At 45.2% G+C, this 216647-nt stretch overlaps 4 protein-coding genes across 12 annotated transcripts; all 4 read right to left on the bottom strand.

Moving 5' to 3' along the window:
• Nucleotides 1–8074: 8074 nt before the first annotated feature.
• Nucleotides 8075–37583, bottom strand: SMAD4 (SMAD family member 4). 2 transcript variants are annotated; one of them, XM_081212955.1, is made up of 12 exons: nucleotides 37216–37583; nucleotides 23316–23637; nucleotides 22863–23037; nucleotides 21094–21123; nucleotides 18721–18936; nucleotides 15733–15852; nucleotides 15495–15608; nucleotides 14841–14891; nucleotides 14276–14453; nucleotides 13692–13860; nucleotides 11755–11893; nucleotides 8075–10750 (listed from the first exon to the last, which is right to left on the bottom strand). In XM_081212955.1, exons 2-12 carry the CDS (start codon nucleotides 23562–23564, stop codon nucleotides 10539–10541), a joined length of 1653 nt encoding a protein of 550 aa, XP_081069081.1. In that variant the 5' UTR covers nucleotides 23565–23637; nucleotides 37216–37583; the 3' UTR covers nucleotides 8075–10538. The 2 variants fall into 2 exon arrangements, with proteins under 2 accessions (XP_081069081.1, XP_081069080.1); XM_081212954.1 differs by having other exon boundaries at nucleotides 14276–14459; nucleotides 37216–37580.
• Nucleotides 37584–40060: 2477 nt separating this feature from the next.
• On the bottom strand, nucleotides 40061–53289 carry ELAC1 (elaC ribonuclease Z 1). Of its 5 annotated transcripts, XM_081213120.1 has the most exons (5): nucleotides 51945–53289; nucleotides 51772–51814; nucleotides 47486–47666; nucleotides 45546–46013; nucleotides 40061–40721 (listed from the first exon to the last, which is right to left on the bottom strand). In XM_081213120.1, the coding sequence occupies exons 3-5, from the start codon at nucleotides 47640–47642 to the stop codon at nucleotides 40237–40239; spliced, it is 1110 nt and encodes a 369-aa protein (XP_081069246.1). In that variant the 5' UTR covers nucleotides 47643–47666; nucleotides 51772–51814; nucleotides 51945–53289; the 3' UTR covers nucleotides 40061–40236. The 5 variants fall into 5 exon arrangements, with proteins under 5 accessions (XP_081069246.1, XP_081069247.1, XP_081069244.1 ...); XM_081213121.1 differs by lacking the exon at nucleotides 51772–51814; XM_081213118.1 differs by having other exon boundaries at nucleotides 51772–53289.
• Nucleotides 53290–55861: 2572 nt separating this feature from the next.
• ME2 (malic enzyme 2) lies at nucleotides 55862–97437 on the bottom strand. The gene is made up of 16 exons (XM_081212944.1): nucleotides 97279–97437; nucleotides 82719–82840; nucleotides 77217–77350; nucleotides 74359–74508; nucleotides 72665–72740; nucleotides 70760–70921; nucleotides 68715–68818; nucleotides 68166–68275; nucleotides 67961–68058; nucleotides 67107–67220; nucleotides 66884–66998; nucleotides 65027–65169; nucleotides 62599–62701; nucleotides 61949–62019; nucleotides 61389–61487; nucleotides 55862–60605 (listed from the first exon to the last, which is right to left on the bottom strand). Exons 2-16 carry the CDS (start codon nucleotides 82824–82826, stop codon nucleotides 60441–60443), a joined length of 1752 nt encoding a protein of 583 aa, XP_081069070.1. The 5' UTR covers nucleotides 82827–82840; nucleotides 97279–97437; the 3' UTR covers nucleotides 55862–60440.
• A 10665-nt stretch (nucleotides 97438–108102) lies between these two features.
• MAPK4 (mitogen-activated protein kinase 4) lies at nucleotides 108103–203866 on the bottom strand. 4 transcript variants are annotated; one of them, XM_081212940.1, is made up of 6 exons: nucleotides 203632–203866; nucleotides 155832–157159; nucleotides 123479–123644; nucleotides 110921–111082; nucleotides 109572–109773; nucleotides 108103–108829 (listed from the first exon to the last, which is right to left on the bottom strand). In XM_081212940.1, the coding sequence occupies exons 2-6, from the start codon at nucleotides 156375–156377 to the stop codon at nucleotides 108142–108144; spliced, it is 1764 nt and encodes a 587-aa protein (XP_081069066.1). In that variant the 5' UTR covers nucleotides 156378–157159; nucleotides 203632–203866; the 3' UTR covers nucleotides 108103–108141. The 4 variants fall into 4 exon arrangements, with proteins under 4 accessions (XP_081069066.1, XP_081069068.1, XP_081069069.1 ...); XM_081212942.1 differs by having other exon boundaries at nucleotides 155832–157156; nucleotides 203628–203866; XM_081212943.1 differs by having other exon boundaries at nucleotides 123500–123644; nucleotides 203632–203865.
• Between the last annotated feature and the right edge of the window lie 12781 nt (nucleotides 203867–216647).

The raw sequence follows: 216647 nt of genomic DNA on the forward strand, positions 1-216647 counted from the left end.
TACCACTGTAGTGCCTATTCACCAAGAGGTCTTCAAGGTGCCTGCTGCAGCCATTGCTGCCACCATGGCAGCAGCGGCAGTAGGCAATACATTCCTTGGAGGTGGCAGGAGCTGCTGCCACTGTGGATCCTGCCGCCTGAGGCGGTCACCTTGCCTCATGGATGGGCCGGCCCTGCCAAATGCCCTCAGAATAGAAAACCAGGTGGCACTCGTTGCTCCAAGGTGGAAAGCAGACTTACCCACTTTATAATATTGCCAGGAAACTGATTTCTTTTCTCGCACAACAGACCTGGTACAGCCAGATATCTCAACAATGTGTTTGAACCATAGCTGGGTGGATTGTGCAAAGGAAGCATTGTTGTGGAAGACCGTCGCCATTTTGGTGTGGGATTCAGTCATATTATCAGCAAATTCAGGCTGCCCAATCATAGTTTGGGAGGGCTTGCGCAAGAAACCCACTTTTCCCAAAGACTGGAAATTTTTGTGAGAAGGAAATGGATAGGGAAAGCAGTGGTCAGTGTGAAATGGTCCGGCTTCAACACAATAAGGCTTCAACCAGTGTTGGCTAGGGTTACACTCCCCTTGAAGACTCAGGCTTGTAGTTTGAATGTTCTGGATTTCTCCAGCTTTCAGTGCTGGCCAGGAATGTGTTTGCACAATTGCAACTCGTGCAGCAACGAGTTTCCTTTCCTTGCAATGTTGGGTATGGCCATGGCTATGCATGCATTAGTTACATCCTACCTGGACTACTGTAATGTGCTCTTAAGTGGGACTTCCTTTGCAAAGTGTTCTTCAGCTGGTCCAGAATGCTGTATCCAGATTGCGAAGATCCTCAGTTGAGCATCTTTTCTCACTCCCATCAATATCGGAGACACATTTTGTGGTGACACACAAGATCTGCAAGTGACCTGATTTTCATTTTCTTCCAAGACTTATTTTCCCTGTGTATGTGTTGTGGCATGTGCAGATGAGCAACGCATTTCAAACAGGACTTGGGAAATCACTCTCATGTTCATGAATTGCCATATTTGATACTGCTGCTGCTAAGGCAACGCACAGCTCTCTTTTGTAACAGCTTATATTCAAAGCAGTTGAGACTAATTACCTTTTAGCAACGTTTTGCTTTATCTCAGCTGTGGAAGAGGAATGTTAAGTCAGATTCAAGTTCTTTCAGGCTTTTAAAACTGCAAACTGGAGAAACATGTCTTTGCATGCGTACATTGTCTTTTTCCAAAGAAAAGGCAACTGATCTAGACTAACAAAATCTACCAGCTGCTCCATACTCATTACGTATTAAATTTCTATACAGCCCTTCATGCAAGGATCACAGAGTGGTTTATAATAAAACAACACAAAAATACACAAAGTAATAAACAAAAACAATGCAGTTGCACACACACATTTTAAAAGGATATAGTTGAATGAATGAACGACCTAGGAGAAGGGATTTGTCTAGAGATGACTCACTTGTGTAGGTAGAAACCAGTGTATAGGAAATTGTATCTGATAGTTGTCATGTGTGTGTTTGTGCATATTTGTTGGAATGTTGACAGTGCAATGCTCTGTGTCCTCGCAAGTAAGTCCCCTGAGTCGTGTGATTTAGGGTGCTTTTGACACAAAAAATTGTTGTGGAATCATTCGTGTGTGCACATTTGTGGGGGGGAGACCACAACAAAAAGTTATCCCATATCCCCCCCCCACACACACACTTGATTCAGATTTACCATTTTTTGTTTTTATTTACTTACTGGATTTTTAGCCCCAAATAGCTGTAGGGCACCAGGGTGGTGTGCTAGACCTTTGATTTACTCATGCCTGGACACAGCAGAATGCACTCTCTTCAGAGGCAGCTTCCCTGGGGCATTTGAATGAATTGCACAGAGTTGCATGCAGCAGGCTCTCTTCAACACAGGGCATTGTGTGTGTGTGTGTGTGTGTGTGTGTGTGTGTGTGTGTGTGTTTACAATATACTGGAAGGGCTGAAGCATAGGGGATTTGGCATAATTTAGGTTCAAATCGGGTGGCACTGTAGGTTAAACCACAGAGCCTAGGACTTGCTGATCAGAAGGTCGGCGGTTCGAATCCCCGTAACGGGGTGAGCTCCCATTGCTCGGTCCCTGCTCCTGCCAACCTAGCAGTTCAAAAGCACGTCAAAGTGCAAGTAGATAAATAGGTACCGCTCCAGCGGGAAGGTAAACGGCATTCCCGTGCGCTGCTCTGGTTCACCAGAAGCAGCTTAGTCATGCTGGCCATATGACCCGGAAGCTGTACGCTGGCTCCCTCGGCCGGTAAAGCGAGATGAGCGCCACAACCCCAGAGTCAGTCACGGCTGGACCTCATGGTCAGGGGTCCCTTTACCTTTACCTAGGTTCAAATCTTTGATCTGTGATTGGAGCCACAGCAGTGCTGAGGTATAGTGGTACCTCGGGTTACAAACGCTTTGGGTTACAAACACTTTGGGTTACAAACTCCGCTAACCCGGAAGTAGTACCTCGAGTTGAGAACTTTGTCCCAGGATGAGAACACAAATCATGCACCAGTGGTGCAGCAGCGGCAGGAGGCCCCATTAGCGAAAGCGTGCCTCAGGTTAAGAACTGTTTCGGGTTAAGAACAGACCTCCAGAATGAATTAAGTACCACTGTACTTCGAACCTTTTCCTCTATGACATTTCCTGGGTCTAAATCCTGCTCTTCCACCCCCCAGCTACTATTTCCCCAGCTGGAAGGGATGGTGGAGAGCAATACAGACAGTACCTATTTTGTTCCTTGCCACTTGGCGCAGCCTCTTTTAAAAACCTGTTAGTGCAAGTTGTTCTTCAGGTTTCAGTTGACTATCCCTCAGCTGCAGAAGTGCCAAAACCAATTACAACTTTCCATTCACAGAAAGGCTTTTGATCCAGAGACTAATGGAAGAGGATTTCTACCAATTTACCCTATAGGCCTTCCGCCCCCTGCCATCCAATCTGCTCCAGGACCAGGGGGGCTGGGGTCCCTTCCAGTTCTGCACTGAAGGCGTTGGGGGAGGGTGTTAGGGGAAATAGAAATTGGCAAAAATCACCTCCCCGGGCTTGTTATCGAAGACCCATTACCTGAAAGGATTGGGAATCCATTGCATACCTGCAATTTCAGGTTGTGCTGTTATAGCTGATTGGGCGCAAGAAGCCCACTTGCCCCAAAGGAACGGACTTTATGTGATCAGGAAAAGTGACAGGGAAAAGTATGGGATGACGTCATCTAAACTCCCCACAAGCGAAGAATTAATACTTGCATCCAACATCATCTAATCTCTCCAGAAACAAATGTTTATGACTCCTCAAATTCCATTTTTCTGCATACCAAAGGACTCTCCTTTTGTAAAAGGGCACAATTGCATCATGTGTCTAGCGCCCATGCAGGCAAATGTATGCAGATGAAGAATAAAGCCTTAGGCCTTTGCTGCGGTTGGAGGATGGATGGCAGCTAATGGATTGAGATTGAATCCTGACAAGAAGTACTGTTTTGGGGGGACAGGGGGCGGGCTGGTGTGGGGAACTCCCTGGTCCTGAATGGGGTCACTGTGCCCCTGAAGGACCAGGTGCGCAGCCTAGGAGTCATTTTGGACTCACAGCTGTCCATGGAGGTGCTGGTTAATTCTGTGTCCAGGGCAGCTGTCTACCAGCTCCATCTAGTACACAGGATGTGACCCTACCTGCCCGTGGACTGTCTTGCCAGAGTGGTGCATGCTCTGGTTATTTCTCGCTTGGACTACTGCAATGCACTCTATGTGGGGCTACCTTTGAGGGTGACCTGGAAACTGCAACTAATCCAGAGTGCAGCAGCTAGGCTGGTGACTGGGAGTGGCCGAGGCCATATAACATGGGTCCTGAAAGACCTACATTGGCTCCCAGCACGTTTCTGAGCATAATTCAAAGTGTTGGTGCTGACCTTTAAAGCTCTAAACGGCCTTGGTCCTGCTTGGTCCTGTATACCTGTATACCTGAAGGAGCATCTCCACCCCCATCGTTCTCACCCCTACTGAGGTCCAGCTCTGAGGGCCTTCTGGTGGTTCCCTCACTGTGAGAAGTGAGGTTACAGGGAACTAGGCAGAGGGCCTTCTTGGTAGTGGCGCCTGCCCTGTGGAATGCCCTCCCATCAGATGTCAAGGAAATAAACAACTATCTGACTTTTAGAAGACATCTGAAAGCAGCCCTGTTTAGGGAAGTTTTTAATGTTTGATATGTTAGTATGTTTTTAATATTCTGTTGGGAGGCACCCAGAGTGGCTGGGAAAAGTCAGCCAGATGGGCGGGGTAATAATAATAATAATAATAATAATAATAATAATAATAATAATAATAATAATAATAATAATAATAATAATTCCACACACTACAGACCCTCAAGTCTATGGTGAACTGTTGCTCATGTATAATTGGGCAACCGTATTTGAAAAAAATGTTTGAACTGAAGGCACATGCCAACTGGTTTTTTTAATCTATGGAAGGCAGATTATGCCTTTAAAGTACATTCTCCAGCCTTCCAAGAGATTTTGTCAATGTAGTTTGCACCTTGTAGTTACAATTCCCAACAACTCTTAAACTTACAGTGCCCAGAATTCTTTGAAGCAGGAAATGGGCTTTGACTGTGCTTTAAAGGTCTAATAGGTCTAATATTTCCTAAAGGTTATTTTCATCTGTTGTGCTTCTGTCCGGCTCTTACAAAAGAGGCTTCCAGTGATCTCTTAATCCCAGTGAGTGCTACTCCTGCCTTGCTCAAGCAATTCTACAGCATCTGCAGCTTCCAGACCATTTACTAGTCCCAAGGCCATAGTATTTTGAATTCAGGCAGGTGTACCTGAGGACAGAATGTACAACGAGAACCATCGTACATCAAACAACTCCCATAATTGGCTAGCATGACCACATCTCCAGTGTCATGGAGTCGGACACTGGTTTTCTTCCTATCTTGCTTTGTCCAAGCACAGTGCTGTTCTGAGTATATTTCCTGTTAAGAATACAACAGAAGTTGGAAACGGAGATGAGTCAGCCAACTTGGGCCTTGTTTTTCAAGGTGTGGCTATTGCTGTTCCAGAAAGGCCAGCGTCCTTGAAAACAGTCCGTGGGATAATTTCACCAGTGACTCACCTGTACTGCAAATAAAAGAGCCCAAAGGTAATAATTAATGGTATATTGCAACATCTGGATAATTGTCTGCTTTTTGTGGCTGATGTGAATGGCGGGAGGGGATCGCAAGGCTGCAAAGACTTCAGACACTGCAAATTTAAGAAGTAGCTATCTAGTATAGCACTTAGGGTGGTGAAATCTTTGCTGATGCTTGGTGGTGTCATTAGAAAATGTTTAGCTGCTCAGGAAGCGGTTGGACAGTCCAGCTTCTCTGAGGGAATGGCACAATGTCAGTTTGGCTCGGCTGGGAAGAAAACCTCCAACACAGGCAGATTGGAAACTCAAGAGAGGATCTCAAGACCTATGGAAATAAAGAGAAGGGGAACTTCTAGGCAACACAGCGGAAGGATGAGAACACAGCAACTTGCAAAAAGGATAAGTGGAGAATGAGACTTGCCAGGTAAGGACAGGTAAGAGGGAGTGCTGAAGAAACTTCACAGCATGTAAGATGAAAAGGAGTTGCATGCTAGGGGGCAAGGAAGAGTATTTAGGAGTTTGGGCAAGAGCTAAAGCAGCAAAGGAAAGTGGGACAAAGTAGGCAGTGATCTGAAAAGCAAGAACCTGAGGGAAGAAGTATGTGGTGAAGACAGGAGTGGGAGAAAGGAGGAGCTAAGAACAGAGGAATGGAGTTATGTGCTGTTAGGAAGTGAGTGAGCAAGGGAGAGTTGGAAGGCTTGCAATTATGGACCAGGGAGCCAAAGCAGAATAGGGTCGCTACAATTGGAAATTCAACCTGTCAAGGGAAGTCGGCTACGTGGGGTTTTTCACTGCAGTTTTGGGAGATGACCACAGGTGTTTTTTAGTGGAAGTGCTTAGATGTGCAACACACACACCCCTCTCACCAGCAGCCCAAAATACCATCTAAGAAGCATGTAAAAATCCCAAGAAACTGAACTGCAGAACAGAAGCAGTATTGATATCTAATGGGCATGCTTGACCTCTGCTGTTTTCCCCAAGCCTTCCAAGTCTCTAATGTACATTGCCAGCCAGTGTGGTACAGTGGTCGAGTGTTGGACTAGGACCTGAGAGACCAGGGTTCAAATCCTTGCTTGGCCATGAAGCGCACTGGGGAACCTTGGGCCACTTACTGCCTCTCAGACTAACCAACCTCACAGGGCTGTTGTGCGGATTAAATGAGGGGGAGAACCATGTACACCTTGGAAAAAAGGTGGGATATAAATGCAATAAATTTATATTTGCATCTTCTATGCAAATAGAAGCAATGCTTCTATTTGCATAGAAGACGCAGCCAACAATTGGAAGAAATGGCATTTGTGCACCCAATACATTAATGTCTTGTCTTAAGGGTCATACTAGATTATTGCAAATAAAGCTCTCTTTCTTCATGAGAAAAGGACGAAGCAGACACATTTTATGAGACATTTCCTTCCAAACGTGGAAGAGTGAGGACACCTAGTGGCTACTTGCACTGCCAAGAGTTGTTTCAAGCAGCCCAATTATCATCAAAATTTAAAATCTGCCCCGATGGATCACAGCAGAGCCAGCTTCTATTCTAGTAGATGCAAGACAGATCCCAAACCCTCTGGACATCATGGTTAAACAGGAACTTCCTGGCCACCACCAGCTGGCATACGGCTCACAGGAAACTCTGGGAGACAAGCTAACCTTCACCACAGGTCTCATTGGTCCATTTCATGGCATTAATCTTGCAGCTCTTGACCAAAAGATTTTTATGTGGGCATAAGCTTTCATAATAGGGACACAGGTGGCACTGTGGGTTAAACCACAGAGCCTAGGACTTGCCGATCAGAAGGTTGGTGGTTCGAATCCCCGCGACGGGGTGAGCTCCCATTGCTCGGTCCCTGCTCCTGCCAACGTAGCAGTTCGAAAGCACGTCAAAGTGCAAGTAGATAATTAGGTACAGCTCCAGTGGGAAGGTAAATGGCGTTTCTGTGCGTTGCTCTGGTTTGCCAGAATCGGCTTAGTCATGCTGGCCACATGACCCGGAAGCTGTACGCCGGCTCCCTTGGCCAGTAAAGCGAGATGAGCGCCGCAACCCCAGAATCGGCCACAACTGGACCTAATGGTCAGGGGTCCCTTTACCTTTTTAAGCTTCCATAACCACAAACCATCCAATGAAACATGTTTTAACTTTTTTGAAAGGTGCCCACAAGAATGCTTGTTCTTTATGTAGTCTGAGACAGACTTGACACAGCTGCACCTTTTAAGGATTTGCAAACTCATGCAATCCACAACTGCCATTTTCCCCACTGAGAACAAAGGTTTAAATTAAAACCACTTGGTACAATCGTATTGAAATCTGTGAAGACTAAATACCTTGGCTGATATAGACAAAAAGCAAGTTATCACAGCAGCTCAATATCTACAGCAGGTAAGGTGTTTTTCATGACCAAATAATGCAGAAGTGGGGCTGCTCCCCCAAATATGCATCTCTTACCAATTCCTTTGTGCAGCACAGCAAACTCTTATTTTCAAGCAATGAGTGTATGCTCCAGGGGGCGTTCTTGCTTGTTAAGAATATCCCAGCAGGCAATTAGACACAGCCTATCTCTATATCTTATTTTGCAACAGGAGTGACATCAGCTCTGGAGGTTTTCGAAAATGGGGAGTGTTTTCTTTTCCACTTTGAAAGACCTAGAGCAGAGAGCTGTTTCTCAGGCAAGAATTTCACAACCAGGAAGGTGCCAGGACCATAATTACCTCACAATTCTACAACTGCATTATGCAAGCACATAAGCACATATAGATCCTAGAAGCAGAATTCAGCCTGAGAATTTCAACTTTCACTTACTTACTTACTTACTTATTTATAAAGAAAAAAGTATATTGTCCCAAACACTGTAAACAGAAGCAGGGGATAAGGGAGGTGTCCTATGCAGGTTTTCCAACATGCCCAGTCTCGTGACAAGAGGAGGAATTATGCAAAATAGGCAAGTATGCAAATTTGCTTTATTTCTATTAATTCGTACAGTTTGAAGCATTCCATTTTTCTTCACACAATTCTGGGTTTTCATGATATACATAGTCTCCAGGTTGGAATAAATTGTTTGGCTCCCCCCCCCCCCGGGGCTACACAGGGTTCTCCTTCAACCACTGACCACTCAAAGTAGCCCAAGATGTATACGGAGGATAGACTTGGGATGGGAGCAAAATCTGGCACTCACACATACTCTCCCCACAAGGCCTCCCATGCTTTTTTTGAAAGAAAGCCAAGGCAACTGGTACATTTGCATCTCTGAAGTGAGACTCGCCTAGGAAAACCTGCCTGACTGCTTTGATGCTTCTTGCACTATTTACAGACTTGGAAAAGCTGTAGCACACATTGGGTTCCAGCTGCCCTCCACTCTGATGCCCTGGTGTGCTTGTCAGGCCCTACACTGATGACTAACTCATTCAGAGGCTACATCTGGGGTTGGGTTAACCATTCTGCTGAGCCTGATTTAGAGAAGCCTCTGTGTTTCAGTTCAACATTTAAGAGCAGGGCAAAAAATTCTCTTCCGGGAATTGCAAAGTTTCAAACACCCACACCCCACCCACAAGATGCAAAGCCTTATTTTATTTTATTTTGCTTAAGCGTGGGGGCGGGGAAGAAATTCTGCATGAAGAATAAAAAATGCTGAGGACATAAAATTACTTAACTTCCATTGGGGCTGTCGCTCATTTAAAGAACTCTTTCGTTGATTAATTGTATGGCTTTTAATTGATTATTCAATTAAGTCTGCATACGTTTGCATAGGAATAACATAGTTTTGAAGAAAAACCATGCTTTGTCTTTAGGTTATAAAAACAGGCACCATCTTACAGAGCACTCCTTTTTCAGGCAGCAGGGGAGAGGGACGCCTCCACTAAAATTGGAGGTTGCCGCCTACAGTTTTATGTACGCACTTATACTGACAATTATTAACTTTAAAATAAAATAAAGAAGTTGCCTGATTAATCAGGACACCTTTTCAGATGATCAAAAGTTTTATAATCCTTTGGTTTCATAGAAAACTGGAGGGCGAGGCAGAAAATAAGTCAGGCTGAATTGAGGAGGGAGACTAATACAGGCAGGAGACTCAGATAACAGGAACTGGGTTGGGCATAGGGGAAAGATGCTGCAGGCCAGATGTGCTCCTCACTGTTCTGTATGCCTGCTAGCTATGGGAACTGCCAGTGTCCATTCCTGCCACCGTTTGTTCTTATAATACTGGATCTACGTAAAGGGGAAAGACAGCTGACACCACAGGGTTTGAAAGCAAGCCGGAAAGTGGAGAGAATCGCTCCCATTGCTTCCTGCAGAATTTTCAGGCAGAAACTTTATCCAGGACTCCGGATGAAAGGATTCAAAACGTAGGAAAATACTTACAAAAACTGTCGATAAATTTCTATCAGAGTGCTGAGAGTTTTTTCCAGTAGTTTTATTAACTAGAGAAAGCATAATATTGCATCTGTCATACAGCCAATACATTTGCAACTTCTACCTGAAATTCTCTATACAAAGTCAATGCAAATAGATAAAATCATTGATGGGATAAAGAGCTTAAAATAACCAAGAGGTATAAAAACAAGTTTGCCATCTTGCCCTGAGTAGAAATGTTAAAAAATATAAAATCTGGATTCTCGGCGATGCAACCATCAACATGATTATGAGGTTTTGAAATGGCACTCCAAGTGCAGTAAAACACATATTAATGCTATCTCAACTGTCCAGGTTTTACAGCCTTTTCACCGTAGCGGAAATCAGTTGGGAATAGTAATGAAAATATGTATCATTGCACACTGGTTACATAATTTAGCTGGCAGTTCTCCTTGCTGAATATTTTATGTTGCATTTACATTTAGTGCCAGCTTCGAAGCCCATCCATTTCTAGTGTGTTTCAAATGATTATGTGTACATAAATATTTCACATACAGAGCCTTGCTATGAGACGTGCCCCAGTGCTGTAGCAGAGTACAGCACCAGAAACCATCCCTTTAGAATAATCAACATGATTTTGCTCATTTGGGGTGGATCCAGCTAAGGGGCAGGCTGAATAAGTGCTTAAGCGGAGCCCCCCAAAATCCATGCCGCCAAGAGAATGGAGCCGGGGGGGGGGGGGTTCCCTTAATCAAGCCAAGTGAGATTTCCAAGGCCTAAGCACGGCAGTGATCACGCCAAGACCACAATCAAAACTTTGCTGCTTGGCGTCAGCTTCCCACAACCACAGAACAAGCCCAAAGGTGTGAAACTATTCAGAATTCCTGCAGGTTCTGATTTTTTTTCTGCTGAGAGCAAGGTGGCAAAGACATTTTCTCTTTAAAACCTGGTTAAAAGATTAAGCAGAACGGAAGCAAAATATATCTTCCGGTTAATAAAATTGTATTTTACAATCCGCCATCCTCACTCTATAACAGCTAGGAACAGCAGCAAGGTCTCAGTCTAGGGGCTGGGGGTCTGCAATAGGCATGGTATGAAGAACTTCGTCTAGGAGCTGCAGGGCCCGGTGCAGGTGGATTTCGATCCAACACGGCGTCTCCTTAATGCTCTGCCTCGGGTAATCAGGTCCCCAACCTTTGACAAAGCTCATCCTGAGGATGCACAGGCGGCGAAGGTCATCCACGCCAATTCCAGCTGCAGCTGACAAACCTAAAAAGAGCCAGGGACTACATTAAACACCCTTCTTAGCTTTCGGTTTCAGGTAAGCAATTTGCCAGCCTCAACCCAGCTTTCGAGTGGCTTGGGTGCTTATACAGCAACAATGCTTGCTGCCAAACACTTGCCAGATTTCTGAAAATATTTAAAATTTGTTTGCTGGGTGAGCAGCAACAGTTTCCAATAGTCTCAAAATGTTTATGCTCTTGGCTAAGGAAAATATGCAACAAATGTGTAACAGATATTACTGTCCTATTAGAATTCTCAAGGCCTAAATCCTGATGCCAAAGCTCAATTTAACAGAGCCTAACATTCCAGCAGCATTTCAGAAGAAACCTACACTATCCCCCCGAATCCATGATTCTTTTGTCCCATTTTGGTAGCAGGTCCTAGCTGGTGCTTACCAACCCCTGCTTCTGCCCTGCAGGGAACTTTTTTTAACCATCTTCCAGATTTAAAAAGCAGTAGGAGATATAGCTGTCTCATCTGAACTGCAGCTTCCTGCTTCATGACATTCCAAGCATTTATCAAAAACTGCTGCACCATGTGAATTCCCATGGGAAAGGAATTCTGTAAATGCTTTCACACCCAGCACTCCTGTCAACTCACCATAGGGGTATGTCATGTTGAAAGGGGACAAAACTAATTCCCTGATGAAAAGCAAGATAGACACGTGTACAGCTCAAGCCAGACATTGTACAAAGCTATGGTTCAATAGGGTTGCGAACCACGGTTTGTTTTGTCTGAACTGACAAACCACAGTTCTATTAATTTGTCTGCCTCCAGAGGTCACTGCATCTGGAAACGGGAGTGATGAACAAATAAAGAAAAGGAAACAAGTGAACAACTATAAATCATGGTTTGTTTACACATTTGGAAGCTCAAACCACAGTTTGGCATGATCGAATTTAATTTATCCCTGCCAAAATCATTTCAAAAGTGAATAATAGCAAAGAGAGGTGGGGAAAGCTGGTAATTTACTTTTATATGCCACTTACTGATGGCTGGAGCGATTCCTCCTACAGATCCTGGCCCAGGAATATTTCCTGCAACTGCAGCAGCTTGAGCAGCAGCTGCAGCCTGTGCTGTAGCAGCCTGCTGTTGCATCTGACGGTGACACTGACGCAAATCAAACACCTTATTAAAAAAGAAACAGAAGAGATTACAAATTAGTCTTCGAAAGAACACCCACCAAAATTAAAACAACTGGGAATTCCCACCACTTAAGGCTTTCACAATGCAGAATGTGCAGGTAACTCAAAAAATTAGGACAAACTTGTCTGGCGAAGTTTATTTCTAGAACATAAAGCTGACTGTTCTCTCCCTTTGCTCTTCTCCTTCTAAGAATCTCCTTCTAAGATTCTGACGCCACTGGTTTGTATGCACTGTGGAAAACACAACAAGGGCTCTGCGAACTGCGAAGGCAGACACCAGGAATCATGCAGAAGAAGCCACATAAGTGTATTCTGTGTAGGGGTGGTTACTACATAGAGTAGCAACTGTTTGTTAAGTTCTTGCCACATACTTTAGGAACAGAAGATCATGGACCAGACTGAATGATGGTGGCTTCTGTGAAAAGGCACACGGGCAACTTAGGCGCCAAATCAGACCAAACTATTTGTGCACATGAGAATTATAATGAATGGCTGGGCAACAACATAAACAGCACGCTTACACCACATGGTTTGAGGCTATTGAATGTTGGAGAAGTGACATGTTGGAAAGACAGAAGCACACACACACAGCCGCCCCTGGGGAGGAAGCATTAAGGGTGGGGGTACAGGAGAAGAACGAAGTGAGGGGAAAGTGCTGAAGGGGGTGGAAGTGAATTTGGGGGAAAGAGTAGGGATCTATAGTAAATTATGGGGGAAACTGCAGCCCAACACAAGCATGCATGAGTGCTAGCTAACACATGAAGCTTTTAAGACCACAGAGTTCTGTTCCTAGTCTCAGCTAGGTCACACCCCTTCTCTTCCACAAGGGAAGGTGTTTCTATTCCTTTCTCAAACTCTCTTGTCGCCATGTAATCCACCAGGACGGATGTGTCTGAACTTGGTCCATGTTCAGACCACATGTTTGAAATTATATGCTGTATTTTGCACCCAAGAGTAATCTACCTGTGTTCTCCTTGCTGCTGCATGGAATAACACATGAACCACTTTTGGATTTAGTAATTAGAACATTTTAAACTTATTTATAACAGTGTGTGGACTGCTCATTGCAAGAAGGGTAGAAAGTGGGGCAAGCATTTTATGGTAGACTAAACGGGATATGAAAAAGGGTTTAACAACCAATATTCCACACTGTGCTGCTAGCTAACTGGAGAGTGTGCAAAGCCCCATGTTTTAAATCTAGACACCCAGCCAAGTCTTTTGTTAAATACCCACACGTGGGTCAGATCTATTTTCCTTCCACAAATTAAGGGAGGTCAGCCTGATTTCATGAAGTTTGAGAAAGGCCACAAATACATGTTGGCATGAGCATGGGTTGAGTTCTTAAAACAGTTCACATTCTAGTTAGAATTAAAATGACAACCTGTCAACATTTCACAAAAATCAACTTGCATAAAACGATTAATTTTGATGTTTGAAGTCATCAAGCCTAATTGAAGGTTTTAAATCTGATCGTGGGTCTCATGGCTTACAGAGAGAATGAATGAATCCAATGTCTGTGAGCCCAGCAGCAAACCTCGAAGGAATGGTCTCCATCTTCCCACCCCTTCCTAAGACTGCTCTTCATAAGCTTATATTTTAATTCTTATTTTGGCTATAGGCTGTTGTTAGAAAATAAAAACTTGTTTCCCTTCTACTTGCAATGCCAAACACAATTACACTGTTTGTGCTAACAGTAAAAAGAAAAAAAGAAAAGGGGGAAAAAACAAGTCAGGAAAGGTTTCTAGAAAATATTGACTGCCATCCAACAGATTCACACAAACCTTTATATATGCACTTGGATAAATTTTGTGGACTGCATCGCCTGGCGCACGCCCTGCTTCCCGATCTAGGTAGTAACTCTGAACAAAGACCGCATGATCACTGAGGCACCGAACCCACACGTCACCTTCACCTTTGCATTCCAGCTGCACACCTTTGCCTATATGCAACCTGAAAAAGACCAGACCGCTCAATGCAAGGAGAAACAGTTATATAGAAAATCAGTTCAGTTTGTAGGCACCTCCTTCAAGGGGAGGGATACTTAAAAAACATTAATTTCCAGTAGGATAGCAGTCCTAATCGGTGGACAGCAAAAACAATAAAGAGTCTTGTGGTACCTTAAAGCGAAAATTCCACGTTTAATACTGCACAAAACAACTGTTGATAACACAGGGCTCCTGGGATTAGCGCTGCCTTTTGTCTGTCTTGAATATTCCAACATTTAGCTTCATTACATGAAATTTCCCTCTGTACCTGCCTTTTTTCTAAACTAAAGCTCCCCAAATGTTGCAGCCTTTCTCCACAGATTTTCTCCAGCCCCTTGTTCATTTTGGTTGCTTACTTTTCCAGAAATAACAAAACGTACCTCGCTCTCTCAATGGCTTCTGTTCTATGAACGTTGGAGAGCTGACCGAGGCAAAAGCGGTCTCCACCTGAAGGGTCCACATATCCATCAACTGTAACAATTGGGCAGCTTGAAGGTACTTTAAATGTTTCACCAACTTGGACATCCATCTCAAAATAGGCAATTGAACACCAGTATTCTGGAGCTGATTTTTTATCCCCCCAGGAGTAGGGAGGAGGAAGAAAGAGAAGAGAAGTGAATGCAGAGCACCAGGCAAACAAGCAGCAGAGAAGGAGCAGAGGGAATCAACTTCTAGTACATAGTTGTTCAAGCTTTTGCTAAATCTCTTCACTGTGTGTCTCTAGAAATAGGGAGCTTACTCAATTTTGCCTTAAAGCTTTCAAAACTGTAACGTTTTTCACAGGTGTCTTTAAAAAAGTTTACATATGATTTTTTTTAAAGGTTGCCCATACATCAAACGAATGGTAGAAGAGATTTTAAAGGGAGCATGAAGCTGCTTTCAATTTGACATTCTTAGCTCACAGAAGAACACCAATTCAACTGAACGTTCTTTATATGCACTTACCAGGGTGGTTTGAGATAGGTGGCTGGAATGCAAGTTCATTATGAACTGGCCCTAAAAAAAAACGCAAAATAAATACAGTCATGGTGCTTATTCTTTGTCTACTCTCCTCACAAGTCCTTGCATCCTCCAAAACCAAATGACCACTAAATATTTGGATTTATTAGTTACAGTAAATAGGGCAGACAGTAGAAATCAGCAGGGGGATCGTGTACAGTGCAAATTTTATACATAAACTCAGATAACTCAGCCTTTATAGATACACATAGAGAATGCCCAAATGTGTAAGGCAGAAACGACTTGTGGAATAGTACCCCAACCATTGCTCAAAGTGTTGTTTGTACAAACACTTTCAGTTTGTTAAACAGAAGAATAAGAGATGAGCATGCCTACCTGAAACATGCGTGGAGTTTTCCTTATTTTGTTTCATTACATTTATATCCCACCCTTCCCATATCACTTCCTTTCCTGTGTGGTAGGTTTGGGTAAGAACAGTGACCTGCCCGAGACCAGACAAGGGCCTCTGTAGCTGAGCAAACACCTAAAGTCAGATCTTTCTGGTCCAAGCCCTCTGCACCATTACTGCCTCTCTCGCAGCCACCAAGATGCTGCACAAAAAGTAAGTGCATCTCAATGCGGTAATAAAAGGGTGCTTACAGTAATGTCCAGGATGGGGCATAGGTGGATGATGTTGAAGATGCCCATTCTGATGGTGAGGGATGGTAGGTGTATAGGCGGCAGTTCGACTCCCAGTCCAAGTTGTTGTACTGTCTTAAAAATGCAAAGCAGAAAAGTCTGACCAATTTGCTTTACCTAGGAACTCCCCCCCCCCCCATTTCATTTGAAAAACTAGCAGTGCCCCAAAACACTGGTGCATGGTATAAATAATACTTACTGTGGTGGTAAGTAGCTGGCTGAGCTGTAAAGCCATTCTGCTGCGTCCCTGGCTGAGGCCCCGAAGCAATCTGCAAAAGTCCATCACTGTGGCTACCTGGCAGCATACTGGGGGGTTGACCTGGCAAAATGTAAAACAGTTAATACCTGCCTTAAAACGAGTTATCATTTCATTAGACAGATGTTAGCATCACAATTCTGCTTCTTTGCCCTTTATTTTGTAAAATTGCTTCTTTGATTTTGGCACCTTCAGGAAGCCATGACACAAAATATGGTTCATTACTAACAGCGGTTGCTTAATGCCAAATAACTTATAAACGGAGCTGCTCCATATGCCCCAAACCTGTAAGGTGGGAACAGACAAACTAGAACAAGGAGATTTCTTGTTGATGTTTTGCAGTGTGTGTGAATGGGCCAGGAAAAAGAGTTCTAGCATACCAGGTAAGAGAAGGCTGTGGATCAAACTATATCAGTGCTAAAGACTGATAGAAGTATGGGCTACACCATTGGTAGGCAAACTAAGGCCTGGGGGCCAGATCCGGCCCAATCGCCTTCTAAATCCAGCCCGCAGATGGTCCTGGAATCAGCGTGTTTTTACATGAGTAGAATGTGTGCTTTTATTTAAAATGCATCTCTGGGTTATTTGTGGGGCATAGGAATTCATTCTTTTTTTTCTCCCTTCAAAATATAGTCCGGCGCCCCACAAGATCTGAGGGATGGTGGACTAGCCACCTGCTGAAAAAGTTTGCTGACCCCTGGTCTACACCTTTCCCCCACCCCAACAAACTGTAATGTAGTGGATCTTGTTTGATTCCTTATTCTTTCATTTACATGACAAAAAAGACACTGCTTCACAGCCTTTTTCTTAGTTATACTTGGGGGTGCATCGGCTTATTTTCTTCCTCTGCGTAGGTTTTAAATGACAGTCTGAAAATCTTAGTATTAATTTTCACATAAGTTAGTTTGTTCATTCATAGTGGTTCTGTGTCTGTTTACTGAACAAGTGAAGTGCAATGATGTACAGGCAACTCCCCGTTTACGTTCGCTCTATTTGCGTGCAAACTTGCACACATGAGGTGCCGGAATCGCAAAAGTGGAACCTGGAAATGGGGAACACATCCTCTTTGGGCTCTGGGGAGGGTCTTCTCATGAGCTGGAGGCCCAGTGGGGCTTTGCTGAGGCCTCCCCACCTAACAGCTGATGAGCAGGGTAGCGCAACAGCAGCCAATGCCCCATGTGTCAGCTGTGCAAGAGCATGAGAAGCAGAAGCACTTAGCTGAGCCACTAGAGGAACAGCAGGGCTTGCTGAGCAGCTCAGCTGACGCGTGGGGGCTATGCAAGACCCACTGCCCCTCCGTGATGCTCCCAATAAACATGGTTTCTGTTACACGCAGAGGCCCCCAGAACGTAACCCCCGCATAAATTGGACATTGCCTGTAATGCAGATGTACTAACATTTTTTATTGAACTTCCTCTGCTTACATATTTACCTACTTCTTGAAAACTCAATAAAACTATTTAAACAAAAAAAGAATTAGTTTTCGCATGTTGATACTCAATGGTAGATACTTTCATGAACAGTGTTATCCAGCATGCACAGAGTAGTAGTAATCAGATGAGCAAAAAGGACCACTGCAAAGCATATTATTATTATTATTATTATTATTATTATTATTATTATTATTATTATTATTATTATTATTATTAAATTTATATACCGCCCTATACCCAGGGATCTTCCATTAACTCTTCACTATCAAGTCACTAAAGCATTTATCAGTCTTCTGACTTCTGTACTTACTTCAGGTAACTGCACACATAAGTTCTCTCTACAACAATGGGAACTAGAACTGAATTTCAAAATGTTTTCTAATGCTAAACTGTTGACCACATACTTGCACAAACAAATCTGCACTTACACAATCTACACAGTTGTGAGCATGCAAGTGTGTGTGTATGTGTGTAAGTTTTGCCATGTTTCCACTGCTCGTAAATTATCTTCTTCAATCCAATCATTTGCACAACGCCAGGAACCAAATGATAACAGCTATCGAGACTTACATTCCTACTCAGCTTAAGGGTTACTTAAGAAGCATTTGTCATATAATTACAAAGCATATCAAATTTTCCCCTAATTAAATTGCAGTAAAATCAATAATGAAATGTAAGAAAATATCAATCAAGGATGTGAAGAGGAGAAAACATATAAGGTAATTTGAGACTGCGGCCGCATTTCAAACCCCTGACCAGCAGCAGTGGGGCTTAACAGGAGTGGTGCAACGACTGCAGCATCCACAGTCCTGCAGTTCACACTGGCCAGAGTGGAAGGGGAAGCAGGGAGAGAAGAGGGGGAAATGTCTGTATGCTACACTAGCCCCCATGCTAGCACAGTGAAGAGGCCAGAATGGGCCAGCCGCCATCATGTGACAGAAGCACAGCCAACTCTACCTCCTCCGTCGAATTTTGGTGTGTTCCACTGGCAACAACCAGCAGGGAGGCCACTGGAAGTAGCTTCCATTTGGGCAGGTGCCGTGGGGCGTTCTCCAGTGGAAAAGCTCCTGTGCCAGCACAGCCAGGTGGAGGAACACCACCACCTCATCCAAACCCCCTCCAATACGGCAGATCAAGGTTTGCGTTGCTCTTTGAACCACATCAGTACAGTGGTACCTCGGGTTACATACGCTTCAGGTTACAGACTCCGCTAACCCAGAAATAGTACCTCAGGTTAAGAACTTTGCTTCAGGATGAGAACAGTAATTGTGTTCCGGCGGCACAGCGGCAGCAGGAGGCCCCATTAGCTAAAGTGGTGCTTCAGGTTAAGAACAGTTTCAGGTTAAGAATGGACCTCCCGAACGAATTAAGTACTTAACCCGAGGTACCACTGTATTCCAATTTGTAATCTCGCCAGTTTGTAATAGAAGTTAATTTTGCCAAGTTTGAAAGAAGCTGAAACAAGTTTTGTAATCTTTAAAATACACAGTTATCTTACTTGTGGAAGCGACAGGAATGTTGGGAAAGTTGGTGGTGCTGGTGGTGCTAGACTCAGAAGGAGCTAACATGGATGGGGTGCTGTAGGTTTCAGTAGATGCCCTGTTACTAGGCGGATGTTGGATAGTCTGAACTGAATGGCCTTCAGCAGTTGACAGCGATGTCTGCCCCTCAAATTCATGAACATATTCATCTTTCACCAACATGCTTGAGGGTGCTGTGATAAGATAAAAGGTTAAGTTACAAGGAAATATTAAGGGAGGGAATACATTTTTAAAAAAAAAAATCTCAGAAAGGACAGCAATTGTTGACATTATCCACAGACTAGAAAGAGAAGATACTGTTTTAAATTACAAGGAAGGAAACTTGGGATAAGTGAATTGGGGAAACTCTTCTAAGGGCAGATCTGTAATAAAGTAAGCTGCTTGGTGAGATATTCAAAATAAGGTTGGACAGGAAACCCCTTTAGGGATGTATTTTCCCCCATTATTTATTTCATAAAATGTGTACACCACTTGACTGTAAAAGAAAACATCAAAGCAGTGTACCAAATGAGTAAAACAATAAAATTATATCTTAAAGTGACTAATTGAAACATTCAACAATTTAGACCAGCAATAAACTAAAAACAGTCATCAGCATTCTACATAACAAAAACATTTTAGGGGCCAAAACTCTTAAAATTCAGAACTGGTATTATGCTTTATGTATGTACAGATTATTCAGTTTTGGAAAGTGGAGCAAACAAAGCAATTCAAATCAAAGCCTATTTGCCTGGTCTATGCCTATTCCAGTTTATTTTGTTGGGCCTCCTAATCCCTTGGATCCATCCCACATTTGTGCTCTAGGGATTAAATCGGAAATCTCTGGGGCTTGCTTAGAACCCCTAAAAGTTTCAACTGCTTTAGAAAATCAAAATAATACAGATCAACTATAATATGACTAGAACACAGATACCTCTTTATTGTAGGTACAATTGTAGGTACAATTCAGTACCATTATCCAAAGATGCACATTTGGATATGCAAATAATTCAGTGATAAAACATAAGTGGCCATCAAGAATGCACAAAGCTGATACTGCAGATATACAGACTTCCTACACTTTTTTGGGGGGGGGGGTCACTTCCCCAGCAAGCAATGGAAATGGATTTAATTCGTTTGACAAAACGAAACCATCAACAATTCCTAAACTTGTTTTCAACAAACTCTGAACAGAAAAAGAGTTGAAGATATCCAACCTAATCATCTTGTTAGTGAACACATGGAACAAATATAATTAGAATTTTAACATTTTAGATACAGTGGTGCCTCGCAAGACGAAAATAATCCGTTCCGCGAGTCTCTTCGTCTAGCGGTTTTTTCGTCTTGTGAAGCAACCCTATTAGCGGCTTAGCGCTATTAGCGGTTTAGCAGATTAGCGGCTATTAAAGGCTTAGCGGCTAAAAGGCTATTAGTGGCTTAGCGGCTTAGAAAAGGGGGGGGAGCGAAAAAAATCGGAACACTCGCAAGACGTTTTTGTCTTGCGAAGCAAGCCCATAGGGAAGCTGCATCTTGCGAAGCAGCTCAAAAACGGAAAACCCTTTCGTCTAACGGGTTTTCCGTCTTGCGAGGCATTCGTCTTGCGGGGCACCACTGTACATGCAATATTTTATTAAGATTCCTCAATTAACTTTAGTTGATTTAATTTAGTTAGCTACATCCAGTAGCAATGAAATCATTGGTGTAAAATGTCAGTATACCCCAGCCTTTCTCTCTCCACCCCTCATGTCTGTACACGTTTGTGTGGCCCATAGTACAGGCAACTCCCCACTTACACAGGGATTACCTTCCAGTGCCCCTCACACATAAGTGAAAATTGTGTAAATGGGGAACACCCTCTAAACACCCTCTCTGGTGTGCTCTCTCCAAAAATCAAAAATATTATACCTAAAATATCCACAACTGGAACTGAAGCTCTGGGGCTGGCTGGAGGCAGTGCAGGAAAGCGGCAGCTACTGCTGTGCTACCCCACACACCAGCTGTTAGGTGGGGAGGCTGAGCAGCATAAACAAAGCCCTGCTGGACCTCTCTTCTCCTCTTCGGTCCTCTTTGGATTCCGGGGAGCATCTCCTAGCGAGCCACAAGGACTCTCCATCTCTCTCCCTCCATTTCCAAGTATGAATTAAATTATTTTACTATTTCCCGGCACCACGCCTATATGCAGGCGGGCATGAGTCCATCACACACAAGTGGAAGATGTCTGTATATCAATTAACTTGTGTATTCTCAAAGTAATTTCCCTAGCAATGCTTTGCATATGCTTTAAATTGAAGAGGCGTTCACCTTAAAAGATATTGCTGTTTATACTTCCTATGATTTCACATATAGCTTACCTGAACTCTGCAGTGTCAATCCTGAAAGATCTTTAAAGAGAAAAGAACATATAAAGTCACTAATTCAGTTTTAAATACCAATAAACAAATATTTTACTATCTATATAGCCTATAAACAGAAGGTGGGTAAGTAACTGCAGGCATACTGCAGATTAAGCACAATTAAACATTTCCTTCAGCATTTGTGGAAAACTGGAAAAGTGAAATTTTACTCTTAAAATACTCCTTAAAATAACTTTCTATCACAACTTTTATAACAAACTGGAAAACTGTCTCCTTACCTATTCACTTCCTTCTACCACCAATACTGGAGGTAAATATGGAATTGTTTCTAAATATGGAAAGGTTTTAGTTGTTTTTATATATGATGTTTTCAATTTTTTTGAATTGTTATAATTGCTTTTAGATAGGAAATTGTGTAATTGTTGTTATAGCTGATGCTTTTCATGTGAAATCATTCTGAGATTTCTACGTAAAGCAATTCATAAATGGAATTTAATGAATAAATTACATGATTAAGGTCTTCCCTGCTCAGTCAGTGAGGTGGCTTTAATAATAATAAAAAGCCTAACAGATCTCCAAACTGGACAAGGGACCGACCCTTCCTCTCCACCACGAAAGACACCCCCCTTTGGTGTTTAGACTCTCATCCAACCCCTATTAGAGGAACTTTAAAAGATCCTTCAAAAGGAAGGAAGATTCATGAGACACAACTGTTTTCAAAAGCCTTCCTGAATGCTCTATACATTTTGTTGGAAGACACTGCATTAGCAGTAGGTGCCACCTGTGAGGGATAGCCTAAATCTTGTAAGATAGAACAACATTGATCAAGGGTCAACTTTCAGCAAGAACAGGTTGGCTGCAGCAGTACAGAACACAACCCTGATGCAACAGGTATCCCGATCCCTGCAAGGAAAAGACACAGCTAGACAAAAACTGCCAGAATACCGCAGTAACCGAAGCCAAAGGAGAATTCCCAAGGTCATCTATGGCACTGGACATCAACTGGTAGCACAGGACCTACACCCAGGTCATGGCCTAATCTAAGGTGGCAGGACTACCACCATACAAATATATAGCCTTTTAAATTTTTTTTTTAAAAGGGAGGGTCACCAAATGAATGTTTAAGTTGGGTCTCAAGTCAGAAAATGGTGAAGACAACTGCTCTGTGATATGGTATTTCAAATAACCCTGTCCAAAGAGAGGCAGGAACTCTCTACTCATGTTAACCCCACAGCTGTTGTACCTTTTCCTGCTATTGCTTTCCCTAAGAGCAGAGAAATACAGAACATCACTCCCTGGTGTAAGATTTGGCCTGCATCCCCACTAAAGTGGGAAGGAAAGGTCTGGGTTGTTCCACTGTCAGCAAAGCCTGTTCTCTCAGCAGATCTCCCCAAGCACTGAAGCTACTTTGTGTGAGGGAAAGGCACAAAGAACTGCTGGCTTAAGTGACAGAAGTGAAGCTCAAGAGGACCTGAGGGCTGCAACCTTGCTTCTACCAGCACAGCTTTCATGGTAAGAAGCAACCTACCTAGACTAAAAAGCAGTATATTCCTTCGTCCCTTACAAAAAGCAAATATATGCAACTGGGTTTTGGAGGGATGGGCCCTTGTCCAGCCCCAAGGGTGTTTTGCAATAATCTAGAATCAACTGGCTACATGAGGTATCATGAAAAAGCACAGGACAGCAGGGTGAATGAAAACCTGCAATACTCCAGCTAATGAAACATTAATGAAATGCAACTCCACATACAGTATGAACATACTTACCAATGCCGGGTGATACAACACGCTCATAATGATATGGATTCACGCAGACACTATCACACTTCAAGTCAAAAGCATACTGACAATATTTGACATGTTTGAGTTCGTTTTTGTGAAGATCAGGCCACCTCCATAGCCGTGCATAAATTACATGAGGAAAACCCTTACGACCAGCCACCTAGAAAGATTGAAGATCAGAAAAATTTCAAATGAGAATAGAAAATCACAAAGGATGACAAGGATCAGAATCAAATGTCACTAAGCGGTAGCAACACAACAATTTATACCCTGTGAATACCACCACAAGGAACCAACCCCATTTATGAACCCCAAATTGATTTCCATGACACAAAGCAAATTATGCTCTCGTACCACTACTCTCCCTACTTCAAAATGTCCCATACCCTGCTGCTCTCAGAGTAAGGATATTAAGGTATCATATGTGCTTCTACCAACCTGAAGTCTTCCATCCAATGTTCTCTGAATTGTAACACACTTGCTAGGATGAGCCCCATTTGTAGTTATAGCTGTAATCAAAGAATCCAATTCATCTTTTTTCTCCTTCAGTTTCTTTACTAAGCTTTCAATTGCTCGCTTTGCAAATGTTTCACTCTCCCCTCCTTGTCGATGGCACATCAAACTGTGAACAATGCTCAGACAAGCATCATTACTTGTTGGTGTGTTAGTAATAGACATATTGTCCATTTGGTACAGCTTTTACTTCCAAGACCAAATAATCTTGCCAGTCAGTGGGCCAAGAACTGTCTCCAACATGTACCTAGAAGGAATAGAGAGCAAACATCACAAGAATGGCCATGAAATGTTTACTGTCTGGGCCACCAGGAAGTATCATGTATGAGAAATCAACATGTTTTTTCCATGTGCAATATTTGAGTGTGTTCAAGCTATTTTTCGAGACGATTATTCAACAGGAAGTAAGCATACTCCTGTTCTTCTGCAACTATGTAACAGCCTTCCCACAAGTATCTATACTTATTTGACAATGTTTTATTCTGTTCCCTGCCCTCAAAATGTAGCTCAGTGGATCTATCTGGTTTAACCCTTTATGCACTTTGTTTTTCAAAAAGTAACCGCTGTAACAGGATTTGCTGCATTGATAAGAGCCAAATCATGCATGTGAGTTTATCTCAATTTTAAAATTAGTATCAGTAAGAAATTGAGTGAGGGGGTGAGGAAGAGCCCATCATTTTCAGTAATCACCACACATATTTTTATAATGTCTAATTCCGCTCTCAAGAGCCACAGTAGACATCAAATCAGAAGATACATTTAGTGTCTTCCAAATTATGTTGGCTTTTTAATACTTTGCCGCTGCCAAATCAGAGATTGGGGGGGGGGGGTCCAAATCTGATTGGCAAAGCAGCAGGGCAGAAGGAGTGTTAAAAGTTTTTCTCATGCACAATTTTTGCTTTCCTTTATAAAGGGGAAAAGATATAGAGATGAAAGCAACTGGGAAAGCCATTTCTGATTTGATAAACTGTCCAAAGAAAAAGTGCCAAGCATTCCACACACATACACATCTGCAGCAATATTTAAGTTTCCTGGACACACTAACCCCTTTTTGCAATAGAATATAACAGAATAGAATATTACCAGAGAGCAAGTTCATGCCCCTAGCTCTGCCCCTGAAGATATACAGTTTCCCCTACATTCTCTATTCCACAGTATTCACATATTAGGCATGCTTCATGATGGATTCCAGCTCTAATGGAAACCTATGCACATAGGCTTTCCCCTTGTCCGGAAGTCCATGTGCAACTCCGCTCTCTGGTAACTGAGAGTCCTGGATGGCCTCAATAATGGGCTGCATCCACTTAGTCATACTTACAGCAGACTCACTGAAATAAATGAGAATTGAGTTAGTCCTAACTTGTTTCTTTGATTTCAATGGGTATACTCTAAGCATTTAGTCTGTAGCCAATCCACTATACCCTGTCAACAGAGTAGCTGTAATTCTTTCCAATTAAGACTTATTGTACAACTGACATTTAACATTCAGAGCAGCCAGGAAGTTATAAAATCACTTCCAAGAAAGCATTAGCAACACACAAATGTCCTGTTGAATCACAGAGCTATCATCAGAATACATTTTATGCATGTGTGGCTTAAAGTAGTCCCCACAAAAATGCCACTTTGAGCTGACCAATGCACTGATTTGGTATGGGACTATGTCTTTTCAACGGAGGCGTAGGAATTCAAAGCAGATGGCAGTTCTTCCAATTAACATTGCTATTATGGTGCAACATGCTGCCTCTTTTCATTCCTCGGGATATTTCTGTCCCAAAGGGGTATTTGAACAATTAAGAGACAACATTGGTAAGCTGCATTGCAAAGATAATGCCTTGCATGCTTTAAATGTCATCGCAGATACTGCATAGCTTGCTTTAGCATCTCTTCTATTTACTGGTGTTTACGCCAAAGAAAACAATATCAACAGGGCTCTGTGAAAATCACAGGATGTTCTGATGTGTCAATTAAAAGTTAGAAATTCCTTCCTTCTCTTCCTGGTTCCCTCCAGATGCTGCTGAGCAGCCTTGAACGGCCTTGGCTCGCATGGCCAAATGTCATGAACAAGGAGTGTTTCACTCCAACAACAGGAGGGCCCAGGTTGGGGCTGAATGCTTTAGTTTCTCAGCTTAACACATACCACCCGCTTGCTTTTCTCTCAGTCACTGATAGGATAGCCCTAATTTGCTGCCATTTGCTGCCTTGTGGTGCTGGGGCACACATGATTCAGAAGGTGCACATCCATAAAGCCAAAATCCCCTGCATCAACCTTCTTGAACTTTGGGTCCCCAGATGCAGATAGACTACAATTCCTTTCACTCTTGGCTAAACTACCGTATTTTTCGCTCTATAAGACACACCAGACCACAAGACGCACCTAGTTTTTGGAGGAGGAAAACAAGAAAAAAAAATATTCTGAATCTCAGAAGCCAGAACAGCAAGAGGGATCACTGTGCAGTGAAAGCAGCAATCCCTCTTGCTGTTCTGGCTTCTGGGATAGCTGCGCAGCCTGCATTCGCTCCATAAGACGCACACACATTTCCCCTTACTTTTTAGGAGGGAAAAAGTGAGCCTTATAGAGCAAAAAATACAGTATTTGGAAATTATCAGAGTTGGAGTCCAGAGCTGGGAACCCAAAGTTGAAGAAATGTGCACTTTATTTTTTTTAAGAGTTCCAATAGAAAAGACGACAGGCAAAATGCTCTCTGCTAGTGGTGATTCTAGATGGCTTAACTGCAGCATGCATGTTAAATCTCCATCTACAGATGTCCTTCCAGTACCCTATTCTCTCAAAGGATCTCTATTATCTACTCTCAGGGTTGACGAGTATGTGTGAGTAAATGCACATCCCCTCAGTCTTGATGCTTAATTCCCAGGGTGCAGTAGTCTTGTGGGGGCAGATTCATCAAGGATGGGCAGGATCCATCATGCCAAGAGACCCTAATCAATCTTACACCACCAGCTCCCATTCCTCATCACCCACATACTCATAAGAACAGATACAAAACCATTATTATACATGGAAATGTAAAGTGCTTCTCATGATGTGGCCACCAAATGCAAGGTGCTTAAGCTTAGATTGTTGTGACATCTGTTCCAAAAGCCCTGGCTGGCATACAATTAATAATATACTTCATTAATAAAGAATAGCTAGAGGCCTCAAGCTGCCACTGCATCTATTTGTGAGCTATATAGACTTGAAGGTAGCGAGGTGGGGCAACACAAGTGCAAACTTGTCTTCCATGTTTGCAGGTTACATTGCTCTACATGTTTCCCTCTTTAACACCCTTCTCTTGTTGGTTGCTTTGTTTTCCTCCTTGCTTCAGGCACCCGATACCTTCACAAGTCTCTTCCTCCTACATCAGGGCCTTCCAAATGTCATTGGGCTCATATCTCCCATCAACCCTACCCAGTACAATGATCTGCACCCCTGCTCCTCCTCTTCCCTTCCTAGCTACAGTGTGACCCTGGTTCAATACACAAAATGGACAAACTGAAGCTCAGACCAATATGTTTACTGGAATCCTGCTGAATCGGTTAGTGACCTGACTGTTAGCCTTGGGAGTTGAAATCATGCTTATCACTGTAAGAGGACTGATGTGATGGATGTATTATCACAACATTTACTCAGCCAGTCTTCAGTTGGCTTTCTGGGCTATATTTCCTAGGGTACAGCTGTGGCCCTCCAGGTTTCATTGTTTCCTGTACCTCTTAGCAATGCCCAAGACAGCAGGGGTTGATGGGAGTGAAAGTACAACATAGGTACTGCACCACAGTTTGCTCACTGATGCCCTATGCAATTCATAACGACCAGAACCAGGCCATTAACTCTTCCTCTTTCTGATCATGTACACCGTATTTCTTCTGCCCAGGCAGACACATGTGGTTTAGAGAAGCAAAAATACACCCATACACATGTGAAGTATTTTATACATACAATCATATAATTGTAGAGTTGGAAGGGACCCTGAGGGTCATCTAGTCCAATCCCCTGCAAAGCAGGAATGTCAACCAAAACATCTATGACAGATGGCTATCCATCCTCTGCTTTAAACATCCAATGAAGGAGAGTCCACCACCTTCTGAGGGAGCCTGTTCCGCTGTCAAACAGCTCTTATCACCAGAAAGTTCTTCCCGATGTTGAGTTGGAATCGTCTTTCTTGTAACTTGAAGCCATTGATTCGGGTCCTACCCTCTGGAGCAGGAGAAAACAAGCTTGCTCCGTCTTCATGGGACAGCTCTTTAGATATTTGAAGATGGCTATCATATCTCTGTCTCCTCTTTTCCAGGCTAAACATGCTCAACTCCCCCACAGATGATGCTAAATAGACTGTTTTGAAACATATTCCTAGAATTGGCCTCTTCTGTTTTTTGTGTGTGAATATTTTCTTAATAAATTAATAAGGATGTCAATAGCCAAGATATTCAACACTAGAGTGATGCTGCTACTGAAATATAAGGTAAAACAATAAACACATATCTCAAATGATATGTATTAAACCATCTAATGGACCAAAGCTTTGACCTCAACTCATTTCTAGACCAATAATCTAGTACACAGCTTAGATACTTAACTGCTGAAAACACGGCACAAATTCAATAATCACAATCACTGACCCCAGCTACAACAAATTTCAAGGCTGGGGTGAATCATTCAGCAACTGTGCAGAGCAATAATGCTTTTAAGATCATCACGCCACTGGTCTAATGGAAGCCATTCAAGCACTTGAATCAACAAGAGGCTACTGAAGTTTTAATCTAGCTTTTGAGAGCAGTAGCAACCGCCACTGCCTTCTCAGCAAATAAAAATAGGATTTTAATTTGTATTCAAAAGGGGGGGTATTCACTTGCCAGTCAATCAAAGGAAAGCAATTAGACAGCACCCATTAAAATTAATGGACTAAGCTAGTCAGGTCTTTTCAATGGATCAACTCTGAACAGGACTAACATTGGATACAACCCCCAATTTTAACCTTATGGTGCATAACTACCTCATCCTGCAACATCATATATTTATACATTTCCTTTTACTGACCTGGGTGAAATATGTTTAATTAATGTTGTAAAAACAATATGATAGGACAGCAACTCAGGAATTCCAGTTATATAAGCTTGCTTGCTTACTTTAAAAAAAAATCTACCTGTTTTTTATTTTGTGTGTGCACACATGCACACTCACATTTAACTCTTTCTTACACATGTTTAATTCTCAGGTTTATCTGTAGATTCCGATCCAATGCACACTTACCTGGAAGTAAATTCCTTTAAGCTCAACAGAGCTTCCCTCCAAATTTATCTCTATCTATACATGACTGCACTGTAATAGGGCTTACCCACACTTCCCTTTTCTCCCGCTCTTTCTAGGAAGGTATAATGCTCCGTGTCCGAGACAGAACGGGCTCCCATCCCCAAGCTTTCCCCACAAAAACCCATTCTTCAAAGTTCAATCAGAGTAAACATCAATTCAGGTTTCGAGCAGACTGATGCTTGCTCTGACTGAGCTTTAAAGAGTAGAGTTTTGTGGGGAAAGCTCTGGAGAAGAAGAAAAAAGAGGCTCAGACACGAAGCTTTAAATCACAAATTGTGCCTGGAAAGAGCAGAGGAAAGGTAAGTGTAGATAAGCCCATAGTTGGCATATAAAGTGATCAATCCTTAAAGAAATATAATCATCATTATAGATCCTCCTTCCTCTCAAAGGCACCCGCAACAGAGTGACTAAGACTGCAATCCAAACCCATCTTCCTAGGAGAAAGCTCCACTAATTCAATGAGATGTACTTCTGAGCATACATACCGGTAGTTAGGATTGTGGCCTAATCTGATATTGGCTACGGTCAAATAAACAACAAAGCTAGCTTTACAAGTTAACAACCTCTATAAACCTAGGTAAATAAACATAACAAAATGTATTTATTGTAGAATTTATATTGCACCTATTTACAGTTGAAGGCAGCCAACAATGCAAAAAAAACCCACACAATAAAAATGGTGACAGAACAAAAAAATAAAAAACAGGAGCTTCTAGAACATACAAAGCTGAAGGAGTAGAAGCTAAATCAAACAGGAATATTCTTTACAAATGTACAACTAATCCAAGCTTGTAAATAGCAGCTTGACAGGTCACCTGTCCAGCAAACCCAGTGCTTGTAAATTGGAAATATGTCAGTTCTTTTTTTTCATGTAGTTGAGATGCCCACATGACTAATAGAGCCATTGCCAATGTTTTTGAAATGTTCGTATTGTTTTCACAATTTTGTTGTTTCCTGCCCCGGTCTCCTTTGGAGGAAAATAATAATAATAATAATAATAATAATAATAATAAATTTTATTTATATCCCGCCCTCCCCAGCCGAAGCCGGGCTCAGGGCGGCTAACAACAATCAAATAATCAGTCAAATAATCACACAATCTAAAAATATTTCATTATGAAAATTAATTAAATCAGATTGATGGCAACCAATTAAGCAAAATTCTGAGCAGGTTGCCAGAGGTGGGAGTCAGGCTGCGCCCTGACCAAAAGCCTGGCGGAACAACTCTGTCTTGCAGGCCCTGCGGAAAGATGCCAGGTCCCGCAGGGCCCTAGTCTCTTGTGACAGAGCATTCTACCAGTTTGGAGCCGCAGCCGAGAAGGCCCTGGCTCTAGTTGAGGCCAGCCTAACCTCTCTGAGGCCTGGGACCTTGAGGATGTTATTATTTGCAGACCGTAGGTTTCTCTGTGGGGCATACCAGGAGAGGCGGTCCCGTAGGTACGAGGGTCCTAGGCCGTATAGGGCTTTAAAGGTTAAAACCAGCACCTTAAACCTGATCCTGTACTCCACCGGGAGCCAGTGCAGCTGGTATAATACCGGATGAATGTGCTCTCGCAGCGAAGACCCCATAAGGAGTCTCGCCGCGGCATTCTGCACCCGCTGGAGTTTCTGGGTCAGTCTCAAGGGCAGCCCCACGTAGAGCGAGTTACAATAATCCAGTCTGGAGGTGACCGTCGCATGGATCACTGTGGCTAGGTCAGGACGAGAGAGATAAGGGGCCAACTGCTTAGCTTGGCGGAGATGAAAAAATGCCGCCTTTGTTATAGCTGTAATCTGCGCCTCCATAGAGAGGGAGGTATCGAAGATTACACCCAAACTCTTAACGGCCGGTGCTGGCACTAATTGCACCCCCGCAAGAGATGGGAGTTGCCCCCTCGATCCCATATCGTCCCGCCCCAGCCAGAGGACCTCTGTCTTCGAAGGGTTTAACTTCAACCGGCTCCCACGTAACCATCCAGCCACAGCTTCCAGACATCTGGTCAGTGTGTCTGGGGCCGAGTCAGGATGGCCATCCATCAACAGATAGAGTTGGGTGTCATCAGCATACTGATGGCAACCCAGCTCAAAACTCCGGACAAGCTGGGCGAGGGGGCGCATAAAGATGTTAAAAAGCATCGGGGAGAGAATTGCACCCTGAGGCACTCCACACACCAAGGAGTGGCGTGATGACAATTCCCCCCCAAGCGCCACCCTCTGTCCCCGACCAGAGAGAAACGAGCGCAGCCATTGAAGGACTGTGCCCTGGATCCCCACGTCGGCAAGGCGGTGGTCCAGGAGTTCGTGATCGACCATGTCAAAGGCTGCTGACAGATCTAGAAGAATCAGCAGCCCCGACCCGCCTCGATCCAGCTGCCTGCGGAGATCATCTGTTAGGGCGACCAGAGCCGTCTCGGTCCCATGACCAGCGCGGAAGCCGGACTGGAATGGATCCAGAGCAGATGTTTCATCCAGAAACCTACCAAGCTGTTCAGCAACCGCTCTCTCAATCACCTTACCCAGGAATGGAAGATTCGAGACCGGGCGGTAATTGGATAGATCTGAGGGATCTAATGATGTCTTCTTTAAGAGCGGACGCACCACCGCCTCCTTCAGTTCCCCTGGGAATATCCCGGTGCCAAGGGACAAATTGATGATATCCCCCAGGGGGCCCCGCACCTCGTCTGGACACGCTCTAATCAGCCATGACGGGCACGGGTCAAGAGGACAGGTGGTGGGCTTTCCAGCTTGGAGGAATCTGTCCACATCGGCTGGAGATATCCGGTCAAAGTGGTCCAATACTGGACCCGAGGACAGTCGAGGGGCCTCCAGTTCCTTTATTGTATCCAAATTGGCAGGGAGGTCATGGCGGAGCAACAGGACCTTCTCCGCAAAAAAGCTCACAAATGCCTCACAGCTGTGTGTCAGATTGTTATTTAAATTTGGCTGTCCTTCAAGGGACGTTAAAGACCGAATTATACTAAATAATTGCGCCGGGCGAGAGCTAGCGGATGCAATGGAGGCCGAGAAGTAAGACTTCTTAGCGGCCTTCACTGCCATCTCATAGGTTTTCATAAAAACCCTATAAGATGTTCTTGAGGCTCCGTCACGGGCACCCCGCCATACTCGCTCTAGCCGTCTGAGGTCCCGCTTCATTTTCCGAAGCTCCTCGGTAAACCAGGGAGCCCGGTTTCTGCGGGGTCGCAGAGGGCGCTTAGGTGCGATCTCATCGATGGCCGCCAGGAGCTGGGTATGATAGACTGATGACTGATAGAAATGAAAATAACAGTAATAATCCTAAATTCAGTAGTCCAAAATATGTGGAGGGCAGCAGGCTGGGGAAGGCTCGTTTAGATTATTCATTGACTAATGTAAATCTGCTTCAATGAAACGCATTCTACAAGAAGTAGACTTAGGTGTGCCTCTCACTGTCCCCTTTCTACCTCAAAAGACCTCCTCTTCTTGTCACCAATTAAAATCTGTTACCTTTAAGTAGCAAGAAGTTGTTTTTCAAAAAATGCTTCATGTGGTTGTATAAAAGGATCATGAAAATGACTGCAGCTTTTGTCCATCTGTGCCAAACACTGAAACCATCAACTAAGCACCCAACTCCATTTGATCTTTTTATTCACTCCAGAAGTTATGTGGCTTTTATCCTTGTTAAAAACCTGTGACAATTTTATTTAAAAAATCAAGAAGTTACATCTCACTTTACAGCCACACAAGGCTCTCAAAAACATTTACAAAATCACCACAATAAAAACATCATAATTATCTAAAAGTAGCAAAAAGCATACAGTTAGAAAAGCTTTCCAAAGAAGCCACAACCATCACATGGAAGCTCAGAGAGAAGTGGATATCATGTTAGCACATCCCACAGTAACGTGGGAACTACAGTGGTACCTCTGGATGCAAACTGGATCCGTTCCAAAGCAGAACGCAACCTGCGTCTGCGCGGGTCGCGTTTTGCCACTTCTGCGCATGATGTCATTTTGAGCATCTGCGCATGCGTGAGCAGCGAAACCTAGAAGTAACGCGTTCCGTTACTTCTGGGTCACTGTGGAGCACAACCCGAAAACGCTCAACCTGAAGCAACTTTAACCCGAGGTATGACTGTACTGAGAAAGTTCTGTGCCTTGTAGCCAGCCAAACTTTAGAGTCTAAAGGCAGGTGGGTTATCTGGGATGACCTTGAATGCTGCTGGGATTTATGATGTATTGCGTAAGGTTAGGGTGACCTTCAGTGTGTGCAAGAATGCTTACATCAAGGATAATTACTAAGTATCTTAATGTCTGAAGGCACACCAGTCCCAGAATGTGAATTCATAAACTGAAAAAATCTCAAAACTCATAGATTTAAAAGCTTAGTTTTATATTCTGTAAAACCTAACTGTTAATTAAATGGGAACTCAGGTCTACTATGTGATTCTGTTCTGCATGCACATTTGATTTCCTGATGGCATAATGGAAATTCAAAATATGAATTTGATTATCAAGGGGAAATCCATGTTCATAATAATAATACAGTAAAGGAGGGGGACCAAATAAATAATAATTTATGTTTAACCATGGGTCAAAAGCTCTGGGTTTCATTAAAAAGTAGCATCAAATTACATTGTGTGAAAGCATGGTTTAGCATCAAAACAAAAGAATAATGAATAGGGAGTATATACAAACAGGAAAACTGATGATAAAGATTTCAACATAGCAACATACAATAATGAGATAAGGGACAGCAAAGACTTAAGATATATAAATGGATACTTCTGTCAGAAGCAAAAACAAATAAACCCCAAAAGCTTTGAATAATCAAAAGGAATTACTTAACTCTGGCTAGCAATAGGACACTGTTTTGTTTAAGAATTTGAGAAATCCCACATAATAGGAGAGGGGGAGGAATAGAAGAACTGAGCTGGAGAGCAGTGAAAGTGCTTGCAGCATGCAAAGTGCTTGAATACGAGAAAATAAATAAGTTTCTATAAAGTAATTGAGATTATAATGTCAGAGGTGTCCCTAATACTTAAATGACATTAAATGAGTACACTAAAATGTTATATACTGTTACTAACCAGAACATCCAATCCATTAACAATACAAAGGGGAAAAAAGATGTAATGGCAGGATGCGGGGGAGATTGTCAGGAGGCAAAGAATGCTTATTTACTGGAAACACTCTCAAATGTTTGCTCCCAGTAAAAAGCCATTTACAACTGCATGGAAGATCACCTTATCATCTGAAAGAAAACAGCATGGCAAGGGTAGCTAAAAGTGTACAGAATTAACTTAATGGACAGTTAGGATAATTTGCTTAAGTGTAGCTATAGCAAGGGAATCTAATCACAGTCAAAAAGTAAGATGCCTACAAGATTCCCATATTCTCCCGATATCTAGGAAATGTGATCATCCTATTCAGAATGGATAGTAGTTTTTGCATCTAAGGAAAATTCAACTCACAGACAGCTTGACTTAGCCCACTCCTAACAGGCTGGTGGACTCACAGTCAATGATGCATACAAGCAACTGATCAGTTTTTTAATGTCAAAGAAGAAAAAAATTGGTGCATTAATTGTGGTGGGGAAAGCTATCTAAAGAGAATGTATCCATAAAGCATGGGTGCTAGTCTCTGGCCCTCTAGATGTTGTTGAACTCTGAACTCCCATCAGTCCTAGCCAGTGTGGCTAATGGTCAGAGATAATAGGAACAGGTACAAAACATTTGAAGAGCCACAGATTACCCAGCCCTGCCACCAAGTCTATTGGAAATAGCTATCCAGTTCTATCACCCACCGAATGCTACCACCACACTGTCAACCCTTTCAACGGCAGTCACAGTGTCTAACCTTTTCCAATGCCTGGTTGCCTGAAGTTGGCCTTCATTCCCAGAATACTGTCTGCTCATAAAATGCTCATAGCTTTATTCAACTCGGTTAGCTGGACTTGTTCAAGGATGTGTTATCATCCGACATTACTTTCAACCCACTCCCTTCCAACACCTGCCAGCACCCAAGGCTACACACTAATCATGACACATGTTCAACACATTCGCTCTAATCCTTGCTATCCATCTCAGTGATATTTTTTTTCTGTGCTTCTGAGTTTAAGCTTATTTTACATATAGATTTTTCCCATTCCACCAACTTAAGTGGCATCAGCATGTCATGGAGTGCATATGGAACTTGTTCTCATAGGAGGCAGCAGCGGCCACCAACTTACATGGCTTTAGAAGAGGATTAGACAAATTCGTGGATGATAAGGCTTATCAAGGGCTACTAGCCATGATGATGATGCTCTACCTTCATGGCAGGAGACAGTAATGCTTATGAGTAATAGTTGCTGGAAACTTCAGCGCTCTTGTGCTGGGGTCCTGCATGTGGATGTCCACAGGCATTGAGCTGGCTACTGTGAGACCAGCCTTATCCAGGAGGCTCTTATGTTCTTAATCCACATTAATGATAGTGAAAAGAGGATAAAATGTGTGTGGTTGCATGGGATGGATGACACGCATCCCTACTTGACAGATGAACAGTAGAATAAATATTTGCAGCAAATCCATCCCTACTTAATATGTGATGGAAAAACATTGTAAGCTACTATAAGTTTGTTGCCATTCACAATAGAGCTCTTTTACTATGCAGTATTTTTTATTTACTTAACAAAATGTATATAGCGCTTGATTGTAATAAAACCACTCAGTGGTTTATGTACCTCTGAGCAATGCAATGAAGCAAGATTAGTTTTAACACAGTGCATTGGGGAAGTTCTTTTGCACACAAGTCTGAGCTACTAAGATTAAAGTCAATAGATAACCCACCCTTCTTTTCACAAACTGAGGCTGAAAGGCAATAGCTAGCAATACCCCCAAGGCTAAATCTAGATTTGGAACCTAGATCCAACACTGACTCACATTTCTACAGTACTTTTACATCAGGCTTTGTGTTTTAACAACAATGTGAAGAAGCATAAAGAACTTCTTTCGACACTTACTAAAGAAGTGAATAGCTTCTATAACCTTGTATATCAGTACTTCACAATCCTTGTATGACAAAGACAAGCTTCTTATATTGACTGTACAAAATGCTTCCCACTTACTACCACTGATTCAGGCAGTATTATTCACTTCCAGATCACTTTTTTCGGGCACAGCACAGCATGCTTTACAAAGCTTCTCTCTTGACCCACCAATTCACCTCTTGTGGGTGTGTAATCTCCTTCCATATTTTAAATATGGATGGGGGCTATTATCCAGAAAGACATAATAACAGAGTTTTTAAACATGACATTCAGGAGCAACTTTTCAGTTCAAGTTTTAATGAAGTTGGTTATAGCCAACTTCTTCATTAACTTACTGTAGCAACCCACTTGAAGCATATGAAACATTACAGCTAATTATTAAAATTAGTTTTCTGAATTCATTCTTTAAATGAAAATTAACAGAAGTATCCATGCATTTTATAATAATACACACAGACATAACTGTCTCATGTCGCTGAGGGCACTTCATTACTATGGTTACTACTAAAGGCTAACAGGTGTTTTTTTAATAAAAAAATGGCATGAGCTTTCACAGACTAGAGCCTGCTTCATCAGATGCAGAAGAACTCATCACAATAAGACTGCTAGTCTCCAAGGTGCCACAGGACTGTTAACCGCAATAATTCAAAAAAAGCAGCTTTGTGACCCGTGAGAGATTTAGCAGATGTACGGTGGCAACAGTTTTTCTTCCCTGCATCAGATGAAGCAGGCACTATTCCATAAATGCTCATGCAAACAATAACTCTGTTTTAGGTTTTTACGGTGCCACTAAGCTCTTTGTTCTTTTCGCCACAACAGTGTCACCACAAGCTTTACGATACTTTAAAAAACTAGCAGGTTTGCTGTGGCAAGTGTTCTTGCTCCGCTGCAAACAAAACAAAAGCCCACTCATGCCATTGCAGGGGGTTAGACTAGACGACCCTCGGGGGAAACTCCCCCCCCCTCAAAAAAACCCTTCACGATTCCACCAACTAGTCCCGTCCCGTTAAGCTTTTAAAAGGTACCATATATTTTTTTTGGGGGGGGGGTCTCCTTCCGCTGCAAGAGCAACAGATGAAAGAAACACTTCTGGAACTCTTATACCGTGCAAAGAGGGCAGGGAAAAAAATTAGAATAATGAAGTCTCCAAGCGGATTTGCAGGGGGCTTCCACGGAGAGCCCCCACCCCCCAGAGCCACTGCTCTGGCTTCAATCTTAGGCAGGAGTTACTCGGGAGTAACTCAAGTGAGCAAACGTGCAGAGTTTCCTTTTTAAATAATTACAAAAGGGGGTCCCTGGGGAGAGTAGGGAAAAGAGACCTCCCGGGCTCCCTTTGTCTCTCCTTCTCTGCTCGCGGCAGATTTATTACAATCACAGCCTCGCAATGTTTATACCCACAGGCAGATTACTACTCCTCGCCTCTTAACTCGGGAAGGAGCTTCAAGGCCGAGTAAGTAGTAAATAAAGCGAGAGGAGCGAAAACAAAAGCCCGAGCGGCGGAGAGGGGAAAAGAAGAAGGGGCTGAGGGGGCGTTACCTGGGCCTCGGCCGGGACCCCGTGTCGGGCGGCGGTGGCGGCAGCAGCAGCAGAGGCGCCGCCGCGGCCTGCCCGCCCGCCCTCCGGTGAGGGGCCTTCCGGGGCGCCCCTAACCCACCTCCTCGGCCGCCCCTCGCGATCGCCTTCCCGCCTCCTCAGCGGCCCTGAGGGAGACGAGCCGGGAGGGGGGAGGCTTCCTGAGGGGCGCCGCGGCCTCTCGCTCTGCGCACGCGCGCGCAGACGGGCGGGGGGGGGGCCGAGGCGCGAGGAGGAGGAGGGAGGAACGTTCCAGCCGCCGCCGCCGCCGCTGCCACCTCCTACGTCGTGCCGCTGGCTGGCTGGTGTTGTTGTTGGTGCCGCTGTTGCCGCCGCCGCAGACACGGCCAGGCAGGCGCCGTAGCGCGCATGCGCCACATCCGGGGGTTTTTCTCTCTCTCTCTCTTCCCTTCTCCCTCCCACCCTCCCGCGCTTGCTGCCGCCGCACGCCACCCTCTGCTACGACTCCTTCACCACCTCCCGCAAGCGTGCACACAGCGCGCATGCTCAGTCGAGGGCAAGCCAGGCGACGGCGCCCTAGCTTAGGTTTTTTTTTTCTCCTTGGAAAAGAATGCGGGCGGGCGCGGAGTAACCGCGGGAACCAGGAGAGGGAAAGAGAGTTGGGTTTTTGGTTTTCAGGAGCGTCGTCAGCGTGCGAACACAGAACGGGCGGGCGGTTTTTTTTAAAAAAACAACAACTTTCTTTTGCCCTGAAATTGCTGGCTGGCGAGGAGGGGTCGATTCCTTCCCGGAAATACCGCCGATTTTGCTAAAAAAACCAAAACCCCGCACTGCTTATTGTTTGCAGCGTGCACGCGGTACTGGATTGCTACCAGGCGACAGCCACCAGCCTTGATCTGCCAGCAGCGCTGGGTGCACACACACACATTTTCAAGTAGAGGTTGAATGGCCATAAATAATAGGTGACCTAGTTGAGATTCGCGCATTGCAGGGGGTTGGACTAGATGACCCTCGGGGTCCCTTCAAACAAGTCTGTTTGTATAAAGCAAGGGATTTGAGGGGAACCACCAAATGATGTCCCCCTCCTCACTTTTTGAATGGGGTGTAAGGTCCTTACACCCGGCCCAACTTCAGCTTGGGTCAACAAGGCGAGAGAATCCAATTGTCAAAAGCTGGGCTTGCTTGCTGGTTGCCAAAGTCCAGTGATTTCCACGGTTCAGAATCCCAGCCCCGCCAACCATAAAAGCACCTAGCACTTGGGATGTGATTAGATGCAATAATTGCAAGTTGGATCAGGGACCTGCTTGCAGGGAGAAAGTGTTGAACTCCCAGTGATTAGTTGCAGGAAATTTTTCCTTGGCTTGGGACGCTGAACAGGAGGAAACCCTGGGGATAGCCGAGCCAGGCTATGCTATTTAAAGGGGAGAATGTGCGCAGCAGTTGGGATCTTCGGCCCAAGCCACGCCCTCTTTCTTTGAACATGGGAAAGATTCAGCCTTCATGCCCAATGTGCCTGCCAAGTTTAAAATTAGATCAAGGACATCTGAGCTCGGATGGGATCTCGGGGGAGGCAGAAGTATTTTTAAACTCTGGATGCACTTGGATCCAAAACGCAAAAGGGGAAGTAAAAGATATCCAGTTTCATGACATTTTAGAAGCTGCAGAGGAGACGAACCACATTTCGCAATCCCTCGTGCATCTCGCTTCTATGCAGCGGCTTCTGCTAAAGCGAAGCCTCCAGCACAGAGCTGCCTTCTGCTGCATTCCTTTCCATGCAACACAATACAGTAATTTGAACACCAGTTCTTGTGGTACTATTAGTAAAGGTAAAGGGACCCCTGACCATTAGGTCCAGTTGTGGCCGACTCTGGGGTTGAGGCGCTCATCTCGCTTTACTGGCCAAGGGAGCCGGCGTACAGCTTCCGGGTCATGTGGCCAGCATGACTAAGCCGCTTCTGGCGAACCAGAGCAGCGCACGGAAACACCATTTACCTTCCCACCGGAGCGGTACCTATTTATCTACTTGCACTGGTGTGCTTTCGAACTGCTAGGTTGGCAGGAGCAGGGACCGAGCAACGGGAGCTCACCCCGAAGCGGGGATTCGAACTGCCGACCTTCTGATCGGCAAGTCCTAGGCTCTGTGGTTTAACCCACAGCGCAGGTGCCAAATAAACTGCATTTGTAAGAAACTGATATTTGATTACGATGGTACTGCACTTTGGAACTCCTTGCCTCTTGACATGAGGCAGGCACCTTCACGGTACTCTTTCTGCCACCTGCTAAAAAATATTTGTTTATACATGCCTACATAGATATCTATCATGCCGGGGTGTGTGTGTTTAATCTGTTTTTAGTTTATCACTGATTATATATTGTTTCGAATTGTAAAAATGGTTGTTCTTAACAGTTTTGACTGATAATTTTAGTGTTCTTTTTGTAAACCGCTTTGAGGTTTCTGACAATCGAGTGCGATATAAATTGTATGAAATAAATGAACAGTGGTTTTGTGAGTTGATGTGCAGTCTGTGGATATGATCGTGCACTTGAGTTCTCTGACTGCACATATTTCCAATCCCTGTTTTATGGTTTTGCCACGTTGCACAGGTCTGTGTTATGGCAGATGGGTCATGGAGCCTGATATCACTTGCAGGCACTAGGGTCTACCCACCTTTTCCCCATTATAATTCCATCCCAGATTGCACTTCACGCCAAACCTATTTTCAACAGATACGCATTATGACTCTTAAGAATGCTTAGTTTAGGAAACTGAAATTTGTAATGGTTTGCCTGAGATCAAAGGCTAAGCCAGCTCATTATACCTTCAGCAGAAAGTAAGCTTGCTAGCCCAGTCTTTTGATGATTTAATTAATATATTTGTCAAAAGGAAAGCAAGGATTAGGTCTTTCAAGTAGGAAAAGTGCCCATAAGTAAGTCCAATGAATCAGGTCCGTAAGTGCCTCCAACTGGGCATTAAGAAACTAATTTGGAAGTAAACTATAGCTAGAGGTTCAGCCTATCGGCAAATTAATTTGGCGGCACTATTGTTACTTTTTTCATTGGAATATCAATGGTCATAAAATCCTCGGCTAACACCACTTCTTGGCCATCCAATACCTCCTCGGCTTGCCTCTTCAGCTCCATGACATCCACATCTCCTTCACCTTTCTGACCTGCGGGCTTGTATCTCTGACTGAAGTGAGACAGAACCAGTTTCTTCACTTTGCACAACTTTGCAAACTCCGCCGCCACCCGTGGGGTGCTGTGTCCATGCTCCTTCGCCTTGTCTGCCTGGGCATCGTCCAGCGTGGCTTCGTGAACCAAGAGATCAGCTCCATAACAAAGGGCCGCCGCTCCGTCTCCTACAATGCCAGAGCAGTCTCCTAAAATGCAAACTTTTCTCCCAGGAAGCGGGTCTTCCATGACATCTGAAGGAAAGATGGTTGTACCATTTTCCAAGACAACTGTAGCTCCGTCTTTCAGTCTGCCATATATAGGGCCTGGTGGGACTCCTAGAAATTAAAGCACAGGTCCAAAGCTATTTGTCAAGAAGCTTGGCTTGCAACAAAATTTCAAACCCACTTTTGAGCAATCGGCAATTCCCCCAAAATTCACGCAACCATGCCACCAAGTTTCTAGTCCTTATGAATGCATATCTGCAAAATATGCAGGCATTTTTTACAGCATACTTTTTCCTCTGATGGTACCTATCCAATGATCCGTCCCAGATCCATAACCATTCCTTCCCTGCATCAGTGACTGCTGCTAAAGAACATTTAGCTGGACGGCTCAGATGGTTAGAGTGTGGTGCTGATAGAGGAACTTCCGGGTTGACGCGATCTGGAAATGGCGGATTCCCTCCGAGCTGCGGAGGGAATCGGCTCTACTGAGGACGGGTCTTTGCCGCGCCGGCGACGCGGGGACCCTTAAAAACCGCAGGCGCGGAAGCCTGCGGACTGAAGACTCGGCGGGTGCCTTAAGCGCCCCCCCTGATCCACGAAGAGCCTTTTTAAAGGCTGCGGAGAGGATACGGGGGTGGCGTGGCACTGAGAGTCGACCGCTACCTCGGTGGAGCGAAGCCGCGAGCCATGACCAGAGAGCGCTGACTTTCTTCCTTGAAAATCTGGACTGAAAGAATTACCCGTGAGTAAGACGGATTGGGACTTTAAAAATTTTACCCTGAATTGGAGACGACCGGGGGGTGTGCTAAAAGGAAGTCCGCACCCCCCCCCCTTGCAGACGATCTAAGCAACGACATAAGAGCTAAGCTGGAGAGCCTACCCTTGGTGGGGTGAGTTAAAAAGGACACTAACTTTCAAGATTTAGCTAAAGGAAATTTTGTGCTGGAGAGTGGAGTTTTGGAGACCCTCTTTTTGTTTTAAACAACCCCCCCTCCCGGGCTCGGGAACGTCCTGCCTTTGTGCCTGTGTAAGAGCTGCAGAGTTTGACAGCTGTCAAAGCTGCCAAACGGGCAGTTTAAAGTGGAAAAATCACTATCTAAGATCCCTCTGGATTAAGACGAGTTATAATTGAGCCAAAACTGTTGGAAACAAAGTAATAATAATAAGTTAAAGGACTGTTGGAGAAAAGACTAATAAGTAACCAGATTCCCCCTAGGGGGAACTCTGTGAAACTACAATGGATACAATGGCTGTGGATGGAAAGTTACTAGTGGAAATCGAAAGGATGTTTCAATTGGTGGGAATCTTACAAGAGCAGAGCTTAGCCATGAATAAACAACTTATGACTATGACCTTGGGAACAGGCAACTCTGCTGTTTGTATTGAGGACCTGAATGAGAAAGAATCCACAGCTGAATGGGAAACAATGTCTACAGAGGTGGAAGAGACTAAACAAGAAAAAGAGAAAGTAACCTTGGGAAGCAACAACCAAAAGCTCACATCTGTGGAACACAAGCAAGGAGACTCTGGGAACATGTCTACCACAAGTCTGCGAAAGATGCAGAAGAAGGAGGAGGAGGTTCTGGGACAATATGGAATACAGGAACTTAAAATAAAGAAATATGATTGGGGCCTCCGTTTGGACTTTGATTTTGAAGATACAGGCTTTGTGGAAATTCTCCAGCAGTTGCTTTCAAATCTCCTTGTGGGAAGAGAATATACTTTGATGGTGAAAGATCTTTTTCCAGACTCGACGACTGACATAAAGGACTACCAACAAGACCGGCGGAGAGGGACTGAAAGAGACTTGAAAGCCTCGGACGTGAGGAACCCAGGCTGAGAATCTTGACTTTGGATTTTTATTGGGAAGGGACAAAAACCGGGGATGGGAGGGAGGGAAGAGGAGATTCTTAAAAACTCTTAAGACTTTTAGGTTTGGTTAATATGACTTTTAATTAAGATAAAATGAAAAATCGATGGAAGAGAACTTAAGTCCAACTTAGGAAAATCAAATTTTTTTTATTAGAAAAGAGGTAATAAAATGAATAAGATGGTTAAGAGGAGAAATACCAACTTGCCGATATAATCTTGGGAATTGGGATGCACGAGGGGGGGTGGGGGGAAGTCAGGGAACAAGGTTATGAAACGAGGATCTGCTGAATTTATACATGTTTGTGTCTTGTGTTATTTTTGTGTCTGTATTGTTTTTATAAAAGCGGAAAACCCAATAATTTTTTTTTTTTATAAAAAAAAAGAGTGTGGTGCTGATAACTCCAAAGTTGCAGGTTCAATCCCCATAAGGGGCAGTTGCATATTCTTGCTTTGCAGGGGGTTGGACTAGATGATCCTCAGGGTCCCTTCCAAGTCTGTATGATTTAACATTTTATGCAGGGGAAATACTGAGTTTAGAATAAAGTGCATGCAGGGTTTCCATTTTTAGGTACTGAATTGTTTCTGTTGCCTAACAAGTTCTACACATGAAAAAGTTCCATCCTATTCAGATTCCTTTTCAACCCTTTCTCACTGCATCCATTGCCACATGACTTTTTGCCCTATAGATGATATATATTTTAATACCTGCAATATCTGCAGTGCTTCAGCCAAGGCCAGCCTGATACTCCAGCACATTAAATATAGCTGTCGGTTAGCCTTGGTTGAAAAATAAAAAGGGTAGAGCTATAATCTTATGCAACACTGATTTTTCCTTCCCTGTTACGTGAAGGATTCTCTACTTTGAAATGCTTTTTTGGGGGGTGGGGGGTGGAAGGAGCTCTGCTCTTACCCCCCCCCCCCCAGATTTCTGCACTAAAGTTTTCAGATCTGATCAGAATCATTAACCAACATTACCTGTGTCTCTAAAAGAGAGAAATGTGTGCATTAGTCTATAACAGCGAAGGGAAAGAAGAGCGCAGGCATCTCAAAGACTGGCCTCAAAAGCAAATCCCACATGAAACCAATGGTGATTACATGGAGCAGACAATGGCTTTGAAGACACACACACAAGCACTGCGCTAAATTAATTATTCCCTAAGGTGCCACAGCACTCTCTTTTATGGGTAAAAGCAAGCCGTTTCCCCTGCTCGGAAAATTATTAGTCACACTCAGGAGCTGCGGTGTGACATCAGCGCTCACGACGATCAGCAGAGGCACTGTGGGAATTTGAATCCATCAAGTGTACAGCCGTGGCTAAGAGGTTGCACCAGGCGCTGTGCACCAGGAAGCCCTCTGCTCAAATCTCTCACGGCTCCCTCTGCCAGCAGCACAGTGCTGAACTACAATTCAGGGTCGTTGTGGGAACCATTGAGATACTCTGCCTGAAGTAAATGCTAAGTACGACCTTTATTTACAAGTAGGCCTGGCTGATACAGTGGTACCTTGGTTCTCAAACGCCTTGGTACTCAAACAACTTGGAACCCAAAAACTGCAAACCCGGAAGTAAGTGTTCCAGTTTGCAAACCTTTTTCGGAAGCCAAACATGCTCCATTTTAAGTGTTACGCTTCCGATTTGAGTGCCACACTTCTGTTTTGAGTGTTATACTTCCGATTTGAGTATTACGCTTCCAATTTGCGAGCCACACTTCCACTTGAGTGTTATGCTGAGGTCTGTCTGTTTTTGCTATTTATTTTGCGTTTTTGTTTTTGCGGCTCCTTTTGTTTTGTTTTTGTGACTGCGTGTAACCCAGTTCGGCTACTGGTTGATTGTGTGACTGCGGTACGTTGTTTATTGCTTTCATTTTATGGATCAGTGGTCTTGTAAGATAGTAAAATTCATGTTAAATTGCTGTTTTAGCGGTTTTTTAAAAGTCTGGAATGGATTAATCCATTTTGCATTATTTTCTATGGGAAAGCATGCCTTGGTTTTGGAATGCTTTGGTTTTGGAACGGACTTCCGGAACGGATTAAGTTTGAGAACCAAGGTACCACCGTATATCACTCAGGAACAGACCGTGATATCGGCTTCATTCAACGCTATATTGTTGGTGAAACCGCCACCACTCCTGAGTCCCTCTGCTAGTGACTTCCTCCAGCGAGTGTTGCTAGCAGAGGGACTCGGGAATGGTGGCAGTTTCACCAGCGATATACCGCTGAGTGAAACCACCATCCCACTCTGCCTCCCTCTGTATCCTTAATTGCTTGGCTGAGGAGTGTGCAGTTGCCGGTTCCCTTGGCAGAGCAATTAAAGGTGTCCCCACCCCAGTGCTGGCTCCCACACAAGCGGGGGGAGCACCAGGGGTGTCTCAGCTGGGGATCAGGAGCGCTCCAGCACACCAGCTGAGCCATACAAACAAGCTGCTTTGTCCCATCCCGCTGGAGGTAAAATCGAACCTTGACTGGGATCCAATGAATATTAGTACATTGACCAGGAATTGGCATTGCGTGTGCTAATATTGATTGGACCACCGGATTAGCATGATCATGAGCACCCTATATGCTAACAGCAAAACCATTCTTCAAGTATCAATCCTTATGTAGCCAAAACAGGACCATCCACACACAAAAGGGCACAACCAAGGAAATTCCAAAGTTTACCGATGTAAAAATCTTACCAAAACAAAAACATTCTAATGAGGACTGAGCATGCTCAGTTGGCTACAGAACACTGTCTGCTGGGCAGGGGAGGGGCAATGGAATGGAGTACCCTGAGGAAAGGGCTTGGTTGGCTGGTACCCTGAACAGGAAACCTCCATGCTGCAACTTTCTGTTGCAGGTCTCACTAAAAAAAGGGGGGAAAGACTAGAGGTAACCACTGGGTGCCCTTCAGAGGTGTAGATTCCCATCATCCATAATCATTGGCCATGCTAGAAGGGGCTGCTTGAAATTGCTATCCACAAACTCTAGAGGGTACCTGTTGGTTGTCACTGTTTAAAGACAAACTTCAAAACACCTGCTACAGGACAGTTTTCCTAAGGGTCGAAAGAGGCAGGCCCTTATTACCTAGTTCCTTCAGCTTCTGGGCGTTGAGTTTGCCAGGCCGTGGCTTCTCTTCCACGAGAAATCCGAAGGAAGGTATGCGGTGAAACAGCCTAAACGCCTTCACCACAAACTGAGAGTTGTCCACCAAGGTGTACGAGTCTTCTAGAGGGTCCAGGCGAAGGGTTTTTCCTGGTGCCTCTTCAGACGAGACCTTGTCTCCGTCCACAAAAGACAGCTCCTTCCGTTCCTCTGCAGGGCACTGGTCTGGCGTAGGCACCAGTTCGTGAACGACCCAAGGGAAGGCGAGCTGCGAGTGGGAAAGCTCCAAAGTTCTGCAAAGGAAGCTCCTCAGCCCAAGAGGTCCATAAATCTCAACCGGCGGCTTGTTTGTGGCAGGGCTACTCTGGAGGCTGATCGTACAAAGAAGCCCAGGCAGGCCAAAGACGTGGTCGCCGTGGAGGTGTGTTATAAAGATCTTGGCAATCCTACCTAAAAACCAAACAGTGGATTGGAGATGAGAGAATTCAGGAGGCATACGTTGAAAACAGCACATGGAGAAAACAGAAGTTCACACCAGAGAAGTACAAATATATTAGGATATAGTTCCGTTCCACCTTTAGAACAGGCATACGGAGTTGTTCTTTTTCTTAACTGCCATCGCTTCTGTCGGCGAGGTCCACAGAGGTAATTTTGGTTCCAATATTCCTTTATATTTTATCCAGATCTTATATAATGATTTCCTTATTAGATGATTCAGGAAGACTTCACCTCATAAATTAGATAGGCATGCCACCCATTATCGATTATCATAATCGGTATGAGTCAATATTTTATTATTGTGATGCCTCCTGGCTTGCACTTTAGCTTCTTCATTTTATTTTATTCTTGGCTATGTTTGCCCTTCTTAACAAAATCAATAAATATTATATGAAATAAAACATCAAATGAATAAATAGAAATGATTGGCGACACCTTGGTGCACAGTATAGGATTGCCGCCTTAAGCATGGAACTGGAAACACATACTTTTCCAAAGCTGCCAGCTTGGCTAGAACTTCTAGCTTCTGCTGGAAGAAACAAGATTTACCAACTAGAGAAGAATGGCAGATGAAGATGATGGACTATATGGAACTTGCCGAACTGACCAGGAGACTCTGAGACCAGAGAGAAGAGACGGTGGAAGAAGATTGGAATATTTGAAAAAATATGTTAATATTTAAATCTTAGAATAGCTTTGGAAGTGGATTTGGGCTGTAGGTTTAGAAGTAGAAGATAGTGTATTTTAAAATAGTATTATTTGCAAGTGAAGATTTTTATGGTTAAAGTAAACGTGATAAAAAAATGGTTAGAAATTATGATATATGTAAACTGCTAAAGATGAGGTAAAATAAAAATCAGATAGGGGGGACTCGGGGAAGCCCACCTAACAATGTTTCAAAAAAAAAGGATAAGGCAAGAATCTGTTTCTATTGTTTGTTTTCCTGTTTGTGCTGTTTATTTGTGTTATAAAATGAATTAAAAAAACTGGGGGGGGGGGGAATAGAACTTCTAACTTCTACCAGCAACTTTAGAAAAGAGGTTGCTGGCATCTACAGTGGTGCCCCGCAAGACGAATGCCTCGCAAGACGGAAAACTCACTAGACGAAAGAGTTTTCTGTTTTGGAGGTGCTTCGCAAAACGAATTTCCTATGGGCTTGCTTCGCAAGACGACAATGTCTTGCAAGTTACTGCTGGTTTTTTTCCCTCTCCCCCCCCTTTTTCTAAGCCGCTAAGCCGCTTATCAGCTGATCCGATCAGCAGATAAGCCGCTAAAAGCCGCTAATAGCACTAATCCGCTAATCCTTCAATGGGCTTGCTTCGCAAGACGAAAAAACCGCTAGACGAAGAGAATCACAGAATGGATTCTTTTCGTCTTGCGAGGCACCACTGTACCTGACTTGAGAGACAACGGAGTTTGCTGACCTGCTTTCAGATGACTTTTCATGAACTGGGTTTGCGTCCCCTCACCACAATCGAACAACCAGCTTTCTCCTTCAAAACGGACCACCGTAGCTGAGGCCCCTCTCGTTGGAGATGGGTACGCAGCCCCGGTTCCCAGGAAAGTAACATCCATCGCCATTTTGTTCCAAATCAGCGTGGCACCCTAGCAGAGACAGTAACAAATGGGATTTAATTTTAGGTTTTCTGGCCCCGTGCACAAAGAGAAAAGCTACGTGACATCAAAATGTACTGGTAAAGGCTAAGCACACTTACTAAGGCGTAAAGGCCTAAACACCAGAATTATTGAATACCCAATGAAGCTGAATGTTGCAAGATTAAGGCAGACAAAAGAAATCCGCTCCCAAAGAGGTAATGACTGACGGCCGCCAGGTTGGATGGCTTTCAAAGAGGATTAGACAAAGTCATGGAGGATAAGGCTCTTGCTTGTGGGTTTTCCATAGACATCTGGTTTGCTAACTGCTGCCTTTCGTCTGATTCAGCAGGGGTCTTCCTAGGTTCCTAAACTCCATGGAGCTCAGGTTTACTCCTATCATAGAATAACAGAAGAGTTTGAAGTAGGGTTACCAGACGTCCCCGTTTCCCAGGGACAGTCCCCGGATTTGCAAATCGGTCCCCGGACAAATTCTGTCCCCGGAATGTCCCCAGATTTGCAAATCTGTCCCTGGGAAATGTGGCAGCAGCTGCCTCAGCAGCCCGGAGCCAGCCTGGTAGCGCAGTTGGCTCTGGCTGGCTTCAGGAGCTGCTCGCTGCCGCCGCCATTGCCAAAGGGGAACCGGGGACGTCTGGCAGTACAGATCTCCTGCCCCCTTCCCCCTTTGTTTTGAAGGATCGAGGGAGGCTCGGGGGAGTCGTGGGCGGGCAGCTGTTGCTTAGGAGGGGCGCAAAGCGCTCGGTTTCTCTGCCAGACAAGGTGCAAAGCCCTTCTTTTGAATCCTGTGAAACATAAATGCACAGTTTTTTTAAAAAAACTGGGCAATGGCCACCCACCCGCGACTCCCGAGCCTCCCCCGATAAGTCAAAACAAAGGGGGAAGGGTGAGGAGATTGGGGAAGGTTCAGGAGCCACAGGGGGGCAGCGCACTTTTGCTCAGTTTCTTAAAAACTCTGTGCATTTATGTTCCACAGGGTGCGAAAGAAGGGCTTTGCACCTTATATACAATATGCATGTGTGCTTGGGCCCAGGGTCTTTTGCCTCACCATCCCCACTACTGACTCCCTGTTGCTACTCAGCTTAAAAAAAAGGGGGGGGGGTCCCCGGATTCATTGGAAAAAAAATTGGCAACCATAGTTTGAAGGGACTCCAAGGGTCATCTAGTCCAACCCCCTGCAATGCAGGAATCTCAGCTAAAGCGTCCATAACAGATGGCCATCCAGCCTCTGCTTAAAAACCTCCAAAGAAGGAGAGTCCACCACTTTTCGTGGGAGTCTATTCCACTGTCAAACAGCTCTTAACTGTCGTAAAATTCTTCCTGATGTTTAGTCGGAATCTCCTTTCTTGCAACTTGAAACCACTGGTTCGAATCCTACCCTCCAGAGCAGGAGAAAACAAGCTTGCTCCATCTTCCATGAGACAGCCCTTTCTAGATATTTGAAGATGGCTATCATATCTCCTCTCAGTCTCCTCTTTTCCAGGCTAAACATACCCAGCTCCTTCAAACGCTCCTCATAGTTTCCAGGCCTTTGACCATCTTGGTTGCCCTCCTCTGCACACATTCCAGCTTGTCAATATCCTCCTTAAATTGTGGTGCCCAGAACTGGACACAGTATTCCAAGTGTGGTCTGACTAAGGCAGAATACAGTGGTACTATTACTTCCCTTGATCTAGACACTATGCTTCTGTTGATGCAGCCTAGAATAGCATTAGCTTTTTTGCTGCCACATCACACTGTTGACTCACTGTTAAGCTTGTGGTCCACCAAGACCCCTAGATCCTTTTCACATGTACTGCTACCAGGTGTCCCCCCATCCTACATTTGGGCATCTTGTTCTTTCTGTCTAAGTGCAGAAACTTCAGTTTTTTGCTGCTTCTTCTTTTAGTTGCTGTTTTGTTAATAGTGTTTTATAGATTGTAATGGTTTTATTAATGGCTTGTTAATTATTTTACATGATTTGTGCTGGATTTGTGGTGCTCGATTATGTTTTATTATGGCTATTGTTATTTATTATCTGTAAGCTGCTTTGGGATCCATCTGAATGAAAAGCAGCACAGAAACACAACCAACCAACCAACCAACCAGGGCCGGATTTAGGTTTGATGAGGCCCTAAGCTACTGAAGAAGGATGTGAGTGGCGCTGTCGGTTAAACCACAGAGCCTACGGCTTGCCGATCAGAAGGTCAGTGGTTCAAATCCCATAACTAAGCGGCTTAGTCATGCTGGCCACATGACCCGGAAGCTATACGCCGGCTCCCTTGGCCAATAAAGCGAGATGAGCACCGCAACCCCAGAGTCGTCTGCAACTGGACCGAATGGTCAGGGGTCCCTTTACCTTTAAACTACTGAAGGTAATGAGGCCCTTTATATGTCCAGCTGTTCTTTGTCAACAACAAATTGTCGCTGTTTTTTGTTGAATATATGCTATATGGTAATTTATGGACCTAATAGGTATCAAAAGCCATTTGCACATAACAAAATATTTATTTTATCAAAGTAATTGTTGAACTGAAATACTATTAAGAAGTAGTACAGTATAAAAGGGACGCGGGTGGTGCTGTGGGTTAAACCAGAGCCTAGGGCTTGCCAATCAGAAGGTCGGCGGTTCGAATCCCAGCGACGGGGTGAGCTCCCGTTGCTCGGTCCCTGCTCCTGCCAACCTAGCAGTTCGAAAGCATGTCAAAGTGCAAGTAGATAAATAGGTATCGCTCTGGCAGGAAGGTAAACGGCGTTTCCATGCACTACTCTGGTTCGCCAGAAGCGGCTTGGTCAGGCTGGCCACATGACCCGGAAGCTGTACGCCGGCTCCCTCGGCCAGTAAAGCGAGATGAGCGCCGCAACCCCAGAGTCGGCCACAACTGGACCTAACGGTCAGGGGTCCCTTTATCTTTACAGTATATTAATAGTAAAATTTTGGGAAGAGGCCAAGAGAGTGGGGCCCTAAGCTATAGCTTAGGGTAGCTATAGCTACCTTTGAAGGTGACTCAGAAACTGCAATTAATCCAGAATGCGGCAGCTAGACTGGTGACTGGGAGCGGCTGCCAAGACCATATAACACCAGTCCTGAAAGATCTTCATTGGCTTCTAGTACATTTTCGAGCACAATTCAAAGTGTTGGTGCTGACCTTTAAAGCCCTAAACGGCCTTGGTCCAGTATATCTGAAAGAGCGTCTCCACCCCCATCGTTCTGCCCAGACACTGAGGTCCAGCTCCGAGGGCCTTCTGGCAGTTCCCTCACTGTGAGAAGCCAAGTTACAGGGAACCAGGCAGAGGGCCTTCTCGGTAGTGGCGCCTTCCCTGTGGAACACCCTCCCACCAGATGTCAAAGAGAACAACTACCAGGCTTTTAGAAGACATCTGAAGGCAGCCCTGTTTCGGGAAGCTTTTAATGTTTGATGTATTATAGTATTTTAATATTCTTTTGGAAGCCGCCCAGAGTGGCTGGGGAAGCCCAGCCAGATGGGCGGGGTATAAATAATAAATTTATTATTATTATTATTATTATTATTATTATTATTATTATTATTATTATTATTATTTTATAGCTTGTTTACCTTTTATGTAAATCTGGCACTGCAACCAACCAACTAAATCAAACATTCTGCAAGAAAAGCTTGTCTCCCCAGGTAGAATGGCCTGTGCCACTTCAGGTTGCAAAGGAGATATAGCATTGCTTCCAAACGCTACTTGACATGAAACTCTCGCTGCAGGAAGAAAACCAGCATTGATCAATGCTAGAACCAGGCTGCTCCATGTCAAGCTTTCCTTTCGCAGAGAATGCTGGTGTGTTGTTGTTTTTTTGTTTTAAGACAGAGCATTAAAAAACAGTAACCCCCTACTCATTAAAACAGAGGCATGCATTTTAACCCTTTCCTGGCATGCATAGAACCTCAGCCAATCTGCAAACGGCATTCATCGACCTGGGAATTCCGCCCCCCCCCCATAGCGTTGGACTACTATTCCCATCATCCCTAGTCATTGCTGGGGCTCATGGGAGCTGGAGTTCGCCACCTGATTTTGCTCCTGGGCGTAAAAGCGGCTCGTTTACAGTTTCACGGGGCGTTTGCTGTGTGTGTGTGGTTTTTTCCCTACCCACCTGGGGTTTTCTCTCTCGGAGTCCTCTTAGCTTGAGAGCCCGGCTACCATGGAAGGGAAATAAGAAAATAAAGAATAGGTGATTTTTGTTTAAAGAGGAGGGTTTTTCTAGCAAGCCTCCCTGCTTGAAAATCAGGTTTGCTCATTCGGACCTTTCCCCGGTTCAAAACAAACCTTGCAAGCAAGCAGCCGGAAGCGGAGGAATGAACTGCCCTCTTTGCAAGCTCAGAGGCGCCCTTCTCCTGCGGGATGGGGGGCTATTGCGCATGCTCAGGAAGTGAGCAGAATAGGAAAGGCAATAGGTTCCGGGGTTGAGTCCGTTCAGGGGGAGGAGGAGGAGGAGGAGCCGCTGCAGAGGAAGAAAAGGAAGCGCTTTGGCATTTTGGATGTAGCTGCTGGCGAGTCTGGAGGTGAAATGGCTGAAAATCGGGAACGCTTCTAATTTCATTATTTTATGCAAAGTATATTAAAAAGTGCATAAAAGGAAAAGGTACAATCGGCAGCTGAAACTGATGGAATAGGCTGAATTAGCAAGTTTAACTAGTAAAATTGGACTAAAATGGTCAACCCAAAGCTTTACATTTCTGGTGTTTATCACCACAACAGTTCTCAACACTGGGTTTTAGGAAAGCAAATAATTTAATTAGGCAGCGCCTATATGATACTGAGCGGCAGAAAAATTTGGCCGCGACAAGGAAATTTTGTCCATGGTTTTGATTATTTCCCACCTAGTCATTTTGACACGTTTGCACTCTATTTGCAAAATTTAGCAATTCCAGAATACAGACTGTACTTGAGGGTCGATTTCGAAAAACTCCCCTGGAAAAACGGTTATGTCCCTGTGGAAATGGCAGGATTGAATCAGTAGCTCATCTGCTTCTGGCTTGCACTCTTTATAAAGATTTGAGGAGTGAGGTTATTACTTATTACCCCTCTACTACTATCCATACCACATCGCTCAACCATTGCTATTGTGTCCTTTCTTCTAGCAGAGAGATGTCTAACTGGTACGTAGATCCCGTGCTGATCCAGGTGGATCGCGGGATCCTTGTGTACAAAAAGTTATGGGCGGAAAGCTAAATAAAAACCTGCAATCCTCCACCCCCAAAAAGTTCAACAACTCTGGGCAATCCACCCACACAACGCACAATGGGTAGATCACTGCCAGGGTTTTTTTATACTGGGAGTAGATCAGAGTCTCTTGGGAGTTGGACATGCCTGTCATCAAAATAATCAGGTGACAGCAAAAAAAAAAAAATGCAGGGGCAATTGGAATAAGAGCTATTATTTGATTATTGATGTGAACCTCCAGAATGTATTTTCTTCTATCAGATCAAAATGAGTAGATAACATCAAAGGTTGCTAGGTTCATAGCAGGGGCAATCAGAATAAGGGCCACTAACTGACTGCTGATTCAGGACTTTAAACTGTGCTTTTATATCAAATTTCCTTTTCTGCGTATACTGTAATGTTTTACTGTTGCTATGGCCATTGGCTAATGCGAATAAAGTTTTATTTCTCTATCCAGAATGTATTTTGTATAGTTAAGTTTTTACCTCTATCTTCAGTACATTTTTATTTTGTTGTTATGGCTAGTGGCTGATGCAAATAAAGATTCTTCTTCCGATGAATTAGAGAGCAAGGCAAGATAGTTTTTAAGGAGGACTGGGAAAAGTTTGCAGATTTCTTTGATTTTTTTGGTAAACATGTTAAAACGCAAGGCGGTTTTGAGTAAGAACAGCAGCAAAGTGTACCTGAGAAGGTAAAGGACCCCTGGACAGTTAAGTCCAGTCAAAGGCGACTATGGGGTTGCGGCGCTCACCTCGCTTTCAGGCCAAGGAAGCCGGTGTTTGTCCACAGACAGCTTTTTGGGTCATGTGGCCAGCATGACTGAACCGCTTCTGGCGCAACAGAACACCGTGACAGAAACCAAAGCGCACGGAAACGCCGTTTACCTTTGTGCCACAGCAGTACCTGTTTACTCGCACTGGTGTGCTTTCAAACTGCTAGGTTGGCAGGAGCTGGGACAGAACGACGGGAGCTCACCATGTTGCAGGGATTCAAACCGCCAACCTTCTGATCAGCAAGCCCAAGAGGCTCAGTGGTTTAGACCACAGCGCCACCCGCGTCCCCTACTCTGAGAATACGGTGGAGGAGACATGGCATAGTATAATTTTAATAATAATAATATTTTTTTATTTATATCCAGCCCTCCCCAGCCGAAGCCGGGCTCAGGGTGGCTAACAACAATAAAATATGCAGCAGTATTAGGAAATTTGGGGAAACCATGGAAGGGTGGAGGGGAAGTCGAACATTAATGGAATGCTAATTGGAAAATGTATAATTTGTTTTATTTTCTTTTGGAAAACTTGAGAATTAAAAAGAAAAGGTACAACTAATCACAATATATGCAAACAGCTGCCATTTCATATATGCTTGTCTAGTATGTAGGTATGTTATGCAAATACATATATAGCTTTATATGTAGGGGCCAGCCTGTGGAAGCCACAGAGACCTGCTTCTGCATGGACAAATTGGGTGCATCACCCACAAGCAGTTTATCACATGCATCAGCTTGATCATATATAGAGGATTTTATGCGTCAGCCTTCCTGGTGCCCATTCCAGATTGGTCCTGTCCACTGATGCCAATAAGTGTTGCAGTTGCCCTGTGGCGGCACCACTATGCAGATGATTGAAAGGCATATTGACAAACAGTACGTTTCCGAGCACAATTCAAAGTGTTGGTGCTGACCTTTAAAGCCCTAAACAGCCTCGGTCCTGTATACCTGAAGGAGTGTCTCCACCCCCATCATTCATCCCGGACACTGAGGTCCAGCGCCAAAAGACTTCTGGCAGTTCCCTCGCTGTGAGAAGCCAAGTTACAGGGAACCAGGGAGAGGGCCTTCTCGGTAGTGGCACCTGCCCTGAGGAACGCCCTCCCACCAGATGTCAAAGAGAAAAACAACTACCAGGCTTTTTGAAGACATCTGAAGATTATTGTATTTTAATATTCTGTTGGAAGCCGCCCAGAGTGGCTGGGGAAACCCAGCCAGATGGGCAGGGTATAGATAATATTATATATATTATATATGGGAGGATATTGACAAGCTGGAATGTGTGCAGAGGAAGGCAACCGAGATGATCAAGGGTCTGGAAACCAGGCCTTATGAGGAACACTTGAGGGAATCAGGCATGTTTAGCCTGGAAAAGAGTAATCTGAGAGGAGATATGATGGCCATCTTCAAATATCTTAAGGACTATTCCCAGAAGATGGAGCAGACTTGTTTTCTCCTGCTTCGGAGGGTAGGACCCCAAACCAATGGATTCATGTTACAAGAAAGGACAACTTTTTGACGGTAAGAGCTGTTTGACAGTGGAACGGTCTTCTTTGGGAAATTGTGGACTCTCCGTCCTTGAGAGGTTCCCCCCCCAAAAAATAATATTTATTATTCTCAGTAGATAAACATAGTAAAAAAAAGAAAAATTATAATAAAGACAATCAAAAAATAAAAAGAAAAAAGATACATTCAACATATTATCACTTAATTAATTAAAATTAAGTACCATCTATCTTCATAAACATAGTATTTGACTTCCTCGAATCTCTTCCATCTGAATTTCTTAGGAATTACCGTATTTTTCGCTCTATAACACGCACCCAACCGTAACACGCACATAGTTTTTAGAGGAGGAAAATCCGTAGGCATGCCACCCGTAGGCATTCCCTCCATAACACGCACAGACATTTCCCCTTACTTTTTAGGAGGAAAAAAGTGAGTGTTGTGGTGCAAAAAATACGGTATATGTAGCAGTTTCCAATATCAGTGTTTCAAAAGACCATATCACAGTCCTAATTACATAGAGGTTTTTAAGCAGAGGTTGGATGGCCATCAGTCACGGATACTTTAGTTGATATTCCTGCATTGCAGGGGGATGGACTAGATGACACTCAGGGTCCCTTCCAAATATTATTCTATGGTGTAGGAAAGCTGCATCAATGAATGAATGAGTAGAGAGGGGCAGGGCTCCCTTGTGTGTGAGCCGAAGGCTCGTGCAACTTGGCAAAATAATAGTTTCACACACACAACGTAGGCAAAAGGGACGGCTTTTACTATGAAAATAGAAGACCATTAACACGTATCTCAGTACAGTTACAATATTACCAAAGGAGAAAAATAAACCCACATTTTTAAACACAGTGTTTGTTCATTTTTAAGCCACACAGACTGCTTCGCAATAAACCATATTCTGAAAAAAGGTTCATCCTGAGGATTTGTATTTTGACTATGCAAGAATTGCTCCCACAAAGGTGTTTGATTTGCTTTAGAAACAGCCCAAACAGCATTTATGCAAGGCACAACAGCTGATGGAACTAAAATTGCCTTACTTTTATGCTCCGCTTGGGACATTTTGGGCTATCAGAGAGAGTTGGGGTTTCTTATTTCCCATTGGGATTCCTCATGCAGAGGAGCCAGAAAAATGAAAGGGTTTTCCCACTTGAGCCATAAGAAAACTGTCCCCGTTTCTGTATACAGTACATGGTTTCAGGGCCAAATCCAGGAGCCCAACCAGCACATGGCAGTCAACAGAGATTTCCTGTTGTATAGATCATTGTGTACACATGCATATGTTCACTTTAAATTCAGACCACATTAGGTTTCGGCACATCTCCAAAAATGTAGCTTCTGGTGGCATGTGCCTAAAGCAGATCTGGGATGAATTCAATAAATAGTGGCTGTTACGCAGACCCAAAAGGGCATCATGGGTTCAGGTGGTTGTGTGAACAGCTCCTTCACTGACGCTGGACAGCTAAGGAGAGACACGGGTCAAGTTTTCCAAACACGAGTTTCACCTCTCAAAAAAGAATTCCAAGCTAACAAGATGTACAAATACATAACGAACCCTCTTCTGAAGAATTGCTTTCAATCCCTCTAAAGCAGCATTTAAGCTTTTGTTGCACTCATGGAAAAGCAATCTTCATGCACAAAGCCGCAAGAGCAATCATTAAAACAGATTCGTTAAAAATGACTTACAGAATAAATAAACGTCGCTAAAAAGAAAACAAGGGTTAGGAAGTGGGGAAGTGCAATGATGAAGCCATGTTATAAGGCAAACAAAGGGGAGGGGGAATTCCCTTCTAAAACAGGTGCCAGGTGATGCTATTTTGTGTGCAAATAAAAAAAGGAAAAAAGACATTACAACTAAGACACATTTTTAAATAGCATTGTCGACACCCCTTTGTTGTTTTTCTGCCAAGAACACAAAAGAAACTTACGCTCACAGCTACGTTATAGTGCCTTGTTTTTCACATGTTATTTTACTATTTTTTAAAATGGTATTCGTCAAGGATCTTGCAAAGGTTGACTTGAATGGAAGGCTCACATCCCTGGAGGAGACAGATCGAGTGGATCGGAATTGAACTACACTCAACAAACTCACAAGATTCACCTGTTCCCAGACTACCACTTCACACTGGGGGGGGGGGGCAAATAAATATCTGAATATCCCTATTTTATTTTATTTTTTAAAACACCTTCCTGCACATCACAGAACTAGTATAAAGGGAAGGTTGGTTCAAGGCAACTTTCTCCTTAACATATTAGTTTTGCATGTGCACAGCGCTCTCTCGCTTTTTATTCTGGGGAACATTTAAGCACGCAATTCCCCACCTGGAGTCTGAAGAAGGTGCAATCCAGCGACAGAGGCATCACCAGAGTCGGATAGTTGTGTAAACTCAGTTCTCACAAGAGCAACATGGGAAGAAGGGAAACATTAGCTGGACTATCTCTCAGACTAAATACATTCTGTCAAAGCTTGTGTACTTGGATCCAAGTATGACCACACAACTACCTCTAGAATCTAGAAAATTATGTGCCCAATTGCATTAACCTAGCTATGCCTATGAAGGACAGTGGGAAGACAGTTTCAAACTATGCGAGTGCTCCTGTATCTTAAAACTGTAGCATGGAAAACACCCTTAAAATACTCCTTTGAATGTTCTGTGTGTCCAAGACACACTGGGCTGTTCATATACCGTATGTATGATCCAACTCTTAAAGCCTTGAGGGTGTGTATAGGAGAAAAGGACCATTCTGTCTGCTTTCTGTTGAGAAGTGTGGCACAAGCACTGCTGCAGGAACAGTCCACACACCTCAGTGAAATCCAGGAGACTTTACCCAAAGAACAGTAGCTGGCTTGCACAGCTCCAATGAATTTACTGGAGCTTGTGCAAACTCCGGTAAATTACCCTTTTTGTAATCACAACCTTTGCTGGTGCAAAAAATCCATCTCTTTGTGTATGAGCATGCAATCATCTTGGGAGACAAAAAATTATGCAAAGAGGTGAAGTAGGGGAAATGGCAGAGAAGACATTAGCATAATGCCAATCTAATACTAAGTGATGCTTGTCCGGCAGCTCATCAGTCTGCTGAGAACATTTGAATTAAATCTGTTCAGAAATGTACCCCGTACGCTTGATTGGTTTAATTTCTTTCATCACAAACGTCTTCCATCCCTTTTGGAAGGCAGAAGAGCCATTAAGGGCAGCGAGTGTGGAGTGCCAGATATAAACCCCGATATCTCATTGTTGCTTCTACACAAAATGAGGCGGTCAAGAAATCCTAATCCGTTTCCCAAGTCTGTTTAAAACTAGAGCTGCTGTTGCCTGGTGCTTATCGGAAGAAGTTTCTCTGTAGTAAACAGGGAACAATGCCCACTCCCCATTTCTCACGATCACCACAATTTTAGGTAACAACTCATTTGATAGATTAAAAAAAACACACAGCCAGGCACCAAATAAGTCTTTGTACTAAATGTACAATCAGTTGGAAAATCAGTTTTGCAACAGCTGTACACATAGCGGATCTATAGTTAAGGGTGGCTCAGTCGGGTGGAAGCCGTGGCCGGACTGCTCACTGACCACGTTGCATGCCAAACGCAAGCCTTGCATCTGGTCAGGTCAAAATGCAGCTTAGCACTGGGGAAGCCCACACTGAAACTGCCCCTTGTTTTAAGAGGCACAAATCTTGCTATTATGTTGTAAAATAAAGCCAGTCCAAGCTAATTCCTAAATGCATGCCTCCATCCAAAGTTTGGGAGTGTATGCGTTTTTGAATGCAGAATTTCCATGGGAACTGGGAATGACCTGTACAGGAGGCTGAAATTTAAATATGGGAAGACCACCCCGATGCTGATGCCATTGGGACAGAGCTCTGAGGATGCACTGGAGGCCCAGGATTTGGGGCTACGGAGTGTAAGCACCCCGCAGAGAAAAACTTTGAAAAGGCAAAACTGGAACATTGTAGAAGCCAACACTGGTACGCGAGGTGTAGAACCTTTGGCCCTCCAGATGTTGCTGAACTCCAACTCCCATCAGCCCCAGCAAGCATGGCCAATGGCCAGGGATGATGGGAATTCTAGTTCAGCAGCACCTGGAGGGTCAAAAGTTCTCACACCCCTAGTATAGATTCAAGAGACTTAGGTCACTTACACACTGTGGACTCTGCGCTGTTCACGCATAAAAGTTTTTTGCTGCATCCCTGAAACATCATCCTCATCAAAAGGCCACCCCATAATTTAGCCCACTGCATTTAAGCCAGTTTGATTGTCTGGGGGGTTTTTTTTTGCGAGGAGGGTGTTACTTGCTGGGTTTTCTGGAAGATTTTCTGGATTTTTAAACTGGAAAATAATATGGGAGGCATTGTGACATTGTGCGGGTGCTGCATTTGTGAACAACACAGACTTCACAATCAACTGCCATGTGGAAGCACTCTAAAACCATGCTTGCTGGCAAGGTTGTTTTTCTTTTTGTTTTTGTAGCAGAGCTAAGAAGGGCAAAGTTGCTTACTCGAAGCTCAGAACAGACAACTCGCCATGTTTACCTGCAAAGGAAGCTGGCAGCCCGTCCTAAAATCTGACATTGCCCAATGGAGGCCACAAAGCTCAGCACATCAGACAACTGCAAGGGCCATCAGGGCACATATAAAACAGGCAACCAGAGTACAAAAAGGGATGAAGAGATTTGGTAGCCAGCTTAAGGCCTAGTTAATGCATGCAGCAGGATCAAGAGGTAAAACCATTTCTGCGCTGTACCACTTTAAGACGCTGGAAGGTTGCCTGTCTGAATGTTTTCTCCATCAAAAACAAGTTCTGTGCAAGCAGAAAAGCAGCACATGCCAGAAGGCTAGGCCGAATCTTTCTGACATGCTCATTTTCTACACTCGGTGAGTTTATTCGTTTCCAATATAGATAAAGAAGATCATTTGCAGTCTGAAGTGGGGCAGCTCAGAAGAAGCTCTACCACTAAATATATAAACTGGGTCTATATAACAGGAATGACAAGATAATTAAGGATTTCCTGTATACGGTTAAGTGACCCTGAGGACTGTAAAAGTGATTTTTTTAAAAAAAAAACCACACCAAATCAATGTAAGTTTTTGTATCTTGGTTCCAGATAAGTCACTTCCATCCACTGGAATGCAAATCGTCGGAGGGGAAATCTACACCAGGAGCAATCCAGGCAACTGTTACGGGGCAAGGCTTAAAAATACTTTTGCCGTTGTTGGAAAAAATCAAAGTCTCAAAACGTTCCTGGTTTTAAATCTGTTCCGGAAAGAGATTCCCTGCAGAATTTCAGGTGCCACCTGAGGAACATGCCCCCTTCGGTGAGTCACTGTGTTTTTGGTGGATGCGCCGTAGATTCTGGCCAATCATACAAATCCGGCAGAAACGATTCATACTTGTAGTTCCAGATCCTCGACCGTATGTGCTTGTTCTTGTCTGCAGGCTCAGGGTAATGGAACGCCATGTTGTTGGCATACAAAAATTCCATAACCTGGAGCGGGAGGAAATCAGATTATTGATCTGCAGGATTCCCATGATCCATCTCAGAGATGGAGAACACAGAAAGCTGCCTTATGCTGGTCCATCTCCTTCAGTATTGTCTACACCCTGGCTAGCCAACCTGGTGCCCTTCAGATGCTGGACTCCAAAACCCATCATCCATGACCGTCGGACCATGAGGGCTGGGGCTAATGGGAGTTGGAGTCAGGCAACAAAGGGTGCCTCTCTATGGTTTCACATGGGTCTCTCTCAACCCTGCCTGCAACTGGATCTGGGACTGTACGCACGCAAAGAAGATGTTCTGCCACTGAGATGAAGTCCTCCTTGTGGTCCTCCAGCTTGCCGTTGGACCCTCCAGCTCCCATCAGCCTCAGCCAGCAAGGCCAACCATCAGGGATGATGGAAGCAACATCTGGGGAGAGCCACAGATTCCCCATCACTGGTGTCTTCCTATTGAAATATTTTGTTTCCAACCACGAGCAGCCAATTGCTTCTGGAAGCTCACAGACAAGGCTTGAAGATGGCCTTGGCATTTTGGGCCCAGACGTGTGCTACCTTTGTCCTTCAAGGTTTCCGTTCAATGATGATCGTCATTATCCAAACCTTGTTTGGACACCTAGAATGGGCAGTTTAGGTTCATCCCACACAATCAATTCCAGCCCCTAGAACATCATTGGTTGTCCCAACCTGCTCCACCCTGCGATATTCAGAAAAATTAAGGTGGGCTGTACATCTATCCAAACGCTCCTCCTGCCACCCCCAAAATTGCACTTACTTTAACGGCAATGTTAATGGAAACCTCCCGGATGTTTGCAAGAGGAGGATAAAGCCGTCCCTCAGCAAGTTCTTCCTCAGTCAGCTGCTCTGTTAACGCCTTTTTTAATACAAAGAGAAAAACATTACACAGGAACGAACCAACATCTGGGGTTACACTGGTCCTGGGCCATTTAAGGCTTTAGAGACGATACCAACACTTTGGCTGAGGCCTGGAAATGGCTCTCAAGCCAGTGAAGTTGCTGCAATAATGGGAGCCACGCAATCGCAGTAACGGGCTCCGGTCTACATCCTTGCTGCTACGTTTTTGAACCAGAGGACGTTTCGAAACTGTCTTCCAAGGCAGCCCCATGTAGAGCACATTGTGGTAGCCCTGATCTAACCAAGGCATTTGACGTCATGGAGCAAACTCCTCGCTTCTAGCCTCTTAAGCCAACCAATGCACAGGTCAGTTTTGAACTCATATTCTATCTTTTCCATTTGAAAATCCCCTCACACGTGCGGAAACTGCAATGCACGTACTATTTCACCCACCAGGCGTTTCGCCTTCGGACCGCTTACCTTCGCAGCCTCAAGGAAAACTTGATCGCTAATGTGCCGAACCCCACTGAGAATAACAGCAAGAGCAACGCCTAAAGAACAGAGACATTCAAAGTCGTTTTACAAAAACGTCTGAATTTGCGGAACCGAAAGGCTTTTATGCCGCTGTTTGCGTAGAAGCTAACAGCAGTTTTTATTTTTATAAGCGTTGTTACCAACAATGCTCAGCACTGAAAGCCAATAGCATGAAGGGAACTAAAGAAGAAGAAGAAGAGGAGGAGGAGTTTGGATTTGATATCCCACTTTATCACTACCCAAAGGAGTCTCAAAGTGGCTAACATTCTCCTTTCCCTTCCTCCCCCACAACAAACACTCCGTGAGGTGAGTGAGGCTGAGAGACTTCGAAGAAGTGTGACTAGCCCAAGGTCACCCAGCAGCTGCATGTGGAGGAGTGGAGACGCAAACCCGGTTCACCAGATTACGAGTCTACCGCTCTTAACCACAACACCACACTGTCTCTCTGTGGGGCAGCACAGAATTCCCTCATGCCCTTGTGGCAAAAAATATTTTTTATTATGAACTTGTAACCTGCCATCGTAAAGCCCATCTCACAATGTAAGAGGCCTTTGGATTCTTACAAGCCAAAATTGTCTCTTAACAAACTGCTTTACCTGGAAATATGTATGCATTGTTTCCTTGTCCAGGTTTGAAGGATCGCCCATCACTCAGCTTCACTGGCTCAAAAGGGCTGCCGCTTGCGAACAGACAACGCCCCTGTCGAATAGAAAAAAGAGGGAACGATTCATCAGAAAGCCACTTCTGCAAGAATAAGGGCAATACAGTACAAATGAAGTTCCACTGCAATTTTATACATGTGAGTATTTGTACACTGGGCAGACACAACACTTTTAGCTACACCAAGAGGTGCTCACACGTGTCTCCAGCCAAATAATATTACAAACTGCCAGGGTGGATTTGATTTAAGTCAGTAAGACTTGGTTTAAATCATTTAATTTTTTTTACATAAAGGCATTCCTGCTGGTGTAGTCTTAATATTTACAGCCAGATGAAGGTTTCATTTTTGGAATAATAAATTTTCAGAGTAGTTTTTGCGGTTATATCAAAAATTACTGATTTGGTTGTACTGTTAGAAATGCATAGATAATTATGAAATTATTGTGAGGTTTAATAAGTTCATTGTTTATATTTGGACAACTTTTTAACTATACTTTATGGGAAGGAGAAAAATAATCATTTCCTTAATAACAATTTAAACAATTTATTTAACTAAAACAATAACATTATAGCATATGTATCCATGTTTGTTAACTGATGTGGTTAAACATTAGAAAAAAAAAAGAATTAGACTGAGTTTCAACACACATGAAAAGCTTAAAACAAATCCTTATTTCCTGATGGCCTTTGAACTATAATGTAACTTAAATAAAAAACTATCTTTAGAAAGATTTTTTCCTCCAAAAACATTTTATTTAAAAATCCAATTTAAATTGAAAAAAATTGATTTAAATAAAAAACAAATCCTATTTTATTTATAAATAAATAAATCATTGATTTTTATCCACCCTGCAAACTGCATTACAGCAGAATCTGACCCCATTGGCAAACCTACCAGATATTTATAGGCTGGACCCATGTTTCCTTAGGGCCTTTGGAAGTGTGTAAGCCCAACAATACGACAGTTAACTTTTGCAAAGAAAGCAGGGGGGGGGATGGATAATATTGCCCTATTCAGTCCGTGTGTTTTGGATCTGGTGTGTGTGGATCATAAGTGATTGTGACATCCAATGTGTGGGTGTCTGGTACACCCAGAGGTAGGGCAGATATTCTTGCTCGGCAGCTGAGATTCTACTTCACCATGCCGATTCCATATCTAGTTACAGCCTAATCAGAAGTTGCTGCTGGTATCCATCTGTCTCAAGGGACAATGGAGTGCGCCTCTGGGGATTATCGTCTTCCAAAGCAACTACTCTATTCCAAACCTAAAAATGGAAAGTGTAATGCTGATGGTCATCGAGAGGTTTAAAGACTCTCTCAAGGGAAATCTAAAAAAAATGTAGTATAAACACCGACAACCGGGAAACACTGGCCTGCGAACGCTCCAGTTGGAGAACAGCCTTTACCAAAGTTGTCATGGGCTGTGAAGACACTTGAACTCAGGATGCAAGGGAGAAACGTGCTAAGAGGAAGGCACACTTGGCAAACCCTCACCATGATCAACTCCCACCCAGAAACCTATGTTCCCACTGTGGAAGGACGTGTGGATCCAGAATTGGCCTTCACAGTCACTTACGGACTCACTGTTAAGACTTTGTTCATGGAAGACAATCTTACTTGGCTATGAGTGATCATTGAAGGAGAAGGAGAAGGAGAAGGAGAAGGAGAAGGAGAAGGAGAAGGAGAAGGAGAAGGAGAAAGAGAAAGAGAAGGAGAAGGAGAAGGAGGAGGAGGAGGAGGAGGAGGAGGAGGAGGAGGAGGAGGAGGAGAAGAAGAAGAAGAAGAAGAAGAAGAAGAAGAAGAAGAAGAAGAAGAAGAAGAAGAAGAAATCAAACCACTGTGTTAGCAGCACCCAAGTGACCTCCCCAGCGTGCAAACCTGGGCAATGTGTCTCTTGAGGTCCTCGTGAGAGAGGGAAAGGACCATTGATACCAGTTCTCTGCAGGTGAGCTGATCAGCCACACTAGCGCACGAGTCACAACCACATAATGAGAGCCAGTGTGGTGTAGTGGTTAAGAGCGGTAGTCACGTAATCTGGGGAACCGGGTTCGCATCTCCGCTCCTCCACATGCAGCTGCTGGGTGACCTTGGGCCAGTCACACTTCTTTTAAGTCTCTCAGCCCCACTCACCTCACAGAGTGTTTGTTGTGGGGGAGGAAGGGAAAGGAGAATGTTAGCCGCTTTGAGACTCCTGAAGGGGAGTGAAAGGCGGGATATCAAATCCAAACTCCTCTTCTTCATATTGTCTTCAGCACAGAAGGTGCTTCCTGATCAAGCTTCCGGCAGCTCAGTCAAACAAGTCAAGTTGCACAGTCCAGGAGAAAGGCTGTGATGACCAGTGATGCTTCAAGTTATTTGGCTCACCTCTGTTAACGTGTATGCCTCCTCAGCGGTGCACTCGGCTTTCGCAGTAGGGTTACTCAGTGCAAATATGATCGGTCTCTGGTTGATGGAGCCCATCGCTTTGAGAACGTCGTGGGAGAAGAGTCGGCCTGCGCCTGCGACCCCTGGAAGAAGCAAATAACATGATGCCTTTTCCCCCGCCCTCCTGCCAAAAAGAGGCTCACATGCAGTTTTTTGAAAAATGGTAGCAATAAGACACTGGAACACTGCAAGTATTTCTGCGCCCACTGGCACACGGCCACTCTGCTCCTTATTTCTCATGCTCCTCCTTGCCTCAATGCCAGTGGAATATGAAAGCAGTTACTGCTGGACAGGCAACACACGGACTCAGCAAGGTCTTGTCTCATGGCAAGTTTGTATATTCCCTTGTCTCCACACGTAACTGACAGGGACGAGGGTGGCGCTGTGGTCTAAACCACTGAGCCTCTTGGGCATGCCGATTGAAAGGTCGGTGGTTCGAATCCGCACGACGGAGTGAGCTCCTGTTGCTCTGCCCCAGCTCCTGCCAACCTAGCAGTTCAAAAGCACACCAGTGGAAGTAGATAAATAGGTACCACTGTGGCGGGAAGGTAAATGGTGTTTCTGGGCACTCTGGCATTTGTCACACCTCAGATGATGCATGCAGGGTCTGGGATGGTTTATATGGGGAGGGGCGGTCCTTGAGGCATTGAGGTCCCAAGCCACACCTCTGTGGGAAGTTGCACAACTTTAGGGGCTACAACAGAGAATGCCCCTGTCCCAGCAAGCTTCTGAGTGGAGGACCTATCAAGAGGGGCCCCTCTGTTGATCTTAATATCCAAGAGGGACTGTAGGGAAGGAAGCGGTCTTTCAGATATTTGTGGCCTACACCTCTTAGGGCTTTAAGCATCAAGAGGACCTGGGCCCAGAAATATTCAACCAAATGCCTACAGGAAGTCATTAAACAGGGCCTGCCACCTCTGATCCTGGAGGCAGTATCTAGCCACTAGTACTAGCAGCCACTGATAAATTTATAGAGGATAAGGCTCAGTTCTGCTTTATCGGGAATAGCATGGCACAGGATGAACCAACACACCCATACTGAGAGTTCAGTTGGGATGCGGGTGGCGCTGTGGTCTAAACCACTGAGCCTCTTGGGCTTGCCGATCAAAAGGTCGGCGGTTTGAATCCCTGCAATAGGGTGAGCTCCTGTTGCTCTGTCCCAGCTCCTGCCAACCTAGCAGTTCGAAAGCACACCAGTGCAAGTAGATAAATAGGTACTGCTCCGGCGGGAAGGTAAATGGTATTTCCGTGCGCTCTGGTTTCCATCACAGTGTCCCGTTGCGCCAGAAGCGGTTTAATCCTGCTGGCGACATGACCCAGAGAGCTGTCTGTGGACCAACGCCAGTTCCCTTAATCTGAAAGCGAGATAAGCGCCGCAACCCCATAGTTGCCTTTGACTGGACTTAACCGTCCAGGGGTCCTTTACCTTTACCTTTTACCTTACTGAGGGTTCACACGGGTGTCCCCTCAGGCCTGTTGACAGTACAAGCACGCACAGGCCAGTCACTGTGGAAAATATAATTCTTGCAGGTCTGGTGCTCAGTAACCACATAGCCTCCTTTGGGAAGGCAGCCCTGTTTAGGGAAGCTTTTAATGTTTGATGCATTACTGTATTTTAATATTTTGTTGGAAGCCGCCCAGAGTGGCTAGGGAAGCCCAGCCAGATGGGAGGAGTATAAATCATCATCATCATCATCATCATCATCATCCACCTGACATTAAAAGCCCTTCCTGAAAGGATCAGTATTATTATTACTGGGCTGCTAACCCGATATGAGAAGCGTCCGCAACACTCACCAATAATAGCTGAAGGCCGAAGCACATTCACTGCTTCTAAGAAGGTCTTTGGCACCTGGTCTGGGGCTGCGTGAGTAAAGGACTCTTGGTTGGCATCAACTGTTTGTTCCCGACCCTAGATATTTTAAAAATAAAGAATTATTGAGAGTTGGCAGGGCGGGGGGGGAGAGGGGGGGAGAGAGTAGAGCAATAAGATTGTGCCCAACCAAACCCCAAGCCTCACCTGAACCAATAAGCCGTATTTGTCGAACATCCATATTTTCTTATAAGCTTCTTCCGGAGAAAGACCGCTTTCCACCATAGCCATGACGATGAGATTTGCAATTCCAAGGGCAGCCTGATAAATAAGAGAAATGCTGGGGAAATACCGTATTTTTCTGTGTATGAGATGCCCCCATGTATAAGACGCCCCCTATTTTGGGGGACTCCAATTTAAGAAAATGGGGGGGGGGGAGATGTACAAAACGAGCCCGATTTTGAACATTATTTTAGAGACAACTGAAGGCGGCCCTGTTAAGGGAAGTTTTTAATGTCTGATGCTCTCTGGTGCTGTATTGTTTTTAATATTCAGTTGGAAGCCGCCCAGAGTGGCTGGGGAAACCCAGCCAGATGGGCGGGGTATAAATAATAAAATTATTATTATTATTATTATTATTATTATTATTATTATTATTATTATTATTAAAAACATAGTCTTATACACAGAAAAGTATAGTATGTCACTCTGCAGAGCTGTTGACCAACTGCCTTTCAATAAATTAGTTAAGTAGTCTGGAGCAAGGCAAACCATGAGCCCGGGTGCAGATGATGCACTTAGCCAAAGCATGGTTTAGCTCAAGGCAATGCAGGAGGACCAGGAGCGAGACAGCTACAATCATTTCTCCAGGAATACTTGTGAGCATGTACTAAGCCACAGTTTGGCTTGGTGGGTCGTGTGAAACAGACCAATATTATACGTGCAAAGCTTTCTGTAATCCCTTATTGTGTTTGATCATTGCAACAAAGCTGTAAAAGGTCAGTCACAACCCTTTTCCAGCTGGGAAAGAACTACATGCCTCACTCAGAAGCACAACTCACCTCTCCTGCACCAAGGAACAAGATCTGGTGCTCTGTAATTGGTTTACCAAGAACTTTCTGCGCCGCCAACAACCCAGCTAAGGCCACCGAAGCTGTCCCTGTGAAAGGAACAGACCTTGCTGAAAAGAGCTGGAATAAAGAAGGCGTCTACAAATACAGCCAGCAAAATATCATCAAAACAGATAGCCAAGAGGGGCTGATTTACCCTGTATATCATCATTGAAGGTACAATATTTCTCTCTGTATTTCCTCAAAAAGCGGAAAGCGTTGTGGTTTCCAAAGTCTTCAAACTGAATGAGGGTGTTTTGGCCGTACCTAGAGGGCAGCGTGAGAAATACGGAGTCAATAGCTGTGCTGCAAAGGGCACAATGTTTTAATACTTCGTGCATCTTCATGCATGACTTGGAAACCACCATGTAAGAATCTTGCCACGTAAGGAAACAAGGCAAGAAAACCTTTGTAAATCTAAGCTGCTGATTCTCTTCTTAACTTAGTTACTTTACAGTGAGTTGGTTGGTCCATCTAGCCAACTATGGCCTTCCTTATTTTTTACTTTTACTTTGCTTCAGGACGAGAACAGAAATTGTGCTCTGGCAGCACGGCAGCAGCAGGAGGCCCCATTAGCTAAAGTGTTGCTTCAGGTTAAGAACTGTTTCAGGTTAAGAACGGACCTCTGGAACGAATTAAGTACATAACCAGAGGTACCACTGTACTTGGAACATGGGTTGATGTTTGCGATTATTGGAATGCATACCTGTCTACGATGGCTTCCATGAACTCGTCGATGAGTTCATCGTACAGCTGAGAGCGGTCTCGCTTCTGGTAGAGCCCCATATAAAACGGGTCATGAAGAAGCGTCTGTGGAAAACGAAGAACAAAAGCCATTAAAGGAAGCGCTTAGATCATCCTGCAATACCCTGCTCTACAGAGGACTTACTTATTTTGTGCCATTCCCAGGAAGTGTGGACTTTGGCAGCAGATATCGAGTAGCTTCTCACACCTTAGCCAAATTTTAAACGCTTCACCATCTCTTTAAAAAGAAAACTAAGAATACAAGACTCCCAGACCAGGACCACAGTCTCCACCATGACCCACTACCCAAGGACCCCAGGCAGAAAAACATCTGGCTAAGCTGGCTTAATAATGAGCATTATGGGAGAAATAACAGCAAAAGAAGAATGGCAGATGAAACCGATGGAATATGCGGAGATGGCGAAACTGATGGGGAAGATCCGAAACCAGGAAGATCGAGTATTTTCTAAGGACTGGAGTAAATTTGTAATTTATTTAAAAGACCACTGTAAACAGTTAAAATCTTTGGCAGGGATGTAATGACACTTGTAATGTGGAATTATTTATGGTAATTATGGTTATATAATAGATGGATAATAGTAAAAGATGCAGCAAATTTAAACTTAAACATGGAACCCATGGAGGGAGAGAAGGAGATCCAAAAGTTCAAAAGAACCTTGTATTTTAATGTTTGAAATGGTTATGTTTTATATGTATAAAATTATCCAAAAAAGCCTAATAATAATAATAATAAGCTTTATATGTATTTCATGTGTATTTTAATGAACAGAATAGTGTTAAAGATTATGAGTCATAGGTTGTGGAGTGTGTGTTATGAATTTAACAGTGCTTAGCTTATTTTCTTATAGTTGTTATTTTGTTAATGTTGTTAATATTGTTTAATAAAGTATAAATGTTGGATTGATTTGTTAATCATATAATACAACATTCCCTGTAATCTTGACTTTTTTAAGTTGCTGCTTTGTTAATAGTGTTTTATAGATTGTAACTGTTTTATGATTTGCTAACTATTTTATATGATTTATACTGTATTTGTGATGTCCTATTATGTTTTATTACATTACTGTTATTTATTGTTTGCAAGCCGCTTTGGGATTCGTCCGAATGAAAATTGGTATAGAAATGGAATCAATCAAATCAGTCAACCATTCTGCAAGAAAAGAGTGTCTACCCAGGCAGCAGAATCGGATGGTGGAATGAATGAATGGCCTGGACCACCTCAGACTGTAAAATGGAAAGGACTACATTGTTTTCAAATGCTACTCTACATGAAACTCCCTCTGCAGAGAGAAAACCAGCCTAGGCAAATGCTAGAACCAGGCTGTCCTATGTCCAGCTTTCATCTTGCAGAGAAATCCATCAAATCAAATCAAAATCCAACCTGTCATGAAATTCTTGAGAGGACCCACGGCTCTGGAAAAGGCTAAAAAGATAAAAGGTAAAGGACCCCTGGACGGTTAAGTCCAGTCAAAGGAGATTATGGAGTTGCGGCGCTCAACTCGCTTTCAGGCCGAGGGAGCCGGCGTTTGTCCACAAACAGCTTTCCAGGTCATGTGGCTAGCAGGACTAAACCACTTCTAGAGCAACGAAAACACCGTGACAGAAACCAGAGCGCACGGAAATGCCGTATACCTTCTCAGCGCAGCAGTACTTATTTATCTACTTGCACTGGTGTGCTTTCAAACTGCTAGGTTGGCAGGAGCTGGGACAGAGCAACGGGAGCTCACTCCATCGTGGGGATTCAAACCACCGATCTTCCAATCAGCAAGCCCAAGAGGCTCAGTGGTTTAGACCACAGTGCCACCCGTGTCCCTGACTGGAAAAGGCTAGGACTTTTTGTGGCAAACCAAGTGGCAAACCAAAACGTGGACGTCTAAATAACAACACCCCATAAACAAAGGGAAGGCCAAACCTCCCACTAGGTCTGAGCGATGTAGCGATACAAAACTGGTATCGGAAGAGGGGATGAGGCAGTGTTGTAATTACCTGATTGTCTGTGCCGACATCAATACACACAGGGAGGCACTTGTCGGGTTGTATTCCAGCACATGCTGTGTATAAGCAGAGCTTGCCAACAGGAATCCCCATCCCATACACACCGAGATCACCAAGGCCCAATATCCGTTCTCCATCTGTGACGACAACAGCCTTGAAGGCACAAGGGGGAAATTAACTTCAGGCACACGGGTAAAAGATGGAAGAGGTACAGTATAAATCTCTACAGTCTTTCTTTTCTGGTAGGTAAGAATGTTTAGGCTGAAGAAGCAATTGTTTTCCTAATTAGGATAGGGATACTAGGAGTACCTGGCAAGCTGCTGCGCTATAGACAAATCAGTTTGTTCCCCTTTCCCAGAGAATCCTGAAACCCTTAGATCAGGAGTGAGGAGGAGGAACCAAGAAATTTCTCAGCTCCCTGACTAAACCATAGGCAAAAGAGGGGACAATGAGATGCCACTTTGAGATTGCAAAGAGGTGGGGGTTGCACAAATAAAAAAAAGAATAGGCTTGGATTGCCTTGGATTGGGGAACAGGTGGACATGCATGTGGGATGTGATACATAAGTAGCAGTCAAGTCCAACATTCCTTGTTTTGCTAGAGAATATGTGCAGGGGAATGTTTGGTCCAGCCAGTCGAAAACTTCCTGTTTCCTCCTGGCGTGGAGCATCCTTCCTCTTGCATGTGACTAGAGGTGGGCATGACCTTACCTGTCTAGGTAACAAACGGACAAGGCACGCAACACACCTTCTATTTTTTACTTCTTCTGTCTTGGAGCAGCTCTTTCTAGCTAGAAATGCTCTGTTGGCTTTCTGCCAACAGAGGACACCGGAATTATCCCCATATGGGATAGATCATAGAGTCATAGAATCATAGAGTTGGAAGAGACCACAAGGGCCATCGAGTCCAACCCCCTGCCAAGCAGGAAACACCATCAGAGCACTCCTGACATATGGTTGTCAAGCCTCTGCTTAAAGACCTCCAAAGAAGGAGACTCCACCACACTCCTTACTTTGTAACTATGCCTTCAGGAATCCAACTGTGAACTGATGATGTGAGTAAACTTCTTTTACAGTGGTACCTCGGGTTAAGAACTTAATTTGTTCTGGAGGTCTGTTCTTAACCTGAAACTGTTCTTAACCTGAGGTACCACTTTAGCTAATGGGGCCTCCCGCTGCCACTGTGCCACCGCCGCACAATTTCTGTTCTCATCCTGAAGCAAAGTTCTTAACCCAAGGTACTATTTCTGGGTTGGCAGAGTCTGTAACCTGAAGTGTCTGTAACCCAAGGTACCACTGTATATACTTTACACAAGATTGTGGCGTGTTCATTCTTTTAAGAGGGATATAAGGGAACTTACCAGGAACCTAATATTGAGAGGTTTAAACAAGCCTGCAACCAGCTATCTGCTGTGCGTTTAAAAGGGGAATGTAAAACTCTGCTGTTCTAGAACTTGCTAGCGCAAGTTTTGAAGGATATTAATAAACAATATATCCCTCTCCTGCCTCCCTGAACATTCCCACAATGCACACACATTTTAGAAAGCTCTGTCAATTGTAGAGAAGCAAGGAGATGCAAACAGTTGCCTAAATCAGTTTCCCCCCACCCGGTGGAGCCTAGCTGTTTGGCTCAAAGAGTGAGCACAGTGGGTCTCACAAAAATGGTCTTGTTTTGATGCGTTCCTAAGTTTCATACTCAGAAACCCAGAAGCGGAGGACATGTTCATCAAGACATGGCACCAGGTGGCTGTGCAATATTCATAGTTCTTGCATGACACAAATCCCTGACTGCAAGACAAATAACCCCCGGTATTTATCTATCCAGTTTCCCCATTGCTGAAAAAGCAAAGCTGGAATTAAGAGAAGCACACACATATGAGAAGAGTATGCATCGTACCTTCACATCGTTTTCTGGCCAGTTATTCACAACTGATCTGATATGGCCCCTATCTGTTATGGCAATGAATAATCCTCTGCAAGAAAATAGAAACATATCACTCACTGATGCCTTCAAATCATTCCTTTTCTTTGCAGTGTGAGCTTAGCAAAGGGCACCCTCTCAATTAATAAATCAAGCTAAAGATAGTGCTTTTAAAAAAGAAGAAGACAAAATGAATATTAGATTGGAATTTTGGAATGTATTATTAAAAGGTTATGGAGTTTGAAAAATGGGAAATTAATCCACCCCAACTTCAATCTGTCACATGAAATAAAATTAGACAGAACTTCATAAATCAGCAAACTAAGCTGACAGAAGTACTTAGGGTTTAGATCAAGTATAGGTCTGAACAGGGAGAGAAAGATGGGGGTGGGTGGAACCAGTCCTAACATTCTCTTCTCCACGCTATTCTCTGCGAACAGAAATTCACAGCTGCACAAAAGGCAAAGCAGATGTTTGTCACTTGTGAGGGAAGGCAAAGTTGTCTGTTTTGCTGGGTTGAAAAGCTCACATTAGCGTCAAAGGAACAGGGGGATGAGGATCTTGGTGGAGCAAGTTGAAGACTAGAAATCAAATCAAGTAGGTAGGAAAGCTCAAAAGGATGGGGCTGAATACTGAAGGGTGCATAGAGGTTAGCTCATAGAATATCTGCTTGCCCTCCCTGCTCGCAGACTGTCTCACCAGAGTGGTGCATACTCTGGTTATCTCCCGCTTGGACTACTGCAATGCGCTCTACATGGGGCTACTTTTGAAGGTGACTCGGAAACTACAACTAATCCAGAATGTGGCAGCTAAACTGGTGACTGGGAGTGGCCGCCGAGGCCATATAACACCGGTCCTGAAAGACCTACATTGGCTCCTGGTATGTTTCTGAGCACAATTCAAAGTGTTGGTGCTGACCTTTAAAGCCCTAAATGGCCTCAGCCCAGTATACCTGAAGGAGTGTCTCCACTCCCATCGTTCAGCCCAGACACTGAGGTCCAGCGCCAAGGACCTTCTGGCAGTTCTCTCACTGCAAGAAGGAAGTTACAGGGAACCAGGCAGAGGGCCTTCTCAATAGTGGCACCTGCCCTGTGGACTGCCCGCACATCAGATATTAAAGAAATAAGTTACAACCTTTACAAGACATCTGAAAGCAACCCTGTATCGGGAAATTTTTAATGTCTAATCTTTTACAATTTTTTATGTGCTGTAAGCCGCCCAGAGTGGCTGGGGAAACCCAGCCAGATGGGTGGGGTGTAAATAACATAATCACCATTATTATTATTATTATTATTATTATTATTATTATTATTATTATTATTATCATCATCATCATCATCATCTCTGAATTCAACAACTGCCACTGTGAAACAGATTATGGACTACCAAACACAAATCTAAAGGGAAGATAGATGAAGAAGAGAAAGGCTTGAGGAAAAGGGTAAACAGATAAATTAAAGATGTCAATTTGGACAAAATTAGTCCATTATTTGGCTGCAGGCTCCTGGTTTATTTTTTATAGCACATGTGCACAGTGCTTTATCAAGTAACATAAGCAAGCAAACAGACATCAGCATATCTGCTCTTGAGTCACCATGGTACAGCAACTGTAAATTCTGAAAAGCTTCATTGGTTGAGACATAAAAATCAGAATATAAAAATGTTCTTACTTTGGCCTCCTAAAGATATGTCCATACTGGGAACACGCTAAGCCTACTGTTGGCGTATAAACAATTGGCATTAATTGCTCAATATCATCTTGCAATACCCTGTAGAATAGCTTCTCGTTTCTTTCCTGCATGCCCATCACATAGATGTATCTGTAAATGAAACAGTGGAGATGCAAGATTAGATTTATTTATATACCTTCCCACTAATGAGGAATACTCTGAAGCTGAAATGAAAGACTGAGAACAATAACAAAATCATTCTTTTTTCCACCTTTTGCTTTTTGAATTTGTAGTTCTCCTGTGCTAGCCTTCTCAGAGAAACTATTCATTTCACTTAGATGAGTATCTCTTCTCTTTAAAAACAAAAACAAAAAACACAAGCAGTGTTAAATTTCAGCAGCAGGGCAGCAAAAGGGTGGAGGGTGAGAGAAGGGAAGGGGCTGCTTAATCCTCTCCCTTCCACTCATCTTTCTGCTTCTCACCCATAGGGTTGAAAAGATACAAGTATTCCATATATTGTGTCCCCCGTGGAACAAAAAGCAGCTTTTAAAGAGGAGTGAATTTTGAGCAAAAATTGCCAGAAGAGGGGGGGAAATTAAGCGGGGTGCTGCAGAAAGTATGCAGTTGGTCGAGGGAGCCATGGACTCAAAAAGGTTGAAAACCTCTGGACACTTTGTTCATGGAGGTTACTTCCAGTTAAGCTAATACAGGATTTTGGACTCCAATTCAAGGTTGTTTTTACAACCGACCCTAAACTTTTTGTTTTTATTTTGCATTTAACAGTTGCATTCGCTGAATGCCAAGTAACCTCTATGAACCAAGTGGTAGTTTCTTCCAAGAAACACACACTGGATCAGGATTATGGGAAAACCTACTTAAAGGGCGGTGGAAATGAACGAGATCCAGTGTAATCATCATTTGCTCAATGGACATGGCGCTCCCTTGATAAGAGAGCTGTTTTATTAGGCAGAACACTGCTTTACGGGCACCTTATCTATCTTTCAGTTACTGCCCAGATCCTAAGTGCCTACACATTAACACTCAAGTCAGTAATTACTCTTAGATTGATATCAGGGGTGGGGCAAGGGCTCTAGCTCAATGGCAGAAGGTCCCAGGTTCAAGTAGGGCTGGGAATCTCAGGAGAAAATGGAGAAAAGAAAGCAGGTTGCTTTAATAGTAAATATATTTAATAAGAAGCAAAGCAACAAAGGCTTCAAAGGGATATATTTGGAAAATGGGAACGAGTTGAAAGAAGCATGGCCTTTACCTGGTCATTGATGCTTTGATGGAAGCCCTGATGATGTTTTGATGGACGTGTTTATTTTTATTTTATATTCTTTATTGATTAATAAAATTGCATGTCTATACAAACATTGTGTGCTATCTCTTAACAGGTAGAAAAAAGAAAATTATATAAAATAGAAAATTTATAAAGAAAGAAAGAAAAAAAAAGAAGTAACAAAGATAAGAACCAAATATTTTTTTTAAAAAAACACAGTTATTTACATAGTAAAAGTACTCATCGACACAATCCTTCCCATCCTTCTCATTATACTGTTTGATATAACATTCTTTTTTACATTTTTACACAGGTTTACATTCTATAATATCATTTCTTTCTGCTTTGTATACATTCCTTTGATCTTTTTCTTTACAAAGATCACTCAATTTCTGCTAATATGGAGTTATTTGTACAATGAAGTTTTACATAATTCTTAAATATTATCCATTCTCTAGTTTTTTTGTTTTTGTTTCGATATTCCTCTAACTGATCCCATCAGTTTTGCTAATTGTAGATATTCTAACATGAGTATCTGCTAATCTGTAATCTCTGGGAGCATTTCATTTTTCCAATTCCTTGCTATAAGGGTTCTAGCTGTTGTTATACCATACATAAACAATGATCTTATATATTTTTTAATTTCTGATGGTAATATACCAAGTAGGAAAATCTCTGGGAGTTTTTTGAAAGTAATTTTAAATAGTTTCTTAAACTCGTTATAAATATCATTCCAGTATTTGCCAACAGCGACACAGGTCCCAGTAGTGATGTATGGAAGTGAGAGCTGGACCATAAAGAAGGCTGATCGCCGAAGAATTGATGCTTTTGAATTATGGTGCTGGAGGAGACTCTTGAGAGTCCCATGGACTGCAAGAAGATCAAACCTATCCATTCTGAAGGAAATCAGCCCTGAGTGCTCACTGGAAGGACAGATCGTGAAGCTGAGGCTCCAATACTTTGGCCACCTCATAAGAGGACTCCCTGGAAAAGACCCTGATGTTGGGAAAGATGGAGGGCCCAAGGAGAAGGGGACGACAGAGGACGAGATGGTTGGACAGTGTTCTCGAAGCTACCAGCATGAGTTTGACCAAACTGCGGGAGGCAGTGGAAGACAGAAGTGCCTGGCGTGCTCTGGTCCAGGGGGTCACGAAGAGTCAGACACGACCAAATGACTAAACAACAACAACACACAGGTCCACCACGTATGATAGTATGACCCCTCCTCTTTTTTACATCTCCAACAGGTTGATGTTTTCCCTTTATACATTTTAGCAAGCTTTTTGGGGGTAAGATGCCATCTATATACCATTTTCATGGTATTTTCCCTGAGATTATAGCATGCTGTGAATGTAATGTCTGTCGTTCGATGGACGTGCTTAGGCACTGTTGAGTGTTCTCTTATCAGACATTTTTTAAGGCCTGAGTCAACCGGCTACTTTCAAAAGCTGAGTTTGGGCCAAACCGGCTTTCCCCCATGGATTTGGAGCCGTGACACATGTCCAAGCTACAACAGCAATAGCAATAAAAACTCGAGAATGAATGATACAAGACTAAGTGCCTGCCAACACACACTTACTTTTCCAATGGGTCGGTCATTTTTGCCACGTTCCTGTGAAACCGTAAGGCTTGGATGTCTTGCGTCTCAAACTTTGGAGGTAGAAGACCCTGGAGGCCAAGCATTTGACGTTCTTTTAACGTGAAAGCCATGCCCTGGAGACAGAGTGGAACAAGAGAAGTCAGATGCTGTTCAGCCTGGAAAAGAGGAGACTGAGAGGAGATATGATAGATATCTTCACATATCTCAAGGGCTGTCACACGGAGGAGGGGGAAAGCTTGTTTTTGTCAGCATCGCCCTTGAGCCAGTGCCATGAACTGGACTCATCCACTTCAGCCCCGACTGGGCCAGGCGAACTGGGTAGCACTTCCAGAGACCACCTTCTCACAGGAACAGGTCAAAGTGCTGTGTAGAGTTGTGAGCACTGGATTCACTACCACAAGAAGACAGAGTATAGCAGAGTATAGCAGAGAATAAACGACTCGGAGAGCAGCTCTGTAGAATACCTTCTTTATTTATTATTATTATTATTTATTAAATTCTTGCAAGCTACATCGATAAAGAAAACATACATACAAACATTTAAAAGGTAAAAAGTAAAGAAATAAGAAAAGAGAAAAAAGAAAAGGAATAAAAAATAGAAGTCAGATTAACACATATTAACATAACAGAGACAAACTTACAAACGATTACACCTTGGCTTCCTTCCATCTCGGTTTAGGTTAGATAAACTTATAACCATTCTGCAGTTGTATTGTATTAACTCTCTACATCACAGGTTTTAAATTCCGTCCACTGTTATTTTCTTAATTCCCAAATTACCTTCAATATAACTTAAAAATTTATTCCAATCATTCTTTAGCTTTACATTTTTTTGATGCCTGATCCTCTGTGTCATTCTCGCTAGCTCTATATACTCAAATAGTTTCATCCGCCATTCTCTAACCGTGGGGATGTTAGGGGTTTTCCAGTTTTGCGCCAACAGGATCCTAGCCGCCACCGTTGCGTATTGGAAGAATACCTTCTTTATTCTATCTGCAACTATACAAACTATATACAGAGCTAACTGAGGTCTTTGCAAAATGAATGCTGCACTGCACTGAGTGTCTGCAGCTGCTCTTAGCAGCAACCTTATCTATACACACAATCTCTAACACTCAGTCTCTCTCTCTCTCTCTCTCTCTCTCTGACACTGACTGACTGACTCTTTGATGTGGTGCTGGAGCAGAATAAGTAGAGAGCAGAACACCGCCCCCTCCTCTCTGGAGAATCAGCAGAGAATCAGGAGATTCTTGGATATGGGAGGGGTGAAATCTCCTCAGTTTTCTCCCGCCCTGAAGGGCAGGATTCAAACCAATGGATTCAAGTTACAAGAAAGGACACTCCGACTCAACATCAGGAAGAGATGTTCTGCAATGGAACGGACTCCCTTGAAAGGTGTGGTGGACTCACCTTACTTGGAGGTTTTTAAGGAGAGGTTCAATGGCCATCTGCCAGGGATGGAGCCAATGCAACTTGTTTCTCATTTGGCAGCTGGCAGTAGAGGAACTCTCTTCGCCACCAGCAACCTGCCAAGGGAGCTGAGGTGGTTTCACCCTGCGCCTTGCAGGGCCATGGCCAATGAAGCACACTCCTCCCTCTGCTTTTCAACACTGCAATGTGTTGGCTGGGTATGCATATTGCGATGTTTGGCTGGTGATACATCGTGATGTTGAAAGGCTGATCTTGCCTAGCGCTAGTCCAGGATTCTATTTAGTCCAGGAGACCACAAGCAGGACATGAGTGAAACAGGCCCCTCTCACTCTTGTTTCCTAGCAACCAGTATCCCCAGCCCAACACTTAAGATTTGCTTCTATGGGTTAAACCACAGAGCTAGGACTTGCCGATCAGAAGGTCAGCGGTTTGAATCCCCGCGACGGGGTGAGCTCCCATTGCTCAGTCCCTGCTCCTGTCAAGCTAGCAGTTTGAAAGCACATCAAAGTGCAAGTAGATAAATAGGTACCACTCTGGCGGGAAGGTAAACAGTGTTTCAGTGCGCTGCTCTGGTTAGCCAAAAGCGGCTTAGTCATGCTGGTCACATGACCCGGAAGCTGTACGCTGGCTCCCTCAGCCAATAAAGCGAGCTGAGCGCCGCAACCCCAGAGTCGGTCACGACTGGACCTAATGGTCAGGGGTCCCTTTACCTTTACCTTAAGAATGCTAAGGAAAATAAAAACAAGCACCCCTGTTCTAGTTACCAACACTAATCTAATTCAACAAGCCAAAACAATTCTTGGCAATTCTCAGTACCATCTAGTTGGGTTTTATTATTTTTAGCAAAGCTGAATCTCAGCGAGCCTGACATCTTATTGAGCTAACAGGGCCCATAGTTTCCTCAATTTTAATCTGCCAGGGATGAGGAGGCTTGGAGAGTAATGAAGGATATTGTTTTTTGAAGGAAAGTCGGGGTCACTAATCTCAGATGGCATCTTGTTCAGTCTCTGCAGAGATTTGAAATAGTGTTCAGAGGCCCTCCTTTTTCAGAAGATTGAGCTTCAATATGGCCTACTTAGGGCTTATCCAGATGCTCAACAAACATCTGTTTAAGAAATAATAAATATTAAAATATTATTGTTGAAATGGGCAAGGGTTCTTTTTGGGGGGGAGGGGGCAGAAGAGAACCAGGCAGCCATTATTTAGCACTTTTATTTTTCCAGAGCCCATTCCCTCTCAGCAACCCCAGCTACGCCTTTTGACATCTATCTGTCTCGACTTCATTCTTAATCCTCTTATGACTCAGTCTCAATAAAAACTGCCGGATTGAACAATAAACCCAGAAGTGACCTTGGGGTTCATCACTCCTATCGTCTTGTCACACGGAATTGCTTCTTATTTTTCCTGTCAACAGAATCCTAACTCTTTTTTTGGTGTGGGGGGGAAGAGATCAGTCTGTCAGAGCTGCGTCCTGCCCTACCTCCCCTGTGACCCTCCAAATGTCGTTGGACTCCAACTCCCATGAGCCTCAGCGAGCATAGCCAATGGTCAAGGATGATGGGAGCTGCAGTCCCAATGACATCTCGAGCAACCTTTTCAGAAGTGAGAGCCACCTTTAGATTAAACCTTCTATTTGGGGATCCACTTTTAAACGAACACCATATACTTGTACCATTGTAGTGTTGCAGCTGTGACCCATTGTAGAGCAGGCTATAGGTTGGAGACCAGCTAACTAGAGGGCCACAAGTTTTGTGGTAAGACACTTTGGAAAGGGGACAGTAGGTCAGTTGGGGCAACTGACACCCAAACCTATTGCCGTACCCATTACTCCTCTCTTGGCTCTGAGCTGGCAATAAGGCAGCCAGGTGACATTCTTCTGAAGGTCAGATTTAGCCAAGAACCACTGAAGGTAATCCTGAGAGTTTTCAAGGAAATGAGCCCCGTATTTAGCAGGCACCCAGCACCCGCCCCACTTCTTGTTACTTTCCATTCACTAGTTAGGAACCTTGCAGTAGACCAAAAGTATGTGGAGAGTGTTGTTGAGAAAAGGCCTGCTTTAAAAGTTAGGTAAAGGTAAAGGTACCCCTGACCATTAGGTCCAGTCGTGTCCGACTCTGGGGTTGCGGTGCTCATCTCGCTTTATTGGCCGAGGGAGCCGGCGTACAGCTTCTGGGTCATGTGGCCAGCATGACTAAGCCCCTTCTGGTGAACCAGAGCAGTGCACAGAAACGCCTTCCTGCTGGAGCTATTTATCTACTTGCACTTTGACGTGCTTTTGAACTGCTAGGTTGGCAGGAGCAGGGACCGAGCAATGGGAGCTCACCCCGTCGCGGGGATTCAAACCGCTGACCTTCTGATCGGCAAGTCCTAGCTCTGTGGTTTAACCCATAGAAGCAAATCGTAAGAGTTGGGCTGGGGATACTGGTTGCTAGGAAACAAGAGTGAGAGGGGCCTGTTTCACTCATGTCCTGCTTGTGGTCTCCTGGACTAAATAGAATCCTGGACTAAATAGAATCCTGGACACCCACAGTGCCACCCACGTCCCTGGTGCTTTAAAAGTTACTTACCTTAAATAACCCAATTCCCTCCCTCCTGGTAAATGCTAATCTTAAACCATATGGAATGAACCTCTTCTCTAATGCAAACTTTTCCTCTTCTCTACCCTTTCTCTCAAGATTCATTCTCATAATTCCCACAGCTTCTTCTTCTCGTCTCAATTCTTCCTGTGCCATTCCTTGTCACTAGATTCCTTTATCCTCTAGCTGACCAGTTCCCTGTGCTTTCCCTACCAGCCCTGCACCCACCACGTGAAAAGTTTTGATCCCAGCCACACTGACAATGTCTCCTTCCCTTATGGAAAAAGGACTGCAAACTGTTGTGTTTTCCGATCAGCTAAGTATTCCATGACACTGCACCAACACAAGCACAATGCACTATCACCACCAGTATTATACAGTGGTACCTCGGGTTAAGTACTTAATTCGTTCCAGAGGTCCGTACTTAACCTGAACCTGTTCTTAACCTGAGGTACCACTTTAGCTAATGGGGCCTCCTGCTGCCGCTGTGCCGCTGGAGCCCAATTTCTGTTCTCATCCTGAAGCAAAGTTCTTAACCTGAAGCACTATTTCTGGGTTAGCGGAGTCTGTAACCTGAAGTGTATGTAACCCGAGGTACCACTGTACTGGTATACAGACGTACCTAGGAAGTCGAATGGAATCCGTTCCAGAAGTCCATTCGACTTCTGAAAAGTTCGGAAACCAAGGTGCGGCTTCCATTTGGTTCCCAATTGCGCAGGCGCACCGGAAACAATAGCGGAAGCCATGGCAGACGTTTGGCTTCCAAAAAAAAGTTCAAAAAATGGAACATTCACTTCCGGTATTTGATCGTTTGGGAGCCAGAACTTCCGACTCCCAAGGCGTTCGTGAGCCACAGTACGACTATACAGTAGTACCTTGGGTTACATATGCTTCAGGTTACATACGCTTCAGGTTACAGACTCCACTAACCCAGAAATAGTGCTTCAGGTTGAGCACTTTGCTTCAGGATGAGAACAGAAATTGTGCTCTGGCGGCGCGGAAGCAGGAGGCCCCATTAGCTAAAGTGGTGCTTCAGGTTAAGAACAGGTTCAGGTTAAGTACGGACCTCCGGAACGAATTAAGTACTTAACCTGAGGTACCACTGTACTCATATTACAAGAGGAGGATTTGTTGTGATTCTCTACGTTGTCGCCCTTCCATTCAAACTAATAAGGATATGCAAAGTTAGATGTGGTCATTCAGGCTTTGCTTCAAGTAAGGCTTCTATCTCATTTACAACACAATCTGAACCACACCGACTCAGAAGTCAATCCTATTGAATTCAATGGAGTTTACTCCCAGGTAAGTGTAAGAACTGCACCAGCCTTAGTCTTTTCTTTTGAGGCTACGAGTCTCATCACAACAACAACACCCCCCCCCCCCCCGCTCTTGCAGAAGTTTTTAGCTCTGGGTAAGATCCACAGCACAGATAGCAATTCAAGAACAGACGTGAAAGACATTCCATGCGACCGACCTTATTTGTTCTCGGGTTCAGCATCAAGACCTTCCCTTTTTCTTTTGTATGTACTCTGCGACATGCCAACACGCAGGGAGCGGAAGCTATTCTTAATCGGGAGAACATTCTGTATGGTTTGCCTGGAGAAAGAAAACATTACGTTACACGCTACAAAGAGGGCAGTCTTGTTTCACGCTGGCAACACACAGAGGTACAAGAAAACCCTTTATGGATAGTTAAGCTTTTCTCATGCTGGCTAAATAACACCTATAGCCTTTCAAAACAGCAACAACTCGGTCTACAAGCAAGGCAGGGAGACCATTTGGAGGAATGAAAAAGAGCTAAGAGAAGGAGGTGGAAAGGAACAGTAGTGCTTTGCTTTACCCCTGCCACTTTGTGGCTGCGTATATGAGAGTGCGTGGGACGCGGGTGGCGCTGTGGGCTAAACCACTGAGCCTAGGACTTGCCGATCAGAAGGTCGGCGGTTCGAATCCCCGCGATGGGGTGAGCGCCCGTTGCTTGGTCCCTGCTCCTGCCAACCTAGCAGTTCGAAAACACGTCAAAGTGCAAGTAGATAAATAGGTACCGCTCCGGCAGGAAGGTAAACGGCATTTCCATGCACTGCTCTGGTTTGCCAGAAGCGGCTTAGTCATGCTGGCCACATGACCCGGAAGCTGTATGCCGGCTCCCTCGGCCAATAAAGCGAGATGAGCGCCGCAACCCCAGAGTCGGCCACGACTGGACCTAATGGTCGGGGGTCCCTTTACCTTTACTATATGAGGGTGCAGCACGACTACAGAAAAAAAAACAGGTATAGGTAAAGGGCCCTGGACAGTTAAGTCCAGTCAAACACAACTATGGGGTGTGGCACTCATCTCACTTTTCAGGCCGAGGGAGCCGGTGTTTATCCACAGACAGTTTTCCACGTCATGTGGCCAGCAAGACTAAGCTGCTTCTGGTGCAACAGGACACCGTGATGGAAACCAGAGCGCACAGAAACGCCGTTTACCTTCCCGCTACAATGGTTCCTAGTTATCTGCTCACACTGGCGTGCTTTCGAACTGCTAGGCAGGCAGGAGCTGGGACACAGCAACAGCAGCTCCTCCGCCACAGGGATTCAAACCGCCGACCTTCCGATCGGCAAGCCCAAGAGGCTCGGTGGTTTAGACCACAGCGCTACCCGTGTCCAACGTGTGCCATCGCTCACCGAGTTGCCGAAATCGCAAACCTAATTCTCATAAACATAGAGCAGCAGTTCTCAACCTGTGGGTCCCCAGATGTTGTTGGACTACAACTCCCCTCATCCCTGAGCTCTGGCCTTGCTAGCTAGGGGTGATGGGAGTTGTAGTTCAACAACACCTGGGGACCCACAGGTTGAGAAAGGCTGCCCTTAGAGGCTAAGAGACGTCCAATGAAGCTGAATGCTGGAAAATTCAGAATGGACAAAAGCAGGCATTTCTCTGCACAGCTAACCTGTAGAATTCATTCGCACAAGATGTAGTGATCGACACCAACTTGGACGGCTTAGGAAAATCCATGGAGGTGATTGACTGTATGGGACTGGCAGAAATGACTAGCAGAATCCGTGACCAGGGAGAAGAGTCGGCAGAAGAAGACTGGAAAAAATTTAAGGACTATTTACAAAAATATTGCAAAATTAAGGAATGTTGAATGATGTTGGACTGAAATTAAGTGGTTTCAAGCTGTAACTATGATAAAATGGTTTTCTTTTTCTTTTTTTTCAAAGCAAGAATTTAAAGTTATAACAATTTAAGATGTTGGTGAGAAAATAAGGTGTTTCTTCCTTTTTTTTAAGCTGTAATGCTTTGAGATAAGGATTTGCTGTATAAATAATTGGAACTGAAATACAAGAAGGGGAGGTATGAGGAGGTCGGGGAAATAAGTTATGAGAAAATAAGTTTTGAAATTTATGTGTTTTTAATATTTTTATGTTTGCTTTTTTCTTTTTGTTTGTAAAAAATTGGAAACTCTAATAATATTTTTTTTTTAAAAAAAGGAAAATCCATGGAGGACAAGGGCTAATCCACAGCTACGAGCCATGGTCAGCCTCCATGGTCAGCGGCAGCAATGCTTCCGAAGGCCAGCTGATAGAAAGCGCAGAAGGAGAGAGGAATGTTCCCACAGGAGTCTTGTTGGCCAAAGGATGCTGGAGCAGATGGTCCACTGGCCTGAGGCAGCAGAGCTCTTACTATGTTCTTACTGTAGCTCAGGCATGTCCAAGAGGTAGATCGTGATGTACTGGTAGATTGCAGGGCATTGCTGGTAGATCTTTGCCCCCCCCCCCCGAAGCTCAACAACTCTGCCTTTCCCCCAAAAAAAAGCTCAACAACTTTGGTCCACATCCAATAACAACCACGCCTAGGCCAACCCCAACCTCTCTCACCACCAAAGAAACACAAGTAAACAGCAGAGAACCGGCACGAGCCAACAGTGTGACGCGGCAGCTAAAAAAGCCAATGCAATTCTGGGCTGCATCAATAGGAGTATAGCATCTAGATCAAGGGAAGTAATAGTGCCACTGTATTCTGCTCTGGTCATACCTCACCTGGAGTACTGTGTCCAGTTCTGGGCACCACAATTCAAGAAGGACACTGACAAACTGGAACGTGTCCAGAGGAGGGCAACCAAAATGGTCAAAGGCCTGGAAACGATGCCTTATGAGGAACGGTTAAGGGAGCTGGGCATGTTTAGCCTGGAGAAGAGGAGGTTAAGGGGTGATATGATAGCCATGTTCAAATATATAAAAGGATGTCATATAGAGGAGGGAGAAAGGTTGTTTTCTGCTGCTCCAGAGAAGCGGACACGGAGCAATGGATCCAAACTACAAGAAAGAAGATTCCACCTAAACATTAGGAAGAACTTCCTGACAGTAAGAGCTGTTCGACAGTAGAATTTGCTGCCAAGGAGTGTGGTGGAGTCTCCTACTTTGGAGGTCTTTAAGCAGAGGCTTGACAACCATATGTCAGGAGTGCTCTGATGGTGTTTCCTGCTTGGCAGGGGGTTGGACTCGATGGCCCTTGTGGTCTCTTCCAACTCTATGATTCTATGATTCTATGATTCTACGAGTAACACTGACACCAAACCCTACCTACATTAAGCAAAATAGAAACATCGCCACCCGACCCCCCCCCACACCTTCCCCCCCTCCACCCCCTTTCCTTCCTAACGTCTCAACAAATGAAACTGATTTGTAAAAATGTTACATGGAAAAAATAGGAGAGACATTACACATACCTCTGTAAAACAAGAAAATCTTTAATAAAAATAAATAAATAACTGCGGGGGGGGGGAACAATGGGTAGATCACTGCCCGTTTTTTTTAATACTGTGAGTAGATCACAGTCTATTGGGAGTGGGACGTCCCTGCTGTAGCTAAACCAAAGTACCTGTAACTGAAACAATCCCATTTCAGGGAAGGGGTACGTAGGGTACATTCTACCATTCTTCCTCTGTTGCTTCCTTGGGTATATTTTAAGATTGCTAGCCCTTTGCAGTAGGGACTTTAGTAAAGCATCATATACATGGCACAATATAAATAGAATCTTACGAGTTGGAAGGGACCCTAAGTATCATCTCGCCCAACCGCCTGCAATGCATGACTCTGCAGCTGCCCCATACGGGGATGGAACCTGCAACCTTGGTGTTATCAGCACCACGCTCTAACCAGCTGAGCTATCCAGGCACTATAACAACAGCAGCATCTAGGAGTCTTAAGTATTTGTTTTGCAAGCTTGGGCGCAACCTGCATTTCATGGTTTGAAGCAGAGGCCATGCCTATAAATGCTGATTTTTTCAACAGGGGGGAAAGGGGGGGGGCTTTCTTTGATATGCCATAGCAGGGATGGCGAAGCGGTGTTTCATTGGTCTCATTTGTGCCCCAGAATAATTTTATCTGGCTTCCTTAGGTCATTTTATAGAATATTAAATGTGGCGGGGGAAGGAGCGAGATGCCAACATATTTTAAACACCAATGAAATGAAATTCTGGTGGAGGCCTCTTTTGAATAGCATACTGTTCCATGTCTCAAGTTATTGATTAATTAGCAGGGAAGCAGTCAAAGTTCTAGGCACAACAATATGTTAATCAATTATAAACTAGTGAGTTGGGGAAGTGGTTATAAAGGTTTGATGAGGCCCTAAGCTACTGGAGGTAATGGGGCCCTTTATATGTCCAGCTGTCATAGAAAACAGGAGATACGTAGCCGTTCCAGCAATATATCTCTATTTCCTCGCACCCAGAAATGCAAGAAGGGCTTTAACTCTTGCTAGAAGCTCAGCCACGCCCTCATCAGAACTGGAAGGCTCCTATGGAAAAGTCCTGTATACACAGAGACTTTGCACCTGCCCGTTAGGGGAAATAGGAAGCCCCGAACATATATTTTTTAGACGTCCTTTTTATGCTGAGATTCATAGAGACACCATTGACCCTTTGCTGAAGAGGCTCGCCGATCTTTCAGAAAAGTCTAAACTTAATTCTCTCCTCTTGGACAAAGATCACAAGATGACCTGGCTGGTAGCCAGATTCTGCGCCCAGATTTGTAGGCACAGATCATCCTCTAGAATAAAATAGCTTATTAGGGAAAAGCTGAAGTCGTCCTTTGGGGTGCCTCAGGGTCAATTTTTATGGTAGCCCAAATCTCAGTTGTACGGGTGTATGCCTATATCTCAATTTTAACACATGAGCTATTGCTGCAATCTGCTCTAATTGTATATTTTATCTTTATGAACGCTGTTTTTACTGCGTTATGTGAGCTGGTCTTTGACCGTAATAATTTATCTCTCTATATTAAGTACGGCTTTGAAATCAAGATTCAGGTCGCTATTATACAAGGGGAGGTTGCTGCCATAAATTGCTCTTTAAAATAAAAAAAAATCCATTGCCAGGAATGTAAAAACCTCCAAATGTCCTTTGGAAAGTTCCAACAGCAACGTGGGAACCGATTGTGCCTTTTTATTTTTAGTCTGTCTTGAGTTCCATCTCTCTTAGCTGCCCGCTTTAAGATGCAGGTATTATGGGAGAGAGAAGTGACTTTGTTTTATAAATCACAAATTTGGTGCACATCTGCAAACCTTTGCCCTTTAAAAACAAATCAAAGTAAAAAAGAATATGAATAAGAAGTTTTCTTTTGAATCACGCTAGTTCAGAGGGACCTGTGGCCAAATTTATTCATTTACAGCCTGGCAACAGAAGCGAAGGAAACTTCGTTGCTAACAGAAACACAAGCTGCTTTCTGAAGAGCGCTTAGGTGACTGGGGACAAAACCCAGCTGGCCTGCTGGAATTAATCGGTCGAGAAAGATCTATAGCAGAAATCTGTATCAAATCCAATTTATTGAAGAGATGTCATTAGTACACAGACAATTCAAACAGGAGAACTTGAGCTAGGTTGAAGGTTTTTAGAACCCGCCAACCAACAAAAAGATTTTGGAGCTTATTTGCCACTCGGCTTTTAATGGAACTAATTAACTAATGCTTTGAAGTTTTGCACTGCAATGCCTCAGTGAAGAAGCTGTGAATCAGCCGGAGTTCTCCAATAAACCCCCCTGAAAGGTGATTTCCCTGGACACAGTCTGAAAGGCAACTCTAGACAGATTCGTCAATTGCTACGGGGGGGGGGGGGGTTGCACCTCAAATAACGCTGGTCCTTAGATCCCAATTTGACAGCAATTACCTCTAGTTCTGCTTTGCATTACTGACAGGCATTCATTAGAGGAGGCTAAGCACCTTCAAATATATTTAGCCATGATATAAAGCCAACAGAAGGTACTCCTCCCAACAAATTAATTTACCTGTCTCCAGTTAATGAGCAACCTGTGGAACAGGATTGCTCTCCCGTTGCAGGGGGAGGAACAAATGAAATATGATACAAGTGTCATCTGGCCCCGGTACAATCTAATTAGCCATTACTTATTCTCTCCCGAACTCTGTCCTTGAACTCATAATTTAAAATAAATGCCGATTAAACCATAATGAATTCGGACTCTCTACTTGTCCTTCAAATTAATTTCTTAATTTAGTTTTTCAACACAAGGAGAACACACACATTAGGTTTGTTTGCTTTTTAAAATTTCTTTTTGCCAAGGGTAAGAATAGTTGCCCCGGTGCTTTAAACCATGGGGGCAAGCAGGAGTTGGGGGAATGAGGTAGCGTGGGGAAAATGGGGCAGGGCACTTGCCAAGCCCCTGCTCACCTAGGGGCTACTGCTAATCGCCCCAGGTGAGCGTGTGAATATGAGCGTGCAAGGTTGAGTCAAGTGTGCCACATACCAGCTTGGCAAAACAAGGACGTCTTGCAGTGGTTTCAGGCTTAGGGCTCACCCACAAAGCCCAAGAGATTTTTTCCCCACTTGTCCTGTGCTGTCTACGCATGAGTCCAAGTAGTTTTTCATTTGTCACACAGTTTTCTCTTAGAAAACCCGTTATTTACTGCTGAAGTGGAACAAGCTTCATGTTCAAATATATAAAAGGATGTCACATAGAGGAGGGAGAAAGGTTGTTTTCTGCTGCTCCAGAGAAGCGGACACGGAGCAATGGATCCAAACTACAAGAAAGAAGATTCCACCTAAACATTAGGAAGAACTTCCTGACAGTAAGAGCTGTTCGACAGTGGAATTTGCTGCCAAGGAGTGTGGTGGAGTCTCCTACTTTGGAGGTCTTTAAGCAGAGGCTTGACAACCATATGTCAGGAGTGCTCTGATGGTGTTTCCTGCTTGGCAGGGGGTTGGACTCGATGGCCCTTGTGGTCTCTTCCAACTCTATGATTCTATGATTCTATGATTCTAAGCTGCTATCCGCAGAAAAACCAATTAATGTTTTGACCAATTAATGTGTGGATTTCATGCTCTTTATTCAGCTCATAGTAGTGAGGAATGGAAGTTCCACGAAATGTCTGCTTTATATACAGTGGTACCTCAGGTTAAGTACTTAATTCGTTCCGGAGGTCCGTTCTTAACCTGAAACTGTTCTTAACCTGAAGCATTACTTTAGCTAATGGGGGCCTCCTGCTGCCGCCACGCTGCAGGAACACGATTTCTGTTCTCATCCTGAAGCAAAGTTCTTAACCTGAAGCACTATTTCTGAGTTAGCAGAGTCTGTAACCTGAAGCGTATGTAACCCGAGGTACCACTGTACATTATTTACACAATGGGCCCCAGGTGATTGGCTAATTCAGGATTCTCCTGTAGGCCAATCAGGTTGCAGATTCACTTCCACCTGGAGTTGGATTGGGTGGCTCCTGCGGACCAATCAGACTGCTGCATTCTGAATCCTATTGTTCTAGGACCAATCAGACTGCTGCATTTTGGATCCTATTCAACTCAGTACATAACATGTTTATTCTGATTCAGCGGTGAACAGCGGGCTTTCCCGGTGGGGGGGGGAGCAGCGGGACAAGCAGAAGTGGGGGCGACCACTTAACTATCACTAATGTGGTCACTTACTCCACACAAAGCACTGGCCCAGCTTTCCTGGGGGAGGAATCCTCAGCAAACAGGTAAGTAGGAGGTAAGTTGAAAAGCCACAGCAATTCAGACGAGGAGGAAATCAGAAAGATGTGGACTTGGCAAGCCACGGATGCAGGGGGAAGCGATGATTTGAAAAGGGATACAGCTGCGATTGAATCCCCTTCAACGTTTTTATTTTGGGGGAATGGGGTGTAAGTGCAATTGTGGCAACCCCAGGATGCAGAAGGGAGCCATGGTGTGGGACAGGGGGAATCATAGAGTTGGGAAAGACCCCAAGAGTCCATCTAGTCCAACCCCCTGCAATGCAGGGATCTCAAGTAAAGCATCCATGACAGATGGCCACTGAACCTCTGCTGGAAAACTTCCAACGAAGGGGAGTCTACCACATAGCTGTCAACTTACAGATTTGAAAATAAGGGAGCAGCAGCCAAAATAAGGGATTTCCCGGGCACAGGTGTGTTCAACTTCTGAGCCCCTCCAAGCCAAAGGCAGAAAGCCCAGCCAGCAGCCAAACGAAGCCTCATCAATAAGGGACAGCAGCAGGACATGGCACTGGGATAAGGGACTGTCCCACCAAATAACGAACGCTTGACAGCTATGGTCTACCACCTCCTGAGGGAGACCGTTCCACTGTCAAACAGCTCTTGCTGTCAGAAAGTTGTTCCTGTTGTTTAGTCCTGTTGTTCAGTCCATATCTCCTTTCTTGTAACTTGAAGCCATTGGTTCAAATCCTACCCTCCAGAGCAGGAGTAAACAAGCTTGCTCCATCTTCCATAGGACAGCCCTTGAGATATTTGAAGATGGCTATCATATCATATCATATGCAGCAGCTAGACTGGTGACTGGGGGCGGCCGCTGAGACCGCTGATCCTGAAAGATCTTCATTGGCTCCCAGTGCATTTCAGAGCAAAATTCAAAGTGTTGGTGCTGACCTTGAAAGCCCTAAACGGCCTCAGCCCAGTATACCTGAAGGAGCATCTCCACCCCCATTGTTCTGCCCGGATACTGAGGTCCAGTTCTGAGGGCCTTCTGGTGGTTCCCTCGCTGCGAGAAGTGAGGTTACAGGGAACTAGGCAGAGGGCCTTCTCGGTGGTGGCACCCACCCTGTGGAACTGGTGACAGACATGATTCTCCTTCTTCCCATTTTATCTTCACAACAATCCTGTGAGGTAGGGTAGCTCAGAGACATTGGCTGGCCCAAGGTCGCCCAATAATCTTGATGACTGACTGGGGACCTGCACCCTGGGATGCTAGTTCTACCCAGAGTAAACCCATAGGTCACAAAGTAGGTGCATTAATTTCAACGGGATTACTCTGAGCAGGGCTTGGTTGAATACAACCCCAGGTTCGCTAAGTCAGAGGTCGGCTTCCTACAGCTCCCTGCCTGATTTTATGTGGAAAAGTTCTCACACCCATTTTTTTCCTGGACAGATGTGATTTCCGTTCAATCAGACCAGAGGCACCAATGGCTTTCCCCTTCCTAATTGCATTACGCGTCTCGATTTCACACAGCTAATAATTTTTGGTATCTAGAAGACGGCATTTCTCTGAGTCACGGACGATTGCTGGTTTCTGAGGGGAAACCTCTTATCAGAAGGGCAGCCAGCCAGTTCAAACTAATCGTTAGCACTGTACAAAGGCGCTTATCTAGGGAGCAAATGTTTCCCATCAGTGGGACCCAGTGTACACTGATGTTCAGTTTCAACCTGTTTTTTGTTTTTTGTTAGTTTGAGCTTTTCCAAATTATTGTTGTTAATTCCTGTTCTCTTCTTATTTTATCTGCAAGCCGCCTTGAGTCCCTGTCAGGGGGGAAGGGAAGGCATAGCTAAATATATTCTATTTTTGCAATAATATTTCTTATTGATAAAATCATTGTTTTATATTTCCTGTAAACCATTTACAGGTTTATTTTTATTTATTTTTTACAATCTAGCAGTGTATAAATTCCATAAAATAAATAAATATTAGAGACAGCTGGTGTATTTACATTATTCGTCCCCAGCCAGCCCCTAATACTCAGGGGGAGTTATTATTAACATTTTTTTCAAAAAAGAAAATGAAGGCGGGGGCACGAGAGAGTATGTTACACTGCAGTAGCCGTATCATCTTGGAATGTACATTTCTGACGCTCAATCGATCATCAAATGACTTATATCTGTGGAATACACTTTATTTACACTGCAATATTGCAAACAGTTTGCCCAACAATTTATAATAACAACTCAACAATGTGTAAGGTACTGTGTCATTAAATCTCCAAAGGAAGGTTTGGATATAACAGCCCGGATTGGAAGGATTAACGGCTTGGGAGTTGCTGCGTCATGAAACTTCAGATAACAGACTTGGACAACAGCCCAGACTGGAATGGAGTCAAGGGAAGCTGCGCTGGCAAATAGACAGTTGGAAAAATATACAGACACAGATAAAACTGTATTCGACGGACGAAAGGATATATGATTTCTGACATGATTGAGAATCATAGAGCCAGAGACAGAGAACTTTAAAGCGTTAAAATCGGGATGTGGAAAATATGAAAACAACAAGGAGAGGGAGGACTGAGATTTGGAGATATGCTTCAGAGGTCCAGACTATGGGGAGGCCCGAAAAATTAATAATTACAATTTGGATTCTAATTTGGTCTTTTTTATTGTAGTTTTTTGTTTTAATTGGTTTATGATTGGATATGTTGATTGGATGTTTTTTATTGGAAAATTAATAAAAATGATTTTTTTAAAAAAAGGAATGCACATTTCTTCTGAATTTTAAAAAAGGTATTCAAAAGCAGTCAAAGCAATGTTTACACGAAGCATGGGGGAAAGTGGACGGCTCAAGGATGTAAATTTTATTTATCTAAGCTTGGCTAGTTCCTACACACATTGACACATGCCCTCCATCAAGACAAGCGAGAGGCAAATTCCAGCCAGGCAAAAACACTCCAGGAGGGTGCAAAGTCAGACCACCGAAAAGCACGGGCTGGGAAGCGGGTATGCAATGGGGAGAGAAGTTCGAGCGCTGGGCTAGGAACTGGGAGACTAGGGTCCACACTCAGCCATGAAGTTCACTGGGTGAATTGGGATGGTCCCCGACTCTCAGCCTAGCCTACCACACAGGGTTGCTGTTAGGAGGATAAAATGGGGAGAAGAATGCACGCCATCTAAACATAGAACTAGAATAAGCAGAGAGGTCTATGCCGAGAGATTCTGCTCATGGATAAAGCAGAGGTGTCCGTTTTTATTTTCACTGGAAAGGGGGCATGCGGGTGAAGAAAACTAAGCCTTCCCTAGACTTCTTCTCCTCCCTTAGCCCAACTAACTTCCAGAACTACTAGGGGGAAAGTGCTTCAGGTAATGAGGCACCATTTGGAAGGAGAGGGGAAAGGGCTTCACTAAGATGGTAAAGGTAAAGGGTAAAGGGACCCCTGACCATTAGGTCTAGTCGTGACCAACTCTGGGGTTGCGGTGCTCATCTCGCTTTACTGGCCGAGGGAGCCGGCGTACAGCTTCTGGGTCATGTGGCCAGCATGACTCAGCCGCTTCTGGCAAACCAGAGCAGCGCACGGAAACACAGTTTACCTTCCCGCCGGAGTGGTACCTATTTATCTACTTGCACTTTGCCGTGCTTCCGAACTGCTAGTTTGGCAGGAGCAGGGGCCGAGCAACAGGAGCTCACCCCGTCGTGGGGATTCGAACCGCCAACCTTCTGATTGGCAAGTCCTAGGCTCTGTGGTTTAACCCACAGCGCCACTCACGTCCCTTACACTAAGATGGTAAGTCTGTGTTATTGGCCAAACCACTTCAGGCTCCGTGTGGAGCCTCACAAAACGGAACACTCCTCCATGCAAATCCTTCCTTGCATATAGAAACCTAGCATGTCAGGAGAAGGGGAACCCATTTCCTTGAGGATACTGAACTCCCTGCATTCTGAAAACTACGAGATATGGGAGCCTTTCTCCCTGATATGCTAGCTTTCTGTGGGGAGGATTATTTTCTTTTTAAAAAAGACCACATGGGCCTCCAATCTGCAGTCCAAAGTAATAAAGAGCAGAGACCTTGCACAGGATTAGACCTCATCCAAAGGCATGAGGACCATTAAAAAAGAAGGACTTTATGCTCCTTGGAACAAGCAAGATGAATCACAGTACTAAGTGTCCGCTCTTTTTGTGGAAATAGCCAGACCTTTTTATAAGCTATTGGCTCACCACTTTAGCAGAGATAAAACAGGCTATAATTCATTAAGCTGGGCAAGTTCCAGGTACAAATTGATCGATGCATTATGCCTCTGCTTCAAACAAATAGAGACACTGCCTCTGCATATTAGATTTCAGAATCAGTTAATTCTTCACATTTTTGCCCTGCAGCAAAAAAGTGAAGACATTTATGTTAGATGTTACAGACATATTAATGCAATTATCTTGCTCAAAATGATGACTACATCAAAAATATATAATATATATGCAGTGAGCAACCACATATTTTCAGGTGGTCCTAAATAATCTACTTCGGACTTATTGACTTTATAGACAGAGCAACAAAATTGGAAGCACGTTAATGCCCGTTTTTAATAGTTTGTTTCTAGACCTGTAGTTAAAGGTAAAGGTACCCCTGCCCGTACGGTGCCCGACTCTAGGGTTGAGCGCTCATCCCACTCAAGTAGGCATACAGTATTTAATTCCTTTGCCTGTGTATGAAACGGAGACACAGAAAAGAAACTTCAAAGTGGCACTTCTGTGGGAAGCAAAACACATCTACAGCCAGCTTGTTCAAACTAGAAGCGAGTTTTAGGTTTGCTCCTTTCAGGGATGAAGGAGTATGTAAGTATGTGATGCAATTGTCTAAGAAGGGACTCTCTAACATTGTCTCCCTACTTTATTTCCTGTTAATGTTAGATCTTAGGATTTCATAATGAAAAAAAAAGAGAACCTACCTCATGCCACGACAAGCCGCACTCCATTCCCAACAACAGGGGAACTTAAAGACCACATATCAAACATGGTTTGTCCTTGCATTCTTGTGTGCTTTATTTTACAAACTGTGGATATGGAACCATTTTCCAGCTGTGTGGAACTCTGCTTTTGTCGTGATACACAAGCCCCTAAAAACTTATCGATTCACTGCTGCTTTCTTGTGATTAAGGCTCTTAACAGGCCTGCTGCAGTTCAGCTATTGATTTTGACCCTGAAAGGCGGGTTATGCACATTTTAAATAAATAAACAATAACCTGCAAAGGAAACTGGAAGACCAGTGCGTGAAGTGGGTGGGGTTTTCAACCTCTCCCCTCATACCCCTGCTGCTAAAAAGCTGTTTAATTTGACCTGCAAAAGAACCTTTACATTTTATAACACAGGACAGAAAAGGATGAGGACAGACAACACACAACTAAGTTCTTGTGGCTATTCTTTCCCCATTGTGCTAATTTCCAGGAACTTAGGAAAGAAACTGAAGAGAAGGCACTGTCACTTGTTACACCCCTCCACCACATAAAATGCAGTAAGATTGACAGGTCCAAGCCCAATACTACAAGAGAGAATTTTCCTTGCAGCAATATCTCACTTGACATTTACAGTGCTCTGGAATACATAAGCAGGTGGCAGAAGCCAAAGTACTCTACATGCAAAGATGGGCACATGGCAGGTGGCTCTAGGAAGTGAGCCACTGAGCATATTACAAGGGACAGATTGAACACTATAGAAAATACCACAGCCACCAGCCCACCTGCTATGGAGAGACACTCCTGTCTTCTGTGTATGTCCCTAAGGAAATTGTTTCATACAACAGAAAGCAAGACTACAGCACAAGTAGTCTTTATTTGCAGCAATTAAAGGTGGAATGGAAAATAATATTCCAGTGAATCACAAGCAAAGAAACATCAGGAAAAAAGAGTCAAGAATTAACCATCAATTAGTTGTTGCTATTTCTGCAGTTTATGTGATAAACGTACGAGGAACATTTCGTTATTTCTATTCTGGTCTCCTTTCTATGGCCCATTAGAATGGAATTTTTCATTCTCTCTTCGCTGCTGCAAGCTCTAAGTGACGTTTTGGCTCTACATATGTCAAAGTCACTGCAAAAGAAATCTGCGATCAAACCCAGAGTGAAAATGTTTGCTTCCGAGTCTGAAATCTTCACTTCCTGACTTTTACGGTTGAGAAGAGAGAGGTTCACTTCAGGCCAAGAGCTGACACACAAAATGGCTTTGCTCTAAGGGCTGGACGTGCAGCAATAAGGATGACTAGTTTTAAAGCTCAACTACCATCAGATTTTAGCTTGAAGGTTTAGCTACCCTTCAGGATAAGTTTCCTTCCCCTCACAGTCCTGCCTCTTTATTGACAGGTCTTCACTAAAGTGAAGTTTTTTTGCAAATATGTCCTCACTTGCTTTTATAACACACACACACTTCATTTCAGACAGCTTGTTTCCTTCAAAATAAAAGTGTAGACACTGTCCCAAGCAGATTGCGCTGTCCCAAGGAACAGTAAGCAGCCTGCAGGAATGCAAATGGTTTCCACTGTTGGAAGTAATGATTTGCAAACAGAGGACTGCGAAAAATAAATTGGATATGGATCTGAGCAGGAGGGGGACTCGTCCTGCCCAAGTGAAAAATCTGTTTGATCTAATTTCTAAAGACAAATTATTTTGAGGAGATCACCACCCCACAGCATGGATGCTTAACTGTCTACCTAAAGACACACAATCCTATCAGCATCCTAAATCACTCAACAGAGGGCCTGCGGAGAAGCACTATTTGCCAAGCAAGTTTCAAAATGCCATTTGAAACAGGGTGACCCACCCAGCGGCCACTGCTATGATGAATTATTACTATTCTTAATTATTATATTATAATATAATAATTTTTAATAATAGTAATACCAGCTTGAGCTGCAGTTTAATTATGAATTTGCCCATAGCAAACACACACACATACATGAAAAGTATATGTATATATGTAAAGGTACATTAAGAGTCTAAAAGACAGGTCCCGGGAGGGAAAGGGACTGAACTGAAAAGCAACCAGGAAGAAAATAAAATGAATATAACTACAAAGGGCAACCATAAGAAACACAGGTTGTAGATTTTAATAAAAGTGAGAAATAGTTTACCAGGCAAGTGGCTGCCGACACCTTCTGCTCTTCGTCGAAACGCTATGTGATGCTATTCCACCATCTAAGCCCTCTGCCAAGCCCACGATCCTCCTGCAGGCCCCGGGAGTGAATGAAGCACGCAAGCCGAAGTCAGGGAGCGACACCCTGGGGGCGGGTCTTCCCTCGCTGAGCGACATCGCAGCCCGACCAATGAAAGGCGCAGGCGAGTAGACAGCCGGGAGCGGCCGCCAGCCAATGGTGCTTCCGCAGCTCGGTCCCGCCGCTCTCGCCGTGGAACCACAGAAGGCGGAAGCAAGGGGATGGGGGGGGGGGCTTATTTGAATTATGCTGATAAGCTGGCCGGAGCAGCCAATCAGAGCGCTCTCGTAAGGATAAAGCATCTTCAGAAGGACCACCGCGCCGGGATGCAGAGGAAAACATCTGGCTGGGGAGATGATGGCGGACTTGGGAGGCAATGAAAGCAACGGGAGGTTGGTGGGTGCGGCTTGGCCTGATTTAAAGGGAAAGTCTATGGGAGAGTTCGCACGAGCATTTGGCGGTCACCTGAAATTCCTCCACCTGTTGCTGGCCATCTGTAGCCAAGCAAATACATATTTTGTTGACATGACTTTTTTCAGCGGGGACTCACCAGAACTCAGTTCCGGCACCTCTCAGGTGGACATCATTGCCATTATAAGAGAACAAGGGAGGCTTTCATTTTGAGTTTCGGCACCTCTTTTTCCAGAAAAATAGCACTGATCGTTTACATTTATATCCCACCTTTTTCTCCAACGAGCTCAATATGTTTACACTTCTCCTCCTCATTTGATCCCCACAACAACTCTGTGAGGTAGGTAGTTTTATTACATTTGTGCACTACCCTTCATCCGAGGAATACAGGACAGTTTACAATGTAGAAGCACAAAGATACATAACATAATGAAACACAAAACAATAAACCCCCCCCACACACACAAGACACGTTTATTAATATAAGTTGCCAAATGTCCAAACCAGTAGCCAAACAAGAATGACCATGGTTAAGATACATGTCCGAACGTAGAAAGGGAGGTTTATCCTTCCAGCCTTACATGTTTGTACACACCAGAGCTTGGTAAATAGGGACATCTCACCAGGTGAATAGAGATGAGGTGGGTGTAAAGGGTATGACAAAACAACAGTTGCGTAAGAGGCAATAGCAGAGAGAGATAGCTTGGGAATGACTGAGGGCACCTAGAGATGCATGACTGTGGCCATATTCACACCATTTAAAGCACTATGAGACCATTTTTAAAGCACTATGATATCACTTTGAACAGTCATGGCTTCCCCCAAAGAATATTGGGAGCTGCTACAGTTTTTTAAGGGTGCTGAGAATTGCTAGGAGGCCCTTATTTCCTCCACAGATACAATTTCCAGAGTGGTTTAACTATCAATCCCACGTCACAGTGAAATTTAAGTTCTGTGAGACAATGGAGGAGTGCACCTCTGGCGGATGATGTCAAATTGTTGAAAGCTTGCAGCACCTGCTGTGGGTATAGAGGCAGATACAGGAGGGACATATTGTATTGCATCTGGGGCAGATGATGGTGTCCAGTTGTGCTGCTGTAGATACACCATGGCGTTTCTTCTCTCTGCACCCAGCAGTCGTTCCTCCTCTGGTCTCTGCTATGGCTACATCACCTGACTGTCCATCTCCAGGCACTGGTGTAGCAACTAGAGGGCATCAGTTTCACAAAAGCTCTCTTAGCAGCGATGTGAAGCAGTCGCTTCACTCCGATGGTAGCGTTGTTCCTGCTTGCTGTTTTCAAACCCCACTCCTCTTGCAAAACCAAGCTGCTTTTAACCATAACCCCTTTGGGAAACATGGATTGCAGATTGCGGAGGTGTGCGGAGAACTGCCAGAAAGCTACACAAGCAGCCCCATTTCCTGGGGCTTATTCTGATGGGAAGCATTTCCATGTAGGAGTTACCGGTAGTGTGAAATCCATAGGCTGAGCTTCTCACTGTGCATGGAAGGAAATGCACAACACGTCAAGACACACACACCCCACAGGTTAAAGACTTCCACTTTATAGCCTTCAGCGCAGAATGGAATCTCATTTGATGGTAGTGAATATTACAGGTCATGCCTGAAATCTGGGCTCTGACTTCAGAAATGACCAGGGAGTGCACACAAATCAAATGATGGTTTGGAATAGTAGCCTACAGCAGATAACCAGAAGAGGGCACTCATCAGCTTCTGTTTAATGGTATAGTTTCAAATATTTCTGTGTTGTGTTGTACGTAAATATGTGTTCTTTTCCTGGACACTAAACACAAGGAAGGGCCCTGTGTTATTCAAAAGCTTGCATATTGCATTTTGAACAGTGGCTAGTCTTAGTGAAATATACTACTTCACCGGCACTGTGATTTTAATTCAACTGGCTCCATTTATTTTTGTTTTTATTTTACCATGTGTTCACACTCAGTGAGTTCATGGCAGAGCTGAGAATTATAACCAAATCCAGTTTCACCACCAATACACTTGTCTTATTCCATTGTGCCAGTTAAAGCAGATAGGATAGTAAAGAGTAAATGATGCCTTTGTTTGAATCCAGCTTCCACAGAACTCCTCATTGAGCCGGACTTGGGGCCCCAACCACGTGCCTTTCTATGCTGCCCCTTGAAGCCCACCCAGCTTGCAACACCTTGCAATGGGCCCACAGCAAAGGAGTATTTCCCCCCTGCCTTTGCTCACACCTTCCACCATAACTTGCACAACCGCTGGGGCTATGGATGCGGTGCTGGCTATGCCGTTCCTTCAGGCCCCACCACTGCCAGCCAGGAGTTTAGAATTGCAGCTTAAACTCTTGATTGAGCAATATACATACATACATACATACATACATACATACATACATACAGTATTCCTGATTCTAGTCAGAAACAATGAATACAGAAAATGGATGGAACTATGCTTTCTAAGAGCAGCACTTAAGGGCTTTTGAGCACAATATCCCCCCTCCAAATGTAACCTTAATACGTTTCTCATTTGGAGTGCCAGTCTACAAATATTTACCCACAGTTGTGCTTTTCCTTCAGATACTAGTACCACTTTTTTCTATGTCAGTTTATCTGCCAAGGAACCGGCCAGTGGTTCTCACTCTGTGGGTCCCCAGATGTTGTTGGACTACAACTCCCGTCATCCCTAGCTAGCAAGACCAGAGCTCAGGGATGATGGGAGTTGTAGTCCAACAACATCTGGGGAGCCACAGGGTGAGAACTGCTGCAAGCAGAGGTAAAACTAGGTTTTATTTTACCCAGGTCAAAAACCCAGTTTGACACCCCTGCCACGCACATTTGCATACATACACACACACACACAGGCTGGGAGTCTCAATGGCAGCCCTCTGGAGGCTTCACCTGGGGGGGCAACTAGCCCCCCCCCAGTTACAGCACTGCCGCACGTATATGTCACATAACCTCTGGACATTCCAGACCATCTGGAGAATATTCAAGTGTGCACACTCAGTTCTGGGCCTTTAATAAACCTTTTGGGTCTCACTGTGACCACATAAATCGAGAGTGCATTCTAATTAAAAAAAAAAACCCCACCCTATTTTATTTACTGGTTACATTTTTTGTTCCACCTTTCTTCTGTTATGGAACTCAAGACAGTATCTTTGGGGTTCTTATCTCCCATTGAGGCACCAAACCAATCCTGACCTTCTTAGCGTCAGCAAGATTGCTGCATCATGTGTCTTCAGACCATGCACTGCACTTTATTGGGGAACATCAGTAGTTATAGGCAATGTTGTCTTTAAGAAAAGCATACCTACCTGCCATTTCTGATCTTCTAACTGAGGTATCCCAATAAGCTTACAAAGAAGTGCAGGTTTCTCTGGGAAACCATTTGAAAGTCTTGCTTCATACCAAAGATATACATCTCCAAACGGAAAGCATTGTTAAATTTCCTTTATTGTTGTTGGTTACATACATGAGAAAGTCTTGGCTCATGGCTGGCTGAAAACAATCATGTGGTAGGTTTAAGAGCGCTCTGTTCTTTTTAAAAGTGGTTTGATAATACTGGAATTTGAAACAGTGTGAACTGATTGTGTACCAGTAGAGATCCAGAGAAAATGATAAAGTACTAAGAAACAGAGTGGTGTGGGGTTTTTTCCTGATTTTTCAATAGCTTCCTCATCACAATGGCCATTTCAAAGAAACAGAATTATTTTATTAACATTCATATCCACGGTGATAAATTTCAAGATGTGTGATGACAGTCAGACTATGTTTAAATGGAAATGCATATGAATAATTACTTGTGGCTTGTTGCTGTAGCTATTCATGTTGTAGTGTATAGCAGCATCAAGTCTCATGCGATGGGAGCGCACTGTCTTTCACCCATCGTACATCCAGGGTACAAAAAGAGACATTTAAAATCTGACAGTAAAATAGTACCAAATATTCAAACATCCGTTTTCCAGGTGCAAACATTTAAAATGTAAGATCAGTTGCTCAGATCTTGAATCTTAGAAGAAAGTTTTCGATGCAACTGCAAATACCAGATACTGGTCACTGGATGGGGCTGGCGACAATATTTTGTTGCTCATGCCAACACCCACTGAGATTAAGAAAGTAAGAAAACCCTGGTGGATCAGGCCGGTGGCCCAACTAGTTCATCATTCTGTTCTCACAGTGGCCAACCAGAACTTGCAAGCAGAACCCAGGCACAAAAACACTCTCTCCCTGCTGCAGCATTGCTGGCTATCATTACTTCTGGGAGTGCTGTGTGAAAAAGGTGCTTTCTTTTGTCACCCTGCCTTTCTACGTTGGAACTCAAGGTGTGGTACCCAGCCTGCTAATCTAGGAACTGACCAGAACCACTTAGCTTCAACAGGGTGAATCAGGACCATTCTTTGGCACAAAAGGAAGCGTTTTAAAAACTGCTTTTGAAACTTCTGTCTTATAAGGGTTACACCTGCGACCACCACAATGGGTATGGTTTGGCCACAGTCAAGTGCTTTTAAGTCCCACTGACTTCAGTGGTAGAGACTTACAAGTGTTTAACTTTCAGCTAGAACATGCACCTCACCATGGATACTTTTTCAACTGGTGCATTGTTATGTGGGTTGACCATAGGGGATTCTCTGTTTCTCAGTTTCCAATGTGCGTTCATACAGGAACATAAGTTCTAGTGATACAGCAGTAGCCAGCTATAAGCTACTGAAAACAAACTCGGTCCACACAAACTGTCTACGCAGGTGGACAGCATAAGATCCGAGACATGAACTCATGTGGAATTGCTTGTTTTTCTCAAGCTGGCTGCTGGTGTGGTGTCAGATTCAACGTACAGTGAGCGAACGAAGCCAGATCTATGCTACAAACTTGGTTAGTAGTCATTCCCCCAGAGCAAGGCAATTCTCAGGGGGCAAAGATAGGAATCTCTAACAAGGAAGTCTGAAAACTCTCAGCAATCTAAAATTCCTAGCGTTCTTTGGAGGAAGCCATAGCAGTGAAGCTGGCATAAAACAGTTATGTGGGATACTGCAGATACGTCTAGGGAGAGAATCAATATTAAAGCTATCGTTTGTTATGAGCATTTCTTTCAATGGAACAACGGGGTAACTTCTCCGAATAAATAAACACATAAATACATAAAATATCTAGTGCTTTCCCTTATGGTTATGATGCTTCAAATGTTCATCAGCTTTTGATTTGTCCTAATAATAATAATAATTTATTATTTATACCCCGCCCATCTGGCTGGGTTTCCCCAGCCACTCTGGGCGGCTTCCAACAAAACACTAAAATACAATAACCTATTAAACATTAAAAGCTTCCCTAAACAGGACTGCCTTCAGATGTCTTCTAAAAGTTTGGTAATTATTTTTCTCTTTGACATCTGATGGGAGGGCGTTCCACAGGGTGGGTGCCACTACCGAGAAGGCCCTATGCCTGGTTCCCTGTAACTTGGCTTCTTGTAGCGAGGGAACTGCCTGAAGGCCCTCGGTGCTGGACCTCAGTGTCCGGGCAGAACGATGGAGGTGGAGACGCTCCTTCGGGTATACTGGACCAAGGCCGTTAAAGGGTTGCATAAAACCTGAAAGGAAGATTAAAAAAAAACTCCTGGCAAGATAAGATGCTCTGCTGTAGAGTACCAAACATTTGGGTCCCCTGCAAAGCTGCGGGGCCTTGACAGGTGCTTCACAATGCTGGCACCAGCTCTGACAAACCAGAACCACCAGGTGAGTAGGAGGGCAGGAAATGGCGAAGAGGTAAAGCAGGCACAACAAGAAAACAGTTGCATGATCACGCTCATCCCATAGGGGGGAGCTAACTGGTCCTGTTACCATTAAATTACGAGGGCACACACAGGAAAAACTCTGAATTCATTGCAGCCTGTAGTAGACTAATAAATACATCAATAATATTTGTACTGAAGGAGCGTCTCCACCCCCATCGTTCTACCCGGACACTGAGGTCCAGCACCGAGGGCCTTCTGGCAGTTCCCTCACTACGAGAAGCCAAGTTACAGGGAACCAGGCAGAGGGCCTTCTCGGTAGTGGCGCCTTCCCTGTGGAACACCCTCCCACCAGATGTCAAAGAGAACAACAACTACCAGGCTTTTAGAAGACATCTGAAGGCAGCCCTGCCCGGAGTGGCTGGGGAAGCCCAGCCAGATGGGCGGGGTATAAATAATAAATTATTATTATTATTATTATTATTATTATTATTATTATTATTGTACGAGTTTGGTGGGGCAGCGTAAAATTCATACTGTACCTATGATCCACGTAGTTATAGCCTCACTGAAAACAACTGGGCCTGTTACATCAAAGATTAAATTGGGCTAGAGGACATGCCAATTTTTTGTTTTTGAGGTACAGTATACCAGTTCTTTGGAACCCCTCTGCTCCTGGTTCTTTCATTTTGTTCATTGTAGAAAAAGACTCACCTGAATATACCTTAATATATTTTTTTACTGCCACAGAAAAACTCCCTGCTTACAGAAAACAAGCTGGTCAGGAAGATGTCTCCAGCTTAGCCTTCTTGACACGCCAGTGGCGTAGCGTGGGGGGTGCAGGGGGGGCCGGCCGCACCGGGCGCAACATCTGGGGGTTAGGGTTAGGGGGCGCAAATCCATGGGTTAGGGGGCGCAAATCCACGGGTTAGGGGGTGCAAATTACTTGCCTTGCTCCGGGTGCTGACAACCCACGCTATGCCACTGTGACACGCTAGTTTTCTAAGTACAGGGATGTGGAGGGGTGTGCAGGGGGAGCACTTTCCTCCAAGAAAGACTGCACTACATTGTATTTCTTTTCTGAATATGAAGCACATCTGTGAATTCCAGTGTTCTGAGTTTTGCCGAACTAAATGCCGAGGTCTGCTGCAACCTCTACCTTGGAGTTAATCTTGTAGCCAAATTCCAAGCCCATCGTTGCCAGAAACGTCAGCATCATGTTAATACAAACAATCATTAGCGCAAGCATTTTGCTTGCTAGACAGAATGATCTTCCATCTCTCTCCTCCCCCCACAACATGCAGGCAATAGTTTACTAACTTGGCTACTAAATGGCAGAATTAGCTTTTTAGGATGCAAACTCTTGGTAGAAGCGTTGGCCCAACAGAAAGTGGGAGGGTCGAACCATAGAGCAAGCAAGATAGAAGATGCCTTTTATTGAGATCTGTCAGCTGAAAATGCAATGCACATTTTAAAAGATCTCCGTGGAACTCAAAAGCTTGCACACGTTCTGAATGCCGCTAATAAAATAACTATCTCAGCAGAAGTCATATACCAGCTTTCCAAGTGTTAAATAATAAGCAGGATGAATTTCCCAGAAGAAATTTACATAATCCAGTGAACAAAATGGTGCAAAGAAGGTAATTCTTATTATTTTTTTTTAGAAAAGCGCATGCTAATTACACATTTTCAGTATTTCCTTTTTTTAAAAAAAATTGATCAGGCAGATTACATAGAAGTTCATAACATTTCTTCAATATACAAATCAAACTCAACCGATTCATTAATAAGGTGCTCAGAAATGTGAATGAAAATAGAGCCTACAGCAGATCCATGGTGTGTAATTTTTATTTATTTACAAAGCTTCTTTGAGTTTTCATTTGACTCCTTTTCCTTCCAAGGACACTTCAGTGCAAAAACAACTGTGGCAGAAGAGCTGGAGTTCAGTCTTGGCTAATCCCAGGAAACTTTTGTGAGTGTCATTTTCAAGATGTTAAGGCCTACAACCCTTGGCCTCAACAACTTTACACAAATTTGTGTAATCATCTTCCCCCGCCTTCACCCTACACATCCCCATATCTGCTCCAGGGGGTTAGGGCAAAACCCAGAATATATTTAGGGGAAGAGTTTGGGTGTGGGAGTCCCATTGCACAAGTGCAAGAAATTCTGCTTGAGCAATTATTTAACTGAATACCACCCAGATTTGTTAGCATTCTTTTTCAGGGGGGGGGGTCTTTTGTTTGGGGGTTGTTGTTTTTGTCTGCGGGAGAGTCTGTGCACAAAAGACCATCACTTAACATTTAAGCCCTCAGCTTCACTACTTAGTTTGAGCACCTGGTTTAACGGTACAGTGGTGCCTCGCAAGACGAAAAGAATCCGTTCTGTGATTCTCTTCGTCTAGCGGTTTTTTCGTCTTGCGAAGCAAGCCCATTGAAGGATTAACGGATTAGCGCTATTAGCGGCTTTTAGCGGCTTATCTGCTGATCGGATCAGCTGATAAGCGGTTTAGCGGCTTAGAAAAAGGGGGGGAGGGAAAAAACCCAGCAGGAACTCGCAAGACATTGTCGTCTTGCGAAGCAAGCCCATAGGAAATTTGTTTTGCGAAGCACCTCCAAAACGGAAAAGCCTTTCATCTAGCGAGTTTTCCGTCTTGCGAGGCATTCGTCTTGCGGGGCACCACTGTATATGCGAAACTAAATTCCACAGAAATTCCAACATTTGACGGCACCTCAGAATTCAGATTCAACTTTCAGAATTTCTAGTCTCTTTCCTTGCTTCGCTTTTGAAATCTGACTTTGGCATTAACTCTTCCTGGTGGGCTTTAAGGCAACGGCATAATAAATTCACTATGCTTGTAAGGCGCTTGGGGAGGGGTTCTTGAACTGGGGTTCCCAACAGCCAGGCTCCGTTGCCATGCCTCCTAAGAAACACTAGGGCAAGCCTGATAACTTGGTTCTGTGCTTCAGGGATGCTATAAAGGCCTCAATGCCAGCAAGCCACTGTGTGCTGAGATATCCTCCTAAACACCTAGTCCTTTTCTCTTACCGCTGTACAGTGGTAACTCGGGTTACATACGCTTCAGGTTACATACGCTTCAGGTTACAGACTCTGCTAACCCAGAAATAGTACCTCGGGTTAAGAACTTTGCTTCAGGATGAGAACAGAAATCGTGTGGCGGCGGCGCAGCAGCAGCAGCAGGAGGCCCCATTAGCTAAAGGGGGGCTTCAGGTTAAGAACGGACCTCCGGAACGAATTAAGTACGTAACCAGAGGTACCACTGTATTCAGCCTGGACAGCCTGCTTGTTTGGGGTGATATACCTGCTTCTGAAACATGCATACTGATAGTCTGGAAATTGATAGCCTAGGTGGGGGTTCCTCATCTTTTTGAGGTCCAGGGGCACATTTGGAAATTTAAGAAAGTGTTGTGGGCACTATAAGAGACCCAGAATCCAAACTGGCAATGCTCAACCCCCTGTGCGCACATACACAAAAAAGCCCAGGCAGAACACAGACATATCTCCCAAAACAAATAAACACACACACACAAATGAGGCACGCACGCCCTGCAAAAAAAAAAAAAAAGCAAAAGGCAAACAGAGAGAGCGAGAGAGCTGGGAAGAACAGGGGACTTAAGGGTACTATGTGAAGGGCAAGGGGAGGTTAGAGGCCAGACAAGCATCTTGACACCTTTGCCCTGATCCGACAAAGAGCAACGTGTAAGCAAATAAACGTTGTGCCCTAAAGTTCTTAAAGTTGAGATGTTCACACTGATTTAGCTTTACAGCGGTCTTGTTTCCAAGGAATGATGGTAAAATATGTCTCAGGAGAAGCCCTACCTTTCCACTCGTTAAGTGTGACAAAGAGGGTGTGCTCGTGTGGTGGTTGCAAGCATGAGCTACAAGCCAGAGATCCCCATTCCGACTCTCAGCTCAGTCACCAATTAACTAGGAAGCAAAGTCTAGCTGTAATATCATGAGAGTACTATCAGCCTACCTGGCCAAGCTAGAACGAGAGGAACCTTGTGGAACAGAGGAAACTTGGAAGCTGCCAAGTCAATCTAACTCAGTATTGTCTAAAGGGGGTCATTCCTAGCCCTACCTGGTGGTGCCGGAGATGGGACCCTCTGCATGCCTAGCAGGTGTCCTACCACTGAGCTATGGCCCTTCCCTTAAATGCTCTGGGCTCTCAGGAAAAGTGTCATACCAATGTAAATCATGAGGTCACTAAAAACCAGGCTGCCCGGTTATCAAAGGAGCAGGGGGCTTCAAGTCCTACGACTCTCAAAATAATGCCAATTCAGCCTCTCTCTGTAAGATCAAGAGTTTAACATCCAGAACACCTCCGCAATGGGGGACCCGTGTCCGAATCACACCCCTGGAGGTACAAGGCAAGATTGTTAAGGCAGCGTAAAACCCCTAAAATTTCATTCACACCTCTGGATTCCTTTTCCGTTCAAGGCATCAGAAGGGGACCTGGTTTTCTACCTGCCCTTAACAAAAAAGGCATTTCAGTAACATCGGGTACCGAGCACGTTCGATCAAACCTTGGTTACTGTTCAGCATTGGGTAATTAGCACGAAGACTGGAAGAATTTGTAAGGAATCAGCCACGAATACCAGCAGCAACGTTTAATTATTATTATTATTATTATTTTACCACCTCTCTTTATGGTACACCTCCGTCTGTACAATCTCACTAGGGTGTTCTGCTAGGCATGCGCCGTTGATGTCTTTGAGCTTGTTGTCAGGCAGATCTTCTGGCTTTGTGCAAAGTTTTAATGCCCTGGAAATGAAGACGTCCAAGTCAAACTGGGGGTCGCTTTCGCTGCTGACCTCCTTGGGTTCTTTGTGGAGATGGTGAGGAGAAGATGGTAAGCTCCTCTCCTGGATCTCTGGGAGAGGGTTTGGGCATTCGAGTCCTGTCTGGGTACTTGTAACCCACTGCGCTATCTCTAGGAATAGGTTGGATGGTTCCTCCTCCAAGGCGATCTCCGCCGTGGGTGCAATGGATGCCCTTTTCCAGTGGGACAAGTCTAAGATGAGCTTGGGCTCTGAATAATGATGGAGCTTGTTGTCCCTCCACAAGAGCTTGTCCAAATAGGAAGGCGACCCCACTTTGTAATCACACGACCGCCCGTAATCTCCCTCAAAGGCTCGGTCCATCGAGGAATGCGACTGCTCCAGGAATCTCTCGGAGCTGCTCTGGGAATATTTGCGCGGGTCCACCTGAGCCTCCTCAGCAATGGATTCCGACCCCGCTCTGGGATCTCGTTGCACCTCCTCCAAATCGTGGCACTTCTCTTGCCGCCATTCCAAATCCGAGGATAAGCTCACTTGGTACCTGTTTGTTCGAAGTGACAACAACGTTAGACGCACAACGAAGGGTCAGGCGCATACTCCCATTTAAGCAAATTTAGAAATTATTTATTTACTTTCACTGAATACATTTCCCAGAAATTGGGAAGGGCCCTAGCTCCCTGCTTTGCTTTGTCCCTCATTGGGAGTCAGTAACCTTTGGACCATCTGAAATAACTCCAACTGGCCGGCTACTAGAGAATACAATGCAAGCTGCAAAATGAGCCTTCTATTCTGACAATTATGTACACTAACCAGCGTTCTATTAGCTTTGGAGTGAGACTTGCATCATTTGTGTACTAGTCTTTGTCCAGCTTGCTTCATAGCCTGAAGCTCTCCAGAATACTGAGAAGCTACCAGGGCTCCACAAAGCCAGAGAAGACACTCAGAAGTGGTTCTACCACCCACCCACTCCATCTTCAGCAGAACCACCAACTTTTTCCACTAGAAGATCCTCCAGAGCAGTCAGGAACCCCTCAGTTTCCATCGGTCTCCAAGAGCTGGTCATCCAAACGGGCTTACTATCCTTGCAAGGGCAAATTGCCACTGCTATTCCAAACTTCACCAGCTAATCGTTCTACTACCATTTCTATTAGAATTCTCCAGCAACCCTACTCTCCAAGGAAGCTCAATACAGGATTGCAGCCTGAGAATCTCGGAAACTGGTCTCAAAGGAGCAAAAGAAGCAGCTCAGCAGCAGAACACATGAATAACATGAATAAATGTACCTGTCCCAGTTGGACAACTGGCTTTGGTTCGCTTCCATCAGCAAAATGTCATCAATCTCGTCTTCAATCCGGAATGGGTGCTGAGAAACGGGCTCATCTTCAGGACAGTAATAGGGACTCATATAAGGGTGTTGCAAACCCATCTCTGCGGTCAGCCGGTCCATGGGATTGAATGTCAGAATCTTCTCCAGAAAATCGATGGCTGTGAGGGGCAAGTTATTACAATCAGGTCAGCAGTTCTTAGTCCCCAAGACAGAGTCACCTGGGAACACTTATATGCACGATAAGAACAGTCATTCTGAAATCAGATAAAAGACTTCACCTTTAAGCTCCATTTCTATTTAATTATTGAATGTAATTGTCCTTGATTCAGAAGTAAAGCTCTTAATTATATTTAATGGGAGTGTTGTGCAAGCTTTGGAAGGACAGTGAGTCTTGGGGATTTTACTTATTTTTAGAAAGGACAGGAGTCACAGTTAAAGAGAGTCTGGTCTAACAAGCATGAGAGAAAGAAATCCTATACATGTCTACTCAGAAGTAAGCCCTAACGTCCCTAACGTCCCTAAAGGGGTTGCCTTTTTTTTTTCTTTTCTTTTTTTGAGCCGGTGGGCACATTTGGAATTTTGATAAAGCATATCCTCCAAGGCTTTTGCCACAAAAAACCAGGATGCCATCTTCCAGGGCTGCAGTCCCACACGAGTCACATGACCTGCATGAGAGTGCATCCCCCCAAGCACTTTTTTCCAGTAAGGTAAAGGGACCCCTGACCATTAGGTCCAGTCGTGGCCAACTCTGGGGTTGCGGCGCTGATCTCACTTTATTGGCCAAGGGAGCCGGCATACAGCTTCTGGGTCATGTCGCCAGCATGACTAAGCCACTTCTGGCAAAGCAGAGCAGCACACGGAAACGCCATTTACCTTCCCGCCAGAGCGGTACCTATTTATCTACTTGCACTTTGACGTGCTTTCAAACTGCTAGGTTGGCAGGAGCAGGGACAGAGAAATGGGAGTTCACCCCATCGCGGGGATTCGAACCACCGACCTTCTGATCGGCAAGTCCTAGGCTCTGTGGTTTAACCCACAGCGCCACCCGCATCCCTCTCCCCCCCCAGTACGACACCCCCCCAAAAAAGACATTTTGGGATGCTGTACAAGAAAAAGTGCTTTCTTCAGGGCAAGAGCTCAGCCTGAAATCACACAAGAGCACAGTGCCCAAAATGGCCGCCGTGCTCTCTCACAGGAGAAAACAGGATGCCCCATTTTTTCTGGGACAGTCCCACTAGGAACCAAATGCTTTCCAGCAAAGGAGCCCACGCTTGGATCCGAGGAGATGTGGAACCGAGTCTCTACCTTTGCTGTTCACTTCAGGAAGGAGCTTCCGCAACGGCTTCTTCACTTCCCAGGTGCTGTTGACGAATGTCGGCATCACTTTGAGCAGTTCCTCCTTGTCCTCTTCGTGGAAAACAGGGATGGTCTCCAAAATGAGCTGCATCTGCTCCAGCTCGTGGCTTCCTAAATGAACAAAAAGAACATTGCTCAGAAGGGTGACATTGTGACCTCTGGGGCCTTTGGCCTTGCTCACGCGTGCATTCCATCACTTGATAGCTTTGGCATGTGCTAATGAGCCACCACAGAGCAAACATGACGTAGTCATATCAAAACACATGGGGCTGGGGAGGATGCAGTGCTGAACAGAAATTTAGTACTACAGGAGAAGTACAGAATTTTTGGGAGCTGGCATGTCAGATCTTTATCGCCCCCTCCTCATGGGCCAACTTTGATAGGTGGACAAAGTCACCCACCTGTCAATCATCTGACTGCATGACGGTGTCTGGTGACTGAGAAGAGGGCAGTCCTGCCCACCTCTCAAAGTCGAACTGGGTGGGTGGACGGATCTGGTTCACTAGCTCGTTTTCCACAGGGAAGCAACTGATGAGCGGAGGTTTCAATACAGCTGACTGCAAGTGTCTGCTTAGCCAGCACGTTTACCAGCCAGGCCAGCACATAAGACGATGATGATTATGATAAATTTATTATTTATACCCTGCCCATCTGGCTGGGATTCCCCAGCCGCTCTGGGCGACTTCCAACAAAATATTAAAAATACAATAAAACACCAGACATTAAAAACTTCCCTAAACAGGGCTGCCTTCAGATGACTTCTGAAAGTCAGATAGTTTTTTATTTCCTTGACATCTGTTGGGAGGGCGTTCCACTGGGCGGGCGCCACCAGTGGCGTAGCGTGGGGGGTGCAGGGGGGGCCGGCCGCACCGGGCGCAACATCTGGGGGGTAGAGTTAGGGGGCGCAAATCCACGGGTTAGGGGGCACAAATTACTTGCCTTGCCCCGGGTGCTGACAACCCACGCTACGCCACTGGGCGCCACTACCAAGAAGCCCCTCTGTCTGGTTCCCTGTAGCTTCACATCTCGCAGTGAGGGAGCCGCCAGAAGGTCCTGGGAGCTGGACCTCAGTTTCCGGGCTGAACAATGGTGGTGGAGATGCTCCTTCAGGTATACTATAAGAACCTAAGATGAAGCTGCTGGATGAGGCTAACGGCCCATCTAGTCCTCTTCTCATAGTGGCCAACCAGATGCTGGTGGGACACCCATGAGCTGGACCCGAGCACAGGACCACTTTCCCCTCCTATGGTCTTCAGCAACTGATATTCAGAAGCATTACTGCCTCCAGCTGTGGAGGCAAAGTCTAGCCATCATGGTTCCAGTAGTAGATAGGTAGCCGTGTTGGTCTGCCATAGTCAAAATAAAAAAATTCCTTCCAGTAGCACCTTAAAGACCAACTAAGTTAGTTCTTGGTATGAGCTTTCGTGTGCATGGTATCTGAAGAAGTGTGCATGCACACGAAAGCTCATACCAAGAACTAACTTAGTTGGTCTTTAAGGTGCTACTGGAAGGAATTTTTTTATTTTGACTCTAGCCATCATGCTTAGTAGCCATTAATAGCCATCTCCCCCATGACTTTCTTTTCCTCTTTTAGAGTGATACGGAAGGGGGGGGCATGTCTTCTTCACCTCCTTCTTCGCTACAATATATCCATTTATTTCCAATTTTCTATGTCAAAAGGGGCTAAAATCTATAAAATTCATAGAAAATCAGCGTGCCAATTTGCTCAATTTCTCTAGGACTCCATGACACCTCCCCTGTCCTCCATAATCCCTCAAGCAAGGTGTCAAGACCCTAATCCTGTCAAATCATTCTGCCAAGCCTTTCCTCCGGGCAAGGCCAGGTGGCAGACCATGCATACATGGACCATTGTCTTCTCATCAGGTACTCAGGATGTGCTTATCTGCGCATATCTCCAGCTCTGCATATTCCCCCCTCCCTCCTCCATATGTTAATCTGTGTAACCCAACCTCTTCTTAATGTATTCATGATGTAATCTGTGTAACCCAACCTCTTCTTAATGTATTCATGATGTAACTGGGATGTATTTTGCACTGTATTCTGGGACATGGAGGGAAATTTCAAAAGTTCATGTCACCCCTTTCTCGCTGTTCAATCTCGCCTTGAACCTGTTGCACAATAAACGTGGATCCTCTGCAGTTTGCTCCTGTCTCCGGCAGAGCTCATTTTCTTCCGCAGGGACCCGCGGACTCAGTCCGACAAAGCTGGGTGGCAGAGTAACCCCGCACCCAGATTTTTCCGTAACAAGAGCCATCCAAGTTGGTGGCCATTGCTGTCTCCTTTCAGAGTGAGTTCCACAATTTTACTCTGTGTTGCGTGAATACAGTGGTACCTCGAGTTAAGTACTTAATTCGTTCCGGAGGTCCGTTCTTAACCTGAAACCTGAAGCACCACTTTAGCTCATGGGGCCTCCTGTTGCCGCCATGCCGCCAGAGCACAATTTTTGTTCTCATCCTGAAGCAAAGTTCTTAACCCGAGGTACTATTTCTGGGTTAGCGGAGTCTGTAACCTGAAGTGTATGTAACCTGAAGCATATGTAACCCGAGGTACCACTGTATGTGCTTTTTTTAAAATCTGTTTTGAAATTCTCCACCATTCAGCTTCTTTGGAAGCAGGAGTCAGAAGGAGATTAATTCAATACAAAACTTGGAGTGCAGTTAAGCCCTCAAGATTCAGGTCTATACCAGTAGAGTTCGATTGCACGATTAAAGTGGGTTTGGTGCCAGCACGTTTACCATAAAAGGATGTCATATAGAGGAGGGAGAAAGGTTGTTTTCTGCTGTTCCAGAGAAGCGGACACGGAGCAATGGATCCAAACTACAAGAAAGAAGATTCCACCTAAACATTAGGAAGAACTTCCTGACAGTAAGAGCTGTTCGACAGTGGAATTTGCTGCCAAGGAGTGTGGTGGAGTCTCCTACTTTGGAGGTCTTTAAGCAGAGGCTTGACAACCATATGTCAGGAGTGCTCTGATGGTGTTTCCTGCTTGGCAGGGGGTTGGACTCGATGGCCCTTGTGGTCTATTCCAACTCTATGATTCTATGATTCTATGGTGCTCTTTCACAAGAAACTCACGCCTCCCAAAATTGTTGTTGCTCCTTTTGTTCTTTTGAGGTAAGGAAAGTGGCAGAAAAATATACTATAATGTGTGACATAACAATCTCTTGATGCTGTGTCTTAAAACCTACGCGCAAATCGGATGAAGGCTCAATAAACAGCAGGCATCATATAACCTCCCCACAAACTTAATGAAAATAAATGTGGACGAATGCTCTATAAGAACTCTCAGAGACAAGGACTATAAGCTCATGGTTCTTTTTTGCCACTAGGTGGGAGAAGACAACAGTTTTCTGTGCCACAACAAACAGCCAAGAGATCTTTGCACAGTCCACCGATTGGCTGTGCAACTTCCATAACAATTCAATGAATAACTTGTTTGTGTGCCTTGCACCTCTATGCAGGATAGTTGTGGCTCCGCCTATAGTTGATTTCCCTTCCATCTGCCCTACAAGTTGCAATAGGCACCAGTCACCACTGGTGGTTCAGAAGAGAGGCTTTGTTAAGGGTGTTATGGAAAAAATCTAGGTGCCAGGCTGCTCAGTCACCCAGCTCGTTGGGCAGAGCCTGCGGGTCCCTGCGGAATAAAGGAAGGATTCCAGCCAACCAGAGCAAATAGCTGTAGACCAAAGTTTATTGCGCAATAGGTTCAAAGAGCAAATTTGAACCCTGAGGATGGGGTGACAAAGACTTTTAAAACTTTCCCACCATATCCCAGAATACAGTTCGTACAGCATCATTGCTACATCACTGATATGTCACAAAAGGGAGGGGTTAACCTCGGCAAACATGTCCAGACAAGTCCTTGGTACAAGATTAGCATAAGCAGACATGGCAGGGCAAGACTCAGGTATAAGATTAGCATAGACAAATATGTCTTAAGTACCCACCACCCAAAAGTACAATGGAAGTTCCTTTGCATGTCTGGAGCCTGAGGCAAGTCAGGTGATGAGATTTGGCTTCCTTTGGCTAACAATGAGCCCAGCAATTGTCACCTCTGGGAACTTCCTGGAGTCCTTTTTCAAGGGGAAAATAGCTTTGGAATGGAGGAAACTGGGAAAGGAGATGATTTTATATTATTTTTAAAGCTAGGTAACTTCCCTGAGCTGTCAAGTTGAAAGGATACATTCAGGCTTAATATTTGTAATATTTAACTTTAAAGATGTGCCCTCCCCAGTAATTTCCGTAACAAGGGAGATAACTAATGGGGGGGGGGTCCTTTGGGTGCTTCCACAAAGCAACTTGTTGTGGATTTGGTGCTGCTTATGCCTCCAAGTTTTCCACACCATCCATACAACATCATCCTCATAAAAATGCCATTCCATTCCCACTCCTTTTATCTGGATTTAACGTTGCCCAGGCTTGTTTGTTTGTTTGCTGGATTTTCTGGAGAAATGATAAGTCCAGATGGGGAAATCACAGGATAGCATTTTGATGAAGGTGACATTGTGTGGACACTGTGTAGTCCACAATCACCTGCTGTGAAGAAGACAATCTATGTATGTTCTCTCCCCCCCCCCCTCCACCACCACACCAAATGTTCAGAATTGGCTATCAGAATTGGCTAAAAGTAATAGCTGAAGGACAAAAAGTTAAGCAAGGAGGTTTACAGCAAAAACAAAATAATTTAACACAGGGTGCATTTCATTAGATCATTTTGTGCATTTATTTCTGAGGACCATTAGCCAGAGATGTCCAGGTCAGACTGAGAGCATAAGTACCACAACAGAGGGTTGTTGTTTTTTATTGTTGGAGTCTCATTAACGTTGCCTAAATAATTAACAAACTCCAGATCTGCGTTCATGATTATTTTAGCAGCTGAAATTGCCTACTTCCAAGAGCCATGCAGGAATTAGGCTGGGGTCTCATCTCTTGAAAGTGGCTCACCGCTCTCGCATGCTAGCGAATGAGGTTGCCCTCTTTAAAAAGTGGATTATGTGAGTTAATTGAAGATGGGGGGAATGAAGCATGAAGAAGGGGTTGGGTTTGATAGTCTCCTAGTCTCTTCAAGCTCTATGATTTCATGAGGACAGGCTAAAATGGACCAGTTTTATTAAGACCCTTTATATACACAGCAGCAATTATGCATATGGAATAAGGGGCAATAGTTATCCCTGGTAAATGTAAGTACAGTGTTAGGGACCCATGTATGTGCTGATATACTGAATTTCTGAATAAATGATGCCATCTTTTGCTGGGGACAATACCTGATCCATCTAGCGCAGTATGAACAAGACAGATTGGTAGTAGATCTCAAGGTAGGAGGTCCTAGGTTCCTGACATCTCCACATAGGGCTTGCCTGAAATCCCAGAGAGCCACTACCCATAGGTGTAGAAAATGCTGAGCTTGACCACCCAATAGGTCTGACTCCAATATATCAGGTGAGGGAGCGGTACACGTGGTAAAGTCATGTGTGAAAATTATGGTACCTATGCATGTGTTTGAAAGCCATTATAGACACTGTCTTGACTTTCCACCTAGAGATCCTTTAGTGGAGACATTGGGGGTTAAATCTGTGGTTGTCTGCTTGCAAAGTACACACTCTGCCAATGAACACCATGACAATAGCCTCTTGGGCCACATCAAAGCTAATTTGCCGGTGGAATTTCAGCTGCACGTCAGCAAATTTGGGTTGCCCAACCAAAATGGATTTGACATGCAAGAAACTTGCTTCCAAAAACAATCAGACTTTCTGCTCTAAAGAAAGTGACTGGAAGGTTAGGGTAAAAATTGCCTGACATGATGTTGTATAATCTTCTGCAAACTTGGTGCAAATGAGTCAGAATGAATGTCTTCTTAACAGGTCATCTAGAAACCCCCTTGCATTGTTCATTTGAAAGGTTCGCATATGCCCACACCAGCCACAGGAGGCAAGGTGCTATAAAGGTAGGAATGCTCATAAAAGGTAAAGGTAAAGGACCCCTGACAGTTAAGTCCAGTCGCGGACGACTCTGGGGTTGTGGCGCTCATCTCGCTTTACTGACCAAGGGAGCTGATGTTCATCCACAGACAGTTTTTCCGGGTCATGTGGCCAGCATGACTAAGCCGCTTCTGCCGAACCAGAGCAGCACACGGAAACGCCGTTTACCTTTCCGCTGGAGCGGTACCTATTTATCTACTTGCACTTTGACGTGCTTTCGAACTGCTAGGTTGGCAGGAGCAGGGACCGAGCAACGGGAGCTCACCCCGTTGCGGGAATTCGAACCGCCGACCTTCTGATCGGCAAGCCCTAGGCTCAGTGGTTTAGACCACAGCGCCATCCACGTCCCCAGTGGGAATGCTCATAACATGTACCTAATTTTGGTGTGCCCTTTAGAAGAGAAACGTGTCTACTATTTACATATATCTTCAGACACTAGTAAGTCTATGGCATGGCCACACTTGTGCGTGCTCACCATTATTTATCGTCTGAAGAAACTGCTGGGAGCAAATCAGTTCTTGCATAAGAATATTCTGCAGATTTGCACTAACATCCTGGAGTCTGGTCAGGTCAGTATTTTGATACACAGGTCAACGCATCGCCTTGCTATGTCCTGCATTCTCCAACCCACCCCCCTCGCTCTTTCACAGGAGGGAACCGATGTTGTGATCAAAGAATCAGTTGACTCATTTTCCATCCCTACCCCTCTTCCCCTGCTTCCAATAGCTTAATTGGGTGGAGAAGCATATCCTCAGCACGACTGGAAAGCACTTGACTATTTATTTTAAAACAACAGCTCTAATTGTACGTGTCCTAGCTGGGGGTTGCAAGGAGGGGTGTGGAAGAATGTGTGGACACGCTGTCTCCCTCTCCCCGGGCCCCAAACAAACCAAATCCCGCCCAGAATAAATTTAGCAGTACTTTCTTCTTCTTCTTTTATCCATAGCTGACAACTTACAGATTTGAAAATAAGTAACCGGCAACCTCGAAAATAAGGGATCAGCAGCCAAATAAGGGATCAACAATTACTTTGATAAGTTAAAACAGTACAACGCATCATCAGAGATCTACAACCTCTCCTGGACAATGACAGTTCTCTTTCTCAAGCTCTGGGAGGAAGACCTTTCATTGCCTACAGACAGCCACCCAATCTTAAACAACTCCTAACCCACAATAATACTACAACCAGACTTAACACGGACACTGGCACCAGAGCCTGCAATAAACCCAGATGCCAACTTTGCTGCCACATACACCCGGACAACACCATTACTGGCCCCAACAACATCACACATACCATCTCGGGACTATTTAATTGCTCATCGTCTAACATTGTGTATGCCATCAAATGCCAACAGTGTCCTTCAGCTCTCTATATTGGACAAACAGGCCACACCTTACGCCAAAGAATAAACGGACATAAATCTGACATCAAGAATCACAAAACAGAGAAACCAGTAGGAGAACACTTCAATCTCCCAGGACATTCTATACAAGATCTCAAAGTAGCTGTTTTACTACAAAGGAACTTCAGAAATAGACTGGAAAGAGAAGCTGCTGAATTGCAACTCATTACCATGGAGAGACCTGGTCTGAACAGAGACACTGGATTCTTATCTCATTATACATGACTAAGCCATTTCTCACCTTCTCACCCCTTGCCTTTTCCTGTAAGACCTATTACAGTCGTTAAGAGTCGTCAACAGGCTCACCTCAGCTATCTGCCAATCTCCCATTCCCACCACCCTTCTGAGTAATACCCCTCCCCACCTTCTCACTATATAGAAGGGTCTGGCAACTTCTGTTTCAGTGTATCTGAAGAAGTGTGCATGCACACGAAAGCTCATACCAAGAACTAACTTAGTTGGTCTTTAAGGTGCTACTGGAAGGAATTTTTTATTTTGATAAAATACATATTTTGTTGCGTTGGCTTTAGATACCTATTGGCTTTAGATACCTATTAGGTCCATAAATTACCATATAGCATATATTCAACACAAAAAAACAGCAACAATTTGTTGTTGACAAAGCACAGCTGGACATAGAAAGGGCCCCATTACCTTCAGTAGCTTATTTAAGGGACATCATCAATAAGGGACAGCAGAGGGCCTTGGCGCTGGGATAAGGGACTGTCCCGCCAAATAAGGGATGCTTGATAGCTATGCTTTTATCCCTTAGCTCAAAACAACTCTCTCTGCAACAGTTTTAGTCAAATTATGAAGCGGCAGACCAGTGGCAACTCTGATCTACCACTCCAGAAGCCATTACCCGAGTTTTGCACTCGTTGTTCCCAGTGGTGCGTTTGGACTGCACCACTTAAGGCACGTCAAAAGCGGTGGCTCACAAGATTGAATGCTCCTCCACAAAATACCTGCACATACAAAATTAGGTGTCAGAGACAGAATCTAGACTAGCATGGCAAGCTACTTTTCTAGGTACAGGGAATATTTGCCTGGAGAACTGTGTGACCATACAATCAACGTTCAGGCCAGGAGCCTGGGCAGGGCATTCTGGGCTGCCCTGACCACTCATGGACCTCAGCTGTTTAGCTACAATTCCTGCATTGCAGGGGGCTGGACTAGATGATTGCTGAGGCTCCCTTTCATTCTACAGTTCTAGGATTCTACTCAGCACCTGCTCATTTTAGCTTCCACCATCAGATGAAAAATCTCCTTATTCAGGAAGCCTATTGTTAATGACGCTACAGGAATTTGTATTTCTGGTTGTTGTTGTTTTAAAAAAATAGTTATACTTTTCAGATATATACATTTCATTGATTTTACAAACATTTTAAAACTTGACTTCCTTCCCTCTCTTTCTGTGGTTCCTTAAATTTATTTTTAATATTTTCTGCATATCCAAATTAACTTACTCATTTATTTATCACACACACACACACACACACACACACACACACACACACACTTATGTAGCTGCAGGTTATTACAATAATCCTGCCAGTATTTTTATCTGTTTACAATTTATCTGTAAATATTCAATAAACCATTTCCAGTCTTTTATAAAAAGTTTGTTATCTCGATTTCTTATTCTTCTGGTAAGTTTTGCTTTTTCTGCATATTCCGTAAGTTTTTGCATCCATTCCTCCTTTGCTGGGACTTCTTTCCATTTTGGAGCAAGTGAAAAACACAAGTAAATTTCTGTACAATTTAGGTAGTTCATCCCTATAATTCCCAAGAGAAAAGCTTCTAGGTTTTTTTGTTGTGTTTTTTTTACAAACGTTATTTTTTTATTTACCCGTATTTTTTGCACCATAACACTCACTTTTTTCCTCCTAGAAAGTAAGGGGAAATGTCTGTGCGTGTTATGGAGCGAATGCCTGCGGGTGGCAGAGGGGATCTGCTGCAGTCGTGAGCAGAGGATCCATGGTTCCCCTTCCTTCCCTCCTCCGTGGTTACAAAGCATGGATCCTCAGGATTTTTGCATTGGGCTACTCCAAACTCACTGTCAGATCACATGTCTGTGGCCACAGCATGAACCACAAAAATCATATATCCACTATTTCGTTTAGAATATTTTTTTTCTTGTTTTCCTCCTCTAAAAACTACGTGCATGTTATGGTCTGGTGCGTGTTATAGAGTGAAAAATATGGTATCTCTCTGTTTTCTTTTCCTCTTTTCCTATGTTGTATACAACATAGTTTTACCCAGAGTAGATCCACTGAAATTAATGGAAATAAGCTAGTCATGTCCATTCATTTCAATGAGTCTGCTCTGAATATTACTAACATTGGATTTGGCACTCAGCTATTGGTTTTGTTTTCTCTCATGAGTGGTTTACGCCGTTCAGTGGTGCCTTTTGAAAATGAGATCAACGTGCCAGGTGAGATTACATGAAAGACGACTGAAATTAAAAAGGACGTTATTTCTTCTCTCTGTGGGATGCAATCCACCGAGAGCAGTCCAAACACAACATTCCTTGTAATGCTAGAGAAGACATGCGAGGGAATGTTTGGTCCAGCCAGTCGAAACTTCCTGTTCCTCCTGGCTGGAGCATCCTTCCTTTGCATGTGATCGAAGGTGGGCGTGACCTTACCTGTCCAGGTAACCAAAGGGCGAGTCATGCAGCACACCTCTCTCTTTTTCATTTCCTTCCTTGCTGGACCAGCTTCTTAGCTAGGAATGCTCTGCTAGCTTCTCAGCTAGCAGAAGTACTGGGATTATTCCCCCATATGGGGTAGATCCACATGTACCTATTTGTAACTAAGTCTGCCTTCAGGGATCACACTGTGCTCTTCCTGATGTAAGCAAACTTCTTTTATTGACTTTAAATAGGATTGTGGCGTCTTTATTCTTTTAAGAGGGATTCATGCGAGCTTACCAGGAATGTACAATTCAATCTCAGACAGATTGAATTGTATAATAGTGAGAGGCTTACACAAGCCTGCAGCCAGCTATCTGCTGTGCATGTAAAAGGGGAATGTAAACTCTGCAAAGTAAATGAACTTGCTAACGAAAGTTAGGAAGGATATTAGTAAACAACATATCCTCTCCTGCCTCCCTGAACATTCCCACACTGTCAAGCCATAATTACCTAACCTGTACTCAAAAGACACATCCCAGAACATGTAATAAAGCCCACCTGCCACGCAAAACCTGGGTGCCCCAGGACAAAAAGATCCCATTGAGCACATGGATTGACAATATGGACAGACTAGTTACCCAAGAACAAATTGCATATCGACGCAAATTAAGAATGGATAAATATGAAGAAATCTGGAAGGAATACTTAAGTGATAAGGCGGACAGTGGTGGGAAGTATGGGGAGGAGAGGTGAGGAAATATTGTTAAACAGGTGTAGTTATAGATATATCAGTACTCAAATCTAAATTGTTAAATTGTGTTATTAGTGTTATTGTGGTTTTTGTTGTATATGGGTTTTTTGGTTGTTGTTTGTATTGAAAAAACGATTAAATAAATAATAATAATAATAAATCCCAGAACATGTAATAAATCCCACCTGTCATGCAAAACCTGGGTGCCCCAGGACTAAGGCAGAGCCCAGGGCATATTCAAAGAAAGTGGGGCTATCCCTCTTAAAACAGGGAACTCGGAAGATATGGAACTATCGCCGTATAAGTGGGGGTTTTTTGGGGGGGGAGCAATGAGCGAAAGGCAAAACCTCTCAGACCCATGCCTAGAAAGCACAGGGCCAGTGGAAAACCCCAAGGTGCAGGGCAAACAGGAGTGTGGACAAGGCCTTAGTCTATGCACAGCCAACGCTACCAGGTCTTCAGAGCAGAAATATTTTGGAAGGCCAAGCGTTAGAATCCATTATTAATGAACCTTGTTATTTATTTAGAGAAAGCTGCATGCGGCCAGCTTACCCAGAGTGTCAAAATCCTGCAGTCTTGCAAAACAAATAATGGGCAAGGATAGGATAATAATAACCACCATGAAAGCAGAGATGAAAGAAAGGCTGTTGGGTCAACCAAAAAGGAGGGATGTTTATTTGTTAAGTAGCATCAGGGGGTGCACTCGATTCCTGAACAAATATGGATGGCCCAGTTTCCAGCTGCTGGCGATGGACTCGGACAACAGCCTTCCAGCAGGTGGGAAAACTTCTTGTTCTCGCCAGGTTATTTTTTTATAAGCACTTTGGACCCCCCCCTCTAGGCATCCTTCCTATTGTGCATTCTTGATGATTTGTGCTTGTGATGCTATCCCGGCAGTTATTTGCAATCCCACTTTCAATTCTCTTTACCATTATCCCACACTTTCCAGTATATTTTCCCATCACGTTCCTAATCTGCAAAAAACCCCAGGGTGTTTTGGTTTCTTAAGTGGTTTGTTGCACAAGATTGCCGGATTCAACTGCGCAACCTAAATTCACCAGTACAGTCGTACCTTGGTTGTCGAATGCCTTGGTACTCGGATGTTTTGGCTCCCGAACGCCACAAACCCAGAAGTAAGTGTTCCGGTTTGCGAACGTTTTTTGGAAGCTGAACATCTGTTTCGGCTGTCGGCATTGTTTCCGGGGCCATTCAGAAGCTGTGCCTTGGTTTGCAAACATTTTTTTAAAAAAATAATATTTATTACTTTTCCAAAAACTTTAAACACTAAAAGAAAAGAAAAAACACATACAATACAATACATTAAACTAACAAAACAATACAACAACAATAAAATAAATCAAACAATTTCATTATCCCATCTTTCATTCACTTATTTCCACGACCTCCTCACACCTCCCTTTTTGTATTCCACTTCTGTTAATTATTTCAGCAATTCCTTTCCAGGTTTGCAAACATTTTGGAAGTCGAACAAACTTCTGGAACTGATTCCATTTGACAAAAAAGGTACGACTGTGTACAACTGAATCATACCTGCAAAATACCTGGCAGTCTGAAAGCCAAGTGAAACGCTCAGCATTTTACACTCAGCCAAAATGGATGTCCACGGCTGAGCTATTGCATTTCTTTCCACCAAAGAAAGAAAGAAAGAAAGAAAGAAAGAAAGAAAGAAAGAAAGAAAGAAAATTTGAGACCTACCAGCAAGAACTGAAGACCTACCAGCAAAAAGCATCTTTCCTGTCAACATCTCTGCTAGAATGCAACCAGCAGCCCACATGTCAATTGCTTTGGTGTAGTTGTTTGGTGAAAGCAGCAGGCGAGGAGATCGATACCATTTTGTCACCAGCCCTTCCGAGAGGTAACCCTGCAAGAGAAAGAAATATTCTTTTACACCCACACGTATATAAATCATCATGGAAACGATGCTTTGGCCTAAGGTACCTAATACAGGCACGTTGCACAGCACACCAGCATCTTACATGGGGGTTCGGTTCCACGGGTAACACGGACACACAAAATTCGCATCTGATCAGAATCACGTTGCACTTGGAGCCACCTCGCAGCTAGCCAGCATGCCTTCAATAAGGCGGACGATGAGAGGGAGGCCAGAACTGGCACACTGAGCAAGCCTTGTTGGAGCAAGGCCAAGCATTCATCCACTTGGGGTTACCCGGCGCAAAGAGAGCTTTTAAGCTCTCAGCCTTGCTCCACAGGCAAGGTCCTCTTGGCACACTGGCTCTAGGACCTAAATATTTTTTCGAGGTGCAACAAGTATTGAAAGCGTCATCACATGTGAATGTCCCTATAGCATCATGAGAACCAATCATCATGAAAGCACAATATGGAGGACATCTAGAGAAGCCTTTAGCCACCAGACCATAGTTGTCAACATCTTTTGAGTACTCAAAAGAAATGTCTTCTTTATGGAGACATTTACAGCCCCCTGGGCCCAGCCAACTGCCCTTTCACTGCTAGTTGCCATAATAGGCAAAGATGGAGAGCTGGCCTTGACCAAATACCTTCTCCACAAGCCCCAATAACTGAAACACATCCAACAAAACTGGACCAGATGGGTGCTCAGAATATCTCCTCTGTATTAAACCGCAGAATTCAGAAGTGAGCAACTCTGAACATTCAAAGAGCACAACCTGCCATTGTTACTGTGGGTATTGATTTGAGAGCTCCAGGAAGATTCTCTCTTCCTGCTCTTCCACAAAGCTGTAGGGCATTTGCTAAGATAATACTTCTTGCATCTTTCTTTTCCCTTGCAGAACCATAGCGGTTATTCTAATGCACGCAATGCCTTTTCATTATTAATTGCTAAACAGCCTGCCTATCTGACGTCTTAGGGATGAATAACTCAATCCAACTCAACAGCTGGCTGGAGGCATCCTCTTTCATGCACCGATGCGTTCATGAAAGGAGCAGGTACACTCCAGCTCCCAGCTTGTTCTAGACAGCAGGTCCTTAAAAGGGACACTTACACAGCTCTAAATGCAGGAAAACTGGAACCCAAGAGAGCCGGCTGTAAGATAATGAGCCTCAGGCTGGTTCAGTCACTGGACCAATGGGATGGTGACCCTGGGAGATTCGTACTGCTCTTTGCTGATTAGAAACTCTACCCCAAAGTGAAAGCAGCCCTTCCCAGAGCTCAGCTGCAAAACCTAATATGACACAAGAGAGGTAGGAGGAAGGATATCATAGCTTAGTTGGTAGAGCATGAGACTCTTAATGTCAGGGCTGTGGGTTCGAGTCCTGCTTTGGGCGAAAGATTCCTGCATTGCAGAGGGCTAGATGATCCTTGTGGTCCCTTCCAACTTTGCCAGTTCTATGCCCCACTCCCATTTTTTTTCCTGGTGCTGCCACTGGTAGTACTAAGATCACTAATTGCATCATTTTTGAAGCTAACAATTGTGACGTTAATATATGAGAGTGCTGGAGGTGAAATAGTTAAACAGGTTACCCAATCAGGACCCGGGGGGTGGAGTCAGAGGGACTATAAAACCAGCTCTGGGAGGGGCAAAGGGAGGAGTTCGTTGGGAGGCTGGTTGGAGTGGGAGTGAATTGGGATAGAGTCTGTGGGTAGGTTGAGTTAGTGTAGCGAAATAAGCTGAGTCAGGAACAGTTAGGGGCTAGGAAGACAAGTAAATATCTGAGAGGTGGTTTAGTGAGTGAGAGAAGGTAGCGGAAGTTATAGGTCTGGATAGGCAACTCATGAATGTAATTGACTGATACTGTTTATGAAACCACCCGCTTGTTAAACTGCAATAAATAAACAGAAGTTTATGTTCCAATTTAACCCTGACTGGACTCAGTATTGTACCAGGTAGGGCCTGGGTGGTGGCAGTGAGAAATAAAGTGGTGGCACAGAGATCAATAGACGGTGAAACATCCGGGGACCCTGTGTGATCGCCACAACAATCAGCAAAGGTTATATAACATTGCATCAAGGGATGGTTATACCTCACTTTGTAGTGCATTTTTTCACCCCCTTACTTATTGCAAAATGTCCTTGTCTGATATGCAAAAGCGCCAAAGCCACTTCAACCGAGGAACCTAAATTTGTCACTACATTACTGAATCCCACCCACAAAGTAGCAACAGTCTCAAATTGGCTCCAATGCTTGTGAGCAAAAATAGGAAGGGGAGAAAAGAAACACCATTTACCTGTAGAATGGAATGCAATTTGCTACAGGCTCTATTAAGCAATGCAAGGGACACACAAAGCATATTACCTCTTTGCTTTCTCTCTGCGACCATGTGCTGCTGTTCTAATTTATAACTATGGATTTCTATTCAACACGTCTCTCTGCACTTAAAAGGCCACTTTAATTTTTCTCTCCCCAAGATAGGCAAGTAATTGAGACCAATTTGCTGAGCTCCTTTGCAGCCAGCTTGTTTACAGCTTTTGTCTTATTGCTAATGCTGCTGATGATTATGAAGACTCCATCAGAGATGGTCCTTTTCCAGACAGACTCTACAATTAATTCATTTCCACAGAGCTTCTCTCCTTTGTTGAGAATAAAACACATGGAAGCAAGGAAGGAAGCAAGCAAGCAGGACTTATTGCCTAGATCTTCACACAGGATGTTCTGGGGTTGTAGGTAAGAGGCTATTAGTGGACCTCTCAACCAATGAGTATTGGAGGAGGAGAATGAATACAAAGCCCAAAAGTCACCATTGCGTTCAGGGCTGCATGCTCCATCTCTCCCAGTATGCACTCTGGGCAGACCAGTAATGTGATTTGGTAGGAATGCTTCTTGTCACACACATAATGCAATCATAGACTCATAGAATCATAGAGTTGGAAGAGACCACAAGGGCCATCGAGTCCAACCCCCTGCCAAGCAGGAAACACCATCAGAGCACTCCTGACATATGGTTGTCAAGCCTCTGCTTAAAGACCTCCAAAGTAGGAGACTCCACCACACTCCTTGGCAGCAAATTCCACTGTCGAACAGCTCTTACTGTCAGGAAGTTCTTCCTAATGTTTAGGTGGAATCTTCTTTCTTGTAGTTTGGATCCATTGCTCCGTGTCCGCTTCTCTGGAGCAGCAGAAAACAACCTTTCTCCCTCCTCTATGTGACATCCTTTTATATATTTGAACATGGCTATCATATCACCCCTTAACCTCCTCTTCTCCAGGCTAAACATGCCCAGCTCCCTTAGCCGTTCCTCATAAGGCATCATTTCCAGGCCTTTGACCATTTTGGTTGCCCTCCTCTGGACACGTTCCAGTTTGTCAGTAGATCCATTTTTCTCCTGGGACATCAACTGGCCTGTTTATTGAGTATCCTGACTGTTTGCAGGGAGATCAGATGAGACTAGCTATTTAATGACCATTCATTCTGATTTGTTTGTGGGGAGGTTAGATGAAGCTGCATCCAAGAAGGTGTTATCTCGTATTTTCCCGGGTATATTTTCCTGCCACTTTCCTTGTTGCAAAAAACTTTCAGGAAAGTGGGTTTGTTGTGCACAACCATCCCATCAGTTGTAATTTGCTGGAAGGTGATGGAATCCCAGCTGAAAACATTGACAGTCTGGAAGGGCCCTGAGCACATAGGAGCCAACTCCTGGGGGGCCAAGGTCCCTTTGCCCCCTCCCCAATAAAATATCTGAGCCCCTCCCCCAAGTTGATGGGCATTACCATTCAAATGGTGTTCGCGGCCACATCTTGTGATTGATTATGCAGGATGGGACTTGCCTGCTCCCACCCTGTATTTTATTCAAGTTGGCACCCCTGCCTGAGTGACTATTTGAACCCAGTTATCCCCAACATTAGTCTGATTCTCTGACCATTACGCCACACTGCCTCTCACTATGCAAGCAGCAGGGAGACCTTCCTGAAATGTAGGCGCAGAAACAGCCTGGATTTAGGGTAATTCAATGCGCAGTTGCTGCACGTGTTCTAGAATCTCTTTGCACAAGATCACAAACCCACAAGGGACCGGGTGGTTGCTGGGCACGAGAACCTCATTCTGCATGCGAAAGAAGCAAGCGTGCGGGTCTCGTGGGGAGGGAGCGTTGCCTGATGAACAAACAGGCACGGATCTCTCACTGCTCACAAACAGTGCTGCAGTTGCCTTCGCTGGCATGTGTGGAGAGAAGCAGTTCGCAGGCTAATGCAATGTGACAGTTGCTTTATGACCCAGCCAGCACCCTTAGAAGGGGGGGGGGGGCAAGAATACTGCTAACCTCCTCATCACTCTGTCTGTACTTTTCCAGGATCTGCATCCAGCCCCGCAGGGTAGTCCCATCCTAGGAACTGAGGTGATGCAGTAAAATGAAAATATTCAGCTGCGGCACATTTATGTAACCTTCCTCTAGGTAATTTGGTCTCTGATCACCCTGCCAGATTCCAGACATTGCTATGGCACAAGAAGTCTGATCCTTGCAGTCTGAGCTTTGCAAACGAGAACAAACCGAAGCCCTAGTTTTGTTGTCAAGTAAGGATGGGGGGAAATGGGATTCAGTTTGCATTTAAAGGTGAACCTGCCTAATTCACATTTTCCCAAAACAGCCATCCCTCAAAATTTGCGCTTCTCATAATTTTGCTGCGCCATTCCCCAGTCAAGTAATGTATTCAAAAATGCATACGCTAGGGTGAAGTGTACATTGAAGTGCATATATTAATGGAAACAATAACGCATTATATTAGGGGGGAATTGCTTTGCAAAAAAATGTATGTATTGGGGAAAACTGCACACGAACAACATTTGTGTAGTAGGGGAAAGTCACACTAAAATGCTGATGTATTTTCTTGAGGGGTTTTTTTAAAAAACAACAACCACAAACTACAGTGGTACCTCGGTTTTCGAGCATCTTGGAAGCCAAAAGTTTTGGTTTATGAATGCTGAAAACCTGGAAGTAATTGCTTCCGTTTTTGAACGCACCTCAGAAGTCGAATGGCGCGTGTTTTTCAATTTTCTCCATTGACTTTGGAGACCACCCTTTGCTCCCCGGATGTCAAACGTTTTGCAAGTCGAATGGTCTTCCGGAACAGATTATGTTCGACAACGGACAACTGTAATGTGGAAATTTGGAGAACTGAACTTTAGATGGGACAAATGAGAAACTGAAATAGAGAGATTCACCCATCGCTACTGTTGTGTTGTGGGGAAAGAGAAAGGTTGATGTTGCCAGCCTTTGTGACGCATTTGCAGACATCTTTGTAACACAGAGTTGGTTTGCCAATGGGCCTGGTGCCTGAAGCCAGCTCCCCATAGAGCACACCCTTGAGGGTCCCGCCATCTTCCATTTTGTGGACATGACAAAGCCAGGAGTGTGAACATGCTGGGAATGTGGACTTGGGAGAGCATATTATTTGCAACATTGCCGTCTGGAGCAGCAACAAAACTGGGACTAAACAAACAAGCCCTGTAACAATTGTGAAATGAGAAGCTGAAGGATTTTAGGAAGTTATGGGATGGGCACTGATCAGAAAGGAAGTAGTATGTCCGCTCTGGAACATTTGCAGCCGCAAACAGTATGGAAAGTGGGGTCACATGTGACTTCCCAAATACCATTATAAGCACAAACCAACATCAACGCACAATAAAAAGGATGTCTGCTGGGAAAAGACCTTGCTGGTGCCGTCCTCCAAGCATGGTATTTGAAAGTTTGGGAGATAGCCTTCTTAGAAAAAAATAGCATATAAATTGTGAATTGTTAAAGGTCAAAGCAAGAAAAACAGATTTCCTTCAGTGTGGCACAGTTTTGTTATGCTTGTCAATGACACACGGACATTCTCCTCCACCTGGTTGATTCAATAGATGTCATGCGCTGCAGGCCTCTTGATGTCTCTTCCCCCTTCCCCGTAACAGATTAAATAAATTAGCTCGGAATTGTAATCCTTTGATATTGGAGATACCTGTGTTTCCTAATCTGTATCTTGTGCTATTGCCTTTTTTTCATTCTCCCCGCTTTTTAAGTAAAAAGCTTTATATTTGACACTGATCCACAGCGCAGCTTTGTGATATGTTTCTTTGTTCTGTCTGTATTAAAATAAATAAAAATGTATACCAAAAAGGGGAGAGGGGAGGATGTTTATAGAGGAGCCTGTGGTCTAACTACTGCATAAGCTTTGTGCAAGCAAATCAGGATGAATGCTCAACGGATAGGTTGTTCAGAGGAGCCCAAGGATGGATCGAAGTTTCATACTGTGGCGTTTGCCCTCCTAGGTGGGTCATAAGGAAAGGGTTAAATGAGGGTGAAGTGATTGGCCAGTGGGAACCCAAGGGGAGGCGTTAGAGTTGGAGTTGTTGGGGAGTCAGTTGGGAGTTGGAGAAGGAAGAGGGAGGATAAGTCTGTGGGTTGGGCTAGTTTGGATGTGAGAGTGAGTGAAACTGTTAGGAGGAGTCAGACAGACAGTTGGGATGATCAGTTAGAAGTTACAGTGGTGCCCCGCAAGACGAATGCCTCGCAAGATGGAAAACCCGCTAGACGAAAGGGTTTTCCGTTTTTGAGCTGCTTCGCAAGACGATTTTCCCTATGGGCTTGCTTTGCAAGACGAAAACGTCTTGCGAGTGTTCCGATTTTTTTTCGTTCCCCCCCCTTTTTCTAAGCCGCTAATCCACTAATCCGCTAAGATTTTAATAGCCGCTAAGCCTTTAATAGCCGCTAAGCCTTGAATAGCCGCTAAACCGCCAATAGCGCTAATCCGCTAATAGGGTTGCTTCGCAAGACACAAAAACTGCTAGACAAAGAGACTCGCGGAACGGATTAATTTTGTCTTGCGAGGCACCACTGTATTAGGAAGGTATAGGCCGGTATAGAAACTAAGGATAAGAAACTGACAAGAAAAATTATCTGAAACCATAAACTTGTTCATGCTTATAAAATAAACTTGATTATTTGTTTTAATGTTAACAACTGTCTGGACTCAGTGTGTACCTGAGAGAAACGGGTTGGTGGCAGCAGGAAAGTGATTATAGTGGTGGCACAGGGATCAATAGACCGTCAAACGTCCGGGGACCCTGTGTGATCGCCACACATACCATCGACGTTTCATACTGCGGATGCATTTTCTGTAGATTCATCCCAATGCCGGGGAAGGGGTAACTGGCTTTCTCTCCCTGTTCTGCTTTGTTCAACTAGGAAAGCACCCACATGGTTTTCAGTAATGAGCATGGGGAGTGAGTATCCAGCATAAATCAAGAATCTCCTTGCCAAAGTACAATTATCTTAATTAGGTGGCTGTTCCCTGTAGCTTATACATATAAACAATAGGCGGGGGGGGGGGAAATGCCTGTTATTAAGCCTGTTTAATATTGCTTTTTCTTTTTTTAAAAAAAGGGGGGGAAATGGCAGCAGCACCCTCAGCCTGAGCCAAAGCTTTTCAGTTCCAAGGTTTTGCAGATAAAGCGTTAAGACTAAGAACATCAGACTAAGAATATAATTGTGGCAGAAGAGTTAAAACAATGCACCGATGGCCACACAGATACTACTGGCCCAGAGATGGAAGGAAGAGACAACCCCGACCAGAGAAGAATGGCAGATCAAGATGGTGGACTGTGCAGAAATGGCAAAACCAACTGGGAAGCTCAGAAATCAAGAAGACAAGCGCTTTAAAAAAGACTGGGGAAAGTTTATAATTTACAAAAGAGACCACTGCAAGCAGGTTAAAACATTGGCAGGATTTTAACCACACTTGTAAAGTAACGGATACTATGGATAATCCAGAAGGAAAAATACTTGGATAAATATTGATATGCAGTTGTAAATACTTTCATTAGGAGCCATGGAAGGGATGGGGAGAAGTCGGGAGATTCAGAGTAATTCATTCTTTAGATTGCGAATTGTTGTTTGTTGTATGTTTAAATTTTGTAATTTTTTTTTTTAAATGCACAGATGTATACTTCGATCTCTACACTAAGGAGAGGGAACCTAAAACATGACGGCTAACTCTATCACCCATGAATTTTTCCTCAACACCCCACCCCAACACCAGTTGCTTCCAAGAGACTGTTGAGCATTCATTCTGATTTGTTTGCAGGTAGATTATACAATATCAGGTCAAGCAATTGCCATTTCAAAGTTGTTTCAAAATCCAGCAGGTTGAGGCAGGGGAGTATGTTGGTTGCACAAAGTACAGTGGTACCTCAGGTTACAGATGCTTCAGGTTACAGACTCCACTGACCCAGAAATAGTATGTCAGGTTAAGAACTTTTCTTCAGGATAAGAACAGAAATCGCGCGGTGGCAGCGGGAGGCCCCATTAGCTAAAGTGGTACCTCAGGTTAAGCAGAGGTTCAGGTTAAGAACAGACTTCCAGAACGAATTAAGTTCTTAACTCGAGGTACCACTGTACAGTTAAAGCAAACCACGCTTTGCAAGCTAACGGCAGACCATGGATTCAGATTGTGGGCTTGGTGGCAGTAAACAAACCATAGTTAAAACACCCCACAAGGTTCATTCATAACACTAAGCCAGGGGCAGAGAAGCGGACCTCCCCCCCTCCCCAGGCCAGGTTTGACAAGTGGGCAGGGCTACCCACCTGTCAGTCATCTGATGTTTTTGCCTGCACAGTTTGAAATCAAACGGCAACAGCACATACACAGTGCTTTACAAGTCCCAGCAATCAGCTGGTCATCATCGCATCCGACATCATATATAGCACCAGGTGTACAGTTGGTGGGCATGGCTTCGTCAAAACAGCTTCGCAGACCAAATGGGGAGACCTGGTGAGCCTAATCAGATCTGCAGACCAGATATTAATTAATTAATAATAGGTGGTGCTCAGAAGTAGGTCCATGCACATATTCCAATACACATGGATCTTGATTACACCCTCAAGGTCTGATACACAGCCTTTACACATAAACGCTACTTAAACACCTCAAACCCGTTACATTAATATACATTTGAGACTGTCTAATAACATACAAATTCTGATTAAATCCTAATGTTTACCAACCTAAACATTTAGCACCATAGATCTATGACAGCATTACTTGTAGGTCTCAATTAAACACCCTTGTTTTCACTCCGCACTTTTCAACAGAAAACAGACAAGAGGATCTGAGCCATCGCTGAGCCAACGCTGGGAACGGTGCCTGCTACCGATGACGCGTCTTCCCTCAAATTAGACGAGGCAAAAGATGGAGCACCCTCCTGCTAGCTTAGGACATCTGGCCGTAGGAGGGAAAGAAGCAGGACTTGTGAGCTGGGAACTCCCATTCCATATGGCAAGAGTTGTACTCGGAGCTGCTATAAAATTGCACCACATGGTCCAATCAGCCCGCCCACTGCATCAAGTGTACAGTAACAACCACTCGCTCTCATTCCTTCTCTTGGGTGCATAGAAACACACAGAGGAACCCTTTGGGTCCCTTCCAACAATCCTATGATTTCATTATTTCTGCCTACCTGCACCCATTACTCACGGCCATCTCCCATACACTCAGTGGGTGGCGGAAGGCTGAAAGGTAGTTGTTGGTGACTCTCTGGTGGGTGTTGTGGTACCATTCTGCATGGCTATAGTCACGAATACTTGTTCACGGGATGCATCATTTCTTCTCAGGGTGGGCTCGGGGGCCTCCTCCACACAGCAGGTTGTGAGCCGCAAACTATGCACAACAACACATAATTCTCTACTGTCTGAGGAGGTGCTAAAAACCAGCCACTCTGGGAATGACATCCCCACCCCATTGAGCAGGCCCATTCATTGCAGGGACACGAACCAGACAGGACTGTTGTCAGGGGCTGGACTGAGGAGGAAGGGTGGGGACCACCCCACCCTTCTCCCGAACCTTCCCTAGAACAGGAGGACAGTCTAGATTTAGAACAGTGGTTTGCAGAAGGGCATAGTTCAGAGGGCAAAAGCTGGGAAATATTGGGAAAGGAACAGCAGGAAGAAGAAGCACCGGGGGGGGGGGAGACAGCTGACAGACTCAGTGTCCTTGGAAAGCATTCCTCTCCCAGGACCAGGCGTGCATTGAGGGTAGTAGAACAGAGAGCTCAGAGGCAGAAAGCTCAGATTAACCGACAGAGGAGTGACGTCGAACAGGGGAAATGTAGTGGGGTGGGGACTTTACTTGGAGCAACGCCATTATTTAGGGAAGACTGCATTCCTTCGTCGCTTTCTGTGAATTACTGAATACATTGCTTGGTAAGAACTTTTATCTTTTCTCTGCTTCTTGGCTGCTACTGTGGGAGGGATCTGATTCCCTGAAGCCTGACAACCGCCCTCAAGAAAACTCACCTCATAATGGCTTGGCCACAAAGGGGAGAAAAGTCAGTCGCTCCACACTGTGTGTGTTAATGTGTGCTTTTGTGGCAGTGGCTATCTCTGGCCACACCTACTGGAACATGCCCCGCCAACCAATCTGTGGGATGCAATCCACCAAGAGCAGTCAAGTACAACATTCCTTGTTTTGCTAGAGTGGACGTGCAAGGGAATGTTTGGTCCAGCCAGTCAAACTTCCTGTTCCTCCTGGCCTGGAGAGGCCTTCCTTGCATGTGACTAGTGGGTGGGTGTGACCTTTCCAGACCTGGTAAAAGGACAAGGCATGCTGGCACTGCCTTCTCTTTTCCATATTCCTTTCGTCCTGCGAACTTCCCAGACTGCTAACTGCAGTCACTAGGTCAACACACATATGGGGTACACCTGTTTGTATATGCTTGTAGCTTTAAGCCTTAAGCCTGCCTTCAGGGTCACATTGTGCTCTGCCTGATTGTGAGTAAACTTTCCTTTTATTGCTTGTGAATAAGACTGTGGTGTCTTTATTCTTTTAGGAGGGATTTAAAAAGGGGGTCTTACAGGAACATACAATTCAATCTGAGAGAGACTGAATTGCATAATAGTAAGAGGTTCTAATGAGCCTGCAACCAGATTTCTGCTGTGCATGTAAACTCTGCTAAGTAAAGAAACTTGCTAACACAAGATAGGAAGAATATTAATAAACAATATATCCTCTCCTGCCACCCTGAACATCACCCCTGCCTGTGACCAACCAAGGGCCCGAAAGGCTGCCCATCCCCAATTTAATAGGAATCACAACCTTTTCCAATAAATGTGCAATGGAAGACATCAGAGCGTAAGAAGATGGATCAGGCCAAAGGTTTGTCTAGCACACCCTTCAACATTTCTCCGATGAAAATAGAGATGTCCTATTCCATCATAACAACAACAGTAATGTTACTATTTGTATACACAGCCCATCTGCCTGGATTGTCCCAGCCACTCAGGGCAGCTTCCAACATGTCTAAAAGCATAATAAATCATTAAAAGAAACTGCCCAGGAAGACTCCCTGAGTGAGTGCTTGTGGGCCCTGCTTTTGCCACTTACCATCTGGCTTGGGGCGGGGCCTGAAGCCTCACAAGGACTGCGTGCTGCTTGCTGCCTGCTGCCCAGGAAGACTCCCTGAGTGAGTGCTTGTGGGCCCTGCTTTTGCCACTTACCATCTGGCTTGGGGCGGGGCCTGAAGCCTCACAAGGACTGCGTGCTGCTTGCGGCCTGCTGCCCAGGAAGACTCCCTGAGTGAGTGCTTGTGGGCCCTGCTTTTGCCACTTACCATCTGGCTTGGGGCGGGGCCTGGGGCCTCACAAGGACTGCGTGCTGCTTGCTGCCTGCTGCCCAGGAAGACTCCCTGAGTGAGTGCTTGTGGGCCCTGCTTTTGCCACTTACCATCTGGCTTGGGGCGGGGCCTGGGGCCTCATGAGGACTGCGTGCTGCTTGCAGCCTGCTGCCCAGGAGGACTCCCTGAGTGAGTGCTTGTGGGCCCTGCTTTTGCCACTTACCATCTGGCCTGGGGCGGGGCCTGAAGCCTCACGGGGACTGCGTGCTGCTTGCTGCCTGCTGCCCAGGAGGAGTCCCCTGAGTGAGTGCCTGAGGGCCCTGCTCCTTCCTGCCACTTACCACCTGGCCCAGGGCGGGGCCTGACAGGCCTCACAAGGACAGTTGTTACTGCCGGAGAGGCACAGAGTGTTTTTAAAATGTTTTTTTAAAAAAATTCTTTGGATTTTTTGTATGTGGGGGGTGGGGGTGGGATGGATGTTTGGTTGGGCTTGGGGAATTATTATTTTTTTTATTTTGATGTTTTTGTAATTTTTACATTTTTTTGTTTGTATTTTATTGGTTTTGTTTGTTTGTTTAAGGTGTTATTTTGTTTTTAGGGGGAGGGTTCAGGGCTGCCGGGGAGTGGGCCCCAGCCCACAAAATGGCTGGGGCATGTTCCACAGGGGGGGATGCACTGGGACAACCGATCTCAGTGATCACGGGTAGGAGGAGGAGTTACGCTAAGACCAGACCATGTCATTACAGAGGAGGCAGGTTTAGTCGTTGTCTGAGGACTATCCCTGCCTCCGGGTCTGGTCCTGTCCGGATGGATACTAGAATCAGCAAGGGATACCCACGTGACCTGAAGGTGCTGCTGTGCAATGCCAGGTCAATGATTCGTAAGACCACTGCCATCCATGACTTGATCATGGATGGAGGATTTGACCTGGCATGTGTAACAGAGACTTGGTTGGATGAAGCAGATGGGCCTGTCCTTGCCGCTGCTTGTCCACCAGGTTTCTCTTACGCACAGCAACCCAGGTCACATGGGCGGGGAGGGGGGGTTGCAGTGATTTTTAGGAAGTCATTAGTTTGCACCAGGCGTCCTATTGGGAAGACCCAGTTTTCTGAGTGCATGTTCTGGAAGTTGGGCAATAGGGGCAGTACAGGATTCCTTTTGGTGTACCGACCTCCCCGCTGCACCAAGGATTCCCTGCCCGAGCTGCTTCAGGTCGTGGCGGATGTTCTCCTGGAGACACCTAGCCTGGTCGTCCTAGGGGATTTTAACATCCATGCCGACACAACCTTACAAGGGGCCGCTCGGGACTTCGTGGAAAGCATGGCCTCCATGGGGCTGTCCCTGAATAAGTCTGGCCCAACCCATAGCCGTGGACATGCCTTGGACCTGGTGTTTACCTCTATGGATGTTGGTGATCTGACACTAAGTAAAAGTGAAATGAAAGAAGTGCCATGGTCAGATCACTTCCTGGTGCAACTGGACTTCTCTGCGACCCATCCCCTCTGCAGGGAGGTGGGACCAATTCGGATGGTCCGCCCCCGCCACTTAATGGATCCAAATGGTTTCCAGAGAGTGGTAGGGGATGCTTTATCCCATGTTGATGGCCTTTCAGCCGATTCCCTGGTGGCCCGCTGGAATGTGGAGTTAACCAGGGCTATTGACTGTTTGGCTCCGAAGCGCCCTCTCCGATTGCATGGAGCCCGGACAGCCCCGTGGTTTTCCACGGATCTGAGGGCAATGAAACAATCGTTGAGACGGCTAGAGCGCCGGTGGCGGATAACTCATTCCGAATCTGACCGGACACAGGTTAGAGCTCAACGTCGAGCCTACCAAGTGGCGATAGCGACGGCGAAGAAGAATTTCTTCACCGCCTCTATTGCATCTGCAGAAAACAGCAGCAGGAGACTTTTTCAGGTGGTTCACAATTTAGCGGAACCACCTGCAACATCGGGGCCCAGTACGGGCCACATGTTCTCCTGCAATGATTTTGCAAAGTTTTTTGCAGATAAAATCGCCCAGATTCGGGAAGAAGTAGACTCCACCGTGGGAGCAGGGCCGGGGCGGGAGAGTGCTAGAGTTCTGTCTAGTCAAGTTGAGTGGGATCAATTTCAATCTGTTACCTCCGAGGATGTGGACAGGCTGCTTGGACGAGTGAAACCAACCACCTGTCTCCTGGATCCTTGCCCATCCTGGCTTATAAAAGCTAGCCGGGAAGGACTGGGCGATGGGCTTCGTGGGGTGGTGAATGCTTCCCTCCGTGAGGGAGCCTTCCCAGACCCGCTGAAAGAGGCGGTTATTAAACCGCTTCTTAAAAAACCATCTTTAGATGCGGCCACGATGGCCAACTATCGCCCAGTCTCAAATCTTCCATTCCTGGGCAAGGTGATTGAGCGAGTGGTTGCTGAACAACTCCAGGCACGCCTGGAAGAAGCGGACCATTTGGATCCCTTCCAGTCGGGATTCAGGCCTCATCATGGGACTGAAACTGCCTTGGTCGCACTGGTTGATGATCTCCGGCGGGCTAGGGACAAAGGTGAGAGCTGTTTCCTAGTTCTGCTGGATCTCTCAGCGGCATTTGATACCATCGACCATAGCATCCTTCTGGACCGTCTTGAGGGGCTGGGAGCTGGGGGCACTGTTATACAGTGGTTCCGCTCCTTCCTCCTGGGCCGTGTTCAGAAAGTGGTGGTGGGGGATGAGTGTTCAGACCTTTGGGCCCTCACTTGTGGGGTGCCTCAGGGTTCTGTCCTCTCCCCCATGCTTTTTAACATCTATATGAAGCCGCTGGGAGAGATCATCAGGAGGTTTGGGCTGGGTGTTCATCAGTATGCGGATGACACCCAGCTCTACCTCTCTTTTAAATCAGAACCAGTGAAGGCGGTGAAGGTCCTGTGTGAGTGTCTGGAGGCGGTTGGAGGATGGATGGCGGCTAACAGATTGAGGTTGAATCCTGACAAGACAGAAGTACTGTTTTTGGGGGACAGGAGGCGGGCAGGTGTGGAGGATTCCCTGGTCCTGAATGGGGTAACTGTGCCCCTGAAGGACCAGGTGCGTAGCCTGGGAGTCATTTTGGACTCACAGCTGTCCATGGAGGCACAGGTCAAATCTGTGTCCAGGGCAGCTGTTTACCAGCTCCATCTGGTACGTAGGCTGAGACCCTATCTGCCTGCGGACTGTCTCGCCAGAGTGGTGCATGCTCTGGTTATCTCCCGCTTGGACTACTGCAATGCGCTCTACGTGGGGCTACCTTTGAAGGTGACGCGGAAACTACAACTAATCCAGAATGCGGCAGCTAGACTGGTGACTGGGAGCGGCCGGTCTTGAAAGACCTGCATTGGCTCCCAGTACATTTCCGAGCACAATTCAAAGTGTTGGTGCTGACCTTTAAAGCCCTAAACGGCCTCGGTCCAGTATACCTGAAGGAGCGTCTCCACCCCCATCAGTCTGCCCGGACGCTGAGGTCCAGCGCCGAGGGCCTTCTGGCGGTTCCCTCATTGCGAGAAGCAAAGCTACAGGGAACCAGGCAGAGGGCCTTCTCGGTAGTGGCGCCCGCCCTGTGGAACGCCCTTCCAGCAGATGTCAAAGCGATAAACAACTACCTGACATTCAGGAGACATCTTAAGGCAGCCCTGTTCAGGGAAGTTTTTAACGTGTGACATTTTACTGTATTTTTGGTTTTTATGGAAGCCGCCCAGAGTGGCTGGGGAGGCCCAGCCAGATGGGCGGGGTATAAATAATAAATTATTATTATTATTATTATTATTATTATTATTATTATTATTATTATTCCCTATACACTGGTACCTCTGGTTGAGAACGGGATCCGTTCCGGAGGCCTGTTCGCAACATGAAAAGAGCACAACCCGCAGCAGCACGTCTGCTCACGCGCGGGTTGCGATTCACTGCTTCTGCGCATGCGCAAGTGGCAAAACCCAGAAGTAACCCTTTCCGGTACTTCCAAGTCGCCGCGGAACATAACCTGAAAGAACGTAACATGAAGCGGACGTAACATGAGGTATGGCTGTACAGGGCTGCTTTCAGATGGCTCTGGGGTCGGATAACTCCAACACCTCTCCAACGAAAATAGGGACGTCCTAAGGGAAAGCAGGGGGACGCGGGTGGCGCTGTGGGTTAAACCTCAGTGCCTAGGACTTGCCGATCGTATGGTCGGTGGTTCGAATCCCCGCGGCGGGGTGAGCTCCCGCCGTTCGGTCCCAGCTCCTGCCCACCTAGCAGTTCAAAAGCACCCTTAAGTGCAAGTAGATAAATAGGTACCGCTTTATAGCGGGAAGGTAAACGGCGTTTCCGTGCGCTGCGCTGGTGCTGGCTCACCAGTTGCAGCTTCGTCACGCTGGCCACGTGACCTGGAAGTGTCTTCGGACAGCGCTGGCTCCCGGCCTCTTAAGCGAGATGAGCACGCAACCCCAGAGTCGGTCACGACTGGCCTGTATGGGCAGGGGTACCTTTACCTTTACCTTTAAGGGAAAGCAGGACATTCTGGGATCAAAACAGAAACTGGGACAGCTTCTGTAGATTTGGGACAATCCCTGGGAAATAGGGACACTTCGGAGTGTCTGGTCTAGTCCAGCATCCTGTTCGCACAGTGGCCAACCAGATGCTAATGGGAAGACTGCAAGCAGGACTTGAGAGCTGCGCTCTTCCCACTCGTGAATCCCCAGAAACTGGTATTTGTAGGCACAGTGTCCCTGTCAGTGGAGGCTGTGCACTTCCATCATGACTAGTAGTCACTGTTGGCCTCTTCCTACATGAATTTGCATGTCTAGACCTCGCAACCACCCCCTCGTACAAGCATAAAATACACCAGGACACAGATATTAGGTTAATGTTATTGGGCAAATTTGGCCACAACTTTATTGATTACAGAATGTGAGTGGTAATTGGCTTAGGCATTGAATGGACCCGACTATATCTGACTCCTGCCCGTTGGGCAGGGAGTCCGGTAAGGGATACCGCCAGAAGGGGGAGCCCCGTCGATGCAGACCAACTCGAGCTCCCCCAGGTGTTCCTGACAGGGTCGTGTCAGGGCCCTAGCCCTGTCCCGGGCTTCGGACAAGATCCACACCCCCAGATTCCTTTAACAGAATACCCTTCAGCTTGGAGGGGCAGGTGATGGCCACACCTCCCCTCCCCCATCAAAAGGTCAAACAATGCCTAACCAAAAAACCTTACCAAGTTGTGACGAATTCCTACCAGGCCCCTTAATGGCGACCAACTGAGGTCCATAGCAAGGCCAGTGAAAACCTGCAAACAAGGGGAGGGAGGGCAGGAGATTGAAGAAGCGAGCCAAGAGGAAGCCCTCCGGCTTGTGCCTCCATTTAAATGGTCCCGGCCACGCCCCCCACCAGCCAGCTGATTGGCTGGCTGAGTGCTAACACAGACAAGATCCCCAGGGCAATGCGGGACTTCATCCCCCGCCCCTGGGGAAGAGTGGGTAGCCATGCGGTCCACCTCAACTCCTCCCCGCGATGAAGTGGAGCGGATTTCTCAACCCCCCCTTCTAAAGCCAACTAAGTTGGAGGCCTCCACTCCATTATAAATTCTACAATGTGAACTGTGCAAAGGGCCATCCATTTCGGAACCTTTACCAGCAGACGGCGGAGATGGGCGGACCAGACAGCATCCTGGGGCATTCTGCTAAAGGTGCCCTAAGAACAGAATGGCAGCCATTCCTGACGATTCCGGTCGGACATCTCCTTGGCGGTGCTGCTGGCTATTAATCCAATGGACGAGTGCCCTGGAAATAGCAGCAGTTTACCAGCAGGAGTGTGTAGACATTTCCTATCATCATCTTCGCTTCCTGATGAGATAATGATATCCTTCAACGCCATTCTTTCTGTGCCCGTGCAGCAAAATTGGGATTATTATTACGATTGGTTGCATTTTTTAAAAAATGAAAAACACCTTTTTGCTCTTCTGACAGCTTCCTTAAGAAGGATAGCTCAGTTGGTAGATCATAAGACTCTTAATCTTGGGATTGTGGGTTCAAGTCCCACATTGGGCAAAAGATTCCTACCTCGCAGGGGATTGCACTAGGTAAACCTTCCAATTCTACGATTCTGTGATTCTAAGCCCACTCAAAACTAGAAAGTGTTTCCGAATCGGGAGGCAGCTCTACCTCAACTCTCCCAAGCCTGTGCTAGGACGGAACCCAGCGGAGGGAGAAATGCCTTGGATTAGAAAGGGAAGGCCAGAATTCGACCTCCTCATTTGAAATGGTCTGAGGCCAGTGGAGGCTTGTCTATTAACTTATAGTCTCTGTGTGTGGTTTGGGAGCTGCACGGTCAGGGGAAAAACAATGCTGTCCAGGGTTGTAAAAACTGCAGAGAGAATAATTCCCACTTTGGATCAAATCTATGCTTCCAGGTGCCATAAGAAAGCTGCAGAGATAGTGCAGGATAGTACGCACCCCAGAAGTGATCTCTTTCAGCTTTCTGCATTCTGGAAGAAGGTACAGGGTTATAAAGTCTAGCACTAGCCGCCTGAGAAATTTTGCTGATTTCAGTTTTAAACGCAGTGTAAGGAAGTCTCTCTGGGAGTATATTGTATTTAATTATGGGGTATCAGAGTTTTTAGGGGGTTAACCAGGCTGGGATAGCAGGCTTGTCGGTTTTTGAATGTCTGATGTAGATTTTTTTCAATTTCGTTGTTCTGTATGGGACAATGACAATAAAGATTATCGTATCATAAAGGTAAAGGTAAAGGGACCCCTGACCATTAGGTCCAGTCGTGATCGACTCTGGGGTTGCGGCGCTCATCTCGCTTTATTGGCCATGGGAGCTGGCGTTTATCCGCAGACAGCTTATCGTATCATATCTTAGGGCAAATGGGGCTTTACCCCGCCAAGTCCAATCTGCCCCACTGATCTGCTTTCTTACTTACAGCTAACACAGCTTCCTCCTTTCTAGTCTTAGTGTTGCCCTTGCAGAACCCAGCAGGAAAGAGGATGGGGACAAACTAGAATTCATTGGCTCTGCCTGTCATTAGCTCTGCCTCCATCTCCAGTAGGATACTCTGCTTTCCGCTCTACCTGTCCCAATGGCCACAGGGGTCTGAGGCAGCCTTTGCCAACCTGGTGCCTTCCAGATGTTTTGGACCAGCTCTCATCAGCCACCGCCATGCTAGCTGATGGGTACGCTAGCCCCAAACACTTGAAGGTCACGTGGTTGGGGGAAGGCTAGCCTAAGGCTGGCAGCCGTGCAGATTGACTTTCTGATTTAGGACCGGAGTGTGCACTGTTATGTACTGATGTTCTCACCCTGGGCCAGCAGGGGGATACTGTAGATAGTTATGCAAATGAAGGATCGAAAGTGATGTTCAGTGATTGGATAGTTTTACAAAGTTGCAGCAAGAATTGTGTGGCCCCCCGGACTTGGCTGCCAGTCCCCAGCGGTCTGGCAGAGTTTCCAAGCGCCCAACTTATTTAAAGGACTATGCTGTTGGACATGTATCACTGTTGGTCTAAGTATGTGAAATGTAACCGATATGCTTTTGTGCCTAATTGAACCATTACGTGTAGTGCTGTACATAAGGAAACCATTATGATTGTAACTAACGCCTTATCTCGGTGGGGAGGGGTGTTATGTACTGATGTTCTCACCCTGGGCCAGCAGGGGGATACTGTAGATAGTTATGCAAATGAAGGATCGAAAGTGACATTCAGTGATTGGATAGTTTGTATGCAAATAAAGGATTGAAAAGTGACGTTCAGTGATTTGATAGTTTGTATGCAAATAAAGGATTGAAAAGTGACGTTCTGTGATCGGATAGTTTTAGAAAGTTGCAACAGTTACAATTGCTCTGGAGCTCTATATAAGCAGGCTGACTGAGCTCCTCAGTTAGTTCTGTTCCAGCTTACAAATAAAGAGCTGCTTTGGAAGAATTGCTGTGTCATCTGATATGTTCGCCCACAACTTAACATGCACTGTACTCTTGCACCCAGAGCACTGACTCACACATCAAGCAGCCTACTCTGAGACCAAGTCATTACTTCTGTGGCCTCCGCATCTGAAGCAGAGGAACTTCGGGAGCCGCAGACCCTGACGAGAGATGGCGGAGGATTCCAACAAAAACACAAGCAGAAACTACAGGTGTTCGATTATTCCCCACTACGCATGAAACAGAAATCCAACACGTAATACTTGGGGTTGTCTTTGAAGACAGTTTGGAAACTTCAGCTGGTGCAGAATTCGGCGGCCAAATTGCACATTGCAGCAAGGTGGCTTGAGCATATAACAGGGTGGCCATTTTTCAAAAAGTGAAAATCTGGACGCAAAAGAAGTTGTCGCCCAAAGTTGTTGAGCTTTTCCCCCACACGGACACTCTTTCCAACGGCCGGATCCTGGTAATGTCTGGAAAATTTCGGACGTATGGCAAACCTAACATATAACACCTGTGACAATAGTCCTGATTTCTCTGGGACATCACAGATTGACAGAATGTGCTGGTCCCGTGGGTTACCCAAGAGGCAAGGTCCAAGTCTGGTCTGTGGTCAAAGGTGCAACGAGGAGGCAGTCCATAGTAGCTGAAGCTGGGTGCAGGGCAGGGAGTTGGGTGAAGTCAGGAACAGGCAAGCAAGCAGGGAGCCAGGGCTGGTCAGGAGCTCAGGCAGGAAGCAGGACAGGGTTCAGGCAGGAACTAGCAACCAACAATGTGGCTCCCGCAACTTGGGACTGGGGCTGGCTGGCTTTTATCTGCCCCGAGGCACAGGGCGGCCCTGATCCTCTGGTGACTCGTCTCTCCTGGCCTGGAGGCGAGCACTCCTCCTGCGGGAACTTAGTTCCCTCTGCCTCTCTGCCCTAACCCTCTGCAGCTCAGGAGAGGCTGGAGGGTTATCGGACCCAGAGGCAACCTCAGCTTCCTCTGACGGGGCTGAGAGTGGAGCACCTGCAGGCAATGGGTCCTCCATCACCTCAGGAGCCAGAGCAGACTTAGCTGATGCCTGCACCTGAAGATCCAGCACAGGTGAGGACCCTTCAGGCTCAGGCCCCAGGCCCGGCTCTGCTGGTTCTGGAGGCGGGGAATCCTGTGCAGGCTGGGATCTCTCAGGTTCAGCATCCGAGTCCGAATCCCAGGCCATCACACAGAAGCTGCCTTGGCTTCTTATGTCAGTCTGTGATGTCCCACTTCCTCTGGTGCTACCTCTGCAAGACCTCTGATTCTAAGATGCTCAGAAGAATTATTGACTGCCCTCACAGAGAAAGCAACGAAGTAAAAGAACGGACATTTGTTCCCAAAGACAGGAGGTTTTCCCTCTCTCCCTAAAATAAATGAACAGCACATTCTGATCTACTAACAGGTTGTAAAAACCAACGCAATATCAGCTGCATTCAGGCACCAAAAAAATCTGAGAGCATCACAGCAGCATTGGTTTCAGAAAGGGGATTGTTAATTAGGCTTCACTGTAAGAACAACAGTCTCAGAAGTCTGAGCTGGTACAAAGACACCAAAGCAGACCGAGCTCCCGCTGAAATTAATTAGCAATGCCGCGTACCACATCGCTATAGCAAATGCCTCATGTTTGGATTCGATTCCAGGAAGCTCTCAGCACTCTGTGCAAAAGGGAAGATGAGCCTTAATTAGAAAACAGATGCCAGGGTTTGATTGGTCGTAAGGAGCTGTAAATCGCCCAGCGAGGCACACAGAACCATGCGGCGGTCTGTATTTTATTTTAGTAGCACCAGGTGCAATAATATTTGTAATATTCGATACTGAATGATATTTATATCTTTTTAGAATTGCACTTTAATAGCATTAGGTGCAAAGATACCTAAGTGTACACCGAATCAGCAACTGTGTGTTTTTAAGTTTTCCTGCTTGTTATAACTGCACTCCACACTTTAATGTGCTTGTCTGTAGCAGTATTAATTTTAGAGAGCATTCTTTTACTTGACATATACCAGCTAGGAAGCAAAAGCAGGGGTGTCTAACCTGTGGCCATCTGGATGATGTTCCCATCAGCTCCATTCATCATGGTCCATGGTCTGGAATGATGGGGGTTGTAATCCAGCAATATCTGGGGGTTCACAGGTCAGTCACACTATGCCAGGGGAACCAAGTTGCACCAATGCAACTGTGAGGATTTGCCAATGCATCTGGAGGCTGGTCCACCTGCTCCGTTGGTGACAAGGCCACTTTGAGTCTTCAGAGTGCAGCATGGAGCTATCTGAAAGACCTTTGCAAGCAAACCAGATGCTTAAAGAAGTTTAAAGAAAATTGGATAACAGAGACTTAAAGAGGAGCAAAGGGCTGTTCAGGGGAAGGCTTTCAAACTGCCCTCTGTTGCTATTTGAACCTATGAGCACATACCTGCAAATTCAGGTTGTAGAATGATGGTTGATTGAGAGGTCATGTGCAAGAAACCCTCCTCCTCCAAAGATTTGACTTTTAGCAGTAAGGAAAGTGAGAAGAAAATATATTGTGAAGTATAAGATAACACTTGCTTTGATCTCTCTGCAAACCAATCTGAAGGAATTCTCAATGAACAGGTAGTCTGGTAGAGCCCTTGGATTTCATGTGCCTCCTACCTGCCTACCTTTCCCTCCCTCCCTTTCTTTCTTTCTTTCTTTCTTTCTTTCTTTCTTTCTTTCTTTCTTTCTTTCTTTCAAAAGCAGTTTGCCAGATGCACAGGGGAAGCTGCAAGGCTGATCTAGTACTTGACTTGCAGGTATGAATTATGTTAAGAATGAAAACAGAAGAGACGTCCAAAAGGTGCACAGAAGATCATTTATTGCCTGATGATGCGTTTCATGTACTGTAGCTCATTCTCAGGAAAAACTGATTCAGCTCTTTCAGAGAAAAAACAAGACCATATTTCACACTACATCAAGAAAGCTGGAGACTTGAAACCCAGATCTTAATAAATTATGGCACATGTAACTTTGCAGATCTCTACCCCTTCTGTTCCAGTGGCTACATCCGATTCCTCTCCTTTCCTCTGCCGGTTCCTTGTTTTATGAATTACTGTATGTTCAGGAAGTTCTGAATCTAGTTTATATGGTAGATTACAAATAGACAGCGCCCTGCTCTTAAAAATCTATATCCGTCTTCACCCTGAAACACTCTGTCAAATCAGAGCATCGTAAATCACGCATCCAGGGGAGCTTTCTCTGTTGCTATCATTTCCAGATTACACAAACTTGTTTTTCTTGATGCATTTGCCTTTAAAGATTTGTGAGCAAGTTAGAGATCAGCAAGTCTCTTTGAGACATTTTGTTGTGGAAAGTGACAAATAAATGAAAATAGTAAGAATAGTCTATCAGAAAATATATGAGGCAGTTTTCACTCATGGGGCTCAAAGTCAGTATTGAGAGTCAGTATGGCATAGTGGTTAGATTGTTGGCTTATGGCCAAGGTTAAAATTCCCTGCTCATCCATGAAACCCACTGGGTGACCCTGGGCCAATTACCGTCTCTCAGCCTAACCTACCTCACAAGGTTGTTGTGAGGATAAAATAGGGAAGAGAACCATGTACGCCACATTGAGCTCCTTGGATGAAAGGTGAGATAAAAATGTAAAAAAATAAAAATCTGTTTTGGTTTGTTTTGGTTGTTTTTAGTATCATATACTGAAGCCAAAATGCAAAACTGCAGTACATGTCAGGAAAAAGCAGCAATGCAAAAGCCAGCTGCAGGTGGCTGGAAAGCAAAACAGGATGTTGATGTCTGCAACTGTACTAGTGGAGAAAGGGGGCAGTCCTTTCTCCGTACTGAGCACCGGATGTTAGCTCAGAGTGTCATCTGACCTGTACTGGAAGTGCAGGGGTGGAGCTGAGACTCTACTGCCGGAGTCTGGAGAGTACAGACACGTTTTCTCTGTACTGCTGAACAACAGGAATAAAACATGTAAAAAGGACTCCTGTCTGTCTTTCTTTCCCCCCTCCCTGGGAAGTGCAGGGAGGGAGAGAAGGAGGAGGGTGTGTTCTACACACGTTTGAGGAGGATCGCCGATTTACGACCTTGCCTGCCGGGAGACGCAGACGGAAGGTCAACAAGGATCCCAGCCGAATGCCTGGAGTGAGGCCAGACCCCAGCTGGAATCCTGACAGTACAGTCATACCTTGGGTTACAGACTCTTCAGGTTGTGTTTCTTTCGGGTTACGGACCACCGAAACCCGGAAGTACTGGAACGGGTTACTTCCTGGTTTCAGTGGTCGCGCATGTGCAGAAGCGCTAAATCGCTTTCGCGCATGCGCAGAAGCGCCGAATCGCAAACCGCGTGTGCGCAGACGCGCTGCTGCGGGTTGCGAACGTGCATCCCACACGGCTCACGTTCGCAACCTGAGCGTCCACTGTAATAGAAAATTATTCCAAAAGCAAATATATTTCCCTTTTTCAGGAGAGAGAAAAACCGACAAGAAAATTGTGTCATTTCTTGTCAACAGTGCTCTGTGAGAGGACACAAAAAGAGAGAGAATGAAAAAGGCACAGATTTGTACATATTAACTTATATGTATAGATGAAACTTTAGAAAGACTATTATTTCAGCAGAAACACAACAAATGACCTGGTGATCTGTGTGCCTGATGGGTTTGATGCCCAGGTACTGCTCACTCCAAACGGGCAACTTCAAGGCCTCTCCTGCTCACCTTCCTTAGGTATCTTTAAACCACAAATGAACTACAATACCCTTCTTCTAGAGGACTCCTTCACATAGAGGAAGGACGTCAAATGGAGGACTGTAATCTGTAAAGGAAGACACAGGGCCACCCTATTCTTACAGCAAAGTCCACTTTGTTTCAAAACGGCTCCTACTGCAGACAGCGTTAATAACGGTTCCATTTGAGCTTTCTCTTCTGAGTTCCCTTCAACATTATTTGCACATGGCACAAAAGTGTGAGAGGGGCTCAAAACATGCCAGCGTCATATACAAGAGACAATCTAGGGGAGGGGGAAGCCTTCTTGAGTACAGTCATGCCTTGGGTTGTGAACGTGATCCGTGCGGGTGGCACATTTGCAACCTGCAATATGCGGGTAATGCGATTCGGTGTTTCTGCGCATGCACATGACATCATTTTGCGCTTCTGCGCATGCGTGAGCGCCGAAACCCGGAAGTAACCCGTTCTGGTACTTCTGGGTTCAGCGCGGTCCTCAACCAGAAAACGCACAATCCGCAGTGTTCGCAACCAGAGGTATGACTGTACAGTGGTACCTCTGGTTAAGAACTTAATTTGTTCTGGAGGTCCATTCTGAACCTGAAACTGTTCTTAACCTGAGGTACCACTTTAGCTAATGGGGCCTCCTGCTGCCGCCGCACCGCCAGAGCACGATTTCTGTTCTCATCCTGAAGCATAGTTCTTAACCCAAGGTACTATTTCTGGGTTAGCGGAGTCTGTAACCTGAAGCGTATGTAACCTGAGGTACCACTGTACTATTTCTTTCTACAGATCCTTGAGGGGGAAAATCCACTGGAATGCAGCAGTGCTGTGACAGACTGGAGGATAAAATTGTCCCTTTGCAGCAAAGAAGAGGGTGCAGGATCACTACCCAGTAGGACAGTTTACCTGCCAAGATACTGCCAGGCTAAATCAAGGCTGCCCAAAGCAGAAACACAGCCTTGCCTTACACCATCGCTGCATTTTTGCCCAAATACGGAATGAACTTCGGTTACCTTAAATCAAAGTTATGATGGCTAACCATAAAACATATTTTTTGTGTGTGTGTAAATGGAAGGGGTGCCCTCAGCAATGCTTTTTTTTCCTTTGCAAAAAAGAAAAACCAAACTGCTGTGCTTTTTGAGCCAGAAGAAAAGAATTGTACAGAAAAGGGCAGCATTTGGGACTTTTTAGTTTAGGGAAAAGATGAGTAACAGGAGACATGACAGAAATTTATAAGATTACATACGGCATCAAGAAAGTGGACAGAGAAAAGACATTCAATGACGCTGAATGTTGGTTTTAAAAGTGGATTAGACAAATTCCTAAAGAAGGCTATCAGTGGCTATCTGAATGCCACAAAGTGTTGGTGCTGACCTTTAAAGCCCTAAACGGCCTTGGTCCAGTATACCTGAAGGAGCGTCTCCACCCCCATTGTTCTACCCGGACACTGAGGTCCAGTGCCGAGGGCCTTCTGGCGGTTCCCTCACTGCGAGAAGCAAAGCTACAGGGAACCAGGCAGAGGGCCTTCTCGGTAGTGGCGCCTTCCCTGTGGAACGCCCTCCCACCAGATGTCAAAGAGAACAGCAACTACCAGGCTTTTAGAAGACATCTGAAGGCAGCCCTGTTTAGGGAAGCTTTTTATGTTTAATAGATTATTGTATTTTAATATTCTGTTGGAAGCTGCCCTGAGTGGCTGGGGAAACCCAGCCAGATGGGCGGAGTATAAATAATAATAATAATAATAATAATAATAATAATAATAATAATAATAATAATAATAATAATTCCAGCTGCTGGAAACCACAGGAGGGCGGAGTTGCTTTGTGCTCAAATCCTGCTTGTAGGTTTCCCACAGGCATCAAGTCAGCCACTGTGAGAACAGGATGCTAGACTAGTTGGGCCATTGGCCTGATCCAGCAGGGCTCTTCTTATATTCATCAAAAAACCACACAACCAAATTGAATAATTGCCACATAAATCATAACTGGATCTAAAATAAAGAGACAACAATTTAACATTAGTAACAACGGGACGCGGGTGGCGCTGTGGGTTAAACCACAGAGCCTAGGACTTGCCGATCAGAAGGTTGGCAGTTCGAATCCCCTTGACGGGGTGAGCTCCCGTTGCTCGGTCCCTGCTCCTGCCAACCTAGCAGTTCGAAAGCACGTCAAAGTGCAAGTAGATAAATAGGTACCACTCCGGTGGGAAGGTAAATGGCATTTCCATACGCTGCTCTGGTTCTCCAGAAGTGGCTTAGTCATGCTGGCCACATGACCCGGAAGCTGTACGCCGGCTCCCTTGTCCAATAAAGCGAGATGAGTGCCGCAACCCCAGAGTCGGTCACGACTGGACCCAACGGTCAGGGGTCCCTTTACCTTTACCTTTTAACAACAACAACGCCCCCAACAAACCCCACTAAGCAGTACCCCAGCCCAAGAGTCTGTCCATCAGCCTCATTTTTTGTAGCTGGAGTCAGTCAGGGCCCCTCCCTCCCAGGCTAGGTGGGAAAAGGCAAAGCAGGGAACAGGTCTTCCAGGACTCACAGCTAAGATGAGCAACCCAACATCAAATCAGAATGAAGACCAGATATAATCTAACCTCTGCGTAAGCTTTGTGCAAGCACATCAGGATGAATGCTCAGTAAACCATTCTGCAGGAACCCTCAGTCCTGTCCAAGCACAACTTTTCAAAATAAAAATGTTAGAAACTGTAGCCTCTCATTCTGCCCTGTTCCTATTGCAACCAGCTCTTGAGCCTGCCCTGTAGGATGGGACCGAGGGTGGCGATCTTTTTGTCTCTCCGCCTTAATCTCATCCTGAATGGGGAAGGTTTGGCTGAGGCTTCTCCAGTTTCTCTTAAGCCAGTAACAATAGAGGTAGGTGATTTATGCCACTGTGCCAGAGAAATTATACTCAGCCGCCCAGGTGGAATTAAATCTCCCTCCATTCACCTGCAGGGCACTATAATACAGTGCTGAATGGGTAACCTTTATCTGATTCTATAGCATGTGAGGGGGGAAAAGGAGTGGAAGGTTTTAAATGTCACTTAGCCCGTGACCACAAGCCTCTCTGCAGTTGCATCACAACAGAGAAGCAACAGATGACTCTGTCTGTGCAGATGGAGAGAGACATTAGTTTCAGACAGAGCTGAAAGTCGTTTGAGAGAGACATCATTCCTCACCACAGTGTACAAATATCATCTTACGCCTGGCCAAACAATACAAAAAAACCTGGAGGGGGAAAAAAAGGTTTTCCAGAGTCAAAATGAACTAAGATTATGGCCGTTTCAGGCTAGGATTGATGGCTACGGTTCTGCAAGCAGCTCAGACATGCATTCACACAAAACTCTGCATAGAACCGAATAGTTATCCAAAATCTTCATTTAAACAAGTGAGAGGGAAGAATAACATTTGACATTCTTCAAATCCCTTGTCAAAACCCAACTTCCCCCAAAGTCTTTGGCTCAGACCTGAATTTGTCAAATAGGTGAGATGGGCCAGAGTGGACAGAAACTCAATCTGGATCCACTGGGTGATTTACAGTAGATCAGCAAACATTTCGACTCCTAATTCTTTAATAACAGGAGCAACAAAATTAACACCGCCACCTCCCTGCCTCTTATAATTATGCTGCTGAACGAAAGAAAGTTGAGTGTCTTCTTACTGGTTGGAAATGTTTGTTCCTATTAGTAGCCTGACCACTGTAGCTGATGCGTTGCTAACCTCAGGGCTGGATTGTTGCAATGCCTTGAGTCTGGCTTGCTAGCTCCAGCAGGTGCAGAATGCGGCAGCCAAACTGCTGTTGGGGTCACATGGCTGATAACACGTGACACCATTGTGAAAATACCTGCACTGGCTACTACATCTACGACCAAGCTAGGTTCAAGGGCCTTGTATTAATTTACAAAGCCCTGAACAGCTTAGGCCCAGGGTACTTTAGGAACAGCCTGATCCCTTATATCCCAGCTCAGTCTCTGAGACCATCTGCAGGAGCATCGCTGATCGTTGCCTAAGTTGGTGCAGCTCATGGGATGGCAAGAAGATACCTAGCTTTTAGTGTCATCAGCCCAGCCCTGTGGAATGCTCTGCCAACAGAAAATTCGACAGGAGCTTTCTGCTTTAACCTTCAAACGCCTGTTGAAAACTTTTCTGCGTCACCAAACTGATAGGGAGTAGCGAAACCAGCAGGCTTCAGAGTTAAGCATCTCGTCTCCATGGATGCTTCTGAAAACACAAGCACACACATAGCCCAAAACAAGAACTGTACTGGGGTTTCATTAGATGTATTTGGGTGTGACATGAAGTTTGCCCCTGAAAAGACGTTTGGGTTTTGTTGTGTACTGAAGTTCTCACCCTGGGCCAGCAGGGGGATACTGTAGATAGTTAGGCAAATGAAGGATCGAAAGTGACATTCAGTGATTGGATAGTTTTAGAAAGTTGCTACAGTAACATTGTACTGGAGCTCTATATAAGCAGGCTGACTGAGCCCTTCAGCTCAGTTCAGTTCTGGCCTCTGAATAAACAAGAGCTGTTTGAAGAATTGCTGTGTCGTCTGATATGTTCACCCACAACTTAACAGGTTTCCTTAAGCCAGCCACTCTCTCCCTTTCTTTTTCTCTGCCTGTAGCCTACCTTGCAATGTTGTCAGAATAAAAAAATATTAGAGTGGGGGGGGGGGAGGAATAGGAAGCCCTGCTTATGTTTCCGTGAGCTACTTGCACAGGAGAGGATAAGTACTCCAACCGCTTTAATAATATTCTCAAAGTTTTGTAAGCTGCACTAGCTCCCAGGGGGGAAAAACACTGCCTAGTTTTCTGACACTGCAAATGCTTATTCAAAAATAAATGGTTCCCCCTTAAGAGTCCAAGGTTTCACGTTGTTTTCTTCCTAAAGTAAGCTAAGCAGTAGTCATGCGTATCCCATAATTAGTAAGGTGGGGTAGGGACAGGGGGACAAGCATCTCTCTTATTATTCATTGGCAAAGGAAGGGCATGTCAGACAAAAATCCCATCTAAGCCCCTAGCTGGCAAGCAGGCTGCTGGAAGGGGGTGGGATGTAGCAGCGAAATTGCTGAGCATACTTTGAATTCCTCCTTCTGTCCATCTGTTCCTTTTATCTGGGGAAATCATGCATATGAGCCAAGCCCACGCTTTGGACGCAACTCTCTTTTATGGGGCGGGGTGGTCAAAGTTTTCTGAAATAGGACATTCTTTCTGAACAGGCTTTTTCATGGTGGAATTTTCCATGCTGCAGGTGAAATACTCTATCCAGGGACATCAGCTCCTGGGGGCCTGAGCTGTTTTGGGGAGCCCTCAATATCTTTTGGGATGGGTCCAGCCTTCCACACCTCGCCCAGTGTTTAGGGGGCAGAGGAGACTGAGCACGGAGCTGAGCGCAGAACTGAGCTGAGCACTGTGTGGCTCCAGTGGCTGACTCCTTCTACTCCTTCTCCTCTTCCTCCTGCCTGTTAGGATACCTGTTAGTTCCACCTAAACAGATGTGTAGAGCTGTTGTATGTCACATGTCTGTTTACATTCCAGCACAGCTTGCTGGGAACTTCCATTTGTGTATTGCTTTTGCTTTGTGCTTCCTGCTGCTTGGACACGAAGGGGAGCAGACATGTTTTTCCTTTGTCCTGATGCTGAATAAAATGCTTATAAATACGCTTTACATATGCCTCTGTCCTCCACTTCTGTTGCGTGATATTCACCCTGCCGCTTAAGGCGTGCTCAAGTTTCTGAAGCTGTGTGCCACTGTTTTGATGCTGTTCCAAGGGAGACTGGAGTTCGCCCGGCTGCCGGCCAGTGGGCTGGAGCCAGCTGGGGGCCTGCCTGATGCCGCCGTTCCCTTGGACACATCCCAACACTGCCACAGTGGCACCAGGCAGAGGAGGAGCCACCAACCATTGAAGCCTCATGGTCTCCACGTTTGGCTCCACCCCTGGCTCCTCCCGACATCACATGCACGATGTTTCCCACTCCCCAATCGCTCTCTCCCTGACTCTATCCCTCCTACCCCTTCTTCCTACAAAGGGCAGACCCACACCATGCATGGAGTGCATTCATTGCACATGTAAAGCACATGGCTTCCCCCAAAGAATTATGGGAGCTGTAGATTGCTAAGGGTGCTTTTTAGGAGACCCCCCTTATTCCCCTCACATAGCTACAATGGCCAGGGTGGCTTAACAATAAATCCCTCTTTCCTGGGAAACTCTGGGTATCGTGACAATTGAAAGTGGTATCATAGTGCTTTGAACGTACTGGTGTGAGTGTGGCCCAATTTCCAGCCTCTGTTCTCAACTCAACTTCTAACTGCCTGTGCTTGTGGAAGCTCCAACTTGAATAAAATATTGTGGGGGCCAGGTAAGCCCCGCCCTGCATAATCGATCACATGACACAGTGCACACACACCATGGCAATGCCCATCAACTTTGTGGGGGCCCAGCAGCGCCTAGGAGTTGGCTCCTTCATTGGCTCTGACTGCTTCTCTTCTAGGGTTGCTCCATAGCCAAAGAAGCACCAACCTACCATTTTCCACCCCTGTCCCAAGTCTTCCGACCCACTGCAGACCCCTGTGAGCTTTCTCGGTCATACCTTCCAATGAAAGCAACACAACGCAAGCTTGTTTGGATTCTAGCCTTTGAGGGCAGTCCAGCTGAAGCTTAAAAGTTCTGAAGGTGAAAAGCTTCTGCATGCTAACTTGAAGAATTCAAAAGGAAGCACATCCCAGATGCACATACTCAGATGAAAATTTCAGTGAATTTGGGTGGATCTAATCCAAAGCAAGGATTGCATTGCAGCCTAAATGTACTTTCAAATTAGGGCCGGAATGCATTCTAAGGGTCCATCCTATGCAGACCTACCAGGAAGCAGGACTCTTACAATTTGGTGGGACTTATTTCTGTGTGAACTTTTCAGCTGCATTTCCCAGATGCGTTACAAGGTTGGCTCTGGAAAAGGAAGTAACCAGCTGCTCATTCTTGGTCTAACACGGATATGGAATACAGTGGTACCTTGGTTCTCAACTGCCTTGGTACTCAAACAACTTGGAACCCAAACATTGCAAACCCGGAAGTGTTCCGGTTTGTGAACTTTTTTCGGAAGCCAAACATGTTCCATTTTGAGTGCCACACTTCTGTTTTGAGTATTCCGCTGAGGTCTGTCTGGTTTTGCTATTTATTTTGCGTTTTTATTTTTGCAGCTCTTTTCGTTTTGTTTTTGTGACTGTGTAGAACCCAGTTCAGCTACTGGTTGATTTATTGTGCTACTGCAGTTCATTGTTTATTGCTTTCATTTTATGGATCAATGGTCTCGTTAGATAGTAACATTCATGTTACTGGAATGGATTAATCCACTTTGCAATACTTTCTATGTCAGGCATCCCCGAACTCGGCCCTCCAGATGTTTTGGGACTACAACTCCCATCATCCCTAGCTAACAGGACCAGAGGTCAGGGATGATGGGAATTGTAGTCCCAAAACATCTGGAGGGCCGAGTTTGGGGATGCCTGTTCTATGGGAAAGTGTGCCTTGATTTTGGAATGGACTTCCAGAACAGATTAAGTTTGAGAACCAAGGTACCACTGTACATACCTTGCAAATTAGTTTCTAGGTTGAAGTTTTTTGCTACCTGACATCTGGAAAGTGGTGTGGCTGGACTCCCTCCAACATAACCGGGTTGTTTGTAATCCAATTAACGCAGTGAGATTTCACAGGATATGCTAAGGCAATGCCTTTTGGCCTCCAAGGGGAAGCCAGCCAATTTAGCATGAATGCAAAGCCACATCCATATTGCTCTTTTATTCTATGGGAAACTTTGTTTGGATCCGCTTGTGAAGATGCCACAGTATCTGTTTAAACTTCTGCATGCTGTTATTTTAAAGAACACTCAGCTTTTATCAGGCCAAACAAATCGAGGGACGTACCTTGTGTGAGTAATGTTGGTCCACGACCCTAGCTAATCCAAAGTCACCGATCTTCAGCACCAGGTCCTCTGTGTTGATGAAGATGTTGGCGGGCTTCAAGTCCCTATGCAAGACATTAGCTGAATGGATGTATTTCAGGCCTCTGAGCAACTGGTACATGAAAAGTTTGGCATGTTCCTCAGAGAGAGGTCCTTGCTCCAGAAGACGGGCCAGGTCCGTCTCCATGTATTCCTGGATGACGTACACCATGTTAAATTTGAACAGATCCCCTTGGAGATCAGCTCCTTTGGGCCCCAACACCTCGTAGACCTTTACGATGTTGTCGTGGTCCAGCCGGCGGATTATCTTGATCTCCCGGAAGGCGTGCTTCATGCTCTGAGCATCGCTCACCGCGATCTTCTTCACGGCCACCTTGCGGCAGCTCTTGCTGTCGACTGCTGAGAGGACAAGCCCGTTCACTCCAAAGCCCAGGGGCCTGAAGTTGATGAAACGGCAGCCCAGGTCATATCCGTACACGCTCGCGATGTAATTGCACTTCTCCGCCATGGTGGGGTCAGATCCGCCTTTGTGTCTGCAATGAAATGGCAGCGGAGGAGCCCTGTCTCCCAGTCACCAATACGGTTTAATAGAAAACAGTGCATCGTTACCACGAATGAGAATCTGTGCAGTTCTTTGCTTGGAGCCCATAATCGTACAGGAGAAGGATTTCAAGTCAAATGTTCAGAGGTTAAAAAGGAAAATAGACACAAGTACATAAAGTGGATTCGAGAATAGTCTTGGAAGCAAGCTTGCAAACTTTAAATATTGACTCTCTTTGGTTCAGGTAAGCATGTAGAGGAGAGTCGAAAAGTTGCCAATCTAGGAAATGGTTTTCGTTGCAATATGCTGATAAACTAATGGGCTCCAAGAATTCTTAAATATCATCCTTCTTGTTTCGTTTTAAGTTTGGGAAAGCGAAGCTTCAACATATACATGCTTTTAATATTCAGTTGGCTATCTAAACATGGACCTTCAGACAGCAAATGGTGGAGAGGTTCTCCAGAAACCTTTATTCTCCATGAAGTGGACTCAGCATTTTTTTTCTAGTTCTGCAAGGCTTTGGTGAATCTTCTGTCACACATTCTTAAACACAGGGTGGATTTTTCCATTTCGCCGTCACAAGACCTGATAAAAGACTTTCCTGATAAAAGTGCTTTCCTCCCAATGAATCTCGCTCCCCATCAACTGAGTCCACAAAGAGCCATGCTCAGTTCTTCCCACATCCTTCCTTCATCACCATTCGGTCTTCATCATGTCTGTCAAATCCTCACTTGTTATAGCCCCTCCTCCTGCAAGTGAAAAATAGATAATGAAGTAGTTTGCTACTGCAATTACTTTTATCCACGCCCTACCATCTCGAAGGTTAACACACCTAAAGAAAATACAAATTTAGTTATGCAGGATTAGAAAATACATCATTACGGTCACCTAGGAGTGGGCGAATCTGTCAAATTGGGGTTTTCTCTTTCTCATTTTTCCAATCTTAAGTTCAGTTCTCTTCATTTCCACATAGTTTGTGATGTTTTAAAAAGAGGTCCTCATTAAAATCCTGTGGTCCTCATTTTATCCTGTGAACCACTCTGAGACCTGTGGGTATAGGGTACATGGTGGTAAAAACATTTAATAAATACTAATAATACTAATAATTAAAATTCATCAGCACTTTACTGCAAAATTCTCCTAATATACACATTTGTGTGCAATTTTCCTGATATACACATTTTTTGCAATGTAATGTATTTCTGTATGTTCCTTTCACTAATATATATGCATCTAATGAAAAGAACATGCACAAATGCATTGTATCAGTAACCTTGGCTGGAGAAGTGATTTACAAAATTTGCAGAAGTGCAATTTTCGATGGGTAGCTACAGTATGTCTTGGTTTGCGAATTGGTTTGAAAAGTGAGAATTAGATAGGTTAGCCTTTAAACATGAACTGAATCATATTTCTGTCGGAAATCAAGCCTTTATCAGGAGAAACTGGCAACTCTCCCAGGCACCCGGCTTGGTCTCCTGTTGACCTCCCTATCTGCTTTCCCGGCAAGATCCAGGCAGAGGTCGCGATAGGCGATCCTTCTCAGCGTGAGAAGAACACACCACTCTTTCCTGCCCCCCCCCCCCAGGCAGGGAAGGAGATATTTACATGCCTTTATTTCTGTCTTTGCAGCGTTACAGAAAACATGACTGCTCTCTTCAAACTCCAACAGCCGAGAGACAAACTCCTCCTGTACTTCCTGTACAGCTCATATTACACTCTGAGCTAATTCCGGTGCCCTCTGCACTGTGAATTGACTGTCCCTCTGTTTCCCACGGAACAGTCCCAACATTCCCATTATGTTTTGCTTTCAAGCTAGCAGTAGCTCGCGGCTGCATTGCTTCAATATCGTAACAATTTCTCCACCTTCCTAGAAAGGATTGGATGCATGACTGATTGGATGCATGACTGCTGACCAAGGATAGACTTTGTTTGGAAAGAGCTTCACAATGGGGTAGAGGAAATGAATTGCTCTCCCATCTCTGGGGTCACCTCTATGTTCTATATCTCTTCTCCACTGGTATAGTGGTAAATTCTGAACAGCAGGTTTTCTGCATGAGAGCCGTGCTCCTGTAGACATGCCCACCAGACTGCCAGTATTCTGTGGGAAATTTAGGTTGGTGTAATTCATGTAATTAAAGCAGATTAATAGTGTTCTGTTGCCCTAGTGCAACAAATCCACTTTTTTAAAAAAAGACATTTTTGCAGTTAGGAAAGTGACGGTCAAATGCACTGAAAGGAGTGGAGATGAATTAACGATTAATGGGAAGATGCATAAACACCCCACAAGCAAATCAGAACAAATGCTGAATAATGACAACGTATAATTTAAGCATTGTACTTTGGAAATTGTTGTTGTTTTTAATGTGTTTTTATTAAAGATTTTCTTGGTTTACAAAAGTATGTGCAATCTCTCTCTCTTTTTTTCAAGTAACATTTTTTACAGATCAGTTTCATTTGTTGAGACATTAGGAAGAAAAGGGGGAAGAGGTGGAGGGGGGAAGGTCAGTGGGGGTGGAGTCAGGTGGCAATGTTTCTATTGCGATTAATATATGTAGGGTTTGGTGTCAGCGTTGTTTGTGCAGGTTCTCTGCTATTCGCTTGTGTTCCTGTGCTGATGAGAGAGGTTGGGGTTGGCCTAGGGTGTGGTTGTTTATTTGTGATTGGCTGTGGTGATCTTTGTTTTCATGTATGAGTGGGGTAGGTGGGTGTTTTGGATCAGATTAGCCATATTGATTTGTATGCTGTTGGTGGATTTTTGTCATTGTCTTGTGTTGTGTATGTGATAAAGGGGAGCCATAGTCTTCTTCTATTTATCCCCGTGTCCGTTTCAGTTTATTGGTTTATTTTTCTAGTAAGGCTGTTTCCCATACTATTTGGTACCATTGGTCCATGCTTACTCCTGACAGGTCTCTCCAGTGTCTGGTTATGATGTTTCTGGCTGCTGAAAGTAGGTAGGTTATGAGTTCTTTGTGGTGTAAATGGGCATTATTGTCTTGGAAGATGTTTAGTAGGGCCAATTCTGGGGTGATTTATAATACTTGCTTAGTTATTTTACATATTTCTCGTATGGCTGTTGTCCAGAATAGTTGGATTTTGGGGCACTCCCATCACATGTGGAGGTATGTGCCTGTGGAGGTGCACCCTCTCCAGGATTTTGGTGAGGTTCCTGGGTGTATTAGCACTAGTTTTCTTGGTGTTAGGTATCACCTGTAGCTGAGTTTCAAATCCGTATGTTTAGTTATTCAGATGGGCAACCAAGATGATCAATGGTCTGGAAACCAAGCTTCATAAGGAATGGTTGAGGGAGCTGGGAAAACTCTCTGACATTAAGAGTGGTTTGACAGTGGACTGGACTCCCTTGGGTAGTTGTGGACTCTCCTTCAATTGAGGTTTTTAAGCAGAGGTTGGAAGGCCATCGGTCATGGATGCTTTAGTCGAGATTCCTGCATATGCAACTCTACAATTCGATGATTCGATGATGAACCCAAAGACTATACAAAAGAAAGAAAGAACTTCTATACACTATGTTTTCAATAACAAGCCCCGCCGCCGCACTGAAGGAGCAGCAAATTGTTATTTATTTAGTTTTTTATGGTTGTATTCTTACTGGCAGGGAAGGGGAGAGGAATCTGTGAGGTTTTCTGTGTTCAGGTGCCAAAATAATCTGATCTCTGCACCTTGACTTGGGGGGGGGGGTAATATTTGCTGCTTTACCTCAGCTAGCAAAATGGATTGGGTCTGCTCTGTATGGCTCTCTGTGGCTCCCACTGAACTGTGGAAATAAAAGAAAAGAAAGATAAGAAACTGCTTTACACCAAGCCAGACCACCTCAGTATTGTGTATAATGCCTGCTAGCATCTCTCCAGTTTCCCTCCCAGACATGGCTGTCTCTCTGGAGGACTGTGCTTGAGGTGAGGGGAGTGAGCAATGAGAAGTAGGAGCATGTTAGGAAAAAAGAGAAGAAATCCACTTTCCCTCCCTATCAGCACCATAAAACTCAAAGGGACTGTAATGGTAAGATGTATTTGAAAGTCTCTGGCTATTTTGCCAAGCCGTGTGTAAAACTTTAAGATTTAGGTATATTTAGGAGGGGCTGATGTTCCCTGTTTGTTCAGGTTGCTATTGTTGTTGTTTTAATTACACTAAATTAGAAACTGAGAGGCATTTCTTGCAGATTTTTGTGGAAAAGTAATCACCCTAAAGTTTTGCTCTAAAAATGTCAGCCACCTAGACTCCATTCAGGCGCCCTGTGCCAACAGCAGTTCTTCCTTCTCCCCAGAGTGCCAGGTCAGGATTTATCAAAACGAACCATGAAATGCCACCTCTCTCATTAAGGCTTCAATCCTGTGTTGGAGATAGGCATGGCTAAGTCCCAAATCTACCCACAATATATATATATAATCTTGCAGGACAGCAGGCTGATAAAACCTGACTTCAGGGCATCCCAGCCCAGTCCAGTTTCATAACAGAATCTTGTAATGAGAAAAAGTTGAAGCAGAAATGCAGGCGACACGAAGTGGGACGGAAGCAAAGCCTTGGTTCCTTTTGGGGTTGTTGTTGTTTTTACCATAGCTGAACTGGAACAGGAGCTGAATTACAAAACATATCGATTCAAACGCCCGCATCTTGAAGTGCTTTCCCAAAGCTCAGCACCGCCAGGTCGCTCTGGCGTGTACTCCTCAAGCGAATGCAACTAGAAGTCTGCCTCTGATAATGATCTCTGCATTTCTGCAGCGCTGACTGAGTGCAGGCTATGTTTAGCAACCCATTCCTGTGCCAAATGAACAGAGGCCAACTAGGGGAGTGAAAAATGCAACAGCTATTTCAGCAGGCCCAAGCAGAACTGTAAGAGAGACGAGTGCTGGGCACTGTCGCCAGTTTTTAGGTGCCACACAAGCCCTTGCACCAGGGGTGGTGAAGGTCAGGCCAAGGCGCTGCATGTGGCCCACCAAGGCTTTCTATCTGGCCCTTGAGACTCTCTTCAGGGCAGACTGCCTACCCATGAGCGCCCCCTGCTGGTCCTCCTTCACACGCTATGGTCCCATTTCTCATTAGACATCACCAACGCTGCAGATATGCAAGGCAACAAGGTGCAAAGTAAACGTAAAGGGACTCCTGACCATTAGGTCAGTCGTGACTGACTCTGGGGTTATGGCGCTCATCTCGCTTTACTGGCCGAGGGAGCCGGCGTACAGCTTCCGGGTCATGTGGCCAGCATGACTAAGTCACTTCTGGCAAACCAGAGCAGCACATGGAAATGCCATTTACCTTCCCGCCTGAGCGGTACCTATTTATCTACTTGCACTTTGACATGCTTTCGAACTGCTAGGTTGGCAGGAGCAGGAACCAAGCAACGGGAGATCACCCCGTTATGGGGAATTGAACCGCCAACCTTCTGATCGGGAAGTCCTAGGCTCTGTGGTTTAACCCACAGCGCCACCCGCGTCCCTCTCATTAGCTGTCAACTTTTCCCTTTTCTTGCAAGGAATCCTATTCGGAATAAGGGAATTTCCCTTTAAAAAGGGGGAAAGTTGACAGCTATGGTCCCACTATTCATTAGACATCACCAACGCTGCAGATATGCAAGGCAACAAGGTGCAAAGTAGACCAGGCTTATTGCACCAGCAGTAGGGAACCTCCATCCCTCAGGCCATTTATGGCCCACCAGACCTCCTCCCCATTTGCCCCACGAGACCATTTTGGACAAGCTATTCCTGCTTTGCACAACACTTCCCAGATACCCAGCCACCAGCTGGATGTCTGGTGCTAGGGAAGCACTGGATTTAACTGTTGGAACTCAGCACACTTCTAAGTGTAGAAGCCATTTGGGAGTTAGAACTCCATGCTGTTTATCACTTCCCCAAGGCCAAACAATAAGTCAGAGGCTGGACATGAGAATCCCAGGGAGCATAGCCAACGGGTTGCGGCTGGCTTTTGGATTCAGGCCCTTGAGGAGGTGGACAGTTTTCACAAGGGACACTTAATTACCGTATTTTTCGCTTTATAAGACGCATCAGACCACAAGATGCACCTAGTTTTTAGAGGAGGAAAACAAGAAAAAAAATGTCTGAATCTCAGAAGCCAGAACAGCAAGAGGGATCACTGCGCAGTGAAAGCAGCAATCCCTCTTGCTGTTCTAGCTTCTGGGATAGCTGCGCAGCCTGCATTCACTCCATAAGACGCACACACATTCCCCCTTACTTTTTAGGAGGGAAAAAGTGAGTCTTTATAGAGCAAAAAATACAGTATACCACACTTACAGTATCTTCAGAGGAATAATAATACAATAATAATAATTTATCATTTATATCCCGCCCATCTGGCTGGGTTTCCCAGCCACTCTTGGCTGCTTCTAACAGAATATTAAAATACAATAACCTATTAAACATTAAAAGCTTCCCTAAACAGGGCCGCCTTCAGATATCTTCTAAAAGTCCGGTAGTTATTTTTCTCTTTGACATCTGGTGGGAGGGCGTTCCACAGGGTGGGTGCCACTACCGAGAAGGCCTCCTGCCTGGTTCCCTGTAACTTGGCTTCTTGCAGAGAGGGAACCGCCAGAAGGCCCTTGGTGCTGGACCTCAGTGTCTGGGCAGAACGATGGGGGTGGAGACGCTCCTTCAGGTATACTGGACCGAGGCCGTTTAGGGCTTTAAAGGTCAGCACCAACACTTTGAATTGTGCTCGGAAACGTACTGGGAGAAAAGGCTAAGGAATAAATCTGGAGTGGAATCCCTAAGACAGTTGGGTGGTGCCTTGTACGCCTCCTTCCAGCAACTCCTGCAGCCAAGCTGGTGCCAAATGTATTGCTCTGCTTTCCTTTGGACCACATCAGTGAGGCTGAGAGGGGGGTCTTGTTGTCTGGGCAGTCCAGGACCTCCAGACACATTGCCCTGGCTTGCACCCCAGGGAGCTCACTTTGGTGTTGCTAACGCAGCAGTTTGACTTCACCCCCAGAGGCGCAATCCATGTTCTCTCGAGACAAATGGATGTCAACAACAACCACCTGTTGACATTGACAGAAACCGATGGAAAGTGTTTCACAGAGGCAACGCTCCATCTCCTTGAGAGGAACCCAATCATGTATCTCCTTTCCAGCATTTCCACCTCTCCGGCCAGTTCTTCAGCTACAGAGATTTATGGCTGCGGCCATCGTTTGACTGCAAGCAGGTCGAACTGACGAAGGTTCAGCTGCCTTTTAAATCTCCTGTCCTTGTGCCTTGTGAGATTGCCAAATCCCTAAACACTCTAGCCAAAGGCCCTGTCACACTTGGCTAATGGGCTCTGCATTATGAGCTGTCCATCCTGGGCTTTTCCCCCTACAGCTTTTTGAAAGGGTGTCTGGACTAATACATTGCGGGCATAATAACCGGGCAGAGCTTCCACTGAATTCAAGGTTCAGCAGTAAATCATCCCAAAGCACGGCGCTTCAGCCTGACTCTTGGCTGCAAGCCTGCAGGCTTTGTCAGGGAAGCCAAACCATTACATCATGCAGATATTTATTTATTTTACTTACTTTACTTTACTTTACTTACTTACTTACTTTACTTTATTTTACTTACTTACTTAGATAGGCTGGGCATGAGGCACCTTTGCCAAGCAGACAAAGAGGAAACAGAGGCAGGGCTGCTAATGAGGTCACGGCTGATGGCTTTGCAGAAAAAGGGTTCCAGGAAGAGACTGTGTTTTGCTAAGGCTGAGAATGTCAATTACTTTGGGTTGCATTCAACTAACTTTTACTCTTCAGCAGACACACCAGAATTAATGGCCCTAACTACGTAGTTGCTGCCATTTATTTTAACGGGTCTACTCTGAGTAAAAGTTAGTTGAATACAAAATAAGGATATGACAAGAATTTGTTTGCATTGTTTGTTTTTCTGTTTGTGTTCTTTATTTGCGTTATAAAATGAATAAAAAAAATGGTGGGGGGGGGAGTTAGTTGAATACAACCCTTCAAATCTAAAGAAAGCCCACGGATTCTTTTCTGGGGAGTGGGGAACGTGCTTTACACGTGCTTTGAATGTATGGTGTTATAAGCTGCTTTCAGCTCCTTACAGCAGAGCTTGTAAACCCATCCACCCTCCAGATGTTACTAGATTTCAGCCAGCATAAGGCCAATGGTCCAGGGTCCATGGGACTTGTAGTCTATCAACATTTGGAGGTCCACATCCCTGCCTTGGAATAGAACTGGGATATAGGTACAGTGGTACCTTGGGTTACATACGCTTCAGGTTACAGACTCTGCTAACCCAGAAATATTGCCTTGGGTTAAGAACTTTGCTTCAGGATGAGAACAGAAATCGTGCTTCGGCGGCACGGCAGCAGAAGGAGGCCCCATTAGCTAAAGTGGTGCTTTAGGTTAAGAACAGTTTCAGATTAAGAACGGACCTCTGGAACGAATTAAGTACTTAACCTGAGGTACTACTGTAATAACCAATGACAAGAGAACTGGTCTCAAAGCCAAAGCTTTCCTTGAAATAATTCTGTTGGGTTTTCCCACCCAGACATCTTCTATCACTGAGGGTTTGGCACAGATATTGGCTTGTGTATATCACACCCACCTATGCAGAGAGTGTGCGGCACAAATTAGATTGGTAAAGAGCAGCCCTCGGCAGGAACGGCAGCTGCTTTGCCGGGAAAATGTTCTTTATCAGATTTACAAACATTTCTGCAAACATCCATGATCTCACAGAATCTTTTAAAAGCATTACGCCATGCGCAGCTTTCAATTCCCCTAATGCAAGGCTGGGAATTATCCATCCCACGCATAATCTTTAAACTGCTAGAAAAAATATCCTTTTGTAGGGACATTGGGGAACATTCCCAGCCCTTTGTGGAAGTGGTGCTGATTTAACCTCAGGACTCCTGCACACAAAGCAAGCCTTCCCCAAGAAAGACACTGGGCAGGATTCGCACTATGAGCTCCGACAGCAGAACTGTTGGCATCCGTCTCTCTTAGGAGACAACAGAGGAGTGTGCCTTTGGGGGTGAAGGCAAACTGCTGGAAGGTTACAGCGCCTGTTGTGGCTGTAGAGACCGATGTGGGAGAGACATGTTTTGTTGCAGCTGGGGCAGATGAAGGCGTCCGGTTGCACTGCCGCAGATGCAGCACAGAATTTCTTCTCTCTGCACTTCTCCCAGTGGTCATTCCTTCTCTGGTCATTGCTGTGGATGCAAGGTCTGTCTGTCTCTAGGCACTGCAGTTGTCTACAAGGGATTTCCACAAGGCGGGGTTGATGCTTCCAGCCTTCATGTCACATCTGCAAACATCTTTGGAACACAGAGTTGGTCTGCCAATGGACATGGTGCCATCAGAGAAACTGAACTTGCACAATAGGGCTTTCCCTTCCTCTCTTCTCCCTGTGTGCTTCCTGAAATTGGGCAGATGAAGCCCCAGAACAGTGCTAGGGTGGGGAGGACAGTGGGATCGATAATAATAATATAATTACAATAATTTATTATTTATACCCCGCCCATCTGGCTGAGTTTCCCCAGCCACTCTGAGCGGCTCCCAGTCGAGAGTTAAAAACAATACAGCATTAAATATTAAAAACTTCCTTAAACAGGGCTGCCTTCAGATGTCTTTTAAAAATAAGATAGCTGCTTATTTTCTTGACATCTGATGGGAGGGTGTTCCACAGGGCGGGCACCACTACCGAGAAGGCCCTCCGTCTGGTTCCCTGTAACCTCACTTCTTGCAATGAGGGAACCGCCAGAAGGCCCTCAGCGCTGGATCTCAGTGTCCGGGCAGAATGATGGGGGTGGAGACGCTCCTTCAGGTATACTGGGCCGAGGCCATTTAGGGCTTTAAAGGTCAGCACCAACACTTTGAATCGTGCTCGGAAATGTACTGGGAGCCAATGCAGATCTCTCAGGACCGGTGTTATGTGGTCCCGGTGGCTACTCCCAGTCACCAGTCTAGCTGCCGCATTCTGGATTAATTGCAGTTTCCAGGTCACCTTCAAAGGTAACCCCACGTAGAGCGCATTGCAGTTGTCCAAGCGGGAGATAACTCCCGTCTGGCAAGCTGAAACACAACACGGAATTCCACCCACTCTCTCGTTCCCCCTCCCCTTCCATTTTGATCCCGCAACTGGGTTTATGAAATGCATTAAGGCCTTAATGGAAAATACAAAAGCAGTGTATCATTATTATGACTCATTCATTCATTCCATTTCTTGTTTAAACCAGAGATTGTTGACTCTTGTATTCTTGGTGTGCGCACAACTCATTTCTATGGTGGAAATTTCATAGAATCATAGAATCATAGAGTTGGAAGAGACCACAAGGGCCATCAAGTCCAACCCCCTGCCAAGCAGGAAACACCATCAGAGCACTCCTGACATATGGTTGTCAAGCCTCTGCTTAAAGACCTCCAAAGTAGGAGACTCCACCACACTCCTTGGCAGCAAATTCCACTGTCGAACAGCTCTTACTGTCAGGAAGTTCTTCCTAATGTTTAGGTGGAATCTTCTTTCTTGTAGTTTGGATCCATTGCTCCGTGTCCGCTTCTCTGGAGCAGCAGAAAACAACCTTTCTCCCTCCTCTATATGACATCCTTTTATATATTTGAACATGGCTATCATATCACCCCTTAACCTCCTCTTCTCCAGGCTAAACATGCCCAGCTCCCTTAGCCGTTCCTCATAAGGCATCGTTTCCAGGCCTTTGACCATTTTGGTTGCCCTCCTCTGGACACGTTCCAGTTTGTCAGTGTCCTTCTTGAATTGTGGTGCCCAGAACTGGACACAGTACTCCAGGTGAGGTCTGACCAGAGCAGAATACAGTGGCACTATTACTTCCCTTGATCTAGATGCTATACTCCTATTGATGCATCCCAGAATTGCATTGGCTTTTTTAGCTGCCGCGTCACACTGTTTGTGGTCAACCAAGACTCCTAGATCCTTTTCACATGTACTGCTCTCAAGCCAGGTGTCCCCCATCTTGTATTTGTGCCTCTCATTTTTTTTGCCCAAGTGCAATACTTTACATTTCTCCCTGTTAAAGTTCATCTTGTTTGTTTAGGCCCAGTTCTCTAATCTGTCAATTTGTAGGCAGGTTGTGGTCTAGCGCATAGGTCCTCAACCTATGGGGATGCACAAGGCCACATCAGATGTGCCGCAACACAGCTGTTGCTACCAGGCTGGATGCCATCTTAGGCCAACCAGATAAAAAGGAGAACTACATGTGTGTCTGGACTAGAAGACATTCTTTTGATGAGATGCTCATTTTATAGATTTTCACAAGCGCTGCAACATGACGGAAGAAAGGCTGGAGCTTTTTTTTAATAAGATACACATTTCTGGCCAAATGCTTATGTCTTTCTCTTGTCACATTGCAGGACTAGTTTTCCTTCAGGAGTAATGCTGAAGTAATGCTAGGCATACTGCTCTGTGAATTGCCACTTCAAGATGAATAATGTGCATTATTAGCACTACAGTGGCACTGTGGGTTAAACCACAGAGCCTAGGACTTGCCAATAAGAAGGTCAGTGGTTCAAATCCCTGTGACGGGGTGAGCTCCCGTTGCTCGGTCCCTGCTCCTGCCAACCTAGCAGTTTGAAAGCACGTCAAAGTGCAAGTAGATAAATAGGTACCGCTCCAGCAGGAAGGTAAATGGCATTTCCGTGCACTGCTCTGGTTCACCAGAAGCGGCTTAGTCATGCTGGCCACATGACCCGGAAGCTGTACGCTGGCTCCCTCGGCCAATAAAACGAGATGAGCGCACAACCCCAGAGTCGGTCATGACTGGACCTATTGGTCAGGGGTCCCTTTACCTTTACTTTAATATCTCTGGTTACGAACCGTCCTCCTTGTGAATGCTTCAGGTTGTGAGCTCCGCTAACCCAGAAGTAGGTGCTCCTGGTTGTGAACTTTGCCCCGGGATGTGAGTAGAAACCACAGGAGAGATTGCTCTTGTGGTCGGATCCTGCTGGTGGATTTGCCACAGACAGCCACACTGAGAGCAGGATGCTAGACTAGATGGTTCACTGGCCTGATCTAGCGTGCTCTTCTTAATGTTCTTAAAACTAGATTGTCAATTGATTTCAATGGGTTTACTCTGAGTATAATTTAGTAGACTGACGTGCCAAGTTCATCCTTCAGATCTGACCTGAGCCAAACCTGTCTTCTTCTTCCCATTGCCTCCTCTCCCCCTATGCTCTCCAGAAAATGCTTGGAAAATACGTTTCTATGGCAACCAAATGGCATTATTAAGAATACCACAACAAGTGTGAAGTTTACAATTTTCTCTCCAATTTATAAGGACGCAGCATGCGATATAGCTGGTTGCACTTTCAAAGGGCGAAGCCCAGCCCAGAGGAGGGAAAGGTCGCATTTTTCCAAAGCAAGTCCTCCGCTTCCTCTGGAGAAGAGTAAAACACACATGCTGAATCCAGCACTGGCAGAGAGGAATAATCAGCCGTAGCATCAACAGTCGAGGGCTCGACAAGGTGATGTTAGCAAACAGCCTTCCCTGGATCGATTTCCGTCAGGCGTGGGAAGGAGAATCTGTGAAGATCTGCTGATGTGCGCACCAGCAGCTCTGCAAGGTCTTGAGTCTCTTTCAATGTCTAGGAGTGGGAAGCTTCAGCCCGCAGAAGCTCAGAGCAGAGACAACAAAATCCAGCAAGCTCAGGACCGATTTGCACATTACCAGGAAGGGATGTGTTAAGACAGGAGTGGGGAACCTCAAGCTCAAGGGCCAAAGAAGGTTTCTCTACTTGGCCCTTGAGACTTTGCCTAGGCAACGCTCCACTCCCCTTCCCAACCACATAGGCTCTCCCGAACCATACCTCTCATTGGCCTCGTTGCACATCTGTGTAGACTGTTTTTTGTCTGGCTGGACTTTGATGATGCCCTGGATGACAGAGAATCACAGAACCGTAGACTTAGAAGGGACACCCAAGAACCATCGTCCAAGCCCCTGCAATGCAGGAATATCAACTGCAGTGGTACCTCGGGTTAAGTACTTAATTCGTTCCGGAGGTCCGGTCTTCACCTGAAACTGTTCTTAACCTGAAGCACCACTTTAGCTAATGGGGCCTCCTGCTGCTGCCGCACCGCCGGAGCACGATTTCTGTTCTCATCCTGAAGCACAGTTCTTAACCCGAGGTACTATTTCTGGGTTAGCGAAATCTGTAACCTGAAGCGTATGTAACCCGAGGTACCACTGTCAAGTATCCATGACCAAGGGCTATGCACCCTCTGCTTAAAAACCTCCAAGGAGAGAGAGTCCACAACCATCCATCGTGGGAACCCATTCATTCCACTGTCGAACAGCACTTACTGTCAGAAAGTTCTTGCCATTGCCTTCTATGGGCTCAGTTAGGACTTGTTTGTTTGTTTGCAGTTGCATGTTGCTGTAAGAAGGGAAACTGCTAGGGGTGGCGGATAAATGCTGTTAAAGAATAAATAATAAAATAAGGAGCACTCCACGCTGTTCGTGAGTTCAGGCCCCAGTTATGATCTTGTTGAATGCAACCCTACGCTATGATACATTGAAGAAAACAATTTCCCCCTCCCACCCACTCCACCTGAAAACAAGCAACTCAGGGAGTAGGCATGCTAGCATCACTGTCCAGGCAACCTAGCTAGCTTTGCGAGGAAAATAGGCTCTTCTTCTTCTTCTTCTTTTTAATGCTGGGGAATACTCAGTCATGCATCCCACATCCCCACCTGCATTCTGCATTGGCATATAGTCCAAGACTGCCTGCTTTTCCCCTGACCATATAAAGCAGTCGGGTGGCGCTGTGTGTTAAACCACAGAGCCTAGAGCTTGCCAATCAGAAGGTTGGCGGTTTGAATCCCCACGACGGGCTGAGCTCCCGTTGCTCGGTCCCTGCTCCTGCCAACCTAGCAGTTCGGAAGCATGTCAAAGTGCAAGTAGATCAATAGGTACCGCTCCAGCGGGAAGGTAAATGGCATTTCCGTGCGCTGCTCTGGTTCGCCAGAAGCAGCTTAGTCATGCTGGCCACATGACCCAGAAGCTGTACGCTGGCTCCCCCGGCCAGTAAAGTGAGACCAGTGCTGCAACCCCAGAGTCGTCCGCGACTGGACCTCATGGTCAGGGGTCCTTTACCTTTACCTTTACCTTTTTAGGACCAATGCAGGCAATAAAGCGTGCACCAGAGAAGATAGCAGGAAAAGCAGCAATGGTCTGAGTTGCTTAAGTGCCCCTAATTGAGAAAGTAAGAGCCTCATGGATGCACCCTTAATTAACTTAAAAGGCTCCCTATCCATCAACAGGAGCCCTGCAAAAACTATATGCTTTCAAGCAGCAAAAAAAAAAAAAGAAGGGGGAAAAGGGAGTGATGCTCAGAGGCTATTTATGGCAGCCTTAGTTGTCCTGGCCATAAAAATAGGCTTTGCTGTTACTGCATGGAAAGCAGAGTGGTCCAAGAAAGGGGCTTTGGAATGAGGGGGTGGGGGCCTCTCAGGCATCTGCAACAGCAAAATCAATCCAATCAATTACAGCTCAAAGCGATTGCACCTACAAATCACCACTTGCAAATCATCAGGAAGAGTAAGTGACTACTGACCTCTGCTCAAGGCAAAGCGTCAAGATTTGCCAAGAGGCAGGTTGTTTTTCAACACTCATTTAAGCTAGTCAATATGCCATGTCAGTATGCAACAAACAAGAGTAGCGCAAACAGCCAAGCAGAACAGAAATAAGCAACAGCTGATTCTTTTGCTTTGGTGTTGGCGCAGGAAGCTGCCTTATACAGGGTCATACCCCCCTGGGTCCTTCTATGGCAGGCGTAGGGAGAGTGTAGCCCTCCAGAGGTTGTTGCACTCCAACCCCCATCAGTTCCAGCCAGCATAGTTTGACGTCAAGGATGATGGGAGCTGAAGTCCAGCAACATCTGGAGGGTCTAAAACTGCCAGAGTCAACCAACCAGTCCCACTAGTGGGAAAAAGGGTAATGCTATTCTAGGTTGCATCAGCAGAAGTGTATTCTCCAGACCAAGGGAACTAATAGTACCAGGGCTGCCATATTTCAAAAAGTAAAATCCAGGACACGCCCCCCCCCAAAAAGTTGTTGAGCTTTCTCCCCCCTTCAGAACATGATTTTTTGATTGACTTGACTAAGATCCAGGAAAAAGCACTGCCTTTCAGAAATTCCTCCCACGAAAATCTGGACATATGACAGCCTTACGCAAACCAGCTTCTAGATAGTTTTCAAGAAAAGATCCCCAGTAGAGCAGTGGTTTTCTGTTAAGGAAGTACAGTGGTACCTCGTGTTAAGTACTTAATTCATTCCGGAGGTCCGTTCTTAACCTGAAACTGTTCTTAACCTGAAGCACCACTTTAGCTAATGAGGCCTCCCGCTGCTGCCGCGCCGCCGGAGCACAATTTCTGTTCTTATCCTGAAGCAAAGTTCTTAACCTGAAGCAGAGTCTGTAACCTGAAGCGTCTGTAACCTGAAGCATATGTAACCCGAGGTACCACTGTATATTGGTTCTTTCTGTCTCTCTCTCTCACCACTGCCCCCCCCCCGGTGTAAATATACTCTGTTCCTTTTGCCAATTACCCATGAATTGTTGATCAAAGATGCTGTTTTGACCTAAATCCTATCATATACTATTTATGTAATATAGCATACATAAAATGGAATACATTGGAGCACAGTTTCAATGCAGTTTGGTCCCACAACACATGTTTTTTTTTAACTCAAGCACCTCAAAGCAACAGGCATCCATGTCACTTTTATGGAGACTGGGAGATTTTAATTTCCCTTAGCAAAGGAGGATGCATTTTCTCCTTAAGTATTATTATCGGACTTCATTCGGGAACCTCAGAAACACTTTTACTGAGGTGTCACACCATGTATGCAAGGCTGCGATCCTCCCTTGCCTGAAATCGAGCCTCATTTAATTCAACAGGACCTGCTTCTCTGAGTAGACATGATTAGGACCGAGCTGTATCCCTGTTAAAAAGTGATACAGCTGACTGCAGTTGTCATCCTCTACTCGTTTACCTGGAAGAAAATCCAATTGAACTGAATGGGGCTTGCTTCTGAGTAGAAATGGCTAGAACAGTGCATTCAAAGTCTTTCAGTCAGTTGGCTGCCCTAGTTTTTCACACCATGAGGTAAGAAAACTGCCAAGATGGCGCCAGTGAGACAGGTCCTGTCATCTTAGCTTTGCAGGCTGGAGGTGATGGGCAGGAGAACTACACCCACAAACAGCTTGACCAAAGTTACATGCTGGGAAATCCTGAGTCAGATTTCAGGGGCAGTCGGTGCCTAAATAAGACCTTTCCTTCCCTCCCGAGAGACCCCCACTGTTGCCAAGATGTCTGTGATGTCTCTGTGAACATTCCTCAGCTTCTCCAGGTGGGAAGGGAGGGGCAATACTGGCAGACACATATAGCAACAAATCATACATTGGCTCAGGAGTCAAAATTGTCCCTTGCCCCCAAGAACACTCATATGATTAGCCATTCCTTAGCCACCAAATATTCCTTTTTGTTTAAAAGGATTCTTAAAAAATAAAAATAAAAAGCTCTCCCCTTTCAACAAGCCTTCTTTTCTTTCTTTCTTTCTTTCTTTCTTTCTTTCTTTCTTTCTTTCTCACTCTCAGTTATATTTTATTAAATTTTCCAAAGCTTAATATAGACACTCCAATACCTGTACATAATATATATTTTTCTTTCGTTCTGTTGACTTCCCACCCCGTTTTCTGTGGTGTTTTTTTTTTAATTTCTTCCCCTTGCTGCACCCTGTCTTCTATATCTTTTACCATAACAACAATACAAAATCTCAGATTCCTTCTGTTCATAGTATGAATCCTGCTCACAAATTGATACTATAGTGTTTATTTAAGTCATCCAAAAAAGGGGGGGGGGGCTTCCATTCTTCCCCAAAGGAATTAGGTTCTCTTATTTTGGTTGTTAACTTTGCCAATTCTGCATGATAAAATAATTCCATAAATAAATAAATAAATAAATACAAACTGCTCCAGCGACTGAGAGGGAACTTCAGGTGTGGAGAATCTTTGACAGAAAGGGTGCTGGCTTAGCCACACAACCATGGGTGTCCGGGGCCATGGGTGCCATGTGGCATGCATGACCCTGACCCCAAAATTTGTGGGTGCCCAATCCCTTCATGGAGAATTTTGTGGGTGCTTGGGCACCCAGGGCCCCAGGGAGTTGGCACCTATGCCTTGAGATGTTGCTGAACTACAACTCCCATCATCCCTTGCAAGCATGGCCAATGGCCAGGGATTATGGGAGTTGTAGTTCAGCAACCCCCAAAGGGCCAAAGGTTCCCCTTGTCACATCTAGGGTTGCCATATTTTGAAGAGCAAAAAGAGGACACATTTGCCAACTTCTATGGATCGCTTGATGACTCTACCCATGAAAAAAAGGATGTGTTCTGGGAAAAGAGGACATATGGCAACCCTACAAATGTACTACAAATGCACAATTCAAAGTGTTGGTGTTGACCTTTAAAGCCCTAAATGGCCTCGGCCCAGTATACCTGAAGGAGGGTCTTCACCCCCATCGTTCTGCCCGGACACTGAGGTCCAGCGAGAAGCAAAACTACAGGGAACCAGGCAGAAGGCCTTCTTGGTAGTGGTACCTGCCCTGTGGAACGCCCTCCAGAAGACTCCCTGGAAAAGACCCTGATGTTGGGAAAGGTTGAGGGCACAAGGAGAAGGGGACGACAGAGGACGAGATGGTTGGACAGTGTTCTTGAAGCTACCAGCATGAGTTTGACCAAACTGCGGGAGGCAGTGGAAGACAGGAGTGCCTGGCGTGCTCTGGTCCATGGGGTCATGAAGAGTCAGACACGACTAAACGACTACACAACAACAACAACAACATTTAGAAGACATCTGAAGGCAGCCCTGTTCAGGGAAGTGTGACATTTTGATGTATTTTTAATCTTTGTTGGAAGCCGCCCAGAGTGGCTGGGGAAACCCAGCCAGATGGGCGGGGTACAAATATATTATTATTATTATTATTATTATTATTATTATTATTATTATGCTGGACAGCCCTTCAGACAGAGGAGTCCGCTAGAGATAGGACTGTCTGCTCTAATGGCCAACCTGATCAGAAGAGGAAAAGTACAGTTAGCCTGAACGCAGCAAGTTCACATTCAGATCGCCCATGCTGCTGAAAAAATGCCCGCTCCCCCCCCCATCTTATGTAAGAAGGTAACTGGCACCAGTAACCTGACCGAGCTTTCAACCTAAATTGCAATAGAGTCTCAGAAATACATTTTCCCTGAGCCAGCAGGCACTCTTTTGTCTTTCGTAATCTCGTAAACTTTTACATAACTGGAGCCGTTGCTCCAAAACAGCTCACCAATGGGAACTTTCAAAGTTCCTCTACAGAAACAGTTGAGTCTATATCGGGATATATTTCTGGAAGACGGTGTCTCGGAATGTGCCATTAACCCTACCCACTCAGAGGAGCAAAATGCAAGATTCCACCTCCCAACTTTTAAAAGCACTGAACCGCAGCTGGGAATATACTGAGATAATGTGGCATCTGAATATAGACTGCATTTTTAATCAAGGCATATATTGGCTTATATCTTGATCAGGTTCCTAAATTAAATGGGCTTAGATTTTCAAATGTTATGCCAGGCAGAAGACCAACTGCCTAAGTACTTTGGCAAGATGTTTATCTTTGGTTTATTGGTTTATTGCGGTCATAAAAAGGCTGAGAAGCAGGTCACTAACCTTGCATGCTGTAGAGTACAACTAAGTTGTAAAAGTGGTAGGTAAACAGTAAAATAAAACCATGTGCCTTAAACTTGAGCTACAGGACAAAAGACCAAGGGCACATGGAAAACAAAGGCAACTGGCTTGGCTGGGGAAAAAGAAGCTTCTTCCTATTTTATTTTGAGGCTGTAAACTGGTCCATCCTTTCCTTTGAGAAGGCTTATCCTTCTTAAAAGGCTACCTATGTTATGTACTAAATATTTGCTTAAATGTAATTATGCAAAGGATTTAACAAATGCTAGAAGAGTTGTATTTATCCTGGAATTAAGTCAGCCAGCAGTTTAGCCCCCCTGCTAGACAGGAAGACGCCATCAAATGTTCTCCTGATATATTAGCTGTCAAATATTTGTTTAGAAACCTTCAAATGAAGGAGATCTTTCAATGTTTATGTGAACCCAAGGTCTCTGACATCTGTTCAAGATAAAATTTTAAAATTATTAACCATCTGTTTTGGAGGGCAAGGAAGGCAAGAGGTGAGCTGGTAATTAAGATTCCTTGTTGAGACACATGTAAGATATATTACTACTTATTTGTCATTTATAGATGTAACAATATATAGCTCTTTGTCTGCCATATAAGGACAGGAGGATGGATATGGGTGTATCTTAAAATTGGTTATAGCAATCAGCCAATAGGAAATTCAAGCAGGCTGATTGAACAGAGGCAGCCACGGGAGCAGCAAAGGGGGGTGGATTAAGGAAATATAAGGGCTGGCCATAATGGCAGGAGGCAGGCCAGAGCTTGGTAACCATATACCACTGTGCCTCTCATTTATTTGTCTGACAAATAAATTATTATTTTAATTTCTCTGTTGCTGCGTTGAATATTTCATTCCAGCTAAGTGTTAACCACAAGCAGGGTGCTACATTTTATGGTGCCTGCGACTCGGATCAGTGGTCTGCTGGAACGCAGCTCCTTCGCCTCACTGGACGGGGTACAAGAGAGAGGACAACTGATTGCCTACCCAAGCGCGCACTGGAAAAAATTTTTTCCAGGGGAACGCAGCAGTCTCGTCTGTCTGATACCCTGCCCACCGACGGCGACGGACCGGGGGGGACCAGAGAAATAAACAGGGAACCAGCTAAGGGTAAGTGCACTAAGGGGTTTTGGCCCTCCAATTAATTGGGAGGAAGAGAAGTCCTGATCAAACTTCTGCGTCTCAGTAAAGGGGAACTGAGTACGCTAGGTGGCTGGGTATATCAGATGGTGGTCTGGTGGGGGAAAAGGGAAGAATGGGAGGTAGTGTGTGGTGAAGTATCTGGCGCATTGCATGTGTGAGAAAGTACAATGTGTAGCTGACCTAAGTGTGGAGTGAGTACTACTTCGTTTACCAGTAAGGTGTGTGTGTGAGTGACTGAGTGGATACTTCACAGGGCCATACAATGGGAGTTGGGGGTTCAAAGGGGGGAAGTACACCTTTTGAATGTATGTTAAATAATTTTAAGAAAGCCTTCTCAGGGGCATATGGAGTCAAACTGACGCCAGAGCGCCTGAGAACGTTATGTGAATTAGAGTGGCCAAATCAAAATATTGAATGGCCATCTCAAGGAACCTTTGATATAAATTTAGTAAGCAAACTTTCGTCTAACATCGCCAAAGAGACTGGAGGGTGCCCAGAACAATTTTCATATATAGATTCCTGGCTGAGCACATTAAATAAAAATCCTCCATGGATAAGGGAATGCAAAGTCCAACGATGCAAATTATTGGCTGTAAAAGCCAAAGTTAGGAAAGGAATCTTGCCAAATAAATCCAAACACTCCACCAGTTGTAACCCCAAGGCAAGAAAGTGGAATGAATAATGGGGGTGGAGTCACAGAACTTGATTCCTTGATAGATTATGATAAATATCTTCAGGAGGCATTGGAGTTCTATAATGAAGCCCAAGCAGAAGTGGTTATTCCACCTGTGAGTCCCAGTAGAACTCCATCTACAGTCTCCTTTAGTGGAACAACTAATTGCCCACCCCAAACCCCTGTACATCCAAGTTCTAGAGAATTATTACAGAAGTTACAGGGAGACCTTGATCGGTCAGCAAGCAATACAGCCACCTCAGGCTATGATGGACTTGGTGACTTCAATAATAAATACTCACAGTCCTACTTGGACAGATTGCCGCCAGCTCCTGAATACTCTGTTCACCACTGAGGAAAGGAGAGACATAATTGAAAAGGCACAGATATATTTGCGTGAGCAGGCCAGAGTGGGAAATATTTACAACTTTCCCTTGGAAGATCCTAATTGGGATCCAAACAATGCAATTCACCTGGCCAGGCTTACCACCTATCGCCAGACGCTTGTGCAAGGTATCTGCAGGGCATGCCAGAAGCCCACTAATATGTCTAAAGTCTCAGGAGGGTAGACGTGTTACCCATAACACTGTTTCGTGTTCGGTGCACACCCACAAAAAGACTTAAGTTGTCACCTTTTGAGCTCCTGTATGGGAGGCCGCCCTCCTTTGTTCAGGATAGTCCAACTGACCTCAAACAAATAAGAGACCATGTGACACAGGGACAAGTGCAGTCTCTCTCCCGTGTTTTTGTCTCTCTCCCGTGTTTGTTTGTTTGTTTTTTTATCTTAACAGGTGGGCCCTCGAGCGCACGCCGTGCAGCATTGCCGTGCCGATTCATCAGCTTCAGGCTGGCATAGCATATGGGTGAAAGAGTGGAAACGTGATCCACTTGCACCTAAGTGGCGTGGACCTTACACCGTCTTGCTCTCTACTCCAACAGCGGTGAAGGTAGCTGAGGTGACCCCCCTGGATTCATCACTCCCGTTTGAAGAAGTCCGAAGGCAGTTGGACGTGCAAAGGTGACCCCTCTAATCCTCTTAAACTGACTCTCTCCAAAAACCCCTGTATCTAGCCCTACGGGGAACGGGCTAGGTCACGGGCAACATTAGACGACCGGCCTGCTGCAGCCACACCCTGGAAGCTGGCTGACCTGCGCACGCCTGAAGCTTGAGGAGCGTCTGAACCAGAGACTGTGAGCGGGAAGATTCTCTTATACAATTGATTGACTGCCCCCTTGTGGAACAATTATCAGGGATATTACGCATTGGGGATCTTTGGGATATATGTTTTGGTCTTGGTGGTTCCCCATTTCTGTCACTGGGGGAATTATATAGGGACTAATATTTATATGCTATCACAATACGGTAATCTTTTGTGGAAGGAATGCATATGCTAGACATCAACATGATATTATTATTAATCCTGATCCCTTGGGAAGAGGAAGGGTCCTTGAATCTGACCAAATTTGCTAAATATGGATTCCGCTATGACCACAAATGTGGGTAGGTTTAGCTGAAATGGTAAGCCAATGTTGCAAATAGGACCAATTGCCTTGTTTGCTCTCTTGGGCCAGATGATTCAGAGGGAGGTATGCCCTTATTACCGATACCATTAAATGCTATTGGTATGGTAAGCGAAATGCCACACCAAACAGAAGTACAGAATTTCCCCGGATGGAACTCAACTAAACATTACGAGTTATACCTGTACAAGGGGAATTCTGTGTACATAAATCATCAGATGCAGCTGATTCTACCATGATAGGCTCTTCTCATTGCCACTATACTTGGGATTATATTAAGAATAGTCATACCTGGGCAAACGGTACTACCTATCGAACTCGGAATACCTTGCCCTGTGCAACCCCTTTTATTCATGCATGGAAAGTGGTATGGAACATAACTGTGACAGAGAAAGGCAATCTAACATACTGCACTGTGAACTATATACCCCTTGTGATATTTCGCCTCATGCACTCCACATACCAAAACCCTCAGACCCATGGTTGTGGTGGATATGTGGAGAATGGGCATACAAGAAACTCCCTTCCAAATGGAGTGGGACTTGTTTCCTGGGATGGGTATTACCACCAATGTGGATTTTGCCCACTAATTTGGCCAAGCGAACACGAAGAAACGCTGATATTTCTCATATAGCAGGAGGAAGTACCCAAAGTTGGAGCGGTACTGATGATTGGCCACCAGAGCGCATTATAGCCTATTATGATCCTGCCTCCTGGAATCCTGGTGAGCTCATACAAGGGGCACAGGATCCTATTTATAATCTAAACAGAATAATTCGATTGCAAGCAGTAGTGGAACTTGTAACCAATGTAACGGCCCAGAGTTTGAGACTTATTGCACAACAGTTGGATGAAAGTAGAGCCGCATTTTGCAGCTGAAAATGGGAATGGATTATGTACTTGCCTATGTGGAGTCTTGAACTTGACAGGGAATGCCTGTTGCTTTAACATTTCTGATAATGGTGAGGCAATCCGTGTGTTGGCCACAAAGATGGAGAGTATAGCACATGTCCCAGTACAAACAAGGGAAGGATGGGATATGGGATGGTTACCTAATGTCACAGGACTCAAAGGGATATTATTGTCTTGCTTGTTTTTCTTGACAGTAGTGGTAATGGTTTTATGTATGATGCCATGTATCATTTCATGTTTTAGAAGTACAATTAGCAAGATGATTTCGAATGAAACTCTACCTCATGTCATGGCCCTATACAGAGCTTTAACTCAGAATATGATGCAGATCAAGCTATCAAGGACGCTTGGTCCTTGAGCTTGAAAGGGGGGAATGTGGCATCTGAATATAGACTGCATTTTTAATCAAGGCATATATTGGCTTATATCTTGATCAGGTTCCTAAATTAAATGGGCTTAGATTTTCAAATGTTATGCCAGGCAGAAGACCAACTGCCTAAGTACTTTGGCAAGATGTTTATCTTTGGTTTATTGGTTTATTGCGGTCATAAAAAGGCTGAGAAGCAGGTCACTAACCTTGCATGCTGTAGAGTACAACTAAGTTGTAAAAGTGGTAGGTAAACAGTAAAATAAAACCATGTGCCTTAAACTTGAGCTACAGGACAAAAGACCAAGGGCACATGGAAAACAAAGGCAACTGGCTTGGCTGGGGAAAAAGAAGCTTCTTCCTATTTTATTTTGAGGCTGTAAACTGGTCCATCCTTTCCTTTGAGAAGGCTTATCCTTCTTAAAAGGCTACCTATGTTATGTACTAAATATTTGCTTAAATGTAATTATGCAAAGGATTTAACAAATGCTAGAAGAGTTGTATTTATCCTGGAATTAAGTCAGCCAGCAGTTTAGCCCCCCTGCTAGACAGGAAGACGCCATCAAATGTTCTCCTGATATATTAGCTGTCAAATATTTGTTTAGAAACCTTCAAATGAAGGAGATCTTTCAATGTTTATGTGAACCCAAGGTCTCTGACATCTGTTCAAGATAAAATTTTAAAATTATTAACCATCTGTTTTGGAGGGCAAGGAAGGCAAGAGGTGAGCTGGTAATTAAGATTCCTTGTTGAGACACATGTAAGATATATTACTACTTATTTGTCATTTATAGATGTAACAATATATAGCTCTTTGTCTGCCATATAAGGACAGGAGGATGGATATGGGTGTATCTTAAAATTGGTTATAGCAATCAGCCAATAGGAAATTCAAGCAGGCTGATTGAACAGAGGCAGCCACGGGAGCAGCAAAGGGGGGTGGATTAAGGAAATATAAGGGCTGGCCATAATGGCAGGAGGCAGGCCAGAGCTTGGTAACCATATACCACTGTGCCTCTCATTTATTTGTCTGACAAATAAATTATTATTTTAATTTCTCTGTTGCTGCGTTGAATATTTCATTCCAGCTAAGTGTTAACCACAAGCAGGGTGCTACAATAAAACAGCAGGTGAAGAAAGCTTCTCAATCCTATCCTCCTGGGTTGTTTCCTCAAGCAATATAGCACCCAGACTGCTTTTTGCCCTTTGTGGGTGGTGAGAAATGGGTTTAAATCAAGGAAGGGAGGGGATCTGTGGCCTTCAGAATCATAGAAGAGTTGGAAGGGGCTGACAATCTGTTCTGCCTGGCCTTTGGATTTGTTATGTACTGAGTTGACTAGGATCCAAAATGCAGCAGTCTGATTGGTCCACAGGAGCCACCCAATCCAGCTCCAGGTGGAAGTGAATCCGCAACCTGATTGGCCTACAGGAGAATCCCGGAATTAGCCAATCACGCGGGGCACATTGTGTAAATAATGTATATAAAGCAGACACTTTGGGGGAACTGGCATTCGTCACTACTATGAGCTGAATAAAGAGCATGAAATCCACACTCAACTCTGAGTATATTTCAAGTTTGGACTCAGTCTGACCCTTATGTCTTCCCTCCCCTTACAGTTTTGATTTATGGGCTACTTTTAAAATGAGGCTGCTTTTTAAACTGCATTTTAACCTGTATTTTAAATTGGGTCCGTCCGTCCCCCCATTATGTTTGTATTGTAATTTTACTGGTGTTAGCTGCCCTGAGCCCGGCTCTGGCTGGGGAGGGCAGGGTATAAATAAAATTTATTATTATTTGTCAGGGACTCAGGAACAGAGGCACAGGGGAGAGAGGAGATGGAGAGCGAAGGGGAAGAATCGGAGGGGAGCGTAGGGGAGTATGGCAGTGACCTGAGAGATTCCATGAGCTTCTCCAGCGAATCAGAAGATTCCCAGAAGGAGGCGCCCATGGTCAGGGCAAGGGGGGTCCCGGGGGGGACACACCAGAAACAAGGGGCCAGCGGGGACTCCCAAAGCAGCAGCTGGAAATCAGGACCAGCTTCCCCACCAGAGCGTAGTGGGGGGGGGAAGAGTCCCATGGGGCAGGGCCAGCGTCTCCTCCAGCAGGGAGAGAAGATGAGTCAGGGCTGACCACGCCTCCATCGGAGAGTGGGGGAACGGAGGGGAGGTCAGGTCCAGCTAGCCCCCCCGAAGGGGAAAGCAGTGACAGGAGCAGTGTAACGGTCAGGAGGAAGGTTGCCGGCTGGGCGCGTGCGCCAAGTTCAAATGTACAGGCGCGCGGGACAGCAGAAAACCCGGATTGGGAACCAGGTCCTAAAGCCCGCCGGAGGCAAGGAGAAGACTCAGGGGATTCAGCGTCAGAAGAGTCTAGGAAGGGCGAGACCCCAGCTGACAGGCGGGGCCAGAGGAGGAAAGAGCAAAGGAAGAGGTGGAGCAAGGCTAGAGTCTTAAACTGGTGTATGGGGGGAGGAGATTCAGACGGAGCTTCGGCAGTCTAGAGTTTCAGACGTAGAGCTGCACGCTGCGGCTGTCAAAGTGAAAATGAACTTCAATAAAGACTTTTGTATATAACGACGAACTGGCGTTGGTCCTTTGTGAGCTGGGACCTTGGGCAGCTCTGACATTATTATTATTTAGTCCAACCCCCTGCATTGGAGTAATCACAACTAAAGAATCCTTCATAGGTGGCCACCCAACCCTTGCTTTACAACCTCAAATGAAGACAAGTCCTTCCAATTTCCATCAGCCCCAGCCAGCTGCTATTTGTGGGGCTAAAGTTTAGCAGCGCTGACATGTGAAACAAGAGGCAAGGGTGCCTCTGAGAACATGCAGAATATATCTCCCTCCCTAAATAATTACAGACAGTCCTCACACTTGAGAGATTAGGAAAAAAAGGGGATATGGTTTCCAAGAAGGCACAAACATGGAACAACACACAGAGATGCATCTTTTGACGAAACCTTATCTTCCCAAGCAGACTCCTACATACAGTGTGCATTTCAATAAATAATACCGCACAATCTCCTTATAGGAATTAATTTTTTAGAAGAAGAAAAGAGCTCTGCATCATAAATCAAAATCCTAAAATAGCACAGGATGGAACGCACTGTATATACCCAGTGACTTTTTCACCGTTCCCATGACACACTGGGGGGGGGGGGGGAATCAAAGGTTGTACCAAGGAACCAGCTTTAGCAGCAGCCCAGAGCAATCACCTACAGCACTAATGAGATTAGGAGCATTAACCTTTGCGGGGAGGCGGGGGGAATTAAAAAGGAACGTCGCTAAAATGGGTAACCCATCTGTGCTGCATTTTTGGTGCTACATGGTGAGCTGAGCAGACAGGAGGACTCCAGCCAGCTGTCTGTACTTAAGGAAGCGTCTCTCTAAATAGTCTTCCACGTGCGAGGTGGACAGATAAGAAGTGACCTCCAAGCAGCAGAACAGTCAAGTGTCCCAGCGACAGGCCCTTGGCATCAATCAGCTTGGTCAGTGTCACCTCTCACAAAGGTTTATTCAGTCCTATTTCTGCACTGGTGGGACGTGGGTGGTGCTGTGGGTTAAACCACAGAGCCTAGGACTTGCCAATCAGAAGGTCAGCGGTTCGAATCCCCGTGACGGGGTGAGCTCCCGTTGCTCGGTCCCTGCTCCTGCCAACCTAGCAGTTCGAAAGCACATCAAAGTGCAAGTAGATAAATAGGTACCGCTCTGGCGGGAAGGTAAACGGCGTTTCCGTGTGCTGCTCTGGTTCGCCAGAAGTGGCTTAGTCATGCTGGCCACATGACCCAGAAGCTGTACGCCGGCTCCCTCGGCCAATAAAGCGAGATGAGTGCCACAGCCCCAGAGTCGGTCACGACTGGACCTAATGGTCAGGGGTCCCTTTACCTTTACCTATTTCTGCACTGGTATATTCCTAGCATTCCCAATCACAGCCTCCCTATTAATAAAACAGAGAAATCAAAGCATCTGAACTCTTCTTCTCAGCTGTCCCAGGCTCAGGTGGCCTCAGTGGCACAGAGTGCCTTCCATCCTCTTTGGCTGGTGGTCCAGCTACGCCCCTATCTGGACAGGGATAGCCTAACTTCTATCATCTATGCTCTGATAACCTCTAGGCTAGATTACCACAACACGTTATACATAGGGCTGCCCCTGAAGATGGTTCGGAAGCTTCAGCTGGTGCAGAATTCAGCATCCAGGTTGCTCACCTGGTTAAAGGCAGGTTGAGCAGATTACACCGATCCTGAGCCAACTGCACCAGCTACCAATTCGTTTCCAGCCCCAGTTCAAAGTGCTGGTTTTGACCTTACCCGACTCAAGGACTGCAATACCTCAAGGACCGCCTCTCTCCATATGAACCTACCTGGACCCTGATATCATCCTCTGAGGCCCTTCTTTGTGTGCCTCCTCCTCAAGAGGTCCAGAAGGTGTCAACACAAGAACTGGCCTTTTCTGCAGTGGCCCCCCAGCTGTAGAATGCTCTCCCCAGGGCGGTTTGGCTGGCACCTTCATTATACACCCTTAGCCACTAGCTGTAGATGTTCCTCTTCAGCCAGGCCTTTGGCTGATTGACGTCCAATACCCTTTTAAATGTTGTGGAAGGGCAATTATTGGGTTGTTTCTGTTTTTGGTTTTATTACGTATTATAGATAGATAGATGATAGATGATAGATAGATAGATAGATAGATAGATAGATAGATAGATAGATAGATACCGTATTTTTCTCTCAATAAGATGCACCAGACCACAAGAAGCACCTAGTTTTTGGAGGAGGAAAACAAGAAAAAAAATATTCTGAATCTCAGAAGCCAGAACAGCAAGAGGGATCGCTGCACAGCGAAAGCAGCAATTCCTCTTGCTATTCTGGCTTCTGGGATAGCTGCACAGCCTGCATTCGCTCCATAAGACGCATACTTTTTAGGAGGGAAAAAGTGAGTTTTATAGAGCAAAAAATACGGTAGACAGACAGACAGACAGACAGACAGACAGACAGACAGAGAGAGAGATACTGGTAGATATAGATAGATAGATGATAGATAGATAGATGATAGATAGATAGATGATAGATAGATAGATAGATAGATAGATAGATAGATAGATAGATAGATAGATAGATAGATAGAGATAGATAGATATAGATAGATAGAGAGATAGAGATAGAGATAGAGATAGAGATAGAGATAGAGATAGAGATAGAGATAGAGATAGACAGGTGATATACAGTAGTTGTTTTGTGTTGTGTGCCACCCTGAGATCTACAGGTATAGGACGGTATACAAATTTAATTAATTAACGATTCTGCTAAAGATTGGTGTGTAAATATTGTTGTAGGTTTGTGGGGGGTTGGTTTAGGGGATACCCCGTTCCTTCCAATTCTTAGGGCCCTGTACCCCCTTGTGAGGGCTAACAGAAGTTTGCTGAACTAGTCAGACAAATTTCTTTGTAAGACAATGACTTTAACTGGCCATTTAAGTGTCCTCATCAGGTCGTCCCCCCCCCCCAAAAAATGAGCTAGGTTGCAAGAGCTACAACTATGTGATGGTGCCCTCAAGGATAATGGGGTCTATCCTCCACCACACCTCACCTAGTTGCTGGGTAGGAGAATAACAGCCAGAGTTGAGCTGAGCAGAATGCAGTCTAGAAGCTGGAGACAGAGACATGCTTGCTCCATGCTGGACCCCAAACTATGACTAATGGAGAAGGAAGATCTTTGGGACTGTTGATGCTGTGGGGTGTTAATGCTGTGAGCCCCTCCATGCTGTACTCAGGGTTGCATATATGTGTCAATAAAACCATATATTCTAAAGATGTCAAAGTCTCCGCTGACCTTCCAAGGAAACTGAATTATGGAACCCATGGAGGTTCTGGCTGATTAGCTTAGAGATTAGGGTGATATCATAGAATCATAGAATCATAGAATCATAGAGTTGGAAGAGACCACAAGGGCCATCGAGTCCAACCCCCTACCAAGCAGGAAACACCATCAGAGCACTCCTGACATATGGTTGTCAAGCCTCTGCTTAAAGACCTCCAAAGTAGGAGACTCCACCACACTCCTTGGCAGCAAATTCCACTGTCGAACAGCTCTTACTGTCAGGAAGTTCTTCCTAATGTTTAGGTGGAATCTTCTTTCTTGTAGTTTGGATCCATTGCTCCGTGTCCGCTTCTCTGGAGCAGCAGAAAACAACCTTTCTCCCTCCTCTATGTGACATCCTTTTATATATTTGAACATGGCTATCATATCACCCCTTAACCTCCTCTTCTCCAGGCTAAACATGCCCAGCTCCCTTAGCCGTTCCTCATAAGGCATCGTTTCCAGGCCTTTGACCATTTTGGTTGCCCTCCTCTGGACACGTTCCAGTTTGTCAGTGTCAACAGTCTGTTAAAGAAGCATAGTTGGGAAGTCACGCTCTCTCATCCTAGTCTACCTCACAAGGTCGATGTGAGGATATGAGGGGGAGACTCTGAACAGCATCCTAAATGCATTAGCTTGTGGGCTTCCTAGGGGCATCTAGTTGGTCATGGTGAAAACAAGCTATTGGACTAGGTGGGCCTTTGACCCAATCCAACAATGCTCTTCTTAGGTTTGTACGTGGAAGGACAGGATTTTTAAAAATGCAATATATAGCTCTGCGATAAATGAAACAAATCCTGTGAAGCAGACTTGACTAATTTCCTTAAAATGTGCCACACCAGATGAAAAGCTAAGACGTTCATGTTATCACTGTCACTATATGATGCATTTAGTTGAAAATAGCATTTTCCCCATTCAAGAACGGAGGAAAAAATTCAGAGGTAGGGTGTTTTCTTTATTGTTTCTGCCTCTCAGGCTTTTTTGTTATGTTAATTTTCCAGGCACAATCTGAAGCATGCTAAATTTGAGGCATTTTGGAGATGAATGAAAGGACACTGCGCATATTACAGGAGGCATCTGCCTCTGCCTCCTCTACTCTTCCTTCGTTTGAAGAGTAGAGGGTTAATGAGCTTTCAAGTGGGGCTTCAGCTCTCTCTTCACCACCCCCACCTCTCCCTTCCTCATCAGAAACCTCATCTTGTAGTTTCCCTAATGAATCCAAGAGATGGATAAAAGCATATGAGGGGGAAAGCCCTTTACTGGAACACCTTCAATATACAAAGGAGCGTCCAGACAGTTGCAACATTTCAAGCGCAAAAGGGCAGGTAGGAAGGCACTCTCGCTGCATTCAAAACAAACGAAAGGTTCTTCTCCTGCCAGTGGCGTAGCGTGGGTTGTCAGCACCCGGGGCAAGGCAAGTAATTTGCGCCCCCTAACCCGTGGATTTGCGCCCCCTAACCCGTGGATTTGCACCCCCTAACCCTAACCCCCAGATGTTGCGCCCGGTGCGGCCGGCCCCCCTGCACCCCCCACGCTACGCCACTGTCTCCTGCCCCCCCCCCCCGGTGAGATGGGGGGAATGTTGCTTCTGAAACTGTTTGTCGCGGTTCGAAGACTAAAACTACAAAGAGCCAGCGACAGAGGGCACAATAGTGAGTGTCTGTGACTTAGCCAATGAACCTCCCATTCCAGCCTCCCAAAATATGCAATTGTTTTTAACATGTTCGTTAAAAAAAGAATCACTTGACCTTAAAAGACAGTGGTAAGGAACTTCAGGCCTGAGAGCCAAATGTTTGGCCACCACCCCTCCCCAAGCCAAACCTTTAACTGGTCCTGCCTTTTTATTTTACATTGGTACCTTGGGTTACATACACTTCAGGTTACAGACCCTTCAGGTTACAGACTCCGCTAACCCAGAAATAGGACCTCGGGTTAAGAACTTTGCTTCAGGATGAGAACAGAAATCGCACGGTGGCAGCGCGGCGGCAGCAGCGGGAGGCCCCATTAGCTAAAGTGGTGCTTTAGGTTAAGAACAGTTTCAGGTTAAGAACGGACCCCTAAAACGAATTAAGTACTTAATTCAAGGTACAGTGGTGCCTCGCAAGACGAAATTAATTCGTTCCGCAAGTTTTTTCTTCTTGCGAGTTTTTCGTCTTGCGAAGCACGGTTTCCCATAGGAATGCATTGAAAATCAATCAATGCGTTCCTACGGAGACGGTCCAGGGACAGAGGGGAAGCGCCACGCGCCTTCCCCTCTGTCCCCGGACCTGTTTAAAGCAAGGGGCGGCGGGGAGAAGATTGCTTCTCCCCGTTGCCTGCCCCGCAATCTCCGGGGACAGAGGGGAAGGCGTGCGCGCCTGTTTTAAAGGAAGGGAAGGGGCAGCGGGGAGAATCGCAGGTGGTTTGAATCCCCATGACGGGGTGAGCTCCCGTTGCTCGGTCCCTGCTCCTGCCAACCTAGCAGTTTGAAAGCACGTCAAAGTGCAAGTAGATCAATAGGTACCGCTCTGGTGGGAAGGTAAACGGCATTTCCGTGCACTGCTCTGGTTCGCCAGAAGTGGCTTAATCATGCTGGCCACATGACCCGGAAGCTGTACACCAGCTCCCTCGGCCAATAAAGCGAGATGAGTGCTGCAACCCCAGAATCGGTCACGACTGGACCTAATGGTCAGGGGTCCCTTTACCTTTACCTTTATACCCTTAAATGACCATATAAATCCCCCTTTGTACTATTGTTTGATGCTGCTTGCCCTCTTTTTTGACGATGTGCAACTGGCCACCCTAAAACAGATGAATTGGCTGCTGATTGATTTGGGACCCAATTTAAACAGCCGGTGGTGACTTTCAAAGCCCTACTTGGTTGGGGAGCACATTATGTGAAGTACTGCCTGCACCTGTGCAAATCCGCCTGAGCCTTGAGATCAGCCTTCCATAACCCATTGCTTTGCAAATCTAACAGCAAACCTGTTTGTTTCCCGCAATGATGCATGCTTATTTTATATATTTTTTGCTGGACACTGTCCATATATGCAAATAGAACAAGGGGGAAAAATAGCATTTGGCCATAGGTGAATGGAAATAAGGAACGGAGAGTGCAGTGATAACAATGGACAAAAGCTAACACGCCAACCATCGCGTATGGCACCAATGTCAATTTATTGCTCCCGGCCTTGGCCAGACGCATAAGAGCTCTTTTATTTTATGCTCTGGGAAGGATGTGCACAGCTTGCTAGGCTGCTAAAGAAATATAATTGCCTGGGATTTTTCTTATAGCCCATTTTCTTCACTGCGAACAGAAAAGCGACCTGCTGTTTCATGAAGGTTGCAGTTCAAACTTTACATTTTACTTAGGAGCATATATTTTGGAAAACCAGTCACCATCATAATCATCATAAGAACTATTATTATTATTATTATTATTATTATTATTATTATTATTATTCCCACCCATCTGGGCGGCTCCCAACAGAGGACTAAAAACGGAATAAAACTTCAAACATTAAAAAATTCCCTAAACAGGGCTGCCTTCAGATGTCTTCTAAAAGTCAGATAGTTGTTTATTTCCTTGACAACTGATGGGAGGGCGTGCCACAGAGCAGGGGCCACTACAGAGAAGGCCCTCTACCTGGTTCCCTGTAGCTTCACTTCTCGCAAGGAGGGAACCACCAAAAGGCCCTCGGAGCTGGACCTCAGGGTCTGGGCTGAACAATGGGGGTGGAGACGCTCCTTCAGGTATACTATAGCTTTGACCATTTTATGGTTTGGGAACCTATGAGTAATGCACTTGGATGAACAGTTTGAGATCAAACACGCAGTATGTCTTAGTCCTGTTATCAGGATACCTTTCTCTCCCCATTTTTTCTTTTGCATTCTGCGATATCTTTGATCCTCACCTTCATTCAATCATTTTGCCCTCATTAATTCATTGTCTTTTTTGATGCCACGAATTAACACTTGCTTTTCGGGGGGCAAAGGGAGAAAGGAATCTTCAGAAATGCCAGTTAGCGTTCCAGCTGCCTGAGAAATTCGCTTAATGGACTTCCGGGTTGGCGCGATCGGGAAATGGCGGATTCCCTCCGAGCTCCGGAGGGAATCGGCTCAGCGGTGGATGGGTCTTTGCCGTGCCGGCGACACGGGGACCCTTAAAAACCGCAGGCGCGGAAGCCTGCGGACTGAAGACTCGGCGGGTGCCTTAAGCGCCCCCCCTGATTCGCAATGAGCCTTTTTAAAGGCTACGGAGGGGATACAGGGGACGGCGTGGCACTGAGAGTCGACCGCTACCGCCGCTGAGCGAAGCCGCGAGCCATAACTGGAGAGCGCTGACTTCCTTCCTTGAAATTCGGACTGAAAAAAGAACCCGTGAGTAATTTGGAACTGAACTTTAAAACTTTTACCTTTTGAATTTGAGACGACCGGGGGGTGTGCTAAAAGGAAGTCCCCACACCCCCCCTTGCAGACGATCCAGAGCAACGAAATAAGAACTAAGCTGGAGTGCCTACCCTGTAAAGGGTGAGTTTTAAAAAGACAGTAACTTCCAAGATTTAGAAAGGTAAATTTGAGCAGGAGAGTGGAGTGTTGGAAGAGTCTTTGTTTTATGGTAAACAACCCTCCCTCCCGGGCCCGGGAGCGACCTGCTTTGGAGCCTGTATAGAGGAGCAGAATTTGACAGCTGTCAAAAGCTGTCAAATGGACTATTAATAGTGAAAAAAATTGCTGTTTAAGACCTCTCCGGATTAAAAGGAGTTACAATTGAACTAAAATTTTGAGAAACAAAGAAACAATAATAGGACAGAGGATTGTTGGAGAAAAGGTTACTCAGTAACCAGATTCCCTCTAGGGGGAATTCTGTGGAATTACAATGGCTGTGGGTGGAAAGATACTGAGAGAAATCGAAAGAATGTTCTCACTGGTGGGAACCCTGCAGGAGCAGACTACAGCTATGAGTAAACAATTGACGACCTTGGATTTGGGAACAAGTAGTTCTGCTGAAAGTAATGAGGGCCTGAGTGAGAAAGAACCCACAGCTGAATTTGAAACAATAAACAAAGAAGAGGAGAAGACAAAACAAGAAAGAGAACAAGTTATCTGGGAAAGTACTAACCAGAAGTCGACATCTGGAGAACACAAGCAAGGAGACTATTGGATTAAATCCACTCTAAGCCTACGAAAGATACAGAAGATGAAAGTGGAGGCCCTGGGACTTTATGGAATTCAGGAGTTCGAAATAAAGAAGTACAATTGGGGCCTCCACATAGACTTTGATTTTGACTATCAGCAAGACTTAGGCCTTGTGGAAACTCCTCAGCAGTTGCCTTTAAATATGGGAAGAGACTATGGACTGATTGGATTGATTGTTAAGGAAATCTTTCGAGACTCGATGATAGACAAAAAGGACTACCAACAAAACCGGCGGAGAGGGACTAAAAGAGAATTGAGAGCCTCGGATATCCGGAATCCAGGCTAAAAACAGTTAATTTGGACATGTCTCGGGAAAGGACGCAAAGCGGGGAGGGGAGGGAGGGAAGAATCAAATTTAAACAACACTCAAGACCAGGGGGTTTAGTATTAAGAAAATTATGTAAGAAAAAATGAGAAATCGAGGGAAGAGAATTGGGGTCCAACTTAGGGAAAATTTATTTTTGTTTTTTATAAAAGGACTAATATTAAGATGGAAGAAATGCCAACTTGCTGACATAAGTTTGGGAATAGGGATGCAGGGGAGGGGGTGGGGGGAAGTCAAGGACTAGGGTTAGAAAATAAGATTTTCGGGAACTATTCATGTTTGTTGTTTTTTATGTTTGTTTTGGTGTGTTGTTTGTGTTTATATAAAATGTGAAAACCCAATAAAAATATTTTTTTTTAAAAAAAAAAGAGAAATTCGCTTAATGAGTAGTGAAAATCGCAGTGGGTGGCACGTAAAAGGAGATGAAACAAAACCAAGAGTACAAGAATCCCGTACTCAGCAGAGCAAAAGGGACAGCAGGGGTGGCGGGGTGGGGTGGCGAGAAAGGTTTCCAATAATAATTAACTCAAATGTGCTAAAAATTACTTTCCCTACTGGAGCAGTATCCAAAACTATCTACCATTTTTCTCCTTCCTCATTTTCAATCTGCTTTGCATGCTTGGTTTTGCAAAGAATGCTCGCCATGGGTTCATCAGGCATGCAGACAAAGGGGATTTTTTTTTTTTAAAAAAAGCCATTTATAATTGCAATTACATTTCTTAAGATATTCCACAGAAACCCCTGCTCCAAATACCCTCTTTAGTAGAGGTGCATGGGAAGTGTTCTTTTTCCTGCCAAGACGCCTCAGGGTTTTATAGGGTGTTAGGGGAAGGGTAATACCTCTGATAAGGGGGCACATTGTGCTCCTTCTGGGGTAGGTTGTCCACCTTTGGTCTCCATACCTACACTCAGCTCTCACCTGTGGCTCCTAGAAGCTGTCAGTATGTCACAGTGGCCACACCTTGGGAACGGCTTCTAATGGCCAGTTAAACCAGGTGAGGGGAACCGATGGGTCTCAAACCCTCAATAAGTTAGGGACTTACCCTACACCTAAACACAGGCTCTGGCAGATTGAGTGAACAAGACCAATAGTGGGTCCTGTCAGGAGCTCGGCCTACACTCGAGTAGGACCCTGGTAGAGACACATGCCCGACTGGCATGTTCTCTCCCTCCTGGTCAATCGTTTGGGAGCTTCAGAAGCTTTCTTCAGCCCGAACATCACAGCGACTGATGCCAACCGACACCGGCACACTCAGGGATCCGCAGAGTTTGCGCAATTGCGTAACTGACCTCAGCAACTCAGCATTTTGGCTAATCTACTTTATTTACATATAAACACGCACGGAGCACTGCAACATGGCTCCCTCTCTCTCTAGCATCAGACAGCAAAGAGAAAAAGAACAAAGGACAATAGTCCCACTTCACAGAACACAGTAACACAAACATCCTGTTTCCGTCACTTCCCACTCTGTGGAGTCAAAACATACGCCGTCATGTGAAAGACAACAATCCCATGACTGCAATCATGGAGCAGGAATTCTAACAGGTCCAACAGTCAAGAAGGCAATTTCTGCATGTGCTGTAGAGGGAAGTGAGAGGCAGATGGGGCTCGTCCACTGGGGTCGCCTATCAGTAATAACTGTTGCTTCTTCTGTGTAGTCATTCCATAGCATAAATCTTTGGGTACAGTATAGTGGGCAGCACAAAGGACCAAGCTGTTTCTATGGTTTCTCACAACTTTTCTCCACAAGGGTGCTGGTGAGGACCCTTGCAGTTTCTCATAGTGTTATGTATTCAGTGGTCGGTGTTTGCCTGAGCTTGAGTCTGGACCATGGGTAGGCAAACTAAGGCCCGGGGGCTGGATCCGGCCCAATCACCTTCTCAATCCAGCCCACAGGCGGTTCAGGAATCAGCGTGTTTTACATGAGTAGAATGTGTGCTTTAATTTTAAATGCATCTCTGGGTTATTTGTGGGTCATAGAAATTCGTTCTCCCCCCCCCCCCCAATATATGAAATCTACGAAAGCATATATATATATATATATATATATATATATATATATATATTAGTCCAACCCCCCACAAGGTCTGAGGGACAGTGGACCAGCCCCCTGCTGAAAAAGTTTGCTGACCTTTGGTCTGGACTAAGGATTCTGAGCCCGTGTTCTGATTTGATACATAATATCCAATCACAGAACATTTCAGGATTTGGGCCTCTGCCATTGGCCCTTAAACTCTGAGTCATGATTCGCAGCTTGGAAGTTTAGACAGCCAATCACGTTGGGAGTGGGAGTGGCCCAGGCCTTCAAAAATATATATAAGCAGTTGCTTTGCCCCTGTTGTCCAGTTCTATTTGTTCCGTAAATGTTCTTGCTGTTATAACTGTGTCTTGCCTCATGGAAACCCACCTACATTTCACATAGAATCATAGATTTGGAAAGTTGGAAGGGACCACAAGGGTCATCTAGTTCAACCCCATGCAATGCAGGAATCTTTTGCCCAGTGTGGGGCTCAGACCCATGACTCTGCATTTTCTTATGTTCTTATCCAAAACAGCATTCCACCCTACTCTCTCCCTCTCTCAGTGTGCACACACAGAGACTGAGACTGAGATTGAGATTAGATAGGCTTTGTATTTACTGCATTTCCCTGCTGGGAAAGAGAAAGAGATAAAATCCACCATGAAAACAGCTAGAATTGTGGTTTTGGTTTCTGCTGCGCATATCAACGTGGAAAATAAATTTGGGGAATGGAATTTCTTCTGTCCTCTCAGCGGGCCTATGTGACTGATCGAGTTTTGGAAGATAAGGCACTAGCGTGGTGAGAACCGATTCAAGTTGAGTATTAGCCGTATTCATTTCATACGTTGACTGTGTCATTCATCTGTATGAAGTGTACTTGGACAGCCACCTATAAGAAGATCCTTGCTACATCAGACCCAAAGGCCCATCTGGTCCAACGTCCTGTTTTCACAAAGCCAGCTCTCTCCCCACTTGTGTTCCCCAGCAGCTGATAGTCAGAGGGGCATGCAGTCCCTGACACTGGAGGTCCTACCCAGCTGTCAAAGCTAGAAATCATCAATAGCCTTATCTTCTGCAGTGTGGTATAGTGTAGCCCTGGCTGACTCACTGGATTCAGTGCAACCTTTTTAATATTATTATTTTATTTTTGCAAATTTAACAAGGGAAGGGAGGGGAAGAAGAAGAAAATAAAAATAGTGTATGAGTAATAATATTATCAGTACATGCCTCCTACATATATAGCCAGGGCAGAGAGGTCCTCAGACCATTACATAACAGATGGTGGGCAAAGTCTCTTAGCAACAAGAAAGGCTTGCAAAGTCCACTTTTGGTGTCCTCCCATTAACTCCCCCAGACTACAGGAATAAAATTTAAAAGCACAGTACATGAACACCTGCAATTATCAAGGATTGCGCCGATACAAAATTGATGTGGATAGCAACTTCAGGCAGTGCATGGTTAAACTATGGCACTCACTCCCACAGGAGGCAGTCATGGCCACCAACTTGAATGGCTTTTTTTTAAAAAAAAAGATTAGACATGGAGTCATGGGGCATAAGACTATGAATTGCTATTAGTCATGATGGCTATGCTCTTGCTTCCTTGGGTAAGTAGGCAAACAAACCCCTGTGTTGCAAAGAGAACGTCAGCAATGTCTAGGCAACATGATGACCATATGCATACGTAATAGACAGTCTTTATAGAATTTCTTCAAACCATAACAAGTACAAAATGAAATCTTTAGTCTCAAAGTCTCTGAAAATCTTTAAATGAAGATGGGGTATGTACTCTTTTTCATTACTGATTGCATTATGGTTTATAAGTTTTGTAAAGTGATATGTCATGCAGGTCATCGTCTGTAAAAAATATATATATTTTCCATTTATGAAGCAATTCTATGAAACAGTAGCCAATATCCGGAATCACTGTTCAGTGTTGGACATCATATTTGCTGAATATACAAAGCTTCACAGCTTGTCTATCATCGTACAAAGTTTGGTACCTTGCTTCGTTTAAAGGTTTTCATAGACTTTGAGACTAAAGATTTCATTTTGTACTTGTTATGGTTTGAAGGAATTCTATAAAGATTGTCTATTACATATGTTGCCATGTTGCCTAGACATTGCTGACTTGCCTCCATGGGTGCAGGCAGTATCTTACTGAGCACCTGTTGCTGGAAACCATAGGAGGGGAGAGTGATTTTGTGCTCAGGTCTTGCTTGCAGGTTTCCCACAGGCAACTGCTTGGCCACTGTGAGAAAACGATGCAAGACTAGATGTGCAATTATACATTTCACTAATTTTATACATTTCACTACTTTTACAATCTTTTTGACATTTCAAAACTTGACTTCCCTCCCCCTCTTTCTGCGGTTCCTTATATTTGTTTTTAATATCTTCTGCATATCCAAATTAACTTAATTTACTCATTTGTTCATCTTCTTTAAATATATACAGTGGAACCTCGGTTGTTGAACACTTTGAAAGTCGAACGGTTCGGCTGTTGAACGCTGACAACCCAGAAGTGAATGCTCCCGTTTTCGAATGCACCTCGGAAATCGAACGGCTTCCAAGGCGCATTTCTCCATTTTTCCCCAATGCATTTTGCCGACTGGGAATTGTGCCTCAGTTGTCAAACGTTTCAGAAGTCGAACAATCTTCCAGAAAGGATTACATTCAACAACCGAGATTCCACTGCACTCATATAAAACTGCAGGTTTTTACAGTACTCCTGCCAGTGGTTTTATCTGTAAATATTTAACAGACCATTTCCATTCTTTTATTAAAAAAAATTATCTTGATTTCTTGTTCTTCCGTTAAGTTTCGCCATTTCTGCATATTCCATAAGTTTTTATATCCATTCTTTCTTTGCTGAGACTTCTGCTTCTTTCCACTTTTGGGCAAGTAACATTCTTGCCTCTGTAGCAGCATACATAAATACGTTTCTATACATTTTAGGTAGTTCTGTCCCTATAATTTTCTTCTTCTTACGTTCCTTCAAGCCTTCTCAACATTTAACACCTATCTGTATTGGGCAGGGCTTTCCTACATGAATGTCATGGAGTCCAATATAAAGGTAAAGGGACCCCTGACCATTAGGTCCAGTCGTGACTGACTCTGGGGTTGCGGCGCTCATCTCGCTTTACTGGCCGAGGGAGCCGGCGTACAGCTTCCGGGTCATGTGGCCAGCATGACTAAGCTGCTTCTGGTAAACCAGAGCAGCGCACGGAAACGCCGTTTACCTTCCCGCCGGAGCGGTACCTATTTATCTACTTGCACTTTGTGCATTCGAACTGCTAGGTTGGCAGGAGCAGGGACCAAGCAACAGGAGTTCACCTCATTGCAGGGATTTGAACCACCGACCTTCTGACTGGCAAGCCCTAGGCTCTGTGGTTTAACCCACAGCGCCACCTGCGTCCAATATATTTGAGTCCAACATACTCAAAACTAATTCTAGCTTTCTCCCCATCCTCCTCCCTCTTGAGTTCTGCAAGGACAACACTGACAGAGAGGAGGAAGAGAAAGCTGACATCTATTGCCACCTCCCTCCCAGACTGGCTAGAAGTAAGGAAGTAAGTGGGAGCTAGCTGCGGGCATGCTAAATTTGGCATTGCTGTGCCCCATCAGATGATCTCTCCCTTCTCTGGGATATCAAAACTACCTCTTCTAAGCACCTCATGCCGCCATGGCTGCTCTACTGCTTGTGAATCACTGGTGGAGATTAACTTCCATCAATTTTGCTTTCTCTCCCTCCACCCCCCACCCCCAGTATAGCCTCAGGCAAGACATTTCACCTTCCAAAATGTCTGTAAAACAAGGTTTGCAACACTGACAGCTGTCACAGGAGCCTTGTTGCAATCCATGTTTGTACAGGGCTCTGAACCCATGGCGTGCGGTCGAGCATTGATATGTAAGCGTCCAGGAGGACTCCACGGGAGCGGTGATGTAATCGACTTTCTTGCAAACTGGGCTGCGCTTTCTAAGAGACACTGATGAAGATTTATTTAAGAGGATTTGGTCGCCAGCTTTGCATATCCAGAAAAAGGCCAAACAAGTGAAAGCCGAAGCCAGATAACTCAGCTTAATATTAGCACACTTTAAAAAAACAAAACAAAACAAAACAAAAAAACCATAGTTAGGCAGCTTAGACTAGAACGCCAGTTAATTTCAATTTCATCTGCTATTTTGTTTGCTATTCACACACATGGAACAGGGATCGTTTTAGGAACTTGAAGACTTAGAAAGCTTCCAAACGGCAACACAGGAGAGCAATTTTGTGTGGTGTGGTTGCGGGGACAATAGTACTAAGAGCTATACTAGTGCTAAGACCTTTTCTGTGGGAATTGGACATAACCTAGTCTCAAACGCTGGCATGTTAACAAAATTAATTGTCCTCTCGTCACCCTTAGAGAGGGTCTTTTCAAAAAGTGGACCTTTTTTTAATTAAAAAACCTATCCTAAAAGCAATTCTTGAAATATTTTTCAATGCAACGCAAGTAAAACTCCCGTAGGGTAGCAAAGCATGGAAAGAAATATTATTTGCATGCTTCAGAAGCAAAGGGTTGCGTATGGAGTGGAGAAGGACAGCAGCTCAGAAGCAGAACAGCTGCTTTGTAAGCAAATGATCCTGGGTTCAATCTCCCTCATCTCTCCAGGTAAGGCTGGGAATGTCCTTGCCTGAAACTCTGGCAGCAGCTGCCAGTCAGTGGAGACAATGCCAAGCTAGCCAGACCAGTATTCTGCCTGTGTACAAGGCAGTTTCCTATGTTTCTTACACCTGCCTAAAGGTGACACAATTAAGAGCATGAAGTCCAGGCAGAAAACTACCTCCCTGCACTACTGAAGTCTGACATAACTCCAGCACATAATGTTTTTCATTGTCACTTCCGCACTGTGATCTGTCAACAAGGACTAAGAAGCAGTAAGCAGCAGAAATCTGCACCTGGGCCCAAATTTCAGAGGCTGGTTTGAACTAAGCTTCCCGTTCTCCGGTTACAAGTGCCTAGCAATTATTTATTGCCTTTGCATCTCACGTTTCCCCCCCAAGGAGTTCAAGGTAGCATATATGTTTCTCCTCAACACCCCCAAATTTAAACCACACAACAACCCTGTGAAGTAGGTCAAGCAGAGACTGGTCCAAGGCTACCCAATAGTCAAGAGGGGATTTGAACTGGTCTTCCCAATTCTGGTGTGACAAGCTATCCACTACTCCACACTAGATCTTATAGTCCGAAATCGCAGTCTTTAAGGGGGCAATGTCTCAAGTTTCTTCTTTGCTTCTTGCCATGGCAGACTACCACAGTTGCTATTGAGGAATTTATCATAAATTTGTGTGTCACAAATGGGATGCATCTGCTGCAAGTAAACTCCTTTTAAGTCTGGGGTGCATATAAGTACCTTGCTACTTGATCAGTTTAAGTGACAAATTTGTATGCGGCAGCTTGTCAATGAGCACCAATATAAATAGAGTTTGTGCATCGAAAGCCATGCAACAGCACTCAAATCCCATGCTCCTGGGTGCATGCAAAGAGTGCTGGTTTGGTGAGTGTGGTATCATGTTCTCAGTCTGCCCATGCAGTTCCGGACTGTCACTATGTTCAGGTGGGATCCTGACCCCAGGCAGCAAATTCAGGTTTGGGAACTCAAAGATCATTGGGAGGCCTTGCGCGACAACCCCTCTTCCTCAAAAGCTTACAGTAAGGAAAGCCATGGGGAAATGGTTTGAAACCATGTTGACTAACCTCCCTGGAAACAAATCAGAATGAATGCTCCTTAAACAGCCAACATCGTCAAATCTCCCCACAAATCAAACAGAACGAATGCTCAATAAACAGGTTGCTCCCTTGGAAACCTGCCGTTTATGAATCTGTTTATTACAAGCATTTATAATCCACCTTTGGCCCAAAGGTCCTAGGAAGGTGAATGCATAGGTATTGAAAACCAACAACTGGCAATAATAATAAGCTAGACCAGTGGCGTAGCGTGGGTTGTCAGCACCCGGGGCAACCAGGGCAAACTCGTGGATTTGCACCCCCTAACCCATGGATTTGCGCCCCCTAACCCGCAGATGTTGCGCCCGGTGCGGCCAGCCCCCCCTGCACCCCCCACGCTACGCCACTGAGCTAGACTAAACACAACATTCATCAAATTACAGTGGAAACACACTAAAAAAACATAGGTGGCAGCAGCTAAATGAGGCAGTCTCAGACTCTCCATCTCCTGGTACTCCTCAAAGGCTTGGGTAAAGAGTTGCGTCTTTCACCCACTGGTGAAATGAAAGCAGCAATGTTGGAACATGATATACTTCTGACAAAAGGTCATTCCACAGGTGTGGAGCAACCACAGAGAACACACTCCCACAGCCCCCTCCAGCACAGACCTCACTAGGTGCGGTGACTACCAAAAGGGCTTCTTCTGTAGATCTGAAAGCATGAGCGCAGCAAAGGATGCATTCAGCCAATGGGCGAGCTGCTACGTACACTTACAGCATAACAGAATTCATTCATACAAATGTAAATCAGTTATTTGCAACAGAAGCATTCGTACGCTGTAGGCATCAGGTCTGGTTTTATAGGAACGCTGGCTTTTAGAGCGCAGGAGAGCCAGCAAAGGAAAAACAATGTGCAAGCAAAGCAGACTTATAGCATGGGAAGGGGAGAGAGAGAGAGACTGGATTAGACATCATATATATATAGAGGCAGGGGCGTGAGTGTTCTGAGAGCCGCCAATGCAACAGCAATGTTGAAACTAGTTGGTGGCTTGTGTTGTCTGCTTTAAAAAACGAAACAGAATCCCCATGAGGTCTGCTTATATATATATTTCATTTATAAAAGCAAAGGTCCCATACTCAGGAGTCATTGCATTAACAATCTGGTCTCTGAACATAAGACATGCTTGCCAGAGCACAGTGAAGTCAACCTAGTCCAGTATTCCTTGCAAGCCTGTGGTGCCCATTTGCCTGTTGCAGCAAGAACAAGGTAGTCCTTTGTGGCATCTGGAAGATTTGTGGTGGCAGAAGCTTTCATGGATTAGGGCCCACTCTGTCAGGTGCCTACCCTGTCTCTGCTTGCGAAGGTACCCTTGTGGCCCTAGTGCAGGGCAACATGGAGTGACATGGAAGCTACAGTTCAACAGAGCGCCCATGTTGGCTACCTCTAGCCAAACGCAGCGGCAGGTGGTGCAGTTGGGCAATGACACTCACCTGACCTCAAGGCAGGCCGTTTGCTCCTGCTTACCAGGCAGAGAGTGGGACAGGGCTGGTTGGTGCTGTGGAATTGCCAGGGGTTCTGCCAGTGAGTTTGCACAGCGCTGACCTCCTTGCAACCTCGCCTCTTCCACTCTCCCTCCCGGTAAGCAGCAGTGACTCGACTTCTTTAAAACTGCTGCCTGGTGCGTCTGCAGCCAACTTCATAAGCAATTTGATTCCTGTTTAATGTCTGTACAATACCTGCCAGGTCCCACGTGAAATACAGGTGTACATTTATTTAACTTTTTTAATGGGTAACCTCGCTGAACACATTTGCTTAGGCACTGGGGTGTGAGAACTGATCTGCAAGAAGCAAACTGAGATAAGGGCATGGGGGACTGCTCCTGATCTTGTTCCCTAGCAACTTGCTCTCAGAGGTAGACTGCCCCTGAATTTACGGCTCAAGTGGGGGATCTTTTCACACCGAGGGACCCTCTCCCTTCTTGGCAACCTTCTGATGGGGAGCAGGGGCAGAGGTGAAAGTGAGTGCAGCAGCAAATGTATATGTTATCTTCATACAGTAGGCTGATTCCTAAACAGAACTCTCTATCCTCCATCCAGGCGAACAAAAAGCATTGCCCGAGTTCAAGGGCACATTTCAGCCAGGTAAAACCACTCAAGAAGGACATGAAGAAAGGACTGGGGAATTTTACAGACTGGGGAGAGTCCCAGATCGGGCAAGACTGCTGTCAAGCAACCTAGAACTGCCTCCATAGTGCAGATGAATTGCTGGGGCAGACAGCTCATTCCCCAAGACCTCTGGAAAAATGCTCAGCGCAGAGCTTAGTGTTGAACCAGCAAAGTCCCAGTTCACCCCTACATTGTTCTAATGTTGCAACCCTACACCCACTTCCCCATTGAACTTGTTGGGAATTAACTTCTGAATAGGCATGGTTTAGGGTGGCGCTGTGGGTTAAACAACAGAGCCTAGGGCTTGCCGATCAGAATGTCGGTGGTTTGAATCCCTGCAACGGGGTGAGCTCCCGTTTCTTGGTCCCTGCTCCTGCCAACCTAGCAGTTTGAAAGCACGTCAAAGTGCAAGTAGATAAATAAGTACCACTCCGGCGGGAAGGTAAACGGCGTTTCCGTGCGCTGCTCTGGTTCGCCAGAAGCGGCTTAGTCATACTGGCCACATGACCCGGAAGCTGTACACCGGCTCCCTCGGCCAATAAAGCGAGATGAGCGCCACAAACCCAGAGTCGGCCACGATTGGTCCTAATGATCAGGGGTCCCTTTACCTTTACCTAGGACTGCACTGTTAACTCCCAAGCCATTAGCAGTCTTTCTCGAATCAGGTTGTTACCGTGTATCCCAGTCCCTGCAATACACTATTGTTGTGTCCAAGAAAACATACAGCTAGTCACCTTCTTGCCTTGGAAGTGGAGACCCATAGTGGAGTCCCAACAGTCAAGAGGAGGGTGGTTTCTGCATGTGCTGTAGAGGGAAGTGAGGGGCAGATGGGGCTCATCCACCTGAGAAGACAGTCCATTTAGAAGGAAAGCTCTGGTCCTAAACCTGTGCTGCCTTGCCAGACATCTTCAGGAGAAGAAATGGCAAAGGAGTAAACCCTACAACAAATCCAAAGTGGAGTCCCTAAAGCAGTTGGATGGCACCTTGTACGCAACTCCTGCAAGCCAAGCTGGTGCCAAACGTCTTGCTCTGCTTTCCTTTGGACCACATCAGCGAGGCCAGGGGGTGGGGTCTTGTCGTCTGGGCAGCCCAGGACCTCCACACACCCTGCCCAGGCTTGCACCCCAGGAAGGTCACTTTGGCGCTGCTAACTCAGTGGTTTGACTTCACCCCTCGAGGCACACTCCATTGCTCTCGAGACAGACAGATGCCAACATCCATCACCAGCTTTCATGGCATAGTAAAGGCTAAAGAATTAGGAAAGGAGGATGCAAGACCATGTGAAAAGGATCCTGGTCATATTCCTTAGGGCTCCTAGTATTAAACATTGAAACAGACCATTGATCCATCTCGTTCAATATTGTCTACTGGCAGCTGTTCTCCAGAGTTCCAGACAGGGGACATTCCCAGCTCTACTTGGAGCTACTGAGCTACAGTCTTTTTCACTTCGGTTGTGAAAGGTACAAATAATATTTTAATCTTATTCAGACTGGACTTTGTGATGTGATTTTTAAAAGCCAATCAATATTTATTGATGGCTGGCAGCGGCTATCCAGGAACTGTGACATGCGTCTATCTGCGTACCTGGAGAAACCAAGGACCTGAACCTGGGACTTTCTGCACGCAAATCAGATGTTTTACCACTGAGCTACAGCCCTTTCGCTTGGATGCACCGCCTCGCCTCTTTTCCCACCTGCTCACCCAGCGCTAAGCGGGCATCAGAATCCGAAGTGGCAAGGTGGCCCCGGGGAAAACCCTCTTCCGGCGCCTACCCACTTGGCGCAAGGAGGACATCAGTGCAAATCTCCTGGTTCAGTGCAATACAGAGCAAGAGGGGAAGGGGCGAAAGAAAGAAAGAAAGAAAGAAAGAAAGAAAGAAAGAAAGAAAGAAAGAAAGAAAGAAAGAAAGAAAGAAAGACATTGCCTTTCACAAACGCAACAATACATTCTCTCCCAGGTCCACGGTTAAGCAATCCCCAAAGCTGCAATTCTGCGCGCTTTTGAGTTGGGGAGTGAAGTCCCATTGAATTAGGAGGAGCTAATTAAAATCAAGACCCTCTGAATGAAGAGGGGTTTCCTCCCAACCAAAACGCGCAAAAAGGATCGGGGCTGCCTAGCTCGGATGCTGGCAGTGGAGAGAAAGAGGGAGCGAGAGCGAGGAAAAGATGCCTCCCCAGCCAAACTCGTCTCGTCATTCATTCTTTGCTGCTCGCCTCCCCTCGCTCGCTCCCTCCCATCACCCTGTCCTGAAAGAACCCCAGGCAGCCAAGGCAGCCGCCGATGCCTCCACCAGCTCCCATCCACCCTCCTGGAACAATCCGGCTAGGACTAAAAGGCGGAGGACCAGCTCCCCGCCCCCCTCTCTCTAGGACAATGAGAAGGAGAGCGTTCTTTATAGGACCGATAAAAAGAGGCGCAGAGGCGAGCAAAACCCCTCCGGATCTCTTCCCTTCCTTCGCCCCCTCCTTTTCCTCTATATGCCCCTCCAGGATCTTCTTGGCTATGGATTTCGTTTCATTGATTATTATGATGATCCTTTTCTTCCTGAGCGCAGATCAGGCAGCCGCGCGCGCACATATACACAGGCTCCTCGGAACTAATTGGGAACCAGCATCCCTGTGGAAGGAAGAATGGAGCTACTCACCTATGGGGGGGGGGAGCCCAGCCAGCTGAATGACCCCAGGCAGGAAGATGGTCCTGATCTCTTATCTCTCTTCTCGCAGGGAAGCCTCACCTAAGGTGCATTTCCTATTTAAAAGCACCGGCCATAAAGAGGCAGAAGCGCGCGCGCACGCACACACACACAGAGAGAGCTCGGCTTTCTTTTCTGCCTCTCCCTCCCTCCCTCCCTCCTTCCACTCACTCTCTCTGTGTACTGATAAGCTCCCCTCTGTCACTTACCAGCCACTGCCTCTATAGCCATGCAAAAAGAACGCCTCCCGGCGCCCTGCCCACCTGCATGACGTCATGGAAGGGCTGTCAGTCACCGGGCAGCCACCTGCTGTTAGCTCAGGCTGGTTGCAACCGCAGCTGCGCCCCCACCCCGTCCCCGGTTGGAGGCAGGGAAGTGGGAGGGAGGAGGGAGGAGGGAGGGAAGACAGCAGCTGGTTCAAGGGTGCAAGAACAGTGAGAGGCTCTTATGTGCAAAGGGGGGGGGGGCAGAAGAAATGAGAAGTCTGCCAGCTGTGTAGTTCCCTGCTCAGATGGAAATTTGGGCACATCAGCAGCAAAATTTGGAGATGGTATCTACTTCCTTCTCTCTCTCTCTCTCTCTCTCTCTCTCTCTGTGTGTGTGTGTGTGTGTGTGTGTGTGTGATGGGGGGCGAAGAGAAGAGCAAAGGTAAAAGAAGCTTAAGGCTGAAAGCTGAGCAGGTTGGAACAGAAGGAGAACCCTGCTGGACAAGTGGCCCAACTAGTCCAGAATCCTGTTCCCAATATATTTTGGCATCTGAGGCAGACCACAAAATGGCACGGCCTTTCCTGCTGTGGAATAAGGGGTAAGTGAAGATCTACATCCAAAACAAGTACAGGGGGAGCTCTACATTGCACCTCTCCTATTGGTCAAGAGCAGGCTTCCTCAACCTCAGCCCTCCAGGTGTTTTTGGCCTACAACTCCCATGCTGCCTAGCTAGCAGGACCAGTGGTCAGGGATGCTGGGAATTGTAGTCTTAAAACATCTGGAGGGCCGAGGTTGAGGAAGCCTGGTCTAGAGGCTCCTACAGAGGCAACATGTGGGGAGCAGATCCAAGGGTACATCGCTGCTGTCAGTGCCACTGCAGCAATGGGTGATGCATTCCTTGGAGGCCATATAATCTGTCCCTGTGGATCTTGCTGTCAGGAGTTCAGCCTACACCCGAATAGGACCCTGGTAGAGACACATGCCCAACTGGCATGTTCCCTGCCTCCTGGTCGATCATTCAGGAGCTTCATTAGCTTTCTTCAGCCTGAATATCACAGCAACCGATGCCAACAGACATCGGCACACTTAGGGATCCGCAGAGTTTGTGCAGTTGCGTAACAGACCTCAACAACTCAGCATTTTGGCTAATCTACTTTATTTACATATAAAGACGCACGGAGCACTGCAACATGGCTCCCTCTCTCTCTAGCATCAGACAGCAAAGAGAAAAAGAACAAAGGACAATAGTCCCACTTCACGGAACACAGTAACACAAACATCCTGTCTCCGTCACTTCCCACTCTGTGGAGTCAAAACATACACCGTCATGTGATAGACAAAAATCCCATGACTGCAATCATAGATCAGGAATTCTAACACTTGCTGCCTAAGGCAGTTGCCTCAGCTTGCCTCTTGGGTGGGCCAGCTCTTTCCTGTTCTCACAGTGGCCACCCAGATTTCACCAGAAGGACCTGAGCACAACAGCACTCTTCTCTCCTGTGATTCCCTTCACAACAGTTGGGGTGCAACATAGCTTTTTTGGCTAGTAGTCACTGATAGCTTCATTTTCCATTAACCTGCCTTGTCCTCTTTGAAAGCCATCTGAGTTGGTGGCCATCGCTACAATTTGTTGGGACTGACTACCATTCCCGTTGAACTTAATGGGCCTAGACTGGTAACGCCCATTCATTTTTATGGGTCTCTTCCGGATAGAACTTTGTTGGATACAACTTTTACTCTCGCTGCATGCAAATATGTGATCACAACCACTTGTACAAGTTGTGGGAATCCTGAGACAATGCCAGCGCCTCAGCTTGCATGCAGCAGAAAAGCACCCACTCCAAACACTGGTCTTGTGTCTATATAGCTTTGCTTACATGCAAGACAATCTACTCCACCATGAGGTCTAGAAATATGTGAGATTAAATAAAAAAAAATTGATCTATTTTTATTTTAAAAGAAAAATCAGGACTTGGTCAGATGGCAATACTGGTGCTGCTGTTCATGAGCAGAAAAAGTTTGTTGTTGATAACTGACCAGGAATAACTACCAACCCCAGATGGGAAAAGCCCGCAAAGCAGGGAGCAGGTCTTCCAGGACTCACAGCCAAGATGGTCTCTGGTCTCTTCAGCAGCCTCAGTTTCAGTAGACTCAACTGCCAGTCAACTTCTGTACAGGGAATTATAGAATTGCAGAGTTGGAAGGGACCCTAAAGGCCATCCGGTCTAGCCCCTTCTCAGCTAAAGCACCCATGACAGATGGCCATCCAATCTCTGCTTAAAAACCTTCAAGGAAGGAGAGTCCACTAGCTCCAGAGGGAGTCCATTCCACTGTTGAGCAGCTCTTAAATGGAGGACACCATTTTGCTCTTTGCCTCAGGCAGCAAGAAATCGCGGGGTGGCGTTTACCGGTAGTTGGAACCTCATGCTCATTGTTCATCTAACAATGCATATGTTAACCATCACATTTGTCGCAAATCGTTCTGTCTACGGGCCTGGAGAAGAGTGGTGCTATATTAATGCAATCGGATCACTGGCTGCTTAGAGATGGCTTTTCTCCCTTCAATCCAAAGCTAAATTGCTTCTGGAAAAGAACTTTGCGTGGCATGGAGTCTTTGATTTCCAAAGCTGTCACCGCCTTCGTATCAACTCTTGCGAGAGGCCCTCTTTTTCCTTATTAAATTGAACTAGAACTGCCAAAAGTGGGGGGGGGGAGAGAAAGTGTGGAAAAAAGATAACTTGCATAATAATGTAGCTGAGGGAGACACCATTTTGTGGAGTGATCAAGTGACCTGGTTGTACCACGTGTTGCCATCTCTGTAAGCCAACTTGTCACATCTTTAGAGGAGCAGGAGGGGTATTTTGGAAATGTAGGTCTTCTGCGTGTAGGAACTGAGGAAACTGCCTTATAATGAGTTGTACCATTGGTCCATCTAGTTCAGTGCTGTCTACACTGACAGCAGCAGCTCTACAGGATTTTGGGATGCGAGTAGCGCTGTGGTCTAAACCATTGAGCCTCTGGGGTTTGCCAAGGTCGGCGGTTCGAATCCCCGCAACGGGGTGAGCTCCCGTTGCTCTGTCCCAGCTCCTGCCAACCTAGCAGTTCAAAAGCACGCCAGTCAGGGGCGTAGGAAGGGAGGGCGGGGGCAGTTGGCCCCCGGGTGTCATCCCTGAGGGGGGGGGGTGAGAAAATCCCCCCTGGGCGGATTGCCACGCCGACTCCCTGGGATCCAATCACTGCTCCAATCGCCCCCCTGGGTGCCAATCACCACTTCAATCGCCCCCAAAGGGCGCCGATCGCTACGCTGATCACCCCTCTGCATGCCAATTGCTACGCCGATCGCCCCCCTGGCTCCAAGTGCCCAAGCGGCTTGCTCCACTACTGATGTCAGTGCAAGTAGATAAATAGGTACCGCTGTGGCGGGAAGGTAAACGGCGTTTCTGTGCGCTCTGGTTTCCATCATGGTGTTCCCTTGCACCAGAAGCGGTTTGCTCATGCTGTCCACATGACCCAGAAAGCTGTCTGTGGACAAATGCAGGCTCCCTCAGCCTGAAAGCAATAAGAGCGCCGCAACCCCATAGTCGCCTTTGACTGGACGTAACCGTCCAGAGTTCCTTTACCTTTTTTTACCTACAGGATTTCAGGCAGCGTTCTCTCCTAGACCCAGAGATGCCTCAGTTTGAAACTGAGCTACACCCCTTCCTCCTAAACAGAAACACAAGAAGCTTAGTATTGTCTACATTGACCGCTATCAGCTCTTGAGGATTTCGGACAGATTCCCAGCCCTACTTGGACTTGCTGGGTATTGAACCTGGAACCTTCTGACTGCTAGAATGGAATAAGAGAAGGAGAGGCAACTCTGGGTGTCTTAAATCATTGAGCAATTTCCTCTGATGAAGATTGTTGTTGTTGTTGTTTAGTCGTGTCCGACTCTTCTTGACCCCATGGACCAGAGCACGCCAGGCACTTCTGTCTTCCACTGCCTCCTGCAGTTTGGTCAAACTCATGCTGGTAGCTTCAAGAACACTGTCCAACCATCTCGTCCTCTGTCGTCCCCTTCTCCTTGTGCCCTCCATCTTTCCCACCATCAGGGTCTTTTCCAGGGTGTCTTCTCTTCTCATGAGGTGGCCAAAGTATTGGAGCCTCAGCCTCAGAATCTGTCCTTCCAGTGAGCACTCAGGGCTGATTTCCCTCAGAATGGATAGGTTTGATCTTCTTGCAGTCCATGGGACTCTCAAGAGTCTCCTCCAGCACCATAATTCAAAAGCATCAATTCTTCGGCGATCAGCCTTCTTTATGGTCCAGCTCTTACTTCCATACATCACTACTGGGAAAACCATAGCTTTAACATGATGAAGATACATGAAACTAAATGGGAGATTTATTCAACAAAAACATGTCTGTACCTAGCTGGCTTTGCATTATTATTGTTTTATGTTTATTGGTCATATTTCTGTATTCAAATGCCTCAAAGCGATTTACGCAGTACAAAGAAAACAGCAAACACATTAAAACAAGGTAAAAAGCAGCAATAAACCAAGACCAATATACTCATGCAATAATATATTTAGGAACAAGTCCTGCCCACTCCACTTAAAGGACGAGCACAAAACAAAGGCCACTGACATATCTAACTACCCTTTCAACTAAAAGCCATAAGCCTCCTTGTTATTAATAATGTTTTTGCTTGGCACCTAAAAAGAGACTGTGATAGTGCCAGGGGTGCTTTCCTAGGAAAAGAATTCTACAAACAGGAGCCACCACTTAAAAGGTCAGTTCCGCGCTTCCCTTTGAGAGGGTACATGAAGAAGAACTTCAGGTGACTAATGAAATTTTGCATTTTTTCCCTACCATATCCTGCCCCCTTTCTCTTGCTCTTCTCTGCCTATAGCAGCCCCCTGATCCATCCTCCCTGTTCCTATGGGTCTTTAGCTGGAAGGAAATCCTGCTGGACCTTGCATAGAAAAGCATGCACAGTATTGCAAGCGCAGAGATTTAGCAAATGTAGCTTTTTCCTAGCATGGAGGAAAAGCTTCAGCTGCTTAATTATTGCACCTCAGCCTGCTTCTCATAGGCACTGGAGCAGATATAGGACAAAAATACAGCAATCATACCAGGGAATGGGAAAGATCAGGGAGTGGAGAACATCAGTTCTTTCCAAGACTGACATGCTAAAAATTTATATCTGGTTGCATTGTTTCTTTTTTCAGTATTCTCTAGGCAACACGGCATCAAACTGCAAAGAGACAGCATCAAAATTCAGTTCCGGGCTCCCAACCTCTCAGTCACCCTCAGTATCTGTGCCTTTAAATAGTAGTTTGATGCACAGACATTAGCAAGTTTATTTCCTTGCTGTGAAAAACCTCCATCTGCTGACTTCTGCACATCCAGCCTGCTGTTTGAGGCACAAGTACAAGCCAGGCCAGGGTTATAGATGTCTGCGTGTGTCAATTGACAACCCAAGGGGAATGAAATACCGTATCAGTGGCGACAGTTCCTCTTTCTTTACACAAGATTACTTTATTCACTCGTTGAAGAACAGGATACCCTATTCCTGCTCTAGAAAGGCTATAATTTCCCTAAGGTCCCAGTTAAGCAGGATGGCTTCGCAGGAGCCTTAATGAATATTTGAGAGGCTGGTGGGCGAAAGCAAGAGAATGTGAGGATAATAACCAGGCATGTGTGCTTGCGTGTCTGACTTGCCCACCGTGTACTGGAAGAACCCCAGAGCTTGCAAAGTAGCCATAGGGGCAAAGGGCAAGAGATTGCATGAGAAACGTAGGATGCTATGGGTCCATCTGTTTGATAGATGGGCTATTTGACCCACCTGTCAGAGCAGCACAGAAACAGCTGTCAGGCATACCCCCTGCTGAAGCATCCGCTGCCCCCTCCCATTCAATAAATCACTGCAATCTTATGCAGTGACATAGTCACAAGCCCCACTTTGTTCAATGATAAGTAAGTGTTCTCAGGTCTGCAGCCGTAAAAATGTACAGTGGTACCTCTGGTTAAGAACTTAATTCATTCCAGAGGTCTGTACTTGACCTGGAACTGTTCTTAACCTGAAGCACCACTTTAGCTAATGGGGCCTCCTGCTGCCGCCACGCTGCTAGAGCACGATTTCTGTTCTCATCCTGAAGCAAAGTTCTTAACCTGAGGTACTATTTTTGGATTAGCGGAGTCTGTAACCTGAAGCGTCTGTAACCTGAAGCATCTGTAACCTGAGGTACCACTGTAATAGGTGAAGCTTTTCCTAGCATGGAGAGAAGAGTTGTTTGTTTAAGCCAGTAGTGGCCAAACTTGGCCCTCCAGATGTTTTGAGACTACAACCCCCATCAGCCCTAGCTAACAGAAGCAGTGGTCAGGGATGATGGGAATTGTAGTCCCAAAACATCTGGAGGGCCAAGTTTGGCCACCACTGGTTTAAGCTGATGTCATTATTTTAAATTGTATTCTTTTAGGGTTGTTGTTTTTTTAAAAAAAAATGCATTGACTTAAGCAGGTGTTTAAGGTGTTTTAAGCAGGTGACTTAAGGTGTTTTGAAGGTCTTGATAAAATAGTGGAAATTCAACAGGAGTTGCTTTCTGTATCTGGCCTCTTTCAGACCAAAAGGAAGCTGCAGTTTATTTGGGTTACCATATTTTGAAGAGCAAAAATGAGGACACATTTGCCGATTTCTACTTTTAACTATAGCGGGACGCGGGTGGCGCTGTGGGTAAAAGCCTCAGCGCCTAGGGCTTGCCGATCGAAAGGTCGGCGGTTCGAATCCCCGCGGCGGGGTGCGCTCCCGCTGCTCGGTCCCAGCGCCTGCCAACCTAGCAGTTCGAAAGCACCCCTGGGTGCAAGTAGATAAATAGGTACCGCTTACCAGCGGGAAGGTAAACGGCGTTCCGTGTGCTGCGCTGGCTCGCCAGATGCAGCTTTGTCACGCTGGCCACGTGACCCGGAAGTGTCTCCGGACAGCGCTGGCCCACGGCCTATAGAGTGAGATGGGCGCACAAACCCCAGAGTCTGTCAAGACTGGCCCGTAACGGGCAGGGGTACCTTTACCTTTACCTTTACTTTTAACTATGGATCGCTATGACGACTCTCATTTTACATACCCATGAAAAAGAGGGTGTTCCCTAGAAAAAGAGGACATATGGCAACCCTACAAGCAGATAGGACTTCCAAAAAAAGCAGGCATAGCTTATGCAAAGAGGGACAGGCAGGAAAATAAGGTATTCGCCTGGTTGTTCATTCTCCTGGCCTACATGTTATTGAAGCAAGGCATGTGGTTGCCAGTGTTTTCCCCAATTCTGCTCCTCCACTTTTAATACCGGACATTTGTTTAAGGCACTTCCAGGCTTTCACTGTTTTCAGGTGGGGTTCATACCAGCAAATTCAGGTCATGAGATTGTAATCAAGTGAAAGGTCTTCCACAACAAACCAGCTTCCCAAAGATCAGACTTATATGAAGACTGATGGAGAAACGCTCTGAAAATTGTGGGATGACAAAGCTTAGATGCAAAACGCCACCCAGCCTCACAACACACAAATTTGTATGAATGCTCATTCATTAGGTCCAGTCGTGACCAACTCTGGGGTTGCGGCGCTCATCTCTCTTTATTGGCAGAGGGAGCCGGCGTACAGCTTTCGGGTCATGTGGCCAGCATAACTAAGCCGCTTCTGGCGAACCAGAGCAGCGCACGGAAACGCCGTTTAGCTTCCCGCTGGAGCGGTACCTATTTATCTACTTGCACTTGACATGCTTTCGAACTGCTAGGTTGGCAGGAGCAGGGACCGAGCAACGGGAGCTCACCCCATCACGGGGATTCGAACCGCCGACCTTCTGATTGGCAAGTCCTAGGCTCTGTAGTTTAACCCACAGCGCCACCCGCAGCCACCATCATTTAATTCCCCTGCAAGAAAATCAGGATGAAGCGCCCTTAGTCATTTAGCAAAAGCCCCCCCCCCCAGGTTCAGTTCATTGTATTTCCAGTTTTTGAAAAACCTGGAGAAGAATCTTGCCTGAGCCCACAGAGAGTTGTTCTTATTTAAATATTCAAATATTCAAAGCCTTCCCTGTACGGAAAGGACCTCTGGACGGACTATGCAGTTAATTCGAGCGATAGTTTTATAACACAGGTAAGATAAAACAGTAAGTAATGACATATTGTTAAAACAAAAGCAGCAGCTATTACAATGTTAAGGTGTAGAATTAACAACTCCTAAACGCTGCACCAGAGACAAGCCATAACCTGATGGCAGAACAGAGCCAAAGGTGGGCCTCAGAAGGGAGGATGTTTCACAAGCAGGGAGCCACCACCGAGAAGACACTGCCCCATTAGGGCATGTCATTTTAGGGAGTGCAATTTAAGTTTTGCAAATTTCCTCCATGATAGGTCTTTAAAATATGGTTTTGAGTCCGATGAGTTCATATTTGCTGTTGTTTTTGTAACTGGAAAGCATTTAGCTTGGTAAGTATATGTTTGATGAAGAAGCACATAAGCTGCTTTCGGAAAACCAAGGAATTTTAATTTTACCTTCTGAAAAGGTCAGGTAATTCTAAATAATAATAATTTTAATAATGATAATAATAATTTTAATGGTAATGATATATAACTGCAAGTACTTGGCAGTCATTTCTAATGGTTTCTATGCAATTTTAAACACATTTCCCTTACCAAGCCAAGCAAATTATATTAATTTAACCAAATTATCTTTTGAATTCCCAAGTGCTTTACAGTGCCATCTGGTGTTGCTTGTTTATAACGCATTCAAAATGCTGTTTTTTTTACTAATGTAGCTGAGTCCCAAGAAAGACCTTTCTGGAAAAGGGAAGAAAGACAACAAGATAAAAACATTGTTAATTTTTGTTGTTGTAAATCTCTGCTATTGGATTAGTCTTTACTTATTGTTGCAGTATTGTTGCTATTAATGTTGTTAATTTTTAAGCAGTACTTATTTATATTTTGGGGTTCTCCACTTTTGAGAGTTTGCTTAAATTTAGAAGCAGGTGATTAAGCCTCTGAATGAATGTTGCATGCAGAGGTACATATTAGAGCCCAACGCCATTTTTATGTAAAGGAAAAGCACTTCGTGTCTGTGTACACACCACACACTTAAAGCACATTGCTTTCCCCCAAATAATCCTGGGATCTATAGTTTACCTCCTCAAAGAGCTACAATTCCCAGCAGCCTTAACAAACTACAGTTCCCATGAGGCTTAGGAGGATGGGGAAGTACTTTAAATGTAAGAGCCATATGCAGCCTGAAAAGGGGCTGGTTGAGAGCAGTGAAGTAGCAGGGGATTCTCAGTCTTGCTCCTCTCCCTGCAACAATCGAAACCCCCACTAATAATAATAATAATAATAATAATAATAATAATAATAATAATAATTTATTACTAATACCCCGCCCATCTGGCTGGGTTTCCCCAGCCACTCTGGGAGGCTTCCAACAGAATATTAAAATACAATACTACAATACCACTACTCTCGCCTTGCAACTTCCCTGCTACAGGGTTTCAGTGCTGTGAATTTTGGCCGAAGGACTCTCTCTGTTAGAACTGTTTTGTTCTGCGGTTGCTTTATGATATTTTAATATTTTAAGGGAATGTTATTGGGTGGCGAAAACAAACGCAGTAAAGAAAATAGAGAGAACCGCTAACGGCAGCTTATTTACAAGGGCAAACACACACACACAAAATCTTCTTTGCTGGGAAAGAGTTTAGAACTCCCTTCCACACTCTGAATTGCTCTCCCACTCCAGAGTTGGTTTTTCTGTTAAGGCTGGAGCATTTGCATGCACAGCTAGCTATGTCTGGTGTTTGCACTGGCTTGAGAGCAATAACCAAGGGAAGCTCATTACAGCTGCTGGATTGCAGGCAAGTCCTCCAAGCCTCACTTTATCATCTCTCCCCACCAGGCTCTTCCAGCCATCTGATTTCAGAGTCTTCCTGACCCTTCTGCAAAGAGCTGTGTAGGTGAACTTGTTCCTTCTTGGTAATAGGAGCTGAGGCTGAGAAACCATTTTCATGCTAATGGAAAATGCTGAAGAGAGAAAGCCAGCCCAATCTCCCTTAAGGTCACTTTCACCTCTCAGGTTCTCTCTTGAGTCTTTTTTTAAAAAACAGGCAGGAGAGCACGCACACTCCAATTTGTGCCTGAGCAGTCTGAGGCTTGGAAGGTGTGTGTGTGTTTTAGGAATCCTGCAGAGCCAACTCACTAGAGTCAAAAAAACAAACAAGCCCCAAACCTTGTCTCCTCTTGTGACTTTCACAATAGTTTTGGACTCACTGCTGTCCATGGAGGCACAGGTTAATTCTGTGTCCAGGGCAGTTGTCTACCAGCTCCACCTGGTACGCAGGCTAAGACCCTACCTGCCCACAGACTGTCTCGCCAGAGTGGTGCATGCTCTAGTTATCTCCCGCTTGGACTACTGCAACGTGCTCTACATGGGGCTACCTTTGAAGGTGACCCAGAAACTGCAATTAATCCAGAATGCGGCAGCTAAACTGGTGACTGGGAGTGGTCGCCGGGACCACATAACACTGGTTCTGAGAGATCTGCATTGGCTCCCAGTACATTTCCGAGCACAATTCAAAGTGTTGGTGCTGACCTTTAAAGCCCTAAACAGCCTCGGTCCAGTATACCTGAAGGAACGTCTCCACCCCCATCGTTCTGTCTGGACACTGAGGTCCAGCTCTGAGGGCCTTCTGGCAGTTCCCTCCCTGTGAGAAGTGAGGTTACAGGGAACCAGGCAGAGGGCCTTCTCGGTAGTGGTGCCCACCCTGTGGAACACCCTGCCTTCAGATGTGAAGGAAATAAGTAGCTATCCTATCTTTAAAAGACATCTGAAGGCAGCCCTGTTTAGGGAAGCTTTTAATATTTAACGCTGTACTGTTTTAACACTTGATTGGGAGCTGCCCAGAGTGGCTGGGGAAACTCAGCCAGATGGGTGGGGTATAAATAATATATTATTATTATTATTATTATTATTATTATTATTATTATTCCACGCACAAAAATCAGCTGCTAGTGAATAGAATAGAATCATAGAATTGGAAGAGACCACAAGGGCCATCGAGTCCAACCCCCTGCCAAGTAGGAAACACCATCAGAGCACTCCTGACATATGGTTGTCAAGCCTCTGCTTAAAGACCTCCGAAGAATCATAGAAGTGCTCTTTCACCACCTAGAATCACAGAACTGTAGAGTTGGAAGGGACCCTGAGGGTCATCCAGTCCAAACCCTTGCGATGCAGGGATCTCAGGTAGATCCTACAGGACAGATGTCCCTCCCCCCCCCCAATCCTCTGCTTGAAAACCTCCAAAGCAGGAGAGTCCACCACTTCCTGAGAGGGTCTGTTCCATTGTTAAAAAAAAAAAAAAAGCTCTTGCTGTCAGGAAGTTCTACCTGAAGTTTAGTCAGAATGTCCTCTCCTGTAACTCAAATCCATTGGTTCAAGTACTAGCCTCCAGAGCAGCAGAAACAAGCTTGCTCCATGTGATATTTAGATATTTGAAGATGGCTATCATGTCCTCTCTCAGTCTCCTTTTTAACAGGCTAAGCATGCCCAACTTCCTCAACCGTACCTCATAAGACCTGGTTTCCAGACCCTAGTCAGCGGTCCTCAACCTGTGGGTCCCCAGGTGTTGTTGGACTACAACTCCCATCATCCCTGAGCTCTGGCCTTGCTAGCTAGGGGTGATGGGAGTTGTATTTCAACAACATCTGAGGACCCACAGGTTGAGAAAGGCTGGGCTAGATCATCTTGGCAGTGGCGTAGCAAGGTCAGGTGGTACCTGGTGCGGAAAATTTCTTTTCCCCCATCCCCCCACATTGAATTTTTTAATTTTTGCCTGCAAAAATGGTTTGACTTTATTTCATGGGGGGCAAAGTTGTCGAGCTTTTTGGGGGGAGATACAGCTGAGGAAGAGCTGGCGGAGAGCTGAGGGAAAGCAACAGCGTCTCTCACCGACATTGACTGCCGCACAGCGTTTTGTCACCCCACTCCCTCAGAGGTAGCACCTGGGGCAGACCGCACCCACATCACCCACCTTGAGACGCCTCTGCACACATTACAGCTTGTCAACATCCTTCTTAAATTGTGGTGCCCAGAATTGGACACAGTATTCTAGGTGATCAAGAGTGGGACTATTCACTTGATTAAGACACTATACAGTGGTACCTCAGGTTAAGAACTTAATTTGTTCTGGAGGTCCGTTCTTAACCTGAAACTGTTCTTAACCTGAAGCACCACTTTAGCTAATGGGGCTTCCTGTTGCCGCCACTGCACAATTTCTGTTCTCATCCTGAAGCAAAGTTCTTAACCTGAGTTACTATTTCTGGGTTAGCGGAGTCTGTAACCTGAAGCGTCTGTAACCTGAGGTACCACTGTACTTCTGTTGATGCAGCTTAGAATAGCATTAGCTTTGTTTTTTTGCTGCCACATCACTGTTGACTCATATTAAGCTTGTGGCATACCTACTACATTGCACTGCTGTTCAAGGCACAGCTACAGAGGTCAGCTGGTAAGTTGGCACTCTTGTCAGGGGAAGCTGAGTGGAGTTCCCGTTACATGGACAAGCCACTTTTTGTCAGTGGAATAGAGAAGGAGCAAACGTTTGGCCTCCACCTGACAATTCACCCAACTATCGTGTGCTGTTGATTTCTCTTCAATATTATACTCACATCTTTCATAAACTGAAATGTGTTCATCGGTTGTCTGCTGAGGTCTTAAAAATAAATATTCCCTAATGGATTTTAGTCTCTCAA

This window comes from Podarcis bocagei (assembly GCF_964188305.1).
Source record: "Podarcis bocagei genome assembly, chromosome: 11".
Taxonomy (NCBI): domain Eukaryota; kingdom Metazoa; phylum Chordata; class Lepidosauria; order Squamata; family Lacertidae; genus Podarcis; species Podarcis bocagei.

Bases quoted from the DNA above. Each gene is read 5' to 3' on its own strand.
- SMAD4 (XM_081212954.1), bottom strand. From the start codon at position 23,564: ATGGACAATATGTCTATTACTAACACACCAACAAGTAATGATGCTTGT. The intron at 23,038-23,315 runs GTTGGTAGAAGC...CAATCTTTCTAG, and splicing joins CATTGGATGGAAGACTTCAG to GTGGCTGGTCGTAAGGGTTT. The intron at 18,937-21,093 runs GTAAGCTATATG...ATCTTATCACAG, and splicing joins ATTGACACTGCAGAGTTCAG to CACCCTCAAGCATGTTGGTG.
- ELAC1 (XM_081213121.1), bottom strand. From the start codon at position 47,642: ATGGCGATGGATGTTACTTTCCTGGGAACCGGGGCTGCGTACCCATCT. The intron at 46,014-47,485 runs GTCAGCAAACTC...TTTGGTTTTTAG, and splicing joins GAAAAGTCATCTGAAAGCAG to GTAGGATTGCCAAGATCTTT. The intron at 40,722-45,545 runs GTAATAAGGGCC...TTTAATTTCTAG, and splicing joins CCAGAAGCTGAAGGAACTAG to GAGTCCCACCAGGCCCTATA.
- ME2 (XM_081212944.1), bottom strand. From the start codon at position 82,826: ATGTTCTCCCGATTAAGAATAGCTTCCGCTCCCTGCGTGTTGGCATGT. The intron at 74,509-77,216 runs GTAAGTGTGTGT...TTTCATTTACAG, and splicing joins ATGACCGACCCATTGGAAAA to ATACATCTATGTGATGGGCA. The intron at 68,059-68,165 runs GTAAATCAGCCC...TTCCTTTCACAG, and splicing joins CTTCAATGATGATATACAGG to GGACAGCTTCGGTGGCCTTA.
- MAPK4 (XM_081212940.1), bottom strand. From the start codon at position 156,377: ATGGCGGAGAAGTGCAATTACATCGCGAGCGTGTACGGATATGACCTG. The intron at 111,083-123,478 runs GTAGGTCTCAAA...TTGTTCATTTAG, and splicing joins TAGGTCTTCAGTTCTTGCTG to GAAGCCACGAGCTGGAGCAG. The intron at 108,830-109,571 runs GTACATTTATTC...TCGAACAAACAG, and splicing joins CAGTTGTCCAACTGGGACAG to GTACCAAGTGAGCTTATCCT.